At 39.9% G+C, this 288,358-nt stretch overlaps 2 protein-coding genes across 5 annotated transcripts; one reads left to right on the forward strand and one right to left on the reverse strand.

Annotated features, from left to right (window-relative positions):
- Nucleotides 1-244: 244 nt before the first annotated feature.
- On the forward strand, nt 245-124,899 carry KIAA1549L (KIAA1549 like). 4 transcript variants are annotated; one of them, XM_061462826.1, is made up of 21 exons: nt 245-648; nt 57,467-57,814; nt 60,641-61,249; nt 62,648-62,760; nt 64,221-64,440; nt 65,445-65,578; nt 66,825-66,987; nt 70,467-70,526; nt 72,130-72,281; nt 73,764-73,935; nt 75,956-76,119; nt 81,759-81,949; nt 85,500-85,627; nt 96,261-96,439; nt 98,076-98,293; nt 103,995-104,124; nt 109,434-109,781; nt 114,517-114,614; nt 116,417-116,562; nt 118,924-119,075; nt 123,855-124,899. In XM_061462826.1, exons 1-21 carry the CDS (start codon nt 468-470, stop codon nt 124,134-124,136), a joined length of 4,188 nt encoding a protein of 1,395 aa, XP_061318810.1. In that variant the 5' UTR covers nt 245-467; the 3' UTR covers nt 124,137-124,899. The 4 variants fall into 4 exon arrangements, with proteins under 4 accessions (XP_061318810.1, XP_061318811.1, XP_061318812.1 ...); XM_061462827.1 differs by having other exon boundaries at nt 57,467-57,799; XM_061462828.1 differs by having other exon boundaries at nt 248-648; nt 61,106-61,249.
- A 14,382-nt stretch (nt 124,900-139,281) lies between these two features.
- Nucleotides 139,282-140,959, reverse strand: CUNH11orf91 (chromosome unknown C11orf91 homolog). Its single transcript, XM_061464286.1, has 2 exons — nt 140,478-140,959; nt 139,282-139,496 (listed from the first exon to the last, which is right to left on the reverse strand). The coding sequence occupies exons 1-2, from the start codon at nt 140,839-140,841 to the stop codon at nt 139,426-139,428; spliced, it is 435 nt and encodes a 144-aa protein (XP_061320270.1). The 5' UTR covers nt 140,842-140,959; the 3' UTR covers nt 139,282-139,425.
- Between the last annotated feature and the right edge of the window lie 147,399 nt (nt 140,960-288,358).

A 288,358-nucleotide genomic window follows, 5' to 3' on the forward strand; every position in this document is an offset into this window, starting at 1 on the left:
AGCAGCACCTTGGCCCGTGTCCTCGGGCTGCTGAGGCCCGCGCTGGACAGCGCCCTGCTCACCCTGCCCTGCCCTGCCCCTGCCCGACCTGTTCCCGCTGCCCTGCCCAAAGCTGCGGGGTGGCCGCGGCTCAGCGGGGCCGGGCGTCGGACTCCCCGCTGGGCGGTGCAGGGGGTCCCCGCGGCCCCGGCAGCGCCGCCTCCGCTCCCCGCCTCCCCGCGCTCGGAGGGCGGGGAGCGGGGCCGGGACTGACGGCGACGTGAGCCCTTTGTCGATGAAGCTACCTCCCGAGCCGGAGCTTGAGGGGCCGCGGCGCCGCTGAGGGGCCCCGGGCAGAGCCACCGGCAGCATGCGGTGCCCCCCGCCATTGCTCGGCCGCCTCCCTGCGCAGCCGCTGCTCTAGAGCCCGGCGCTGCCATGGGCAACGCTGCCCGCTGAGCCACGGTGGGGCCGTGCGAGGCGCGGGGATGTGTCAGCGGGCGGCGGGCGGCCGGCGGAGCTGGGGGCGCCCCACGGGACGCGGCGGAGCGCCCGGCACCGCGCTGCCCCGCCGCGTCCCACCGGAGGGAGGCCGAGCGGGCCTGGCTGCGGCCGTCGTGCTGCTGGGGGTGATCGCCGCCGTGCTGCCGAGCGCCCGTGCACAGCCGGGTAAGGAGCAGTGAGTACGGCGGAGGGGAGCCGGGCGCTGCCACCGCCCTGCCCGCGGAGAGGGAAGGGCCAGACTGCGGGAGGCTCGCCTCTGCAGGGGCAGAGGGACTCCCGTCTGCCGGAGCCCGGCTTCCAAAGGCGAGGGAGCGAAACGGCGAAATCTACCCAGCGCCGTGTAACACTGCAGGAGGGGGTGCGTGTGTTTGTGTGTGTGTGTGAAGCCGGGCTCTTCCTCATTGTCTCCTGCATCCTTCTTTACCCGTTCAGCTGTGAAGAGGGGATGCTCAGGTTTTCTGCCTTTTCCTGTAGGCAGCCTGCGCGGCAATCATCTCCCTGGCCTTCCTGGCTCACGCGCAAATAACAGCTTTTCCTATGGGACAGGCTGGTTGGATTAGGTCTCGTTCCTTGCGGAGAAAGAGGGACGGGCAGAAGCTTTTGTTAAACCAAAGGACCGTTTCTAGCGCTTCCGTAAGTGTGTGGCGGGGAGGAGGGGAAGGTGAGGAGGGGTTAGGAGAGGGCAGGCTCTGCTGAAATCCGAGCGCTACAGCGCGAATGCAGCTGAGAGCTCCGACAATTTCTGGGTTATATTTTCCCCATTTCCCTTGACTTTCTGAGTCAGGAAGTGTTCTGCACTCTCCCGACTTCTCACAGCAGTCGATACACCCGGTGACCTCAATGCAGAAGCAGTTACTGTTGCTAGTAGTTATTGTATGTGCCAGATAGAGATGCCAAATATAATTCTAAGGCTATGCTAAAATAACTGAAAGAGGTTAGAATTGGTATATGGATAGATTAATCCCATGGATTTAAGAAAAGAGCAGAGGTGTGGATCCACGTTTTGAAGCTGTTAACACAAATGTACAGTAATCATAAGCAATTGGTGTCAGTTTTATAATGTCATCAGGTTCCTTGTTTGCAGGTTGTAGGTTGGTGGAACAGGGCCTCTTACTTCATGACTTGTTCTGAACATGTCAATACTGTGGTTTGATTGATCTCTGTAAGGTAAATTGACCTGTGATTGGAGGAATGGCAGATTTTTTTACCTGTGCTTGTTAATTCAGCTTGGATTTCACATGAACTCTGGTGCTATGTCTGAATTATGAGCTGTGTCTTCATTCAGAGGTTGCCAGCCTCACAGAGCTGAATTCTAAAAGCTGAGGTGTTTCTGACAATGCAACAAGACACTTCACACCTGATCACTGGGTTCAGGAGTAGAATGAAAAGCATTTTGTGTTTCTTCTTTTGTGGTCTGTGGTTTTTATGACACAGCCGTTATCTTACTTGGAAGTGAGGAAATCTGAGAGTTAAAAAACATATTTGTAGGTGTCGAACAGCCTACAGCTATAAAAAAATGAGATGAAAATTTACAACAGTGCTAAGCCAATAGCCTGCATAACATACACAGTGGGAAGTGGTGTCACCAGTAGTCATTTACTTGAGAATTTCAAACCATCAGGTAGCCATGTTAAGGTGCTTAACATAACCTGGTGTACTTTACAGCTTTGAGCATGACAGCTGAAGTTGCAAGTAAGACTTTATTAGTCCTATGCAATGTTCATCAATAATTACAATTGCTAAGGTGCATGCATTGAATCAACCTGAACAGATCTGTATTCCAGTGAGACAGAGCACAGGAAATGCTGTCTGCCATTGAAGTTGTGAGCAAAACACATAGTAAAGGCAATCAGTAGTATTAGTTATGTCTAAGAAGGTTATTTTCTATATGTTTACATAGGGCAGGCTATGCTTACTCCTGGATTTCTGTTAAGCAAATGTGCTGTTACTGGTGTCTGTGATTATTACTGTAAAGTACGTAGTTCACATAGCAGCTCTACTGCCATGAAGTCCAAGTGGAGTTATATGATGCATTAAACACTGGGAAGAGCATTTGTTGTGCACCATTTTTGCTGCAGCTTTCTCTACTGGAGAGTATTTTCATCTATGGGAAGATTATGCCTGTGCATATGTAAACACAGATGAACGCTTGGTTCTTCCGTTGGATTTATGTGCAACACATGGCATCACTCTGTGTGAGGGTGAAGCAGGAAACTCGGGTACAGAGGGTAAAGAGAGACATTTTAGTGTGATGCCAGTGCTTCAGAAGACAACTCTCAAGTTTCCTGATCCCTGAGATGATTTTGAATAGCTCTGCTTGCAGTATTTCCTTTGACTACAAAAAAATTCAATGCAAAGGAACAAGATCTCCCTGAAAAGAGACCCTGACGGGATGAGATGATGTGCTATGAGGCTTTGGGAAAAGGAGATTGGTTATCTCTGTGTCAGAGGCTCAGAGCCAGACCTCAGGTTTGCTGAGGGCTCAGGACAATTTCACCATCGAGAGTGATTAGGTTTCAAGCAGCAGATGAGAAGCTTTATTTTTAATTTTAGAAGTATTTTATGCTTCTTTAGCTGGATACATACAAACTTGCTCACTGACACACAGAGTTAAGCATTCATTTCTGTGATACATCATCCCCAGGACCACTGCTTGAATTCAGATTGAAAATAAAACTACATTTCCCACCATAATCAGAAGCACATAACTGTGATTTCTGATGGATTACAGAACAATAAGTGCGAAAAAAACCTCTCAAAATTAATATATCTGTCAAGAAAGAGGAAAAGTAATGACCCAGAAAATGAATGGGGGAATATGCTCCAGCCAGAGGAAACCCCCTTGTGAACCAGAGGCATGAACCATGGGCAACCATTTTCCTTGGGAGAAGGAGAGAGAAGCAGATTCTGAAATGGGTGAAACTTTGAAAGGCAGCTATTGAAAGCTGATCTGGTCTCGGGGGACCATCTCTCATCTGGTAAATACACATGGCACTATTGTTTAAGAAAAGTGGAGGAGAAGGCATGTTGCTCCCAGTTGTGTGGTCCATGACCTTTAATTAGCTGATCAGAGGGGTGCACGGGAGAGAAAATGTTAAGAAATGTTAAAATAGACCTTTTATATTTTCCATCATCCATTTTGCTTGTTTATGTAGCCTGCTTGAATGATAAAGTTGCCAGGGAAAGGTCCATTTCTTCCTGCCTTGGCTGAACATTAGCACAGTGAGATCTCACCTTAATTACCAGCCATTTCTAGAATGATAAGGACACCTCCAGCGCAGTGGCTGGTTCTGGCAGCTGAAGCTGTGACTGAACAACTCAGAGAGTGCTCCGTGCCAGCTGCTACGCTGCCAGTCTCACCTCCTGCGAGCCATGGCTCTTGATGGATGACAGCTACCTGAGCACTGATCCAGTGCCTCTCAGCTCCTGGAACTCCATAAAAACTGCCAGAATTGCCACATCCGGATGTGTAAGAGTTGGTGTTCTCATTGCTGAAGGAGCTGCTGCGGAGGCAAGGACTGTGAGCATCCAGCTCCGCCTCGAGGAAATTGGTGAAGACGTAGAAAAAAACACCTCCTGTGGTTACTTTCCGGAATTACCAGTCCAGCATTTTAGGAAATCAACAGTTTCAGACAGGTTGTGTTGCTCTTTTAATTGTCTCTCTGATGATCTCAACAGAACCAAATACGTGCAGATAGCTCAGATATTTTGTTAAAGAATAGTGAAAAGTTCAAACAAACCAGGAAACTCCAGCATGGGCTGAAAGATTAGGCTACTAGGAGCATGCAGAAAGGTGCTTCCCTGGGAGTAGTTGAGCATTTGATGGGTATGCTTGGTATAGATCCACAATCATGAGTTACCTTCTTCCACTACATTCCTGTATCTATCCGAGTTATTCTCCACATTACCCGATGTATTCATCTACTTTATTAAAGTATTCATCATAATTTTAACTCATGTATATTGAAACAACTTTGATGAAACTGTTCTCTGTAGATTAAGATAAGTACCTGGTATCTCAGATGAGGTTGAAGGGTGCCCGTGTTTTGCCTGTAAGGAATGCTGACTTGCAGTTCGAGACCTGTGGTTAGAGAAGAACTTCTAAACCTTACTTTCAGACACGTTCAGTCATCCAGTATGTTATGATATGTTGCACCCTCCTAACCCTCACTGCACTGTTTTCTGAAATCTCTGACACTTGCTTGAGGTCAGGGTGATGAACAAGACAAAGAGGACCAGGAGTCATTTTCTATTTATGGCATTTTCTCAGTCATGTGGGAATGGTTGTTTCTGCTAAAGTAAATGCTGGTCATATATGCATATGAATTCACGCTTCAGTGTCCAAACATGTCAACATTTCGTTAAAAAATAATCAGCATTTAAGTGGTTATTTAGTGTTTTAACTCCCTTCTGCTGGGTCCAAGGAAGAAACTACTGCACTGGCTGAACTGATCTGCATTTTACTGCTAGCCCTCAGGGCCATGGGTAAGACGCTGCCTTCCTACTAGCAAGGTGGAGTAGCGCGGGTGGTCTTTGAACACATGGCATTTCTCAGTTAAAACACCCCACGAAAAACATTCCTAGTGCAGGATACAGGAAAAACAGTTCCTGTACATCTCACACAGAGCAGTTTGCTGCTGGAGTAGTCGTAGTGTTCTTGGCACAGTTGGGTTTTGTGCCTGAGATTGCCTCTTGAATTTTAAGGGTCAGATGTGTGAAGAAAAAACTAGAAATGATTTTTTAAAAATCAAGGAAATAACACTTATATACTTGAGCTGAAGGTGTTCAGTTTTTCTGCCAAAAGAAACAGGAATGGAAAAAAAAATCTAGGTAAAATAGACTGGGACAGAGCAGAGCAGGTAGTGCTAATCCTGCCTGAGTGCCAGAGGTGCTTGTTCAGAGGCTGCCCTTAGGAAGGCAAAAGCACAGCTCTAAACAGAACCAGAGAGGAGAAGCTTCCACTGCTGTAGCTGGGGTGATACATCTGCTCTCTCTGCAGCCTCCTCTGAGGCTGTGGGGTCCTGCTTTCTGGGCTAAATTACCCTTTACCCGCCATTCAGACAAACACCTTCAAAGTGACTCAGTTTGATGACTCCCTTTTAAAAGGAGGAGTTATTGCAGAAAATGAATAGCCTGAAGATATAAGTACTATGGGTCCATTTTGGGAGAAAAGAAATTATTATGTTATTAATATTTAAATAACAATTACTGCTGCGGGTATAAGAGATATACAGTGTGTATAGCAAGATGTAACAGACAATATTTCTATTTGATCTTGAGGTTTAATCAGGAAAAATGTCTTTCTGGATTCTGGGAGCAGAATGGAGGAAGGAAAAATGAAAAGACCGTTTGAAGATGTTAAAAATAAAAATCGAGGCTTAGAGGACAGTGCCTGTTTCTACATATTCTCCACTACACATTGCTGTAAATTTGAAACATCTACAGTACCTTGTCTATTGTTTTATCGCCTGTTAGCAGTACACCAGTGTTGGTCTTTTAAGGGAAGTACCTCAGATGATTCGTAGGTGTTCTGGGCGTATTCTCCAGTTTTCAGGTACTATCATGAGGTCTGATGCATCAGCTGGGGAAGCAACAATAGCTCTTCTTTTGAAATTTCTCCTGAATTGCCTTCACATCTACGCGTTTTCTTTATTACAACTGAAAAGCCCTTGTGTTGAATGCAGTGCTCTCTAGAAACGTCTTTGTAGACAATATACCTACTGATCATGTGTTTTCCTAAGTGCTCATGCAGATGGCTGGTGATAAAAAATTCCTGAAGCAAGACAATATAAATTAAAATCCATCTGTATACCAGGTAATAAAAAAGAAGCAGAACTATCCTGCATCACTCGCCTCTTTATCAATATGATGCTCTCACTGCAGTATCTATATCTGAAAATATGTAAAAAGTCTTTAAATGAATTGTTGCCCTGTCTTTGAGAGGTATGGATTTTGTAAATTAAACCTCAAATATTTACTAGCTAGGGTACAAAAAGACATTCTTACAGAAATATATGTAACTTCACAATGCTGAGAGACAGCTGTTAGCAAGTCAAAAGAAAGGCTAAATGTTTAAATGCATGGAAATTAAAATGTAAAAAAGATTCCACAGGAATGAAAAACAAAGATGTATTAGTTTTCCTTGGTATTTCTTAAACAATGAAGTAATTGAGGCCAGCAAAGTATGCTGGCAACTGATGTAGAAATGGCAAGAAAAGAGTTGAAAAGTGGAAGTTTATCTGTGGGAACAGTTTGTTACCAAGTAGCTGTTTTTTGTTTTGAAAATAATAAAAATGATTCAGATTATGTGATGTTGTTCATCGCTGAAGTTCTGAAAAGCTGATTTAGAAGGAACTGTTACAGACTTACCTAGTCCTTTCTTCGTGTAGTTGTCTTTTAATCTGATGAATAGCTTTGGTGGATGAATGTATCAGTGATGAAAAACTAGATTTTTATAGGGGTCATAGCTATTTAAGAAAAGGAATGGATTCTCATAGTTTTCCATCTTTGTATTATGTTTTCAGTGTGAGGTCTTTAAACTGAAATTTAGGGGTCATTTTAAGAAATCCTTAGAACTGATAATTTGGTTTTATTTAGCATATTTTAGTCTGGCCTTCCATGACACAATTATTTTAAAAATGCTCTTCTAATCTTGTGGTAAAACATATTGGCTGAACGACTTCAAGACAGATTCGGGCTTCGTGGTTATGGTAGTTCAGTATTCTCAGCTTGGTTTGTCTAAATTTCTTGATGTTCACTAACTCTGAAAGTCTCAAAGCCTATTTTTTTCTTCATACTGAGTGTAGCTGCTGAATTAGATACTCACATAAAAGTAGACTTGAAAAAACTGTCCACTGTTGACTGGTTGTCCATAAACACACTTGAAATTGCCCACCTTTTGCTTGTAGTGGTTAGTAACAGAGATGTTTTCAAAACTGCAACCTGCTGAATTTATCAATATATTCCCCTGTGCAAGGTTTGACATCCAAAATTCATTGCTATTGAAAAATGAGAATTTGACTTATTAGAGAATTCGATTTTAGGTTCTAAATTGGCTAAAGACAGTGTTTGTTTGCTAGGCAAATAAGGAGGAGTGTTGACTAGACATTTTGTAGGTTTCTGTTTGTGGCTCCACTGTTATTAAGAAAAGTATTATTTTCTATACCTACCTTTTATTTTCTTTGGCTAATGAAATACCTGTGAATAGTTTATGAAGTCCTGCTACATAACTAATATGAAATTATTGAGTTATTTCCAAAAGGTTTTTTACCAAGAGCTCTGAAACACCTTTATGTTTTACTGAGAAGCCATATAAAACAATCCTGTTGACCAGGTTGGGTTGTTCCCGAGCATGTGCAACATTTCCTCTGGTCATCTGAAAAAATAGTGCAAGTTGGAGAGGGCAGTGATGAGCCATAAAGAGTACAGTACATGAAAAAAATTGTGTCGGCAAAAGATTTCTAGGCATTTAGCTCACACTGATGTCAAATTTGTCTTCTGCCTAAGGTGCTCTGTAAGATTTCTCTTTGTTTTAGTGACTGATACAAGTGTGGCAGCTCTGGGTAACCCTTTAAAGACTATGCAATCTGGGTTATTTTTTTTCAAGGGCTGGGCAGCTCACCACAATTATTGCTGATGGGCATTACTATCATGTTTGGAAATATATATAGTTTCAGAACTGTCCCGTTGTGTTTTCTAGCCACCCTGTTTACCAGACTGAGGAGCTCCAAAATCACTTTTCCATGCTTACATGCTCTTACACTGTGATCAAGTCATGCCTTTTACTTGGAGTTCTCAGACGGCTCAAAGACATATTTTCTATATCTTTCATCATTCTTGTGGGTCCTGTTTGAAATTTTTCCAGTCTGATGTCTCTCTAGAACTACAGCTTCCAGAGCTGGTCTGGTATTTCTGGTTCATCAGGAGCAATCATTAGCATCAGTGTCAGATATAATTTTTTGTTGTAGTGCTGATCTCCCCATATGTAAGAAGTGAATTAAGACTATTCCTGTAGGACTTCCCATTGATCTGATTATTCACCTCTGCTTCCAAGATTTATTTTTTTAGAGTAAGCCTACTTAGCAGACTTTGGTATAATCAAGAGAAGCAAGATTGACAATGCCTGAAGCTTCTCCTACCTGTGGAAGTTGAAGTCTGCTCAGCAACATAACCCTTCATCACTACTCCCCTACACAGACACGCTTATCCCATGAACTTGGTTGGTAGTCTTTATTCCCAGATATATGATCTGATACTTGACTGCATCTGCCTGCCAGCTTCATTGTTCATCACCTTTCCAGTTGTCATCTGAGAACTTTTATCAGAGAGTTTTGACTTCCTCCAGGTTACTGAGAGAAATGTTCAGTAATAGGCTGAGAATCAGTCCCCGTGGGAGTCATTAGAAGCATTGCTGCTCAATTTGATCATTTAAAATCTATTACATATGCACCATATTCACTTTATATTTTATTAATCAAAATGTGAGATATAAAGTCAAATGCTTCATTGAAATCTAAGAATATTAGATCAAATTTGTAGTCTGATAGAAATATAAAATCAAAGTGATCCATAAAAAATTGTTCCTGGGCATTAATTATACCATATTCTTTTTGTTCATCATTAGTCAAATCCTTTCTTTGCTAATCTAGTCCATCATTGCCAGCAATATCAAAATGTCTGCTTGACAGTTTCCATTTACCCTGTTTAAATGCCACAATATTATAGAACAAAGATAAATACTATTCTTTGTTTGCTTTGTCTCCTAGCACTAGGAATAAGGGGACAATCAGCAATTGAGAAAAAAAGGAAAAAAAAGTCTAATTCAGAACCAGTCAATGCTGCTTTACACTCCCTGTAGCTGTAGCACTCGCTGCCACAAAATGGGATCTTTAGGAACCCCCAAAATGTAGGTCTGCTTCACTCCGTGGTAGTACCCGGCTGCACTGACTGATGGAGACCAGATGGATCCTGTTCGGTTCAGGGTGGTGTTTCCTACGTCCCTGCATGGACAAACACAATAATATGAATAATTAGCACTAAAAAAATATAAATTATAATATGTGCACGTTTAAACAAACTGAAATTAACAAGTTGTACTGCTCATCTGCTGAGCCTTTCAGGACAATGTAAATAAAACACAGTAAGGAATAATCTGGAAGCTAAATAACTGTAGTGTGATATTTGAGTTATCTGTGCCTTCTTAGAATTGTTTTCCCCCTTAAATAAATGGTAGTTGTTTCAGTAGATATAATTGTTAGCCAGAAAACCGAGTTATCTGCATTAGTTGAACTGGTGTAATACTGAGACAGCTGTACTTCTACTCTGTGTGGATATGACATTTTCAGGAATATCAGGAACTTCAGTTCAGAGTGGCATCTCATTGTTGTTTTGATATTGCTGACTTTTCTTTCTAGAAGGAAAAGAAAAATACAGTGCTATGTGTATTTCAAATCTTCTCACTCATGCTTTGTTGAGAGTGAAGACAACGAAGTATATTGATTCATGCTTCTCTTAAAAAGTTTGGTCTCTCTTGGTGCCTTTGCTTTTGTAGAAAAATAATTTAGGAGTAATTAAATTTAAAAAATGCATGCTTCTTACCTCACATCATCCACTGTCAGCTTCTCAAAACAGTAAGTCAATTTATATGTGTGAAAGCTGCTGTGAGCAGCAAATTCTACCTTTTCAGTATCCAGGCGTGTATCTGGGTGTTCCAGCATATCCTGGTAGAAACAGCATGGGTTTGCCTTTTAGGCACGGGATGTGTAATTCTGCAAAGATTTATTCATTGCAGAGCACCTTCCTCTTTGATAGTCTTTTTAATATCAGAATGTCATTCTTTCTCTTCTGTGCTGTTTAAACATATTAAAAGTTAAAAAAACCCACCATGATAGCAATTACATAGTGAAAAGTAACACTCCTTTATTACATCATTCCTGTATGAAATAAGACTTATTCTCATTGGAGTAACACTTATAACGCTTTTTTTGTATTAGTATGCCTCTCAATGTAAATATTAGCATTTATTCCTGTAAATAATTGAAGGGTTGCCATTGCAGCTCATGCTACAGTCTCCTTAGCAAAACTATTATTTTTACTGCACCTTTGATAATTTCTATGTCTAAAGGGGAAACATAACCTCGCTTTGGAGAAAAGAATGTACTTTATTTGCTTTGTATTTAATACAAGTGGATTCTTGTAACTGAGGTGGCAATGAGATTGGGGAAACAGATTAAATGGAGTTTTATGCATGACTTGATTTTTTGTTCTTAAAATATATACCAACAGTGTTGATAGAGTGGCATTTAGATGAGGTTTCTGCAATGTTTTTGTCAATGGTGTATAACAGAGATTAATTTTAAGAATTTGCCAACGTGTACATATCCCACTGTGTTGTAAAACTTGTTCTTAAGAGAATTTTTGAGCTTACTGATTATGCTGTCTTTGCTAGAGAAAACACAGTAATATTCAAGAAGAGTGACGATGAAGTCACTCAAACAAGTGTCTCGTGTGGCTCACAGCACTTGTTGGGGGTTTGTATTCTCTCAGCTGTGGAACCAGGGGAGTTCTTCAGCTTCTTGAAGAAATAGTAAATATTCTTCCAGTATTTTGGAATAAAAGAGATTAACATAAGCAGAATTTGCAGGGGAGCATCTCATTTTTTCTACCACCTCTAGTTTAAACCTGCAGTTCTCTACCTGTTTTTATGTGGTACTAACAGACAGTGTGAGTGAGCAGTGAGTGATTTGTCTGTGAGTGAGCAGATTTGGTGATTTGTCTGGAGATTTTCAGCTCTTCTGCCATGTTTCCTTATGGAAGTTGTGCCACGTGGTCTATGCATTTAGTTTTGTAGGGCTTCTGTACAGTTTTCTATATTGACTGCCTGCTTGCTGTCCCTCAGGTACTGCATTGGAACGTGTCAAATACTTCATGGTCTTTACTGGAGTGTGCAAGTCTTTGGAAAGCATTAGTTACACTGCTGTTCTTGTCTGCTTGGGTTTTGTTGCGTGGCTCCTGATTACAGAGATTCTAAGAGACAGAATTATATATGCTTTTTTATATAATCAGCTTTAAAAATTAATTTACCTTAAATAGCATGTGTGTTTGCTGCATTGACAGCAGTATTTACATTCAATGAACTCAGGCTTTTAAAAACCATGTTTTTGCGCATTTTGCTGCTGAAATGTCACAAATTGTAGGAGCATCACCAATGCTGAGTTAGTAATACATTCATAGATCTTGCTGTTTTGAAAGCGATTTTTTTCTTCATGTATTTATTGTGAAACAATTATCATGGGCTATTCTCTCACTGTAAATTCAAGAAGAAAGGAGGCCCCTATCAATTTTACTGGGACTTATTTCTCTACCCACAGTTGCTTTTGCTGAGTTAATCTCAGTGTAAACCAAGTAAACCAACAATTTCTCATCTCCACTTTAAGTTAACTTAGGTTGACTTAGTTTAGACAATCTGTGCAGTCCCAGTGCTATATCCTTGCTACAAGTTCATTGTGTTAGCCATCTCAGTGTAATAGCATTTTTTGGGGAGGTTTAGCAGAAAAGAAGCAATGTAAATCTGAATGTATTTCTCCTCAGCATCATCTTCAAAGAGGGATGCTCTCTGAAGGCCACCAAAACCTGGCCAGTAGCACAGTATTACCAAACACCTCCATAAGACCCAGAGAGGCTGCTTTGCTCTTGGCGTCATGAGACTCCATTTTGGCTTTGTGTTTGTACCTTCACACAGGCAGAAACACATTGTGCATTTCTAAATTGGCTTATTTACCTATCTGGTTTTAATAGTGGTTTTGTTTTTTTTGTTTTTTTTTTTTTTCAGGCCAGCTGATCCGTACACTTTCCTGAGCATTTAATTTGATTTCTACATTAATTCCATATCAGGGAGTAATTAGAATAGACAAAGAACAAGTAGGACTTAAGTTATGAAGCAAAACTGCCATGTGAATTTATTGCCTGTGATGCTTAGGGACCCAGTCATCTGCTACAACTCTTTTAATAGCTCCTTCTGACTTTAATGTGACCAAAACAAATGTAGTGTTTTGTACTTGGGTTACATTTGGACGCTGCTGCTTAGTTGTTGGCACAAAACCCACGGTGAAGGGATGGGAGCCCTGACCCTGAAGTTTGGTATACCCAAATCACCAGTGGTGCATTACAGAGCCTACCTAATACATGATTATTTTCCTCTAGTCAGTTCACTGAGTGATGGTGCTGTCAGAAATCCTTAACAAAGGTATTATTGACTTGTATGGGATTCTGTAAATGCATCAGTTTTCAACACAATTTGGAAGGTAATGCACAAGGAGCATGAACTAGCATCTTCTAATATTTTGCTTGCTTTCCTAGGGAAACAAAAACCTAAAGCAATGGATTTTGCCATCCTTCTCAGTCATAGAATCACAGAATGGTTTGGATTGGAAGGGACCTTAAAGCTCATCTAGTTCCAACTTGATTCATTCACCCAACACAAGGTACCAAGAAGTACAAATTAGCTTTTAAAAGGTCTGACCTATTTCTCCAGGCTTTTCCTATTTGAAACAAAAATCCTGTCAGCACATGCTCTTGTTTACATAAACACATGCACACACACAGTAGTCCTCATTTAATCCATGTGCATTATCCTGCTGAGTACTCACTTGCAGATCTAGGTCCTGTATTTATCACTGTGGCAGTAATTGAAACTTTTCAGCAGCTTCCCACAATGCTATTGACAAAAAAATCTACAAAACCCCCTCAGTGCACATTTTTAGAGAAGGCACAAGATTATATTCTGTCTTCCAAGATGCCTTGCAGACAAGTGTCAAACTCTCAACATCTTTCTGAACATAAGTTGTTTGGTTTTGTTTGATTGGTTTTCTCTAAGAGATTATTAAGAAATTGCTAACTAGTGTCAAGTTTATGGGTTAAGCCCTTAAAGAGGTGATGCAGACCACTAGTGCCTTTTCTTTAGAGACAGAAGGAAAAAGCCAGTTTGGACAGAGCCTTGGGTGGCATGATTTAGTGTGAGGTGTACCTGCCCATGCCAGGGGGGGTGGAACTAGATGATCTTAAGGTCCTTTCCAACCCTAACTATTCTATGATTCCATGATTCTATAAAAGAGGACATATCCTATTGTGTAGTTTTCAGATCAGTGATTTACATTACAATGAAGTGTGATTTAAGATTTTATGGTAAAATAAGATGAAATTAACATAAACTTTGGTACAAAAATAGCAGTATGTTCCAGTTTCCAGAAAATGCTTAAAAGTAAATAGCAAGTGAGGCTCTTAGAAGCTTCTCCCCCTGGCTCATCCCAGGTTCTGCCTCCTGGAACAAAACTAAGACCTGTTCATCACTGCCTTATAGCAGGGTAAGGGCCTGTGAAGGTGCTCCCACAGCTACAGGAGAGAAAAGGGAGGGTGCCAGTAAGAAATCATTCCTTTTCTGAATTTGCTTCAATGTCCCTGTAATTCTTTTGATGTGACAAACTGATGCAGCGGCATGTAGTATTACTCCCTGTGTCCCAGTGCTAGATGTTTTAGGTATGGGAGTAATACTACCCATTAGCGGGGGACTTTGAGCAACCTGGTTCTAGTAGAAGGTGTCCCTACATGTGGCAGAGGGGTTGGAACTAGATGACCTTAAGGTCCTTTCCAACCCAGCCTAAACCATTCTGTGATTCTATGTTTCTATGATAATAATTCAACTAAAATTTACATCAAAGCTCTCATGGGCTATAAGCTGAGGTTTTACAATATCCTATTTCTTTTCACATTTGTCCTTTTCATCGTTTTGTCAAAGAAAAAAAAATACTCAAAAGTACCTGAGGATCACTAAGGCTTGGTTTTAAAGGTGCCATAGGTACTTCAGACAGCAATGCTCAGTAATTTTCAGTGAGACAGTACGTACCAAAGCATTGTCTGGTGAGAATCACAAAGACATCTAGGTGCCTGCAGTTGCAGGTGGGAGCCTGCAAGATCATGGGAATAATTTAAGTGCATAAATTGCACTGCCTCTTCAAGGGGCTGGTGGCTTCTCAAGTGAGTAGGTGTGATGCAGCTCTCATAGCTGGCAGCTCCTGCAAGTTTTATGAGGCACTTACATGCATCATTTGTAAATCTGCCCCTGAGGCACTTGTGATGAATTGTCCCAAGCCTGTATTAGTTTCATGTTTGTTTTGTCACTCGTGCAGGCGCTGGCTTCTCTGAGCCTGTTTGCAAGCTTATGTATTGCAGGTTAGTTTTTTTAGTAGCTTTTGTTCACCTCAAAGGATCTATAACTGCCTTCAGTGTTAAATACCAAAAAGGACCAGCCCTTCATGTTGCTTATAGTAAAGAATTGAAAACAGTTGGCAGAAAGCAATATTCATGTTGCAGTAGTTCAGCAGAATTGATACAATATGCTTGTATTATTCAGTACTGCCTGTGAGCAAAGACTGCTGCTTACTCCTCTATCTCTGATCTATAGCTCTCAAGATGGTGCACAAATGCCCTGCTCTTGTTCCCGTGTGTATCTCTTGCTCTTTTGTATGGCAATGAAAGTTTTGGTAGCTATGATAGACTGGCATATTAAGTAATAGCATGTATTTGTATGTAAATATATTGTATGCAAATATATGTTTTTCTCTGTGTTCCTCCTTTTTTTCCTATGCTTCTGTAAGGCCAGCATATGTTTATCTGAAGGCAACAGCTTTAAAGTTGCTGTTTTTGTGAATGTTTGATCTAATATAAGGCGCCCAGCTCCATGATTTATATGTTAATGCATTAACAATCACTGCAGTTTCAGAATACATGAAAGAAATGAAAACTAGCTCTTTCCTTGTCTTTATTTCCTCAAATTTGTATTCACTCGTGATTTGCATTTGACTTCAGAGCCACCCACACTGCTTCACACAGGTTGGCTGTACCGAGATTGTGACTGTAACTGCAGGTGACAGTGCAGCAGCTGGGCATGGAGCAGCGTTCCCTCTTTGCTGTCTGTAAGTGGATGTACATTTGCTTTTTACCCTGCCATGAGAAACAAGGGTGTTCTCCCAGGTTGGCTAGTAGATGCCAAAAGGGTTACACCTCTACAAGACAGTGATTTGGGATATTAAATTGAACTGTCTGTAGAGTTTCTTCATGTTACTAGGTTATTTAACCTCATACTGCTTCTTCACTTTTCCAGGCTTTGTCTTCCTTCCCTTTTTTTTTCCTCCACACACACTGCATTAGGAATGAATGTGACAGGAAGCTGGGAACAGTGTCACATTTGTTAGAGGAGATAGATGAGCACTTCTGTTTATCCCATCTGCTCAACTCTGTGTATGTCTCCATGTCCTGGGTTCAGCAGTAGCAGTCATTTTTCCCCTTCTTGGTAGCTGGTGCAGTGCTGTGTTTTGACTTTCGGCCTGGGAACAGAGCTGATAACACTGATGTTTTGGTCTGGCCAAGGAATTTGTGAGCCTCATGCTCCTCTGCCAGGGAGGAGGGGAAGCCGGGAGGAAGCAGAGACAGGACACCTGACCCACACTGACCAAAGAGGTATTCCATACCACAGCACGTCATGCCCAGGAGGTAACTGGGAGTTAGCTGGAAGGGCTGGGACTGCAGGGTTGGAGGTATCAGTCAGTGCTTGGTCGGGCTGTGGGGGGCAAGTTATCGGTCGGCTGGTGGTGAGGTGGTGTATTCTATTCCCTTGTTATTTCCTTTATCATTATTATCATTGGTGGTAGCAGTAGTGATTTGTGTTATACCTGAGTTACTAAACTGTTCTTATCTCAACCCGTGGGAGTTGCATTCTTTTCGATTCTCCTCTCCATCCCTCCAGGAGTAGGGGGAGGGAAAGAAGGGGGGGGGGGGGGTGGGAAGTGAGTGAACAAGTTGTCTGGTTTGGTTTAAACCACGACAGTTATTTTTTGGCGCCCAATGTGGGGCACGAGGGGTTGAGATAACAACAGATCTGACCGGATTAATAGTCACTGGTCACAATGCTGATTTATTGGCTCTCAGAGTTGTTCTTGTTGATCTCACAGCTTCAGAATGTTGTAACTTACTTAGAGCCGGTATTTGCTGTGTTAGTGTTTATCAAGTGTGGGGCTTGGGCTAAGGTTCTTGTCTCACTGTGCTTTATGGCAATGACTTGTAATACGGGCGGGCTCCAGCAGCAGGGCGGGACGGACGTGGCCGTGGACTTGCACCTGGCCGTCCGGTTGCTCTTCACAGTCCTGGTCCTCGTCCTCGCCTCCATCTTCGTGAGGCCGCGGGGAGCCGAGGGGGAGCGGCCCCGGAAGCCGGCGGAAGCCGAAGCGGCCCGGGAGAGCGGCCCCGGGGAGCAACCGGCGGCGGGAGCGGGGCCGGAGGCCGCGAGGGGACGGCTGCCGGTGGAGGAGGTCGGGGAGGGCGAGGAGAGGAAGGAGGCGGCTGCCGGGCAGCGGGAGAAGGCGGCGGAGGAGCCGAGCCCCGCGGAGGAGCCGAGCCCCGCGGAGGAGCCCAGCCCCGCGACAGCCGAGAGCATCCCCCGGCAGCCGCCCGCCGAGCCCCAGGAGGATGCAGGAGACCAGGCAGCATTTCCCAGCAAGGCAGAGGAGGAAGAGCTGGACTCAGGAAAAGAGAAGCCGGTGGTGGGAGAGCCGGCAAGCACAGCAGCAGCACCAGCCCCAGTGACAAGCACAGCAGCATCGTTTGAGAGTTCTGAAGGTTTTGAATGGCCTTTGGGTATCCTTGGGACCTGCCTGCTGATTGTGATGGGGATCAGCATGTTGGCACACACACACAGGCTGTGTGCTACCCACAACCATTTTGTCTGATCTCAAAAGTTAAGCAGAGTCAGGTTTGGGTCTTGTCTGGGGTTAGATGACGATATAGGAGGACCAGGAGATTTTCCCCAAGGCTGGACAGTCATGAGTGGCAGGGCATGTGGGACAGTATGGGCAAGTATCTAGTCCACTGGGCCCCTCCAGTGCTTTGGAAGCATTGGAGAGGGAAGGCAGCTGTATGGAGTCCCCAGCAACAAGCTGCAGAAACTGCTGAAGGCGACAGTGAATTATTTTGAGCCTGGTGGGCCCATGGCACTTCAGGCCATCAGAGCAGAGATGCAACATGGAGATGGACTCATGATCAAGGGGTGGACTTAACAATGGACACTATTGCCCAGGTTATTCACAAGTGTGAACACTGCACACAGTCTCTCCTGCTCTGAAAGACTGTTACAAGTGATGGAGCCTGGCATCATGGACCAGATGGACACAGCAGCTTTATAGCTACTGGTCCATGCACTTAGATAAGAGTGATGGTATATTGAAAATGTGGGATCTGAGCATGACGTGAATGGTATGGATTAAGGGGTGGATAATGTCCTGGGTTCAACAGTAGCAGTCATTTTTCTCCTTCTTGGTAGCTGGTGCAGTGCTGTGGTTTGACTTTCAGCTCGGGAACAGAGCTGATAGCGATGTTTTGGTTTGGCCAAGGACTTTGTGAGCCTCATGCTCTGCTAGGGAGGAGGGGAAGCCGGGAGGAAGCAGAGACAGGACACCTGACCCAAACTGACCAAAGAGGTATTCCATACCACAGGACATCATGCTCAGGATGTAATGGAGAGTTACCCAGAAGAGCTAGGAGTCTTCAGGGTTGGAGGAGGTATGGGTTGGTGCTTGGTCGGGCTGGGGGGGGGCGAGTTATCGGTTGGCTGGTGGTGAGGTGATGTATTCTCTTCCCTTGTTATTTCCTTTATCATTATTATCATTGGTGGTAGCAGTAGTGATTTGTGTTATACCTTAGTTACTAAACAGTTTTTATCTCAACCCGTGGGAGTTGCATTCTTTTCGATTCTCCTCTCCATCCCTCCAGGAGTAGGGGGAGGGAAAGAAGGGGGGGAGTGAGTGAACAAGTTGCCTGACTGGGTTTAAACCATGACACTCCATTACCATCATCATCCCTGGGTGATGGCCTTGGCTTTATGAGGAAGAAATGTATTCAAATTCGTCACCCTGAAAGGAGGGGGATATTTTTGAATCATGAATTGTCATTCATAGAAGCGATCATGGTAGTGAGTAGCAAATCATTACTGACTACATTATTTGTAATGATTTACTCTATTTCTCTCTAAACTTGGGCTTCTTACCACTAACTGCTGTACATACAAATACCAGACTGAAAGCTAGTCCTTCCCCAGCAGCTTGTTTATGCATCTGTACCCTGTTCAGGCAGTGGCTGCTGGTATAAAGCCTTCTCCACTGCTTTGAGTTTACCTGGAATAACTTTCCTCTTCTACTCTGCTCAAATTCCCAAATGACTCTATGGCCATTTTGTGCCATCCTGCTAATGTATTCCTTAATTCAGATGTTAGGAATAAAATGTGAACATCTTACTTCTGGCACCACAAAGCTGGTTTTTACTTCTTTTCCCCAGTGATGATTTCTTTGGCGATGACAGCATTTGCAAGTGAGAAAATGTTTGCCTTCCATGTTTCCTAGCTGCAATTACAGCCAACTTATTTAAAGGAATTACATGGGACACTTTTTTAATTAATCTTTTCCATAAATGTTAAAATTGCATTACATGATTGAGATCATGGGAACTAAACTTAGTGGCTTTGGGTTGTTTTCCAGCTATTATTGTGCAAACATAAAGGAGTGATAGTACAGGAAGGCTCTCTAAAAATGCCTTCTGTTCTGCCAAGCTAGTAATTTTTTAATCAAACCTCTTCAAATTTATTCTGCAGCCTCTTTTATTTTTTTCAGCGTTCTTAAATCTTGGGAGGCTCCTGAATTCTGAATAGTTATTGTAAAATATGACATGAAGGTAGGCTGCTACTTACCCTCAGGAAATGTACTCAATTCTGCTTGATTAGAGCTTTCAGAGATTTTAAACTGCATGAGGATAGTTGAAATCTTTATAGTGAACAAGATATACTGAGCAGTGTCTGTCAGTCAGCAGTGGGATGGAGTGAGCATTTTGTTACTTATAGCACTGAAAATAATTTAATGAAATTAGAGAAAAACAATTATATCAAATGACCATGGCAGATATTTGGACTGGAAGTGCAGTGTAATAGGGGCATATTCATATCAAAATGGAAAATCATGCATAATGTAGCACAAATCGTTAAACATTTTGCATCTGCAATGAATTCATTTCTAAATACAGCTATGAAACCTCTCAGTGATTTTGCTGCAGTGTTGATTTTTCTTACCTTCAGTGTACTCACTGTGCTATTAGTGTCATTTATATGAGTAGTTTGCAATAATGCCTCTAGGTGTACATTGATGTTGTTGCTATTTTTAATTGTTTATCGCATTAGGAAATCTGGACTTGATACACACCTGGTCATTTTTTGTCTTAACATCTGGTGCCTGTTTTTGCACTGGCTGCTTTGAGCCTCTCAGGCAGCTTGTTTCTCATGGCAGTGTCTGGGTGGGCTCAGTGGATGGAGCAAGAAGGTGGGATGAGGCATGGGAAACACCTTCCATGCAACCTCTCACCAGCTGAAGTGTGCCCAGCGTAGACAGTTTCTACATCACAAGCAGAATTCATTTGTTATTAATTTACTGAAAACTGCTAAATAATTGCTGATCCAAATAGGAGAAGCCTTCATGTTACTGTTCCTGTTTAATTGCTGTTGACAGCACTTGAGTTTGGTCCTAGCACTACAATGATACATTGTGGTTTACATTAAGTACTGTCGTCTACATATTTAGAAGGTTCCCTGTTATGGAAATACAATAGATGAACTATTGTTAAACTAGGTATGTTGATAATTAAGTGGTGAGGTGACTGGATTTTAAGTTGCAAATGTAACCAGTATAATATACAGTTCACACTAAACTGCACTAATAGCCAAAGTAAGGAGGTTTTAATAGTTGTTTGGATAACTCACTTTTCCCCTTGCTTTCATAATTTCATCAGAGAGCATTTCAAATTGTGGAGTAAAATCATTTAACTGGATCTGTCTTACAGGTTTTCATTTCCTGTCTCCTAGAAATTACATTTATGTAATGTGAAATTAGTATTTTTTTGAAGTGTAGAAGTAAATAAGGCTCACTCTATAGTTAATAGTTTAAAATAGGTTTATTTATTTAGTAGATTGCTTATTATGTGTATTTCCTATGGAACTTATTGTGGACTGACCAGTAGGGTTGTAAAATGCAAAGTGATGTATTAATGCATTACAACTGTACTAATAATTTTAGCCTTATGTGATTCATACGGTGATATATTTGGAAAGAAAAAATGCCATTACCTTAATGTACAATACTGTGCCTTGAGAAGCATTTGGCAGCAGGAGGAAGCTGTTGTTGCTGTTGTTTTATTAGTGTATGACCAGAGTAACAGCACTGGGATAGGAATGGTGCTGCAAAGAGGATGCAGAAATCTGGAAATAGATAGGCTAACGTTGCCTTTTGAATGCTTAGAGCAAGGTCTTTAATTTCATAGTATCTTTTTTATTTATTTTTTAAACCCTTGAAAGCTTTTATCTATTTCAGTAAAAACCAGATCAAGCACGGGGACTGCAACAAGGTGGTGAAAGGAGTGGTTGTTATCTGTGGGTTATAGTCTGGGGGTTTGTTATCTGTGACACCACTACCTCAGTTGTAGCATTTGGAAAATGTTTTCTGCTGTGGAAAATGAACTGCAGAAAGGGAAAGGTCTCCTGGGACAAGGCAGCCGAGATAGGCTTTGTGCTTTTCAGTGTAAAGTGTGAACACAGGAGAGTTCATTCTTGATGCAATTGTAAATAATTGCAATCAGATCTGAGGCTTCTCTTCTTCTGAGTGTCTAGCTTGAGAAATCTAAGGCACAATTTTGAATATGTGTTGAGAAGTGGGAGTTTTGACAATGCTGCTAAATTCTAGCAAGTCTTTAGAATGAGTGAACTGTCACTTTTTCAGAGGCTTGTAAGGAGTAGATTTGGCTGTATAGTTATAAGGACAGTAAATGACACTTTCCTACAGTAAGATAGCTCCATTTCTGTATTTCACACCTCCGTTTGAAAACATCTGTATACTTACATTTCGCAAAGAAAGAGCTGTGGTAGTTTTTGAGAGGACAAAATAGCAAATTTCCTCCCTAATTTTGTTTTCTTAAAAAAGCATGCTCGGTTCTATTGAAAACCCACATCCCTGTATCTCCAAGTCTGATTAAAGAATCAGCTATGTATAAAACCTCCTCTTGAATATTCCAGTTTAGCAAACATAGAAGGAAGTGAAAACAAGGCATTATGGAGAGAATTAAGCAACCTCAGCTGCAGGACTACCCATAAATGATGCCTACCACATTGACTGTGTCAAGATCAAAGCTGTAGACAAGATCTGGGAGTTGAACTTGCATATCCTAGTCCAGTGCATCAACAGTGGGGTATTTATTGCCTTTCCTTCATTTTAAGTCTTCAACTGGTTATGATTCATGATGCTTTAAAAATAAGAGGGCTTCACAGTGTTATGTCTCCTTTTAGAGGGAAATTTTCATTCCCCTTTAAATGAGCTGCCAAGGAGGTTACCTGGCAGGATGCAGTGTGGCAGCAGTATTTCAGTCTTGAAATGGTGATAAATATTTACAGCTATTTCTCTGGAGCTATTTAGTATTGTTAAAATGAACAACTCTAATTACAGAATATTTATTGAGGATGTGATGACTCAGCCACTGGTGCAATAAACAGAAGAACAGAAACTCTCTCCTTCCCTGCTTGGAAAATGTTCCTCCTGTGGTTTTGTAGCATGAATAACTAGAGTTAGCATCACAAATGCAGCTGCGGTTTTGGCTGCCCCTAACCTATCAAACATCCTGGTGCATCAAAAGCTTGCATCAGCCATTTTTGAAAGCCTGTTAATATGCAGTAAAGATTAAGTAGTATTTAGCTTCATGTCTACTTTGCAAATGCCTAGTTCATCACCTGCAATGTTTGCAGCACTGACCAGAGCATCTGTTCAGCTGCAGGACAGGCTGTAGAGCAGTGTGCAATTTGCAGACATTACATAGGCATTATTTCAGTTAGTTTTGAGGTTTGGCATGACCAGTAGATGAACACTGCTCTTGGCTGGGATTTTGGGGATAACGAACCTTCAGAGAATAGGCCTGTGCAATTTTAGAAAGGTGAAATCATTGAGTTTTACAGAAACTAAACTTCTTTCAAAAACCCTACATCTCACCAGAGAGCATTCTGTGGATTCCTAGAGGGTCATTGAAGAGTTCTATAGAAAACAGATCATTCTTTGTTTAATTTCACAGTATCTTACTGTGAAAGAATAGTTTACAACCTCAGCTTTTTCATTGTGTCAGAGCATCTCTTTGGCAGAAGAACCTGTTTTACTGTAAGGGTGGTCAAACACTCCAACCTTGCCCATGGAAGCCATGGAGTCTCCATCCTTGGAGATGTTTAAAGCCCGACTGTTCATGGTTCTGAGTAACATGCTCTGGTTGGCCCTGCTTTAGTGGGTGGTGCTGAACTCGGTGACCTCCAGAGGTGCCTGCCAGCCTCATCTGTTCCGTATGACTTTCTCTAAGGTGTTATCCTTCCAGTTTCCCTACAGATACAGAACTGGAACCATAGTAAGGGAATAAAGTATGAGGGTTTGTTCCACGGGATGTGCAGAGACCTGTGGTTACTCTCAGACCTAAGCACCTTCATAATAACTCTGTGTCTATCAGGATAGATCTGGTCCATTACCTTTCCCTCCCAAACAACTATCCCCTCTCAAGGGCTTCAAAGAATGAATAGTAGTAACGTAAATAGTGATTGAAGACAACCTATGGAGTCCTTGCATTTATTCCAGGTCTTCCCCATGCAGAACCAAGGACAGTGGCACATTTAATGCTGTGTATGTGACTTCAGAGGAGCCCTTCACTATACTAATAATGAGCTTTTAACACTTCTTTTTTCAAAAGGCACTAAACCAGAAATGAGTAGTACTCTTTCCTATTTCATTCTCATTGCCAAAGATAACAAACCTGCACTGTAACTCTGTGCTCCAACATTGCACAGAGTCTTAGGCAATTATTTACAAAACCCTTTCAGGAAGGAGAAACTTCATCATGCAATCAACCAGTGATGGTCTCAGCAGCCATGAGCATCCTGTGAGATACCAAGACCTCTTTTCAGACATAGTAGCCATGGCTTCTGCTGTCCTGCTTGGAAGAAAGCAGTAGTGAAGAAATAGCTGCAAAAAGGCTTGGGAAAACAGTAGCTAGCAAGAGACTGGTGGAAAAAGCAGTTAGCACATTAATAACAGAAGCTTTTGCCGAAGGTTGCATCTGCCAGGAAGAAAGAATTGAAGTAAAGATTGTTCAGAAGCATATGGACCACCTACTCCTTTCTTCTTCCTCTGCCAGGAGCTAGCCCCTGTGCTACACAAGTCAATGTTCCACCTTCTTCAACCAATGCACCAGCACCACAGGTGCTGCTCTGCAGCAAAGCCAAGTCCAGCATTTTGTGTAGACTTGAGATGGCCATTTTGTGTAGACCTGTGACTGAAGAATTTCCAGGAAGATATCAGGAAAATAAAAAAGCAAGGTTTCCACTAAATGAATGGAACTCTGGGTTTTATAGATCTGGCCAAATTATGCAGAAGTGGTTTTTTAAGAGCATTATAAATTGCAATTCGAGTTTAGATGTCTCTGGTTTAGCTGTGAGAAATTGGGGTCCTTTGGCAGGACCCCCCCCCTCCGAAGCACTACATTTTTTCATTGAATGCTATAGGCATCCTAATTAAGCAGGTCAGCTTATTCGAGACTTAAATTTATAACAACACACCTAAAAGCCTTTGCAGAATTGGAAGTCACCTGCAAAATGAAATGACACAGTATATGAAACTTCAAGTTGCAGGATTGCCGCAAACACAAGAATCCCTTCATAGCAGCTCGTGCAATTGTTGGCAAAATTATATTTAACCTATCTGTTTATGGGTTGCTCCAGCTGTGCCAGGAGTTTTGTGGCACACCATTCTGGTGGTGACTTTTGCTGGGTGGCATGGGCAGGGACATCAGCCTGTGGCCAAATGGAGAGCATGCCTTTTCCCAAAGGTTTATTCCATTTTCATGACTCCCTGAGGCCAACTGTCTTCCTGCTCAGTGTATAAATAGGCACCTGAACATCTAGTAGTTTGCCTCTTGAGCAAGCTCTTTGACCACCTTGACAGTAAAAAAGGTCTTGTCTTATGTTTAAAGGAATTTCCTGTATTTCAGTTAGTGCCCATAGCCTCTTGTTGGGCACCACTGGAAGAGTCTGGCTCTATCTTCTTCACTCTCCCATCAGGTACCACAGAGGAGAAGAATCACCTACCTCGACCTACCAGCAGTGCACTGCCTAACACAGCCCTGGCAGCTGTTGGCTCTTTCTTCTGTTTCATTCTGGAAAGGATAACACTTTTTATTGTCACTAGTGTGGTTCCTGTGAGTGCTTGACCCCGTCCTGCCACCAGCACCCTTCGTCACACGTGTGGACAAAAGGAAGAGTACAGGATCTGAGCTTGAAACGCAAGGTTCCCTGATGGGTATTTTGAATGAGGAGCAAGTTGAAGGTATGCTATTGGGACTGCTAAGAGTGAAACAGAGTTCTGAGGCTATATTATTACAGACTCAGCTGTTACACGTGATTAGCCAAAGAAAGTAGCACTTTATTAGAACAACTCTAAAAATAATGAGTGGATGCATTTAAATTCAGCCCTTCAATACCATTCCTAGTGGTTTATATCAAGTTGCATTGCATCCTATGCAGGTACATGGAGGTAAAATTTTGCCTTTTAGCATTATTTTCACCATCCATATGTGTGCCAGAATTATTCCACAGAATAATTAAGTAAATTTCTAGTTCACACTGAGGAAGTATCTCCATGTGATTTGGCTAAGGCCATTAGAAATAAAGGTAGTGAAAAATAAAGGCAGCTCTGAGAAGTTGCACTTATAAGCTCTGACAATTGAGTGGTTAAATAAGGCACAGTTTATTGTGTCAGTCATTAATATAGAAAAACCTGAACTGTTTCCTAATGATTTCAGCATGGGTCATTACATAGAGTGATCCAGTAGCACATAAAAACTATCAGCAAAATGGAGCAGAGGAAGGTAGAAGTTATTGCTGCCTTGAAGCAAAACTCTTTGCAGTAAATTGGCTCTGCACAGCTCAGGCTTTTTGTGTTGCTGCTCACAGGATTCAGCCTACAGCTGCTTCCAGGCTTGCACTCTGAAAGGTCTTCAAAGTTTTGGGCTTAAATACAATGCAGAATTGTATTGCTAATGTCAGTGATCTTCTCAGGAGCTAAAGCATCTGTGATTTTTTGGGGTTTGAGGTTTTTGGTGTATTGCAGCTTCCTGAACCCATTATTTTCAGTGGCAGTAGCAAGTGATATCTTCCATGATTTGTCAGTGCCGCAGGTGCTTATGCCTGCTGAGGTACACACACAGTACACAGTATGCTAGAGATTGGAAGGGACCTCGAAAGATCATCTAGTCCAATCCCCCTGCCGGAGCAGGAACACCTAGATAATGTTACACAGGAATGTGTCCAGGCGAGTTTTGAATGTCTCCAGGGAAGGAGACTCCACAACCTCCCTGGGCAGCCTGTTCCAGTGCTCTGTCACCCTCACTGAGAAGAAGTTTCTTCTCAAGTTTAAGTGGAACCTCTTGTGTTCCAGTTTGTACCCATTACCCCTTGTCCTATCATTGTTTGCCACTGAGTAGAGCCTGGCTCCATCCTCGTGACACTCCCCCTTTATATATTTATAGACACTAATAAGGTCACCCCTCAGTCTCCTCTTCTCCAAACTATAGAGACCCAGCTCCCTCAGTCTTTCCTCATAAGGGAGATGCTCCACTCCCTTAATCATCTTCGTTGCCCTTCGCTGGACTCTCTCCAGCAGCTCCCTGTCCTTCTTGAACTGAGGGGCCCAGAACTGGACACAATATTCCAGATGGGGTCTCACCAGGGCAGAGTAGAGGGGAAGGAGGACCTCTCTCGACCTACTAACCACCCTCCTTCTAATACACCCCAGGATGCCATTGGCCTTCTTGGCCACAAGGGCACAGTGTTGGCTCATGGTCATCCTGTCGTCCACTAGGACCCCCAGGTCCCTCTCCCCTACACTGCTCTCTAACAGGTCGTTCCCCAACCTATACTGGAAGCTGGGGTTGTTCCTGCCCAGATGCAGGACTCTACACTTTCCCTTGTTATATTTCATCCAGTTATTCCCTGCCCAACTCTCCAGCCTGTCCAGGTCTCGCTGGATGGCAGCACAGCCTTCTGGCGTGTCAGCCACTCCTCCCAGCTTAGTGTCATCAGCAAACTTGCTGATAGTACACTCAATTCCCTCATCTAAATCATTGATGAATATATTAAATAATACCGGTCCCAGTACTGACCCTTGAGGCACTCCACTAGTTACAGGCCTCCAACTAGACTCCGCCCCATGGACTACAACTCTCTGGCTTCTCTCCTTCAGCCAGTTCGCAGTCCACCTCACTACCTGATCATCCAGTCCACACTTCCTCAATTTAGCCGTGAGGATGCTGTGGGAGACTGTGTCAAATGCTTTGCTGAAGTCAAGGTAGACCACATCCACCGCTCTGCCATCATCCATCCACCGTGTTATTTCCTCATAAAAGGCTAAGAGATTGGTCAAACATGATTTCCCCTTGGTGAAGCCATGTTGACTGCCCCTCATAACCCTCTTATCCTTGATATGCCTTAAGATGGCACCAAGGATAAGGTGTTCCATCACTTTCCCAGGGATGGAGGTGAGGCTGACCGGTCTATAGTTACCCGGGTCCTCCTTCTTGCCCTTTTTGGAGACTGGAGTGACATTTGCTTTCCTCCAGTCCTCAGGCACCTCTCCCGTTTCCCAAGACTTGGTAAAGATGATGGAGAGTGGTCTAGCAATGACTTCCGCCAGTTCCCTCAGCACCCGCGGGTGCATCCCATCTGGACCCATGGATTTATGGATGTCCAGATTGCTCAACTGGTCTCTAACCCATTCCTCATCGACTAAGGCAAACCGCTCCGTTGACCTGACTTCATCTAAGGTCTCAGGGGTACAGGGCTCTTCAGGACTGCCTGCAGCACAGTAGACAGAGACAAAGAAGGCATTCAGTAACTCTGCCATCTCTGTATCTTCTGTCACCAGGGCACCCATCCCGTTCATCAGTGGGCCTACATTGCCTCTGGTGTTAGTTTTATCTGCCATGTATTTGAAAAAGCTCTTTTTGCTGTCCTTGACCCTTCTCGCCAGGTTTAATTCTAAGGAGGCCTTAGTCATCCTAGCTGCCTTCCTACATCCTCTAGCAGCAGCCTTATATTCCTCCCAAGTGGCCAGCCACTCCTTCCATGACCTGTAAACTCTCTTCTTCCACTTGAGGATACCCAACAATTCCCTATTTAGCCACGCAGGTCTCCTGGCCCTCTTCCTTGACTTCCTACGTGTCGGGATGCTCCGATCTTGAGCTCGGAAAAAGCAATCCCTGAATGCCAACCAACTATCTTGGGCCCCTTTACCTTCAAACAGCTTTGCCCATGGGATTTCCCCTAGCAATTGCTTGAAAAGGCCAAAGTTTGCCCTGATAAAGTCCAGGGTTGCAATTCTACTTGCTATTCTATTGGTCCTACCACACAAGATCCTGAATTCCACCATCTCGTGGTCGCTGCAACCAAGGCAGCCCTCAACCCTTACTGCTTCGACCAGATCCTCCTTGTTAGTGAGGATGAGATCCAGCAGCGCTCCTCTCCTGGTTGGCTCGTCCACCATTTGCAGGAGGAAGTTATCATCCATACACTGGAGGAACCTCCTGGACTGCGGCTGGGTTGCCGAGTGGTCCTTCCAGCAAACATCAGGGAAGTTAAAATCCCCCACGACGACCACGGCCTGTGACTGTGAGGCCGCTCTCAGCTGCCTGTAGAAGGCCTTGTCAACTTCCTCACCCTGATCTGGTGGCCTGTAACAGACACCCACAACAGTATCCCCCCTGCCAGCCTGCCCCTTAATTCTCACCCACAGACTCTCAACTCGCTCGTCATCTGTCCCTGGACAGAACTCGGTGCATTGTAGTTGCTCCCATACATAAAGAGCAACCCCACCACCCCGCCTGGCTGGCCTGTCTTTCCTGAAAAGGACATAGCCTTCCATGACTATATTCCAGTCATGTGAGCTGTCCCACCACGTCTCTGTAATTGCCACCAGATCATAGTCTCCTGACTTAACACAGGTTTCCAGCTCCTCCTGCTTATTTCCCATGCTGCGCGCATTGGTGTACAGACATTCCAGGGAGCGAGCTGAGCACACCGATTTCACCCTAGGATTATAGGAGGCCTCCCAGTCTTCATCAGTTCTGGAGTGCTGCCCCACTGGGGCAAGCCCAGCTACAACCCCATCCCTCTTCGAATCTAGTTTAAAGCTCTCCAAATGAGCCCTGCTAATTTGTGCCCCAGCATCCTTTTGCCTCTGTGAGACAAACATTTCCCACTTGTCATTGTCCAGACTGGTGCCCTATAAAACCAGCCATTATCAAAGAATCCAAAGCCCTGCCTGCAGCACCAGTCTCAAAGCCAATCGTTTATGAACTGAATCTTCCCATTCCTTCCCACATCATGGGAAGGAGTGAGGAGAAGATCACTTGAGCCCCAGACTTTCACCATCTGCCCCAAGGCCCTGTAGTCTCTCTTCATCCCCCTCAGACTGCGGGAAGCAGCTTCCCCCTCACCTGTCTGGAAGACCAGCAGCGGGTAGTAGTCTGTCGGGTGCACCAGGTTGGGGAGCGCCCTGGTGATATCCCTGATCCGGGCTCCAGGCAGATTACACACTTCCCTGTGATGAGGGTCAACTCTGCATATCGGGCCCTCTGTTCCTCTCAGAAGGGAATCCCCTACTACAATGACTCTTCTTTCTTTCTTAACAGAGGCAGTCTTGAGGTGCAAAGTCGACCGCCTTTTCCTATGTGGCCTTGTAGGCTGGCCTTGCACCACATTCTCACCTACCTCTCCTTCAAGATCCAGGGCCACAAACCTATTAGGGAGGGACACCTGGGGAAGCAGGGCAGGAAGGGGGGAGGGTTTCCCATGACACCAAACTGGAACTCGCTTCCAACCCTCGTCGTCTTTTTGGTCTCCTACCTCTGCGCAACAGCTACAGGGCAGGGGCTGTCTCGGGCCATCCTCCTCTGTGTGAGAAGGCAGGGGGTCCTTCCCCTTTTGGGGGGTATCTCCCTGGAACCGTTCCAACTGGAGGTAACTTAACTCTCTGCTGCAGAGCAGTGGTCCTGCCTTTACTGACATGGCACACTTGACCCGATTGATGGTCTGCATTTTCATTGTCATTTTTCCCAGCTCCCCAGTCTTTTTCTTTCCTGCTGTTGTCCTTAGGATGTCAAGTGATATCAACGGTTTTGCGACTTACAGGCCTCCCTGCTCCATGGGCACTGGAGTAATCTTCCTCTGGTACCTTGCTTCTAGTTTTGTCTTTTCTCAGGAGGCAGGTGCTCTTTGAGAAGATAAAACATGTGTTGCAATTCTTAAATCAATGGAAGTAGTGGGTCATTTGGAATACAGGAACAAAGTTACACAAATTATCAGAACTCCAGTAGACAACAGAGAAAACATGAGATGATACTGATCATGCACGTGCAATACTGGAGCCTAATCAGGATGTCCTTCGCAAGCTGCACCAAGAATTTCTCCAGATAGACTTATTTTGAAAGGATAACATAATACAGTAAGCTCCATTAATACTGAAGATTCATCAGGGGTTTTCATGGCATACACCTGAAAGGTTCCAATTTCACATTGGGAATAAAATCCAGCTATTTGCCAGTGACAGCTGATGGGTTTATAACTGTCCAGAGCTGATTATGCTGCAGTCGGGCACAGTGCAACAATCCTGACATAGCCCTGTCATTCTCTATCTCTTGCAAACATATTTCTTTGCTGCTAAGGTCCTCCTGTGAATTAGACGTGACGGTATCAGTCAATCTGCTGACTGTGTCCATATCCCTAGGACTCTTAAGACCATCACTGTAACTCTGCTTTCTCCCATTTTCCATCTCGGTCTGTTGATAGCTACTGTAGAGGTTCAGTTTTAGTTTGAGCTGGCTGAGTCACACCTGTCACTTGTTATTTACTTGTTTCAAAACAGTGTGTTCTTAGATGAACTGCTAGTAGCAGGAAAATTCAGCTAACATGATTGTGGGGAGAAACACTGAAACTTCCAATAGGCTTAAAAAAAAAAGTTCTCTGAAATGACTGATGGAACTTGTTTCACTCAACTCAAAAATTACGTTTTTGCTAAGAAAATTACTTTTCCACAATATTTGCTGATTGTTTAGTTGGGAGTGGAGTTGAAGGACACACAATTTATAGCTTACTTAAAGCTTTAGAAATCCTTAATTGTACTCGTCTGCCCTTCCCTAGTGGTGGAAAATCTTTTTTAACTGCAGCTGTATGTGAGTTGGAGTCTTCTGGGGATTAATCAGTACAGAACCTCAAAACTCCTTCTCCAGGGTATGCAAGAAGTGGTAACTGATTTCCAGTTTGTTTGTTTTTGTGAAATGTTCTGTAGATCTTGCAGTCTGATGCAGTATCAGTTGCTATCAGAACATTGTAGGGGATCTAGTAGAAACTACTGGAAAATGCTTACTGACAAAGGAAATCCTAGTTGGATCATTTGACATCACTCATAACATCTATTGAGAATCCTTTCCTGTTAGTATACGTACATTTAAACTGTAGTATGTCAAATGTTTTCAGATTTTGTTATAAATAGAATTAATTGCAAGAAAATCTGGTGTATTTAAATGAGATATGGAACAATATGGCACATAATTTATGGCAAGAAATTCTGTGTTGCAAATGCTGTATGCAAAATTTATAAAATCCAGTCCTGGAAACGGGACAGGAAAAATGTACAAAACTTGGACCTCCACAATGAAGCTGAATTGTGTTTAGTAATCCCATTAAACCAGACTATGAGAATAGCCTGCTGTTATCTTAGCATAGGCTTTTTGTTCTATTTAAATACTCATTGTACTATGGAATAGCTTAGCTGTTACATTTTTGGCCTAATTCTGTACTTAATTTTAAACATACTTGTATTTGTTTCCAGTGCCATCAAGCTCAGTGTGTCGAGTCAGTGCAAACATTGAGTGTGTCCATGCAAAGCACTTACTGAGTCCTGAGCTTTGTCTAGGTAGGAAAAAATGTTACTGTGTCCTGTCTACTGCTTTTGGGGGCTGGGAGAGTTAGCTTTAATAAAAATTGTTTACCATCTGAAGTACTGTCTCCTAGGCTAGCTGTTCACATACCTTATGAACTGACAGAAGCAGTGCATCTTCTGAAAGCTAACTCAGAAGTTATCTGGAAAGCACATCTGAGTTTTATAGGCACAGCCCATGAAATCAGTCCTGCAAGGAGTTCACAACAGGAGAAGAATAAAGATTTTGTTTGTGGAGAAACAACAAAGTAAAAAAAAAAATATATATATATATTATTTGAATGTAATGGAAAGGAAGCTGAAGAGACAGCTGTAAGAAATCTGGGCTGTAAAGAAAAACATGGAGTTGCTGATACATTTCTGTTTGGATAGTCTGACAAATTCACTGCTCCAGACAAAAAAAACTCAGGTCTCCTGCCACCAGCTTATGATGAGAAAGCTACATTATTATAGTGCCAGAGAAGGTGTTACCTAGGGCTTCTTCTGAATTTGTTGCGTGTAATAGTCATTTTGATTATGTAAAGAGGTTAGAAAAATTAGTGTTTAGTGTCAGAATGACCACTTTATTGCTCCTAACTCATGACTGCTTTCACAATTTACTTTGGTCTTACAGAGGCATTTTCTGAGGTATGACTACACAGGTTTCTCCATCCCACTGTGGATACATGCCAGTGCACCACATACTGCAGATGTTCTGACTGAATGATTATTATGTACTAGCCTAGGGACAGAAAAGGAGCTGTTAGGCCTTTGGGAAATACTGTCAAAATGTAACCAATATCTAATCTTTTAATTGTAGAATCGCTGATGTAGCTTTAGTGAAACATCTGCCAACTTGCCTGCCATTGCCTGTTAGGCAACTTCCCACTCACCAGCTATGTTTTTGTTAATCTGTGCTTATGGGAAATAGTGAAGTGTGTTAGCACACCTTTTTGTCTTTAATGTCTTCTATTGCTTTAGATGTTTTTTTCCTCCATTGAATAGATAAACACAAAATTCATCTACTACCATACATAGTATTGTTTTGTGAAGTCCTTCTATGTCTTCCAATACTAAATTATTGGGTTTTTTTATTATTTAGAGGAATAAATACTGTTGCCTCAGTCACTGCATCAAGGGTCCAACTAAACACAGATTTCCTGATCTCTGTGCGTTGCAGTTTCTATACCCTTTGGTTAAAAACCAGTGAGGTTCAATATAGGAAGACCCAATTTACAAATGTTCTGAGCAGCAAATCTGACAGAAAGACCCAGGTTGTTAATCCCATCACGATAGATTTCCTATAGCCACCTACAACTTCCAGGTGCTTTGGGCAGATTCTGTTTGGCTGATGGAAGCTTTAACTGTTTGTGATGGATTTCTAATAGCAGCTCTAAAACTGTGTGTGATGTGAGTGAATTTCCTACAAGATATGTTTATTTTGTGCCTTATTTATTACTGTGAGCTGTTCTTCAGAGAACTGCATGGAAATGTTTGCTGTGCTAGCTAATCATCAGGGCCATTCTGGTAAATAGAAACCCTCCAGAATAACTGAATTATGATCTGTGCTTAATTAAAGACTGTAATTTGTAGAAAATATATCAGAATTTTGATTTATGAGTCTTGGGTTTATAATAGCTGATACAACAACGTGGCAAGGTTGTGTGTTTTCAGAGGCTATTGCAGTACTGAAGCATTCTGTGACTTGGATGCAGGTAAGCGAGTTTCTAAGGCACCCATTAAAAAGTGCATTTCTAAGTGGAATATAATTGCAGCACATGCTTTTTCAGCTGGTTACATGCAGGTGAATATCTGCTTGCTCTGACTGTTAAAGTGCAACCCAAGCTACTGCTCTGAAAATCTTTATCTTACAGCCTCGTTTTTAGAGGAAATGCTGTCTCTTCACATCCTGATTTAGCTTATATTTCTATGATCAACATTTTCACAGTTTTATATTTTTCTGCATTATGTCTATATATTTCATGAAAATATCTGCTTCCCTCTGAGACAGGTTTAAACCCACACTCTGGTCTGTCTCTCGTGCTCTACATGCAGCTCTTGTCCCTTCCACACGGTGGCGCTGGCAATGCGGGGGCAGGAAGCGGGTCCTGAGCCCATGGTGTAAGTCACCACATAGTTGGTCACAGGTCAGACTGGCCTGGGGTGTGAGGGAGCCCTCAGGGCAGCCATTCTGAGCCGCTGCCCCTCGGAGCAGAGCTCCTGCAGCCGGAGCTCTCCCTGGGGTCGGGAGCTGGTCGAGGGGAGAGCCCTCCCTGTGGAGGTGAGTGATGGTGCACGTTGAGTCTTTGGACATAGGTTATAAGAGCTAGCAGTGTAGTTATGAGTCCATGTGACACCCCGAACCTGTAGCTGATGTTGGTGGAGCTTTAGTTGAGCTTGAAGCATTTAAATCTATTCCAAAGAGAAATCACAAATCCTCTGTTAAAAAGAACACTTCCCAATCAGCTGATCACAATTAACAAAATCACTGGATACTAAATAATTGCTGGAGAACATTATGGGCTTGCCTCCATTAAAAGTATGTACTTCCCTCAGTGATTATGAAACAATATGAAAGTGGACAGATATTTCCAGATCTTTCCTTGGCATGAGGTGACCGTAACCTCAGTGGGTGTACTTTGATTTATAACAAATCTGACCAATTTGCCTTAGTGTAAAGGATTACTACAGCAGCACTGACTCTGTTCCTAATGCTCTTGGTTTCAGTGTGTGAATCAGAGGTAACTCTGCCTTTTATTTAAAGGTACCAAACATGCTGTTGGCTTGCATTATAAGCAAACTTGTGTGATAAACACTTTGTAGTGTTATTTAAATCAAAGCATTGCTTGAACATTTTGAAAACAAGGATAAATATCGTGCCTCCTGATTTAATGCTGAATGGCATAAAGAATGGAGCATGGGTATCAAGTCAGTCTCCTTTAGAAAGGCACTGATCTCTCTGTAACTAGGGGCAAGCCGGAAATACAGATAATCAGAGGCACATCAGAACCCCTTCTGTAAATTAAAAGCGTTTGTTAGGAAAATGCTGTTTGTCTCATTTTCTAATGCAGAGAAATCATGTCTTAACCATGAATATTTCTGCTAAATGAGGTATTTGTTGCATTCAACAGGAACAAAGGAATATAAAAATCCTAATGATTTTGTAATGACTTGATTCAGCTATTTTTAACCCCTTGCAATCAAAAGCTGATTTTTTTCTAATTCAGCACAAATGATTGCACCTTCCCATCTAGCACCAGCTCCACTGGAAACAGTGGTAGAGCAGATTGTTCTCCATCCTGACAATTTCAAGACTTTTTTAAAGGAATACAAACCCTAGGATTATTTGCAATAGGACCTTGATGTTTTCTGGTTTACAGACCCAGTGTGAAAAGTCTTTGGCCTTGCTGTCTATACAGATTTGGATAAACTAAGTGACTTAAGTACTACCCTCTGTGTCTTTGGCTTATTAAGATTTAGTATTTGTATATGTTTTGCTTATGCTTTGGTACATACCACATATATAAAACCTCTGATGGAGATGGATGAGAAAAGATCACATTGCAGAGATCAGCAGCTGAAAAGTGAATTCAAGATTCGTATTTTTTCCATGTAATGAGCTTTGAACTTTTTCATCTCGCCTTCTTATGGCACTACTGTTAGTGGGATATTCTAGAGATAAACAGGACAAGGTTTGTAGGAGGAGATGAGATGTTCTACTCTGAATAACCTGCGGAGTTGGCAAAATTGCATGTTTTAGGTGAATAAGCCTTTTTTCATCTTTCAAATCTGACAGAAAAGCAGCAGCTTTCAAAGTGAAATACAAGAATACAGGTGCTCAGAGTTAAACTTAGCCAGGTATGTGTTAACATATCTTTGAGGCTGTTACCAAAGAAGAGAAAGAGGCAGATTGCTTTGTCAGCATGTGAAAAATGTCTGACTAGGTACAAACTGGCTCCTTTTAGTTTCCTGATACCACATGCTTACAGATATGTCAATTACCATCCTATTTATGTTTTTTTCTATCAGAATGTATTTGCTTCCCTCAAAAGACAGAATATAGAAGATTAAGTAATTAGTATCTGTTTTGGACTCTGAAATCCCAAGTGTGATATACTTGGAAAAATTTCTGGGATTTCAGGTTTATATCCAAAGGCAGTGAGGTGTTGAGAAAGTTTGGCATTAATTTTCCTGTACCTGAATCCTGATGTTGATGCGTGGATTGACCCCACAACTCGTTAAAGTTGTAAAGCAGGTATGCTTTTTATTCAGCGCTGAGACGCACGGGGATAATTCCTCAAAGTCATGCGTGCTTCAGTGTTGTTTCCCTCTACATTTATTTTCTAAAGTTATATATATTCATAAGGTTGCACAACACGCCTATACATATTCATGTCCTATCCCCGCTTTGTATTATAATAAGTTAGAAGGTTCTTTGTGCCTGCGCAGTGCCCCCTCTGGTCATGGGCAGGGGTCTCAAGATGAAGTAACTGAGTCTTCCTCCTGTGGGTAGGGATCTGCAAGATGAAATAAATGAGTCTTCCTCTTCTTGAACTTTTCACCTTTTAGTCTTCACATATGGCCTTAGGGTTTGGTCGGTGTCCCAGCCATAAACCGTCCCCTTCAGGCGTTTGCTTTTCCTTATCAATAGCTGCTTATCAGTAGAATCAGGCCTCTGCTTTTCCTTGTCAATAGAACCAGGTGTCTGCTTTTCCTTATCAATGGTTAGTGCCTTTGTTTCCCTTCGTAAGCATGATAGGTACAGACAATACTTTTGTTTAAGCAAGCAGATTCCTCTAACCCCCTTGTACAACCCCCCTGTACCTTGGTTAACACTGTATCAATGTGAAAACTCTCTTTAAAGTTTTTTATCTGAGGGAATGGATGAGACAATTTTGTTAGGGACAATATCCTCGGTGATAAACGTGAAACAAGAACTCATGACTAAAAACTGGTGCACACAGCAAATATGGCAAATACATGGTACAAAGATGATGATTAAAACAAAAAAGTGAACAGCCTTTGCATTCTGCAAAGCTATTGTGGAGAGGTGGTGTCTTGGGAGTCACCACCACTTGGGAGTGTTTGACCTCTGTGTTCGGTGGAAAGGGGCAACTAGCCCCTATTAACCCCACGGATCTTCAGTTTCTTTGTTCTGCTCAGAAAGCCCTTTATGATCTTTTCTTTCTCTCTCCAACCATTAAATGGAAACATGAGACCCAGCCGCTGAGAGATGAAGCTCTGGTTTCTTCAGGCTCCTGAAAGTCAGGCTGGAGGAGTGGGCTGGAGTCCATGCAAAGAACTGATGTGATCCATGTCTCTTGTGGCTCTTCTGAAGGGAGAGGAATAAGGGTGAATTCTAAGATTTTTACCATCACAGAGATTTTGAGACCTGTTCTGTATGACTTTCAGTTAAGGAATAAGAAAGAACACATGGTTGTCCTGCAAGCTAAATCACCATCGCATCTCAGGTGTTATTTCTGAAGTATTTATATATGGATATAACTACGAATTAAAAAGGTAAAGAAACGATAACTGAAAGAATAAAACATGGTTTTGCATATTTAGTTAATCAAGCATTAAATACACCACCTCTATACCAAGGTTTATTTAATGCCATGACTAAGGACTTCGGGTTGTCTGCCTAAAATGTGGGTGATGCTACTAGTTTTGGAACTAATGACATGAGAGCATCACTAGGTCTTTTATCTAAGCATAGAAAAGACTCAATTTCCTATTATTTATTTGAACTGGTAGTGTAGTGAAAACTCTACCTGGCATTGTAAAAAAAACGTAAAATGCAATGGTTTGATGAATTGCACTGATGAACTGATACTAGGGGAAAGATGCAGAAAGGATGGTCTTGTGATTCTCACAGTTCAGATTTGTGCAACCACTTCACATCAGAGTTCTATGGATTACTTTGTCCTTAAATTTTTGCAGATTTTAAGGTGTGTGTGGGGGGAAGTAAAACATTGTGAACATGTATTTGTGCTTCACAGAGGAATGTGCTTAGGCTTTTGCATATGCACAACAGCCAATCAGTGTGTCCAGATGAAGCTACTTCCCTCTAGAAAAACAGTCTCTAAAGTATTTGCTACTTTCTTGTATTGTTTTGTCAATACAAGTGGCAGATAATTTTTTTAATTACTTTTAATTTGCCGTGGAATCATGCAGATGTATTAATGATAATGGGGAAGCAAGCCTACTTCTGCATAATGAACTGGCATGCGTTATGCCTGCTGAATTGAAAAGAAACAACAAAATTTTAATCACTTTTGGCGTTTTTAATTTGTCATATGCTTTACTCTTCTTCCTTTTTTTTTGAGGAATTTGAGGTGTTTTTCTCAGGACCTCTCAATCTGCAATTGTCTGTGGATTCATAGTAATGATACATGCAAGAAATGTTGCATTATATGTTCCTCTTAAGTAAGTCACAAAAAATGGTACTGTCATTTAGAAGAAAATACAGTATGCATTTAGTGTATTGCTTTCCTTTTTGATCAACGAAAGCAACACCTATCTTTCAGTGAGTAAACAGGGGACGGGAAGTGATAAACATAAATGTACTTGACCTTCTAAGTGCCTGGAGGTTTGAAATGCAAATTGTCTTGTGTCAGAGAAAAATTGGGCTTCTGACTCTTAAAGTTCCCTTTCGTGTCATTTTGGTGTACTTGTTCTATAGGACTTTGCTGTGGGATATTCTGTGATGACATCTGTGAGATGTGAGCATAAATGAATTCTTTAATGCATATTTCTATCATCCAGTTTGAAAAATAGAGTGATGGTTATTAACTAATGGGAAAAAATTGTGTTTTCTTGTGTCCTGGGACTTTGAATTAGAAAGAAAATCCCTCATATAGAAAATATTTTTAATAATAATCTACTAAACCTATTAATAATCTTCATCAAGGCAAGAAGGTCAGTTGCCCCCTGAGGATGATTTCTCTCCTTTTTGACCACTCCCATAATTAGCTTCCTTGTTATAAATGCTTACCACTGAGTAGCTGACGGTAAGGCTATTATTAATCAGGAGAAGCTGGTGCTGTGCTCTGCAAATGCTTGGATCAGGGGTACAGCAATGTTGTCCATGGCTGTCTGCTCTGAAAAGAAACTCCTCCCTGTGTAGTTACCTGGTGCTACACTCTACACTTGCCTCCAAAAGAAATAACCTTTTTTTTTTTTTTTTTACTAAAGGCTGAGCTTTCCACTAGATTGAAGACAGCAGGTTGTATAGACCAGATCTGAAATAGAGGTAAGTACTGGCATAGGTTGCTCAGAGAGGTGGTAGATACCCCATCCCTGGAGACATTAAAGGTCAGGTTGGACAGGGCTCTGAGCATGATGAGAGTGTCCATGCTCATTGCAGGGGGTTGGACTAGATGACCTTTAAAGGCCCCTTCCAACCCAAATGATTCTATGATTGGTTTTATGGATGTGACCTGATTCTCCTCCCTTTTTTTGCTTCAGGCCTCTCCAGGCAGTTTTATGACTGCTGGAGGTGTTGGACTCATAGATTTTGGCCAACCTGTCAGCTCACTAAAGGGCTTCTGCTGGTACTTTGAGAACATATGTAGCATTTCAGGCTGGAAAAGTATCTGTCCTAGAGGAGAAATTTGTTTTTCAGCATGAACTAGCAGGAGAAAAATGGTCATCACAGTGTGAAGCAGATGCTGTGAGGAGGCTGGATTGCTTAGCTAGGGACAGAGGAAAAGAATACCAAACATTTCTGTACACAGCCATGCAAATCATCTGGCAGTGACTTCACTTTTATCACCTAGTGTGGGATTTAACATTAATCAAAGTCTGCACTGGAGAACAGCCGAATGAGAGCACACCACAGAAACCCAGCACAAACTCTGCCAGGCAGAATTTACAGAGGTGGTTAGTAGAGGGATGCAGTGCTGTGTAAAGGTGCATGCATTGGGTCTCTCCTGTGTTTTTCATGGGAACATTTCAAAGACTGTCCATGCAGGGAGGACTTTCTTTGCCATACAGAGAAGATACTATTTTGTTTTTCCCTAAGGGTCTGGGTAAAATAGTTATCTTGTTAAAATAGAAAAAAATTGAAGCACGTGCTAGAATAGAGAAGCAGCAATATTATCCCCCTTCCCCTGCTGCAAGGTCAGCGAGCTTATCCATATGACTGCTGAACACGGCACAGTCACCAAATTCAAACTAAAGAACGAGGATGATGCAAACATGTATGGGCTCAGCAATTTGAAAAGAAAACCTGTCCTGTTTGTCTTCTAGGTGTAACTCTTGAGTGATATACCAAGAGGCATTTCTTCATCTGCTGGCATTTGAAGAGTTTGGGAAAATGTGTATTTTATGCCCTGTCTTTTAATGCTGTGATATTTTAATGAGCAGCCACTGGGAATTGGTTCTGGGTGAATACTTTGTAAAATTTTGCTCCTCTGTGTGCAGGAAAGGTAGTTCTTAGTCTCATTGGAAATTCAGTGACTTTGTTCTGTTAATGTCAGAAGAAAATATTTGTTTTCTTGCAGCCCAACCCGTTTCTAAGAAGGATCTGCTTTTATTCCCGGTGTACAAACACATCTGTTCTGATAGTTTGTGGGTTTTTTAATAAATTGTATCTGAAATGAGCATCCAAGTCAGAGAGATTATATATAGAAACGTATAATTGCCCTTCTGTGAGTCTATTTAGTTGTCAACAAGCTGCCTATAAACTCCATTTATACCAGTTTGGTGATTTGGATATGGTTTGCTAGAAGCTGTCACCATAAAAGGATATTTAGTACTTTTTCCTATCACTGTTGCAAATTCACTACCATGTTTAGCACCTGGCCCTGCAGTTAAAATTTGCATAGGGCACAGTGTGGTTTCTTCTTGCTGGCTCTGTGGACTGACTTGAGACACCACTCACAGGCCCTCATCTTCCCTCGCTGTGGGAGACACATATTCTGGAAAATCAAACCTACTTCATGAGGTGTAAGAGTGCTTTAAGGGCCAGGCTTTAGGGAAGCCCTGCATCCCTTTGGCTGAGGACAGAAGTGAGAAGTCTTCCTGGAGATGTTGCTGTGCAGGTCTGTGGACCACAAGGGAAGTGCTGGGGTCAGAGACAAGGGCAGAATTAAAGCTTTGATTCAAAATGTTGAGTGTTTTTAACCTAGAACATTCTGAAAGTGTGGCTGAAGGTCTAGCTGGTGCTTCTTGTCCATATTCCTGATGCTACAGATAATTGCTTGCAGCAATGATAGTCTAATATTCAACCTTTCCAATAAATACTAGTTACAGCAAAATATGGTTCTCCACTTGGGATGGGTTATTTTAATTGTCTTTATCTGACAATTACAGAACATTTTGTAAGACAGCTAAAAGGCTAATCAGTGACTTGGAGGAGTCCTGGTTTCTTCTGGTTTTACTCTGGCCAAACTAAACAAACATATTTTGCTTCAGACTAACTCAAACCAGAGATGTTGAGGAAGTTAATCAGTCCTCTCACAAGTATTTTTGATTGACAGGCAACAAAATATTTGACTAATTTTCATATTATTTACCTTCAGATTACTTACTCTGGAAGCATTTCTAAAAGAAAAATGTTTTATTTAAAAATGAAAATTTCTAATATTTTATTATTAGAAATATCTCCTTGTGAGTTGTTTTTTTCATGTTAAAATGCTTCAATAGATTAAATGATTCAAATCTGCATTTAATGGAACTGTATAAAACAAATTCCTCCCCATTGTCTTCAGCTGCTTTGTAATCATAACCTTATGTTTTCTGCCCTTATTTTCATTCTAGCACCATTTAGACCAACATATGCTTGGAAAGCCAGTATATTTCTTTCTACAAATAGGTGTTATTTCATCTTTCACAAAAATACTCGGTTATCTACTCAAAGTAGCAATGTACTCAGGGCTTGCTTTTCTTTTCGAGGCGAAAACTCTCCAGCCTTGAAATGCCTAGCACAATACATAAATTTTGATTTTTAAAAATGTATTTTTAATTTAATAGTCTTGGTTTTGAAAGGGCAGATGAGGAGGGCAGGTGTCCAGACTGCATGACACTCATGCTGTGTGCCTGGCAGCATAAATGCCAAGTACTTATTAGATGTTTATAAAATTATTTTCAGGCACTCCAGCTGATGAGTAGCTTGCAAACTGAGCCTCTTTTGAGGAATATATGATGTATATATACATAATTGATCTTTTTGCACTTTCAAAATCAGTGATCCAGATTTCAAGATGCCAAGATTGACTTAAGTGAGCTGAAGTAGTCTGAAATAATTAGCAAAGCTTTCTAGGTTGTTCTTTCTTTTAGTGGTCTTACTCTGCCAGAAGCCCTCCCAGGCAGTTTGCATTTGCCATCAGCACACTTCTCATTGTCTTCCCACTATTGTCTTCTCAGTCCTTTTCTGCAGCACCTGTATTTCTTGCCTGGCCTTTAACCATGGCATGGTATTGTTTTCCTTGAGTTTGGCTGCACTCTCCCTCTGAAGTACCAGGGGGGCTCAGTCCCCTTGATAAGTAACTGGGATTTGCAGCTCTTCATCTGGGCTTTGTGAAACTGGTGGGAGAAGGAAAAACCAAAGCCCCTAGAACTATGATAAATCTCTGAGAGTCTTTTATATTGTGGTAATGTATTTATGTATTTCAGAAGCTGGAGACCAAGCTACTCTATAAATCTTTAATGTTATGTACATGCATAAAATTTCAAATTACTGTTTACTGACCTCACTGTAAAGGGATGGTGAGAAGAAATCCCACAGGAATGCAATATTCTTAATTCTGGGTTCCTCTGTTTACATTTTTATTTTTGTAAAAATTAAAGTGCCTATGCTCAGCAACAAATATACTTTAGGCTAAATAGCTGAAGCACATACACTGGGGTCTTAATTTTGCACAGGAATTCTGCATTTGGCTATCTTTGTAGATACAGCTTATCTTTCAAATGCTGAGTATCCCCAGGCCACTGTGTAACCCACTGTGTGGATGTTACTAGGGGTAAGCAGCTCAGGAAACTAGGTTGCTGTTTTGGTGACTGAGTTTGGAATTCAGTCCACAAAGTCTGTGAGTGCTGCCATAAGTAATATTGCTGACTTGGCAGGCTTCAGGCAGTTTCAATTTGACATGTCACACAACACTGTCATTCCAGGCTGGTCCCTCTGTGCATTGGAAACGTGGTGGGAAGGCTGGTTGAGTGCAGAGTTCTGTAATGCTTTTGTATAACCTTTCCAAGGAGGGGATAAATGTATTCATGGAAAACAGGGCACAGATCTATGTGTTTGTGCTCAGCATGTCCTTTCTAAGCAAATGTGACTCACCTATATTTTGCAGCAGTTGCTGTATTTCAGTTTACCTAGGCAATTACATATATAATTCATTATATAATAAAATATAGAAAGAAACATTATCAATTATCTACTTGCAAATGAGGTGGTAGGTGTTATTTCTTTTTTTATTTTTCTAAGGAAATGGCTTGTTGAATTGTAAACTAGCTGGTAGCCAAGCAGCTGGTCACTGATCACTCAACACCTGTTCCTCCTCTGTTCATTCTTCTAAGGGAACAGTATTATATCTTCAGGGTATTTGTCTAAATGGTGTGAGCAATGTTATTCTCAGCATGGGTGAGAGCTTTATCCCAGCATTTATTTGTCTTTGACCACAGCTTCCTGAAGGAACCGTATGCCAGCAAGGACTAGTTTTACTGGATTGTGGGGAAAGTTGAAGTTAAACCACCAGTGACTGTTCTTCTAAATTCCCACAGCAAACGTGGTCTGAAGTGCAGATTGGCTCAGAACTTGAATCAGCGCAAAATGCTTGACCTTGTACAGAAGACTGAATATACCGATTTATTTTTAATCTTAGATCCATTCACCACACTGAGGGGACCCACTGAATTATATTTGTTGCCTTCCAAATGCTGTTTTCACTCAGCTTGCTCTGCTGTCTCTTGAATAACTGAAATGCATACCTCTGGGCTTGTTGTGTGATACCAGGTGCAGTGTGACAGCATGACTAATGTGCATCTACAATTAAATAGTTCCTAAAGATTTCTTTTTTCATATCATAGTGCCAGGAGATTTCAAAGACTTTGATGTTGCCAGTTATCATAATTACACTGTACTCATTATGTTGCTTATGGTAAATTAGATTTCCTGAGTTGGTCTGAGCAGAGGTGCAGTCTCCCATTTTAATCTGCTGTCTGTAACATACTCAGTACATTTTCTACATACTGCATTTACTGAATATCAAAATAAAATTTAAAATAGTATACTTTGTTACTGATTCTCAACATACCTCTTTCAATATGATGGCGGTGCCTGGGGAATGAAGGTGATTAGCACAATAGCTTGCAGGGGAAAAAAAGCTCCACCAGAAGCTTTAAATAAATAAATAATACTTAATATATTTCTCATTGGAATCCAGAACATATAACTTGCCTGCAGTAGTGTCCCTATGCTATTGTCTATTGCTTTTACACCTGGCCTGACTGGATGTACTTCTGGGTGACTTCTCAGAGGTCTCATTCAGATTTTCCATTTCTCATTAGCCTTCAGTCCCTGGAAAAGCTGGTGACAATAATAGTAAATGAAAAAGTAATGGTAGAAATAATAAAATAAGTAGAAATGCTTGATGATTTCTGGGATATTTTTATGTGGTTTAAAAAATAACCCCACAAATTTTCAAGAGCACATCCTGCCATTCGATCGCTGGATTTGAGATGCAGTGAATTGCTGAAGCATGTATGGTTGCAGTGAGTCTGATACATCCTTGCCCTCCTGCTCTTGCAGCTGTTTGCAGCTCTGCAAAAGAAGTCCAAAATGCTGTTTGATCAAAAGAGAAATATTTATTCTTATTTGCATCAAGGCCAATTTGTACAGCTTGTAGAAAGGATGGGCTTTAAAACAGGAATCAAGATATAATGCTAGCACTTTCAAACCCCTCTGTGACACAATGGTATTAAGCGACTAGAGTCTAGATGAGCTTTATGCTTACTTTAAAAAAATGCAGATGATAACAGTAGGTTCAGGAAAGCGGGGATTAGATTTTCTATGCTTACAGTAGGTTGGAATTTATTCATGTAATTAAATAAAAAAAGTAAGATAAAAGCAGGCCATATTTCACTTGAAATAGTTCTCATAAACAAAGCTAAACTTTGCACTGCCAGCAAACACTCTTATTTCATAGAGATGCAGCCTCACAGTGATAGTTACAATGGAGATGCTGTGATTGATGCTGTTGTGACGTAATACACCATCTTCTGTTGTCAACATTTATTTTTGTTATCGTCAGTATTTTAGTATGTCTAGGGAGAGTTTTAAATAATTGCTTCAGTAAGAGAAGCTTTTTGGATGAGAAGCATGGTGCCTGGTGCTGTGCAGCAAGTAAATGTGACTGAGGCATATTTATCACTCTGAAATTACAATTTCTGAGATGACAGATCTTTGTTTTGTGCAGAAAATTGTTATCGTTTAGTTTTTAATTGGAATTCTGGATACATCCCTTGTACTATTTTAAGTATCACCTGTTAATGAAAAGGCAGTAGTCAGTGAAGAATGAAGTGAATTATTAGTCTTTGTTAAGATTCAAATTAGTTTTAGTAAAACCATGTAAAAGAAATTAATGTGAAAGTCAACAAGACAAACCTTTAGGCTGTGAACAGAATTTACAATCTCACTTCTGCACTCTGCTGCAAATAAAGCATTTGCCTTCTGTTTAAAGGTGCTATTCAAAATAGCACCTGAGAGACCAGACACCAAGGTAGGGGGGCTCTCACATGTTCTTCTCTTTGTGGGGCCAGAGGAGTGTCCAGCAGGTTGACAGACGGCCTTGAGAGTAGTGTTCACTTTGTCCTGCACCTTTACACAGGTGTAAAGGAGCATTTTGAGCACTCCTTGATGATCCGTTGCTGCTGCTTGTGTCTGAACTGGTGCTAGGCGTAGATAGTTGTGGAGCCAGAACTTGTCTCAAGTTTTATTTTTATTTCTAATATTCCCCAGATACTTTTCTTTGTGCTTTCAAGGTAGCGTGTTTGGCATTGTGCAAAAAAGACTTTCTCCTTGGCTAACTTTTGGCCAATGAAGCTGGAATTCTGTATTAACTCTGTGCTGGCTTGCCTTTATTCTGCAGCTGACCCAGGCTACTACATGGGACTCTTGGAGCATTGCAAAAGGGCAGGAAAGCAGACAGAGCTGCAAATGTAGGGAGAGAGCTGTTGGTGGGCAGTATAGGTCCCACACCTTGTGCTGGTGTTCCTCTTGGGGCTTCCAGAGAAGGGCAGATGCTGGAGTAGAAGGTGGCAAAGAAGTACCATTCACGGAAAGAATTTTAAAAATCCCACGGTACATGTATTTGAGTTAAATGAATATTTGAAGGGATAATTTACAGACTTTTTCCCGCTTGTGCAAGTGTCACGAGCCTCTTTGTTTCATGTGTTCAGCAGACACACTGTCTTTACTCACAATTTTAGTTTATTGACCATCCATATTTAACAGAGACCTGATCTATGAAAGAAGAGCAGCGGTCACTGAATGAAAATTATTTCTTATGAGTGTGACATGTCACTTCTGTGAGTGTTTGTGTGCATGCTTTCCCCCTTTTCCTGGCATCCAGGCCAGTAAATCTCGACAGTGAGGAAAAGTGTGTGTTGAAAAAGTACCTGGAAGTGGCATAAATCTGACTTAAGGAATTTGCTTAAGCACTGCCCTGATCTATCAAGATCTATCTAACCTGTCAGGAAGGTTATGGGAAGCATTCGCCTTATGCTTCTGATCTTACCTGGAGCAAAGCCTCAGATGTCAGGATTTCTTTTTGGTAGCATCAGGCACTTGGATCTTAACGCTGACACTGGAAAATCTCTTAATTGCTAAGAGATGAATAACTGCATGATCTGGCAGTCTTAGCACCTTCTTGCTTCATGCCTTTCCTCTTCACATACCTTTTCCCCAGTTACCCTATCTTATTTGAATTACCTCTTTTCAACAGCAATACCAGCATAGAGCAGGTTAATGGAAAACCTTCTTAAATGCATGTGTTTAACAGCGTAGCAGCAGTGCCTTTAAAATCCTGGTTAGCCTGAGAGCTTTTAAGTCCAGATAGTCAGTTATACTTACATAAATGCAAAATGTTTTCATGTTTCAATGTGCAAAGGAAAAGCCTGTCTGAGTAGGGCATTATCTTTCTCTCTTTGTTAAAAGTGACCACACATGTCTGTAAAGATTAACTGAGTGGCTGGAAAGAAATTAGAGTCTGGTTAGGTAGGGGGCTGTTTTGGGAAATAGCTTGCAGGAATTTTAGAGGACAAAATCTGATGAAACTTTTGCAAAAAGAACAGCAATCAAATGACAAGAAGTATTGTGGCAGTACCCAAAGTGGGTCACAGAGCCAGGCTTTTCAGGGTTTAGTTCTAAGTTGAATTAGAAGTTAAAAAGACGGATTTCAGTTGGGGATCCGAGGGAGAAGCATTATCAGTTGCTTTCCTACCAGAGCCATTTTTACTATTCTATAAGATGCAATGTGATGGAGCATGCGAGTTCCATGAACTAAAGCACAGAAGACAGCCGAGCAAACCACACTCTATGGAACAGGAAATATATCTTATCTTAAACTTTTCAGATGGAACACTTTAATCATCTTCTGCCACGAGCCCCAAGCCTTTCTACAGGAGATTTGAATTAGAAGGTCCACCAGCTTGTGCAATGCTGTTAAGGCACCATCTGGAAATAGCAGCATCTTTTCTTTCTAGTAATGCCCTCTGTTCCAGGCAGTGCATCTTTTTTTTTTGAGAAGCCAGCTGCTCGCTTTGGTAATTGTTAACTATTTACTCCTTTTATAGTTAAAATGCACTTTGACTGTTACAGAAAATTACTATGCCTGTAGCACAGATCCTGCTTTTTTTGTAGGATTTATATTTTTAGGACTCCTGTCATTTCACAGGGAAAATGTCATTTCATCAGGGACTGTGGTGATAGGACAAGGGGTAATGGCTTCAGATGTACACAGGGGAGATTCAGGTTAGATATAAGGAAGAAATTCTTCTCTGTGAGGCTGGTGAGGCACTGGCACAGGTTGTCCAGAGAAGCTGTGGCTGCCCCATCCCTGGCAGTGTTCAAGGACAGGTTGGATGGGGCCTTGGGCAACATGGTCTAGTGGGAGGAGTCCCGGCGCATGGCAGGGAGTTGCAAGTAGATGATCATAAATTTCTTTCCAACCCAAACTATTCTGTATTTCTATGTTGTTGTCCAAGTACTTGACAGAAAATGCCTATACCTTTATCTTACAGAAAAGGGTCAACTTTTGAATGCCACATCACTGGTTAGTACTAGCATTTTTTATGTTTAGGCAGCCAATGCAAGAAGAGGGCTACAGTCTGTAAGTACATCTACCTGCTTTATCCCTATGTTTGGGTCTTTGTGAGCTTTGGGTTTGCTACATTTGCTGCTTGTACTTGTATGTTGATGCCTGTAAATTAAATACTGAGCCACTGAAAAATATATAACTGGTATCTGAACGTGAGTAGTGTAGGGGTACAGCCTGCACAGTACCGAGCTCTGTGTGAGGAATGGGGCATCCCGAATGATGCAGAAGGGTCCACTGCTTTTGCAGTCAAACCCTACAGTCTGCCAATGTTACTGTTTCTTTTTCAGATGTCATATTTGCATTTGTATAACACTTCTTCTGGATTTTAATTCATGACTGAAAAGTTAGACTTGACTGGGCAGTTATTTAATCTTCGTACTACCAGGGACTGAGCTCTCCCTTTGTGCTTTTAGTCTTTTGTGCTTTGTCAATGGGGGTGGCTGATTTTTTTATTACTGAAAGTAAGGGTGTCCCATCAGACAACTGTTTGCAGCAATTTCCTGGAGGTGAGAAAGTGAAATGAGGCAACATACTGCTATAAACTTGAGGTATTGCCACTTTTATGCAGCAAAGAAAAGATCCTAAAAATAAAGGCTAATGACCTGTGGAAAGCACAGGGAAAGTCATAGAAAATGGAAATAATTTTTAAACAGTTGCAAGATAGTTTCTAGCCTGAGCCAAGTCCTCATCTACTGTAGAGCAGGCAAGGTGCTTAAGAATTAATTACTCAGTTGATATGCATAGTTTATTAAGATGTGATTTTTAATTGCAACTTCTATTGCACTTCATGTCGAATATCCACTGTAGGTTATAGCAAAGTTGCAGGTTGGTTTGTTGTTCAGAAGAATTTACTTACTGCTCCGTTATCCCTACTTGACCTCAGGAAGCTCTCTGATAACTCCCTGAAACCTGACAGTTTCCTTCATAGGAAAGTGATTTCTTTCCTCCTGAGACAGATATTTGTGCAAGGCAGGAATCAAAGGGCAATATCAAACTAAAAAAAAAAACTTTAAAAAATAAAAAAAAAATTGCCTTTAAATTGATAGTTTCTGAAAAGTCATTATATAAGAAATAACAAATTAGGATGATATGTGTAACACTTTCCGTTTTTTGCCCTTTTCTAAGTGGCGAGAGAGAGGGAAAAACCCCAAAGCCTAAAAGCAGCCCTGCTGTCCCTTACCTTCAGTGCTGTCAAGCCTGCTCAAGAAATGAGTTTTCCTAGTCTAAGAAAAAAACCATCTATTTTATGTGGACTCCTTCTCAGCGAGATCTTATTTTTTTAGTCTCATTCATTAACATAAAGAGGAGTCCCCTCCAGAGAAGGATGTGCTGCAGTTCAATATTTATTCGTTAGCTTTTCTTGTTAGTGGATCCTATACGTTCACTGATTTAACTTTTGTGCATTCCTAACATAACCTTGTGCCAAGTAATAGACACTGCTTTTTTAAATTCAGAGTTTGCATTGTAGATAAACCAGGATGGATGAACACTGCTGATTTGATGCAAGTCTCAAAAGAGAGAATAGAATTTGGACTTGATTATTGTTTTGATTCATTGTGTTTTTTTTTTAAAGGCATGTTATTTACTTTAGTGTGTTTTGCAGGCACTCCTCAGTGTGACCAGATTATTTTTCTAATCTAAAAATAGATAACATACTGCTTTTTACTTTCATACTTGAAAAGCGTCATCAGTGGGACAGTACTGAGTGCTGTGAAGACAGGGAAAGCAGGATGCTTCTGTGCATGGCCTACATTCCTTTCCTGGTCTTCACCTCTTTATCTTTCATTACAGTCAGAGGCCACAGGCAGTGAAAAGAGCTTGAAAGTAGCAAAAAAGACTTTGTGGAAACCTCTGTTCTTGGGCTGATCCTGTATATGTGTTACCTCTGAGACCATGTCTTTGGGAGGATCAACTTCTGGTTATCTTGCTGGGATAGACCCAAAAGAGGGTCTGCCTCCATGTCCTCTGTGGCAAGCATGGCAGTGCCCAGGGCAGAGCCTCCCTGTCTGCCCTACATGTCTTGCCCTGAAATAGTCACTGGAAAACACAGAGAGCTGGTCCTCCCCCCACCTTGGCCCTTTCATGTGTGCTCTATCTAATAACTGTAATTTTAAAGCTCTGAAATCATAGAATCATGGAACAGTTAGGGTTGGAAAGGACCTTAAGATCATTTAGCTCCAATCCCCCTGCCACAGGCAGGGACACCTCACACTAAACCATGTCACCCAAGGCTCTGTCCAACCTGGCCTTGAACACCGCCAGGGATGGAGTATTCAAAACTTCCTTGGGCAACCCATTCTGGTGCCTCACCACCCTCACAGTAAAAAGCTTCCTCCTTATATTCAGTCTAAACTTCCCCTATTTAAGTTTGAACCCCTTACCCCTTGTCCTATCACTACAGTCCCTAATGAAGAGTCCCTCCCCAGCATCCTTACAGGCCCCCTATGAGGTCTCCACGCAGCCTTCCCTTCTCCAGGCTGAACAGCCCCAGCTTTCTCCGCCTGTCTTCATATGGGAGGTGCTCCAGTCCCCTGATCATCCTTGTGGCCCTCCTCTGGACTTGTTCCAACAGTTCCGTGTCCTTTTTATGTTGAGGACACCAGAACTGCACACAATACTCCAGGTGAGGTCTCACGAGAGCAGAGTAGAGGGGCAGGATCACCTCCTTCGACCTGCTGGTCACGCTTCTTTTGATGCAGCCCAGGATACAGTTGGCTTTCTGGGCTGCGAGTGCACACTGAAGCCAGCTCGTGTTCATTTTCTCATCGACCAGCACCCCCAAGTCCTTCTCTGCAGGGCTGCCCTGAATCTCTTCTCTGCCCAACCTGTAGCTGTGCCTGGGATTGCTCCGGCCCAGGTGTAGGACCTTGCACTTGGCACGGTTAAACTTCATGAGGTTGGCATCAGCCCCCCTCACAAGCGTGTCCAGGTCCCTCTGGATGGCATTCCTTCCCTCCAGCGTTATCAACCGAACCGCACAGCTTGGTGTCATCGGCAAACTTGCTGAGGGCACACTCAATCCCACTGTCCAGGTCAGCGACAAAAATGTTGAAGAAGACCGGTCCCAACACCGATCCCTGAGGGACACCACTCGTTACTGGTCTCCAGCTGGACATTGAGCCATTGACCACAACTCTTCGCATGTAGCCATCCAGCCAGTTCTTTATCTGTTGAGTGGTCCACCTATCAAATTGATGTCTTTCCAATTTAGAGAATAGGAAAAATGGATGGAATAAGTTGAAACTAAGAAGTTTTAGGGTTGCATGCTGCTTTGCTACAGCCCCATAATATAGCCTTTCACAGCTGATGCCTTTAGTACATATACATATCAAGTAGAGTCAATGCTGTAGTGATCAGCATTTCTTGGATTTCATTTTATTCTCTGAAACTCTTTTGGTGTATAACATAGACTCATAAAACCACAGACTGGTTTGGGTTGCAAGGGACCTTTAAACTCATCTAGTTCCAACCACCTGCCACAGGCAGGGACACCTTCCACAAGACCAGGCTGCTCCAAGCCCTGTGCAACCTGGCCTTGAGCACTGCCAGGGATGGGGCAGCCACATGCAGTAATCCAAGTGCTGTCTCCTCCTAGGTTTGCCTGTCTGTCAGTGAACAGTACTTGGAGTAACACTGAATAAGCACTTGGCTAACAGGAGCAGGGGCTGAAGATGCTCATGCCCCCAACCTGGAATTCCAGCCAGGGTGGCAGAAGCTGCCACTGCTGCATTACGTTGAGTCCCTGTCCTAGTGCTGGCAGAGTGTAATCCAGGGGGTTTTCTCCACTCTTGGGTTACAGCCTCAAATGTTATGTGCAGAAATGTTTCTCTTGAAGATGTGCTTGGTTTGGTGAGCAGAAAGCTTTTTTGGCTCAGGGGAACATTCACAATTACACAACCAGCATGTCACAATATATTTTATTAGGTAATCTGGTGCACCGCTCAACCTTTTGAAAGCACTAGTGTTCTTTAAAAAATACATATATTCATTTAGCAGGGGTTCTCTTCAGTCTTCTCTTGTATTTGATTTTGCATGGGGAATTTAAACTCTGAAAGCTTTATTTAAGGAGTAGCTTGTAATGAAGAAAATACATTTTTGTTGTGCATAGTAAGAAAGCTGTCCTATTGTTGACTTGTAACTGCTGATGGAAAAACTGAGCCCACATGTCTTGCACTTTGTTGCCTAACTCCCAAAGCAGATTAGAGTTGTGACCCAACACTCTTTGCATGTTCATTCAGGATTTGTTACCACCGGTACAGTCTGTTCTGGCTCTGGAAAAAAAAATAATTAAGAAGTCAGTTCTTCAAAAATGTGATTTGCTTTAAAGTCATGGGATTTAAAAGTGTTTTAGCTTTCTTTTATCCCATGGCCACAAGAAATCGGAATTTTCATGTCCATTTCACTTAAGGGAATTTTTGTTCTGTTTTTTCTTTTTCTTTCCTATAAAAAAGCTCAAATATTGTAATACTCAAGACAAAAGCATGAGACCTGACAAATGTTCTATTGCATGTTCCCAGATGACCTTGAATTTTTTTGCTACGTTGTTCATGAAATCATTTATGCTGGTGCTAGCAGTGTCTATAAAAACTTCCCTGAATAAACACAATTCCTTTACAAAAGCTTGTATAAATGTGTGTTTACAGGTAAACAGAACCAGTGTTCTAAAGCAGACTTTCGGGCTCACAAAGCATTGATCCTGAAAGTGTTGCTGAATAAAAACAAAAATTAAAATAAAAAATAACTTTGTATGTGTCAGTCACTTAAATTCTGTGAATAATGTGATAAACTCAAGCAGAAATGGTACAGGAGCAAGGACAAGGGCTCCTGTAGCATGTTCTGCTTTCTCTATGATGATGTGCAATCATCCTGCAGCACAGCACGGTCATGAAATCCTCCTCTGCCATGCTCCTCTTTCCTAATGATTGGCCTGAACATCTGCTCTGGGAATACAATGTGCAGATGATGCAGCTGGAATTGTGGGTGGCAGAATGGTTTCCTCAAGCCCAGGACCATCTTGTTTCACCCTAGCTCATATCTTGCCTCATACTCTTCTCCTCACCTCTGTCCCTGCTTGCTGGGTGCGATTAAAGCATCCTGGCAGAGCTGCCTCGTGGTGGAGGAGACATGTTTCACCTGCAGGCAAGGCTGGCACTTGGTAGAAGTCACACCAGTCTGTGGGCTCCTGAAGCAATACTGCTGACAGCCGGGAAGCATTTGCAGGCTTAGCTCCGCTCTGCTTCCCCAGATCTCTGCCAGCTCACACTGGGGCTGAGCAAGCAATGAAGGCAGGACATGTTGGAAGCAGGAGAGACGTAAGTTTTCATTGCAGCCTGATATTTTCATTTCATACCTAAAAGCTTGCCCTTGATGGAAAGCTTTGCTGCTGGTGCATTTCCCTTGGTACCAAAGGGGAATTCTGTCTGTGAAAGAGCAGAAGGTGCACCAACACTCCTACAGAAGAGATTTTCTGCTTTGATTTTCACACGAGCAAAAATATGCCTGTACAATTGCTATGACTGAGTATTGTGTCCAAACTTTGTTCTCTTATTTCTTATAAAGTCCATACTTTTACTGAGAACAAATCTTTGTGCAGTATGGTATCGTCTCATTCAGTTTTTCACACTGAATACTGTTTTGTTTAAACAGAATACTAGTAGTATGGGGACAAAGTATTATTTGCGGTTGTCAAAAATAAATTAATAGCAGTTTTCAGATACTGTTTTCTAAAATCACTGAGAAGAGGGCATTTTTTTTTTTTTTTTTGACAGGAGGTGGTGCTTGTTTATAATGACTGGTTGTTGTAGCTATTGACTACTACAGGTAAATAGGGGCTAGGATGTGAACAACCTCAGGTGGTGGTAAGGAGATTAAGGGTATCTGTGTTTTAACACTCCAGGTCAGAATTTTGGTTTAGAAGGCCAATATTTAATTTGGGAAAAGTTACAACTGAAGCAAATATAAGAATCAGTCTATTGAGTTGCTGTAAACTTTTCCCAGAATTGGTGCAAGGAAGGTGATATTAAGGGGGTCATAGACCAGGATTTATTTTGCAGATTTATTTACCATTGCTCTTTTGGAAAAGTGCAATCCCAAGGAAATTTTTGTAAAACCAAGCAGTGACAGGACAAGGGGGAATGGCTTTAAACTGGGAGAAGGGAGATTTAGATTAGACATCAGGAAAAAGTTCTTCCCTATGAGGGGGAGTGTGGTGAGGCGCTGGCATAGGTTGCCCAGGAAGCTGTGGCTGCCCCATCCCTGGCAGTGTTCAAACCATTCTACGGCTCTCCAGCTCTCCACCATCTATGCCTGCTGCAGTAGCTGTGGGTTGGTCACTGCCAAAAATGCATGTATTTAGCATGAGGTTACTGCTAAATGGGTTTTAGGATTGTTGGAGATGGCAGTTAGTAGATAGCCTGAAGTATGAAAGAATAACAGGTGATCCTGAGGCCTGAGAATCAGCTACTGTGAAAGAAGGGAAGGTGCACATACAATGCATGTATGAGCAATGGCCCAGCACACAATGCATGTGAGGTAGACTTCTCATTGCGACCTTCTTGATTTGAATTGTCTTCTTCTTTCATCAGGTGTGTTCACCTGTTGATAGATGCAGAAGTGAAAATATCTTCCAATGACCACTCTTTTTCCATATACAGTCTTGGTTTGCAGTGTTTGAAAAGGACCTGTTGATATCACCCTACCAGTTCTCAGCCAAAGTGTATGTACTTCAGTTTAAACTCCATGGGAAGATAATTTTGCCTTTTGCATGCTGCATCCAGTTGTGCATGCATGCTTCATCCAGGATATTGAATTTATGACAGAAGTTTGAAATAGATACTGATAGTATCTTTTCATAAATGTGGAATCAAAGACAATTTGCTGCAGTGGAATGCCAGCACTGTATATTGGTTGCAGAACATCTTGTGTATATATATCTGTATATATTTTAACCTTCAGTAACTCAAGAGCTTTACTTCATTAATGGACAAAACCACAAAATTTCTAGTTGGTATAGAATGGAAGGAAGTAGAGCAGAAGGACTAGAATTAAGCAGTGGCTTGAGGACATTTTTTTCAGTGTTTTATCTTCTTTGCATTTTTTGAGCTTTCCTTTAATTTTTGTCAAAATGTGGTAACATCAATCCAATGTTTTCACGTTTATATTGTCTCTTTGCTTGTAATCATTCTCATTAAACCAAAGTGTGAAGAAATAGATGAGGAATGGTGCAGACTGTGTGTGATTGCTGTTGACAGATTTTGCTGGTTTAGAAAGCAAGAAAACATTGACTTGATTAATTCCCCTTGAGGACTTGCATTCGCTAGGTGCTAGAAGAAATCCCATGTGAAGGCTTTGCATTCACTTTTCAGTACAGCCTTTCAGTTAAGAAGTGAAACAAGGCAGTTTGAGGTGTAACAGATTGGGTAATGATGACTTCACAGAAACTTAAACTTCAGGCTGCTTAAGGCCTGATTTTGCAAGGTACATCGTCTAGTTCTTAATATCAAGCATATGTTTGCATTCGTTCTAGTTAAGCAGAATACATGTCTCCATCTTTCCTACCTTCTGTTGAAGAGCTGCCTGACTGTAGCAGGGAAGGAAAGGCAACCAAAACGTAGTCTGAATCACAGTGTGCCTCCCAACATATGGCAGAACACATAGAATATCATAAAACAGTCATTTAGTCTCCGGTACCCCAGCGACACATCAGCAGCCACGGTGCTGCTGGTCCAAAAGCATTTTGTGCTGCAAACCTTTCCTGGCGGGTCAGGTTCCCTGGACTCCGCAGCCTCCTGTCCAGTCTGACCTTCTGGTGCAGCTTCATAAAGGCTGATTGGGATTCCCTTTAGTCTGCTTATATCTCATTGTTGTAAGTAGCCCTGTGTCTGCCTACCTTTGCTTATCCCCAAAATGCTAGTGTGCAAGTTAGCCTGTGTTAGGTGAAAGGTATGGGGACTTTTTGGTTGCTAGGAGGGCAGAGCTCTGTTCTTTTACCCATACTAGAGCTGCTCCTCTAAACCGAATTGCTTCTGGATTCTACATTATTTCTTGCATTTCAGTGGAGGAAAGATCATACTGGCCGTTCTTCATCGTGGCTTAATAAAGCTCTTAAAGAAAGGAAAGATCTGTGTTTTTGGGGGGGATTTTTGGTGGGGTTTATTTTTGTTTGTTTCTTGTTTTTTTTTTGGTGGAGGGAAAATGCTATGCTGAACATAATTCCAGCATGATCCTGTTGAAGGCACACAGAAGCCTGAAGGAGTTGGTCTAATCATCTGCTTTGGCCTGCACATATGGATGATGGGTGGTGTGGCACAGGGGCATCACCAGAAAGAAACTTGTCTCTAAATAGGTGCAGCGCGACACACTTTCCTCTCTTGTGCTATGTGGTGTTCTGCTGCCGGCTCCTGTTTGTGAGGTCTGGTCGCCTCTGGTGCTGTTGGCTCTGACCCTCGGGTTCATTGTTAACTGGAACTGTTGTTCAGCCCATTTTATAACCATGTATCTCAAAGGTCTGCCCCTGCTTACTCTTCATTGTCATTACACTGGAATTATTCATAATGGCATGGAGGAGGTTGGCATCCTCTGTGCCTGATGCAGATGCACTGCAGTTGGAGGGCAGGGACTAGCTCTGTGCTGTCCCTGTGTTTAACAATGCAAGGGGACACAGCTTGGCGTGGCAGCAAGTGCCAGGACTGAGTTTTGATGGATTATCTTGGCCAGGGGGAGGGAAAAAGAGTCCCTTAAATTTTACTCTTGAGTGAATCTTAGTCTTTAAATTAGTAAGAATGTGAGATTTCCCATGCTACAATTTTAGAATAACTGTAATCACTTTAAGAAAGCAAAGCCTAGGAACATTATGGTGTTGAACGTGACCCGGTGTTTGAAATGATGCGTTATACATCTGCACATATCCAAAAAGGACTTTAATTTCCTAATTTGTTTTGGATCTTGCCCCCCTTTCCTCATGTTCATCCCTGGTTTATTTTCTTCCTTTTGTGTCTATAATTGCATGCATTATTAGAACTGGCAAGATGAGCACCTCCAGATGTGTCCTACAGGAACACAGCCAATGCTGACTCTATTCCCATGGCAGACTGCATGCCAAGTCAGTGGTTGTTAAAATCTATACTGTTTCTACACTGCTTCTAAAGCCATCTTCTCACATAATATTTTGGTACTGGGTCACTGATGATAACCTCAAAAATAGTCCAAAGCTTAAGAAGGTGACTTTTAGTATGTTAAACCATCCCACTTATAAGTAGTATTTTGAAATAATATGGTCTAGGAAGCTTTCCTTATTCTTCTGTCTGGCGATGTGAGCTGAGGGGTTTATAATCTGTCAAATAGTACCTTTCATGGGGTTTTGTGCTTCTTTTTTTTTTTAACTTTCTTTGAATCTTTATGCCCTTTGTTGACAAGAGAAGTTCACTGGTTTTACTACATATAATGCATTTTGTGTTGTGATCTGTTGCTACAAAGCAACAACTCCTCTTCTTTTTGGGAAAGAATATACTTATTTTACTTATTATTTTACAGGTACCAGGCAACAGCATATTATCGTTGCTCCTTCTACAGGATCTTTTCCTAATTGGAGAGCTATACTATCACCAACACGGCCTTCCACAGAAGCTAAGGCTTCCTCGGTAGCTGATATTTCTATGGGACAGACTTTGGAGAATGCAAACTTGCTCCAGATGATAAAAACAACACTGACTGGCACACGTACCAGGACTGTGGATCAAACTTATCTGTTGCCCACCCTTTATCAAGGCAGTGGAAACAGTGCATCCCAGGAACCCGCTGAAGTTTCGGCTGAGTCACCCCTGAGGTCATCACCTCAAGATGCAGATGAAGCAGCTGATGTATCAGGTTTGCCTCAACTTGGTATGTTTGCCACTTTGTCCACTACACCATCAGAGACACATTTGAGTACCACTGTGCCATTTCAGCTAACACCATTAGAACCACCCTCCATTTCAAAAGAAAGCACAGCAGGATCAGACATGTTTGCTGCTGTTTCATCACCATCATTCTCCTCACTGGTCATTCAGTCACCTCATACCATTAACTTTTCTAAGCCAGCTGTCCTTCCCATCCAAGTGCCTTTGTCTGCAGATCCTGAAGTTTTCTTCAACACAGATTCAGCCAGATCACAGGTTAGTGAAAGCAGAACTAGTCCTCTAAGCACAGTCACTGTAGTACATTCCAGTGTGGTGAATCACAGAAAGAGTCCAGAGTTGTTTATGGGTGCCATGCCTTTCAACCTCTTTGGAGCAACAACAGTGTATTTCACAAAAATAGTGGGAAAAAGGTCTCCTTCGGAAAGGACCTCTTTTTTGTCTGTATACTCTGATATTCCAGTGTCAAAAACATATCAGTCTTCCCCATCACTCACTTCCAGAAGCCTGTCACGGTTTCCAGATGAGAGTATATATAATATATCTTCTACTGGAGTAAAATCAAACAGCCAGCCATTTAAGGCAGTGTTGGCTGACAGAACTAGTGATATCAGTCCTCTGTCATCATCAGTTTTTCAGAATAAAGTGGAGGTTACTACATCACTCTACCATTCTGTGGGTGTTCCACATCTAACGAGTCATCCTCAGTCTTCCACAGCACTGACTAATGGCAGGACAGGTTTTACCAGTACACCTTCCGTGTCATCAGCTTCTGAGAGCCTGGCTGGTGTCTCCAGCTCAACAGAGAGCACATCTTCCCTTTCACTGCTGAAATCACTTATTCCAGATGCAAATCATGCTGGCCATGCAGTGCTGCCAGTGCGGTCATTTAGAAGTGAAATAGACTTTCTTTTTAGAAATGCAACACATTCATCTTCAACCAGGACAAGGTCTCCCTTGCTAACCAAGACAAATGGCATCTTTACTTGGACAGCACGCACAAACAGTCCTAGCTTGTCAGCAGTTGATGAGGATACTTTGCAAATCCCTCTGACTTTTCCCTCACAGCACTCAGTGGTGGCTCTGAATCAGACTTTTGCAGAAGACATGACTGATGCAACTTATGAAGCAAATGGCCTGCGCCTGCCAACTGCTTCTGCAAATGGTCTCCCAACTTTTGATGGCTTTCCTGTGGTAAGAACATCTCAAAGGCCTTTCAGAAGACAGGTGACAGCAAAGATGTCCATGAACTTTACTGGCTATAGTGTTCTGCCTTATGAATCTCAGATTTCCAAAGTTTCTCCAGATATCCAAACCAGTAAACTCCCTAAAGGATCAAAGATACTAGGCACTGTTTTGGAAACAGCCCTGACTAGTCCTAGTCTATCTGCAGTGCTGTTAATTAATTACACTACAAGCCTTTCAAATTCTGAACCTGCTATCACAAATACATCTGCTGCTAATATCTTTGTGACTGCACATCTTTCACCTGGAGATGCAGAAAGTCTGTCTCTAACTGCAAATGAAGACAGAAATATGACAGTACCCACTGTTATGACCCCACGTGCAGAATATTCACATCCAATAGCTTTAAATTATTTTACCTCTGATCAGACTTCACGTTCAGTTGATAGAAAGCCACTCGCTGCTGTTGTGCCTCCAGCATGGGATATGATGCCATCACTGGTTACCATGACAACAGTTATGGACAGCCACAGTTCAGGCTTTTCTGGGACTTTGAACACAGATTCTGAAAGCAATTCAGATCTTGTCAGCTCTCCTGAAGCTGCAGCTTCAGCTTCTATGTGGACCAATACAGCATTGCTATCTTCAGCTGACATTCGTATTCCTTTGGTAAAAACTTCAGTCAAAACAGCAATAAGACAAGTTCCTTCAAGTGCTTCTCCACTGGAAACTGAGTACCATGCACCATACTCAGCAGTTTCAAGTCTGCAAAAGAAAATTAATACAAATAAGCAATCCCTCTTCTCCACACCTTCAGCAAACTATATATATGCAAACTCTCAACAAGATACTTCAGATTCACCCTTTGCTGGGACTAAGTCAAATAGTTTTTCAGAGTTTTATGTAGATGCATTTGCGGTGAAATCCTTTCCTGTTCAGTATTCAACCCTTGCTACCACTTTGACAGTGCCTGACCGCCTTCAAAAAAGGCATGGAAGCACAACTGGAAACACTGCTAATTTCTTCACTGTTGAAGATGTTCGTATCGGTATGCACTATGAAGCACCTCTCAGTTTACACATGCCATCTGTTAATGATACAGGGACTTTCCCTAACTTTCTAGAGTCGCAAACAACTGATGCTGGAAAAACTGCTTTACTGACAAAACACTTAGACACACCACCAATGTTGGCTTTTCAGCTCATCGACAACTTGACTCTTTCAGCCAGCAATGAAAGCAGTGCCATCCACAGCACACTGCCAACTGAGTCCCCGTCACCTGCAACTAAGCGTTCTAGCTCAGTTCTCTTGCATAGTTTTATTACAGAAGAAGATATCAGCTCTGGAAGTTTGCCAGAGTTGGCAGACAACCAATTAGAGTCCTCTGGTTATTTGGTTATGGCTGATAAAATTCCAGCTAGATTTAGCGTGCAGGAATGGGACACAAGTGCTGCAAGAAATAGTTTAGTTCCCAGTAATATATCTAATAAAGCTACCGAGGGCTTCCCATTGCAAACCCCTACCACCAGTGCTCTGCCGTCAGTCATCATAACTTCTGTCCATGCATCACCGACACAACTAACTTCTTTTTTGTCAACAACCAACTCTACCCATTCTGTCATTACAGTGTTATCTGGAGTATCTTCTGGTGCAATACCTACAGTAGGAACTTCAGAAGCAAAACCACTAACAAGAAAATCATCTCCAGCTTCACCAGTGCCAACTTCTTCCTTCTTTTCTCTAGGCACTGAAAACACACCCTTGCCATCTGTGATGGCTTTAAGCACACTGATGTTGACACTTACAAAAAATAACACTGCCACAAAATTGACATCGCATCTAAGCTCAGTAGGAACACATACAGATTTTCCTTTGGCAACAAGGAACACAACTGCCTCACCTGTGGACCTGACAGCTATGATCATAACCCCTAAAAGCAGCACGGTCATAGCTCCCACACTTGCACCCACAGCACATGTACCAAGGCAGATAGAAACAGTAACTGACACCCAGAAGTTCCCGAGCTCAGAAATCACCAAAATGCCAACCCCATATCCACTGACAATTACAGCAGCTTTGACATCTATTACAGCATCAGCGAAAACAACTAGGCTTCCCCCTACTCCTGTGGGAAACACCTCTGCTTCTCCTGAAAGCACAGCCCTCGCGTTTGCTAACATGACAGCAGCTCCCCCCTTCGAGTGCCGGCTCTCCTGGAACGTTATGGTGAAAACAGGTACGGGGGTCACTGAATTTCCTGGGGTTGCTCACTTGTCTATTAGGGCAACTAGTGACAAGTGGGAAAGGCACTGAAGTGTCAAAGAGTGTGGGGGTATTACTAGTTAATCTGGGGATGGGGCTGCTGCACTGACAAGCCAGATCAAAAGAGCAGGGCTGCTAGATAGGAATGGCATTGGCTTTATCTTGGATTTTACAATGAACATCAAATGAAGTAGTTAGATCAGGTGCTCTGAATTTCAGTGGGTCACTGCAGAGATCTAGCAGTGTGGAGGGACAAGCCCATAGGACATGATGGTTTGGTCTCTGCAGTAAGGAGTCTGTCTCACTGAAGAAAATAGTGCAATAACCTGCTTCAGTCTTTGGCCCTGTTCACATATAAGCATGTAATTCTGGTTTTAGATGAACGCCTAATTCTATCAATAAAGATTAACTTAAAAGTAATGTTTAACGTTGAGTTGTATGCTTCAAAATAGGAGGAATTCAAGCTCTCTCTGTAAACAGTACCGTTTCTGGCTCTAGCTGTTTTTTTCACTGACAGCTTTTCCTTAGCTATAAGAACTCTAAACTAAAGGGGTCTGGAGAGGTCCCTTGCCCAGTCTTCTGGTGGACTCCTTATGGTAACACAGCACAGCACCAGAAGATGCATGTCTTGGAGATTTTGGCAAAGAAGAAGAGCTACATAAAGGTTTATGAGCTTGTATAGACCTGAATGATACTGGGGACAATGGAATAAGCAGCTTTCGGACCTAACGTGTTTTTTAGCTGCTAAATGTCTACATCAGTAGCATGATGATAGCATCAACTATTTCTAAAGATAGAAGTAGCTTGTATACAGTGTATGACTGAAGGTACTTAAGTATAGCTATAAAACTCTCTCTGCAAATTATAAAAGAGAAAGAAAAACCTGATGATAATGTTAATAAATAAAGTGTACAGACACTTCCTAAATCGAAAATACTTGTAGCAGTGGAGTAACAAATCTCTTTGCTTATTTAACTGCAGCCGTGAAGGTATGAAGCATGAATTCTTTATGCAGATCTGCCTGTGCAGCACCAGCTCAGTCCCCTGGGAATGCTGCAGCAGTCTGTCCGTGGGCAGTTGAGTGCCATCATACTTCACTCTGAAAGGCAGCATGGCAAACATTTACTGTTGTTTCTGAAGATACTGCATTTGTTAGACCTCACTCTGGAAACAGTGGGCTGTTGCCATGGGATGAACAGGGAAGTCAGGGACACTGCCAAGACCCTGCAGTTCTTGTTGCCTTTGGAGCTGCTGCAAATCCTAGCTGCTTTGGTGATCTCTATCCATCTAGGGCCCAACATAAAACAATCTAAAAAGCAGGCAATAGCCTGGTAATGTCTCAAGCCAACATGTGGCTTTTGTTGTTCCACAGTTCTGTTTCTGAACACAAGGAAGATGCTGATCAGCAATTCCTTCAAAGAGAGTGTGAGAAGAGGACTCAACCAAGCGCTGAGACAAGCTTTCAACCAAAATGTCAGCGCTCAGGTAAACATGCTTGGCTTGCCTGCTTGATCTCACTGAAACAGCTCTCCCTCCAAGAGAATCCTACCTGGCTGCAGCTCCAGCGGTGTCTCTGTATTCAAGAAGCTTCTTAGAGGGGAGCACTGAGGTTTTCCCATGCCAAGAAGGCACAGGTGGCACCCACTCTGGGCTGTCAAAATGTAAGGACTGCTCCAAAGCTTTTTTCACTTTATCTGATGAAGTAGAATGGAGAAACACATATTTCTTTTTGATATGCTGTGGGAAATGACTACTGACAGCAGTTTCCTCCTCCCCCTTGCAGCTCGCGACTAGTGCTGCTCTGTTTGGCCTGGATCAGTTGCTAGAGCAGGGCTGCTAAATAGGGTGTCACTGCTGTCAGTCCACTCCCTAGTTTGACAACACAGTACTTGATAAATGCAGTTCCTCAGGGATGAAAATCCTGAGCTGGGAGCTAGCACGTTTTATGGAAAATAACTGAGGAAGATATGTCCGTCACTTTGCAGCTAAACTGCATGAGCCTCTGAATTGCTGTGTGAAGGAGCAGGCTTAAGTGCATTGCTGGAGCACTCTGCTCTGCAACACAGATTCTTGTGCACTTAGGCAGGGCTTTGTGCTGAGACCAAGACTGTTATACTCACTGAGCCGATGGGAAAGAAAAAAAGTGATTTTGCTCAAAATAGAGGGCATCAGATTGACTGTTATCCCCATGCTCTATTGCTGCAAGTTTGGGTGATGTTGGCTTGGGAACTGTGTATTCCTGAGTCTCAGCAGCAGCAAAACCTGTCAGGTTTAGTCCCTCACCTTCTTATAAACCTGAGAGAAGCTGTCTTTTCCTAACAGAGGAAACCAGCTGAAAATTAGTGTGGTTGACCAGCTCCATGACTTAAACTTTAGGGAAAATGCAGGATTTTGAGGTAAAATTCCTATTTTAAAGCATATTCATTCCTGTGGGTGGTCATTTCTACTTATGTAGGTGATAGTGTAACCATCTGGGACAATATAGGAGAACAGTATAGAAGAAACAGTTGAGGTTGAAGAATCAAATATTGGAAATGTGTCTTTCAAAAATCTGTCTCCAAATCTGCAGTGACAGACACATGCAGCGTCAGTGAACTTCAGGTGTGAAGTAGGAGCCGGAAGTTCTCTGTGTTTTTACATTCATAAGTACAACGTCCCCATGTCTACACATGAACAAAGCTCCAGCTTAGATATATGAGCTATTCTAACCAGCTATTCTGCACCACTTCAGTTCAGAGCACATGCTGTATGGGCTGGGTCTAAAGCTCTCTGAGCAGGTCTGCTAATGCCGTGTCTGATATGACACTAATTGATCCTATGGGGTTTATTGGGGATTACAGCATAAAAAAACCTGCAAGGGAACTGTATAAAGGACGAGAAGTCCCATCAAATAGTGGTTGAACTGCAGACAAAATAGAAAAAACATCTTTCCCTGTGTGTTTTAGGTTGAAATCCTGGAGCAAGCAAATAACCTAACAGTTGGTTACTACGTTACCCAGGGGAGACTGGTTTTTATGCCAGCAGCTGTCATTGAAAGGCTTCTTGCATACGGTGTTAGCAATGCCACAGCAGACATGAAGCAGCATGTGCCACATCTGCAGTCTGTGGTGGCCCTGGCCTTGCCCTGGAAGCCCTTTCCAGCCTACCACTTCCAGCTGAAGACAGGTGAGACAAAGGCTGTGTGTGTGTTAATTGTTCAGTGCACAGGGACAATTCTCCTCCTTTCCTTTACCGTCCTGCCTCAGCCCCTGCAGCAACACAGCAGCAGGACAAGCTCTCTTTGGGTTCACATGTTGATGTTCCCAGCACAAACAGGATGGCCTGTGTGCTCATGTCTGTCCTTTGTGGTGCTGCTGTCACGTCTTTTGACATTCTGTTGTCACCTGCTGTGAAATGGCAGGGCGTTAGGGCTGTCATACCAGTATCTTGACGAAGAGTTGGCTTTTGATTAAATGGACTTAACTGCACAACCTGTCAATTAACCTGTGTGTTTCTTTTGAGGATGATCAGATGAGAAGCATGTCTCTATGATATATATACATATTGTTCTGGCTGAACTTGTTGGATTTGGCCAAGGTCCCAGCGGTCTGAACCACAATTGCTGTTTAACCCCTCCATACTGTAGAGAGAGCAGTTGCCATGCAGCAGAACGATGTAAGCTATGAGAGGGCAGTGTGCTGTAAAACAACACATTCAGTTGTAAAAAGATTTCTTATGTGTCTGCTTATATGCTTACATGCACATACTTATTGCAGTTACCCAGATAAGTACATTTCCTTAGCACAAACAGCATGAGAATCAATATTATGATTGATTCTGTCTTGCAAGAGTAAATGACCTGCAAGGTTTAAGAGTATAACTTGTGTTTCTGAATGATTCCACTTACTGCCTAGCTCTGAGTAAGTATATGTACCGTGAACTGGTTATACCATATTATATATCACTGCAGAAACAATCTCCATTTGTCTGTGGACAGGATCAGCTCTAATATTTCAATTCTTATGTTTTGTTCCAGGTAGTTTAGTACAGTGCGTGAATGTCATAAACTGATCTTGTGTGGCATTATTTTCATCTGCTTAATTTCTAAAGTGATCATTTTGCTGTCAGGCATTGCAGGAGTTACACAACTGAAAATATTTTGGCCTCATGCTAAAATGTTCCTTTTCTAGAGCTGCAGTTTGTGGGTCAAACAGACAATATACAGTCATGCAAATTTGTTCAGACCATGGAGCAACGGTTACAGAGGGCGTTTCAGGACGCTGAAAGAAAGGTCTTAAACACCAGCAACAACTTAACAGTTCAGGTACAGCTTTGTGTGCTTTGCCAGTGCCTGGTGTCAGACTCTCTGGGGTTGTACTTTGCTATGTGTACGCTTGTGTTTCATCATAATGCCTTTGATAGCCGCTATGGAAATAAGTTTATGTTTTCATGTGAACTAAGATTGTTTTATGTATTGTAGAAAAGTATATAAATGTATGATTTATAGAAGCCTGTTACTTTTATTTTCATGAATTTGAATTTTACTGTTTGCAGTTAAATAATGTAAGTGAAATTCAAATAAAAATAAATATATATTAACATATTCTTCAAAATTTGTATTTTTACTGGTTATGTTATTCTGACATGTTAGTTGCTTTCAGTGAGGCTGTTCAGGTATAAAGATAGTGACGTGTAGCTTTTTTGTAGCCTTTTGCAAGATCTGAACTAATGGAATATATTTCTTTCTTCTTTTATTTTTGGTGTGCGTTCCAGTTCCATACTTGCAGACCCAAATTCACTATGAAGGGCCTGAGTTTTGCATACCTTTATATGTATAGCAGTCCGACATTCTTATGCTCTTTAATCCTGAAGTATGGCACAGAAAATATCCTCTGGATGTTATGATACATATTTGAATTATAATAAAACTCTGTGTATGTACTTGTGCTCCCCAGAATAGTTTGCACAGAGCTTACCAGAGGAAGAACATCGGTCATCAGAACTCTGCTTAGTTACTTTGGTACAGTTTCTTGTAAGCTTGTGTTCAAACTGGAGTAGCTCAGAGGCAGAAAAGAGCACGGTAAGAGGTAATGCTCTGTAGTAGGTAAAGTGGTTATTGAGCTTTTCAGTAGCTGGAGCCATGATGTTGAGTGGCACTTCATGGTCTCTGATCTACTCATGGCAGAAGTGGCAGATCTCACAAAGCACCCAGGCAGTTTTGGAAACAGCCCTAGAAGAAGGCAGTGGTGTGGGTTTTGTGAGTATTGCCAGCTTAGGAAGTGATAGGGTGGTGGTCTTGGAAGCAAGTCCTGACTGCCGTTTCTGCCTTCTGCTGTCCTCCTGTAGCTCTGCATGGGCTGAAATAGGAATTAAAGTATCATATAAGTTAAGTTTTACAGAGTCATGTTGAGTGAGCTGTACCTAATCCATTGTTCAAGTTAACATTTCCCCAGTTTTTTGCACTGGATTGGTTTGTTGTTTATTTTGTGAGGGTTTGTTTTGTTTGTTTGTTTGTTTGTTTTAAGTAAGCTGAAACATGGCTACACATTATTTCTTTACCTCTGTTTCAGATTTTGAACACCTCCAATGTCTCCCAAGCTGTCACTCTGTTTTACGTAGTGAGCAATCAAAGCACAACTCTAAATGGCACTATTTCTAGCGACCTTCTTAATCAGCTGTCGGCTGAGCTGGTGGGTTTCTACCTAACTTACCCACCTCTCACCATTGCAGAGTGTAAGTATGCACTTCCCAGCACATAGCTCCTTAAGATTAGGTTTTTGCTTTGCACGCACTATAAGCTTTGCTGTCAAGCTCACAGGTTGTAGGTGATTCAGATGACTGCTTTTAAGTTATTAAAAAGAAAAAAAAAGAAGATGGGGGGAGGATTAGGTGGTGATAGGGTTTGGGTTCAGTGCTTACTTTGGTTGCTGGAAACACGGGCAGATAATTAAGGAACACATATATATATGCTGCCATTAATTTAAAAAAATTGTATGTGCCAGGTTCCAAACAAAATAAAACATTGTAGAAAACAAACCACAGAATGTTCTCAGTTCTCCATTTCTCAGAGACTTAGCACAGTGCATGAAGTTCATCTTCAGCATAGCCCTTTGCTTTGGTGGAATACTCACCTCAGTCCCTGAGCTTGCTCCAGTGGTAGGACTGTGTACCACACTCGGGATGTGTTTGGTTAGTGGGTGAGCTCCATCTTAGGCTTCTCAGTTTAAAAAGCTGTTAGTGTATTTGCTGAACTTTGTCCTCAGTTCAGTTTAAAATGTGGTCTAAGCACTTTAGGATCAGTAATTTCCTTGCATTTCAAATGTTATGGAGAATCAGAGCTGGAGAAAATCGTGTGTCTATACAGCCTGTATGGCATAGATGCTCTCTGGCTCTGCATGCTAACGCTCTCAGGTAAATAAAGAGACAACATAGTTGATTATAAGGATTTCTGTATAATTTAGCGTGTGAAATGAAGCTCACTGCAGAGACGTTATCTCTTCACTGGAGGACATCAACATTCACTGGATATGAGAGGAGACAGGGACATGCAGGGTGTGTCAGTGCATGGTAATGGACTATGACTAAGGAAGTATGGATTTCAGCTGATCTCACTGTGTGTAAATCTGCACAGGATGCTTATGAAATTTGAAATACTGTGTTCAAATACCAATAAAGATCTGGTTAAGCTTCTGGTAGCTATCAGACTCACTGATAAGGTTAAACTGGTAATGGAATAGTTTGTAATTTTTCATTTCGCAAGTATTGCAATAATTGGAAACATAAGGGTAGAGCCAGGCATGTCTTTATGGTCAGAACACTGAACTGAGCAGATTCATAGCTTTAGGTGAAATTATTAAGGTGTTTGCTTATTTTCTGATTCTAAGAAAAAGCAGAACCAGGCTGCTGGAAAGTGAGCTCTGGGGAAAATACAAGTTACCCTTTGTGTCAGTCCATTTTATTTGCAAACAGCCCCAAAGCAGTGTTATCTATCTTGTGCAATTCTTCATCGGTTACTTGCACAATGAGCTGTCTGTGGGGTAGGTGCTCACTCTGTGGTGGAATCACAGCTAGCTCTGGTGATTGCGTAAATCCTTGGAAAAGAATGAGTGTATATCATTCTTGAAGCATTGCTCATCTAAATCAGATCTATGCAAACAGTTGGTGAAACTGCCCAGTGATGAATTCTTGCACTGCATTGGTGCACTTTGGAATCAGACTTTCCAGGCTAAGTGTTTTCATCAAGTCTTTCCAAGAGCAAGGAGAGGCTGTTGATTTCTTGATGATGACTGCTCTCAATTCAAGTGTTTGCCTTCCAAAAGAGGCCTGTTGCATAGGAAAAGGGTTATGGTGCTTCTCACAAAGGCAATGCAGGCAAATGGCTTGGTAGTCAGGAGCTGTGAAAGCCATTTGTTACGCTGTAAGGGTCCCATGTGGTGTTGCAGTTCTCTGTTGATTGCCTGTCCTGCAGCAGCAGTCATTTTTCTCCTTCTTAGTAGCTGGTGCGGTGCTGTGTTTTAGCTTTAGTCTGAGAACAGTGCTGATAACACGCCAATGTTTTTAGTTGTTGCTAAGTAATGTTTACTTCATTCAAGGACTTTTTCAGTCTCATGCTCTGCCAGTGAGGAGGGGCACAAGAAGCCAGGAGGAAGCAAAGACAGAGCCCCTGACCCAAACTAACTAAAGAGGTATTCCATACCACAGCACGTCATGCTCACTATGTAAACTGGGGGCAGTTACCCAGAAGGGCTAGATCACTGCCCTGGTCAGGGTGGGTATCGGTTGGCGTGTGGTGAGCGGTTGTATTCTCTTCCCTTGTTATTCCCCTTATCATTATTATTATTGGTGGCAACAGCAGTGGTTTGTGTTATACCTTAGTTACTGGGCTGTTCTTGTCTCAACCTGTGGGAGTTACATTCTTTTGATTCTCCTCCCCATCCCTCTGGGAGCCAGAGAGGAGGGGAGTGAGCGAGCAGCTGTGTGGCTCTGTGTTACTGGCTGGGCTTAAACCACGACATCCCTGCACATGGTGAAGTGACCTGATAAAGTGATCAGCTCCTTTAACAACTAATGGTTGGTTTTATTGCCAGTGCAGCAAATACTGCAAACTCATGGACTTAATGCCACATAGTGTTTACGGTTTCAGACTGATAGCATGTCTTGTGAAAATGTTTTACTTTGAAAAGTGTTTGATGCTCATTCATGTGGCAGTGTAGTTGTTTCAGTTTATCAAACAAATACTGTGTCTGACTCAAAGCGTGTTATTTACCAGCAGACTACGTCAGCTCCTCCAGAGCCTTCGCAGTCTGTCATGGAAATGCACAGCTTAGGGCATGCTGTGAAATCCCTCCTCAAAAGCGCTCACTGTGCATAATTAGACCCTTGAGAATGGTTATAATTGCAAGCCACTTTGGAATTTAAAAATCAAGGTAACTCAATAGCAGTGTTTCAACCTGAAAGCAGGATTATTTTCTGTATTAAGTTCCAAGTGTTCGTGCTTTCTGCATTGCATAAATCTATTGAAAAAATGCTGAGCTGTATAATGAATTAGAAGCATGTTGAACTTTTCATCCTAGCACACTTGGGAAATTGAAAAACTAACAAAAGGCATCAAAACAGCAAGCATCAGTTTCTGGCAGACACAAACACGTATGGTATTAGTACCTTCCGTGGTGCAGAGTGAGGGTAAGAGTATCACACTCCAAGGGGTGTTCACAGTTTCTTTAGTCTCACAACATTCCTGTGGAACTACACCCTGTGATTGGTGGAATGTGACCCTGGTTTATTTTAATACTATTTTAGGTTAAAATTGTGGTCTGGGTTAAGTGAGGATTGAATCACAGAATCATCATAAATTCTCATCTTGTTCTCCCCAGGGGATTACTCATAGAAAGAAAGCAGCAGAACTGTGTATAACTTAAACACTTGCATATTACCTATTATTTTTGGTAATGGGCAATCTTGGACTTTGCCCCAGACAACGTACAAGCCAATAATTTGGCAGCATAAGATGTTCTACTTTGTACTCCAGTGTTTGCTTACATTTTGTGTCCTTTTCAGACAAGAGAAATTGTAATCCTGAATATTATGCCTCTATATCTCCTTCTGGGCCATAGTTCAGTTTTATTTATCACTGTCTGGTTAACCACTTTTGGGACATATAATGTGTAGGATGTTGGACTATTGTAACATAATTTCAACTTTTACTTTTAAAGCTTTGGAGTATCCAAACCTCGATGTCTCAGAGTCAACTAGAGACTACTGGGTGATAACAGGTAATTTTTAATCTCCTTCTCTCCTCCACACACTTCAGATAACAATAATTTTTAGTGCTCATTTATATGAACACATTGGTGCCGTAATTTTACACAGAAATAAGTGGCTGCCCACTGAACCTACATGCTGCATTCAACCGGGCAAAGGCATTTGCACTTACCCTGAGGCATTACAACATCTTGAACAGAGACTTCTGTGTCCAACACCCATCTCAGAATTTATGCCACTTTAGTTTAAGCACTTCTGAGAGCAGCATTATTTTCTCAGAGTTTTCAAGCACAGATAGGTTTTTTGTTTGTTTGTTTGAGGATTTTTGTTTTTCCTGGGCCCTTGATTTAAATCTGAAATCAAGAGGCTTGTAGACATAACCCAGGGAGAAAGGTGATCTGTTAAACTGAGGAAATGTGTTACAATTTGCTGACTGTCTGGGTCCAGGAATTTTTGCATCTTTCACTGAAGCATTAAGCGCTTAATTTTTTGTTAATGGTAAAGGTGCAGAGAATGCTATTAGGATTCACAATACTTGTTTTATCACAGTCATTTCACTAGTATCATATTCTTACAACTGTTTTGACTTTAGAAATGAGAAGTGGGCAAGAAAGAGACCCTTTCCTCTAGGCATCTGTGAGTGAATAGATACCAAAGCCTTTCTAATTGGTGTGTCTGTACCTGGAATTGTTTAGTGCTCAGGAGAGCAAGAAAAAGGATCGTGACACAAACCAGATTAAATTCTACACTGTGGTTCCAAAAGCCGGTGTGATTTGGTACCAGTTATATCTATTCATAATTTTGAGATTAAAAAAAAAGTTTATTCAGAGATGATGATTCTCTGAAGCTCCCTTCAGAGGTGACGGCTTTATTTGGTACAGCTATTTTATTTGGTACGGTATTTTTAATGGTACGGCTCCTCCCCATTTGGACTCCATGAACCCAATACTCCATTTCTTGGGTGCTTACTGCAATGGACTATTATTGATATTATAATGGAAACACTGCTTTAAAAAAAATCATGGTGGTCCCAAAAGATTTTTTAAGAAATACTAAAAAAGTCATACATATGTATGAATTAAATTAGCATGCCTTGTCACTTTTTTGAACTTGGTGTAAATTTTCCATTTGTTTCTACTCAGGAGATGTTTATTTGGCTTTCAGTGCTCTCAAATATACATTTTGTTTCTAACTGAGTTGCACAAAATCCCAACTTCAGTCTTCAAAAGTGCTGGATAAAAAACTGTGTTTAGTTAGCAGGAGAATCTAGCAATAAGCATAAAACCAGGCAGCTCTCAAACAGGTTTTAACTACTTTTTACATTGAAGATCATAGATTAGGTGCTTCCTGGAGCCATTTTGGTAAACTGAAGGCTGAAAACAGTTTTTGGAGGATTTTATTCTCTGAAATTGTTGACATTATTTGAGAAGAACAGTGCGGGGGTTGAAACAGAAGCACATTATATCCCCATCAGGAATTACTGAGGGGCTGTAACAGTGTCCAGCTATTTTTCTTCTGGCTAGTATATCCCTGTCTCAAACTGTCCTGCAGACCACATGTTACTTCTTTGGTCCATGAAAGATGTGCTGACGTGATTTTCCTCTGTTCCTGCAGTTATTCAAGGGGTTGATATGGCACTGCTGGGACTGAACAATCAGAGCTTTGCACGACTGATGGAGCAGCGTTTGGCTCCTCTGTTTATGATGTCCCATCAGCAAGGAAGACGTTTCAGACGTGCCACTACTGTGGGCAGTTACACCGTGCAGGTTGGCAATACGACATTGGTAGTTCCTAGATATGTGCAGAAAAAAAAAGCTGAAGGTCTTTGTTTGCATATGTCCTGCATCAATTTGTAGGGGAAAAATCAAATTTAACTGGATTGAGGTTTCTTGTCTTTTCTCATAAACATCAAAGCAGAGAGTGCAAAATTCTTGGCATTACTATTGGGTTTCTTCTTCTGCAGTCACCCATATTTGCATGCTTCCCATCTTGTTGAAATTATCATTAATTAATAATGATCAGTGTTAATAAATATTTTCTTTGTGCTTGCTCTGAGGATTGGTACAAAGTAAATATTTTAGCATAAAGTCTCGTATTCAGCATAATGAAGAGTTCCAGGCTTTTGTTCATAAACAAGTTTCCCAGGTCTACCTTTCATGTAAAAGGAAGCTAATAAAGCTAGAACTTTGTTTTTGCTGAAAAAAAAAAAAGAAAGTATGAAGCAGTCTTTTTGCAGGGTTAGTCATCAAATCATGTGGCCACAGATCACATTATGAAGCATAGATTCCAGTCCTAATTTATTAATTATCTTTCTCTTATTTAGCAAAATTTCCCATTCACTATGTTTAAATGATTCATACTTTTTCACACCGATTTAGCGACTGATGCTAGTTGTGGGGGATTCAAGGAGGATATGTCTTCAAAACATGCATACCAAGTTATTGCCTTTGTTTTTTTTTAATTACATGATGTTTTTCAAGAATTGCTTGCCGTGAGATAAAACCCCAAATGACTACTTTTCTAGTTTACCCACGACTGTGTGCTTTCCCACTGAAACAATTTGAAGAAGGGACATGTTTTTACTTGCCAAAAGTGTGAACCTTTGAAAAATTTTCCATGAAAACATGACTTATTTTAGTCTGTAACATGGTGGAGAGGAATCACAAAACTCCTTTTTCCTCTCATCATTAGAGGTGTTTGATACTTCCTCTACTCTCAGGACAGGTAGAGATGTAATGTAAAAGTCCTACAGAATAAAATGAAAAAAAGCATCGTTCTCTTTAGTGTCAGCCTGGCATGAAAAATAACAAGTATAGAAATAGAATGTAAGGGAATTTTTCTACTCCAATATGGCAGTGAAGTGTAATTTTCAATATTAGGACAGGTTTTAAGAATTCCCTCTTCACAGAGGACTGTAATGTCCAGCCATTTGATCCTTTCTTTCTTTTTGCTGCAGGCCTTTCTTAGTGCAGGGTTTTACTTTAGAATTATGTTTAAAAATGTTGAAGTTGGCAAGTTTGACCTCACTAATCTTAATACCCTGGCTATGAAGGGGAGAAGCTCTGATCCTGTGAGAATATTTGTATGTATCTTATGCTTACATGGGGTCTTGAAGCAGTTCCCTGTGTGCACTGCCTTCAAGTAGCTCCTGACAGGTTTTGCAGTGGTAGAGTACACACACAGTCTATTTCTATTTCCATCTCATTTCTTTTTCTTCTTTTCCTTTTTTTTTTTTTTTCCCCTGACAGATGGTAAAAATCCAACGTATTCCAGGGCCTAAGGAGCCAGCTGAGCTGACATACTACACTTTATACAATGGGAAACCTTTGCTGGGGACCGCAGCTGCCAAAATTCTGAGTACTGTTGACTCCCAGCGCATGGCCTTGACACTGGGTTATGTTATTCAAGTTCAAGCTGATCGTAAGAATTCTTTTAAACATTCTCTGGTTTGGTCCTTTATTTCTTCTTTTTATTTATTTTTAATTCATAAGAACACCAGGGTATGTGTAGGGAGCCTCCACTGGTCACACAGAGAAATTTCAGCTGCAACTTTCTGAGCAGCTGCTCTTCCTGAGCAAGACTAATCTATCTTAGCAAATCAAAGCTATATACCAACTGTTATTTAGCCGATGATTGTAAACTCTACCGTACAACTCATACACACATACGGTCCTGTGAACTGAACAACTTCATGGAACTGCAAAGTCAGAACTAATTCTGATACTAACAAAACCATGACAGTACAGGCTAATGACTGCTGGGGCTAAAAGCATTTTTCAAATAATTTGGCCCAAAGTAAAATGTGGGGGCTATCAATATGTCCTTTCTTTCTGCCTTGTTCAAAATGATGTAGGTTGTTTCTGTCTCAAAGGGATTTGGTTTTTTTTTCAAGTGATCAGTTTCACCAAGAAATTTGATAAGTGCACCATGTGGGTGTTACAGATCTATAGACACAAATCAGGAAAGTGAAGCTGAACAGAACTATTCATATATAGGCAGGTTTCAAATTCAAGATACGGTAGTATCATTCAGAATAATGTGGCCAATAAAGTAATCCACTCCTGAAAAATTAAGTGTTTTCAAATTTCTCTCTTAAGACTTGCATCAGTTACTGAGTGGCTGTAGGCACAAGTGTTAGGGCTTCTATAACATTTTTTTTTTAATATTTTCAACCTTGAAGGGCTTCAACCTTTTTTTTTGGACAGTCTTTTAACTGTGTGGTTACTGTTACACTGTGCACGAGGTGTGTACCTTGCAGTGCTACTCCTGCATCACCCAACAAACTACATTGGCTTTGCAGAAAGTTGTAGATCTACAAAGAAAATGAGCCCAAGCTTCAGACAAACTTTCAGCTGGCTTTCATAGCTGCTACTGAACAAGATGTTATGCAGTTGAAGTCAGATCCTAAAAGCAGCTGAGTGCTTCTGACAGCTAATAAGCTCAATGACATTTGAAAGCACTAGTCCCCTGGAAAATGGGAAATGCTGCTTTACGCTGGTATTCTCACAATTGCCTATCCACGCGAGCAACTAGCAGCGTAGTAAATTAAATAGAGATAGCATGGTGAAGCCCACTAAATATTTCACTAAAACAAATTTCAGCATCATATAGTTATCTGGTGTTTTTCCAGAAAGAAATTAAATGAGAGTATCAGGGATTTGTCATAGGAGGATCTCTTCTGTGTTTACAAGTTAAAGGTTCTTAAAAGTTCATAACAAGAGACTTTATTCTGATGTAATGGAATCTAAAATATTTTAGCATCACTACATTTCTGGAATGTACCCTTTTCCTGGTACCGTTATTAATATATCTGCAAGCAGCTCTTTCCGACCTCATTATTTCCCCTCCTTCAGAAATGATGGATTCTTTTCAACCTTAACTGTGATAAAGCATTTCTAGAGCACAAGAGAAGTATTTTCTTATTGTTCTGTTGATATCAATAATAACTATTAGCGTGCTTAGCTTCACTGGTTTTGAAAAAGCTCTGCCAGTTTACCCTTACTGAGCCAGGAAGTCTTTGACACCAGATATGGACTCCATGTCTACAATTTTAACACACATGCTACCTTACTATGAGCAGGTTTTGTGTTTGGAAAAAAATTAAGGATGTATTACTTGCACCTTTTTTTGTTTACTCTGTAAATTAACCGTATCTAATGTGGAATCTAACTTGACTTGGGAGTTGATGGTGACTTTTGCATATAACTAACTTATAACTAAATAAGAGAATAGAGTCCAGGGATTTGGGAATTACATAGTGCTGCTGATTAATTCTTTTTTTTTTTTCTTTTCCTCAAGGAATAAAAAAGCATAGTTAGACTACTAACAATCTTTCTATACTAATCATTATATGAAGACAGTTGAAGTCTGTGTTAAAAGCAATTTAAACCTTGTGTTTGTGCAGTGGAAGTTACCAATGTTGGTTTGCAATTTTCCATAGCTGTGGTGAAGAATCCCCCAAACAACCTGTGGATCATTGCAGCAGTGCTGGCTCCCATTGCTGTGGTTACAGTTATCATCATCATCATCACAGCAGTTCTGTGCAGAAAGAACAAGAACGACTTTAAACCAGACACCATGATGAACCTGCCTCAGAGAGCAAAAGTGAGTGATGGGTCTTTAGATACAAGATGTTAATTTGCTTTCTGAGGCTTTAACTGTGTTTCTCTGATAGCTGAAGGAGGTTTGGAACTGAAAAAGTTGTTACTCGCAAGGTTGGATCTTTGCATTTCTCTGTCCTTGATACCATCGGTCACAGCAATTATCCTTCTGTTTTCCTCAGGGCTCATCAACTTCCATCACAGCTTGTCCCTTGTTGGTAGCAGTGACAGAGTAGCCATTAAACGGTGATGTAAGGCACTGAGCCGTTAGGACTGAGTAGGCTTTATTCAAGGCACATGCTTCCTTCATAAAATAGCCTAGGCCTCCTCAGCAGCACGTCTCCCATGGGACCTCATTCTCCAGCCCATCTCCTGAGCAGCTCCCACCTGCTGCAGGTGGCAGTGGCTGAAGCTCTGGACTTCGACAGCAGTTCAGACCTGATTCTAACCAGAAGCTCTCCACTCAACTGCTAATCCAATGGACATTCTTTGCATTTGTTTTTCAGAAAATTTCTCCCACTGTCATTTTTTCTTTTAGATGTTTTGAACTTTCTAAGTTATTTGTGGATGTTGCTGGTTGGGTACAAACAATTATATTTGCTTTAAAGTTACTAACCCATATTGATTACAGGGGTTTTGTTTTGGAGGTATTTTTGTTTCTTGTTTGCTTGTTTGTTTGCTTGGTTTTGGACCAAATCAAATGTGTTTCTAGTTTGATTATCTTTTAACAGAAAAATATCACAGAATACTGATTTGTTTCTGTAGTGGAAAAAGGTCTGCCTTCTCCATGCTGCTATTTAAATGGCTTTTAAACACAGGCACCCAAAGTGAGGAGTTTTTAGCCTACAGACCCTGTTGTAGGTCATATGGTTCCTTCACCCTTTTAGCTGCCTTTATTCTTCTCCATTGGCATGGGATTGAAATGATAATTTTCGTCTTTGGTTTCTGAATGCTACAGACAGCAGGATTCAACAATTTCATCTCTGTTGCTTCTGCTGAAAAATGTAGATTGGAGGGAGAGCTGAAGGAAGGCATGATGCATATGACAGGTCTTCTCATCTTAGATTAGTTGCAGATAGGCGCAGCTGGTGCCAGTTTGAAAAAGACATTTGTATGAAAAATGAGGCGAAAAAGACGTTTCCATTTTGGTTCCAGTATGTTCATTGTAGTGTTATCAAACTAGTGTTAAGGACTAGATCTGCAGAAGTGAAACAAACAATATCACAAACAAAAATTAATAACACTGCAGTAATATCATGTAACATCCCACTGAAATCTCTAAAATGCAAATCAGGCTTTATTAGGGGCCATTGCAAATACTATGCACCACTTGATTCTTCTTATATGTAATTTTAGTCCTAGCTAAAAGAACAAAATGAAATGGAATTTGTACATTGTTTTGAGCTGGCCATCATTATGGGATGCTTTACAGCTGAAGCAAGTTGCTAAATTAAAAAAAGCAAACACTGCTGGTTGAAGCTACAGCACAGAAAAAAATTGAAAATATTTTAATATTTAATCTGAAGCTGCCATTCCAAAAAGAAAGAGAAGATTGAATTTTAACTCTTCCTGAAAAATTTGATTTAATCAGGCTGTAAGATAACACGTTCAGGTTAAAACCTATTCAGTCAGGTTACATTCGCATCCTCAGTCAATGCTATCAGACGGGAGTTAGATCTGCAGAGCAAACTAGTTGGTGCCGAGCCCCCAGCAGCCACACTGTGCTGCTTCCAGGAGATTTTCCTGCAGACTTGCTTACAGTTGCAGGTGGAGTGCAGGAGGTCTGCTCCCAGAGTGCAGTTCCCCTTCTTGGTATATTTTGAGGCTCCGTGAAATTTAATTTAAGTCATTTATATGAAAAGTGATGCATTTCAAAGTGAAAGCTGAATTGTGTTCCATTTAATTTCACAATGATGGCTCCATCAAAAAGGTTCAGCCAGGTCTAGTTCAGAGTATATGCTGGTACATGGACTGTAGAAAATAAATTCTGCAGGGGGACAGGGAGTGGACTGGTTTTCTCATTCCTGATTTCAGCATCTTTATTTAAAATAAGGCTAAAACATATATCTGGAGAAGATAATGAAATAAGGTAATTTTGAAAATAACAATTTCAGTTTTATTTTTAATCCCAGCTTTAGGGATATCAGGAATAGTGGTGATTACTTGAACTGTAATTGCTACATTTCATGCAGTTCGGCAATACAAATAGCTGATGAGCACATATCTACCTCACATTTAAAATGAATATATAATATTTCATGGCTTAGAAAAGTACTTGAGACTGCTTGATTAATATTGAATCTGTTCTGTAAGTGGAGTCACAGTAGAGTGATTTTTAGTTTAGGCAGAAGCTTTAATGTTTTGTTTCTGTGTGTCTGAGATTTGCTGTTGAATCACTGGAGCAATTTTTTGATGCCTTTTGAATATCCAGCGAACTTTATAGAGAGGAAAAGAGAATATTACAGAATCCTCACAGCCTTGGATTTCAGCTGGTTTTGTTTTCAGCGGTGCCATTTTAGGTGTTCAGCTTCCAAAAGTCCTGTCCCACGGGGACTAGCAGAGCAGAGCTGCTTGTTCATTGCTGCAGGTCCTCACAGAGCAGAGCTGCCTGCCACATCTCTCCAGGAGCACAGAATGGAGGGGTGATAAAGCACTGAATGCTACATATCCTTCTGTAGCTGTGGGGTGATGTAACGTAACAGCAGGATTACTGCCTGGCCTGGTAATTAAGGAATGACTTCTTTAACTGAAGGCTACGTAAGTGAAGTTTAAAAAATGACCTCTCATATGCAGTGTAGTTTATAGTATCTTTCTTAGGAATTGTGTTGCTGTTCTGCATTGCCTTAGCAGTCAGGGTCATCTGTACTAAGCTGCAGGGAAAAAGGACTGTTACCATCTTTTTCAATTGTCTCTCCAGTTGTAAAATGAAAAGAAGTATAAATTCAAATTGGTGAAATTCTGATGGGAGTTTATTTTAATGTTCTTTCAATGCTGTTTTTATTTTAAGCAACTATTTTTACTTTGAGGTTTTGGATAGATGTTAGCTTTTACCTCCCTTGCTTTCTAATTCACAGCATGACTTTTTAAAGGGCTGTAATCTGATTTATCACCTTTCCTTTCTTTTAGAGTATGAAGGAATAAGCTTGCAGGTAAACAGAGATACGATCTGCAGTCTAAGACCTGCAAGCCAAAGCAAATGCTGCAGGCCTTGAGAAAATAATCACTATCAATTTGACAAAGGGCATGCAAAAAAAAAGATGAAAGAAACTGTCTGTGTACATGGGTATACATGTAGAAAGGAAGAAAGGAGGGACTCCTTTAATAACAGTCTCTTTTTCATCATCATTACAAGGAAAAAAGCCCCAGAAACAACCACTTCCTATGTTCAGTCTGCCCTTTGCCAGGCAATGTAATTTAACGGTCTCATAATTCATTTGTTATTTCAAAAGCAATATTCAAATCCCAGTCCTTGGGTCTTTCTCAGCACTTTGGCTGTATTGGACATCTACTTTTGCAGTGCTTCAAGATTTAGTCTTGCCAGCTCCCTTCATGGGTGGTAAAGCCATCTGCTCCTGGGGGCTTTTACAAAGCAGGGTTCCAAGATCGAATTTCATTTAACGCAATATGTCTGCTGATGAGGATGGCTTTTTCAGCTCTTCCTTTATTGCAATTTATTACTAGACATGGCGGTAAGTAGAACTCAGATTAAACTAATCCTTCATTTTCTTCCCTTGTCAGATCCGAGCTGGGACTCTGCAGAGTTCTGTAGTAATTCTCATGTTCTGCTGCTTCTGGTTTGTTTCTGTTTGAGGGGGTTGTTTGGTTTTCTGTTCCTTTGTTTTGTTTTTTTGTTTTTATGATACTAAGGGTAAGTTAAAACTTCTCTTTCAAAGGAGGGAAAAAGTCTGATTTGATCAGCTTTTCTCTTTTCTTACCTTTTTTGCAGAATATCTAGGAGGGACTTGACTAAGACTTGAGATAATGAGGTTAAAAAACATTATCTTCTTTTTATTTAACTTTGATTAAAATACCACTACCTAGGATGTTGTGCAGTAGTTCTTCCTAGCTGTCCTTCACGTAGCTTCTGCTTCCCCTTTCTTCACTTCCTTCCATTTCTTCATTTCCTCCCTTGGTAGGTAGTTTGGTGGCTGCTTGTGTGATACCTTGCTTTCAGAGGAGGGCAAGCAGAAGGCCCTGTCTGGGGTGAGATTATTATGACTTTCCATGAGTTGGTGATGTGGAATTGACATTTCTCTGATACGTTGCCAGTTCCATCATGGTAATGTGGGTAGATGTCTGTTCTCTCAAATCAGCATTACCTCAGCTAGCATCTACTTAATGCACCAGAGATACTTACCAGAGGAATACTGAAGTGTGTGAGCACATTAGAAACTGTCAGCCTCAGTTCAAACAGGAGACTGGGAAAGTGATGAAGATGCCCATAAGCAAAGAGCATGTTTTGTTTTGTTTTAAAAAATAGAAGACAGAGAGCACCTATGAGATGAACCTATGAGAGCATCTATGAAATGTATGTGTATTTATAGCTAGAGTCCAGATTTTGTAGGGGATAGAACAAAAGAAGATGAGTTTTTTTTCAGAGTTTATTCTTTTTCTGTTCTATCAGCAAATTTTTTTTATCCAGCTGATTTTCTTTCAGAAGTAAAATATTCAATGACAACATGACGGAAACCTGAGAGAGACAATTCAGTTACTGACTATTCAATCCTGTTGCGTTTCCCAAAGTATGCTTGAGGGTTAAAATCACCATTGCTCACTTCTGAAGTGTTCTGTGGTGCTTTTTAAGCATTCTGTCAATGGTTTTTGTACTTCAGGAAGAGCAGCCTTCTAGGTTATGGTAAATTAATTCAATTTAGTATAGCAAGAACATTTTGGTGTTACATATTTTATCCAGAGATGGTCGGGAATTAGAGTAATTTATCTTTCATGCTGGCTTTCCTTCTTTTTTTTTTCCAATAGAAAATGCAGATTGGTGGGTGGTGGTTGTTTTTTGTGCAGTTCTGCTTGTTCCTTGCAAAGGCAGCAGGAAAAGCCCGGACAGGCTTCAGGAGAGGAGAGGCAAGGCTTTTGCAAATGCCACTTCCCGAGAGAAACACGTGAAGTCAATAACAACCTTCCCAGCAGGCAACTGGCCGCCAGGGGAAACAGAATTTCACTGATCTGAAAAAAAGATCCTTTTCTGGAAAATGTTGCCCATGAAGCTTTGATGTGTGCCTTTTTTACTCAGTCTTGATTTGGAATAAACTACTCCCACCCCCTTTGAAAACACAAGGTTTTTGTCAGAGAAAGTTTTCTGGTTTTGGTATGGTCTTATTTGTCTCGCTTCTAGTTTTTTCTTCTGTGTGCTCATTCTTCCATTGTCTTCTGCAGATGTTGCAGCAGGGTACGAAAGGCTAGCCAAGATCAATTTCATGCTCACTAATCATGTTTAAAATATGTGGAATGGAGATCTCATCAGAAAATGGCTTTGTTGTTGGGCACTCCAATGTCAATCTACATATTTATACCTTATGTAATAAAAGAAGTTAAAGGGTAGTGGAAAATTTCAAACTTAAGTGGAAATTTTATATTAATGTATGATGCATGCTGCAAATTTCTTTTTTTTTTCTCCCACTTTTTTTGCAGCCTGTCCAAGGCTTTGATTATGCCAAGCAACACTTAGGTCAGCAAGGAGCTGAAGATGAGGTTTTACCTGTAACTCAGGAGACTGTTGTACTCCCGCTTCCAGTTAGAGATGCTCCTGCCTCCCAAGAGAGAGAAATTACTCAGGATGGGAGTACTATCAAAACTGCCAAATCCAATGAAACAAGGAAAAGGTATGGACTGGCATGTTTCCTCAGAGGGGTGGGATAGGGTACATGCTGCTGGCTGCTTAGGAAAAACCTGCAAGGTTTAGCTCCCAGGCTCTGTGTGTGGCAGATGGTTCCTCCATGATAAATTCTTGGCATAACACTGGTCTGTGCTGGATGTGTAAGTTTGCTGCAAAGTGCAGGTTGAAATAAAGTGAAGTCTTCAGGGACTGTACATGCATAGAGTAGGTAAACGGGAAGTGGCTCGTGTATGCATGCTTGTGTTGTGTAAGAGATGAACCCAAAGAAAACATGGGATATGGAGCATGAAAACCAATTGTTTCTCAGATGAACCAAAAGACAGGACCTTAGCCAGTGTAACTTGCTGTAGCTTTACTAACAGACTGTCACTCCAGAATTGCACCTAATGTCTTCATTAGCAGAAGGGAAAACCCCGAACATCCACTAAATTGTGAGACCTCTAGATCCAAAGCATCTACAGCCATACAAAACTTTTGACAATGTAAGAACAGACCAGAGAACTTCAGTGTATAGGGTAAACTGTCCCAGGTTTGCAGTTTATTCATATTAAGTCTACAGGGTTGTAGATTCACAGATTCAAGGTCCCCAGGAAGCTGTCTGGTTCTTCCTCTTCTCCCCTGAGGGGTCAAATACACTCCTAACTCAACTTGATCTACCTTTTTTTAAAGTGGTGGGATGACCACAGCTTCCTCAAGCAATCTGTTCTTCACTACCTTTCCCCTTAGGAGGTTTTATCTCTTGTCTAGCCTCAGTCATCATCAGAATAGCTGAATGTCATTGTTTCTTGTCTCCGCCATCTCAGGCAAGGAAAGCAGGTTATCCCTTTATCCTAGTTGGTTTGCACGGTTCAAATCAACATTTTCCTTGATCTGCTCTCCCTGAAAGTAAGTGGAGGATCATCAACTTTTTATTGCTGAAGAATGATACTGAGCGGAAGAGAAGAAAATCAAACTGTTAGGTAAACAGCCTGAATAGAGGTAACAGTTATTGTCTAGTTCACTGGCATTGGTCATAAGCTGAGGTTTTCCTGAAGAAAAAGGGAAACAGGGATCCTGAGCTGGTGTCTGGTTTGGCATGCTTCTGTGGTTGCATAGTAAATCACCTGGAACATGGAGATTGCTGACTGCAGGGAGGACCAATAGAGGAGATAGCAGAAGACTCCCCTGGTTCCTGTGGTTTCTTCACTGGGTTTGGTTGTGAACTGTTAGTCTGCACTTGAATGCCAATGACGTGCTGTTCACACCATAAATACTCGAACTGTGAGAGTCAGGTTATATAGGATGTGTGCACCAAGCAGCTCTTGTCCCTTTTGCAGTCTTTTGTCCTCTGATGAAATTACAAATGTGAGATAACAATGACACTGCCTGTGGTTGCTGATGCTGGACCACCACAGATTAAGCCTTTGCAGGAACTGGAACTGTTCTTTAATGTGTTTTGAAGTGCTTCCAAAGTCATGTGGAAACATACACAAAAAATGTAAACCAGCCCTATTAATTAATCCTCTGACAAAAGTGATTAAACACTCAGTCCTTTGAATGAACACAGAAATTCCTCTCTACTTAATCTGCAGTTTTAAACAAACATTGATAAGCAAACTTGATCTGGGAATTCAAAGGAAAGTTATTCTCATTCTAAGATGTGTTGAACCTTGGTGCCTTTCTAAGCAAATAACTAAGTTAGTTTTGCCTCCTTCAGAATGATAACTTGACTAAGTGAGAACATGCAGAAGTCAAACCTTTTTTCATTCGCAGGAGAGGTTTCTGGAGATGGAATTTAATGCTTTCTGAAGATGAAGAAATATTTCTTGACTTTTATGTATTTGCTCTTTCATCCAGGCTATTTTGCAGCCAGCAAAGGTCAATCTAAATCAGACTGCCATGGAGTGGCTGGTAACTGATCAGAATATCTTCTCTGATATTACCACTGAAGGAAACTTCACAGTTAATAATACCATGGCCACTTAAAAAGCATGAATATTTAGATTGGTGGCAGCAGAAATCATTCTGCAAGCTATCCATGCTCACTGCTTTTCCTTGTTCCCCAGTGGAGAAGATTTTCTTCAGGTGTTGGTCTATCCTGGATGAATTGTTTTTACAGGCTGGGATTATTCATTAGCAGTGGCAGACAGGTTTAAAAGGGAGAAATGTTACTTTTCAGGAGTATTTATCCTCAGTAGAATTTCACAAGAAAATCGTCAGGCTGGGCTGGACTTGACTGAGCTGGGTTGCATACTGAGCTCTCCTAAAGCCCAGTAGCTGTGAAGAGCTACTCAAATTATATATATATTTCCAGCTAGCCTATCTTCAAAAGAGAGTCCCTACATATTACTTTTCTCATACTTGTCTTTTTCTGTTCTGACCATAGTAAAAGCTCTCTACCTACACCAGACAGGGCAGTCAGAACCTGAGGTAAATGAATGTTTCAAGCTGGCAATGTAGTCTTGGCAATAATTTATAGGATGGTTTTTACAGTTGTTTTGCTTTAGTACCATATTCTGGATATAAAGCCATTGTGACAGCAATAGAACTTGATTAGATTTTTTTCTCTGTAAATGAAAGTCCTTGTGCCTAAGTCCATTCTTTTTCTCTGATACAACCTATTTACATTATCCTGTCATGGATAGCCATGACAATGCTAGATGGTAGATGGGTGCATGGGTATAGGTCCTGTAGACAGTTTTCGTTCCCACTGTGGCAAGTTTTACATGTAGAAACAATGTGATGCTCTGTTCTGATGTGGAGTGGCACCAAATCTAACATTTTCTACTTTGGCCTGCTTTTCCCAACTTGTGCATTACAATTTGAGTAATGCGCTCCCCCAGAAAGAAAAGAACTTCCGAGAGATTGCTCCCAGTGCAGTCCAGTTACACTGTTCATTCCTGTTCTTGCTCTTGGTTGGGGCTAAACACTTGCAGCAGTTCTACTCTGTCCTCCCTGCTCGCCCTGTGCAGGGACCAGTTTGAAGGCAAGAATATGCAATGGCTGAGCAAAACAAGCATTTTCTTAGTAGTTCCAGCAAGTAATAGTGCTGGTTAAACCAGGTTGTGTGCAAAACAACAAAAAAAGGAGAATTTTCTTATCACATTGTGTGTGTATGTGTAAAGCGAGTGACTGAATTTTACATTGTGACTGACAAAACAAGTTGAGTGTAAATGCAGGCTAAATAATGGAGGGGTTAGTTTAGCTGTATATACATAAACAAAGGTCTGATTTATTTTAGCTGTGTAAATGGCACTGAATTGATAACAGGATTTTTTTGTCCTCTGCAGTGCCACTTCTGTCATTGTGGAGGTTGTGCATGAGATGTGGCTGCATTTGATGCCACTAAGATACCCATCAACCCTGAGCTAATAGAGAAGTCCTGTTCTCTGTTCCTGCCTTCACTGTTTCTGTGTGCAGTTTATATTCTGTCTCCTTTTGGTACGAAATCAGGCTTGAAAACTCAATGATGCAAACTGTGTGCAAATGAAATAACCTTGAGATGAGGTTTATAAGGAAGAACTCACATCCTCCCTTGTTGCTATGGTTACTTGCAGTCGGTCGCCGAGTCAGAATGGCTCCATCGTCAGCAACGTGTCGGGGAAGCCCAGCTCCGATCGGAGCTCCCTCCAGAAAGTAATGGCACCGCAGAAAGTGGCAAAAGAGGAAGGAAGGAAAAGAAATGGTGAGAAGTGTTCCTGATGAGAGCTGCTTGTGGCTGCCCCTGGAGCCGTACCCATGCAGGCACTGGCTGTGCTGAAACCATCTCACTATACCTTCAGCATTACTTGGGCATTTTCTGTGTGTAGCTGTTGTTTTGTTTGTTTGTTTGGTGTTTTTAATTCCCCCTTACTGCTCTGTTTCTCAAACTCACATCAACACTATGGTGCCTACTCTTTGTGTGGGCCTTTGCAAGATGTCTTTATTTTTTTTTTTTATCTTCTTTAAATGCCAGTAAACTAATGAAGATGTGATGCTGCTTAGTAGGCAGACAAGGTTTAAAGCTTTTTATTCTGTGTAGAGCCTTAACATAATAATTTCCATTACTGATGTTGCTAAGCTGGCCCAGATCTGATGAAGATGAATTAATAAGGTAAAAATTAATTTGAGAAAGTGTAAGACAGCCAGTGCTTTAACTTTCCATCTCTTATCTTTCTTGTCATAACTTTTTTGTTATTAAGACTTACTGTCAGCTTTTCCTGATGCACCTAGGATGTCACACCGGATGTTTTTCACAATTCCTTGGTTGATGATGGTGACCTTATAACTTGAGATGTATCAGGAACATCTGATGAGAGTTTAATTCAATCCCTTTTTTTCCTTGCTTTTCTTTTGTCTGTCTCTCTGCTTATTGAGTTACAGCTTTGCTTCCATATTTGCCATATGAATGGGAAACACTGTGGCTGAACCAATTGATCACTTCTCTGTAAAGGGAGGGAATTAAATTGGATGGGGTCTCATCAGCTTCTGTCATGACCACAAGTGCATAATTAAATTGTTAAAATGTAAATGTGGACAGAAGGACTTGGTTAAAGAGAAAATCTTAGTGTAACTGTCTTCTTTCTCCAGAAAATCACCTGAGCATTCTGACGGCAACCCTGGTATCACACTATGTCATCTCTTGATGATCATTATGCCATGCAAAGGCTTTGCTGCTTTAGCAGGAATACAGTGCAATACAGGGACATATATAGAGCACCAGAGGTGGCCTCTCTTCTGGACAGCAAAATCGTACTGCATTTTTAGGTGTCCTCTTTTTTTCCATTCATGAACCATAGAGCACTGCATCTTGTGGGGACCATATAACTGATGTAACTGTAGTGCTCTGTTTTGCAAAATCACACAGGGAAGCGAAATTGTTAATTTTCTTTTGTTATGTGTTTGTCACCCGTACTGCTTTCTTCTGTCACACCTGTCGCTTTACTGATTACACCAGGCCTGCAATAATAGGTCTTTCTCAAAGAGGTCTTTTTCTTTCATAGACAGCATAACAATATTTCATGGTTCAGAGTTTCAAGGTTCATAATTATTTTTTCACTCTTTCAAATGCAGCTTAATTTACGAGTCAGCAACATTTATAATTTACACAATTAAAAGCTATAATTTATGCTGTGTTTTTTTTTCTTCCCTACTCAGGAAAGCCAATTTTCAAAGCCAGTGTCAGCTGATGTTTATACGTGTAGGCAAAATAATGAAGTGAGGTATTTTTTTCTTTTTAATTTTATTAGGTTTTAGATCTTCAAAGAAAATTGGTAAGAACTTCCCACTCCTTTGGTAAAGAATTGACTAACATCTAACATCTTTTCTTCTGATCTGGACTGTAATATGTTTCTAGAACATACACATGCTATTTAAAGAAACCATTCAATGTAGCATAAGGGAATACTGATCCATCATTTTAAATTTTAAATTCATTATAATTTTAGCTTCAACTACACAAAGTGTGTAACTACACACTTTTCAAATTGTGCTGGAAACTTAACAACTGTTTTACTTACATGTTTATTTTACCTCCTCTTTTCTGTCTTCTCAAAAAAAGCCTGAATAATGATGTTACTTAGTATGGGACTAAGACTTAGTATACTTCTAGTGCCATAGTGAAAATACCTTCAGTGTATACTCCATTCATACTGTGGATTCTTATAATGTATTCCCACTGCATGCTGGCACCAAGACCTTGACGTTCTGTGGCAGAAAGGAAAAGCAGTGTTTGCCCACTGTAGTAGTAATACATGCTACTATATTCATATATAAAAAATGTGAAACAGATAGACAGGCTGTTTCTGTCTGACTGGTCTGGCTTTAAAGGAACCTGTGCATAAACTAGCTTGTCTGCAAAGCCCTCCTGTAGGGATGTCAGCTTCTTCTAGAGGAACTTCCTTCACTTGACTGCCACAACCCTACAAATGGTCACCTGGTAGCTTCCAGGCACAGAAATGAAGGAGAAGAAATACATTGTTCCCTGGTAAAGAGCTGTAACCTGGTAAAGGACATTTTAGCTACAGGCATATCTCTTAAGACACGTTTAGGAGAGTTTCCTGATGCAAACTTTTCAGAACAGCTTGTGATAAGGAATATGTGTTCATGGGAGATGAAAGGGCCTCCCCCTTACCAGAATTATGGAGCTGGCCCCGTGTTTATTCTTATCTGCATGTGCAGATGTGTTTTTGATTTACGAGTCCTGTGATCCTAAATGCCTGTTGAAGTTGAAATTAAAAACTTAAAAATTTAGGCACCTATTCCTTGAAATCACAGAGCTGACACTTTGTTCCCTACTGCTATGATTAAAAACACTGTTGTCATCTCTGGTATTTTGTTCTTTTATCTTTATCCGTTAGATTAGCTGGATTATCCATTATTCATCCATTGAGTAGCTGGATCAATAGATTCAATAGAATGTGTTGGCTGTTTTAAGAAGAGAGCTGCTTCTCTCCCAGTTGTTTGCCTGAATTTGCTCCAGCTCTCTAGCCTGATTGTAGGCTGATTCCTCTAATGCGCATGTCAGCAAAAGCAGCAGCATATTTTCTTCCCTGAAAAGCAGCATCTTAAAACTGGGATGAATCCCTTGGTGGTCACATGTTTGATTTGGGGACTCCAAGTTAGAATGGCTCATTAGTTGCCATAGTTACAAACCAATTTTAGATTCTATTTCTTGCTGACATTTAGTTACATGGAAAAATGACAGCACTGGATGTTACCTCAGTACATAAACTATATGGAATTTATCAAAATGGACTTCAAACAGAGTGTGTCAGGGCTGAGAGCGAACAATGTGAAACCAGCATAGACTGATAGTCTTTGCTTAAGGACCTGATGTTTTGGAGGATCAGGAGTACTCTTCAACTAAGCCTTATTTCTATGGAAAACATGAATAAAATAGCTATTTGTATTAAACAGTGATGAACTTTGGTAGGATAATTTCCTTTCTTTCCTTTTGTTTTCCTTGCAAAACACTTACTAGTATTTTAATAGAACGTTTCCTTTCTAAAAGTTGATGAGATACTTCGGGCACTTAGAAACAAAAATTCAAACCTTCTTTTACAAGTGCCCAATTGTACATGTTAGAGGATTGTGAGATGAATGAAGCAGCCCATGGAGGTACTGGCAATTTCCGAGAAGGGTTTGTAAGAGAATGTGGAAGAGAACAACAGGATATTAACACTTTCACCTATTATTTTATCAGGCCAGACATCATTCAGGAAGAAGCAAATGACTGAACCCACTTGTATTTAAAGAACTATAGCAACCTACAGTAAAACGTTTCCTTTCACTAGATCCTCATAAAATGAAGCCAGTGAAAAATATATTTGTTGTTTTCCCAATATTTAAATGTTTGGTTTTTCAGCTTTCCCATTAGCATCTTTGGGAGGGCATGATTGCTTGTTTGTTTTGAGAAAAATGAAAGCTTTAGTTTGGTAACAGTTCTCAATGAAGCAAATGACTCCATACCTTTTGAACTGCAAACTCACATAGCTGAGCCCAGCTTAGTGCTTGAACCTCATCATCAGGAAAGGATGCACAGACGTTACAGGTGGAGATGCACAAGCAGCATCTTGTCAAACTTCCGTGTGTAAGAAACCTTCCTTTCCTCCCCCTAGGAATCCCAGTTGGAATACTCCTCTTCCAAGCATGTGGTCTTTGTCTTTGAAAACAGACGTAACTTTTCAGAAGTCGTTCAGTCAAGGGCTTCACTCCTTTATAAAACATCAGTCTCTAAGGCTATCATTTTCTCTGTCCAGGCAGAGGCTGTTATTTATTTTTTAAATTCTCTTTTCCTTCTGGTCTTTGTAGGGGTATCTGAAAATCAGGTGTCTGCAGGAACAAGGTGCTAGGGTGGAAAAGTTGGCTGTATTATTGGCTTAGCAAAAATCAAAGGGATTTTGGAATCTAAGTCTGCCATGCCAGGATACACAGCTTCCTTTATTCTACGGAAGTATGGGCCACCAGTTTTCATGCTGGCTGATGTGGCAGCTCAGCCTTGAAGCCAGCTTTTCTGAATTTCTGAGTAGCTGTCTGTAGTGACTCAAACTGAAATGAAATATGGCAACAGCAATTGAATCTAGGAGCAGCAATGTAGCAGTATGCTTTGACACAGAGTTAGCTGGGAGATCCTGTGTATCCCAGCAAACATGCAGAACCCTTCATCTGCCTTCTCTGTGTGGGGTGGTTGAAATGCAAGTTAGAGAGGAAAGGGCTTTGTCTTGCCAAATTTTGGTCCTTTAAAATTGGCTTCTTAATCTAACCTAACCAAGTAGGCTTTCTAGTGATTCCAGAGGGTCACAGCTAATTGGGACAGGATCTCTCTGCTCTGGAGATACTCACCTTTCACTCCAGTAAGGAAGAAGCCCAGAAAACTGCACTGGAGCATATGTGCAGGTTTGAAGTGAGATGAGTGCCTTTCATGATGCCTGTGCCTCTGAAAGGATGAGAAATCAAAGTGCTAGGAAGAATTTATGGCATAGGCAGGAGTCTGTTCTTTTCGTCATTCATTTACTCATTCTGAAGTATTAGCCTCATTTGCTAAAAATTTGAACAAAATCCACTTGTTCAGCTGCAATCCCTTGTATGTGGCACTGGTTACTGTTCTCCTTGAGCTTTAACACCGATTCTTTATTTAAAAAAAAAAATTCAGCTTGTGTGACATAGCCTGATACTTCTCCATACTCTTTCCATTTCTTCCACTGTCTGTTTTTCATGTGCTTGTGTTAGATATAGAGAGCACAGTCACCCTGGTAGCATTGTGCTGCTGACAGTGGACTCTTTGTTCTTTCACATGTAGCCAGTACCATTTTCTACTTTTTTCGCTTGGTTTCGGTTTGCGAGAGGCAGCCAAGTGTTGGAATCTGTTCTATGAACTTCTGAGCCTCTTCACACTCCTACCAAAGCAAAAAGTGTCAGTGCCCCACCACCTCTTTTCCCAGAGACTGGGAGCAACCCAGCACTTCCAAGCTGTCTGTGCAGCCACTCTGGTGCTGTATTCACAGGCATGGTTGAACTTGCATAGAATAAGTGAGAAATACTTCCCGTTTGGACTCTTTTAGGTCAGCATGGCTAACCCAGCTTGCTTTCTATTTTTTTTTAAGCCAGTCTTTAATTGCATTTCTCATGGCAAGAAAATACTTTATCCTGTGTTGCTAAGGTACCTGTTGCAGCAGACCTCTGAAGGAACTGCGATCTGCAGGTTGCACAATTGTTTCTTAATTCAGGTCTGCCTTCCACTTCAGAGGAGCTCTGGTCTGACACTAATTGAGTCTGACAGCAGTTTTCATCCAAGCAACAGCATGAAGGGTGTGTGTAGATGTTCATGCCATCCGATCCAGTGGTAGTCTGGATGGCTGTGATATTTCACTAATGTCATCGTTGAAGAAGACAAATGTATGGCTTTATTGTGCAAATAGGAAACTATTTCTACAAAGCTTTTTAAAACTCATAAAGAGGTACTTTACTACTTAAAGAAGTGGATTCTGTTGTAGGTTCTCATGAATTCCCTGTCTTCTTTGTGTCATCATCTTTGTGAGTTAAATAATTTTTAAAAGGTATTGAACATGACTAAGATGGCATTACAGGAGTGTCAGTCAAGAAAAGGGGTTGATAGATTCTCTACAAACATCATGAAATACAGTGTCTCTTTTTGGATTGCGTTGATATTTTAATAGATGGGGCAGATGTAGTTGAAGGAGAAGATACAACCACAGAAAGAGATATCCTTGCTTCTGCTTATATGGACAAGAAGCATTCACAGCAAGTGAATGAAACAAGCAGCTAGTAGAAGAGTAGACATCCCATGTATACAGTTTCATTAAAAAAATGCAAATACTGGTTTAGAGATCTCGGATGAAGTTGTTGGGTAATCCCTGTTTCAGAATCCCAGGCAAAACCAGGACTGCAGCACCTCAGGCATGTGGCCTGGCTTTTAGCAGATTTTGCATATGAGAAAATAATATCCAGGAGGAATCATGAACAGCTTCCTGTAATTAGAAGCTACGTCTCTAAGCTATCTGTTTCACTGAAAATATAAGATTTGTGCTGTTCATGAAAGACAAGCAGTGTCTCATGGTTGGGTATATTTTGGAAAGGGGGGGTGGGTGCATGTGTATACAAGTGTTTTCTGATAACACTGCAGCATCCTGTAGAGAGGTATTTCAGTCCTGAATAGGTTCAGATACTGATGTTAGGACACTTGTATTTTACTTAACAGTCTTACAAACACCATCAGAAGCATTAATTTCTTTATTGCTAAGTGCTCTTGCTCATACCTTTCTGGAGATAGTTAGCTAACAAAGGGAATGATTCAGATAATGTAGAAAAAATTTAATATTTTGTGATATAGTTTTTCTCTAAAATGAAAATTATTTCCACATTATTAATTTACACTCAAGAGTCAGGGTTTCCGTTTGAAATACTGATACTTCGACTCTTTCCTAAGGAGCTATGCTTTTAGATCTGTGACAGTTTGCTGTATGTATCCACTGTATGTATGGTTACAGTAGTTCTATTCCCTTTGTACAAAATAAATCTTTGAAAATTTTTAGTGCTGCTCATTTAATGACCTAAGAAAAGGCAAAGCACATTTACCTGCTTGAGAGTGTTTCCCAGATCTTGGCTTTCTATGTTTTTCTTTATTGATAGAATCATGAAATGGATAGGGTTGGAAAGGACCTTAAGACCATCTGAGGTCATCAGAGGTGTCATTCTTTTTCTGAAGACTTCCAAAGTTGGTCTGATTGTTGCTTCTGAGCAGGACAGCACATCAAGTATTTTGCTGTAAGGTTACCTGATCCACAGGTAATTTAAATTTCCTTACTGTTTTCTTTTTTACAGGTAAGTATTTCAGTTTGGTTTTTCTCCCAACATATTTTGATTTGGGAGAGAGGGATGAAAGATGAGGTGGAGGGAAAGAGAGAAGAGACAAAATCCTGGATGGCCTTCATATTGAACTCTTAGGCTGACAAAAGTACATTTATTTTTTATAAATTAATAACTAGATAAAAAAAATATATATATTTCGCCTGTCTAACTGGTCCTTGACTGCTCAGACACAGTTCCACAGCTCCTTTTCAGCTGGTTGGAGGATCAGTGGCACCACCTGCTGGCATCCCTTGCTGGCGGTAGCGCAGAGCTGCATCCGAATCTGAGGCTAGCATCCCTGAAGTATCTTTAACAAATCTTGTATACTGGTTGCCGCAGTGATGTGGAGATAAAGTGATGGTCCTGCTCTTCAAAAATCCAGTGCCACATTGATCTTCACTAGTAATCAATCTGAAGAAATGACTACTTTGGATAGATCTTCATATACTTCAGTCACAGGAAGCTTTTGAAGTGTAATTCACTCTCGATGCATCATGTGGCATGATATATCTGGCATAAGATGTTTCAGACATGGGAAAATACTGTTAAGTAGGTGATTAAGGCTTTTTTTCCCGCTTTTCTGCTGCTCAACTTCTTGCTTCTTCTGTGCATGTAGACAATGCAAGCAAGAGTAGAACAATGAATCCATAATAATGCTGGTATGCATTCATTTAAAGACAGAAACTAACAGCATTGTGTCTCTGCCTGTGGCAGGTGGGGTGGAACTAAATGATCTTAAGGTGCTTTCAGTCTTAACCTGTGATTCTACGAAATCTATGTTGTTATGTGCTTATTGTGAATGACTGTAAAGAATACCTGTGCAGTTTTCTGAAGCTTCCTGTGCCTGCCAGCTGCTTGCCCACTGAGGGGTTTGCCTGGAGGACAGGCCTGGGGCGGGGAGAAGCAACAGCAACAAACACTCGAGGGCTCCCACTTTTCACTGGGCTCCCTTTGGTTTCCAAATTGCTGTGGTTCACTTATGTTATAAATGCTTGCTGAAAATTATCAAGGAAAGAGATGGAAGAAATATTAAAATTCCCATCCTACTTGCTTATGGTTCACTTGCCAGTAACTGAAGATCACAGACTTTCTATCACTCATCAGTGCAAAAAAGGGCAGTGGAAAAAAAACCCCTTCTTTTATATTATACATGCCAATTAGTGAACAAATGCTAAGTTAGGGTGGAATATACTTGCAATTTTTGGTTCATTTGGCTATTATTTTCATGCCAATAGCAGTGCAGTAGATATAGGAGACCAGCGAGGGGGCTGATACTGAGAATGCCCTTTGGTGTTAGCATACCACCCTTTGGTGTTAGCGTATCAGAAGTAGCTGTCATCTCTCCTGATTCTCTTTAGTCTTGATTTTTCTTTTCTTTAATGAGTCTTTGAACCAGAGGAAACCTGCTTAATTAAGCAAAACTTGGTTTCTGATCCTGAAATGAGGCCTGAGGAGACAACCCACACTTCTGTAGCTACTCATGCTCTCTGTAGGTACCTGGAGATCACTGCGAGGTCTTGGCAAGTGCAGTCCTGGAACACTGGGGAGGAAACACACTGGCGCTTCTTGGTGCATTCTGCTTGAAATAGGGTACACAGAGAGTGCTGGGAAAGAATCATGTTTTGGAAGTTGATGCGTAGCCAGGGATTTCGGGTATGCCTGGCTCAGGCAAATGCAGAGACAGGCAACCAAGAAGAGATTCCACAACTTCTTGGTACTTGGATCACTGAGGAGATACTATCCAGGCTCACCTAAGCTGTAATTATTATGAGACACAATCTTTGTTGGTGAAGAACACAATTTAGACAAACTTTTTCTCTCTTAGAGATGACTGTGTCACAGCAGAGGTACCTTGTTAAGGTAGCATGGAAGTTTCAGCAGCGAATTACAGACAAGACCCATGTTTCAGAACTGCATTTGGTGACTTACATGAGAACTGAACTGATTCAAAATGCCTCCAGGGAAGAATGTCCATGCTTCACTTTTATACTCATTGTAGTGTAAAAGCCTTCCTGTTCACGTGTGGTCTGTGACAGGCAGGCATCTCTTCATTTGTCTGCTTTTGCTGATCTTTGGCAGCATGGTCATCAGGGGGAGTCCAGCAGTTAATTTCACTGAGCCAGGTTTGTGAGCCTATACAAATTGAGAGTTTGAACAGCACCAGGAGGCACGAAGGGATTTCAGACCCACTAAAGACTCTGTTGTATTTGGATAGTTCTGTGGAGCCAGAGGGACAATGTTTAATGACAGAGTGATTTAACCCATGTATTTCTCAAGCACTCAAGTGGCGTCAGCTCCAGCCCATGCTGAGTATAGCCATTTCATTATAGAAAGTTAATGAGCTTACTCAGGGGCTTCATATTTTGTGTTGCACACTGTCAAATATTTTCTTACCAACATAACTGGCTGTCTAAACTGCTGAGTTTATACAAGTCCATTATAATTTGTGCACTGATTAAATATTAAACCGGAGTGGATTTTCAGAGGAAATAAATTTAGAACAGACCACTTTGCTCTTTAGCAAAGGATCTCTGCTCCTGTCAGTTAGGAGATGGAGCAAAAATTCTTCCCTCTAACAGCATAATCATTCAAAAATGTTTGCAAGGATTTCTTTGTAGAATATGTGCTTGTGCTTTAGAGTCATTCTTCTATTTCAAAATGAGGATAAAAAGGTTTAAGATTCAACAGCTGACAAGGCGATGCAGGCTTACAAACAAAATATGGAGGAGAAAGGGCCCAGTTGTGTGTGAGTTATCCATTTAGGTAGAAATGTAAAACTGAAGATGCTTTGCCATACCATTTAATTTTCAAGATTTTTTTCAGAAGCCTTCTCCTGTCTCTTAATAAATTTTAATGGTTTAACTTTATAGCCACCTGAGGTACTGCTTTGCAAAGCAGTAAGCCAACATAAACTTCTACACCTTCAGGTTCTTAAGCATGTTTTAATACGCACCAGTGATGTGTTCATTTTAACAGATACCACTTTTAGCATTTATGACTTTTACTAAAATCTGTAGGTTTATTTTTCAGATTTTGAGAGTTGACCATGCTCTTGCAATATAAGACACAAAAAAGCTGCACTCTTGTGTTTGATCAGGTGTAACTACTGATGCCTTGGCATGTGGAGACTTGTGTGCATGTGCTTCCATGTGAAACCTAGCAAAAGATGTAATTTGACTCTCATTGTCATTTTCATACATTTTTCTGTGTCATTCTTTTTCTCATTTTCTTCCATCTTAAGAGTGCAAATTAGAAATCAGCCTTTTTTGGGGGAGTGACAGGTAATACTTTAAATAAATAACGTTGTTGGTAATTTAATGGGAGTTTTTCCAGTGTAAAGGTCTCCCAGGTCTGCCCCTCAAGTGTACTGAGCACATCATTAATCTAAAGCCTGTGCTTGCTGAATTTTACTATGAACATGCAGTAAAAATATCTGTGTCTTTATACTAAATAAGTTTGATGTGCTTTAGTGCCCATAAGTGACGAAGAGGAAGGAGGCATTCTCTTTGATAACGTTGCCAAATCTGCCATCGACCCCTTTGACACCTCTTCGGGATCGGTGCAGCTGATAGCAATCAAACCTGTGGCTCTACCTGCGGTTCATGCTGCATCAGAGAGGAGCCAGGAATCTGCCATCATTAATGGAGAGGTAAGGGCTTCAGATAATGTCTCCAGCTGTTTCCTTGGCTACATCCATGGGTGAAACAATCTGAAGGCTGTTAGACTTGAGGACCGGTAAAAGCTTTCCACCCTGATTCTATATAAAGTCCCATTAACATTGCAGGCTCAGAGATCTGTGTATTTTAGATCTGCTCTTTCACAATGCACCTATGAATGCATGCAACCTTGGAAGAGCCAATTAGCTATACTTCTACCTTCCCAATATCCTTCTTTGCTATTGTATTATTTTTAACAAAATGAGTAATGAAGGCCAAGAGCAGAATAAGATCTTTGTCTTCACGAATTCTGTGGCTGAGCATGGAAATGTATATAGATCATCTGGGTACCAAGCTGATCTTTCTGTACTGAGCAATGCATCCCATTCAGAGCAAGAATGGATTCAGCAGCACCATGGCTTTGCTCAGTCTGCACTCCAGCCTGTGCACAGAGGGATGCAGTTGTTTCCTGGGAACAAAATGGGATGGCACAAGCATCTGATCCAGGTGCTGGCCAAAAACCATGGTTTGGCTTCAACACTTGTTGGAGTTTGATTATTCATGTTTTTATGTAGATTTAATCAAGACTGGTTCATTTACAGAGGACTGAGGCTTTGATATAGTTGTTGAACACAGTGGGGACAAACCAGAGTGGTGTCTTGTTTGTAAGACACTTGTTTGTTAAAGACACTGGAATGGTCATTTAAAGATCAGCCTGATGCTGTTTAAAAGCAACAAGGAGGGCTGCTGCCAAAGACACAGTAAAAGACAGTGTCATCAGGCTTCCCATGTGGGCCTGGATTAGAGCAGTCTGTTGTGCTCTATTTCATACTTGTATTTTAAGCCCTGATGTGCTCCATGGTTTCCAAACTCGGAGAAAGGTTTGTTTAGATTTCAGCATCTATTTTCTGTAAGTCAGCAGGATGGCACATTTGGTGCTGTGTGCTCTCTTGTGCATACATTTGAAATTTGTGAGAAGACTCTGGAAGCACAGAGCCCAAGTAAACAGCTCATTTCCATGTAACTGGCAATTTGAAGCAGGAGGGAAATTTTCTCAGTACTTAGGAGCATCATGGGACCTGACCTGTACTGGGTCAGACCAAACATCAGTTTATTTAAGGATCTTGTCCTTAAATAAGGGGCCCATAACAGATTTGTAAGGAAGTATATAAATAAAAGCAACACACGATGATATTTCACAGGAATTCTTCCCCAGCCACCAGTGATGACTTACTTAAGGTTTTGTGTAGTCAAGGGCAATATCTCTCTCTACTTATGGGATCTTGGAAGAGTTCTCATTGGTGAGTCCTCCCTGTGATGCCCAAAAGCATGCACTGTGTTGGGTCACAACAATTGGCTAACATCATCAGTGTTTTTCTTCAGTGGGTGTATCTGAGTCACTGTTGTAATGGTACATATTTTTTAGGCTAAAATTATTTAACCATCTGCCAAGGCATAAAAATGCAGGAACTCTGTTCACTTGCAGTTCCTCACTGCTTGCAGATGGCACGGTGTGGTGCAAAATGCGCTCTGTAAAATGACACATGCAGCGCATCAAACATGCTCCGACAGCGCTGTTTGGAAGTAGCCAGCCCAGCACCATGCTTTCAACATCTTTTTGTCTTTTAGGTGAACAAGGCTTTGAAGCAGAAGTCTGATATAGAACATTACCGCAACAAACTGCGCTTGAAAGCCAAGAGGAAGGGGTACTATGATTTCCCACAGGTTGATAATAACAAGGGGCTGACAGACAGAAAAAGGATGTATGAAAAAAACCAGAAAGAGCTTGACCACATTTTGGGTCCAGATGCAGATGTCTCATCCCCGTTTGCTGAGCCAAAGAACAGGTGAGTCTTTTTATATGTAGTTCTTTCTTTGTCTGGGAGAAAAGTTGATGTCCAGAGGTTGTAGGGAATCAAAGGGTTTGCTCTTGATGAGCCAACCGTTTGTTGTGTGCTCAGCTGGCCCCTCCCACTCTATGAAGAAAATTCATATAACCCATGATTATTTATGAAAATATGTCATCTGGTAAAGCTGCAATGTGTTTAAAAAGAAAGAAATGGAAAGACAAAAAAAAAAAAAAAAAAAGGGAAGGGGCTGTAGCAAGTTCTTGGGAGTCATTTTCCAAGTCAGGTAAAAAGAAAAAGTGGTAGGCATGTTCTTGGTAATACTGAGAGTGAACTGAAGCCAGGAAGTTAGCATCTGAATTTGCTCTTTCGCAAAGTTCAGTGGTGGTGTTATTTTGTCATTATTTTTATCTGAATATATTGCAGTAGGCATACAAGAACACAACCAGTATGTTATCCCTGTATTTCAGTATGTCCTGCAGGGATGATGTCTGTGTTTATACCTGTATATAAAGTTGTGTTTATACCTGTAGCTGGTGATCTTCCTGTGCCTTTTACAGAGAAATTCATAATTTGCTTATCTGTGATGTGAAACTGACATATTGTATAACAGTACTAATGTCTGATTAACAATTCACTGTCTTTTGAGGATGGCACATCAGTAGCATTCATCTCTCAATTTTAGATATGAGGGGGGAGTGCACATCCTGGTTCTGTCTGAGCTTGTAGGTGGACCTGCTCTGCTGCTGGTGCTTTCTGAAACACAAGTTGGCACATTGAAAAGAGGGGATCATACTAGTCCTACCCCAGGAGTGGCACAGTGTGCAGATTCCTCTTACTTAGGGGTGGTGGAGGTGTGAAGGATTATAGGAGAGTGTTTGCCATTGAACAATGAGGGCTATGAGGGCTATGGTTCTTGTGGAGCCAGTAGCAGCTGATCCATTGTCCTGGGTTCAGCAGTAGCAGTCATTTTTTCTCCTTCTTAGTAGCTGGTGCAGTGCTGTGTTTTGACTTTCAGCCTGGGAACAGAGCTGATAACACCGATGTTTTTAGTTGCTGCTCAGTAATGTTTACTCTGACCAAGGACTTTGTGAGTCTCATGCTCTGCCAGGGAGGAGGGGAAGCTGGGAGGAAGCAGACAGGACACCTGACCCAAACTGACCAAAGAGGTATTCCATACCACAGCACGTCATGCCCAGGATGTAAGCTGAGAGTTACCTGGAAGGGCAAGATCACTGCTCGGTCGGGATGGGAATTATCGGTCAGTGGGTGGTATTGTATTCTCTTCCCTTGTTATTTCCCTTATTATTATCGGTGGTAGCAGCAGTGATTTGTGTTATACCTTAGTTACTGGACTGTTCTTATCTCAACCTGTGGGAGTTGCATTCTTTCGATTCTCCTCCCAGTCCCTCCAGGAGCAGGGGGGAGGGAAGAAGGGGGGGAGTGAGAAAGTGAGACTGCGTGGCTGACAGAGTTTAAACCATGACACCCATGAGAGAAAAAGGGATACTGAATTACATTTCCTCTGGAAATGGTCCTCATGCCTGGAGGCATATTCTTGCATCTCATCTCCTGGGAAGTTCAGACCAAGTTTTTCCTATGAGCACAAATCACGACTGCAGTCAAAGCATTGGTGGTGACACAGTCTTTACACACAGTGCAACTTGAGCAGTTACCCTTGGGGCACAGAGATGAAAAAGACTGTAATAGGAAATATAAAAGCAGTTTTGGCTCAGAATATGGACGAAAGCTGTGACCAGATGACCTTCAACAGGTCTAAGAGTTAAATGACTGCGGGATACTGACCTTGATGGGCCATTTCCCAGGGTTTTGCTGGTCAATGAAGAAAAAAGATGCTGGCTTAACTGTATGTTATGTCCTTGCTGGAGAGTTTGAGGCATCATTTCCTTATGCAGTTTTCCAGTGTGGGAGGAATAAACTGCTCCAAATGCACTGAAAAGTAAAATACTGATCCCTCAGAACACAAAAGTCCTGCTCTGTCTGCATGGTCTGTCCACAAGGTAAAGATGGAACAGTAGAAACATTGGCATGACCGTGTGCTGCACACATAGTGAAGGCTTGTGTTACTTCGAGTGTTTATTATGCATCACATGTCATGTAGGAAACATGACACATGAAGCTTTAATGCTAGCCATCTGCTTTTTGTTCAGTATACTGATGTTTGCTTGTTCATGTGCCAATGTACTGAAAGGTCCCGGAATACATTTTTTCTGCATGCTTTCCAATGTGTTGTGTAAACCTGTCACAGACTGTTTGAGATAGTAATCACTGGCAGAATATAAACTGCTTGAAGGCAGGTATACTGCTGTGCAGGAAGGATTGCACTGTGTAGCTGAACCATAAAAGACTGACTGCCAGATTTACTTGTTAAATATACAGTCTCTGTCCCTACATAGGAAGAGAGAAGAATAATTTCTGATGCTCTTTCTGTAAAGACACAAAGCATATAATGAACTTCACAGATGTTGCAGATGTTTGCAAACAAATCAGTTCCAAAGTCTAGCTAAAATTCCTATACTAAGACTTGGAACTGAACTTGATATGGTATAACAGCATTATTGTCTTCATTTTTCTAACTAAAAATAAGGTGGCTAAACCAGCACACTGCTGGAGGAAAACCTTGAATAATACTGCAAGGCAATGTGGGTTTATGAATCAATAAAATTATATTTTTGTAACAAAATAAAAGTGCTTTTAAAACAATCTGTGCTAGCATAAAATTGAAAAGATTTGATCTCTGACTTTTTCTGCTTTCAATCATTGTTTATACATTACAGCAATTAAAACCTGAAAAAAATTCATAGTTTCTAGAGAGAAGGTCTATTATACTTTTTTCTGTTTTGCATATATTCCACTAACTTAAATCACATTACTACAGCATTTCCAAAACACATCAGAAAATGAAGGTGCCTTTGATTACATTACTCAAGATCACCTTTACATTTTGGATTTGTTTAAAATTATATTTAAAAGTGATTTTCAAGACATTGCTACTAAATAATTTGATTGGTTCAAGAACAGCTTTGTGCCCTTAGTACCTTGGGAGTCTTCTGTACCATAAAATTTCTGTTTTGAAATGTTCTGGTTGTTCCCAGAAGGCACTTACTAACCCTTTTTGAATGCCAGTTGTTAGCATTCATACCTCCTTTCTCATTAATAAAACTCTCTTAAATGAGCTAATTGGTAGTCTCGAGGCAATTTTTAAGAGCCTTCTCATGATATGAACTATTCTGAGAATTTCTTTAATAGTTTTAAATCAGGTCAAGTGTCTGCATATATTAGAGAGCTGTATACTTGAATCCCTTAGAAAATATATCACAACTGCATCAACTAAGTATTTATGGATCTATTGTAAAACATGCATGAAATTCTAGAGACCTTTAATGTAGGAACATAAAAGTTGTCAGATCTGATTAGCCTTAGCATAACGTAGCTCCTTGTGTTTCTGGTAATACTGACCACATAGTCTTAGAAGAAACGAGATAAGGCATTTTACACAATAATATTTTTATAGGGGAAATTTATTCCAAAACCTCTGCTTTCCTTCTGCTTTGGCAGTGCGTTTAGGACTTTCAAACATGTGCGTAAAGATTTGAGTGACTTTTAGGTCACACAGAAGTTTTTGAAAGTTGCATTAAAATTAAGTATGTGCCTGAAAACTTAGTTTAATCAGAAGTGTAAAACTGATATTTTTTTGTCCTGTGTTTTATCCTGTCTGGTCATGGAGATGTCTGTCTTTCTGCATTTCTGCAAACCAGTTTCTGCTGCTCTAATCTGTCAAGGCAAAAAATTCTGCTAAGCATATCTGTAATACCTGAAGAATTGTTTCTTATCAGTGAATTAACTTAGACTGTGTTGTCTTTCCATTTCACTGATAGTTCTTAAGATGTTAAACCATGAAGTCTTAGTAATTGTTCAATGGCACAGTCTACTTAATGTGGTTTCCTCTTATGTCACAGAATTTTTCCAATAGCTGAAATATTGTAGTAGATCTCTTTCTTTGTAATTATTACAGAATTTTTCCAATAGCTGAAATATTGTAGTAGATCTCTTTCTTTGTAATTATTCTGGCAGTCCCAAAAACATTTCACTCCAGAGATCTTATTTTTACACCACTTATTAACTCAAATAGGGCTCTCAGCCGCAGGCTCACCTAACTTTAATGCAAGCATTTTTTGCCCTTCAATCAAATCTTAGCATGAGATTATATTTTCTTTCAAGCTACCTGGCAAGCATAAGAGAATGTTGGAAAACCCACCCAAACCTTCTACCTTCAATAGCCCCTTTTGAATCTTCTGTGATTCCCACAGATTTATCAGTCATGGCTGAAAGGCTACTATGCTGTGCCTTTGAAAACCTCCCTTGCTGTAGTGTCATGAGTAACTGACTAAAGTAATGTTGACGCACAATATTACTACAACACCACTACTTGGGTAGCACCAGCTACTCAAGGCAACCTTGAGAAAATAAGGAATAAGTGTATGTTTCCAGTCAGTCTGTGAGGGTTAGTTAAGAGTTGCTGTCTTCAAGTGCCAGAGGAAGAGACAATATATCCCAGCGTATATCTACTTTTAATATTTTGAAGAGAATAACTGCACAAAACAGAAAAATAGCATGACTAGGCAAAGATAACTTTATATAACAACAGAGTGATTACTGTGTTAATAAATGAAGCTGGTGTGCCATTATTTGATCTGTTATTGATCTACAAGGGGAGGAGGAGCGCTTCCCCGGGGTATGCAAGAAAGGGAGTAATGACCAGATACGCTATAAGAGCAACATTTCTTAAAACTTTCTGGTTTAGATGTAGCCTTCTTAAAAGACGCAGCTTGGTGAAACATCAAGTTCCCATATCACAATTTGGCAACTGCTTCTGAAGTGTTTGTGCAGGGATATATGTCTTACAGAGGAATGCTATATTTCGTTTTGTAGAACCAGCAAGGGAAGAAATGGTTGCACTGGAAAGATTACAGGCTATCTGGGATATTGAGCTATAGGCTGCTTTTCTATTACATTTGCTTCCCCTTGCTTCTGAGCACACAGTGATGAAGGCTCAACACCTAGGGATGCCTTTGCCAGTGGTTCACAGCTGGAAGCAGTTTAATCCCAGGGAGTACAGCTCTCTGATAAAGTTGTGGCCAGTTACCAAACTGGCTATTTAAAACAGCATCTTGCAAGCAGTTCCCTCCCACTCCTGTCTCTTCCTGTTCACTTTCCTGGGTGTTTGTTTCAGTGGAGTGTTATTCTGCTCCTTGCTTGTTCCTCGGGATCAGCAACCAGAATCCCTGCTCTTCAGCTGAGTATGTGGATGGCCCTATTATTTTTTTATAATAGCACCTATTTATTTTTTTATGAATTTGAATCATATCACCTGAGGTCAAAAGTGTTCTCATATCTTCCTGAAAGGAAGATTTCCTTTTTCACTTAATCTGAAAAACTTCCACATACGATGTTCATGTCTTTTATGTGGCTTTATTTTTTTTTTAAGAGTAAACAAAATTAACAATCTCTTGAAAAATATTACTGATTTCTATCACTTACATGTACATAGATAGAATATCCTATTATTAAGTGGCATTTTTATAAACCCCATCATTTTAGAATAAAGGAAACTATTGAAAACTGCTGCCTGTCTCTTTTTTGTTTTCATTTTACTGTTTTCTTGTTTCACATTTTCTAGGCAACCACTGAAGAACTCTGTATACAGAAGCAGGCAGTCTTTGAACAGCCCTAGCCCAGGAGAAACTGAGATGGATCTTCTTGTGACTCGAGAAAGACCTAGGCGGGGAATCCGTAACAGTGGATATGACGTGAGTTTATCAGATATATGTAGTGAAATTTTCTCAGCAAGGTCTTAAGTTACTCCTAAAACCAGGTAACTATTGGTAAACTACAAGCCAGAGTGGCGCTGGGAGCTTAACATTACAGTACTTTGTGTGCACTCAACATCCTGAAAAAAACCTCAGGATACTCAAAGCACAGGCTCTCTCATAAACTTTAGGGCTGTACATCATTTTGCAGTCTGAAATGCAAACAAAACATTTGCCCTGAAACTCACTGTTTGCCAAAATGTTGAATTTTGAATTTAGATAATTCTCTTAAGAACTAATCCACTGACATAATACTGGGCCTTTGGTTTTTTTTTTTCATTGCAATTAAAATCTCCTGTTTGTTCTGTAGCCCTGGTGCTGCTCTCTTGAACAGCCAACTTCTGGGAATTTCACTGAAATCCAGATGTCAGTGTTTTGTGGAAATCCCCTAGAAAAAGATAGTGTCCTCTTCCTGTGTCAGAATGTGGAGAGTTTTGCATAGATAACTGTCAAAACCAGCCAGAGGAGATGCGGGTTTATGGTCCAAGGAACTCACACAGCCAGCACAAGGCAGACGAGTTGTCTCATGCAGTGTCAACACACAGTGGGTGCAGGCTGACACTGTGTGCGCCCAGAATGAGGATAAAAATAGCCCCTGCACTGGGGTAATGTAGAATTTTTTAGTCCTTTGTCATGTATACAAAAAGTTATAGCTTAGCAATCCCTGAAGATCAGTCCCTAAAAAAAGGTCTAAACCAGTCTGGAAAATAAGGAAGTTCATCCTCTAAACAAGCATTTTGTCAACTCTCTCTCGGCTGTCAGGGATGCATTTTTAGCAAGGTGAAGGAATGTGCCAGCCTCCGGATATGTGCCAAGGGAAGTTTAAATCTTTTACAGAATTCTTCATGGCTCGTTGTTGGTGTCATATTCCTTAAATTATTTCCTGCATGTGGATGCTTCCCATCAGATTGCATGAGTCCTGTTGTGCCATGTGGGTGAGATAACTGGTGCACTGCTTTGAAGCACCAGAATACAACACTAGCCTGGAAAAAGAAAGGTATAACCTGTTGAAATAGGCTTTACATTTTGCAAAAAGATTTCCTCACAATATTTCCTTTATTTTTCAAGCTTTCTTAGATAAAAACATCTTCAAGCCAGCCTTCTTCCCTTGGTATCCTGAAAATCGTGTTTCAAGACAGCAAGGGAATTTTTTAATATGCTAATAAAAGCTGTTTTTTCGCAGGTGATATTTTTCTGAAGTTAAAGTTGAAAACATTCTAGGAGCAGGCATGGCCTCAAGTTATTAGTTCAAAATTAGTATGCCATAAATAGTTATCAGAAGGTTTTTTAAATGTCATTAAATATATTATATATATTCTCGATGAAGTATATCTTAAGGGAAATTTGTTTAAATCCTTGACAGTAGATTAATGAGCTTGTGCAGATTCTGAAGTACTCTAAAAGTCATGATAAACTCTGAGCTCTGTGCGCACCACACACTAGTTTGCTTTCACCTGTTTCTGTTGTTGCGCTTGGGTGAGCTGTCCGTGGCACAGTGTTTTTACTGGTCATTTACATAAAATTCCATTTGCCTGATGTGCTGCAGATTCACTGCAGCGCACCTCTTCTAATTCTGAATGTACTTCTCATCTGAAAGTAGAAAAATGCCTGGGGGAAATGGGAGAGGATGTTAAAATTTAGTTCCCAAACCTCCACTTGCAGTGTGGGCTGGTTTCCCTCAGTCCTGTCTGAGGCTCCTCAAGCTGTGCCTAGTGTCTGACAGGCTTAGTCTCCCTGGATACCCACAGGCAAGCTCCTATCCATATTTATGCACGGAATTCATAGGGATCTCACCAATGGTGCAACTAAACACCTCTGGAAATCTGACGTCTGAAAATGGGTGGGAAAGGACTCTGAAAAAGTGCTGGGTTTTATGCTGAATCCTCTGTCCTTTCCTTTTCATCTAGTAACACCTGGTAGTGTTTTTTGACATCCACTTTGTCATTCTAAAGGTTCCAGACCACTCAGACTCCTGCTAACCTTTTCCTCCCAGTAAGTTACTTAGCAGGAAGTCCTGCCAAAGAATAGCCATACTTGTTTTAGAAGCAGTTCCAAATAATTAAGTTCATGAACCAAGTAATGAGGTACTTTTACAGATTAACAAATTGTTGCATTTTCCATTTGCTTGTTTCATTGTTGTTGAGTTTGGGGTTTTTTTGTTTGTGGGAGAGAAGTTTGTTGTAACCAGGATGCCCAGGTAATGTGTTGAGGTTTATCTTCTCAATAATGAAAAATGGTTTATTTTATTTTAAGGAGACTAAGAAACCCCAGATCCTTTCAGAAAACTCCTGAAGAACTGCTAGACTCATGTGCGCACCCAAATCATGACAGTCTATGATCTGCATGATTTTGCTTTGCTCTTTAAATAGGAGAGGGAAGTAAGAGCTCAGAAATCTGCCATTCCACACTATGGTTTTTTTATTTATGTATTTTTTGTTTCCCTTACAGAAAAGATTTCTAGTACTTCAATTATGGTTCTAATATTTCATTCCCTATAATGATTTTTGTGCTATTGCTCTGAATCATAGTTCTGTTTCTAGAGCTAAAAACCACACAGGTCAATAGTTACATGCTGTTTGTTCTGACTCTGACTTTATTATTTGCCTTTAAAGCGTCTTTATAAATAGATTATTACTGAACAGTACCTATCTCTCCATTTTAAATAATGCTAACAGGGTTTACTATCATCATCTTCACCTAGAAAACAGACTAAGGAGACTTTATCAACATGTTCATTACTTCCAACACATTCACAGAAAATTGTGGGTAGAGCAAGTGCTATAAAAAGAAAATCTAGAACCTCTAGACTGCTAATGAGCTTTGCACTATGGCAGAAAATATTTAGGCTGGTTTTGGTGTCATAGGAAAAAAATAGCCTTATATGTATCTCAGATCAATCTGCAAAAGAATTTACTGGCATAATTTTATCGACATAGCTAAATTAATGCAACTCAAAAGCTTCAATGGATTAATGTCCACATGAAGAATTTTACTGATATACTTGCTGCAGTAGAGTTATGCCAGAAGTGTACAAAGTCTGTCTCTGTACAGGATTTTCTCTTCCTTCTTCATGTAATTCCATTTCCTTGTTTTAAACAATAACTGTGTATGAACAATATCTGAATTTTTATAATGGTAATGTGAACGTACAATGGCATCTATTTATGATACTTGCATGTTTCAATTGATAGGAAAGCAAAAGACATACATCAGAAAGTGTCAGGATGAATTGAAACAAATTTTAAAACTTGAGGAAAAGTAATGATCACCAGTCTCCTCCAAAGTCTTCATGACAACTTTTATACAGATAAATCAAGGTTGACTTAATGTTGACTGCTTATATGCATTCTTTATTCATAAGAGATATTTTAGACACTATAGAAGCCTAATGGCTTCACCAAGGGGTTGTAGTAGAGAACCTGATTAATTTCAGCATTGGATACTAGCAGGTCTCTTGTGGGATTTCATTCACTGACATTTTTATAGATATGATGGAATAGAAGAACCATGGTTATTAATCATCCAGTTGGGACAATATGATTTCAGAGACTCTTGGTTGCACACATAGAAACTACTATTGCATTTTATAGTCAGGCTTCTAAAATTTACCCGATTTTTATTTACTGTAACACCACAAATAACAATGGAATCAAAACACAGGAAGAAAATTAAGGGAAACTATTTAGCTGAAGATTTCCTACAAAGTTTTTCAGTTTGAGACAACTTGTTGCAGTTATATTGCTCCTCCCAGAGTCTTATTTTATACTGCTTAGGAAGCCTGGAGTTGAGTTGTGGTTTTGAATTTGTATAATATACTATGTAACTATAATCATATAAATGACAGTTGAATTCTAATATGCAAATGATTAATTATTGTAATAGTTTTCCTTATTGCTATATTTTCATTAAGTACAAAATATAACTATGCTTGTAACAGCTAAGCTATTTTATTTAAATTATCGGGTTTTAGGCTAACATGTAACTTTTTGAATGGCTGATAACAGAAGAAGAAAGTCAACTTGATATTTTCTACGGCAAATGAAGAAATATCTACTATGACTGTCCTATAGTGCATATGACCATACATAACTTGTAGAAGGTTAGGGGTACAGTTGCTTATCTAGTCAGGTGTAGAAAAGCCCTATTACATGGGGAAAAAAAAGTATGCCACACTAGGATCTACAGAGCGATCAGATACATTATTAGGATAGTGCTGGAATTTTTAATAAGAATATCCTGTTGCATTCATTTATTTGTGGCTATTTAAAATGCTAACACAATTCTAACCACATGCTATATAGGAGGTATGTATCCTGTTCTTCATGCCAGTTATCCTATCATCTTAAATGCATTTTACTGATATTTAAAGAGTTATAAAGAATTGGTTCCTTTTTTTCAGGTTGCCTGTTTAAAATGTGTTTTTTAAAACTAGAGGCTGTAAACCCAATCTTACAGAATATAGATTAAATTAGGGATTTACTGTCAAGTTCTTACAGTATGATGTTTGTTTCTGTCTTGGAATTACACAAAAAATCCAGGGGGTGATTTATGTTTGCATTTATCTGTACAAAAGGAATTACCCAAAAAGTAACCGTTCAAGTTAAGCTGCCCAAGTACTACCTGGATGCTTCACACACATGTTCCTACATTAGGTTTAGATAGATTTTTGTGCAATTACTCTGATTACATCTTAATGACCAAGCTGGGTCAGCATTCTGCAGGGGAGAGGACCTCGTTTGTGGCATCATTGTTAGCAGTCTTCACTCAGTTATAAAGTTCAGGAAAAGACCAAAACTTTAATTCTCCTGAAATCTTAATGTGTGAGAATGGAAACAGAGTTTCAGTCTCTGTAGCTGTAGCAAGTGGTCCCTTGTAAAGGGTCCTTTGTAGTTGTGGTACGATATAGAGAGCCATGCTCCTCCTGGCACAGTTGTGCTCCCATTGATACTATCAATTAAGAAAAGAATGTAAACATTATTTTTAATTGCTTTTAAGATGTGAATCATTGACAATTTAATCTGCTACAAAGTGTCCCTGATAGTTTTTGCAGCAAACAATGTGGGCTATAAAAGGCTATTATACTCCCTTGCAGTGTGTAACTCCTTTGCAATACTTGTCATGTGTCTACATTGCCACAGCTCCTGACTTTGTATACATTACATCTGTGCTTGAGATTGTTTTGTGTTGAGCAGCACAATTACTATCTTGTAAAGCTTTTCAAGTATATGTGCTTTTATTTCATCCAACAGACTGAGCCTGAAATTATAGAAGAAACTAATGTCGACTGTGTCAATGAGCCTCGGGGCTACGCCAGGTCCCGTCAGGCCAAGGGCCACTCAGAGACCTCGACTTTAAGTTCTCAGCCCTCCATCGACGAGGTTCGGCAGCAGATGCACATGCTCCTGGAAGAGGCTTTCAGCCTGGCCTCTGCGGGCCATGGAGGACAGAGCAGGCAGGAGGCTTACAGCTCTGCACCACACTTGCCCTACTCTGAGGTTGTGACCAGTGCTCCTGGTACCATGACCCGGCCTAGAGCAGGGGTACAGTGGGTACCTACATACAGACCAGAAGTGTATCAGTACAGTTTACCAAGACCAGTAAGTGAAACTTCTCTTTAGTATACTGTAATATGCTGCTCTGAGACACATTTTTAAAAGAAGTATCCCTGTTTCCATGCTTAAAACCAGATGTAAAGCTGTGCTTATGTTAAATAAGTGTGGGTAGGGGGGTGTGTGTGTGTATTTTTACCCATACCTGTCTCTTGCAGGAATACTCAGTATCTATTTTAGTAGCAAGGTTATCTTGTCTAAATTGTGCTTGAAAAAACAGCCTGCACTAAGATCCAGGCTGTTCAGCAGATCAAAAACATGCCTGCATGTCTCCTCTTCTTCAATGAATGCATATTAGGAAGCAGTCTGGTTTTGTAGAAAAACTGTGTAGGCACACAACACCCAATGCTTCTGGACAAGGTCCATCACTGAAGAGCAAGGGAGTGAACCAAGAGCAGTAATCGGAGTGACCTGAAATGTGGGCTGTTACTGTCAATCTTGCATTATAGCTATTGACCTGTGACCCTAGATGGTTTAATTCCACAGGTTTCTTGGTTAACCTTATGTAAGTCACTCTTTACCCTTCATTTTCTAGCCTCCAATTGTGGCTAACATGTCCTTACGTCACAGATTAATAAAGGAATTAAGAACTTAAATCCATGGGTGCAAATTATTAATGGAATTTTGTAGGTATAAATGTAGCAGTTGCAGTAGCATTATGCTCACCCTTGGTATGGGTGCACCTACCTCTAAATTCCCACACACAGTATTGTGAAACTCAACAACATATTTTCCTTCTTATGTGTCAGGTACAAATCTGAACAAGAGATGATTGCTTTCCAATGAGAAATAGCCCATATATCAATAGCAGCGTGAAAAGTTGCTCATTTTAAGGCTTTTTTTTTGTCAGAAATTATTTTTTTTTAAGAATGCATTTCAAACTGAGTCCCTTACTAATGCAGAATAATGACCTCAGTTCAAAATAACTATTAATATTGACTTCCTTACAAGACAATAAAAAACCCCACCAACATTAAAGGATGCTGTTTCTCTGCTATTCTGAACATATTTGAAAGCCAATGGCACTTCCTGCAAAGATTCAGGCTGGGGCTGTTTAAATCTTGCTAAAGGTTGTTTCTGGCACTTTGAAATTGGTCCGATGAACTTCATAGAGCATATAATCATATTTTGTGGTTAGAATTCGATTACAGACTTAAGAGGCAGCTAATGGCTAGTCAAATTACTTTGACACTTCAGAGAATCTTTCTAAAATGAAATAAAATTTATTATATGGCAAAAAGTTGTTGAGGATTTTTTTCTTTTAATGCAATAGGCATATTTTTTTGGTGAATGCATCACTGGTTGCTTTCTAAGACTTCAGATACAAATAATTACTCTTCTAAGTCGCCATTGTGTTTAGCACCTTTAAGCATTTCCTTATATTTCTGGTGTTCTGAAGATAGTGTTAAAAATTACCTGCAGATAGTCAATGGCCACAGATGTGGACAGGCATGAGCTGCTGGACTTTGGATAAAGGCTGTTAATTTATAGCATGCTGTGTATCAGTTTTACAAATGCGAGCTGTACTTTAACCACACCAAATGGTGACAAAGGGCTGGAATTGAAAATACCCAGCTGAGATGTGTGTGGGAAGTGGCCCGTAGGTAGGAAAAACATGGAAGAATTGTCATTCTTTGCACTTAAGCAGCCATTTGCCTGCCTGGAACACCTCCGCTGAGCAGCAGTGGGGAAGGTGTTGCCACAGGCAGTGCTGGAGGTGAGGTGGCTGGCACATGGGAAAGGTGTCTGCTTGGTGAGCTGTGGTATGAGCAGCAGCCTCCAGCACCTTTGGAAATGAGAGGTAGTTGAGCACTGGCATGTTGTTATGTGGGGCAGGATGTTACCTGTCCAAACTTACAATTATTTATTTTTGCCCTTTCTTAAAAGTCAGTTCCAGTCTGAGTCTGGTACCTGTGTAGTCTGTCCTGAATCTCACATGTGATTACTTCTGCCCGTGATTGTTATATCCTTTGTTATTATACAAGTCCTTATTTCCAACAAAATAGAGTTTGGAATCAATGCAGGATGTTTCTCTTTTTCATTTTTGTTTGGCTGGTTTTATTTTTTATTTGGTTTTGTTGTTGTTGGTTGGTTGTGTTTTGTTGTTTTTGTGAAAAAAAAGTGATGAACTTTTTTTTTAAGGATAAACTCATTCGGAAGAATAAAATTAGGCAAATTTCCTGTGAAATCAGCTGTTTTTTTTTTTTTTGTTTTATTGTTTGTTTGGGTTTTTTTTATTTTATTTTTTGCTGGTTACAAGTGTACAAATTTCAGTGAAGTGACTTTATTTTTATAATCACAGCAGTTAGCCTGTAAACTAATTGCTCATCCAAACCTGTAATAGGCATCTGTAGTAAATCTTTGGTTTAATTTAGCCTGTGAACATTTTTTTTCACTAATGTGTTGCATGCAGGAGAACACCAATGACCCGATTCTTGGAGAAATTCTAGCAATGTTGTTGGATATCCTCTCGTATCCGTCTTGGTGTCTGTGGAAGGTCAGCACAAAGAGGGCTGGCTGCTGTCCCCCTGGATGCACTGTTCCTTAGCATGGTGTAGCAGATTTCTGAACAGGAATTTTCCCCTTAACAGGATTCCATCTGCCCATGCATAGGCTTATTCATGCTCATGTAGCCATGAGCAGAATATTGCCTGTCACTCAAAATTGTTCATCACCTATGTATACAGTAAAATAAGTGATCTGATTTTCTTTTTTTCCCCCCAGATTTTCAGTGCAAGTCACAGCATGTTTCTGCTCTCTGTGAACTCTTCTCTGTGATCCTTTAAAATGTCTCTTTTGACACCCATTTGCCAAAGCACATCCACTAATACACAGGAGAACCCCCAAATCTACCTCTGTGTCTTTATCCACCGTCTTAGTCAGTCGCCAACCACTTTGAAACATTAGCTCACATGCTGCTCCTTTCAAACAGCAGTAGGGGGAGAATTAATTTCATACTTACTTTCATGTTCTCAAATGCATGCTGAGAGCAAGATGTGGGATGAAAGGCTTGTGGAGCCAGAGGAAGTGTTTGCTTCAGCCTGCAAGAGCCCTGCCAGCTTTGCAGATGCAGAAAAGTCACTGTCCAGCACTATTAGGAGAAATCTAATTGAGGTTTTCTTTGATGCAAAATCAGTATTTCTTTTTTCTATACAATTCTTTCATTAAAAATCAGTATTTCCAACCTCTGGCTATGGAATGTACCATTGCCTTATTATTTTTTTTTTTCCACCTAGATATAGAAATACTTTGAATACCATTGTAACATGCTGGAAGTAAATATTAGGAGACATTGTGGCATGAAAGGAAAAAATTACATGCCTTCATAGACATGCCTTTGAGCATCTCTGCCCTGCTATAATAGGGGTTCAGTGAGAGGCAGGAGAAAGACACTTATCTGTACTGCTTTTCCCTTAGAGATACTGACATCAGAAAGTTAGTATTCGATTAAGTTACTCTTCCTGTGTGTTAACCCAGTTTTGCATCAATTTGAGGAGGAAGTTATTGGAACTCTGTCTAAATGTGTAAGATTTAAGATGAGTACTGAAAGATAGTGTTTTTTTGATATTTAGTGTGGGACTTATATTGCCAAATTCAAACCTAAATGTAGGTGTTAAGTCTGAGCTAATCATGTAAATGGTGTAGGCTCTTTCTACAGGCAGGAGGTAGTGACTCATGGTACGGTAACGTGTTTCTAGCTGTCTCTGCTCTTTGTGGAGGGAGCTTCACTGACTAAACCACATACATACCTCTTTACAGATCTAAAGAACCACCATTAGACTTTGGACTCTATTTTTTGTCTTGATGTCTTGATACCGGGCAGCCTCCCCACCATTTGTTATTTGCTATTGCTCTGATCTTATTTTTAATCCTGTGCATTGCTCAGAAGCATCATCAGTAAAAACAACAAAACTGCAGAACAGCCCAAAACTGCAATGTGTTGAAGAAATGTGTCAACAAAGTGCTAGAGAAATATCATCCCTCTGTCTTTAAGTATTTTTATCAAAGTTATGACCTCTAATCTACAGCAGTACAAATAATTTAGAAGGTAAAATTTTGTCCTACATCTCAATTCTCGGATGTTGTGTGTTTCTTTCACGCGATTACTCATCCTTCACATGTATTAGTGACGAAATACAGAATTACCATGGGCAAGATGCTTAATGTTGTGGCTTAGTGGGTTGGCCCTGTGTTCTTCTGAATTGCTGTACTGTTTGAGACCTTTGTTATTGCTTTAGAATGTTACAAAGCTTGGTTGGTTTTTGTGTTTTTTTTTTTTGTGAAGAATTTTCTTTTCCTCTCTGCAAGTCTGAAAGGAAGAGGCTGTAATATGCATTGCTCACAGGCAGCTTTACTTCTCTTGATGCTGCTCTGAGAATGCTTTCTGAATCTTTAAAAACTTTGTTTCTGGAGGAAGTGAAAATGCTCACATAATCATAACAGATCTGTTTTGCCAGCAAGGTTACAAATGTCACAGAGACAGTGTTTAATATGCTTTATTTTAATTAGGCTTCATCTGGGCTCTGAACTCATTTGTTCACATTTACTCCCACATCTGAAAATCACCCAAGCACTGTAATTTCTAAAATAAAATGCAATTATTATTGATGCCACAAAAAGTTAACTTCCCGTTGGCCAGCATGTGAAGCAGGTACTTAATTTCTGACTCGCTTTTGGTTTTTAATTTGGTGTTTCAGAAAATATTTACTTCTCTCCTGTACAGGCTTACAGATTTTCCCAGCTTCCTGAGATGGTAATGGGTTCTCCTCCACCGCCTGTCCCTCCCAGAACAGGTCCTGTGGCTGTTGCATCTCTCAGGAGGTATTTATCTGTTGTTTTATCATAGGTATGAGCTCTAAATCCCACTGTAATACAAACTGGGGCAAACCCTGAAGGGGCACTTACAAGCCACTTAACAAAACACATTAATGAAATTTGAAACATAGAATCACAGAATAGTTAGGGTTGGAAAGGACCTTAAGATCATCTAGTTCCAACCCCCCTAACATGGGCAGGGACACCTCACACTAAACCGTGTCACCCAAGGCTCCGTCCAACCTGGCCTTGAACACCGCCAGGGATGGAGCATTCACAGCTTCCTTGGGCAACCAATTCCAGTGCCTCATCACCCTCACAGTAAAAAGCTTCCTCTTTATATTCAGTCTAAACTTCCCCTGTTTAAGTTAGAATCCATCACCCATTGTCCTATCACTACAGTCCCTAATTAACAGTCCCTCCCCAGCATCCCTATAGGCCCCCTTCAGATACTGGAAGGCTGCTAGGAGGTCTCCATGCAGCCTTCTCTTCTCCAGGCTGAACACCCCCAACTTTCTCAGCCTGTCGTCATACAGGAGGTGCTCCCTCCTGGCCCTCCTCTGGACTTGTTGCAACAGTTCCATGTCCTTTTTATGTTGAGGACACCAGAACTGTACACAACACTCCAAGTGAGATCTCAAGGGAGCAGAGTAGAGGGGCAGGATCACCTCCTTTGACCTGCTGGTCACACTCCTTCTGATGCAGCCCAGGGTACAGTTGGTTTTGTTTCATTTCAGTATGAAGAGGAGAGCAATAATGAATTTTGTCTTCTATTAGCCAATCATTTTCAATAAAATTAGGAAATCCAGGCTCCAGTTTCTTTTAAAACATGCTTTGCCTCAACTCACATAATGGTGCAGTATATTGCAGCAGTAAGATAGATAACTAGCACTGTCATTTTCCCTGCTTGTCTCAATTGTAAGGACTTGCAACATGCTATGAAGGAATTGCAAGATGTTTCTGAGTACCCTGGATCTGGGATTTCTGCCTAGCTTTCAGATATTTCATACCTGCATTTCTGAAGCCAAACCCTTGCAAAAGCCGGATTGCCTTAGCTCAGTTCATACATTTTGCTTCTTCCTCACACCAAGGCACTCTATAAATGCTTTTTCAGGAATTGTCCCACTTCTGTGGTGCATTAACTCGTTTAGCTTCCAGTGCTGTGCTATTAGGTGCTGCCTGATGCCAGCTGCAGTTGGAGGCACAGCAGGCCTGCTGAGCATCACTGTGGAGCACCAAGGCCAGAGGAGACTTTCCTTACTGGCTGCTAATGACACCAGAACTGGATGCAAATATTCAGGACATAGACACTGTCTGCTGACATTCTTGTTCATCAATTACGTTTTAGTTCTGAAGCAGCTGGGACACACCATTTCAAATGATGTTAGTACTTCCCAAGTCCAGTTAACATTACTTGGCATAGTAGTCTCCTACCATATGATACCATGTCATATATACTTCTAATAATATGGTAGTGTCTGCAGTCTGGGGTTGATAAACTCTGGTGAAGTTTTGGGTTTTGTGTTGCATGTCACAAGCATTTGAAGCAGCAAGCAAGGGCTCTGTGAGATGGCAATAACATGCTTTGGCAAAGTAGTGACCAAGCTAAAGAAGCTGTTCTCAGACCTCTCCAGACGTACTGTTCTCTAGTTGTTCTTCAAACTTCTGTCATGCCAGAGCAAAACCAGATAGCTCATTCCTAGCTGGCTTGTCATCAGCTGTAGCTGGTAGGCATGCATGTGGCCATGAATCTCATCTGTCAGTCACAATGACAAAAGTTTCTATTTTTTTTTTTTCTTAATGCACAGGTCTACATCAGATATTGGCAGCAAAGTGAGAATACCTGAGTCCAGTGGGGCAGATCAGGCCCAGCATCACGATCAGGCATCTTTTGCACCAGGCTCAAGAGCTCCATTGTCTGTTGGCCCACTTGATCAGTCAGCTTTTCACTCAGGTGAAAAAATGATGCAGACATATGACTTGCAGCTTTGAGAGCCTTATAATTTATTTTGCATATAAATGAATATACGGGATACAGCAAACATAGATGGTTATTTGGAGAAAAACTGTATTAGGTGATTTAATATTAATAAGTTTAAGCTAATACGCTCTTTTGATGGTATCTGGATGACACTTAGCTGAGAAAATACTTGAAATAGCTTTTCTTTGGTGGAATATGCTTTCTCAAAGAGCTATAGAGAAGACCGTACAAGATTAAAAAAACCTGATTCTGTTGGTTCAAAGTCTTTACATTAGTAGGTTTATTTGACATGGCTCTTTTAATCTGCTAGAAAAAAAAAATCTTTCTTAGCTTTCTCAGAAGTAATAATTACCTGCATTGTATTCAACATCTTCTACTGAGAACACTAATGTGGATATGCAAATCTGTTGTCAATTAATTAAATATAGCAGGTTTGAAGGATCTGTTCTGCTTTCACTTACTGTCATACCTTCTGCAAATGGTGCATGTGAATCTGAAAAGAGCAGATGCTCAGCCTTTCATTTTAAAGCGTTTCTAGCTACAAAATATGCCATCTACCAAAGCCTGCTCTTCATGTCTCAAGTAATGTACTCTGTGATATATTTTTTTATAATTTCCAGCAATGTGGACATTTTATTGTTATGTGTTAAAAACAGGCGTGCTGTGCTACCACTGCAGAACGGCTGCATTTCAGAAGAGACAAAGTGATTTTTGTGTACATTGAGGAGTTTGCCAGAATAATTCTGGGGGTAGTTGGAGGAAAATTTCATATATGATAGATGCTATCTGCTGCAAAAAGCTGCAGTATACGGAAAGATGAGAGTTGCGAGGAAACTGTAACACATGTATTTCTAATGTTCTGGTAGGAAAATAAATTTGTATTGCCTCAATATATGAAGAAACATTGCTGCAGGTGCTGATTTGGCATGAAACGGCCTCATGTCACTCTCATGCAGCCCGTCAATATCAGCTCTACGATAACGATGTTGCAGTAAGAATTTGGAATACGGTGTTACATCAGCTAATTGTTTATTTTGAATAGTGGCTTATTTTGCTGTGGTGAAATTAAGAGTGTTTTGGTGTAGAAGCTACGTGCCATCTACAGAAGCAGCACTTTCTTCTCTGTACATGTCTGAAGAATACTTATTTCTAGCCTTGCTAACTCATTTAAATTAGCAACCCTTCTGCTGTTTATGACCTGGGAAGAACAAGGATTGCCCACACCTCTTCTCTTAATCCACCTCCTTCCAAACCAAATGGCCTGAGGAAATTGGTCTAGAGGTCCTGTGAGATACCCATGGCTACCTGCCATGCAGGCATACATCATGAATCCCACCTCTCCATAGCAACAGGATGGTGACTATTTCTCTGAGGGCTCAGTGACTCCAGCATTCTTCTGACATAGGAGAAAAGGCACCACAACCCAGTGTCAGAATGAAAGCTAGGACTTAGTCCCTGACGGTAGAAAACGCTGTGTAAATGTAAAGCATAACATACAAGTTTTTAGTCTATATTTTGGATGAAAAAATCACTCATGGTTTCTTCCCATTTTTTTGTTGTTGTTGTTGTTGTTGTTGTTGTTTTTTTCTTCTTTTTTTTCCTTTTTTTTTTTTTTGAGGCCATGTTAAAATGGATGATATGTTTCTGCTCTGGAGGCAATTGTTCTGTGATAAAACTGATCTGGTGTCAACAAGTTTCCTTAAAAATATTTAAATCAAGTCGTAACTGCATTATTTATTGCAGTTGTACACTGCTCCTAGGAAAGGAATTGAGCAGGTGCAACCTCGGTATTTTTTATGGAAGCATGGAAGTTTTATGAGGGGGTTGTTGAGATTACAACCCTTTAAATGTATCACTAATTTTTATAGGTCTTGTGCCTAGAGATATTAAGACAGTTTAATTCTAACAGTTTAATTCTGCCTAGACACATGAAGACAGACTATGTAAACTGTGAAGAGAAAGGTGCATTACTCTGAAACCCATAGTGACAACAGCTAAAAGTTAAATACAAAGAAGCAAATATAAGCGGAACCTCCCCCCCCTTTTTCCTAATGATTCAAAGTTTTGGTGAAGATCAGCTGTTACAAGGATCAAGGACTAAATCCTCATTTCTTTATCTGAATGCTGTGTATTATTTATAGACAGCTGCAAATCTTGCCTTCTCCAGTATTTCCCAGCATGATAGAGGTGTTCTAGGCAAATGGTGAGCACCTTAAATCCAGCCTATGGTAGTCACATTCTCACAGTCACCAATGAGTTACTTTATAAGCACTATCTTCTAATTCAAAACTGAAAATGGCAGCTATTAATTGTATCTACTCTCTTTTTTAATAGGAAATACCGTACCAGCAGTGTTTGCCATACCAGCAGGAAACCGACCTGGCTTCACAGGCTATTTTATCCCAACGCCACCCACCGCATACAGGAACCAAGCCTGGATGCCCTATGCTGGAGAGAATGAATTACCAGGGCAGTGGGCAGACTCAGTAAGCATCCCTGCTAGTCTAACTGCATATGTTTTCTGTGATTTGCACAGGAGGGGATTTAAGCAATACTAAGTGATCAGCAAAGAATCTGAAACAGATAATTCTTCCTTGAATGGGAATAATCACTAGTAATGAAAAGCTGTGAGAGAGGGCATAGATACTTAGCTGTCCATCCCATGAACTGAAAGCAGGGTCTTTAGAGAGTATAAACATTCCTAGGTTAGGGACTGGCACACACTTAAAGTTGGTGAGTTAGGTACCGTTTTTCTTTCCTAAGACAGAAGTTAAATAATTGGATAGGCACAAGGCAGGATTAAATGATGCTGCCTCTCAAGGTGGCCTTGTGCTGTTTGGAAGCTGGGGAGCATATTTCCCTTCTGGAGGCTTCTCTCAAGACAGCCCAGCTCCTGAATCCTAGCTCCCAGCACTGCTGCAGCTCTCCCTGCTGCATAGTGCTTCAAGTCCTCCTGCCAGGCTGGAGTGACAGATCATAAAGTAAATCATTGGTTGCACAATCCTAGTCTAAGAAAGATGTAATTTTTAGCTCAGACTATACCTACATTTCAAAGAAATAAAGTTGAAACATCCTAAAATGAATTGCAACAGTTCATGATGTTTGAAACAATTTCTAAAATGTAGGGCTTTTTTCCACTATGGAAAAGAAAAAAAGATCAGTTCTGCTGCTTAGGCTCACATCTGGTATTTATGCAGAACCAATTCAGCTAAACAAACTGGGAGATAGATTCTATTTCCTTGTGCATATAATCGACAGAATATTCTAGTCATGGTAGTTACAGTCTAAGTTGGCTTTGAGCAGCTAAGCGAGACATATAAATGCTTTTAGGGGTGGCTACTTGTTGGCAAATCTTTATTACTGCTCCTAATGCCTGTGAGGAAAAGAATTTGGTTTAGCTGTCAGATGCATGCCTGAATCTGTACGCTGAACTGCTGGAAAAAGAGACTCATCTGTAAGCTGTGTGCATCTGCTGCTGTGCCCCTGACACTGGGAGGCTTGTGATGCTGTGGTACAGATTCCCTCCCCAGAGCTGCCCTTTAAAAGCAGTGAAAACTACCTTATTTTCTTTGTTGTTGTTTTGGGGTTGTTTTTTTTGTTTGTTTTGTTTTTACCTTACTGACATTTTAAATCCAGGAGAGCTGTTGTATCTGAGCAATCATTTAAACTTTAAGAACCACCTAACCCCTCCATCCCCCAAACAAATCAGGAAAAGGATTTCACTTATCTTCAGTTCTTTTCCCTTTTGTACCTCTACTCCTTGGCTGCAGTCCCATGAAAAAAGTCAGGTATTGTGTGTCTAAAGTGGAGGCTGAAACTGGAAAGCAAGCGTCCTTCTCTGGAAAGAGAAGGGTGTAACCCTGTTGTGGGTTTCCTTGTTTCCAGGGAAAGAGATGGGAATAGCAGTTAGTGCCAGTGGACCATACATAGAAGAATGGAGAAGGATGTGAGAAGCTGCCTGAAAAATAACTGTGGCAATACAGAATTCAAAGGAAACAAATGTTCCTTTTAACTTCATTTACCTATTACAGAGCTTTACCAACTTGGTGCTCAGATTTTCATCCCTCCTGTGACTTTGCAGGAATAACAAAAAAAATACTGCAGTTTCCACGATGAATCTGCACTTCCCAATGACTGCAAATCTGTCAAGAAATTGTCTTTATTTGAAAATCACTACTAGAGGAACTAGTAATAGTGTTAGCAACACAATACAATCAGAAGCCTGAATAAAATTGCAAAAAATAAAGATCTAAAGTAATATTGAGGCTTTGAGTTTCTGGATGATTTCTGGTTTCTGAGCCTCTAGAGTATAGCTTGATCATGCTTGCAAGATTTTCTTGACTGTTCGTAAGAACAGTGGCTTAATATCCATAGGGTGAAAAATGAAATTCTTTGCATGCATTTCCGCTAGCTGGGCTGTAAACAGACAACACAGGAAACAGAGATTGCACAATAAAGAATTATCTTATAAGCTCAGTTTACTGTAGTGTATTATTTTCTCAGTTAAATGGTAAGTATTGAAGCACCATGTCTTGTGGGAGAGGGTAACTGTATCCAACAATGCAGTTATTTTCCAAATTGCTAGATGCTTAGTGAAAGTAGTAACCTGGTGGCCTCTAGTGGCCTGTTCACGTTGTACTACTAAAATGTCTTGAATAATCTTGTAAACTGAAGAGGCAACTGCATTTAATGATCACTTTTCTATCATGCCTGCTTCCTGTGTTTGTCTTATCAACATTATTCTGACTGTGTTTGACATTCTCTTCGTCACTTGAAGGCTATCGGAGGTCATAAGGAGCATGAGTGAATCTTAGTGGTCAGGCTTTAACAGGTTCTTAGATGCCTGAAGTGGCAATTTTCAAAAGCACTCAAGGAGTTAAACTCTTATGGGGCCAGAGCCAATATGGGGTTTAAGCAGAATTCCAAAGCTGTCATTCTGCAGTCCTGTGCTCCCCAGAAGGTATGTACAACTGGGAGATGTTCCCCATCTTGACATTTCAGCCAGCTTCTGCAGAATTCCAGCACAGCCTTAGCCCTGGTGATGGACCTTACACCTCAACTTGACTGACACACAGAAATTAGCTGAGACACCAGTCTGGCTGCCTGTATTATATGCTTATGCCAGACTTTAATGCATTTGGGAAGTCGAATATGTTAAGGCAAATTTAAAGCAAAAAGAATTACAAAGTTAATTTTTTAGTCATTAAACATTGCAAAACCTCATCTATTAACTTACAAGTTAATGAACGGTCTCTAAACTGGAGAGACGTGAATTTGACCAATGTACCACTGGGTGGATAAAAATTGGCTGAATGGCTGCACATAGAGAGTTGTGGTCAACATCTCAATGTCTAACTTGAGATGGGTAACGAGTGGTGTCCCTCAGGTGTTGGTGTTGGGACCAATCCTGTTCAACATCTTTGTCGGCGACATGGACAGTGGGATTTAGTGCACCCTCAGCAAGTTTGCTGACAACACTTAAGTTATGTGCTTTTGTTGATATGCTGGGGGGAAGGGATGCCTTCCAGAGGGACCTCAGCACACTTGTGAGGGGAGACACTGCCAACCTCATGAAATTCAACCAGGCTAAATGCAAGGTCCTACACCTGGGTCAGGGCAATCCCAGGCACAGGTTGGGAGAAGCAATTCAGAGCAGCCCTGTGGAGAAGGACTTGGGAGTGTTGGTTGATGAGAAACTTAACATGAGCTGGCTTCAGTGTGCGCTCACAGCCCAGAAAGCCAACCGTGTACTGGGCTGCATCAAAAGAAGTGTGACCAGCAGGTCAAAGGAGGTGATCCTGCCCCTCTCGTGAGACTCTGCTCTCTTGAGATCCCACCTGGAGTGCTGTGTATAGTTATGGTGTCCTCAATATAAGAAGGACACAGAGCTGTTGGAGCAAGTCCAGAAGAGGGACATGAGGATGATCAGGGGACTGAAGCACCTCCTGGATGAAGACAGGCTGAGAAAGTTGGGGCTGTTCAGCCTGGAGAAGAGAAGGCTGCGTGGAGACCTCATAGCAGCCTTCTAGTATCTGAAGGGATCCTACAAGGATGCTGGGGATGGACTCTTCTGTAGGGACTGTGGTAACAGGACAAGGGGTAATGGGTTTAAACTAAAACAGGAGAAGTTCAGGTCAGACATAAGGAAGAAGTTCTTTACTGTGAGGGTGATGAGGCTTCCCTGCCCATGGCAGGGGGATTGGAACTAGATGATCTTAAGGTCCTTTCCAACCTTAACTATTCTATGATTCTAAGTGTCATATTCTGAGTATAGTGTAGATAAGTGTAATTTTCTGAGTGACTCAGTTCACAGAACAGCATCACCCAACTTTCCTTACTTGTTGTTGGCAAGGACTAGAGTGATTAGCTGGCAAGCTTTTTCTCAAGGAGAAATTATCTTGTCCTAGGAACAGGTTATAGGTTGCTTTCTGTAACAACATAAAGCCTTCCTCAAAATGAAGGGCTGTAGATTCCTGTTTTATAGACTTTTGCAAAACATAAATGCTATTTTTATTCGATGCATTAAAAACTTCTGAGGACAGTAAAGACTGGTATCGTGTTTCATGGATTTGTGAGGAAAATTTAATATCTCACAGTAACTAAACAGCCTAAGTTATTCTTTTAATTTTAGCCAGTGTAACATTGGGCTGAATTCAGTGAAGTCACAACAGGGTAAAACAGTGAATCCCCCATGGAATGTGGCCAGAGATCCTGACACTTCTGAGATTCCAAACCTCTTTTTCCCTGTTGAGTTTCCAGGCTGGTGTACCTAAGCTTATGTAGTGTGTTCTTGTTAGGAGCGGTAAGTCTGGTGACTTGGCTAACTTAGATTAGGTGGTGGCTGCAAGTCAGTGAACTCTTCTGTTCTAAGCTTTTTGATGTCCTGCAATATAGTGTTGCTGCCTGTTTCAAATAATTGAACTGTTTAGGTGGAATAGTAAGCAGAGACCACACTTTTGGAAAAGTCTTCTTCCTTTGACTTTTTGCAGTGATGGTATATTAGGACATGCAGTGTTTTCCCTGATAGGTGTTTTTGCTGCCGCAGTCTGGGGAGCCGAGTGCCCAGTACATTGACATGTGTGCATGAATGGCACGTACCAACATAGACAGTTGTAAATGTGTGCTTAGGATTATGAGGTTTATGTTCTCTTCATATGGTCCTATCTATTCCACCTTATTCTGCCCCAGGGAGGGTTGTGTTACCTGGCAGGTGGCACTATGGATCAATTGTTCTGTATAATTTTGTGTAATTAAATACTCTACAGGTTCCACTTCCTGGATACATTGAGGCTTATCCGAGGCCGCGCTACCAACATAACTCTCCTTCCCGACTGCCTCGGCAGTACAGTCAGCAAGCAAGCATGCATCCCAGCCTGGAGCAAGCTCCTTTGCCATCCACTGCAGCTTCCCAGCAGAGCCTGACGGAAAATGACCCGTCTGATGCTCCTCTCACCAACATTTCTACAGCTGCCCTTGTAAAGGCAATAAGAGAAGAAGTTGCTAAGCTGGCCAAGAAGCAAACAGATATGTTTGAGTTTCAGGTCTAATATCTTTTGTGCATAGTATTTGTATCATGCAACCTGGAGTAGCCTAAAAAGCAACTCTTAATTTTCAGTTACAAATTTGCTGTGAATTGTGCCAAGGTGAGGGCATTTTTCTCTGTCTGGAATGTCAATACTATGAAATTACTTAAAGTACAGCAACAGGACTCTGAAGACATATAATTCTGCTTGCCAGCTAAGGAAATGCTGCCAGGTATAACTGTTTAATATGGATAAGAGTGATCATATGCAGTAGTTTGTCACACAGCTCCTTGTATTATGACCCATCATCATTAGAGATGCTGCTGAACATGTCTGTGCCACGCAGTGTTTCATTTGCAGGCCCAAGGTAGAGCTGCCGAAAATAACTTCTGCATGTCAAAACCTTGATTCAAGAAGAGAATACAGTAGAATGTGGTTAGCTAAAGGCCATAGTAGGTGCAGAAGGGGGCATGTTTGTTGTTTGCTGCAGGACATTGTATAAGGGATGCTGATTTCAACAATGCAGTCATTCAGTCTTTTCATTCTAGAGATTGCATTCAAACCAAAAGAATTTGAGGTTAGTAAATAATACAAATAAATATCCTGTAAATAGCCCCTATTCTCCTCATCCTATTAACAGTACAAAGAGGTGAAAGGAAAGAAGACTGTGAAGAAGGTGAATGATAATTTGATAATCGGTGGCTACCTTGTCCCTAGATGCTACTGATGAGTTATGGAGGAGACTTTTCTCATTGTGAAAGAATACAATGCACGAAGAGCAAACAAAGGAAATAGCCCCCATTCTCCTCATCCTATTAACAGTACAAAGAGGTGAAAGGAGAGAAGACTGTGAAGAAGGTGAATGATAATTTGATAATCGGTGGCTACCTTGTCCCTACATGCTACTGATGAGTTACGGAGGAGACTTTTCTCATTGTGAAAGAATACAATGCACGAAGAGCAAACAAAGGATATTGGTGCTAGAAGCTTCCAGATAAATGAAGAAGGGTTATTTGTGTTTGCTCTAAATTCAAGCTTTTCACTCTGAATGCATGTGAAGCTGGTAAACCTGGGACCTTTGCACAATTCTTTTCAACCTGTAATAATGAATACACCTCTCTGGACAAGAAAACCTCTGTTTAACACAGTGCTTTTTTCTCTTTCTTAAACAATGTTATCTACTAAAGCGATGCCAGAAAGTGCTACCTGAAGCTGCAGTTGAGTTTTTTGATTACACTGGAACAGTGAATGCACACCTAGAAAGTTCTGAATGTAGAGGACTTAATTATTATATTAATGTGTAAATAAGTAAGCAGTTACATGGATTAACAAAAATAGTAGTGTTCTGTGTAAAAGCAAGCATCTCCAGAAATTATGCTGAATTTATATTGTGCAAGATAAAGGTCACTGATTGTTAAACTGCACTGTTGTATGAATACAATCCCAAAAGAAAATCAAACTAGTTGAATGGGACAGTAGTTCATCTTTTGCAGTTGTACAAACTTGTTGGAGATCACAGTTGTTTTTTGTTCCCTCAGCAATCAGCTTCGGGTACTGAAGTTGCTGCAATATTTGTTGTGTTAGGCATGTATGATGTCAGCTGGAGTTAAAGGTAATGTCCTTCATTTCAGTAAGTTAGTTAGTTCTCCTCAATTGCTTATGCTATGTTGCCTGATCATTTCATTTCCCTGAGTTTCTTTGGTCTTTACTGAAGTGAGAAAGGGAACTTGGTTTAGCTTTTTGGCCATCAGTAAAATGAGAGGGGACTAGAATAGGGGACAGAAGATGAATTTGATGAAGCACAAACTTTTAAAGCAGAACTATTTTTTCCCCCAGATAATTATATTGTAAACCCTAACTGAGATTGTGATACATAGTTATTCTAGAATATACAGATATCTTCTGCTCTAATACCTTAAATATTGCAGAAGCTTTTGGTATGCTAGCTAATCTTTCAACAAATGTGAAATTTCATTTTTATTATTTAAAAATCAGATATAAATAAAATGTATTTTTGTAATTTCTATGTATATATGTGCTGTATATTTATATGACTAATCTGTAACAGTCAGAAAATTTCCATAAAACAAGTGCAAAAAAAAAAAAGAAAAAAGAAAAAAAAAAGAAAAAAGCCCTATTAATATTAATGATCAGTATAAACATGCTATGTCTGGAGTACACAAATAGACATTTGTATGACTTGGATACAAAACAACCAAAGAAACTCAATCTTTCATATAAATATGGTTAGTAGAGGCAGACTGCTGTCTCAGTTACCTGTCAGCTAAATAATACTCATCAGTGTAATACAATATATCCAAATTGTGTTGAATTAATAGCTGCCTAAGAGTATCACACTTTAAAATAACAAGTTAAAAATACTGGGCTAAACTCAGTGTGCCATAAAAAGACTAACTCTGTTTGGCTGCAGTGGCAACTCAACTCACTGAGAACAAGGTTGAGTTTCTTTGTCAGGATTCATCCATACATATGAGTTTCACTAGAATCCCTTGAACAATATTCTGCTTATCTTGCAGTCACTAAAATCACTATAATATAAGTGCAGTAAGCACTTATTCTGACTGCATAAGTGAAGAGTGCAGAGTGGCTCCTCTTATTTAGCCTAAGCTGGTTCATAACTTTATTAACCTAACTTAGTGAAATCTACACTAAATCATGCCAGCCACATTTTGCATCTGCTTTATTATCTCAGTTTTTCAATTATTCTTCTGTTTAGCCCAGTGAAATTTTGCAAGTAGATATGCCCTTCTATGCAACAGGAAGAAAATGGGCTGTGAAATAAATATCTGTAACTCGGTATCTCGGACTCTAGTTTTACAGTTATCCTAAAGCTGCAAGTATGGAAGCAGCAGCAATCACGTGGATGAGAGTGCTGAAGCCATATAGCTGGGAAGGGTGATGTTACGACGTATTTCCAAAAGAGTCACAGGAGGTAGGACACACCAGATTATACAGCATCTTTGGAACACTTAGCTCTGTTTGTAAATCTGCAGCTATTCTAAAATTTAAGCAATTTAGTAGTCCTATCAAAAAATATGTGAATATATCTTAAACAACGGAGTATGTATCTTGCCATATTGAAAATTAAAATTTGGATATTACATAGACGTACAGGCTTTGAATGCCTGCATACAAACAAAGTGAACACATACAAAAATAAAAAAAAAAACAAACAAACATTTAAGTAGCCTTCTAGAAAGAAAACCATTTCAGTAAAGTTAAACAAAGTACTCTTCATACTACCAGGGAAGACCTGTTCGCCTTTCAGAATTAATTTATTTGGTATTGTTATTGATGATGTGCAGTCCACTGAATATTCCCTGAATCATCACTCTGAAACCATTGTTGTGCACTTTATTCACAAAGACATCTTACATTCCTCATGGCTTTTTATCCTGTTTGTAATATGTTTCTGTATTTTTATTTTGGTTTTTTAGTAAAAAGTAAGATTATATCAAGACAGTAAGGACATTCCTTGGAAAGAAAAATCATGGTGTAATATTTATACTGTTTGAGCACAAAGCAATGATAAAGTGAAAATATAGTGTATAAATAATTTGTAATATAATAAACATTTTGTATGGCTACAGTTACAATATAGTTTTTCAATACTGATTTTAAAGAAGGAAGTATCCTTGGTTAAAGTTACAACCTCATGGACATATATTTATGCCATTTTTACTGATAAAAACTTAGACTATTAAGGTTTTTCTACTAAATACCCTAGTGTTCTTTAAAATTTATGTTAAATGTTTCGGTGAAAATGCTGTTTTCTGTCTACAGAAATTCTGATGTTCTGACCACTATTTATCTTCAGATCTGTAATTCATCAGTAGAAACATCTGCAAATGAAATGCATGTAAAACTACTTCTTGATATGTGTGTAATGACCCCTGTCAGTACGTATATTATGTGCGACATTTATGAACATCAGTAACTTTATAGAGGATAAGAGGCTACTCTTGAACAGTCTTTTTTTTTGAGAAAAGCATGTTATCTGGATTTGAGGGAAGCTCTAGCAGTTGGTCTAGAAATGTGAATATTTGTATCTGAAAATATTACAGATAGAACTTCATATAAGTGCATGTAAATCTCATATACTGAAAAGGGGAATTTATCGTAAGTAATGGTCATTTCTTTTTCAGGCTAACTTTGAAAAGGTGAGAGGTAAGAAATGTAAGATAAAGATGTGAAGCAAGTAGAAAAAGCAACACTGGATTTATTGGCAGACTGTCTTGTTTAAGGGATGATACATACAAAGCTAACTATATATTTTAAGACATCTTGACTGTTAAAGAATTAATTACCTTTTAATGTAGTTTTTTAGTCCTGCATTGCAAATGTAAGAGCTAACTGCCAGCTTCTAAAAGTCTGAAAGAGCTTAAAAGCAGTAAGTTTTCTGAGCTAGTGGGAGTCACTTCATTTTGCTGACCTTGTTCATCCTGTACACGTCTGAGCAGCTCCAAGTACGGTGTCCAAGGAAACTGTATATCAGTCACGGTCCTGACCTTGCATTTCCAATACATAACTAAATCTCTGTGGCTTCCCACACCTGACCAATATGAAATGGGAAAAGAACAAGTGCGAGATAATAGGAAGAATATTAAGAGGTCAAGAGTACCTTGCTAGTCTGGAAGCCATGGATCACCCAAACCATTCTATGATTCTATGATCTTCTACGGCATGTTAACTCATGCCTACTAGAAAATGGTTGTGTTTGGCAGCTCTTCTTGGCACAGTACATTCCTCTCATTGTCAGTGACTGATATGTGTAAATTAAGAGTCAGCTCTATCGCAAGAGAGTGTATCCATTCATGCTTCCACTCCTTTGCGTAAGCCATGTGCATTCTCTGTGCAGCTCCACATGAGTGTGGCATAATCAACATGAGTAGTTTCCAGTTACTCAAAACAATCTCTTATAATAAAACAAATTGTATGGCATCTAATATATATTTTATTACATCACTGGGGGGGGGGGGGGAAGGCATGATCATACAGTATGTTAGTATATTAACACCATTAGCCTTTTTTTTTTCCAGGCTTTGTGAAAAAAGGAAAGGTCAGTCTGCTAAGATCAGGACTGTTCACTGGTGAGAGCACAGCAGCCTACTGTGCTCAGTATGCTGATGTGGCTGATGGAGCAGATCTTTCCACTCACCACTTACTGCCCCTCCACAAAAGGCTCAAGCACATCGGTGTTCTGAGTAAGACAGACATAATTTTGAAAATAGGTATACAGTAGGTGGAATACAAGTAGATAATTAGATACTTCCGCCTAATTCTCTGTTCACTGCACCTAATACATTGGTCCAGATGCATTGGTGGTCTGCTAAGCAATTTTTACAAAGCAGTGTGTGTTCAAAGAGAAATTAATTACCTCAAGTTTGTTTACTATAATGTTATTTATGTATAGCACTGTGGACTTTTTACCAGTGCTATATGTCAAGTGGTAATTTGTATTTTCTGTGCTAGACTTTGTCTTCACAGGTTAATTTTTTGGACATAACTCCAGGACTAAGATTTTTTTTTTTCTTATCAAAATACTTAGAAGTTGCTTTTTTCCATTTAAAAGGGTAGTCATGCAAAATAAGGATAAGAGTACTCATTTAAAATGTTTTTTTAACTCTTGCCCTTCTCTTGTAAATAAATAATGTGAAACTCAACTGTGGAAATGAGATTTATATAGGCCAGTAAATGAATTGCATACTGTTCTTCCAAAGGAAGTTTCAAGATGGCCAAGTATGAAGGCAAACCTGGTTAATAGCACCAAATATATTGAGAATAACTGCATTGATAAAAAATGCTTTACTGTGCCCAGTGACTGAAAAGCCATCCAAAAAATGGCATCTGGTGATTCCTGTTATTCATGAAAATTCTGGGCTGTTTACTAGACATGGGAGATGAGATGGAGATTTCAAGGGGGCTCTGAGGTGGGCAGACTGCTCTATGTAACACATCTGCCCTTTGGGTGGCCCTTAGTACCAAGAGACCATAAAAACTATAGCCACCAAAGTGATGTGGCTAAAAGGCAGTTTAGGTCCTGATCTTTAAAACTGCTGAGATGCCCCAAAATCACGTAATATTTAATCTTTTTCAAATTATCTTGAGACCATGCTCCTGTTGAAAATCCATAAGGATTTTCAATAGGAATATGGTATCATACTCATATTTATGTGTATATATGTCCAAAAGTATTTTTTGGAAACTCGTTCTTTGGTCCTTTTATTTGTCTTCATCCATTTCAGGTTCCTTAAGAAGTACAGAGGCAAACAAAGAGTTAGTTCTCAAAGGTTTTTTCTGTATGAGGCTCATGAAAGATGAGAAATAGGTTTGGTGGTCACATGTATAGCAAATGTCTTGAAAATAATTACAAATACCATGAATATATGTTTCAATAATTTGGTTTTAATTTTTTTCATTTTTTAAATATAATTCTTGTGTTAAGAAGTGCCTGGCTTCTCATGAATTACCATGCTCAATTCATTCCCAAGGAGTAGCTTGAAACTATATTACATTCTATAAGTAATTTTTTAACTTTCTAAATACACATTTACATATAATAATGGGTCAAAAGGACTGTAAATCATACAGAAAGTTGATTCCACTGAGTACAATATTTAGGGAAGAGGTGATTTTTTTCTTCCAAAGTGTGTCACTCCTCACTGCAGATAAAGATGTTTCTATGCTCTGTAAACCAGTGCCTAAACAGTGTAACACACACTGGCATCAGTTAAAATCTTGGATAGTTGGCAAGGAGCAGACTTTTGCAGCCTCCAGTGGGACCTTTTAAAGAGTGCCTGTGTAAATTAATAGTATTTTCAAATATTAAACCAGAAATATGTGGGTCCTTAACTCTGGCTTTTCGTAAGGAATCAGTGGCTTTTAGGTCCTGCATCACCAGCAAAGTTAACTAATAGATACCTTCAAATATGATGCCAGAATGCAGCAGCCTGTGCCAGGGATTCACCAGGATCTAAAATGCAAGTGACTGTAGTAGAAGAATAGGTGGTAAACCTTCTATTTCAGCTGTGGATGGACACTAATTATGAAATTACTACTGTTGCAGGTCAAAAAGTCTTGAAGTTAATTGCTTAGAATCAGTTTTATGTATTTGGTTAGCTTTTGCTTTCTTCATTTGTTAGTGCAAAAATAGCAACAACAACAGCGTATTTTATTTCAGAGTTCTAAACACGGGAGATCTGGATATAAGTAAACTTGAGGTTTATTCTTTGTTCTTGTCTTTACTACTTTCCACATTGCAAATGGGGGTGGGGGGTGGGGTGGGGGAAGAGAGAGCATTTTACCCTCCACCAAATTAATTTTAATATTTCTTTTGATGACAGAGGGACTGGGAAGGCTGTTTTCATTTCATGTTGGTGTTGGGTTCTTCAAAGTGTATTCAAGGTCATAGTCGATAGAGAAAAAATGACAGTAAAGCCAAAAATTTTGGAAAATAAGATAGAACCAGTATTTCTGTGGCTTGAATTTTGGTTTAGGATTTAGCAACCCAGAAGAAACAGCTGAGACAAAACAAAGGGTCTGTTCTGGGCAGTCCTTTGCATCTTGTAAGAAGGAACGTGTACAGCACAGATATTCCTATGCTGACTTTTTATTTTCATTTAATGTCATTCTTGCTATTGCTGAGCATTCTGAGTATGACTTTTACATTGGTGTACACAAAGCGGTGCACTCTTTGGCCTGCTGATATAATACTGATGCAACAGAAGTAGTAACCAACGTATGTGATGGGAATTAGCTATGGTAACATGTGGCTTTGGTCAACATTCTGCTTTGTGATACTTACAGACGTCATATTAGTATTAAGGCAAAACACGAATACAGATAATGTCTTCCACTCAAGCTGTTGGCAAAACACCTGCTCACTTCAAGTAGAGAAGGACCAATACAGTATTCCCTCAGTGCATTAGCTATTACAAGGGCAAAGAGATGAAGGATGCTATCTGGTTATGGGTACCTGCAAAGTGGGAGATAATAAGTCGGGTGGTCCTTCTCAGAATTTTGGAGTGGTCCTACGCAAGGTGCTTAATCTGAGTATGCCTAAGTGTCCCTATTCCTAAAGCAAGGTGAAGGGACTTACTTTCCTCACACCCCTGGTGAGAGGCTAAACTAACTGGTGACATTAGAAACTCTGAAACCCCAGAGTGCAAGTGGATACATTAGTATGAAGCACTATTTATTATTTCATGGAGCTTGGTAATTGTTCAAGACTATAAATTACCTGTTTCTCTGGTATCATTTAAATATATGTGAATTTACAAGAAAAAAAAAATCACCTCCTGATACTATTTCAGTATGTTCCAGGAAGCCTTTCCATTAACAGCTTCTACACTTTTTTATGGAGATGTTATATCAATAAATTGTCTCACTTCCCATGCAACAGATGTCACTTTCTGATGAAATGAACTTTTCTTGTCTTTGAATTATGGAAGGGACTAGCTCTGCATGATTACGAATATCCATGTTATCGTTGTTTTTCACAGCTTGATTCAACTAAACTGTAATGGCTGTGTCTGTGAAAATTGCTCAAAATTTATAAGTATTTCAGCTTTAAATGGGAAAATTAGTTTTCTGAAGACAGAGCTGCAAAACTGAGAGTGATTTGTAGAGCTGAGTCTATAGAGTAAACTGAAAGAGGAAGAAAATAATTCATTAAAATTTTATACTATGCAATCAGAAGGGAAATCTCCAAGAACTGGTTCCTTTGGCAATTACAAATGTAAAATCATACCAATGGTAGAATTTTATATGTCACTGAAAAGGATGCATTTAGAATGTGCTGGGTCATTACCAAATGCCTGGTTTTACTCTGAACCGTAGGGTGATTCTTGAAAGGAAGCTTACAAATACATAGAATAGTTTTTCATGTTAGTGGCTATAGCTTAGTTAAAGTTATAAATGTTTTTTCTTGGCGATTTTGCACATTAAATAAAATATGTCTTAAAATTTATATTGCTACTTATTGGTTGTTCCTGCTGTGTCCCTTTCTTTAGATCAGATGCTTTATAGCAGGAGCATGCTTTTCTCTTGCAGCTGCCAGGCTCCTGGGCTGTGTAGGGGTCCTGCTGCTTATGCCCTAGAGGCAGAACCTGGCAGAGGACAGGAAAGAAATTTTAAAAAGTCCACAGGTTAAAACCATGCATTTCAGTGGTGGTATTCCCTCTGAAGAAAGGTGTTTCCCTACCTTACAGAGGTAAGCAGGACAGTAACCAGCAAGCCTGTAGGTTTTGAGGGCATCTTGTGATCCTGTGGTTTTTTTGTGACTCTCTATTCTCACCTTAATGTCCTCTATTCCTTCCCCTAAGATTCAGTCAGTTACTGTGGGTTTTATCAGTATTTACCCACACCTAAATTTTCTCCTGTCAGTCCGAAGTGAAATGAAAAGAAAAAATAAATCGCAGGTATGTGCTTTTGACTGTACTGCTTTTGTGTCATTTGTGATGCAAGAAATTTGGAATAAAAAGTTCATTTTACTACAAGGAACACATCTAACCCTTCCTCTCTTTGTAGTTTCAGAGAAAAAAAAGAGGCAGGAATGTATCTTCTCAAAATAGAGGATAAATGAACTTCCTAGTGTACATATCGCTACTAAGGTTCTGGACATATAGTATTATGTAAGATACAGGTTTATATATATATATATATATATATATATATATATATATTTGTCAGTGAGTGCTTAAATTGCCTCATGGGGTTGTTCTCACTTTTCTCAAGATTTATCAAAATCTCAGCCTATTTTGCAAAATGTATGTTTTCAGCTTGTAACATTGAACAACTGACTAGTGTTATTACTAATTATACATTTCCTTAGAAAGGCCAAATGCACCACTTATTGACTGCTTCCTGATTAGCACCTCTTTGATTCAGTATCTAGATGTTGGTGATCTTAAGAAACACCACCTCCCAAACAAACGAGGACAAATTTCCTAGAGCTGAGTGCTGCTCCTGATTTCCCTAATTTATGTTGAGATATTAGCTCTGAATTTCCAGGACAGGTGGATCTATCATGCAGCATTTGCTGCTGAAAACAGAAAAATCATTTTATGATAGCCTGGCATTTTTGGGTTTCCTCTGAAAAAGGTCACTGAGCTAATTAAGGCAGCTTTACTCGAAGATTAATTTACATTCAAATAATCCATTGTAATAAGGATGAGTATCTTTTTGGAAAGTTTTAATGTGGCAAACTCTAAAATAAAGCAGTCTGCAATTTGATGGAGCCACGTTTGATATAAAATACTCCAAAACTTAAATGCTTTAAAATGTGTTTTAAAATGGCTTTGTATCTAATTTTCCCCATCACAAAGCAGCCAAGACCGCTTCAAGTTTCAGAAGTGAAAGACCTGTTGGCACTCCTTGGGGAGCACAAATATCACTGTAGGTGTAGACTTGGCTCTTTCAGCAAGACAGCTCATTCTCAGGCCTCAGGTTGGCTGAGATGTGGCACTCTGCTTTTTGAGAAGGCTTCTTTGTTAAGAATTGGAAATGGGAGCAACCTACTAATGTTTTGAGATCTCTGCCCAAGAATCAAAATCATAGCATAATGTTTCTTTCTCTAATGCAATATGGGTAGATTAGTTGAGTCACAAGGCAGCTATATGAAAGAGATCTGAGCTATGCCAGCATCTAAATGTCAGGTTTAGCTTCCCTAACCAGTCTAAAAGAACAGAAAAAAGTAAAAAAAAAAAAAAACAACCAAAAAAAACTGAATTAAAAAAAAAGGCGGTAATGTTCATTCTATTTTGTTTAATATATGTTTAATTTTTACAAAGGACGCAAATAGATCAGTTTTGAGATTAACCCATAAGCCTACAGAGATGAGAGCAAACTACTGGATGTAACAAGATCAGGTGGAAACAGAGGAGAAAATTAAAGGTAAATAAAATGTTTATGGACAATTAGAATTGACATATGTACTATTAACTGGTTGTATGTCCAAATTATTAATATAAGCTTATTACTCTCTAGCCAAATTCATGTGTTAGTATTTTCCATTGAAATATTTAGTATTTTCCGATTGAAAGGACAAACAGTGATTTTTTTCCAGGTGTTATTACTTACATTACCACCCAGTAATTAAACATGAAGTGTTGCTTTAAGATAAAGGGCATATGACAAACTGAAGAACAGATGGAGAAAAACCCTTAAACTGTATGTTGGGAAAAGTAGCTCTGCTCAAGCCAAGAAATCCGCAGTGAATAATGGCTAATGAGAGAGCTGGATGTGTGGCATATCACGACAGGGACTCAAGGTGATGCAGACTCAAATCCTCCTTTATTATCACCAAACCCTTTTTATCCCCTTTTTGGTACTTTCCCAACCTGCACATACATACAACGTTCAATCTCATTGGCCACTGTGAAGCTCTCCAGGTAAATAGTCCAATCACAGTGTTGCAGACCCTCTCACAGCCCCCACATTGTCTGGCCTTCAAGGCCCCAGCTCATTGCCTCAGGGCTTGTCAAAGCACCAAGTCCTCAGAGCTCATTCCTGAACTCTTTTTCATGCAAATCTTATTGCCTTCACTTCCCCACATGGATGCAAAGAGAAAGAGTGGATAAAAGGTGAGGTAAAGTAACAGATAGAAAGCAGTGTTCATAGGTAATGGGGAATCCTTGTAGGCCTTTGCAATAACCATGGAAAACTTGGAGGGGTTTAGGAGTGAAATTATTCTGGAGATTTCGGAAAATGAATCGCTGCCCTGTTATCTAACGTGGTCTAAAAGCTCTTCTGTGTGAGGCCTTTAAAGGCTGCTGTATATTGGCCATTTTATTTCATGTCTGAGTTTGTCTTGTGTATTTAGGTACTACTACAGATCCTATTTTCATAGTAACCGTTTCAGTATCAGTTCCACAGGTTTAGCCTCAAAACTGTTTGAATGACTTCTTATCTTCATTCTGCAGAGGGAGCTGTAAACCACTGAGGCCCAAATTTCCAAGTTATTTGGGTAATAATTTGGTTCTTTAGTCACCTAGATTTACCTTTTGTATATTCCCTGCCTTGGTCTCCACGTTATGTTTGAAAAGAGAGAGAGAAATCTGATGATCAGGTGTAAAAATATTTCATTTAAGAAGCCCACTTCAGAAGCTGGCACACTTGTACTGTGCTGTCTGTAGTAAAACAGCTTATAAGGATGCCAAGGACTGAAAAATGAACTGTTGTGCCAGAAGCACAGTATCATTAATTAGGCTTTAAAGAACTAAGCAGCAATTAAATGGTGCCAAGGTGGGCTTGAAGACTTAAGCAAGCTGAAGAGGGAGGGTGTTTGTATTGTAGCATATGATGGATTTGGAGTGCAAAAGGGAAAGCTCACTGTTGACCTGCGTACTTTCAACTGGCAGGCAGCTGACAGGGCCCTGGGCCAGCTGGACCAGGCTCTACCACATGGACTGTCTGCCCCACAGGCCCAGGAGACGCACCTCACCTCAGGCCCCAGCTTCCACCCAGGCCTGGTCTGTGCTTCAGGAGTGCCTGTGAGGGGACTTCCTGGTTTGAGGGCTGCCTTGGTGAGACCCTCCATGGGCCTGTTGTACAGGTGGTCCTGTCTCTTCCTGCACGGTCCCTCACCTTGCCCTACCTGAGGCATACTGGGATGTGGACAAAACCTGGCCTTACCACACTGCCCCATCTCTGCTCAGGTTCTGTGTCATTAAAGAGCATATTGACTAGCAGGTGAAACCGAGACTCGCCATATTGGCAGAGACACCTGCCTGACAGGGGCAATTGCAGACAGTAAGATTCTGTTTAAGATCTCCTAGCTGCTTGGATAAAATGTGATTATTATAGTTAGTTGATTGACAATAGGCTAGATATTTTTTTAATATAAACTCTGTGTAGGGTAGATCAAAATCTGTCTGGAAAGATTAAGATAGCAAAAGAGTGAATGCTGTAATACGCAGTAATGCAAAATAAAATTTTGATATCATATTGCTAAAATGCGTCACAGTCGAGCAACTTGAATGGTTTGGTTTTTTGCTTTTTTTTTTTAAAAAAAAAAAAGGAAAACAACAAAAAACCCAACAGATTAAAATATTGCTCTTCTAGAAAAAAAAAGCCCTGCTTGACAAAATATGAAAGCTTCAGGGCTGGTAATTATTATTTCATGCTGCCATCTACTGCTCTTGAAACAAAACAGGCAAAAGTAATTTTTTTTGTGGGTTTTCTATCAGTCTGATGAGCCTGTTTACTACTTTGTTAGGTTATTCGTGATGCCATATATATATATATGGTGTTATTTTTTTTTAATGGCAGTTGTTCTCCAGATCTTCAGTCTGTCATTGCTGTGCCTGTCCATATTTTCTCAGGAAAGGATGTGTCTTCCAAACATAAAGATGTTGTCACTCTAAAAACAGACACAGGCTTTAGCCTAAGCACTATTTGTTCTAAAATAACTGTAAAATGTTAGTTGAAAGTTGGTGGTACGCAACTATTCTGTTAAAAACTAACTAAAGCCTTAACTTCTATAATTTTGTGGTATGCTGTTATGATAACATCAAAGTAGTTTTCTAAAGCTTGCTTAGAGGCATAGAAGTTTTAATCACACATATTTATTCTCAGTTGCACTTATTTAATGTACGGTCATGGTTTAACCCCAACCAGCAACTAAGTACTGAATCTCCTGTTCAGGTCCCTTGACTCTACTCTGTTTTATGGCCCTCAGAAGGATTTGGATTATTTTCCTTCCTTTCTCAAAAACTTCTTCTGCTGTAACACCCCACACCGTGATGTCATCAATGTATTGCAGGTGTTGCAGACTTCACCCTATTCCAGTGCAGTCTGGATAAGTCCATGGCAGATGGTAGGGCTGTGTTTCCACCCCTGGAGCAATTGATTCCAAGTGAATGCCTCTGGAAGTGAAAGCGAAATGTGGCCTGCACTCTACTGCCAAAGGTACTTAGAAAAGTGCATTAGCAATGTCAATTGTGGCATACCGCTTGGCTGCCTTTGACTCCAGTTAGTACTGAAGTTCTAGCATGTCTGGTACAGCAGCACCCAGTGGTGGTGTGACCTTATTCAGGCCATCATAGTCTCCATTCTCCAGCTGACTTTTGCACTGGCCATATGAGACCATTAAAGGTTGAGGGGGTCCTGCTGATCAGTCCTTGCGTCTCTGGTTGATAAATCAGCTTCTGGATGTGAATCAGGGAGTCTCAGTCTGTGTGATATTGCCAAAGCTCAGTCAGGGACAGGGATCAAGTGGTTACATCTTGTTCTGGTTCTGCCTCTTCCTTCTGTTCTTGTAATGGCCTTGCTTCATCCTCCTTCACCAAACAAGATGTCTTGCTTGTCCATTTCTTCTTGTGTATAGGGGTGGCTGATACAGGTACGGGTTGGTTTTCTGGTTCAGCTGTGGTGCCTGTCACTGGGCTTCAAGTGTTGCTTTGCCATCAGATCCAGATACCTTCTTTTCCCCTTGAGGGCACTGCATAGCGTTGAGCAGGGCTCGGTAGGCATGGTCCAGGTCCCAGCATGTTGCAGTGACTCGTGCCTCTCTGTAATTGCCAGGGTGACAGGATACTTCTTCCAAACATTTTACTAGTTTTTCCAGATTCTGCACTTGTCAGGGGAAGAATTCCAAAGCACTGGAAGTGCCCACTGCTCTAAATACTTGCCCATATACCCCTGAAACCCTGCCATTCATAACTATCCAGCCTTGGGGCAGATCTCTGCATGGTACTCTTAAATAGCTGTTTAACCTTTGTGCCTCACATTGGGCTCCAAAAAGGACTGTCATGGTTTAACCCCAGCCAGCAATTAAATACCATGCAGCTGCTGGCCCCTCAACCCCCTGGAGGGATGGGGAGGAGAATCAGAAAACTTCTGGGTTGAGATAAGAACAGTTGAGCAATTGAAATAACAGTAATAATAATAGATGAAACTAGGATATGTACTTAGAATTAAAATACTACCAACCTGTATTTTGTATGGGAATTACTGTGTTTCCCTGCTACATTTATCTTGCATATCATCAATGCACTGCTACAAATCTTGACATCACAAGTGTTAATTTCTGAGTGTTTTTGAAGAAAATACTATCCATCCAATTTGTCTACAGTAACTGGAGAAAAAATGTTGAGATACGTAGTAATGTTGTCAGTAGCTAGTACCAGACAAATAATACACAAAAAAGCTCAGTAGGAAAATATACTGTATTTTTTAATTTTGTAGGAGAACAGCATATAATAAATAGAAAAATAATATTGAAGATCCAGTAAAATACTCTGTGGTGATACAGTGCTAGAATATCCAGCTGAAATAATCATCGCGGTGGAGGCTATTTCTTCAGCTTCTGCTTTGCTTTTATGAGTTCTATCTTTTCTTCTCTCTGTGCCTTCAGAAGTTTATCTAAACAGGAGCAAAACATAATTTGTCATTAATTCTGTCATTAATACTTTACTTTTCAGAAAATCAAATAATGGGTTAAGCAAACTAGCAGTATTCCTTACAATTTCTTGGCTAGCAAATATCTGAAAACTGAAGTTTCTCACATGTATTGAAAATAATAGGTATTAAAATGGGGGGAGGGGGGCAGGGAGGTATGTATTGCTGTATAACAAAGGAAAATATTGATTTCCTGTTCTGAAAAGTAAATATATACAAACTACCTATCAGAATTCCTTTGAGATATTGCTTTGAATGTAAATATCTGACGGACATTTCTTGTGTGTTCTTGTAACCTTTGCGCTCCCAAAAGCTTCCTGGCTTACAGCCTTGAAGGAAATGATAAGCACCATATCTTTACAGTTCCCTATTGGAAACCCTCAGTAATCAGAACCTGCTGAACTGTGTTATTTCCTGTATTTCCTTCAGGAAAAACTGTCTGTGCTTACCAGTGGCCTTTACATCAATGTTGATTTACAACCACAGCATCTCATTAGTGCATGTATATACTCCCTCTGATTTGAGTGGCATCTGCATTGTTTTGTTAACACTTAACGACTTAACGTTTTTTTTAATGACACTAGGGGGTTTGTCCATTGTGCATAAGTAACCACATCCGTAGTTCTTGTCCCTCCTTTAATTTGTGCCCTCAGCCAGTTGTCCATGACCAGCGACCACAGTAGATGACGCCAGTTTTGCCTCCTGCACCCGACGTGCTACCCCAGACCGTTGTGGCCGTGACCCAGGTAGGTGCAGGGCCCCCAAGTCTGGATCTCCTCACACTAACCCTACAGGCACTTCGCTGTGGGTGCAGAGGCATCTGGGACTGCCCCTGCCCTTTGGTTACTGTTGGAGGAACCTGCCGCCTCGGGGGCCGGGCGGTGTTCGGCCCGTTGGAGCCCTTCTGTAAAGGAGCAAAGGGAGCCATGGCCCGGGGACACGCACACTGCTGGGCGTCGAAGCCCTCGCCGACGATAGCCAGCAGATCCAGCTCCTTGAGGCGGATGCCCAGCTCGGTGACCTCGTCCTCCAGCCGCTCCTGCTCTCCGGGGCGCCGCGTCGCGGACCCGCCCCTGCCCTCCTCCGCAGCCGGCGCCGGGCAGAAGAACCGCAGCGGCTCGTAGGCGATAGGCGCCAGTGCCGCAGCCCAGCGGGGCGTCCCAGTTGCGGCCGGCGGGGGCTGTCGCTGCCCGCCCATGGCCGCGAAATAAGTCTGCATGCAGCCGCTGTCGGCTGGGGGTCGGATGGGCTCTGTGTGGTCGTGGAACTGCGGGAAATAGAGTGGGCCCGGGGGCCGCTGCTTGGTCATGGCGCCGGCCGCCAGTCTCCGGCATCCAACGGCGGTTGTCCTGGAGACTCGCCGGCCGCGAGTCGGCGGCGTTGGGCGCGGGCCCCTCCATGACAGAGGGTACCCGTTCCTTGCCGCGGCTCTTCGATCTCGCCCGGCGGCTGCCCAGTTTCCCCAGCTGGCAGCCTCAAGCCTCATAGAGACTAGCTAAAACAGGTTCTTGTCAGACATTCGTCTTCTTGAGGGAAAAGGGTCCCTGATATTAAACAGTGTGTTTTGGATAGCTATTCTATTATGAGTTACAGTTTTAACTGTCAAGAACAGGAACATACCTGTTCCCTATTCTAAGTTAAGACAATGCATAGTCTGAAGAAAACTCTTAACTCTTTCCTTAGTCCGTTACTATTCCTTGCATCAGCAGGGGCTGTGGAGGTAAAATCACTTAGAAGAAGGTGAGGAGCCTACTCCGCTACTAATGCAGGCATGAGCCGTCTTCAACAAAACACAGCCCCTAGGGGACTATGTGGTCTGGATTAAATTCAGTTTTTAAAGCTTTCCCTTGACTATAATGAGACTTTTGGTATTACCTTTTTCTAGAAGTGGACTTTGTGGATTTTGGGTATGGTGTGCTGTGTTGTGAGCCAATACTAACATGAATGTTTTGAAATTTAGCAGGTCTACAGACACTAGTAGTCACAAGAGTGACAGTCCATGCCCTGCAAAAGTGGTAGGAGCAGAAAGATAGTGTCAGGAGTCATTTGGTATTTTATTTTCATGTGCACCATTGAGGGAGTGTGCTCTGACTTAAGAGTCAAAACCAGCTGTGTTTTGTGCTGTGTGCTTACATTATTGAAATTCCAGTACCGGTATGGTACAGGTTGCATATTTTGTGAATAGAGCAGGTATATTTCAAATAAGGAGTGATCAGATGGGAAGTCTGCTAATAACATTTATTATTTTCCCCCCAGTTTATATTAGATTAGACCAGAACCATGTAGAACCGACTACAGTTGATTCTACGTGACAGTGAGAGGAGAGAATCCAAGCATTAGGTGGACACAGCACAGTGTTCTTTTGTTTCCATGATAATTTGGGAATGTATAGTACGAGTCAATAACCCTTCCTTAACTAGGTCTTTGTGGCTCACTTTTGAAAGCAAAACAGTGTTCATGCAAAATTTGCAGGGAGCTTTACTTTTGAAACCAGCAGAACGCCAAGTGCTTCTGCTTATCTTTACTAAAATAAGTTTCTATTTATCTGTGAACATACAAAAGAAATAGACATATCACAGTTTTATTTGAATCAGATTCAGTCAGTCTTCCATAGAATCACGGAATGGTTTGGACTGGGAGGGACCTTAAAGCTCATCCAGTCCCAATCCTCTGCCATGGGCAGCGACAACTTCCATTAGACTAGGTTGCTCCAAGCACCATCCAACATAACCTTGAACACTGCCAGGGATGTGTTATTTTATTACGTTCTAAGTTAGCTTCCCTTTTATTGTATGTTTCACTTTGCCATTTGGGTAATATTGGCATACTTTTAAATTAACAATATTTTGAATAACTGAATTTGGACTTTTTTCTCTTCATCTTTTTTGTCACCACAGTAGAGTAAGTACTATCTTGCTGTTGCACTGTCAAGCACACCCTTGGTTGCTCACCTCTTAACTATTAAAGAAGATTAGGTAAAGTATTGTTATTTAGTATTTAGTAGAGAAAAAACAAAATGTAAGTATATCAAGGTGTGTGTAATTATATGTGCACATGGAAGAGAAGAGGTATTAGGAAACCAGTAAGGTTCTCATTACTTTAAAGCCCAATCTGAAATTTGTGTAGTGTATTCCTTATGTAGAGAGTGATAAGGAAAAGCACCTGCTTTCAAAAGAACTGAGAAAAAAGAATTAAAAATAATTATTTCAAAAGAACTGATAAATAGAGATTAGATCTTTAGTAAAAGTGTTTGGTTTATGAAGTAGAACTTAAGACTGATAAATATATTTTTAGTGAAGTAGCATTAACAGTCTTAGCTGTTATTTGTTCTTTGGTGGTGGCATGTTTCATACTGTCCTAAAGTGGCCTACAGATAACTCACAATAATGTTTTGGTACATGGTGCAATGCACGAGGATTTCTATAACTTACAAGTTTAAGGATGTTTGCATGGAAAAGAATGATAGCCTATTGATAAGCATTTTGATGAGGCTATTAATGCCATTTTTCAGAGTTAAAGCCAGTATAGGTACTTTCATTGGGAGAGATGAAATGTGGTTATTCATTAGCACATGTATGTATATTGTGAAGTTTTGGTCATGTATGACAACTAGCAGGGATAGGATGCTGAGAGATAGCAAGTTTGGTCTTGGCCCTGATCCACTGCAGCAGTTCTCAGTTTCTCGATATCAATCTTAGTGAAAAGAGAAAGGTAACTTGTTCTGAACAGAGAGAATTGAGGTTTTCAGCTGAAAAAGGCTAAACAAGAAAAAAAAGTCACCAGAGAGGAAATTTTTTGAAGGAGAGAGCATAATATAAGTGTTGTCATTTCACAGGTACTTATAACATTTTTCTAGCATTTGTCTTTCATCATTTGATATCAGTCAAATACACAGTTTATAAACATTTCTGTGTGGACTAGTGAATCACAGCAATGCATGGGTTTATATGCTAGGTGGTAAAATAATGAACCTGAAGGTTTCTTTGTCTTAGAACCAGATGCACTTTTTAATGCAGAATGCATTTTTTAATGTAAATAGTAATGCAGAATGTAAATTTTTAATGCAGAAGAAGCTGGTCATGTTGTCTTTAAGTGCCATCTGGTGGAGTTCGTGCATCATGTTCCAAGTGCTGCCTTGTCTTTCTGCTTGCATTAGTCATGCAGGTACATACGTGCTGAGCACAGAAAAGGTTGCTGCAAGAATCACAAGTTAGAGATACAGAGATTATATAAAGATGACTGGCACTGCAAAGAGGCTGCAGCAACAGAGTTGGTCAGATTATAATGTAGGTCTTTATACCTACATTATAATCTGACCAATCTACATACCTGTAGGTTTCAGAGATCTATAACCTACATACCTAGGTTATACCTGTAGGTTTCAGAGATTTCCAGTTCTCAGAACTGTGAAAATTTTCTCCTTCACTTAATGTATAATTAGTGATAGCCTCTTTAATGTGAAGCGGATAAAGCTCTTGGTAGTAGTATTTTTAAATTAAGATTATGACATTCCGGAACTACAGTCTAACCTTTCTTGAGGGGAGTGCGGTCAAACTATTTTAGGGCTTATTTTTTTAATTGTACAGGCATCTTGAGATGATGAGTTACTATTAAAATAATCCCAAAGATCATATTAAGTAGTGAAAGGGTTTGTATAAATTTTGTAGTAGAATAGTAGCTATGTTCTTGTTGTTAGACATCTTCAGGGCTTAAGAGTTGGTTATATGAGTTACAATAGGACTTGTCTCGTGGGAGGAAGTACTGTCATTTTGCTTGACTAAAGATCTTACAAGTATATTATTTTCTACTTTGGCTGCAGGAATAAGGTCCTTTTCACATGTCCATGCAGGTCCTACTTAAAGCACAAGCTAGTACATGATAAAGCAGGATTGCATTTTGGTGCTGCCTCCTGCGGGCAGGTGAGACATATGGGAAGAGACAGAGAAGGGAAAGAAACTAATTCTGTCTGCCAGGTAGGAAAGCTAGTTGGGCAAGTTGGAGAAAAGATGTCATGCTGTGAGACGTGAGAAAAACTCTGCTTCTAAGAAAGACATGTTCATTTGCCACATCTATACAGTGATATACACTGGTCAGACATGTGCCTTCATCTTTGACATTCAAAATTTATTTCCAAAGTTGGGATCCTTTAGTCCTGGGTTATGCAAATGAATACATCGTATAGGCAGAAATTTTGTGTAGCTGAACTGACCATAATATCAGAGATCTGAGACAAAAAACATTCGTGATGTGCTTTGTAGGCCAGCAATTACAGGTTTGACCCAATAGAGGGAGTAATACACATGCAATTGATAGCGTGTTGTAACTTGGTACATTTAGCACATTCATCTATGTGTATTTAAGTGTTGAGACTTGAAGTGCTTATGAAAATGTTAATTTTGGAGAAGAAAGTCTTCCAACAAAGACTGGACTTGCAGTATTCCAGCCACCACTCCTCTACAGTATTTAAAATCTTTTGGAAAGGCTTTTCTGTTGCGGGAAGTTGTGGATAGTCAGAAGTTGTGAAATCTGAGGGCAGCTAACACGTCCTTATGTGAGCGCCAGCAGGCAATGCAGTCTGCAGTGTCAGCGTCAGTATTAGCATTTCAAATGTCATGAATGGTGAACTCTGCTGTTGAATGCTTCTGTTACCATCTAACCTATATAGACTTGAATTTTGCACTTTGTATGCATATTCATCCATACTTATATTCAAAGATACCTAGGAGAGTGTCTTCCATTGGCTTGATATTCAGTTTGAAAAGTTACAGCTGCTGGCAATGCACGTGGTTTAAATATTGGTACTCGTGAGTCTTGAGTATGCATGTGTGTGTATTCTTGTTTTCACATAGACTGCTTTAAGAATCTGTAAAAGTCAGCAAAGCTACAGCTCTTCCACTCCTACAATGACTTTTGTATGGCATTTAAAAAAGAAGACCCAAACAAACAGATTTTCATCCCTGAGACACCCTGAAAAATTATGTCAGAAAGTTGGGTTTACCATGTAATGGGTTATTTCAAATCTGATAGTAATAAATCACATTTTGTGCATTCAGTTGAGAGTTCTGTTGGTCTTCCAAAATGGATATTCTGCCATCTCTTTTTAGTTTAGTAGTCTTTTTCCTGCCCTTTCTAGTTGATTTCATTATCTTGGTTTTCCTGACTTGTCCAATAATGTATCAGCTTCCCACTTTCAGTATCCAGTAGCCTTTATTGCCCATCACTTAGATTCTCCATGAAAAATTTTCTCCTGTCCAGGGGAAGAGCTTCTAAAAATCTATACAGGAGCTGCCAGGCTGTACTTCAGATACATGGCTTTGCAGGCAGTGAGCTGTGACTCTTCTGTTCCTCTTGTTTGCTTCTGCTTCTTACACATGTTGTTTCTCGCATTTATGCTGTTTATTGTGCTCTTTCTTAATGGTAAGTAGAAGATTTATGAGTTCATAATATATTTGTGAACTATTTTCTATATTTGTCACTTCTATTTCTTTATGTTTGGAGTTCCTTCAATAAGGTCTCTTTTCTCTTATTTGAAAGGATGTTCGTGGGGTTCAGCCCAATCCTGATTTAGATGTGTGGCTACTACCACAGCGTATTGATATAAACTGTAATAATTTGAATAAATGTATTGGGTTTGCATGGCAAGGTTTTGGTAGCAGGGGAGCTACAGGGGTGGCTTCTGAGAGAAACTGCTAGAAGCTTCCCCTGTGTCTGATAGAGCCAAGATGGCTCCAAGTTGGACTGACCGCTAGACAAGGCTGAGCCTAACAGTGGCACTGACAGTGGCATTGCCTCCATGGTACCGTATTTAAGAAAGGTTAAAAACTGCAGCTCAACAGCATCTGGGAGTTAAGGAATGAGAATATGCAAGAGAAACAGCTCTGCAGACCCCAAGGTCAGTGAAGGAGGAGGTGCTCCAGGCAGCAGAGCACAGATTCCCCTGCAGCCCGTGGTGCAGACGGTATGAGGCAGGCTCTGCCCCTGCACCCCATGGAAGTCCACAGTGGAGCAGATCTCTGCCTGCAGCCCATGGAGGCCCATAGTAAAGTGGATCTCCACCTGCAGCTTGGGGAGGTCCGTGGTGGAGCAGGGGGAGGAGGCTGTGACCCCCCCCCCCCCCCAAGAAGCCTGTGCTGAGCAGGCTCCTGGCAGGACCTGTGGAAAGAGGAGCCCATGCTGGAGCAGGTTTGCTGGCAGTACTTGTGACTCTGTAGAGGACCCACGCTGGAGCAGTCTGTTCCTGAAGGACTGCACCCCATGGAAGGAACCCATGTTAGAGCAGTTCATGAAGAGCCACAGCCTGCAGGAAGGACCCATGCTGGAGACGTTTGTGGAGGACTGTCTGCTGTGGGTGGTACCCCATGCTGGAGCAGGTGAAGAGTACGAGGAGGAAGGATTAGCAGAGACAATGCATGATGGACTGACCACAGCCCCTGTTCCTCCCACTGTGCGCCTCTGGGAGGAGGAGGTAGAGAAACTGGGAGTGAAGAAGAGCCAGGGAAGAAGGGAGGGTTGGGGGGAAATGTTTCAAGAGTTGGTTTTGTTTCTTGTTATCCTACTCTGACTTAGATTGGCAATAAATTAAATTCTTTTTCTCAAGTCAAGGCTGTTTTGCCCCTCATGGTAATTGGCAAGTGATCTCTCCACGTCTTATCTCAGCCCATAAGCCTTTTGTCATATTTTTTCTCCCCTGTCCAGCTGAGGACGGGAAGTGATAGAGCAGCTTGGTGGTCACCAGGCAGTCAGCCAAGGTCAACCCACCACTATAAATTAATCTATATTATTTGCTATGAATATAGTTCTTTTTACGGAGTTCATACTAGTTTCAGTTTATAATCTGTAGGATTTATTAATGAAATTGATTTCAGAAGTGTTCCACTCCCTTCCCTGATGCATATGTCTAGTCTGCTAGATTTGTCACTTCACAACAATACAAACCAGTATGCAGAAAGCTATTTATAAAGTCTCAAAGCACTATGCCAGTAAACTTGAAATTAGCACTGAGCAACTAATTAACAATTATAAAACTTGAAAGAAGTGCTAATTAAAAAGTTTGGAAGAGATGAGTTACAATTGAAATACAAAATTAGCCAGAGACTTAGTGCCTGAAATAGAAATTGGGACTGATTAGCAGAAATGCAAAAAACACTAGCTGTGTAAGAAATGAACTTTAAGTTTTCTTTTTGAGTAAGTCTCTGCCAGTCTTTAGGATCAGAAGAAGATATGCTGTTTTGCTGTAAAATATTTTTTTTATTTTATAATATTTTTAAAACTATTTTTCAGTGTTGGTGTTTGTTGATGTTTGTTTCCCACATATTTACGGTGTGTTCGATCGCAGAAGTTGTAGATTTTGACAGAGAGACCATGACTGTCTGCATCTCTGATGATTTCTGTGCTACTGAGTTCAAAACACCTGCCTTATTCTAAGAACACAAAAAGAAGTAAGAAACAAGACGACAGAAGTTGTCTCAAAGACTTGGTTAAAGGTTGCTTGGCTAAAGGCGTTCAAGTCTGGTAACTGAGAGAGCCTTGTATATTTTGAGGGTTTTCTCCTCTTTGCCGTTTTGTCGTGTTCTTCTATGCAGTGTCAGGAATGGGGATCCAGTGGCTGCAGAAGTGGTTTAGATGATACATTTTGACAAGACAAGTTGGTGAAGGGTGCATAAGTGTAATAAAACCATCGTGAAACTGCAGGCTCTCTGAAGGGGTCATTCAAAGTTGCCTGGTTTTATGCATTGTATCTTGTGTATGAGTATGTGTAGGGTGATGGAGAAGGAATGAGATAATTTTAAGAGAGCAGAGTAATGTCTGCTTGCTAATTCAGCTTTGATTAGCTGTGTTTGTGTCTGAGATAATGATGGGTGCTTTTTCTTTAAACATGAATCTTTGTCAAACCCTACTTCTTGATACCAAGTATATATCTAGGATGACCTCATTTTAAAAATGTTTGGAATATATAGTCTGGCTCTTTTCTGGAAATCATATTGTTTTAGGATTGTACATGTCAATGTAAAAGAAGTAATGAGACCTCCTGTGGAGTGGGAAAGATGAATTCTACTGAGCATTAGATAAGAAATATGGATTTGGTGCTACCTCACACATACATAAAATTGTCATCACAGCAGATAAGGTTACACAGAAAAGGCACAGTTCACCACATAAAAATTAAAGAGAGCCTGATCCATGCCAGCTTTAAAATACTAGAACTCGTGACTAGTCCTGAAGGCAGTCTTGTACCTTGTTCCTGGCTGTTCATATGCCATACTCCAAACACTTCTAAAATTCCTATTGCAGAACCATTTCATCTCAGCTTAATAAACTCTAATAGGCTTGACAATAATAAGGTTCATTTAATAGTACTTCAATGGGTTGCATATTTCATTTTTTTCCTGTTGTGAAATGCAGAAAGTTGGAAGAGAATCTACACGTCACTCAAATGTTTTTCTTTGTATGTTGGGAGTCAACACTGTCATAAATCTCTGCATTTTCAGATGATGATGATGTCTATAGATCTCAAAATTTATTTGGAGATTTTATGTTGCAGAATGACTCTAAGAGCAGAACCATAGAGTTCTGGAGGACTGTGCAAGCAAGGTGGGGGGTGGCCCCCACAGGTGGCCGGAGACCGGACCTGGGAGGAGAATGTGGAGGAAGCTGTGAGGGGCTAACCAATGCTGTTGTGCCAAGAAGGAGTGGCTGAATACCACTCCTATATATGTGTGAACTGCGTCACAAATAAAGTAGAAGTTGCTTATCACCCATATTGGGTTGGCCTGTCTGCTTCTCCTCGCCGCTTACAATTTTATGCAAAGCCTTTAAAATTCAGACAGATTTTACTGTGAATTTGCATATGCTCCTAAGTTAAACAGGTATTAACAGAGAAAGCTTTTTTATGTATCTGTAAGATTTGTTCTTTATTAGTATACACTACACTTAGGTGCTAAGCACTGTGCTGAAAGCCTGTTATGTCTTTAAGGGTTACCATTGAGTGAGATTATTTTTTCAGAACTGTGTAAATATTATTGGCATGTAAAGTGAGCTTTCATTCATACTTGCCAATAGTTACTGTAAAAGAGAGGCTCCAGTTATCCTCAGAATTAGAATTGCAGTAGTTGGGAGATGTAGATGGTTTCTAATTGTAGCAGCATTGGAATGTGAGTTGTCTCCAACTTGCTAATAATATTCTTCAGAGCTGCAGCCCATCCTGTCAAGAAATGTGAAATCATATCAGCGAATACAATCTGCACTACTTACGTTAACTACTTAGAATAATGGAAACTGGCTCATACCAAACATAAAAATGCTATTGCGGTGAAACTGTATTATAATGGTACATTGGGTTTCATTAAGAGGCATTTTCATCATACAGCATAGCTGATTCAGAGCAAAGATGTCATTCAAGTATTTCAGCCGAATATGCCTTTGCTCCCGATTACTAGCGCCATGCATTGTTGGACAGAAATTGTGATCCAGGGAGTGTTTTCTTTGAAGCTGCTTAAGGCTGATTTCTTTTTTGTGTGTGCATACAATAAATCTGTTTCTGGTGTATGTTAATTGATTATTTAACTTTCCTCTTTTGCTTTAAACAGATCAAATCTTAAGTACACTTATGGTTAGGCCATTACTTTTCTCAGGAAAAATCATGACTGTATGGTTTAGCTGCGTCTTAGGCTTTCGGGATGACCATGGTTTGTTGTTGAACTTCTTTGTTTTTTTGTTTGTTTTTTTTTTCTTTTCAAGATCCATCAGTTTAAGTATTTGGAAGACTTATGGACTATGCTGATAATATCTCATAGTTTAAATGGATTCTGTGCAGTTCCATCTTCAGCTGCTGTGACCTCATTCCTTCTACTGGAAGATAACTTTATGGCTAGCTTGTTGCTGCAGCAGTGCTTTTGGCAGTTCCTTCTGTGTAATTCTTTCTATAGTTCATGCTGAAAAAAACAAATTATTCAGCAGAGAACGTAACCCTGTGTATCATGAATCTGGAGGAGAAAGCAGAGTATGCTAAATCAATAACTAAGTTGGTTTGGTTTTGTTTTTAAAGGAGTGCCCATCCATCATCATGTCAAGGCAATTCTGATAGATAAGCATGAGAATTTGAAGAGATTGCCAAGTACCGCTGTTCATAAGAGCAGATGCAAGACAACCTTAATCATTAGCTCCCGGAGAACCACCTACATGTTTGATTGAAGCTTCAGTCCCTCAGTAGTGGGCAGATTGTAATCCATGTTTGAGGTTAGGGTGTTTCAAACAATACCTGTGCCTCTGGGCATTGACATACTCAAAAATACAAATTATGTGAAGTGACAAGCATTTCTCTCAGAAATACTAATTCTGGTGGATACCGTGTTGTAATGTAAAATAGTGTCATGGTTTAAACCCAGCCAGACAACTCATTCACTCGCTCCCCCCCTTCTTGCCCTCCTCCTACTCCTGGAGGGACAGAGAGGAGAATCGAAAAGAATGCAACCCCCACAGGTTGAGATAAGAACAGTTTAGTAACTAAGGTATAACACAAATCACTACTGCTACCACCAATAATAATAATGATAAAGGAAATAACAAGGGAAGAGAATACAACACCTCAGCACCAGCCAACCAATAACTCGTCCCCCCAGCCTGACCAAGTACCAACCCATACCTCCTCCAACCCCATTGTCTACCAGCCCTTCCGGGTAACTCTCTCTTACATCCTGGGCACGACGTGCTGTGGTATGGAATACCTCTTTGGTCAGGTTGGGTCAGGTGTTCTGTCTCCGCCCCCTCCCGGCTTCCCCTCCTCCCTGGCAAAGCATGAGGCTCACAAAGTCCTTGGTCAAACCAAAACATCGGTGTTATCAGCTCTGTTCCCAGGCTGGAAGTCAAAACACTGCACTGCTCCAGCTACCAAGAAGGAGAAAAATGACTGCTACTGCTGAACCCAGGACAAATAGGTCACTTCCAACAAACAACTTTTATATAAGCCTGGTTCCTGTAGCTATGATGATGATGTGGATCATGATGGATTGAAAGAACTGGAGTAAAGCTATGGAAATTAAGTGTGGAGCCAATTAGGAGTTAAAGCTTCTCCTCACCTGGGAGAGAGATGACAAGAAGTATAACTGTTCTGTTTAGGATAAGAAAAATGAATTAGAAAGGGAGCCTAGAGGGAATCCTGCAGTTATCTTGCAGTTATATACATAGAAGTATTTTTTTTATTATGTAGCTGAAATTGCTAAAAAAATTAGAAAACAGTTTAAATCTCCTAAAGGGAAATGGTCGGGGATTTCCCTCCCTTTTCTCCTCCCCCCTTTTCCCCTCCCCCCTTTTCCCCCTTATTTTAAATTTGGTTAAAATATATTTTCCCTGAAGCATTAGTATTCTTTCTAGGACTTACTGTTTAGGCAGGTCTGTTACTGTCCATTTTCCCTGCCTCTTGGAAAACTCTTTTCCCATATCTTCAACTGACTTATTGGAACAATAGTTCAATGTCCTAATGCAATGAAAGATGGGCTTGAAATTAATCCTGGGGCACTGCTGCTGTTTTCTGACTTTAAGATGTAAATTTTAGCAAGAATGCAGAAAAAGACATGTTTGAGGGTAGTGGGAGGGCAAATACAGTGAAGACAGTCACAAAAATAACAAAGGAGGCAATTGCCTGTGAAAATGACCAAGATGAAGAAATACAAGGGGAAAGGGCACAAGGAGGAGGACCATGTGAATAGGTGTAGTGTTAGGAGCATACGTACCCCTCCTGGGTGTGGTGGTTTTGTTTTGCTTAATAAGGTATTTATATGCAATTTGGTGTATTCCAAAAGAAAATGGAAAGTCTGGTCACAAGTGTCTTCTTAAGACCAAGGATAAATTCTGGAGAGGGAACAGCATGACTGATGCTAACAGATACATTTTCCTATTGTGCTGCGGGGTGGTGAAACAATGGGCTGCTTCCTTTAGCAGAGCTGAAAGAAGTAGTTTCATAGCTGGGAAGAGAAGGCTGGAAAATGTAAAAAGTAGGTGGAATAAAATACGAAGCAGCTGCATCGGCAGTACTGCGTTAGCAATGGCTAGCTCTGCACCTCACTTTTCCTTTGAAATATCCTCTGCTGGATGGTTGTAAATGTTTTGACACCTGTGGTAAATTTTCCTCCTTGGCTCTTGACAAAGTTCAGAATGTGAATACTGAAACACAGGCTAAGCCAAACTAAGGCTGTGGCTAAGTGTCTTTTAAAGACTGGCTCAGGAGGATTTTTCCTTTATAGCCCACATGAGAGTTGTCTGAAAATAACCTGTGGCCCAATGACAGTGAACTAGCTTCATTGCTGGAAGGTGGGCTGGAGTCCCATTTCACCAGTGCTGTGCTGATGATGGTCATACTCCTCTGGTTTTCATGTCATTGCTGGGGATGACATTAGTTAATGTAGCATCAAAGCTTGACCATTTGCTGGTAATGGATACATATTAATTAGTTCCTGGCATCCTGTCATTGATTTGTTAAGATTACAGGCCTCCTAACTATAAAATACCTTGCACTCAGAGCACATATTCAAACTTTACACCAGCTGTATGATTCTTTTAGTAAATAAATACCTCTTGTATTAAGCTGCATCAATGGTATGGCATTAGTGGAGCAGTGTAATGTAGGAAATCATATCCAACATAAGCAGATAAAATGCATCATAAATGAAACAGTGCATCTGGAAAATGGTGTAATGAAAGTAAATATATGATTTCAGCAGATTGGGTATTTCTAATTACCCCTGAATAGTTAATTTTCATGGATAAGTATGTATCTGCATAATTAAATGTGTAATGCTTTCATATAGTTCATGATGGGTGTTCTTTTCTTTTATTGCCAGCAGATGTCTCTCTTGAATATTACAACAGTGACAGTCGATAATCCTAGCTCTGATTTAAGGTTCCTGCTTAGGTCGTGCAGCTGTTAAGTATCTCATTCTAGCTGGTTCCCAATTAACTGAAATTCTCTTCTGCTCTGTGCAGCAACGTGGCTTTGAACACAGGTATCCAGAAATACATTGAGTTAATGGTATCCAAGAATTAATATGCACAAATGTCATCCACGTGTGCTTTAGTTCCATGAAAAAATAATAATGGAATAATAATAATAATGCACTACAGGAAAGACGATTGAGAAATATCTTGCTTGATTTTGCTGGTGAAGAATATTACCAAAAAAGTGAGGGATCAGACAAGGCATGAATAACCTAGCAGAAAAAAACCCTGACCTAAAGCTTAGAGAAAACATATTTGATATAATCATGAAATTACTCAAGTGCCATTTTAGATCCTATTCCCCAATTTATATTTGAGCTGAAATAAGAAAGTATTCTAAGTAGGGGTTGCAAATAGGTAAAATAACATTTCATATTTTACCATTACTAATACCAAAGTAAGATTTTGAATGAGAAGGTGGAATTTGAAGAGAAGCTTGAGCAAGGTGGAATTTGAGTGAGTTCAGTGTACAGTATGGGAAAGCCTTACAGGGGGCAACTGCTGCTGTAAAGAGCAAGCTGGTGGAAATTTGGGGGCAGGATACTAAATGTTGATGAGATGTTGAAAAGGTGAAAGTGAAGCTTATGTTGTCTTGTTGTCAGTAGCAGAACAGGTTAAAAGTTGTAATGTGTCTGAAAATCCAGCTGCTGTGTTGGGTGGCAGGAATTTTGGCGTCCTGAAAAGGAGTGGGTACATAATAAAGAAGCCCACAGAGACAGAGAGAGAAGTCCCAGTGGAGGTTCACTCATTAATGGAATAGAGTTTGGGAAGTAAATGTGGAAATGAATTAATTAGTATATGTTGCAGAAGAAGTCATCTGAAAATAAGGATTAAACCAGGCAAGGATTCACTAGGAACTCCCTCCTTATTAGCATAGCCTGGCACTTCAGCCTGCTTCTTAGATAAAGGTTCACAAGACGGGTAAGAAACTTCAGAAATGGGAGTTATTGAGTACTGAGAATTGGATAATGGATAGGTTCCAATTTTAACATGCTGAAGGTAAATGTAGGTGGTGTGTCCAGGCAAGCATGTGCAGCATCAGCATGCACTTAAAAATGCATGTCACTGAAATGCAAATGCATTTTACACACAGCTCACTCAATAAAGATCGAGATGATGGGGCTGTGAGGGCAGAGATTAATTTGTCTAACAGCTGAGCCAAGTAGTTTTCCCCAGTGAATACTTTTCAGGTGCAACAGGAGTACTAGAGTGGAGGATCTTGTCTGCTACCTGATATTAATGTTTAGTGAAGCAGGATTTTTTCTATTAAAATATACACTTCTGGCAAATCAGTTAAAAATGAAATCTGATAAAATCCCTAAAGAAATCTGCTGTGTATTTTTAAAGTGTTTTTTAACATAAACATTTTAGGAAACTAGGATAGATATTTTAGATAGATAGATACTTTAAAAATGCACAGCTAGAATAAATTATTTTATTGTGTTTTGCATTACTCTTCAAGTCCTTTTAGTTTCTTTTATGAAAAGCTATTTCTCTTTCAGTGTGAGAATCTATCTGAGGGGAATATGTATCTGATATCAACAGATTCCACATGGGGTTGTTTCAGGAATATGTGTGTTTTCTGAGGGCACAACTTCCATTACAAGGAAAATGAAAGTTCTCCCTTTTTAATGAACCACACAATGTGAGAACAAAGAGGCCCTTGATAACTTTGCAACAAAGAAGAGAGGAGAGTCTTACTTGAAGCCTGTAAGCAGCAACTTTATGAATGCAAAATGTGCAGAAGGAAGAAAAATACCTGGATGCAAAACACCTTTAACATAAATGCAAAATGAGTTTCCATTTTCCTAGCTGGCTTTGCAAATATCAGCTATTTAACGTTTAATATAGGCTGGTTAGGGCTGCTGTGCTGCTGCATCCTGCAGCTGCTCTGAGTGCTCCAGGAAATAGTGAAACATCTCTGTCTAGATTAACTCAAATTAATTTGTTGGAAGCTGTATTTCTGCACACCTGGCCAGACCTAACTCCACTTGTGTGTGTGTGTATATATATATATATATGCTGAATATTGCACAAAATATTGACTGTGGGTTTTGCTAATAGGAGAGAATAGGTAATTGTTGATAAGAAATTTGGTTAAATTGCTGATCATGACATTAACATTGATGTACTGAATTACCATGCTTTACTGGGAAAGGATAGGAAAGTGCTGCAGAGAGAAACTTCTTGCTTTCAACAGTTACTGTGGAAATCCAAGTCATTTGACCTTAAGTAGTAATCTGTCTCCTGAATTAGGGCAAGAGAATAATGATACTTCAGTCATAACATCCCTGTTGTGTCAGCCTTGCCCCAGTCTCATGTTGTTTTTCCCTTTCTGAATAGAAGTAATACAGATCAACACATGTTCATTACTGCTGTGGAGTGTGGGAAGGGATGTCTGGGCTTCAAAAGACGGATAGTCAATTAGTTCATGGTTGTTACCAGCACTGCAGTTTGTAAGAATGGAGAAAACATTAATCAAATAATGCTCAGAATCTCTGCTGGATGCATCTAATTGGCAAATAGAATTTTTTTGCTTTCATACAGTGCTACACAACATGTAGTGCACATAAGTCTGTTGTTTAATCTTCTGTATTAAGTATTGGATGGAGGAAAGGTTTGATCTGACCCATACACTCATTCCTCTGTGCACCCTGCTCTGAACAGGCAGTTGGACTAGGTAGCCGCTGGTGGTTTCTTCCCACTCAGTTCTGTGAGTACATTCTGTGACAAGAAACAACTTTATCATTTCTAGTGATGACAGCTGTGCAAACAAGTTAGGCAATATCGGTAGTCCTTTGCCACTTTGTTAAAAAATAGAATTGAAAAACAACTTAGATAGTCCAAATGTTCTGTTAATGGATCTTTTGAAGGATAATATTTTTATTGGCAGTAATTAGGGTTAGGTCAGACTTTTTATGCATAGATTTTCACTTAGTGTGAACATGGTGAAATTTTCTGAATCGTTATGTATTTGGACTCTTTAAAAAGAAATACTTTTCTAGAATAGCTTTTTTCTAGGGGGAAAAAACTTGCTCGAAAATGCTATAAAACCCACATTTTATATGAAATGTCTAATAAAATCAGTTTTAAAAGCTACTTAACATATTTTAAGTTATTAGTAATGATTGGTATTAGAAGTCAGTGTGTCTTTCACCATGTGACATTTGTTTTCATTTTATACTTCATTGATGAAGTTAAGGTAGATATGCAGCTGGGGATAGATACTTTCTTATTATTTTTAAGACAATATATTTTTTGGTTTCAGCATTGCAGAAAAATATGCCTAATTTAAAAAAACTTGTAATATTATTTATATAAATGGTGTCATTAGAAAGAAATATATTTTGTGATGTTTTATCAAATCTCTTATGTAGCATCTAAAATTTACCTTTGAATTATTCGATAGTATGATTCCTAAGTGATACTAGAAGCATGATACAAAGCAGGAGGCAAGAAATTCCAAACAAAGGGTGTCATTATTCAAGGTTTTATTCATATTAAGATGAATCAAAGTGAACATTATTTCTTTGACCTTCATTGTTCTGTGTTCTATGGCTAATAAATTATTTTAATGTGTTTTGTCAGTATATATGAACTTCATGTGATACTGTATTCCAGTAACTATTGCCTTAATACTTCTGCAAAATTTAATAAATATGTAGTGCAGTCACAATTTATCTGGTTCATAATTACTCATCTGAACTTTCTGTGTCATTTTAGGCTAAAATACCCAAAGCTTCTTGTTAGAAATATTTTGTTAAAGTGACTATGACAATTGATTTGGCAATTGAAAAATGATAAACACAATTGCTTTTGGTGCTTGAATATATGATTAATGCAATACTTAGAATTTACAGTTATTATGGAGATCAAAGCAAACAAGTTGGTTATTTTTGTAGTTATAATTAGATATTTTACAGGGAAAGGTATTTTAAGCTTGTTGCTTCTCCTGTGACAGAATTTAGCAGTTATAATGAAGTTTCCCAGGAAAAAAAGAAATTATGTAGTTAATGTTGTGTTTTCCTTTCTAGAAATGTCCAGTCCACAGGAAGTCACATACATGTTTGAAAAAATTAAAGGAAAGCTGAAGAAGCAGTAAGAGCTTTGTGTTTTGAAGGTATGTGGATGGGGAGATGGCCCTGTCCATTTTCTTGATCTGTTCCTTCAGGCAGAGGCTTGATGAGAAATTGCTGTCCAGGATAAGAAAGAAGTAATCTTGATGTTTCAAAACAGCAGTAAGGTATGATAGGAATTGCCTTGCAATATGGGAATTTTGATTCAGATAGGGAGTTTATTTTTCTGCTTTATTATGAGATGCTCCTGAACATTTAGAGTTGAGCAGGGACTCTGTTTTCTCATATGCACTCTTCGGCTGTTTTGGGCTTCTTGGACCAGTTTTACTGCAGTTATGTGTTTTTTTTTTCACAACAAAACTTTACTTCTGTTGTGCTTGGGTATACTGTGCTTAGAGATGACTGTAAATCTTCAGTTATAACCAATTCAAGTTTCTGTCTCTTTGTTGCTTCATATGCATTGCAGTCAGTTTATAGGGTTTGCGCTAACTCCCAGGTTTTTCCTAGATGAAATTTAAGCAGTTACCTTTTTTTGAGTATTATTCATGTGAGGAGCTGTTTGTATGTTTTTTACTGTAATTAGGATCAAATGAGGCAATTGAATTCAGCAGCACAAAGTATGGAGGAAGCATGATACTCCTCTGGTTTGATGTGACATAAGCATATTTCATTGAAAATCAATTGTTAAAATGTGTTACATGTTCAAGAGCAGAGCCAAGACCCATTCCTCTCACCATGAGGTTACCTTGGCTGCTTGCCTGGCTACAGCTGGAATCTGTAGTCATTTCACAGTACATCAAATTGCTAAATCAGAATTTAACCTAATAGGAACTTAAAGGAATCAAAAGCAAAGGATGGGATGACATCAACTACTGCTTCCTGTCTGAAAAACACTTGTCTGTGAATCTGCAGAAAAAGATGAAAAAATCTGAGACTAAATTCCTTCCCTCTGCTGCATATTCTCCTTTTTACTCTACTGCAGCCTTTGCACACACTGTTGTTCCAGCTGAATGGAAATCATGTACGTCAAAATACAGAATACAGCCATTGTCATCGAAGATCCTCCTTTCCTTCAAGCAGGCCTCATTTCCTTCTGTGGAGAACTGAGCTGCAATTGACATCCTGAAGAGTATTATATCCACTGTGCTATGGACCACAGATGCCTTTTGTGTGCTTTCCTAGTCTGTGACCTCCAGGGTTACAGAGTTCCTGCACGTCTGGTAGTGGGTCCATCTGTAGCACTGGGGGCTGAACTGCTGGCCAAGGGTTGGGAATGATCTGCAACCTTTCTTAGCCCGACTGTCTTCCCAAACAGCATTTCTACAGACTCACTGGCATCTGAGTCCACTCCATTTGCATTTTGTGAAGATCTCCTTGGATTTAAGGCGGATGCATGCCTTTATTTACCAGCTCATATTCAGAAGGGGGCTGCTAGTCTGTTGTTGTGGGGGGGGGACCCATTTTCCTTTTCCAGCCTGCTTTACAGCATGATTCACCCCTTGCACAGGGAGTGTCTGTGATTCATAGTGGAAGGCTTTGGTAAGCACAGAGCTTAACCCAGCACATCTCCCTGCAGTTTTTGTTTCTGTCCAGCAGTGCAGTCCTGGTCTCTTTGGCAAAGTTTATCTTTCCCTGGAGAGCTTTTGGGTGCCAAGGAAGCTCTTAAAAAACCTGACTCTGTCTCAGCACAGTAAGGTTTATGAGCTGTGCTGGAATCATGAGGTTACACTGCTACCGAATTTTCCGTTCCAGTTTTCCATGTATGATGCACGATAATAACGTCAGAATAGTGCGTCACTGGCTTTTGAAAGTCCTGCGTGGGGTTTGAAACGCTCAGTAGACAAACTGGCTCTCAGCTGGGAGGTCCGGTGACTGGGCCAAACTGTCATGGCCCAGTTTGAAGTGTAGATGCATCCAAGGTGGTGGAATTGCTTCTCTTCCCAACTGATGAGACATAGCCTGAAAACTTAATCCTATGATTTATTTAATGCAATTGGTTGAAATTCTACAGCAAAAGCTTGAAAAAAATAATTTGGAAGATCTGATTTTGTGAACACTAATGAAGATACTTGAGTGAAAGATTTGCAAGCCAACTTGAGTATCTTCTGTCTAGGCTTGAGACTGTAACTAGATTTTTCATGATTACAGTCTTTTTAACCAGCATTTCTTGTTCTGATGTTTAAGTTATTCTCCGCTTGTGAGAACTTACTGGGGTTTTTCCCTGGTCTTTTTTAATCAGGGTTTCCATAAATTATTTCTAGATTATACTCTTACACTGTAAGAGGTGGCCTCAAGTTTATGTATTAATTTATAAGATACCTCCCACTGTGATTGTTTCTTGATGGATTAGAACTCTTCTTTTAATATAGGAGAGACTGAAAACTTCAAATGAAGCTCTGATGAAAGGAGAGCTATAAAATTGAGGTTATTTTTTTTAAGAGATAAATTGTTTCCCCTGTCTTTTGCTATCAAAATTCTCAGTGCCTGATTTCTAAAACAAAAGAGTTTGCAATCTCTAGTACCTCTTGACAACTGCAGGTCCCAAGAGATCAATAATAAACAAACACTTATAGTCAATGCTGACAGTTTCATTTTTAGAAGGAACTCTTTTGAGTGTTTAATATTTATTGTCTGACTGCTTGTCTGTCTTTGCTTTGGTGATGCTAAGAACAGTGAGTTTTACTGGTGTTCTTGTTTTTCTCTCTGCTTCTCAATGCTTTTAAAATAATAAAATATGGAAGGTGGACACTGAGCTGTGTTAGAGATGTGTTGGTTGCTGCTGTCAGGTTTATTTTCATTAGACTAAGCATGAGTGATGTAGGGTGAAGAAGGGCACATACCCTCAGAAATTTTTTGTTCTAGATAGTGGAAATGTTGATAAATTGTAAGTGCGATCCCTTCTTGGTGGAGGTTTACCAAGCGTGCATTTTTTCATACAGAGTTCACAGTAGCTGCTATAACAGATAATTACTGCATGGAAGTGCTTGCAATTTTAGGGCATAGAACTACTAATGTGGTTTGTATTTGCCTGATGGACTAGTGCTGGTGTGCAGTTTAATTGGATTGCAGTGGTAAAAATCTAACGTGCAATGGTGCCTGGTCATCTTTAACAGGCTCAAGTCTGCTTCAGGCTTTGTTAATGTTATAGAAGATATTTCCTTCTCCATTTGCTAATTTGTCTGTTCACGTTGGCAGTTCTTGTGGTCCATGTGTTTGTGCAGAGCCGAGCATGCCTTAACTTTGATGTCAGAGTAGGACCACTGTGTTGTTATTGCTAACTATAATACCATGTTCAAGAATATAATGTGTAAGAATCAAATAAATTTTTAACTTGTATTTAAAGATCCTGCTTTATTTCCTCTCAGATATGCAAACATTTCAAGGCATTTAATATTATGTGTTACTAAAATTCCAGAGCACAGAATTACCATCACCCACTTAATGACTGTAGAGCTATCTAAAAATAAGTGAATTCTTAAAAAAAAAATAATGAAATAAGTATTTGTTGAAAAATAAATTTAGTAGAGTGGCCTGTTGCAATACCAATGATGTACAATTTATATGGGTTGTTTCTTTTAAATAGAAATATTAAATTATTAATTCTGAAGCAAATATCTGCTGAATTAAAAGATGAAACAATTTTATTTGGTGCCAAAATTAGTTATTTAAGTCAATTATTATCATGTTTCCATGATATTAGCTGTTCGAAGTCATTGCTATTAAAGTGCTCTTCATTTTAAAGACCCAAGTGATTAATGGTTTTTCTGAGCATATACTGCTCTCCTACTTATTAAAAGCTATATCTGAATATGGAAATTGGAGCCCATATTGTTTGCATACCCTAAAGGATGTAAGATAAATATCCTGTGTATAAATGACCCAGGGGATTAATGGTTGTCTAGGAAGAATCTCAGTTTTATAATCTAATGTTTTCACTGATACTATGGTGAATAATACTTTAGAAATGCTAAAAGTAGAGTCAAGAGCTGAAATACATTTTCTTTTCAGTTGTCTCTATCAATTGAGAGTTATTCTTGCTGTCATGCAATCATAGACACTTAGGCCCCTGTAATCAGTAATTATTATACCTGCTCTAGCAGGTGCCATCTAGAAAACCAAAGGATCAGATGATTTATACTGTTTTATTACCTGGATTTCTCACTCATTTCAGAAGTACAGTGGTGGGTGGAGCTATACCAGAAAGTGGGATGAAATGCCTCGTTCTGCCGTTTACTTTACTGGCAGCAGGACAGGCTGAGAAAGTTGGGGCTGTTCAGCATGGAGATGAGAAGGCTGCATGGAGACCTCAAAGCAGAAGGACTCTTCATTAAGGACTGTAGTGATAGGACAAGGGGTAACAGGTTCAAACTTAAAAAGGGGAAGTTTAGATTAGACATAAGGAAGTTCTTTACTGGGGGGGTGGTGAGGCACTGGAATGGGTTGCCCCAGGAAGTTGTGAATGCTCCATCCCTGGAGATATTCAAAGCCAAGTTGGACAGAGCCTTGAGTCTCATGGTTTAGTGTGAGGTGTCCCTGCCCATGGCAGGGGGGTTGGAACTAGATGATCTTCAGGTCCTTTCCAACCCTAACTATTCTATGGTTCTATGACTTTGTGATTTGAACCTTGCATTTTGTGAAAGATATTAAATATTATCTATTAAACTGTGTTTTTTTCTTCATCTCATGCCATCAGATTTTCTTTGTACTATTGCATTTGTAATTCATATTTGTGTGTTATAATACTAAAAATAGAATGTAACAACAGGTGTTTCAAAAGGAAAGAGCAGAGAACAATCAAACAATTAACAGGCAGTGGCAGAGGCAATGCAGAAAGTGGAATAAGTGCCCCCGGTGTCTTGGAAAAGATCAGTGAATTCTCTCACCTTTTGAGGGTGGTATTTATAGACTTTGACTTAGTACACGTGAAACGTCGGGGTTTTTCAATTAATCTGAAAATCTTTCTTTTCCAGGAGGATTCAAACCTCAATTAAAACATGACTTTGTACTTGACCCTTTCAGTACAGGGGTTTAACAGGTTTGGTGGATTCCTAGTATTCTCTCTGGAAATGAGCCAGGTTCCATGTGTCTGTTTTTTGAGTTTGAATCTGCAGGACAAGAAGGTCAGTCTGTGAAATTTTAGAAATGACAGAATGGCTGAGGCCAGGGCAATACCTTCAAAACCTTTCATTGTCTTAGTCACATTGATACTTGTGTTTACAGTTAGTTTGTGATAGGGGGAGTATAAAAGTGGTTTGAACAGTGTGCCAAATCCAGAAATGCCTTGCATTGAAAACCAATGTTATATTGAATATTGATTCAGGGATTTTCATTCTGATTACTTAGTTATTAAATTTTTCAGTATGATGGCCAGAAAGGAGGAAGAGGTGTAGGTGTAACAAAACTTCTCCCTTACTGAATTAACCTTTCCCCCTATTTTTCACCACCTTTTTTCCTTCTCTGTATGGAAGACAAGATCTCTGTATGTCTCAAAGTTTGTATTACTGTCTTCTTTCTTTGTTATTTTAATTTTTTTCTACCATAATAGTATGTAGCAGGCCTGATTATGGATAGTGCCCAGTACTGTACAAACATACATGGAAAAGCCAGTCCAAAAAACTTTGTCCTGCTGGTTATCACTTGTGTGACAATTATTACTTTATTACACATACTCTTTCATGAGTCTTACAGCTCACTGCTCTGCACCAGTATAATTTTGTATATTCCACACAATTTATCATACCCTAGAACATTATTAATAATTACCGTAATCTGCATTACAGTAATGCCCAGAATTATCAGTCGTAGGACAGAAAGCTGTTGTGCTCAGTGCTGTTAAAACACATCATGAAAGTGGGCCAAGGCAAGACGAGGTTTTCATGTAAAATCCTTATGGTTGAATAGATAATTGGTGGAACTGGGAGCCAGTAATTCTTGCGTTTTAATTCTGCTTTTACCACTGATTCACTGGGTGATTGGTGCCAGTGAACCAGACTCCAGTTTGCAGATGTCTGTGTGTTTTTCTTGACATAAACTGGGATTAATTCCCTGCCACATTTGGATGGTGAAGGGCAAATAGGGCATGATGTGTATAAAATGGCTCTGCTGTGAGCTTGCTGGAAGGCAGAATGATACAAAAATTAATCCTGGGGTTCAGTGACCCATCCATCAGGACTCCAAGGTTATTTTCTGCAGAGCTGCTGCCCAGCTAGTCTAGAGATTCACAGGGTTAGTCCATTCCACGTTCGGGCTTTACATCTGTCTTTTGGGGACTTAATGAACTTTTTGATGGTCTTGCTTCCAGCTTGTTGAGTTCCCTCTGAAGGGTAGCCCTGCCCTCCAACTCCCCTCACTTTGGTGTCATTCACAGGCTTGTAGAGAGCATAGTCCATCCCATCAACCACATGTTGGTGTGAAAGCCCATCTCCACTCTCAGCATAGGTAACGTTCTTTTCCAGGAGTAATGTAAACATGTTATCCCAACACACAGGTTATGAAAATGAATAAAACCCCTACACACATTTGTACAGATTCCATACTTGAATTGTTTTCATTCCAGCACTTTAGAATCATCAGGTCTATTTCAAAGATGGGAGACAGCCCAAGCCCACAGATTTAGGTTGGAACTTGGCTGCAGCATTTGTATGTGGGCATCTAGTCTGTTTAAAGCTGACCATTCTCTGAAAGAGCTTAAATGACCAAGTAAAACCTGTTATCAGCAGGTGACAAGAGCCTGGGGGGTATGAAATGCCTTCCCAGGGAGTATTTCATTTAACAAATACTACTACCGGCCATCCCAGTGATTTGCACTTGCCACAGGCTGGTGCAATTTGTTCTTGTAAGAGCTGAAGGGTGATTTTAGACAGGAAGAGCAGCTTTCTTCACCTTGCTAACAGCCTGGCTACGGCAGTCCAAAGGTGATTTACCCATGGTTACAAAGTGAAAAGCATCAGAGCTCTCAGTGGTAGCCCTTTGCTCTAACCATTAATCATGCTAAAAAAAGTAAAGGCTTGATTAAAAGCCACAAAAGCAAAGGAAATGTACAATTATACATAGCACGCCTGATCCTCCTTCCCTCCTGCTCAAATGTGGATTTCTTAAAAACATGTTTGGGAGGGAGAAGGGGAAGAGGGGCATTGTGAGGTCTGCTGTCTGCACATGATGGGGAGAATTATAAATCAGGTTGCTGCCTTAACTCTGCCAGTTTAAGCCACAACCACAGAGACATTAGTTTTGACACTGCACAGTGGATTATAATTTCAGCTCCCATTACCTTTAATGGGATCTTTGCTTGCAATTTGCCACTGCAACTGCAATGAAAACCTGCTCCTTAATGCTATTTTACTATTGCTGGGGTTTGTGTTTAATTATATTAGATAATAATTTGTTGCAGCACCTACTCAGTTCCTTTAGGAGTGCTCTTGAAATGCATATGAATTTTTATCAGCATAGGCTGTTTATCACTTTAAGTCTCCCATTGCTTTTTTAAATTAATCTGCCTTAATACAGCATTATTTTTTTCTCCCTTACTGGGTGTGCACCATCCTTTACAATGTGGCCATTTTGAAAAGCACAACGGTACCAACACTGAGGAGCCTAAACCTCTTGTGATTGCATTGGTGACTTGTGAGAAAACACTCCAGGGTTACAGCCTGCTCTCACTAGAGTCAAATACAATCCCCGCTCCCCCAGACACTAGTAGGTAGAATGTTTATCTTTAATGGTGAAATGAATTGTTATTGTTATCAAATTATTAACATGAGAAAATAGATATATTAACACATTTATATTTTTCATGGATGTGTGTTCAATCTTTTTTGTGACTTGGGATATGGTTTGCTGCTTTTTTCTCAGGCATACAAGTACAGTTAACTGATCTGCAAGATGCTGAAGTTGTGAGCTATATCTAAAATTTACTGGGACTAAATTATTCATCAAGCTCTGTCCTCATGTAGGCTGTCATCAGCTCTACAGCCCTACAAAGCTAATTTTTCAGAAAGATGAGAAATGAACATGAAGGCAGTTGCTATGTTTTCCTCCTGTAACTTTATTATTTTCTCTCTCTCCCTACATGTGCATATATATATATATATATATTTGTACACAGGTCTAGAGAGAGATTTGTATGTCTGGAGAAAAGCAAGATTTATTATGCTCCTTTTAATTTGTTTTGGAGGCATTGCTGACTGGGGACTCTGTTCGCTATGTACTGAACAGAGCATACTAATTAAGTACCAGAAGAAAGCAGAACATCCCATTTACTTGAGACTTAGCCACAGATGCATTAAAATTGTTTACAGATGACTTTTCTTTTTTCTCCCCCTCTTTTCTATTTGAATCATTTACACCATATATATACTGCCTGCCAGCGAGCTGATCACTACTCTCCCACCTTGTCAAAGACAGGAAATGTTCCTACTTCTGGCCAAGGAATTATTTTTCCTGCTACTTGTCTTTTTGGCAGTGACTATAGCACTGGGTTGATGGTTTGCCCTAGGTGTCAGTTGTGCTATGGGTACACTGTGTGTTCAAGTTGGTGTATGCAGGGGCGGTGAGCAATAAGTTTTCTCCATTCTGCTGTTCAGGAAAAATATTCTAATTTGAGCACTGTTCAAACAAGGTCTCATCCCAATGTGTAGTTTTACTCAGGGAAGAGGTTAGTCATGGGAATCTTCCTCCGGAGGTGTATCCTGTAAGGTGGGGGGCTGCAGTAAGCTAATATGCATGTGAGATAAGGGATGCTGGAATTTCTCAATAGCTGTATGTGGAATAATGTTGTGGCTATTTGCTGAAACTGGTGGCTGTGTGCAAAACTCTCATCCTCTGCCTCGCACTGGCGACACCAGCTAGTGCCTTCTGAAGAAGGCATAACTCTTTTAGCCAGCCTTGGGCAAAGTGTGTGGAGTGGTACATATAATAATGTGGAAATAACAGTCCAGTGTATACGGTCTGTGACAAACCAGGTTGATGAGGTTTTGTATGATCTGAATGGCATGTTTAACTCCCTCAGCTCAGCATTTACATTTGTGCTTTGAAGAACTATTGAAACGACAGAAAAATGTTCTCCTAAAAGCAATGACTGTGGCGAGCAGAAAGGAGCAAATATCTCACAAAAGAATCTAATTTTTATATGATTTCTATTCCAGTTTAGCAGGACGGAGAGATTTGGAGAGGGTGGCTCCATCTGATTTCACTTAGTCCATCCTTATGCCTCTGCAGTTGCATTGTTTTAACTAGAAGCATTTCTAATTAGCAATGGAGCTCAACAGAGCACTACCTAAAGTGAACTGAGACCGTGACTGTTTGAATGTTCTCAAAATAGGTCGAGGGCCTAACTGTGTTATGTGGTGCCAAGGAATGAATTTCTTCCAGAGAAAGAAACAAAATAGTAAACTACCATACTGTGTGAGCAAGTGGGGTACGATTTGTTCCTGAATTTTAAAATTTGATAGATTTTTCTTTTCTTATATTGCCCTTCAAAGAGGAAGCGAATTGCATTTATATAACTGAGGTAGATATGGTCACAGCAGGTTTTGGGTAAATTCAAGAAAGAACATGCTGCTTTACTTACTTAGAACATCATAAAAACAATTGTATTTTTCTGTGGTTTATTTTATGTATTTGAGTGTGACAAAACACATTGTGTGTCCACATTTAAGCATCCATTTAAAAATTCTGTAAAATATTATGCTAACACATAATGACAGCTGATTCAACTATGGGAAAAGTCTCCTCTAAAATGCTCATAATTAAAGTGCATTTACACAGTTTATATATATTACTTAAAAGTTATATACCACTGTTGCACAGGCAGATGTCTGCTCTACATCAACGCTCCTTTATCTCTGCTTTGCTTTGAAAGTTATTTTTCTCCTTTTCCAGAAACCCACATTTCTGTGTATTATTTACATATCTAACTTTAAAGATTTGTTTTAGAATTGTTGTAAGTTACATTAATAAATCTCTGTCTTCAGGGGGTTGATACTTTTCTTAGTAGCACTCCTTTTCAATTGTTTCTCTTTGGATGTTAACTTTAAATTGCAAATTAAACACTAAAGATATTTCAGGAATTGGCAAGAATTCTGAATCATGATTTATTGAGTGTGACATGATTTGACTTGATCACAGGCCCTGATATTTTTGGTGTTCTCAGGAATACATAAATTATTGAAAGAAAACAAAATGTAAGGAAATGCTAGCCAGTCAAACTCAGAAAGGTGAGCAGCTCAAGTAAAGCATTTTTAATTCCCTTACAGATGACTGAAGGACTGATTTTCTGGTCTTAGTTGCTTTGGCTGCCGCAATCATTCGGTCTAAGATGAACTATGGAAGACGTCTATTAAAATGATAATTTGTAATTTGGCTCTGGATTTACTAATGATTTGACACTAAAAGGCAAGGTTTTTACAAACTAAATCCAACCATTTGTAATTCCACCTTTCTCAAGAATAAAAGTAGTTCCGTTTAGGCACAAGAGAATAAAAATAAGTTAAGTTTAAGCACCAGAGAAAAATACCATTAACAATTTAAATAGTTGTTGCTTAAAAGTGAAAAATTAGAAGTAAGCATTTTGCCAGCAGAATGCAGTTTCTGGACTGCAGGAGGTGAACTGTAGACCCCAGATCTTGGTGTTCCACTTCAGCGCTATAAAACCCCACATTTGAAGGTCTCCAAGAAGATGTTTTTTTTTCATGAAAATGCGCAGTATAAGAAGGAGCATTATTGAGAAAAATAAAGCAACAGGTAAGGATAGTATATTTTAATGCAACTAAATGTTTCTTAACAATTAAGGAATTGGAGGTTATACTAGCTAGGCTAGAAGCTCTTTTTTCCTATTCAAATGTCCCTGACACTGTAGTTCCACTGTGACTAATTTGTTAGAACAAAACAACCAAAAAAAAATTCATCTGAATTTGATTTTTAGTCTTTAAGATGGTTTCTTTTCTCTCTATTTTCTCCAGTTAAGACATTTAAAGGAAGAAAAGAAACACAATGCTAGGAATGACAAATTTAATTTAAGGGAACTTGGACTAATAATTCATGTAAAATCAGTGTAAAGAAGGACTTCAGTCCATGATCTGTGTGCTTAGTAGACCTGTACCCTGCACAATAACACATTCTAGGTTGATAACAATGCATGGTAATTACTTATTAATCATAGAGAAATATTTTGTGTAAGGGCTTTTCAGATGAAATTCAATCATTCAACCAAATGAAAGACCTCTGTACTGAGCAAATCTTTTCTATGGTTATTTTTTTTTTTATTTTCCTGTTTGTCTGTTGTCAACAATCTTTGAGATTGTTGGGAATCAAAAAGGATGAGATGGATTTAATATTTGCAAATTTTCCTTGTGCAGATTTTCTTCAAATTTTGTAGTATGCAGTTCTTTACCAGCTGCTTCCTAGGTCTTCAAATTGTGAGAATATGAAACATGGAGTTAAAATAGAAGGGTGTAATTTTCAGTATATAGATGGGAGACACAGATCATGTCTCTTTTGGGATTTGAATCCCTGGTGTACTTTCAATTATGCAGACAACAGATGTAACAGTGATTGTCATTAGTGGCAATTGCAGGAGACTGACAAATTTGTAATGAATGAGAGATACTGAGAACACCCCACTGCCATGTTATAGAATCATAGAATAGTTGGGGTTGGACATTAAGATCATCCAGTTCCAACCCTCCTGCCATGGGCAGGGACACCTCACACTAAACCATGTCACCCAAGGCTCTGTCCAACCTGGCCTTGAACACCGCCAGGGATGGAGCATTCACAACTTCCTTGGGCAACCCATTCCAGTGCCTCACCACCCTAACAGTAAAGAACTTCCTCCTTATATCCAATCTAAACTTCCCCTGTTTAAGTTTTAACCCATTACCCCTTGTCCTATCACTACAGTCCCTAATGAAGAGTCCCTCCCCACCATCCTTATAGGCCCCCTAAGTTGAAGAAAGATTCTTTGGACTCTTTCTGTTAACTGCTTTTTAGGGTTTTGGGTTGCATGGGTACCTGAGTTTGTTTCTACCTGTGGCTACTCGGGATAACTGGTGCACAGGACCATGCAGCATGGCCTGCACCATCTCCTCTCCTCCAGGTCTCTGGTGCCTACTTGGTTGTAGTGGGTCACCTTGGGAGCATGGTAGTCTTTGGCATGTTGTCCTGCTGCAGCAAGGAATATCTGGAGCAAGCATGGCCCTGGGTCCTGTAACTGTTCATCAGTAATTGTTTCACAAGTGTTGAGCAAAGCATGATTTGAGAGGCATGCGCTTTATGATAGAGTAACATTTCTGCTAGAAATTGTTTAAATTGCTAGTTCTGAGAAGAATAATCAGTGTTTTATTTCTAGCACTGAAAATGTGATTTAAACATTTACTGTTGTCCTGGGTTCAGCAGTAGCAGTCATGTTTCCCCTCCTCAGTAGCTGGTGCAGTGCAGTGTTTTGACTTTCGGCTTGGGAACAGAGCTGATAGCGATGTTTTGGTTTGGCCAAGGACTTTGTGAGCCTCATGCTCTGCCAGGGAGGAGGGGAAGCCAGGAGGAAGCAGAGACAGGACACCTGACCCAAACTGACCAAAGAGGTATTCCATACCACAGCACGTCATGGCCAGGATGTAACTGGGAGTTAGCCGGAAGGGCTGGGAGACTGCAGGGTTGGAGGAGGTATCGGTCGGAGCTTGCTCGGGCTTGGGGGGCGAGTTATCGGTCGGCTGGTGCTGAGGTGTTGTATTCTCTTCCTTTGTTATTTCCTTTATCATTATTATCATTGGTGGTAGCAGTAGTGATCTGTGTTATACCTTAGTTACTAAACTGTTCTTATCTCAACCCGTGGGAGTTGCATTCTTTTCGATTCTCCTCTCTGTCCCTCCGGGAGTAGGGGGAGGGAAAGAAGGGGGGGGTGTGTGAGTGAACGAGTTACCTGACTGGGTTTAAACCACGACAACTGTCTAGATAAGAAAACATCTTTAATTGTGAAAAAAAACAGAATATTCAAAATACCCACTTCTGATTTTTGTGTGCTAATGCTGTCTTTGAATAACGGCTCCTACAAAGACTGCTGAAAATCTTTTCCTTAACAGTGCTTGCTCACATTGTGTGCCCAGGCCTAGTTGATATTTCTCCTCTCTTCCCAGATTTGCTAGGTGTGTCCTTGTGTTTGGTGACACAAAATAAGAATTTGGTGGCTATATATTTTTTCCTTATTTATTCCAATTCAAAATTTGGATAGCATTAAATGAAAAAGATTTTATTTCTTTAATGGGCAGACATACAGATTTCAGCCAGAGTCTGAAAGTCAATTTGAGTTTTATGCAGGGGATAACATCACTAATAATAGAGATTTGGCAGGTCAGATTCTGCCGTGATGTACACATCTGTTCAATTCAATTATCCTCAGATTTCATGCGATGACAGCTACAGGTAAGTGGGTAGGGTTTTGGTCCTGTAATTGGAACTCAGTAATAAATCCAGTTCATGCAGTAGAGAGCACCTCTACTGTTTCCTAGAGCTGTCTGTGACTCTACAGAGCTGAGGACAATAAAATTTGTGAAAAATGTTTTCATTACTGGGAACCTGCTGGGACAGTGGATGAGGAATAGCTTACAGAGTAAAGAATTTTCCTCCTTTTGTTGGCAGGAGGTGGTGTCACTGGCCCTGAGCTCCTGAGAAGCTAAGTATCTGCCTAAAACTTCTGATTGTCAAGGATGCTCTGGCCATCTCCTGCAAATGTATTGTAGTCATTGTGTCTTTGTATTGTGGGACTGTATTATGTTGTATGGCATCTACATGTTGCCTGTAGTAGGGATTCTGTTGGCATCAAACTGGGAGAATCCAGAAGGTACAGAACTTTTTCTTTTTTTTTTGATCTTAAGCATGTTTCAAGGCTCTGGATTCATCCCGCTGAGTGTTACAATGCTGTCTATGCCTGGTAAGTCTTCAACAAAATTTAGAAGCATCAAAGTGAAATGTTTTGGCACCCTGTTAGGCAGAATGGTTTTGGTGGTAAATTCTAAGATTTCAACATTTAATATTTGGTATTCTTTATGAACATGTACATAAGCAAATTTTGGCTTATAAAGAAGCAGCAAAGTGATTAGTTTTCAAAAGTAGAGAGGACTGGGAACTTCACTGCTGGCTTACACTGTAAGTTTCCAGCTTTGAACCACGTTTTATAAAAGGGTAAGATATGGCATTTTATTAACAGTCATTTCTTGAAATGAAAATATCTAGCACCAGAGCATACTACTAAATTTGCTGAAGAAGAAGTTCAAGTGTTAAATATAAAGGTTGAATTGCTCCTTGTACCTCTGGTGAGCCTGTAAGAGGTAGCTAAGGAGGATCAAGTGTGTCTCTCCTATTGAAGTACTGGGCTTACTAACCTCTGTGCAATTTGGAAGGGAATCAGGACTACTCCAGTTCATGCCTGGCTACAGCACTCTTGCTTTTGCCATTCTTGTGCTGTATAAAAATATCTTTCTGATATAACAGAGATGAAGTTAAGGTTCATGTGCTATTTGCTGTACTTCAGAGTAGGTTCAATGTGCAAAAAGTGAAGAAGGAAAAAGAAATGCTCCAAAACTAGGTAGCTTCTCTTACAAAGGTGTCCTACAGAATATGATGGCATGGGAGAATCATCACTGTTTGATCAAACTCACTCAACTCCCTGAGCACCAGAGCCAGAAGATTGCTCGGGGGTGGAATAATGCTGTAAGCAGAGCTATCTTCTGCTGGTTTGTTACCCCTGCACTACAGGACATGTTATGTCAGCTTCTGGGCTCAATAGTATCAATTTAGTGCTGCTGAATTATCAGTCTTTTGTGCTTTCAGCTAAACCAATATGATTTGGGTATTTTTTAAATCATCTGTTTCTTTGATAGAATAACAAGGAGCAAAAATGGTTGAACTTGATGGTCCTAAAGGTCTTTTCCAACCTAAATGATTCTGTGATTCTATAAAAAGACTCTTATTAATAAGAAAACGATCACACAGGAGCCTAAACCAGAAATGCGTAAGCCAGTAAATGACGCTTAGGAAGGGGAAGTGATGCTTAGTATTTTTCACATGGTCAAGTTGGAAATTACATGAAAATCCTCACTCTACTGAAAAAAAAAAACCCAAACAAACCAACAGGTTCAGGGGGCTGCTGTTAACCTCACCTCCAGAGCCAATGGCAATGGTCCAGGGTTGAGAGTGTGCCCCACATCCGTCTGTGTTTATTCTGTCCGATAAACACTTTCATCATAAATAAAATAAAGAGCAATCCTTAGATGATTTATAAAAATGTGAACATTTAAATCTGTATTGCTGCTTAGTGTAATTCCTTTGTATTTGCTTTTTAACCAGTTTCAAGTTAGATGTATTTACCTCACTTTCTGAGTACCATCTTTTAAGACTTCTCTCTGCATATCTATATCCATTTGCAACATTCTTCAATGGAAAAGCTTTGAGATGGTCAACATACTATTTCTATAAATCTATTTAAAGCATCCTGTCCTGGGTTCAGCAGTAGCAGTCATGTTTATCCTTCTTGGTAGCTGGTGCAGTGCAGTGTTTTGACTTTTGGCCTGGGAACAGAGCTGATAGCGATGTTTTGGTTTGGGCAAGGACTTTGTGAGCCTCATGCTATGCCAGGGAGGAGGGGAAGCCGGGAGGAAGCAGAGACAGGACACCAGACCCAAACTGACCAAAGAGGTATTCCATACCACAGCACGTCATGGCCAGGATGTAACTGGGAGTTAGCCGGAAGGGCTGGGAGACTGCAGGGTTGGAGGAGGTACTGGTCGGTGCTTGGTCGGGCTGAGGGGAGCAAGTTATCGGTTGGCTGGTGCTGAGGTGTTGTATTCTCTTCCCTTGTTATTTCCTTTATCATTATTATCATTGGTGGTAGCAGTAGTGATTTGTGTTAAACCTTAGTGTCCTGGGTTCAGCAGTAGCAGTCATGTTTTTTCCTTTGTGTTAACTGGTGCAGTGCTGTGTTTTGACTTCTAGTTTGAGAACAGTGTTGGTGAAGCCGATGTTTTCGGTTGTTGCTAAGTGATGTTTACCCTGACCAAGGACTCTGTGAGGCTCATGCTCTGCCAGGGAGGAGGGGAGGCTGTGAGGAAGCAGAGATGGGGCGCCTGACCCGGGCTAGCCAGGGAGGTATTCCATACCACAGCACGTCATGCCCGGGGTGGGGGGTAACTGGGAGTTACCCGGAAGGACAGGGGCTTCTGGGTGGAACTCGCTTTCTTGGCTGGTGGTATCGTATTCTCTTCTCTTGTTATTTTCCCTTATCATTGTTCTAGCTGATAGTAGCGGTGGTGATTTGTTGCTGGACTGTTCTTGTCTCAACCCGTAGGAGTTGCACTCTCTCGATCCTCCTCCCCGTTCCTCCGGGAGCGGGGAAGGGGAGAGCCCGGTGCGGGGGGTGGGGAGACGGACACGGACCTCGATTGTTGTCAGCTCGGCACCACTCACTGGGAGTGAGTGAACAAGTTACCTGACTGGGTTTAAACCACGACAGTTCTTTTTGGCGCCCAACGTGGGGCACGAGGGGTTGAGATAAGAACAGATCTGACTGGATTGATAGTCACTCGTCACAATGCTGATTTATTGGCTCTCAAGGTTTTTCCTCTTGATCTCACAGTTTCAGTATATCATATCTTACGTCCATCCGGTATTGGCTGTGTTAGTGTTTTTCAAGTGTGGGGCTTGGGCTAAGGTTTTTATCCCATTGTACTTTATGGTAATGACTTGTAATACAATAGAATCATTGATCATGAAACTGATCTGGCTTATGTTCCCAGTGTGGTCACCACCTTTATACTTTGGGAGGTATATGATGGAGGTGCTTAGCAATTACACATCTTTTTTCTCCTTCTCAGGTGCTCAACCTGTGAAGGAGACATCCTTTTACCCTCCTAGTCGTCCCCCCAGACCATTTACATTTGAGAGTTTTGAATTTTTTGAATGGCCTTTTAATGCTGTTGAGACTTGTTTGCTGATGGTGATGGGAATCACCATGCTAACACGCATACAGAGTGTGTTTTGCCCACTACTGATTTCAAGAGTTAAGCAGATTCAGGTTTGGGTCTTGTCTGGCGTCAAACGACGATGTAGGAGGACCGAGAGATTTTCCCAGAGGCTGGACAGCCATGAGTGGCAGGGTGTGTGGGATAGTATGGGCAAGTATCTAGGTCAGTGGGCCCCTCCAGTATTTTGGAATTTCACTACCGAACAACTGCAAAATCCAGAAGAATTAGTAAAACACTTAAATGAGGTGTGTGGTCATTCTGGCCATACCAGAGATGGACAAATCACGGCAACGTGCTGGGGCTTGGCCTATGCTTGCAGGGCCTTGTTCAACACTATCCAGCACCTTCAAAAGGAAAAGAATGTCGGCGGATTTGAGGGCAAAGTGACAGTCGCTACTCAAACTTTGGCTGCAATGAACTGCGCAACTACCCCAGTGGCAAGTACAGCAGCTGCTCAAACTTCAACTGCAACAGACAGCGCGGTTACCCCAGCTCCAAGCACGGTAGCTACACCACCCCCAGCAACAAGTACAGTCGCTACTCAAACCACAGTGATAATCACTGCAGCCAAACCAGAGGACCAATTCGTACCAATATCAGTTGCCCCTGTACGCAAGAGAACAAGCAAAAAGGAGGCAAAAAGGGTGAAGCGAGATGAAGAACCAATGAATTCACCACCCGGTCCAGAATCTGATCAGGAGTCATCATCACATGACGAAGAAGAAGAAGAAGAGGTAACTTCTCGACCTCGGACCTCAGCCGAGCTGTGGAATATGCGAAAAGATTTTACCCGTCAACCAGGGGAGCACATCATCACCTGGTTACTCCAATGCTGGGACAATGGGGCCGATGGTCACGAACTAGAAGGTAGAGAAGCCAAGCAGCTGGGATCACTTGCTAGAGAAGGGGGAATTGACAAAGCAATTGCAAGAGAGAAAAAGTCCCTCAGCCTTTGGAGGAGGCTCTTGGCAGCTGTGAAAGAAAGGTTTCCGTACAAGGACGATGTTACGAGTCGTTCGGCCAAGTGGACTACTATAGACAAAGGCATCCAGTCTCTGAGGGAATCGGCCATCGTAGAGATGATCTATCACATCAAGCCGAATAACGGGGATACACCTATAGATCCAGATGAAGTTGAATGTACACGACCCATGTGGCGAAAACTTACACGGAATGCACCGTCATCATATGCCCATTCATTGGCAACAGTGACCTGGAATGACATAGTGCCACTAACAGTGGATGAAATGGTTCATAAACTCCGAGAGTTCGAAGACAATCTCACTCCTTCCATCATCTCAGCTGTGAAAAAACTGTCCCAGGACCTCGACAAATTGAGGGACGATCTACCTGATTTATCCAGCTCCTCACGTGTACCAACACACGTCTCAGCTATTAACAAAAGACGTCCTATTGTTCAAGAGAGGAGATACAGAAGGTATACGCCACGGGGTACCCTATGGTTTTACCTGCTGGATCACGGAGAAGACATGACAAAGTGGGATGGAAAACCTACTTCAGCTTTGGAGGAACGGGTGAGTGAACTGAAGAGGGGAGCAAGGGCCAAGACTGATCGTCCCATGAGAGCTACGGCTTCAGTCTCTGGTGAGCAGTTTCCCAGATGGAGTGGAAGAGCTGATTTTACTCCAGCTCCTGTGATAACGAAGAATAATCCCTTTCAACACGACTTAAGTGTCCAATGCTGTGATGACCATTAGAGGGGCCCTGCCTCCAGCCAGGTGGAGGTAGGGGACAATCGGATTTACTGGACTGTGTGGATCAGATGGCCTGACACATCAGTCCCACAGAAGTATAAGGCTCTAGTAGATACCGGTGCACAGTGTACCCTGATGCCATCAAGCTGTCAAGGGGTGGAACCCATCTATATTTCTGGAGTAACAGGAGGATCCCAAGAGTTGACTGTGCTGGAGGCTGAAATCAGCCTGACTGGGAGGGAATGGCAAAAGCACCCTATTGTGACTGGTCCAGAGGCTCCATGCATCCTCGGCATAGACTACCTCAAGAGAGGGTACTTCAAAGACCCAAAAGGGTACCGGTGGGCTTTTGGTATTGCTGCTTTGGAGACTGAGGAAATCGAGCAGCTGTCCACCTTGCCTGGTCTCTCAGAAGATCCCTCTGCTGTGGGGTTGCTGAAAGTTGAAGAACAAGTGCCAATTGCGACCACAACAGTGCACCGGCGGCAATATCGCACCAACCGAGACTCCCTGATTCCCATCCATCCGGTGATCTGTAGACTGGAGAGTCAGGGGGTGATCAGCAGGACCCGCTCACCCTTCAATAGCCCCATATGGTCAGTGCGAAAGTCTAATGGAGAATGGAGACTAACAGTAGACTATCGTGGCCTGAATGAAGTCACACCACCATTGAGTGCTGCCGTACCGGACATGCTAGAACTTCAGTATGAACTAGAGTCAAAGGCAGCCAAGTGGTATGCCACGATTGATATTGCCAATGCATTTTTCTCCATTCCTTTGGCAGCAGAGTGCAGGCCACAGTTTGCTTTTACTTGGAGGGGTGTCCAGTTCACTTGGAACCGACTGCCCCAGGGGTGGAAACACAGCCCTACCATTTGCCATGGACTGATCCAGACTGCACTGGAACAGGGGCAAGCTCCAGAACACCTGCAATACATTGATGACATTATTGTGTGGGGCGATACAGCGGAAGAAGTCTTTGAGAAAGGGAGGAAAATAATCCAAATCCTGCTGAAAGCTGGTTTTGCCATAAAACGGAGTAAGGTCAAGGGACCTGCACAGGAGATTCAATTTTTGGGAATAAAATGGCAAGATGGACGTAGACAGATCCCCACAGATGTGATCAACAAGATAACAGCAATGTCTCCACCAACTAATAAGAAAGAAACGCAAGCTTTCTTGGGTGCAGTGGGGTTCTGGAGAATGCACATCCCAAATTACAGTTCGATTGTAAGCCCTCTCTATCATGTGACCCGGAAGAAGAATGATTTTAAATGGGGCCCTGAGCAGCAACAAGCCTTTGAGCAAATTAAACGTGAGATAGTTCATGCAGTAGCCCTTGGACCAGTCCGGACCGGGCCAGATGTAAAAAATGTGCTGTACACTGCAGCTGGGGAGAACGGTCCTACCTGGAGCCTCTGGCAGAAAGCTCCAGGGGAGACTCGAGGTCGACCCCTCGGCTTTTGGAGTCGGGGATACAAAGGATCTGAGGCCAGCTATACCCCAGCTGAGAAAGAGATACTGGCAGCCTCTGAAGGGGTTCGAGCTGCTTCGGAAGTGATTGGCACTGAAGCACAGCTCCTCCTGGCACCCCGGCTGCCCGTGCTGGGCTGGATGTTCAAAGGCAGGGTCTCCTCTACACATCATGCAACTGATGCTACATGGAGTAAATGGGCTGCACTAATTACACAACGAACTCGAATAGGAAATCCCAGTCGTCCAGGCATTCTAGAAGTCATCATGGACTGGCCAGAGGGCAAAGATTTCGGAATGTCAGCAGAGGAGGAGGTGGTGCGCGCTGAAGAGGCCCCACCATATAATAAACTGTCAGAAAGTGAAAAGCAGTATGCCTTGTTTACTGATGGCTCTTGCCGTATTGTGGGAAAGCATCGGAGATGGAAGGCAGCTGTATGGAGTCCTGGACGACAAGTTGCAGAAACTGCTGAAGGAGAGGGTGAATCGAGTCAATTTGCCGAAGTGAAAGCCATCCAGCTGGCCCTGGACATTGCTGAACGAGAAAAGTGGCCAGTACTTTATCTCTATGCTGACTCATGGATGGTGGCAAATGCCCTGTGGGGATGGTTGAAGCAATGGAAGCAGAGCAACTGGCAACGCAGAGGTAAACCCATCTGGGCTGCTGCACTGTGGAAAGATATTGCTGCCCGGGTGCAGAACCTGGTGGTGAAGGTACGTCATGTAGATGCCCATGTACCCAAGAGTCGGGCCACTGAGGAACACCAGAACAACCAACAAGTGGATAAAGCGGCTAAGATTGAAGTGGCTCAGATGGACTTAGATTGGCAACATAAAGGTGAATTATTTTTGGCCCGGTGGGCCCATGACACTTCAGGCCATCAGGGCAGAGATGCAACATATAGATGGGCCCGTGACCGAGGGGTGGACTTAACAATGGACACTATTGCCCAGGTTATTCATGAGTGTGAAACATGTGCTGCAATTAAACAAGCCAAGCGGTTAAAGCCTCTTTGGTACGGAGGACGATGGTTGAAGTATAAATATGGGGAGGCCTGGCAGATTGACTATATCACACTGCCACCAACCCGCCAAGGCAAGCGCCATGTGCTTACCATGGTGGAAGCAACCACCGGGTGGCTGGAAACATACGCTGTGCCCCATGCCACTGCCCGGAACACCATCCTGGGCCTTGAGAAACAGATTTTGTGGCGACACGGCACCCCAGAGAGAATTGAGTCAGACAATGGGACTCATTTCCGGAATAACCTTATAGATATTTGGGCCAAAGAGCATGGCATTGAGTGGGTATATCACATCCCCTACCATGCACCAGCCTCTGGGAAAATCGAACGGTACAATGGGCTGTTAAAAACTACACTGAGAGCGATGGGTGGGGGAACTTTCAAGCATTGGGATACACATTTACCAAAGGCCACCTGGTTGGTCAACACCAGAGGATCTGCCAACAGGGCTGGCCCAGCCCAGTCAGAACTTTTACATATTGTAGAGGGGGACAAAGTTCCCGTGGTGCATATGAAGAATTTGCTGGGGAAGACAGTCTGGGTTATTCCTGCTTCAGGTAAAGGCAAACCCACTCGTGGGATTGCTTTTGCTCAGGGACCTGGATATACTTGGTGGGTAATGCGGGAAGATGGGGAAGTCCGATGTATACCTCAAGGGGATTTGATTTTAGGGGAAAACAGCCAGTGAACTCAATTGTATGCCAATTGTCTGCTGTGTAATGCTTTTATAGCCCATCAACTAGATGTCTCCAGGTCACCAGCGACTGGCCCTGACTTCCCTCCAGCCATCATCCCAACAGAGAATGAACTTGGAACATCATGGACCGAATGGACTCGGCAGCATTATAGGGATTGGTCCATGCACTAAGAAAATGATTTTTTCCTCTTGGTCTGTATGTATATGGATGTATATATGTGGGAGAGCGATGGTGTATTGAAAATGTGGGATCTGAGCACGACGTGAATGGTATGGAATAAGGGGTGGATAATGTCCTGGGTTCAGCAGTAGCAGTCATGTTTTTTCCTTTGTGTTAACTGGTGCAGTGCTGTGTTTTGACTTCTAGTTTGAGAACAGTGTTGGTGAAGCCGATGTTTTCGGTTGTTGCTAAGTGATGTTTACCCTGACCAAGGACTCTGTGAGGCTCATGCTCTGCCAGGGAGGAGGGGAGGCTGTGAGGAAGCAGAGATGGGGCGCCTGACCCGGGCTAGCCGGGGAGGTATTCCATCCCACAGCACGTCATGCCCGGGGTGGGGGGTAACTGGGAGTTACCCGGAAGGACAGGGGCTTCCGGGTGGAACTCGCTTTCTTGGCCGGTGGTATCGTATTCTCTTCTCTTGTTATTTTCCCTTATCATTGTTTTAGCTGATAGTAGCGGTGGTGATTTGTTGCTGGACTGTTCTTGTCTCAACCCGTAGGAGTTGCACTCTCTCGATCCTCCTCCCCGTTCCTCCGGGAGCGGGGAAGGGGAGAGCCCGGTGCAGGGGGGGGGGAGATGGACACGGACCTTGATTGTTGTCAGCTCGGCACCACTCACTGGGAGTGAGTGAACAAGTTACCTGACTGGGTTTAAACCACGACATGCTATGCCAGGGAGGAGGGGAACAGAGCTGATAGTGATGTTTTGGTTTGGCCAAGGACTTTGTGAGCCTCATGCTATGCCAGGGAGGAGGGGAAGCCGGCAGGAAGCAGAGACAGGACACCAGACCCAAACTGACCAAAGAGGTATTCCATACCACAGCACGTCATGCCCAGGATGTAACTGGGAGTTAGCCGGAAGGGCTGGGAGACTGCAGGGTTGGAGGAGGTACTGGTCGGTGCTTGGTCGGGCTGAGGGGGGCAAGTTATCGGTTGGCTGGTGCTGAGGTGTTGTATTCTCTTCCCTTGTTATTTCCTTTATCATTATTATCATTGGTGGTAGCAGTAGTGATTTATGTTATACCTTAGTTACTAAACTGTTCTTATCTCAACCCGTGGGAGTTGCATTCTTTTCGATTCTCCTCTCTGTCCCTCTGGGAGCAGGGGGAGGGCAAGAAAGGGGGGAAGTGAGCGAATGAATTACCTGACTGGGTTTAAACCACGGCAATCCTCAAATTTCTGAGACATAAATCCCAGCATTTTGAAAATATTTTTTGATTACATATGTAGGTAGCATAAACAAAAGACACGTTATAATAATTTTACTGTCACTGTTCAGAAATGGTCTGTGTATGAAAATACTTGTGTTTATTAGTCAACTATCAGGTATGTTGAGGTTTCCAGTGAAACCAATGCCAAGGCATTCATCAGTGTCATTGTCAGTAGGATTGAGCTAATTATGCAATAAACTCAAATAATACAGATTCATGCCAAGAACTTTTTACTACACTGTAACATCATATTGTTACTGTATTGCGTTATATTATAATAACATATATTCAGTAAAGAATAATTGGCCATGAGCTTTTTCATATCTTTTATAAAAGTAAAAATGTTGTTGCCAAATGATGCTACGAATGACATTATGTGTTACTATTACACTGAAAAGAACTTTGTTTCTTCCAGAAGCATGACTGAATTAGATTCTCCTAGTAGTATATGATTAAATGAAGCTTGGGCAATTTCACTGATTTATTTGCAGGTGGTGTGCCATAGAGGAAGGAAACACAGAAAAGCTATAAAATGAAAAACAGAAATTCAAAAAAATTATGTCAGAGGGTTTTCAGAAAACCTGTATTATTTCAAAGTACAAATTCCTTTCTGCTGTTAAAATGTTCTATTCAAAGACTGTTCAGCCTGGAGAAGAGAAGGCTGCTTGGAGACCTCATAGCAGCCTTCCAGTATCTGAAGGGGGCCTATAGGGATGCTGGGGAGGGACTCTTCATTAGGGACTGTAGTGACAGGACAAGGGGTAACGGGTTAAAACTTAAACAGGGGAAGTTTAGATTGGATATCAGGAGGAAATTCTTTCCTGTTAGGGTGGTGAGGCACTGGAATAGGTTGCCCAGGGAGGTTGTGAATGCTCCATCCCTGGCAGTGTTCAAGACCAGGTTGGACGAGGGTGATATGATTTAGCGTGAGGTGTCCCTGCCCATGGCAGGAGGGTTGGAACTGGATGATCTTAAGGTCCTTTCCAGCCCTAACTATTCTATGATTCTATGATTCTATGACCTAAAAAGCAGCAATTGCTCAGAACAAGCATCTCCAACTTTCAGCTGCAGGGGACATCTGAAATCTAATAATTTTTGTAGCTTTTCTATGGAAGATGCTTTCTCAAAAAACCAAAGTTTTATCCTCCGTCTTTAGCTTTCTTTTATCGTACCTGGTTGTGTTAGAAGAGCAGCTGACTGGGAACAAAGGAAGTAGATGAAAAAGGGCTACCAGCAAGAAACTTTCTTCAAGGAAAAAAGGGCTTTATTTTTAGATTTGCTTCCCTGTCTATGAAAGAGACATAGAAAAAGGAAACAATATATAAAAGAGAAAGAGATGATAATGTTAACAATATGTCTGTCTGTGTTCACCCTCAAGCCATGTGGGACAATCTGTCATGTGGGAATTTTTTGGTTATTTTTTTTGAGAGGAGACTTACGTCCATGCCATGTGGTTTCTATCACCCCGTCTATATCAATTAATTAAACAGGGCTAGAGAACAGATTTGAGAACTGGCACATGATCAGCTACAATGTTTAAATGCTTATATGCTCTTTGGCTCAATCTTGTAAGCTCTTTGCAACTCCCACTCAGTGTGAACAGATGATCTGGAGAATTGTGTGAATGCTGAGGGGCAGCTGCCCATAGCTGGATGGATGAGACCTGTTTTGTGGATAAAACCAACACACATGGATGAATGCAGATGACGCTGAGCCATATGCCTTGAGGGGCAGAGAGCAGGCCTGTTTAATATAGTACTATAGACATAAGCTTTACATTTGGATCTGTGTTGTGTGAGACGAGTGGGAAAGGTGGGGGATCTTGCAATAGCACAGTGTAACCCAGTTCTCCAGGTTATGTAGAAATGGAGTCACAAGATTGCCAGGAGCTCTCTGTAGCGCAAAAATGGGTCTGAGGGACATGATTGTGTCTCAGACTGTCAAGGTGCTTTTCTGAGCCATCTGTTAATCTGTCTTCCTCCTGCAAGCCAGAACTGGTGACCATCCCCCTGTCCCCAGTCCTTTGCACAGGCTCTGCAGACCCCTCTGCCCCAGAACTGTACCAGGATTTGTCCGTTTGTCCATTTTAAGTCTTCAGAGGGGAAGAAAGAAGCTTATGAATAGATTGTTACTATCTGAATATTCTTGCTTTGTCTTTAAAAGATAAACCAGGATGAATTAAAATATAGTTGCAAAATACAGCGAATGCTGCTTTCTAGCTGATCTCTTGAGAGGAGTCTGCTGCGTGAAGATGCCCAGCTTTCATCTTACCTCATTAAGATTCTTCATTTCCCTCATCACACTGGCGCATTCTCTAGCAGAGGTCAGGTTTGTCGAGGAGGTCACAGACACTTTCTGCTACAGTGCTATTTTCTTCTCCATCATGGAAACTTCCAGCATGGCAAAAGCAGGCTGAAAATAGACCCTTTGCTGCCCTGCCAAAGTATGTTTGCATTCTTCCATCCTTGTTCAAAACATCTAATGTTTTATCTCATCTTTGTCAGTTCCTGAGTTGCACCCTCTGCCTTTACAGCTTGCTACTGATAATTCGCCTCTGTTCTGACTGCATGTTTGGGTGTCTCTTCTTACCATCGTCTTCCAGATAGGTTTGTGTCCTCCAGTCCCAGCCATCTCCTGTAGGGATGATTTGAATGCTGAAAATAATAACCCACGGAATGGTCTTTTGTAGGAACTCTTCATTCTAATGTATGCATAAAATTATGATTTCTACAAAATCTCAACTGAAATAGCTGCTTTCCTCAGTAAATGAGCATTTTAAATGTATAACAAGAATATGCATTATAATAAGCTTAAGATATTATTATGACCACTATGCCAAGATTATAAAAGGATTAATTCTGCAGAATCCATTCCTTCCTTGTTCATTCTTCTACCCACTGGTGCACTTTTCATGACATTATAAAGAAGTTCTAAAATGACATAAAATTCATTGGAATACTGACCTGAAGGGGACCTTTTGTTCAAGTGAATGTCTTACATGGTTTCTTCACAGGTGATTTTTAGAATTTCTGAGTTTACCTAAATGAAAACCTGCAGAAGGCAATAGCAACAAGACTATACCGCAATCCTTAGTATGGAAGGCTTGAAACCTATGTTACTGCTCTGATTCTGTGTTCCTGTATGTCCTGTGAAAGTTGTTCTTGTGAGAGTTGCCATGCTGAGATTTGTGATGGTGAAAATCTTCATTTGGTCTCATTGTAAATGTAACAGAGACTGCACAACAGCATTCCTTTTCATACTAATTAACAAAGGGCTCTCTGACCTTCAGGAGTCACTTTTGTCTTTAAGGAGATAATTGTCACTGCTGTGCTATTGAAGGCTAGTACTGTTCACTTGCAAACATCCTGTGGGTGCTGTTACTTAGGAAGGCTGAAACCTCTGTCTCAAAGCTGAGTCTGATCCCGTATTTAATTAAAAGTAGTCAGGTGTGTAGATACTTGTGTGGACCCAGATGTAGAATAAAACTGTACTAAGGATACAGCCGCTGCACTATACCTTTTTTTGGTGGGTTTACTTCAAGCTGGCTCTGGTCTGAGTGCTGATTCATGCTGGGGTGCATTTCCCAATTTATTTTCACTGACAGGAGTTTGTGCTCTGAAGTGGCTCACTTAAGCAAGCTGGAGTGCTGTGAGTGGAGTCCATCAGGAGGCTTGTTTCAAATGTCTGTTCTTCATCCAAATTAAATGCTGATGCAGATCTACCCTGTAATTCTACTTTATGCCATGCTAATCTTCCTGAGAAGCTTTAGCCCATGGAAAATATGTTCTGCAAGACACAATGATATTTCACAAATCAGTATCTTGATTGCAGAAAAGAATAACTGCTCTGGAAATGTGCTTTATTCAGTTGTGTCTAGGCTCAAGATGGTGCACATCTAGACAGGGTATCTCTCAGCTTCTGCTGGAAGTGATGAAATGTAGGCTTCCATGTCAGACACAACATTTTTGGGCAAGATTCATATTGATGATATAGAAAAAGAGCTTAGTGCTGTTTATTGACCCTGCGTAGCCAGACTGGGCTGACTCTTCCCTTATTGACTGGGTCTAGAGGTCTTGGGACTTATGCTGAGAATTTGCTTTTCCTTCAGTTTATATGAACATCACTCATGAGACAGTATTTTATGTGAAGTGACTTTCCAGTGAAGTGACTTCCTACTTGCTCCTCCTTGCCTCCCCAGCTCTGGCCTGCTGTGACAATGCCATTGCAGGTGCCCCCGTGTGATTGGTTTGGCTCACAGCTGTACACAGTGTCAGTAGTAATTATGAGGGTTAATGTGATTAGTTTCACTTGTAGTGTTGATAGTTATCTATTGTTGTTGCCCTTGGCAGTAGATTCCTTGTAGAAGTTCTTTAGTATACTGTTTTATGGCACCGATTGCAATCATAGGAGGTCAGGGAGCAATTGCATGAGTAAAGTTGGAAATAAAAGCAGAGCAGAGGGGGTGGATAAAATCTCTTTTATATGAAGTAAAACATATAGTGACTGCTCAGTGCAAGAGTATAAAGAATCCCCACAGATAAGACTTTTATCCTACGATATTTCTTCCATCTCAAGATTGTGGAAAAATATGGTTTATTTCACTCAGATTAATTATTGACTAGTGGTATCATCTGGGTAGTACCAAACCTCATATAAGAATATATTTACCATTGATACTTTCTGTCTCATTCAGGCGCTGGTGGCAAAAGCACTCTGCTCTGTGCAGTAATATGGAATGTATTTAAATCTGTTGCATTTGTCATTTTTAAGGGAATAAGCAAAATGTGGTAGGTGAAATGTCTCTTTCCCTCTCACTTTTATGAACTGAGAAGGAAAGTGAGATTAACTGAAGTCAAATGCAAGAAATCTTTTCAATCTTAATTTGCTATCTGGGAAAGATATGATTTAAGCACAATAAATAATGTCTGTGAATGTGCATTGGTGAGGGAGGGAATTAGCAATTTAAGTGAGTTCATACAGGGAGAGGCATACAAAATTAAAAAGAATCAGTTCATACTGTTGTGGCTTAACAAGGATGTGTGAAGCCTCTCAGATGTCTGAGGTTTTAGGGATTAGCATTGCTCCTGGAAAGTAGATTTGTTCCATTGAACATGACTTGTCACATTTATTGTTAGCACAAAATACTACAGAGTTTATTATATATGGTACGGGGATTATGTTTACCTGAAGTGTGTGTAGAGTGTATGTGCACACCTGTCTCTATTACTTTCTGCTATTGGTGTCCCTCCTTGTTCTCCCTCTCTTCAGGTACCTGGCTCTCTCCAGCATGATTTTCTAGCCTTTTGCCAGCACCTTCATCTTTGCACCAAGTATCCACATTTCTCTTAAGCTGCTGAAACTGGTTTAAAACTGAAAAGAGAAATGGACAATAAATATTATCAAATTGCAATTGAAGGTAAGAAGGAAACTCCCCTTCCTAAGATAATGGGGCTTTTGGGGTACCAGCAAACAGGAAATAAGTATTTATCTCTTGATATGGACATCCTGCAGAAAGGATATGTATGAAAAGTGCTGGGCGGTTTTTACTGGCACAAAGATATCTCTTAACATAAAGGTAAGAAAAGTGAAATCCAGTCTACAAAATTTAGTCTTTCATCCATCTGAATGCATGTAATTTCTATCCAAGTGGCATTCTCTTTCATGTGGAAATGCGAAGCATGTTAGGTTTACATACAGATTTTGGATTAAACGGTCACAAACAGATTTGGTTGCACATCTCCACACAGAAATTGCAGGTAACCATCTTGTCTTAGGTACTTTTAAATTCCCATCCCCAAGCATAGATTTTATTGAAAAGCTTATAAGTAGAAACGCTATGAGAAGAGCAGAGAAGGACTTGATGTCCTCTCGTCCTCTTTCCCAATCTTATTTTTTGGATTTTGTGATTATGTTCTGTTAAGCTGTCACAGGGCGGTGAATGATTACTTGCAATTTAGCATGCTCAAGTTCCCCTCACAGCCATCCTGGTGCATATAAATTGCTATCAATAGCTTCTTTTAATTTTCAAGCTAAGCAAGTGGCAAATACAAAAGGACCTTGCGTCTACTTCAGCTCCAGTGCCAATTACACCTCTCTTGGGCAGTGTGGAGCAGCGGCAGGGGAATTGGGGCCGTACCCCTCCATAACCCAACAGACAGACTTGTGTGCTCGCCTCCCACTTTGGCAGCTGGAAGAGCCCAGTGGCAGGTCTGGCCCCAGCAGGCAGGGAGGTAAAATGCCGTTTTCTCTTGGCAGGATAGAGTTAATTTATCTTCATGTTTCAGATCATAGTTCCAGGAGCTGGCATTACTTTCCCAAGAGTGGGAATGATAGAGCAATGTTTTTAGTTCCAGTTTGGCTGTAATTTAAGCTTTCTTTAAAGTGAGGTTTTCTGTGGCCTCACATGATGTGTCTCCCTTTTGCCCACTCCCTTCCCCTCTCCCTCTCCTCCCCCCCCCCCCCCCCCGTTTTTTTCTTTATTTTCAGGAAAATACCATATATTTTCAAAGGAATCATCTGCTGTCTGGGTGTCTGCAACCAAAGCATTGTAGTAAAGAAAAAATGTAGCAGAGCCAGGAGTGTCATGGCCTCCTAAAAACATTTCAGTCATCATCAAATGAAAGAGAAGAAAATATTACCCTCCCAGGTTTGGCAGATTGCAATAAGGAAATGCTGCTTTCTGCAGTGCATTTTGCTTAGCTGCAGGGCAGTCGAGGCCGGTGGCTTCACAGTTGTGTTCTGCTGAACATGAACACAGGGCATAGGTGTCACTCCTCTCAAAGATTTTTTTGGAAAACCTAGTTAAAACTATATGCTTAAGTTTTTTTTTTCTTTTTTTCTTTTTTTTCCCCCTAAGTAAAGGTTATTTCTCAGTGCTATCAGTTTGACCATGAAGTGATTAGCACAGCTTGTACTCATTAGAGACATGAAAGTGGGGTGAAGTTTACAGTATTGACCCAGTTTCAGTCCTGGTAAAAAGATATATGGAGAAATATTAATTGTGATATATATTGTAAAGACATGTGTGAAGGGAGCAGAAGATCTCTTACACTTTAATGTTGTATAAACTTTATAGAGAGCTCCAAAACCCAAGGTGCATTTATGCATAAAAACAGGGAAGATGTTTTATAAGGAAAACAAACTCTACAGCACAAATAATTACATTGGAAGTCAGGGTTGTGATTGTTTCCTTTACACTGGGTGTGATTACAAACTTCCAGAGAAAACGCAAATAGTAAAACCAAACTGTTATTCAGTTGCAAATTGCAGGTGCAATGAGAAATAATGAAGCTCAGAAAGACACATTGAATTAAAAGCTTTTTCCTTCCTTTTTCATCTGGCCTACACAGGTCCACATCAGGTGGCTGCCACCTGACATGACATTTCTTCCCATTCCCTGCTAAGGTCTGGCCTCACTGTGGAGCAGTGCTAGTGACTAGGAAAGGTCAGTCCTTTTCATCCCCTCAGACGGTGTTGCTTTCCCCTGTGCAGAGCCACTGTGCCTTGGTTGACACCATGCCTGGGGAAGCCCAGCTGGGACGTGCTCTCCTGGGAGGTTTGAGGCCCTGCTGTGCAGACACACCACATTACAAAAGTAGTCAAACTCATGAAACATGGTGGGATTTCACTTCTTCCAGGCTTTTGGCTCCTTTAGAGTTTATACTGTTGTCACCATACTGTACTTTTCTCAGCCATTAGCGTGCAAAGCTTAGCAGTTCTGGTTAACATTTGAAATTCCCATGCCTGTTACAAGAAAATACTTCCAGTAGGGCGTAAGAATATTACCATGAAAATTTGATTGCTGAGATATAGTGTGTTTTTCTGGCACTTTCCAGTGATTACAAAGCTAATGAAAATGGAAGCTGTTGCATCCATCTGTCAAAAATATTACTTGCTTTGGGAAGAGAGCATCAAGAGTTGTGTTTCTGTATCGTAACCTTAGGAAGAATCCACAGCAGCTGGGCAGCAGGCAGTGGTTTGATAACTTCACCAATGTCAGAGCATGTTGTTTGGGGCCAGATCTGTAACAGGAAAAAGGTGAAATCTGTTTTCCTCTGGGTTTCATCTTTGCAGCCCTCAGAACACACAAGGGTGGGTGCTGATGTCCTGGTTTATCATATTGATTTAGGCTGTTAAATTCTGTGTTTTCCTAAATGGATGCCACAGTTTACAGACTTCCTATCAGTGTTCATGAATTTGGAATTGTAAAGTTGGATGCTTAAAGTCAAATGTCCCAGATATTAACAGTGTCGCAGGCAAGTGGTGTGTTATATTGCTACAATTTGCCTTTTGTTGTAAAACTTCTCGTTCTCCCATGCCAAGAGAGAACTCACTCCCTGTATCCAGCCCTTTCTTGTTTCATGCCTTCACTTTGACTGCTTTGTTGCCATGGCAACTGCCGCGCAGCATCCTTCCCTTGCATTATTGCTATTCCTATAACTAAGGAGTACATCAAATAAATTAAACTTGTCAATCGCATCTAAAAAGAGATTTTGAAGATGTTTTCTGTCTATTTCAGTATCGGAGAAGACATGGCCAAAGCGCTAGTTCTGGGCTGCAATCTCTGCCTTATTTTCTTGGTCCTCATTATTTATAACAGATGCACTGGACCTGGCAGGAAATACTTGGTAGCTGAAAATAGTAGCTTCCTCTGGGTATTAAAAAAGCCATCACTCTTACATTCTTTAATGGCAAAAATGTCCCTTTCTTTTTAGTTATTTTTCATTTATTCCTAATCACAGAAGTAAATATGTTCATTAGTTTTCAATATTCAGTGATTAAACTGTTGTGCAAAACCAGTTATTTTTCTTGAGTGTCTGGGCCCCAGCTTGAAGATCAGTTACAGAACAAGGCTGCTCAGTCACTTGCAGGTTGTGCTCTACCTACTTCCTGCAAACATGACTTCTATTTTGTAAGGTGTCTGTCAAAACCTGCAAACATTATTCCAGCCTGGCAGTCCTTAGAAAAGAAAAAGAACAATTATTCTTTCAGGGACCTGTCTAGAAAATATCTGGTCGGTGCGTGTGGCTGACATCTCACAGTTAAATATTGAGACATTTGGTATATGACAGGAAATGCCAAAATAGCAAATGTGTTATTTCTCTAAGACACTGTTACTGATAATTACTTTTTGGCATTTTATATATACTTTATTTACTCAGTGAAGCATTTATTTGACTTTGGTGATACTCTATAAAATAAGGAGAATGAAATAAAGATTTTTGCACACATCATTCTTTAGTTAAAATTAATGTCATTTTAGAAAAATATAATCTACTGTAAATGTTATTTACTATTATGAACCTGATAGCTGGAGGCTTTTGGTGTATTGTTTGTAATTCTTGGTCTGAGGCTGTGCTGAATATGATGTAATTTGCTAGAAATCCGTGTAACTCACAGGAGGGGATACAAGGAATTCCAATATTCCCATTAGCTGTGTATTTGGCTGAAACAATATTCCATTTTCTTCTGAGAAAAATAACGGCCCTTAAACAGATTTTTCCTTCATGCAAACGAAGTCTGTTGGCTTCCAAAGTTAGATTAATATGTTTCTGGTATGATTTCAAAATGAAAATGAAAAAAAGTGATTTTAGAATTCAATAAAAGTTGAAGTCCATTGGCTTTTGTTTGCAGTGGTTTTGAAGCACTGCTGCTTCCTGTGCGTTTAAATGTCCAGGCAGTGAAGCAGTGTTTCTGATGCATAAAGAAATGTATTACAAATTTATTGAAAAAAACCCCAAACAATTCTTTTTTTTGACTGTAAGCTTGCAAATAATTATCTTTTTAAGTTCAGCCACTGGTGGAACCTAGCCATCTCTAGCCTTCCAGGTTATAAAACTTTTCCCTAGGTCTGAAAAGCCTCTTGGGGAGTAACACTGGAGATGCTTGCACTGGTAGTTATGTTGATTTCTATTTTGTTAACCATTGCAAGAGTGCAGGGAGGAAGAATATATTTTCTGGGCATTTAAATGTACTTTCTTCTTCACTAGGGACAAATACAACTATCAGAATTTATCCTGAGTAATCTCTTTATATACGAGAATGACTCTTTAACAGGTAATGAGGTTTTTCCTTTACTAAGCTAGGCAGGGTAGTGAAGTCACCTCTGGCAGTTATTAAAGCAGCAGGAGCACAGCAATCCTCACAGATGTTGAATTTCTCCCCTGCAGAGAACTTTGTCTTCATTTTGTCCTGCCACTGGGATTTGCTTTTGTATGTGGGCTCAGTAAACCTTCCTCTAAAAGCAAACCTCCATTAAATGGAAGACACCAGTTATGCAATTCCACCATTCACGATGGATCTATAAGTGAAGTCAGGTTAAAATCTGAACTAATGTTTTGAACTGGTATGAATCTAATATCAGAGCAAAGTTTGTTCCTCTTGCACCACAGAATACCACTTCAAGCATAGGTTTTGGTGTGCTGATTTTGGTTGTTCCTATTCTGAACAAGCCTGGCAGAACCATGTTAACTGTGAAGTGTTAAGTGTAGAACAGACACTAGTATATAAGCCTCCCCCTCCCCAAGGAACTGAAGAATGTCTTTTGTCTTCTGGGAATTGAAATTCTCAAATAAATTTCTGCATTAATATCAGTTTGTGACAATGAATAACATTCCTGCTGATCTCTGGGGCCCCTGCAAAGCCTGAAGCAGAGATTATGCATTCTATTCAATGCCATGGAAAGTTTATTCTAAAATAAGCTATTTTCTTTTACCAAAGGATGTGAAAGAAATACAGTAAACTGTGATGTAGCCACTATCATAAATAGAAATCATGCTCCTAGAACCCTTCTTTAAAACAAAGTTTTATAAAAGTCTTATTCCCCCTAGACTAAACAATTAACAAATTCTGTGAAATAAGTGATAGCTCTGCAAGCTCTCATGTGCTCTTGGGCAAAGGAATTTATATTTCCTGTAGCTCAGAACATGTGTGAATATTATTCAAGACAAGTTATGCAAAAGTATAGGCGGAAGTTTCAAGACAAGTTAACATCAGATCAACTCCAGTCTCCCTAATGCAGCTGGGAGACTGTTGAACAACAGCACAAGTTAGAAGTTTCCTAATTCTGCATTGCTACCATAGTTAAGTGTATAGGGTGTAAAAACAAGAGTACAGCTTACCATTATCTCTCTTTTTGTGTCTTCTTTATGAGAAAGGAAATGCTTTTGAGGGGGGATTTGGACAGTAGTTAGGAACCATAGACTGATGGTGATATATCAGTGCATCAGGATGTTAAGGGTTACAGCAGGGGAGCTTTCACAACTGGATCAAGCAGTATTTCACTCCCAGAACAGTCAGGGGTGTGTTGTAGAAGATATTTGCCCCACCTGAGGAGCCATTTGAGAAGGTGAGTCAATCTCTGATGTAAAAAGTAATTTTGATGCTATGTTGGTTTTATTGCAGCTTTGTTCTATTTTCATAAATCTGTGGTTTTGAAAAAACTGTATGAATTTAAGTTTGACCTAGTGATGAGGCTGAACCATAGCAATCTGTCAAGCTATGAGCTGCTCCATTCCTGTATGTGTGCGACTCACTGAACTGTGACACCGACTCATTCATGTGGCACTTCAACTCTAATTCAAGAATGTGCAAAAGCCACCCCTATAGTTTAGAACTTATTAAATTAAATATTGGAAGGTTGGAGGCATGTGTACAGGAACATAGATTTTTAGAGGTGTTTTTAAATAGTTCTCTTGGTTCCTGGCACAGCTTTGGCTTCACCCTCCCAGACAATTCCTGGGCATATTTGGAGAGTTTATGTGATGTCCTGGGTTCAGCAGTGGCAGTCGTGTTTCTCCTCCTTGGTAGCTGGTGCAGTGCAGTGTTTTGACTTTCGGCTCGGGAACAGAGCTGATAGAGATGTTTTGGTTTGGCCAAGGACTTTGTGAGCCTCATGCTCTGCCAGGGAGGAGGGGAAGCCAGGAGGAAGCAGAGACAGGACACCTGACCCAAACTGACCAAAGAGGTATTCCATACCACAGCACGTCATGCCCAGGATGTAACTGGGAGTTAGCCGGAAGGGCTGAGAGACTGCAGGGTTGGAGGAGGTATCGGTCGGAGCTTGGTCGGGCTTGGGGGGCGAGTTATCGGTCAGCGGGTGGTGAGGTGTTGTATTCTGTTCCCTTGTTATTTCCTTTATCATTATTATCATTGGTGGTAGCAGTAGTGATTTGTGTTATACCTTAGTTACTAAACTGTTCTTATCTCAACCCGTGGGAGTTGCATTCTTTTGATTCTCCTCTCCGTCCCTCCGAGAGCAGGGGGAGGGCAAGAAAAGGGGGGGAAGTGAGCGAACGAATTACCTGACTGGGTTTAAACCACTACAGTTCTTTTTGGCGCCCAACGTGGGGCACGAAGGGTTGAGATAACTACAGATTTGACTGGATTAATAGTCACTCGTCACAATGCTGATTTATTGGGTATCAGAGTTGTTCTTGTTGATCTCACAGCTTCAGACCGTTGTAACTTACGTAGAGCCGGTATTTGCTGTGATAGTGTTTATCAAGTGTGGGGCCTGGGCTAAGGTTCTTGTCTCACTGTGCTTTATGGCAATGGCTTGTAATACGGGTGGGCTCCAGCAGCAGGGCGGGACGGACGTGGCCGTGGACTTGTACCTGGCCGTCCGGCTGCTCTTCACCGTCCTGGCCCTCACCCTCCTCTCCATCTTCGTGAGGCTGCGGGGAGCCGAGGGGGAGCGGCCCCGGGAGCCGGCGGCTGCTGAACCGGCCCGGGAGAGCGGCCCCGGGGACCAAGCAGCGGCGGGAGCGGGGCCGGAGGCCGCGAGGGGACGGCTGCCGGTGGAGGAGGCCGGGGCGGTCGAGGAGCAGAAGGAGGCGGCTGCCGAGCAGCGGGAGAAGGGGGCGGAGGAGCCGAGCCCCGCGGAAGAGCCGAGCCCCGCGGAGGAGCCCAGCCCCGCGGAGGAGCCCAGCCCCGCGACGGCCGAGAGCATTCCCCGGCAGCCACCCGCCGAGCCCCAGGAGGATGCAGGAGACCACGCAGCATTTCCCAGCAAGGCAGAGGAGGAAGAGCTGGACTCAGGAAAAGAGAAGCTGGTGGTGGGAGAGCCGGCAAGCACAGCAGCTACACCAGCCCCAGTGACAAGCACAGCAGCATCAACTGAGAGTTCTGAAGGCTCTGAATGGCCTTTGGGTATCCTTGGGACCTGCCTGCTGATTGTGATGGGGATCAGCATGTTGGCACACACACAGGCTGTGTTCTACCCACAACCATTTTGTCTGATCTCAAAAGTTAAGCAGAGTCAGGTTTGGGTCTTGTCTGGGGTTAGACAACAATATAGGGGGACCAAGAGATTTTCCCCAAGGCTGGAGAGTCATGAGTGGCAGGGTGTGTGGGACAGTATGGGCAAGTATCTAGTCCACTGGGCCCCTCCAGTGCTTTGGAAGCGTCGGAGATGGAAGGCAGCTGTATGGAGGCCCCAGCAACAAGCTGCAGAAACTGCTTAAGGGGACAGTGAATTATTTTAAGCCTGGTGGGCCCATGGCACTTCAGGCCATCAGAGCAGAGATGCAAAAGAGATGGACTCATGATCGAGGGGTGGACTTAACAATGGACACTATTGCCCAGGTTATTCACGAGTGTGAACACTGCACACAGTCTCTCCTGCTCTGGAAGACTGTTACAAGAGATGGAGCCTGACATGGACCAGATGGACGCAGCAGCTTTATAGGGACTGGTCCATGCACTAAGATAAGAGTGCACTGAGATAAGAGTGATGGTATATTGAAAATGTGGGATCTGAGCATGACGTGAATGGTATGGAATAAGGGGTGGATAATGTCCTGGGTTCAGCAGTGGCAGTCGTGTTTCTCCTCCTTGGTAGCTGGTGCAGTGCAGTGTTTTGACTTTCGGCTCGGGAACAGAGCTGATAGAGATGTTTTGGTTTGGCCAAGGACTTTGTGAGCCTCATGCTCTGCCAGGGAGGAGGGGAAGCCAGGAGGAAGCAGAGACAGGACACCTGACCCAAACTGACCAAAGAGGTATTCCATACCACAGCACGTCATGCCCAGGATGTAACTGGGAGTTAGCCGGAAGGGCTGAGAGACTGCAGGGTTGGAGGAGGTATCGGTCGGAGCTTGGTCGGGCTTGGGGGGCGAGTTATCGGTCAGCGGGTGGTGAGGTGTTGTATTCTGTTCCCTTGTTATTTCCTTTATCATTATTATCATTGGTGGTAGCAGTAGTGATTTGTGTTATACCTTAGTTACTAAACTGTTCTTATCTCAACCCGTGGGAGTTGCATTCTTTTGATTCTCCTCTCCGTCCCTCCGAGAGCAGGGGGAGGGCAAGAAAAGGGGGGGAAGTGAGCGAACGAATTACCTGACTGGGTTTAAACCACTACATGTGAGCATTCCCAATAAGCAGAGTAGATGTAGCCAGCTCACTGCTGGAGATTTACTAATTTCTGTATGCGCCATTCCAGAGGATTGACCCCAGTGATAGAGGGTAGCTCAGAGTGGTTTTAATTTATTGGCATAGATGTACCCAAAGAGCAGTGGGGGCCATTATGGGGACCTTGCATTGTCAGGTTCTTTTCTGGAAGAAGCATCTTCCTGTGACCAGTGCTAGTCAGGTGCCTCTCCCTCACATATGAGAAAACAGCAGAGTCCAAAAGGATCCTGAGGGAGCATTAAACAATGAGTTGGTGAAAGATGTGGTTTTATATATTTTAGTAATTACTTTTACTGATGTTCATATTATGAGGTTGACACACTCTTTATACCACTGGCTAACCTGCATCAAGGTCTTTACCCACCTAGTGAACTAAGGAAACTGTATGGTTTTGCATGGGTTTGTGCATTTTTAGAAGCAACTTCAATTAGAACCTTTCCAAAGCCTCAGTTTGATTTTTCTTTTCTATTTCTTTTTGCATATGTTTTTGTTCTGTAACTATTTGTAGATACTCTGTGTCCTGTAAACTGCCATCCATTATGGCAGAAGTTCTGTGTCTGCAGTCCCCTGTGTTTTCCAATCATGGCCCCTGCCCAGTGTAAGAAGAAAACCATTATTTTCCCCAGAAGATACTGTAATTAAATTTTCAGCCTGGTTATGTATTTCTTTTTGCATCGCATGTTACTAGAACTGATCAGGAATTATTATTTTCTATGAAAACTATTTTGTCAGAAATGCTTGAATTACTGAAAACAGACCTTTCCTTGGGAATGTTCTACTTGAGGGGCAGAGGGGAGTGGTACGAGGAAATAATCAAAAAGATATCTCTGGACCAGATTTTGCAGTCAAAAAGATAACAGGAAGAAGTGAGGAAAATGACCCTCCCTAAAATAACACGCCATCTGACACTGAAGGCATTTTACATGGGATATGGGAATGTGGCACAGTCAGGGCATGAACCACACCATTCAGCCATATGCAAATATCCTTTTGCTTTTAAAGGAATAATATAGATTTCCTGTTTGGGGTTTGGTTTTGTTTCTGCCTTTGGATTTCTTTTGGTGCATGAAAATGTAGCAGGTCTCAGTTTTGTCTGAGTAGAGATAGGAAAGTTTCTGAATTTTCAAGAAACTCTTAAAAAGTTTCTGGAAATGCGAAAAAAGGTTGGATTTTGGGGTTTATTTTAAAGCTTTAATGATTGCACAGTCTGTTAAGGGTATTGTAGCTTAATGATCTATCTGCAGGAGCTGTAAAGTACTTCTAAAAATCAGATTTAGAATAGAAAATCATTGCATTCTGTGCAAACTTGCACTTTTCACAGCCAAGAAAACAGTCTTGTTATTGAAATAGCAACTAATAACCACTTTTGTATTACCTTGAAGTACTTGCAACATGTGTCTGACATCTGTCTTAGCAGCGGTGAGAGTCAGCTCTTTCATATTTTCCTACCTCATTAGTTCTAATGGGTGCTGTAAAGGTCTGTGATTAAAATAGTTGCAGGTGATTATCAGCTGCAATACCAGAGTGGAATGTTTACACTTTAGCATGCAGTCCATAGCATTAGCAAGTCCTCCTCACATCGCAACTTCAGTCTTCCCTCTCTTGGTGAAGAAATATAGCAATGCCAGTTTGAAAGATGCTGCAGACATGGGACCTACTAAAACTAGATAATTACATGACCTTGATAGTTTTTGAATGAGCTTTAACCATAACTAAAATAACTGCCAGAAACTGAGAAGAACAGTAAAATTTAGTAGAAAATTCTGATAAGTACTATAATTTCATGTATATTATCTATTGCATATGCAGCTTTGTCTCAGCCTAAGTTCTTACTTCTTGATGCTAATTACAATACAATAGTTTTCATGGATTTCAGGTTGAGCTACTGCTCTATTCTGAGCTTAACCCCATTGTCAGTTGTGTAAACTGTTGCCAAATGTTAATTGCCAAGGCTGAATTTTTATTCCGCAGGTGTTTGTGTATGGAATGAATTGGAACAATGTGGTTAAAAATAGCAGCTCACGTGTTTGTAGACTGCATCAGTGTGGGTGGCTGACAGGAGGGAGCAAGTGGTAAATACAGGGTATGCTGACAATCGTACTTTTATCATGGTGTTTTCGTTGTGTAGCCCTTGAATTCAGCTGTGCCAGCTTTACATTCTTTCAGTTTTGTACTTATCATTCATAAAGCACACTGAGGAAAGCCAGGGCTTTTGATACAATACTGCGGGGTCATCAAGGATACTGGCTCTTTCCCACTATAGATATTGTGATGCGAAGAATTCTCAGTTGCTCTCATTCAAAGCTAATTTCTTCTAAATGTGTCATCAAGGAGTTATGCCCAAATTTGGCTTTACATGAGGCCCTCTGTAAGATTGGCATTTAAATTTCATTTCAATTTCTTGTGTCTTGGAATGTGTTAGAATTCAAAGCAATAATTGCAATACCTTGCAGGGAATGTCTTCCTCTCTTATCACAGAATCATAGAATAGTCTCAATTGGAAAGGACCTTAAGATCATCTAGTTCCGGCCTCTCTTCCATGGGCAGGGGCGCCTCATATTAGACCATGTTGCCCAAGGCTCTCTCCAATCTGGCCTTGAACACTGCCAGGGATTTACCTCTAGATATTTGTTTACTGCTGCTCAAGTGTTTGTTACTCCAGAAATACTGAAATTAATTATTACTCAGTGCCTTAGTCTCTGGTTGTGCTGCCCTGGTGCTGCATTTTGGGACTCCTGTGTCCTTGTTAAGCTCTAGGTTGGAAATAACAGTATTAAGCTGATTTTTAAATGAGCCTTCTTTTGTCGTTTCTTCTGAGTACAGCTTTTTTTTTAGTTGGCAGTGCTGTGTATTGCTGGAAACTTGGCAAAGGTAAATGAAGGTTACAGTTGGTGTTTGTAAGCAGTCTTGATTTTGCACAAGAAGAAGGCATTCAGCGTGTTCTGGATCATCTGCTCCTCCTTGTTGGGTAGGCAGGTGCAGTGGAACACTGAAACATGAGTGTAGGGATGTAGAATTGTAAGTAGAAGGCTGCTTCTATAGGTAATGATGCTTAGCTCAGGTGGTACCTAAAGCATTGAAAGGTATATCTAGCAATATCTGTCAGAGTGATGGAGAAGAAAAGCTTTCTCCTCTACTTGTCTGTCACATATCACCAAAACATGCCTACCACACATTAAAATCTAGCTTTTGTAATATCTCATCAGTGCTAGATAGTTTGACATTCAAAAATTCACCCCGTAAGTGAAAATCAAAATCATCACTTTCTAACATTTTAGTGTACTTTCAGTGAGCTCCTGTGTTTGGTGCATCTCTGTTAATGCAACATCTGAAATAAAAACAAGAATTAATGAGCTTCAGTAGCTTTTATTGAACATGTGACTGAGCAGCAGTGGCAGAATCCTATCCTTGACTGTGCTGGTGAGCTGGTGTCATGAGCCTTGTAATGGTATGGGCACAGCTGAAAAATGGCAAACCATGTGGACAGCTGTTATTGCTAGGTTTTCTTGTGTTCAGCTGTAGCTGTTGAAGTCTTCTCATGGGAGCTGTCTAAGAGACTGGAAAAGACCTCTCATGTATGTAGTGCAGCAAGATGGTTCTTACACCTACCCATAAAAAGTGAGCAAAGAAACCTTTGAGACCTCTGTCCTGCACAGAAGCAGAACAAAAAGTGCAAAGAAATGGTAATAAGAAGGTTTACATTTTCGTAGGCAACCTCTATTGTATCTACATGGATTTTGGTAGAGTCTCCGGGAGATCTCACTATAAAGCACCAGATCCAATCCTGTCTGTGCTCCTTGATCAAATCTTCCTTAGGTCAGTAGTTGTGTTTCCTGAGTGGGAATCAGAATTAGGATGTGTTTTATTGACTTGGATCCCTGGCAGAAGCCAGAAGCTCCCACCGCTGTTATGCCATTGTGCCGTTTGGTGCTAGCATGGCTGTGTCTCCAAAGGCTCTGTTCCTGTAGCCAGGCAGGGAGATGTGCCTTTAGAGCTAGAGGATCAGAGTGATTAATCAGCTTCTTGTACTTTAAAACTGTCCTGGGTTCAGCAGTAGCAGTCATTTTTCTCCTTCTTGGTAGCTGGTGCAGTGCTGTGTTTTGACTTTCGGCCTGGGAACAGAGCTGATAGCGATGTTTTGGTTTGGCCAAGGACTTTGTGAGCCTCATGCTCTGCCAGGGAGGAGGGGAAGCCAGGAGGAAGCAGAGACAGGACACCTGACCCAAACTGACCAAAGAGGTATTCCATACCACAGCACGTCATGGCCAGGATGTAACTGGGAGTTAGCCGGAAGGGCTGGGAGACTGCAGGGTTGGAGGAGGTATCGGTCGGTGCTTGGTCGGGCTGAGGGGGGGCAAGTTATCGGTTGGCTGGTGCTGAGGTGTTGTATTCTCTTCCCTTGTTATTTCCTTTATCATTATTATCACTGGTGGTAGCAGTAGTGATCTGTGTTATACCTTAGTTACTAAACTGTTCTTATCTCAACCCGTGGGAGTTGCATTCTTTTCGATTCTCCTCTCCATCCCTCCGAGAGCAGGGGGAGGGCAAGAAAGGGGGGGGAAGTGAGCGAACGAATTACCTGACTGGGTTTAAACCACGAGAAAAACCTACCTGAATATCTTCTCCAGCTGTGCTCTATTGTGTTCTTTCTGATTCCTTAGATTTTGCTTTCCCACTCTAACACACCCATAACCTGCTTAGGAGTTTTCTGAAGCTCACTCTGATCTGCTGAGTTCTTTAAGTTCTGAAGGTCCTTGAATGAGCAGAAATAGAATAGACCCTTTTAGAATACAAAAGGGATTTTAAGTGACCATCTCAAAACTGCAGAGGCTGTCATTCTTTCCAAAAACAAAGGGGAGGTTTGCTGCCGTTCACTTCCTGCAAACTCAGGGAGGGTTTGCAATTATGGAGCAAAAACAGCAACAGGAGAAATATTTTTTGTGCTCTTTAGGGCTTTTAAATTTATGTATATTCAAGCTTTTTGCCATACTATGAATTTTTGATGTCTCCTTAATTGCGTAAAAGAGGCAGAATATTTTCTGTTCTAATCTTTGCAAGTGCATCCTGATGAAGTCGATTAGGCACTCATTTTCAATAATGCTAATGTTCTGTCCCTTTTTAAAATTTAGTTTGCAGTGTGCTACAGATGCTGTACTTAAGGACACTAAAATCAGGCATGTCAAATGAACTTTGCATTCAGAATTTGGGCTCAGCAAAATCTCAGATTAATCTCCTTAAAATTCCACATAGTTTCTCTATAGGCTTTTTCAAATGAACACCTGAAAATGAATGTGCTCAGTTTTAAAATACTTTAATTGAGAAATGAGCTGTCCACTACATTAAGACTGCTTCACTTTATATATCGATTTCTAACCTCAATGCCATTGGTTGACTAATGCATACTAAGGTTACAAAATTTGAAACATTATTCATTTTTAATAACAAAAGCATTGCTTCTCAATGGCAAAAAGGACATAAAAAAATCACCTTTCATCCCCAGTATTTAGAAGTTAAGGCCTTTAAAGTAAGATGTATAGTTATCAAAGGTGAAAACTGTTAAACTTTTTTTGCATAAGACATTAAAATATTCACTCAGTGACAGAAATGCTATCCAGTGGAAACATCAAAGGAAGCAGGGCTCATTAGGAGAACTCTCCTGACTTTGACACATGCTTCCAACATGCTGAGGAACTTTCAGAGCAATGTGAAGGGATTTATCATCCTGACTCCCAGAAACGTCAGTGTGAACTGCACCATTAAATCACTGCAAATGGCTTTGAAACTCCCCTGTGTATTTAGGGAAGTTTAATTGGGATGGAAATATAGTTGCAGCAAACATTGGAATAATACTTTCCCTCCATCACTTTGTGACTCTATTGTGTGAAAAGCTCCTTTTTTTAACTAATATCTCTGATACCAGACATACCCAATGCCGCTAGTAAGTGCCTCAATGTTAAGAGCAGGTATGCTGGCATACTTAGCAGGCTAGTGGGTTAGAATGCAGATTCCTATGCATAGAGGTATAGTCAAAGAATTACAGTCCATTGTTACTTCTGTTTGAGAAGTTCTCCTGAGGAGAATAATGTTTAGTTTGGCTAAATTAGTCCAAACTGTATTGTCTTTCTGAGGTACTTATCTGGCCTTCATTATATCAGGTTTTGAACCCATCATTCTTTTTCATAACACACTTGTTAGGCATGGGTGGGTGGTATCACCATTTTAAAGACAAAAACTAAGGAATAGAAGGGTTAAAGTTTATTTTTCTTTAAAAAGGTACGTGGTTTCTTATTCATGAGTGCCTTAGCGGAGCTTGGTGATTGATTAATTTGCCAAAACCCCTGAGATTAAGACTAATGAAACTAGCAGTAGGCACAGTTTACTCTGAATGGAGAATCAGATCTCCTCCTTCATGCTCTGTACTGCTATAACTTCTCCTTGACTCACTGTGTCTAACTTGGAGGGGGAAACCGATGGAAAGCCATGGGGTAGGCCTATGCTTTCAGAGCTGTAGCTGACTTGTAGAAGGAAGATTTCATAGATACCTTTTCTTAACTAACACTGAAATCCTTTGGAATGTGACTTTTTGTTTTCTGATTTCACTTTTTAGCTTTTCACTTTTAGTGTTTTGTTTTGGGTTTTTTTGCTTTTTTTTTTTTTTAAAGGAACTAAGCTGTTCCAAACTAAAGCACAAATATTTGACAGATATTTGTTTTAGGTCAAATATTTCATTTTATACAAGTCAAGTTTTTATTTTCTAGGTTTCATGTCCCATACCACTGTGTTGTCTTAGGTTAACCTACATGGGAACCGAGGCATATAAGGAACTGAACCATGAAGAACTAATTATTGACACAGACTTTTCTGAGCAGTGCCTGGTGACAGGATGAGAGGCAATGTGCACAAACTGAAACATAAGAAAAACACCATTTTTTTCCTGTGAGGGTGATCAGCCACTGGCACAGGTTGCCCAGTGAGGGTGTGGAGTCCTACGATTCTGTGAATAAAGGTAAGGAGAACCTGTACTGAGGGTGCCACACATTTTAATGACTGAAAAAGTGGTGTGAGGTTTGCTCCTAGCTGGGTAGCTCATTATCTTTGGGAGTGCTAAGGTAGCATCCCATTGTTACTATGGGAACCCAATTACTGTACATCTATCACATTTATTTCCGGTATTAGCAACATAAACTTTTTAAAATATGTGTGAATATCACATCTGGTTTGGATTTCTACGACCTCAAATCCTACTAAATTACTTAATTTTAAATTAAAATAAATAGTCCTCTTTTTCTTCAAAAATCCTACTATGAAGAGGGGTAGGCAGAATAATAATTGGCTGAAAGTAATACTTAAGAGCTATTCCCAGCAAGAAGACTTTATCAGTGAGAGAGCTCTCGCTTTCCAATGTGGTGGTACTCTAATGTGGCAATTCCTGCATTTTTGGAAGATCCATGAAACCAAAATTCTTCCTGCCTGTATCTGTCAAAAACTTCTTTACAATTTTCTCAAATGACTATAAGTCTACTACTGGATTCCTAGTTAAAAACACCTGAAACTGTAGCTGTGTTTAATCTATGCAACCATGTTAATTTGAGCTCTGTTGGGGAGAAAGCTGCCATGTATGTGCAAGAGCATCATTGCTCTGTAAAATGAGCGTTTACCTGCTGGACTTCCTGTGTGTTCTATTTAAAACAGAAAACATCTCTACTGCTAATTCTTTCAAGTGTCAGCAGTTCCCATGGGTTTACCTTTTCTCTGTTCCTGGGAAGATTATGGCATTCAATGTCAAGGAGCCAAAGAGAATATAATCACCTTTCTATATTGCAATGCTGCTGCCAGGTGTCTGTGGAGACTGGAGATGAAGAACTCACCTAAGCCCAAGAGAGCTGTAGGATTTTCCTGACTGATTGTCATGGTTTAAGCCCAGCTGGTAATTCAGAACCATGCAGAAGCTCACTCGCTGCCTGCTCTTAATCCTCCCCCTGCTGCTGGAGGGATGGGAGGAGAATCAAATAAATGTAACTCCCATGGGTTGAGATAAGAACAGTCCAGTAATTAAGGTATAACACAAACCACTACTGCTACCATCAATAATAATAATGATAAGGGAAATAACAAGGGAAGAGAATACCACCGCTCACCACCTGCTGACCGATACCCACCCCAACCAGAGCAGTGATCTAGCCCTTCTGGGTAACTGCTCCCAGTTTATATAGCGGGCATGACGTGCTGTGGTATGGAATACCTCTTTGGTTAGTTTGGGTCAGGTGTCCTGTCTCTGCTTCCTCCCAGCTTCTCCTCCTCCCTGGCAGAGCATGAGACTGGGAAAGTCCTTGGTCAGAGTAAATACTACTGAACAACAACTGAAAACATTGGTGTTATCAGCACTGCTCCCAGGCTGAAAGTCAAACACACAGCACTGCACCAGCTACTAAGAAAGAGAAAAATGACTGCTACTGCTGAACCCAGGACACTGATTTATTTCAAGAAATTGATATTAGCCTTTGTTGTGGTTTAAACCCAGTCAGGCAACTCATTCACCCACTTCCCCTCCTTCTTGTCCTCCCCCTGCTCCCGGAGGGATGGAGAGGAGAATCAAAAAGAATGCAACTCCCAACGGGTTGAGATAAGAACAGTTTAGTAACTAAGGTATAACAAGATCATTACTGCTACCACCAATAATAACAGTGATAAAGGAAATAACGGAAGAGAATACAACACCTCACCACCAGCCGACCGATAACTTGCGCCCCCCAGCCCGACCAAGCACCGACCGATACCTCCTCCAACCCTGCAGTCTCCCAGCCCTTCCGGCTAACTCCCAGTTACATCCTGGGCATGACGTGCTGTGGTATTGAATACCTCTTTGGCTAGCTTGGGTCAGGTGTCCTGTCTCTGCTTCCTCCTGGCTTCCCCTCCTCCCTGGCAGAGCATGAGGCTCACAAAGTCCTTGACCAAACCAAAACATTGGTGTTATCAGCTCTGTTCCCAGGCTGAAAGTCAAAACACTGCACTGCACCAGCTACCAAGAAGGAGAAAAATGACTGCTACTGTGCTGAACCCAGGACACCTTGTTCCAGACCTTTCGCTGTGCATTTTGCAGCCAGGTTTGCCTATCTCACATTGGCCTTTTTAGTCATCAGCATGCTTGTAGTAAGCGTGGGTAAAGCCCTTCCCAGATCTTCGTTCACGAAGTCAAGCCATGATGATGATGATGGTGATGACTATTGATAATTTAACTGCAGTTGGTAGACCACAGTAAAGACTTGGGATGAATGTCATAAACATATCCCATGAAATCACCAGTGTTTCCAGCCACAGGCAGGATTCTGGGGAGAGACTGACAGTACTGGCCACAGCTCACCAGCTCCGAAATGATTTCTGCAGCAGCATATTTGCAAGGCACCTTGGAACAGCCGGGGTGACAGAGAAAAGTTTCCTAGGAAAGTGGGGATTCAAGTTGCCATTTGCTTTTGTGGCTCTTCCACAGGGAGCTAATGGGAGCTGAGGTCTTGATATTGTTATAATATTCCGTGGCTTCTAATGCTGTTCCAGGCTGAATTGCTGCCACACACACAAAATGTGCTTAGAGTTTTTAAGCCACTGTATATACCACACCCTGTAGGTCATAAGTGAGCTATTAAATCATACCTTAAGTGTAAAATTTGCATCTTAGTGTATCTTTTGAAAGATTTTGTAGTCTGGACAACAAGTGGCCAGCTGTTAATTCAGCCTGGAGCTTTCTGAATCCATTCAGAAACAGGTAAATGCTGTGTTGTTTTGATAGACCTATTCATTCTCATGCACATACAGCAGCCTGCTGCTGCTGTTGCTAGAATATGAATAAAATATATTCAGACTACCAGCTGAATTGTTCTTTGGTTATCACTTGGTGTTATTTGTAAGATAACATATATGTGGTATAAGCAGGTGAAAATGAACTAAAAGGGAATTTAATTTTAACTATGCACACTATGTGCTTATGTACTGCTTGACGCACTCTCAGAGTGATTCTCTAGATTAATTCAAGTGCCTATTAAAAAAGTTTTTAACGCACCTCAGCTTGTCTGTGATACTGCTCATAACCACACCAATTATTGAATATGGTTGGCTGTCAAGATACGAGACTGTTTCCTGTTCTCAGAGAGATTTAGTTTAGTTCCTTGATATTGCAGCTATTATTGGGATTCACAATCAGTCAGTAGCTCATACAAAAGGTCCTTTTATCCATAAGCAAAACGGAGTGAAGTAAATATAATTTTGATGAAATTGCTGTGTTTTCTTATTTTTTCAGTTGCTCATGCATAGTGTAAAATACTTAGTGATTTCTAAAATTTGCCTGTATCTTATCATGTTGCAGTCACATCAGAGGCAGCACCGCAGCAAATATTGAATGAAGAGACAGCAAATATGGACAGTAGTATAAAATTATATTAGTAGAGACATATACGTGTAGGAGAAGTTGTACACGTACCAAATCTTATTGCTGCTTCTCATTTTGTGCTAAGAGAAATGTTTTAGCTTATTGAAGAACTACATCCAAAAAACGTACCATTGACTTGTGCATGTTGTGTGGAAGGGTTGTGCCTCTGGGAGTGTTTTCTACATGGCTTCATCGTTGGTAGGGTTGCCCAAAGATCTCCACATGGATAAAATGTAAGGCATGGCAGGAAAGGTAAGTACACCATGGGAAAGAAAACACACACACAAAAAAATGAGCTGTTTTGGGCAAACCATTTGGGCACTTGTAGGTTTGAAAAGTGCATTCTCTGTAAGACTGCTACAATTGGAGTTGTGAATTATGTTAGGGGTAAGCTGGAGACTATGGAACTCTGTCTGGGGACATGTGATCAGTCAACAGAGATTTTGTGCGTCAGGGTTAAAGGGAGAACAGCTACAGGAGACATTACTGTGTAGATCTGTTACAGACCGCCTGATCAAGAAGAATCTGTGGATGAAGCACTCCATAGACAGATAGGAACAGCCTCATGCTCACAGGCCCTTGTTCTCATGGGGGACTTCAACCACCCTGACATCTGTTGGAGCAACATTATGGCCCAGCACAAGCAATCCAGGAGGTTCCTCGATTGTGTGGAAGACAACTATCTTCTGCAAGTAATAGAAGAGCCAACAAGGAGAGGTGCTGTGCTTGACCTCGTGCTCACCAACAGGGAAGAGCTGGTTGGAAATGCACCTCTCCAGGGCAGCCTTGCTTGTAGCGATCATGAGATGGTTGAATTTGAGATCCTCAGGACAGTGAGAAGAGCATGCAGCAAGCTCACTGCCCTGGACTTCGAAAGAGCAGACTTTGGCCTCTTCAGGAACCTGCTTAGTAAGGTTCCATGGGATATAGCCCTAGAGGGCAGGGGGGCACAAGACTGTTGGCTGATATTCAAGGATCACCTGCTACAAGCTCAGGAGTGTTGCATCCCAACCAGAAGGAAGTGCAGCAGGAGGGCCAGGAGACCTCCTTGGGTGGATAAGGAGCTGCTGAGGAAACTTCAAAGGAAAAAAGAGGCTTATAAAAGGTGGAAGCAAGGACAGGTGGCATGGAAAGAATACAGGGACGTTGTCCGGGAAGCTAGGGACCAGATTAGGAAAGCTAAGGCCCAGTTAGAATTAAACTTGGCTAGGGATGTGAAAGATAACAGGAAGGGATTCTATAGGTACATAGCAAATAAAAGGCAGACTAGGGACAATGTAAGCCGCCTCCGGAAGCCATTGGGAGAACTGGCTACCCTGGGTTTGGAGAAGGCTGAGGTTCTTAATGACTTCTTTGCCTCAGTCTTCACTGGTAAATGCTCTGACCCCACCACCCAAGTCTTGGAAGACAGACGCAGGGACTGTGATAATGAAGACCCTAGGACCACTGTAGGAGAGGATCTGGTTCAGGACCATCTTAAAAACCTTCACAAGTCCATGGGTCCTGATGAGATCCATCCGCAGGTCCTGAAGCAGCTGGCGAATGAAGTTGCTAAGCCACTGTCCATCATATTTGAAAAATCATGGCAGTCAGGTGAAGTTCCCGATGACTGGAAAAAGGGAAATATAACCCCCATTTTCAAGAAGGGGAAAAGGATGACCCGGGGAATTACAGACCAGTCAGTCTCACCTCTGTGCCTGGCAAAATCTTGGAGCAGATTCTCCTGGAAGGCATGCTAAGGCACATGAAAAACCACAGTGTGCTTAGTGACAGCCAGCATGGCTTCACTAAGGGGAAATGCTGCCTGACCAATTTGGTGGCCTTCTGTGATGGGGCTACAGAACTGATGGACAGGGTTGGAGCAGTTGACATCATCTACCTGGACTTGTGTAAAGCGTTTGACACTGTCCCACACGACATCCTTGTGTCTAAATTGGAGAGATGTCAATTTGACAGTTGGACCACTCGGTGGATAAAGAACTGGCTGGATGGCTGCAAACAAAGAGTTGTGTTCAAGGGTTCAGTGTTTGGCTGGAGAGCAGTAACGAGTGGTGTCCCTCAGGGATTGGTGTTAGAACCAGTCTTGTTCAACATCTTCGTCGCTGACATGGACAGTGGGATTGAGTGCGCCCTCAGCAAGTTTGCCGATGACACCAAGCTGTGTGGTTCGGTTGATACGCTTGAGGGAAGGAATGCCATCCAGAGGGACCTTGACACACTTGTGAGGGGGGCTGATGCCAACCTCATGAGGTTTAACCATGCCAAGTGCAAGGTCCTACACCTGGGTCGGAGCAATCCCAGGCACAGCTACAGGTTGGGCAGAGAAGAGATTCAGAGCAGCCCTGTGGAGAAGAACTTGGGGGTGTTGGTCGATGAGAAAATGAACATGAGCCGGCTTCAGTGTGAGCTCGCAGCCCAGAAAGCCGACTGTATCCTGGGCTGCATCAAAAGGAGCGTGTCCAGCAGGTCGAAGGAGGTGATCCTGCCCCTCTACTCTGCTCTTGTGAGACCTCACTTGGAGTATTGTGTGCAGTTCTGGTGTCCTCAACATAAAAAGGACATGGAACTGTTGGAACAAGTCCAGAGGAGGGCCACGAGGATGATCAGGGGACTGGAGCACCTCCTGTATGAAGTCAGGTTGAGAAAGTTGGGGCTGTTCAGCCTGGAGAAGAGAAGGCTGCATGGAGACCTCATAGCAGCCTTCCAGCATGTGAAGGGGGCCTATAAGGATGCTGGGGAAAGACTGTTCATTAGGGACTGTAGTGACAGGACAAGGGGTAATGGTTTAAAACTTAGGGGAAGTTTAGATTGGATATAAGGAAGAAGTTCTTTACTGTGAGGGTGGTGAGACAATGGAATGGGTTGCCCAGGGAAGTTGTGAATGCTCCATCCCTGGTGGTGTTCAAGGCCAGGTTGGACGAGGCCTTGGGTGATATGGTTTAGCGTGAGGTGTCCCTGCCCATGGCAAGGGGGGGTGGAACTAGATGATCTTAAGGTCTTTTCCAGCCCTAACTATTCTATGATTCCATGATTCTATTCTAATTAGTTTACCATCTTTCTAAAGGAGTTTTAGCTTTTGTGTGATAAACATTGCATCCATTTTTTAAGCTGGCAGTAACATTGTTCTGGTTTTATATGCTGCTCTATATTATGAATGTTCCTAATCATCTCTTCAGATGGAGTTTCAACTTGATCTGCTTCAGCTATTAAAATGGGAGATCAAAGAGAATTGTGAAAGCCAGGATCACTTTTAAAAAAGTATCCTTGTCCATATGGCATGTTCATATGCCCTTATAACAACTGGTGGAGTGATAGATGTTCCAACTGTTAAGCATACTTAGCTAATATTTTTTATTGAGAAAACATTCTTCTAAGAATGTGTTACAATGTGCATTCTGCAACGGAATATAATAGAAAGTGGAAAAAAAAAGCTGTTAAGTCAATCCAGGCCATCATTCCACGGAGGCAGCATTGTTTGTTGCACTGAAGTTTTTAGCTCTAATTTGATCTAGTTTTCAATTTCCCATGCAATGGCATTTCAGTTACATCCCTTGGGAGATTATTTCACAGTACAATAACTCTGCTGAGATGTTGTGCTGATATCTGGCCTAAACCTTCCCTCCTAATTTCATTCCATTGTCTGCTGTTTTGCCCTAGGTATCACATTGAACAATTCCCCTTCTTTCTAAGCATTTAGCTTGTCAAATAGTTCTGGACAACTGCATTTACACTTAGTTTGGTTATAGCTTGCTTAGTATGTGTCATGGTTTAAGCCCAGCTGGTAACTCAGAACCATGAAGTCATTCGCCCTCTGCCCCCCTTATTCCTCCCCTCACTCCCAGAGGGATGAGGAGGAGAATAGAAAGAATGTAACTCCCATGGGCTGAGATAAGAACAGTCCAGTAACTAAGATATAACACAAACCACTGCTGCTGCCACCAATAATAATAATGATAAGTGGAATAACAGGGGGAGAGAATACAGCCGCTCACCACCCGCTGACCAGTACCCACCCTGACCAGAGCAGTGATCTAGCCCTCCCAGGTAACTGCCCCCAGTTTATATACTGGGCATGACATGCTGTGGTATGGAATACCCCTTTGGCTAGTTTGGGTCAAGTGTCCTGTCTCTGCTTCCTCCCTGGCAGAGCATGAGACTGGGAAAGTCCTTGGTTGGAATAAGCGTTACTGGACAACAACTAATAACATTGGTGTTATCAGCTCTGTTCCCAGGCTGAAAGTCAAACACACAGCACTGCACCAGCTACTAAGAAGGAGAAAAATGACTGCTACTGCTGAACCCAGGAAAATATGTAATCACAACATTTCTGTACAGATTTATTCTCAGTCCACTTGAGCTTTCTTCAGTTGATTTTTTCCACTTTTTTTTTTCCTTTTGAATCTCTTTTCCCCCAGCTGTATTTGTGAATAGCCCATTTTTGACAGCTATCGAGCAATGGCATCATCTGGAGTGCATGACAAAGCCTTACAATTAAGTGTTCTCACACCACTTGTGAAGCTGTCCATGGGTGAACCAGCTTTGTTTTAGTTGCTCTGCCACATTGCCATTCCAGTTGAACTGCAGATACACTCTCCAAGTTTTCTTTTTCTCAGACTTACTGCTTTCCAAGTCTTTCTTTCCTATTGCAGTTCTGGATATTTTGTTATTAGAAAATTCAGGAAACACAATTGAATAAATTAGTCTTTGTTGAATGTTGTCCTTTTCAATTTTTCTGATGTCTTGCTGTTACGTGTATGAAAAAGTTAACATTTGTCACTTTACTTTGTTCTTCAGTACTGCAAAACTACTGTTTTATGATTCTCATGTCATTTGAGATAGAAGACAGTCTTCTCATGATGTGTCACTAGATAGATGAAATGAGTAGTACATGGTAATGAAAACTGTCTTGAAAATATTGGTGAGGCTGCAGTTTTTTATCTCTCCAAATAATTCCTTTCTAGAAAACTGTGACTTTTAGAAGAATAAGAATACAATTGAGTTTGTGAGTGAAATTTATGAAGTCTCACATCCCTTCTGATTTCATACAAAATGACTCTTTATGATTTTATTGTGGGTCTTGCAATATTTCTCCACTTGCTGGAGGCACTTGATGATGTAAGAATCTCAGCTTTCATTTTTAAGAGAATTGCCCTTTCAGGCTTAATTGATTGCAGAAGAAAGTTGAAAATATAATTCAGGTGTTTGCAAAAGCAGAAACAGAAATGCAGATAAGAGGAACTGAATCCTTTTCCCCCTTTCAATTTACTGATATTTATACAAGTTTCAAATTAGATTTACATTTAGAGTGGCCTACCTTTATATGTAGATTGATGTACAATTTTTAAATTATTCAGTCTGAATTCACCGCTCCATGAGTGCTTGGGGTCCTCTTCTAGCTTGGCTTAGAAATAAGTGGCTTCCTCCAGAGCTTTTCTGGTGTGATCCTATTTATTCATAAAAAATTACATGAAAGTAATCAAACAGGAGACATCATTTTGTCCCCAACACAGCTTCCAGTCACTTTGAGTTCTCAGTTCCAAAGACATGTTTGCCAGTATTCATTCCCAGTCATTACTTAACAAATTCCTCATAAAATGAGTTACTAGATTATAGCATACAATTTTCCTATAGTGTATTTGTTCCTTCACATGCTGTTGTGTATTTTGCACACAGACTGTAACTTGCATTTGTATGCAGAGCTAAGTAGATGACATATTTGATGTATTAGTAAAAAACCTGAGTTGTATTTCTAGAGGAAAGTTCTTATGAACCTCTGCAGCAGCTTCTATTACATACTGCAATGTTCTCAGCTGCTTCATGGGTTTTCTGCAGCTACAGTTTGTAAATGACAATGTGTCATGGTAGAGGTAACTCTCTAAGGCTGCAATTACCAGATCAATAAATACCCAGAAGAATAAACTATTCTTAGGGCTGTCACCTTCCATTCCTGAAGTTATGGGGCTGTTAACTAGAGGCAGGAAGAACAACATGTTGTTATAGTCATGATCCACTTCAAAATACACAGGGAACTATGCATCAGAAACTGGTTTAGGGGTTGCTGTATGAATTGAGATGTCGGTGATGTTACTCATATAACTTTGAAAGTAACTTCAGAAGTTTTGAGAATATTCATTATATCATCTGTAAGCTGTAGCGGGGACCACAGCAATTAGATTTATTCACCTTGCATTTGATCATAGCTGCTCAAAACTACCAACAGCTGCAGCGTCAAGATGAAAAGAATGTGAGTTCATGATGTTGTGCAGGCAGAGAGCAGGTAAATGAACTCTGAATGCACTTGTTGCTGGTTACTGACTGCATAGAAGTGAAAACTACTGAAAGGCTTTTGGTATCAAAACCGCTTTATGGTGCTTCATTGTCTCAGATTAGTTATTACGATGTAAAATTTCATATGCGTCAATATAGAGAAGGCTTTTATTCATGATAGCTTGTCAAAGGCAACAGCGTCAGCGAGGATGTCTTTTTGCTGGATAAAATCATACAGAAATGATATTGCATTATCTTATTATGTAAAAATGTAGGTTTTGCTGTAAAGATATGTCTAAAAAAGTTACTTACTGTGGCTTTGGTAACAGTTGGTGATTGAGCAGAATTAATGTATTGTGCAGCTATGAATTGCAATAGTCAAATACTTTATTTCAACCTAGACAGGTTTGAGTAGGTTTAGCGCCAAATAGTTGACTTCTCTATTGATGTACAGTAGCATATACTACAAATCTGTTGATTTCTGTAGGTAGCATTTCTTTTATATCAAGGTTGTTCTGTTATCAGATGCTCAGCTTTCCCCAATTGCATTGTTTATTGTTTATTTACACTAAAAAGGATTACACTATGAAATAGTTATCATTAATATTTGTATCAATAAATCAGACTTCCAGACATGTTTCTGAAATAGAGATAGAAGAAAAAGCAGTAAAAAAAAAAAAAAAAAATTAAAAAAAATTGAGAATATCTGTGGAAAAAACCAGACAATTGAGAAACAGCAAACTCATAAAACTACCAGGAAAAAAAAAAGCCATTGTGGATAGCAAAGTTATAAATAGGCAAAAAAAAAAAAAAAGAAAGGATGGCCAAGGAGAATACACAAAAGCATAAATATAAATCTTACCAAATAAACAGTTTATAAAAGGTCAATAGTTCTATGAAATAATACTTAAAAATAAAGAGTGAATTGGGTTCAGATCTGAAATGACTAGTATTTGAGGAGTCTGTTAATAATACATGTGCCAAATAAAGGATCCCACTTTCATGAACTACTCTAGATGTGGGTTGCTATTGCTGTCAGGGTATAACTGGTGACAGTAAAGCATACATGTAAGCAAATACACTTCTACTACTATAAAACAAGGTTGGAGATGTTCCAGACTTGCTTATCCTTAGTTTTGTATTTTATAACATCACCATAGGATTTCAGAACCTGGTTGCACCTGGCAAAGGTGCTGCTCACATCCAGTATGACTGCCTGACTGGTCTATCCTGGCATTGGCATTTTTGATACCTGTTCCTTAAACAGGCCAGGTTTAGTGTTAGGACTGCTGCTGACAGTTACATCAAAACTACTTGAAAGCACTATTTTTATTTTTTTTTTTGTGTGGGTTTTTTTTTTGTTTTTTTTTTTGTTTTTTTTTTCCACTGTGGTAAAGATAGTAATGCGTTATTGAGATCAACAGAAGTGCTTTTGTGTCTGTGGGTAAAGTGTCTGAGAAGCTGTGAAGACCGTAATTTGTATTGGCACCTGCAGAAGATTGTGTAGGAGTAGCAACAAAACAGATCTTCTGATTATAACATAGACAGTTACATGATTGTGATAATGGCAGTTACTTGTACAGATGGGTAAAGCAGGAAAACAAAGCCACAAAAATGAAGAAATGAAGCTGTAAATACTTAGGGTGCTATGTAGGAAATCCCAATGAATATTCATATAGTAATTAAAACGACTGCTGGCATAGAGCACTAATCCTTCTGCAAATAACAATTAGCAGCAAGGTTGTAAAATGGATGCCAATTTGCACAGAGTAGCAAGAGTTAAGAAATCTCCTGGACAAACAAAGGTTTTCTTAATCTTCAGAATACTGCATGTGAATCAGATTGCAAAATAAGTATCTGAATCCCATCCCAATTTCTAAACAGGTTGCAGAGGCCCCGTCATTTGGGTACAAAGATGGACAGTCCTAAATATTATCTACACAGAAATCAGGAGTAAGAATACACCACTAAAGGTTTCAACTCATTCACTGTAATGGAAGTAGCATGTAGAAAGGGAAATACTGATTGCCTGCCTTCCTGCCTGCCTGCCTGCCCACCTGCCCGTGTCCTCTCCCCCTCTTCCCCTTTCTCCCCTCCTTCCTGTAGAGGTGGTTGGGAATGACAAAGATGGTGGTTTTGTACTAATTCAGGTGTTTAAACTACAATTACTAATGGATCATGCAAAGTTTGTGCTGTGGCCATTGGAGGCCAAGTATGTTTTGAATCAAGGAGAGTTATGACAACTAGAACATGCTTGTGATGTGCTGTATTGCTTTGTGTATTGAAATTTGAAAGCTCTGTTTCTATGCTGTGTGCCCAAAGTATTTTGAATCAAATAATTAATGGCTTTCTTAACCTAATTATACAGAGACTATGCATGTATGGCTACTATCCATGAGTTTATACTGCCCGAGGATGTAGACTTGCAGAGCTGCACAGAGATGTTAACAGTGGAACTGGCTTTTAGTATGATCCTATACATGCATTAAAGTAAAAATTATGTGCTTGAATTCAATAGATATTACAGATTCTGATGAATTCATTCCTTTAAAAACACTTACTATCTGTCCAGATATGCCCCTAAATATTTTAAGAGGTTACACTTATGACTGTGACTATTGTTTACTTATGGAGCTGATACAGAAAATTAAGATAAAGCACAATGTAATGTATTACATTATGAATATACACGTTTGAGTTGACATGCAGGGTTTGTTTTTCTTCAGCTGTGAATGAAACATATCCTTTGGAGCAAGAATAAATCTGAAGAAGATAAGATAGTCCCAAAAGACACTTTGTCTTATGTCAAACTGTCTCCTAAAAAAGAAGATAAAAGACTGTGAGAAAGACAGCAAGTGTAAAGTGTTTTGTTTTGAATAATCACCATCTAATTATCAGTTTTGTGGGCTAATCTGAATCATCATGCTAAATAGCCACTGAGGGATGAGATCTCTTCTCCATAAATTTATCTAATCTGTTTTTGATCCCCATTCAATAATATCACTGTAGTAAGGTGGCTGTCTCCCACTCATCTCCGTATGCATTCAGCCTGTTAGCAATACAGTATGCCCAGCAGTGTCTGGTACTGGTATTTCAAGTATTTGAATGTGTTTGCTTTTATTTTTTGTTTTGCTCTGGCATTTTTTTGTGCATTAATGAATCAATCCAGTTGATAGCTTTGAAACCCTGAGGAAACGGAATATTCATGGTATGTCAGCGGTTCTCTAGACTGGAGATGCTCCATGAGAAAAGAAAGAAATCATGTTGCCTTTAGAGAAAAATTTATGCAAACAGATACTAATTCTATCATCTTCACTTCATTCACCACCACACCCCCCACACCCCCCCCCCCCTGTGCATTTAAGGCATTTGCCTCACCCCTGTGAATTTAGTCTAATTATCTGTTAATGTTTAAACTGGTGGCTCCATACAGGTGTTCTGTCGTGCTGCAGACTGTTTCTTACAGCATGGAATCAGCATAATAACAAAGTTTGACAACAAAATATAAGCATTCTAAGAAACTTTGTCCATGAGAAATGAAGTTTTGAAGCAACTGAAACTTCTCACTTTGTAACTGGCAAAGGTTTGCATTACCGTGTTGCCAAAAAGTTGGGAAAGAGACAACTGAAACACTTCTGAGTGTATTTATTTATTTATTTATTTATTTCCATTTGTAGAATAAAGAACAAAGATACAATATCATCATATCTGAAATGAGGAAAGTCACCTGATACACAGAAGCCGCTTTTCTACCTGCTGTCAACAGTTCGGGTCTCAGAGCAGCATTTATCCTCCCAGTTTGAGCTGTGATTTTTGGAACTGTTGTCAGACTATGAATCAATTTTTAACTGTATCTTCTAGCATTAAATCAGCATAAACCATGAACATGATGGGTTATTTTAGTTTGGTTCATTAGTAGTCATACATCTTTACTTTCTGGATGAAAGAATTTCTGACAACGGGTATCAAATTTTATTGTCTTCACCAACAAATTTTAAAGAAATAAAAAGCCAGAGAATATTTTAAACAGAAAGACATATTCCAAAATAACTAGAAGTTTTCATGTTCGGTCAAAAACTGTCCCTTTTTCAGGTGGTTTCTAATCAATTGGAATGCAAAGTCCTGATTAGGTGGCTCCTTACAGCAATATCCTTTTTAAATTTAGAAATTAAGATTTCAGACGTGTTTGATGAGTTTTATTGCAAAGTTTATTATGTTTTTCTTAAATTTAAAAAGGATATCCAAACCCAGATTTTTCTTTAAAATCTTTCTTTAAAAGATAAATTAACTCATTGAACTGTAGTTGAGTTAAATGCAATATTCCTTCTCTGCATACTGAATAAAATATGTGATTTCATTTTCTGTCTTTGCAGAAAGTTGAGCACTTTGGAAATTCTTTAAAGAAGTTCTTTCACTGATGAAGGATTCAAAGTAAGCCTGAAGTCTTATTTGCAAAGGCACATAAAGGAACAATATGTTTGCAAACTTTCTTTCCAGGTATTGTTAACATAACTGCTCCTGCAGTTATGTAGTGGCTTGCATTGAATTAAATTGATTGTCCTTGATTTAAACAAAATAAAATAGTGAGCACTATTCAGTAATTTCCACGTAAAAGAAAAAGGCTGAAACATTTTGGAATACCAGTAAAAATAGTTTATTTAAGTTATAAAAGTGATTGATATTTTTTTTTAATCCTTCTGTTAGCCCCGAGCTTAATCCAAGCTCCTTTAAAAAATTCCTAAAAGTTTGCAAGACATGTCACCAGCCTGGTTCCATGCTAAAGTGAATTTGTACCAGGTAATAGATACAGAGATATCTTAGGGGAAATTATATACTTTAAATCTCAATTTGGGGAATCATACTGTATTTTAATGCTACCTGTATAAAGCAAAGCTGGGAGGAAATGTTTTGACTGACATTTGAAATAGAAGTCACGCTTATCTGTTTTTATGACATGAATTGATGACAATTTGTGTTATATGCTTCAACTCAGCACTCACACAAAATTCCTTCTTTCATCTTATCCAGACGAAGATTAAAATTGCCAAGATGTATTTAAATGAAAAAGAATGAAATTGCCTTGAGAAAATTAATTTCAAGGCAGGAATAAAATATTTGAGCTGAATTTGTTCTGTGCTGTCAGTAGGATTGTACTGTAGAGATATTAAGTGAGAAATTCAATATTTCAGAAACTGGTATCATAGGGAAACAAAGCAGGTATGGAAACAATCTTTCAATCAGAAATTTTATTTGCTGAGATGTATCACCTTATGCAGACACAGAGGAGAAGATTGCTCTTGTTAAAATAAGATGTTTATAAAATACTAATTGGACACAACATAATTTACCTGACAACTTTCAGGAAGAATATAAACGTGAAATATGATGTTCAGAGAAGCGTACATTCATGGATAGGACACTGCCCCTTTACACTGCAATTCACTCACGTTTGTGAAAAGCACAGCTAAAGCACTATGAAATTGTTAGTTAAAATGGGATGGAAATTAACTGACAGAGTGAAAATGAAAAAAAAAGCAAATGTAAAAAATAATCAGTATGTTGTTACTTTCCAAAGTAATTTCAGGATGTCTAGAAATAGCCAGGTGTGATACTGTTTATCATACCCATTGAAGAACATACACAAAATACTGCTGTGCTTTGCCAGCTGGCTGTTTTGTGCCACTCAAGCATTGAGGTAATACATAGAATAAATGAAAACAAGAACAGTAATTCTTCCCTTTATAAAAATAGCACTGTGTAATATATTGTTGGACAGCATCAATTAAGAACATAGAGAGAGAGTGCAGTTCAAATTTAGCCCAGGAGTAGGAAGAAATGGCTCAAAGTGCTTGACTTCTGTGTGTAAAGAACAGAGCCATTTTCTCAGGTAAGGTTGTGGATGCTGTGTAGGCTGTGGCACTAAATAGCTAAACCTGCTAATGAGAGGAAATGGGAGTCTGTGAAAGGAATGGGACAAAGAGCTTTAGCAGTGGGAGCTAGACTGCTGTTCTGTCTGACAGTTCAAATGACTCCTGGGTATATGTTTTATGTATATTTTAGTTATAAATAGAACAAGAACTTTACTGGGACACAGCATGGTTGTGCCATGATGAGGAGCTTGATTTGCAGGCGCCCTGAAGCGTATGAAGTGCAGGAGTGGTGAAGGAGCTGTTGTTCTGTAGATGGATGTTATTATTTTACCTGGCGCAGCACAAGCATTTCAGACTTAGAAGATTACATCTACATTTTTCAGCATATTTTTTATTTTAGAGGGAAAAATGTGTAAAGTTCAGGTTCAGATCTGGTCTATTATGCCCACTTTGGGGGTCTACTTCCATCTCAGTGATGGGAGCTCGTGGCAAAGTATCTGTTGCCAGACCTAGTGCATACAATATTTCAGTTCCTTAAGCATAATGTGGGAACATAACTGTTCTTTTTAGACTTGTACAACAAGAGAATCCTGTCCACCTTTCCAAGACAAATTCTGGAAAAGGATCTCTGACTATATTTTCTCTCACCTTGCTTTCGATGTCTACTGTGCAATATCTGTGTCTGATACCTGTGTCTGATACCTATGTCTGAGATACTTTCCTAGAGCTCCCTCTGAAGATAAGGAAAATAAAAAACATTCTTGAGGTATGGTTATTTTAAGTGTTCGTTTCTTTCTGCTGCCTATAAATGGAACCTAAAGTGACTAGCTGAGCTGGGGGCTTTTTATGAAATGTGGAATTTTTTTTTTATACTGTAGATGTCCATAGTTGGACAGATGAATCTCAAAGTGCAAGGCAAAAGAGATACCTGTTTTATGTTATTTTATTTTATATTTTGTTTTGTTTTATTAATTTTGAAGGCGAAATTTTAACCTTCAGTAATGTTAACACATACTAATCCAAATTTTGCTAATCTTAATATCTGATGAATTATCCATTCAGTGGAGAAGTTCCTTCAGAGAATACTGTCATCACTGAATAGGGTATCTGAGTATTTCCTGTTGGCATTTCGTAAGTACGCTTTTTCACAGATTAGTCAAAAGAAAAGACCATCCAGCCTAGACAGTATCTTTGATAATATCTTGAGGTAATACGTTAACTTAGGCACTAGAAATGCTTTGTATTTTGTAACTAACTGGTCTGTTAAACAAACAAACAATAGGAAGTTCTTTAATTCAATAGCTCCTTATCCACGATATTCCCATGCTTAGGGAATTTAAACATTCGTCCAGGAAGATCTATGCTCAAAAACATGCCAAGCAACATAAAGCTGGTGCTTCTCCTGCCACAGAGAGAAAACAAACTGGTTGATATGTAGCCCTCATCTATTACGTGTAATGCTCAACTACGAGCCACGTGGTTTGGTAATGATTTATTATCAAAAGGATAAAGACATCTTAGAAAAGACTTCTGTGAAACTGATCTCTGCTTTTCAAAAACAGAAGTGGAACACAGTTTCTTACCAGTGTGTCAAAGTGCAGTAGTGCAGTACTTAAGGGACTATGATCCAAACCTGATGCAAATTGAAGTTGTTAAAATATAAACATGAAGTGTAAATTAATGACAATTGGAGAATGCAATTAACTGTATTCATTTCTAGGGAGCAAGGAGCCAAGTCACTCAGAGCAGAGGCCTTGAATAACTTGAACAACAGCAGTAAGAGAATTCAGCTGAGGGAACTTCTCATGACATGTCAGCCTTATGGTGAGCTATGGATGCAGTTTGTAAAAATGCTGGGCCACAAAGGATGACAGTGGAATGCAGATGTGCAGAGTGCTTCCAAATTCAGAGGGTTTCACATGCAATATGTGTTAAAGATGCAAGACATTTATGCTAAGCAAACACATGAAGCATGTTCTATTTTTTTTTCTTTTCAGGCCTTTTTCTAGAAAAGATGGAATTTTATGTCTGCCATTCAACATTTTCAAAGCAGTCTCTCTGGATGACATATATCATTAGGATTTAGGTTTACTAATTCTTAGTTACACATGTGAATGAAAATCTAATTTCTATACAAAGGTTTCTGAAGAGTCCTCTAGATATAGAAATATCTGTATAAATATAGAATGTAGAATATTCTTTGACAATAAAACATTTGTAGTTATAGCGATGTCTTGCATTTCCCAAAGGATCTTGGGCTGTAATCTAATGTTTCCAGACTTTTGTCTTTTTTGACCATGGGAATCTCTCTTACAGAGACCTTCACATGCTTGCATGAAATACTCAGGGTAAGAGTGGCATCCATTAGGACCTTTCCTCTTCCCAAGTTTTGTCCTCTGTGTTCCTTACTGTGGTAAGCCAATGCTGGCAGGACTTCTCACAACCTTCTCTAGCAACAGGTTAAGCATTTTCTCTTATCTCCTAGATGCAGTCATGGTTGAATCATGGGTCAGGTACCTTGAACAGCTGCTTGTTTGTCACTGATACTAGAAATAAGAGTTCCCAGTCACTCTTTTCTGTAAGGCTAATGATTTATTCCCATGTCATATGGCTATTAGTTATCTTGAGTTTGGGGCTGCCATAGCTGGGCTGGCTCTTTTTAACATTATTTAATCCATTTGTTTGTTGTACATGGCCATCAAAATTACACAGCTGTAAGATGGATTGAAAAAGGGTTTCTTAGACAGGGTCAAAGTAAAATGAAGACTTTTGGGTGGGTGTAAAATGATGATAATGTTCCACAGAACAAAGGAAGGTATAGATAATAAATTGTTTTCCCAAGGATATTGTCTTTTACGGGTCTGTGTGGATTGAAAGAGTGATGAACTACTTGTCTCTTACCCATGAATATCTGTTTTTCAGATTTTAATTGTGCATGCACAATTTAAATTGTGAAAGATCAGCATATTTCAATACTGGTTTTAAAAGACTGTATATTCATTCCTGAAGCAATAATATCTGCTATGTTTAGTAGTATAGCAGAACTCCATATCTATGCTGTTGGCAGTGACAACACTAGTGGTAATCGTTGTAAATTATTATCTATGAACCAGCTGGATACCTTTGCTTTGTGGTTTACTTATAGTTTTGTACTTAAATCTATTTTATGGAGCTACTTAGTAGAAAGCAGAGATATTTCTACTCAGAAACATCACGGTTGAGAGCATGTGAGAGTAAACAGAATTTTGTGGTTTTTCTACCCTTGCTTACTAGGATAAAGTGATTTTTCACCATTATTGCATGGTAAGCTTTTCTTTTGTGAAGAGTCTACATTTCTCCTGAGTAGAATTAAACATCTTTGCTGAGGAGAAGGAATATCAGATTGCAATTAAAGTAATAGCAATCTTCCAACTGAAACTCTAATAATGTTTTTTTTTTTTTTAAATGCTGTGTTTAATGTTCTGGAACAGGAAGTCATATAACATAACAAAGCTCACCAGACAATGCAGAAGGCATGTTTATTATTAGCATTACATCACCATACAACTGTGACAGGCTGTGAGCCACAAATACCACCGCAGACAGCAGAAGCAATGTGGGGAAATGAAAGCTTCAAAAAGTGCAATTGTATATCAGCATAAAACAATTTGGACCTGTTATTGTTAGATAACTGTAAGATAAATTTCCATGTTAATACTTATGGGGGCTGAAAACATGCTTTTTGGGTTACTGGCTGTGTAAAATGGTGCATCCTGTATTTATATTGATTTGCAAGAGCATTGGTGCTGCAAGCAGACCTAGCAGCCGTGTATTCTAGGGTTTCCTGAAATAATCCTGTGTCCTAGTTTTTTAAGAGATGGGAAGGCAGAAATTTATGTAACAGGGTCTCAGTCAGAAAACGTAGAATTATGTTTTAAATAGAATTCTGTTTCAGAATTTCCTACTCATTTCTCTATTTTATTGAGCTGTAGTTAACTATTTCAGTTAATTTAATTTTCAATTTAAAAATGCCTATTGACTTTATTTTTTGATCTATGAAAACATACATTTATATTGCTTACTTCCTAAGTATAATATGTTGTGAATGTGGTAATAACAAGCACAAAGAAAAATTTTAAACTCCTCTGTATCAGGAATTATGCAAAATGAGCAGTTAGAATTTACCAGTTGTGAACTGCTAAGAAAGAAAGGGTTCTAGATTTGTATATCAGTCCTTCTGTGTTAGGAATATGCTGTTCTTTTTGGGATATCTGCAATGGAAGGATAGCTAATATCAAATTTTGCCCATTTCCCTTCATATTTTGGTTTGTTTTGGAGTTTTTTGTTTGTTTGATTGGGTTAGAGTTGGTTTTTTTCTTTGTTTGTTTATTTGTTTGTTTTTTAATATGTGGCATGCCAGAGGTACTTTAAACTGAAGAACATAAAATAGAGATAGGATTAAGGCAATGCTTTCATCCACTAGTAGTGGGTGTGAATATGGTGGGCACTGTGGCATACCCTGCTGTGACACTGAGTGCTGAGCTCCATCAGTGAGCTAGAGGTTGCATTAAATCCTGAACTGAAAAAATTCCTTTCAACACTATCTCTCTGACCCCCATGACTTTTGAACCCCCTATGACCTTGTTGCAATGCATATCCATTCTTACATTTGGTTGGTGAGATCCTTTGAAGCTTCCTCTGATGTGAAGGGGAGTGAATTTGGAGCTAGCCTCAGTGCTTCTGATCACCTTCAGAGTCATGAGGTGTTCGCAGATTTACTGTCAATGTATAAAAGCTAATGAACAGCTTTAAGCCATGCCATAAAACTGGAATTCTTTTGTGCTTAATTAGATGGCCTAAAAAAGAGGAAATTGGACCAAAAAAACTATAAAATTGGCTTAATCAAAACCAATTGGAAACAGATGAGCAGCTCACAGTAGCTCTACAATTGTAGTGCTGCAATCCTTACAACACTGTATCTTGGTTGATTTGGATTGCTTATTCAAGACCCTGTTTAAGTCTTTCCCTACATTGTTCCTTTATATATTATAAATAGAACTGCTGGTGAAGCTTGTGGTCAAAACAGCATTATGTTCATAGCCTTGTCAGACTGTAGTTTTTGGGGCAGATATTTTTGCCTCTTTCTCAAGATGTCCAAAACCTGATAGTCCTACAAGGCTAATATTTCTGGGTAAAATGACTCAAATGTTATTGAGAAGAAGAGTGGGCAAAACCACTCTTTTGCACATATTTTAAAAATAATACGTAAGAAGTTGTGCAGATATTTGGTACATTCATAATTTGGAGCAGGGACTGAAATTTGGCAGGGAATCAGGTATGTGACATTTGCTGAAAATTACCCAAATTTAACCAACTTACAGGGCTTCAAAAACCTGCAGTTTGCACACATGCAGTAAAGGTCTGTTAGTTTGGCAACTTAAATTTTTAAGTCTTTTCATCTGCACTGGGCATGTTCGAAGTCAGAGTTGCAGACCCTCTGCAGAAGTTTCCCTCCATCAGTCCCAGATGGTGAGAGCTGAGGATGAGCAGATGTCTGATGTCCAGTCCTGCTACTGGTGCCATGATGCAGTCTAATTTGAGGAGGATGACTTGTGAGCATTAAGTTTGGCCATTTCTAGCTTAAAGCCTGTCAAAGCTTACGATTTAAGGTAACTGAAAAAAACCCTGAAAATCCTTTCTATAGTCTGTTTTTGGAAGCTATTAATTAAGAAATTACAACTTTGTGTTATTAGAACTTCCTAATGGAGTTCTTTGAGGTTTAGAGATCTGATTTGTAAAGTACTAAGCATTGATAGAAGCAATAGAAGCAATGGAAACTGTTGAACACAATCTAGAGTTCTATATAATTAGACTTACTCTGAAAATTCCAATGGGAGGCATTTACATTGGGTCCACAAATTAGAAACCACTTTTGATCAAAACTGCTTCAGGTGTTAGCCTTCCATTTGCAAAATGGCTCTACTACCTCCTCATCTCCGGGTAGCTGTGAAGCTACATTAGTGTTTGTGAAAAGTGCCCTATAAAATCCCATGAGGACAGGTGTCGTGGTTTAAACCTAGACGGTAACTCAGAGGCACTTTATCATTGAAGTTTGAGTAGTGTTGAGTAAGTAGATTATGGAACCACTTAGTAGTAAAAAAAAAATAATAAAAAAAAACCCTGAAAATACTTAAAGTCTCCTTGATTAATGAGAATAATCCACCTGTAAAAGGAATTAGCCAATGATTCAGTGGAAAAAGGCGATCATAACAGTATTACAGAACATAAACACAACAAAGTTTATGCTGAGGCTTGCTAGCTTTTACGTGTCACTTTAGGATTTTTCTAGCGTTGGTTTTGGGTCATATCTTAGCAACTATCAAAGCAAGGCTTTGATTTTGTACAAGGGCTTGTTCTTGCATATTTATGGAGATAGGCTTGCATATTTGTACATTTGATTATTCACTTGAGGAGACATGTATATAAATGGTTTGAAAGGTGTTTCATTATCCACATCATCCACTATCAATTTGTTAAAAGTAATCTACTCTAATTTCATCTCTTAGGAGCTCTGCAAGGAATATTTGTAGGGAAAAATATTTTTTGTAGTTCAAGAAATTAATGATTAAGCCTCTTAACATTCTGAACTTGTGTTTTCACTCAGACTTTTTTGACACTGCTAATGATTCCTGACTTCAGCTCTTAGTCTTACTGTCACCAGAGCCTTAAAAATGTTGCAAAGAATGAAAAAGTTTTTGGAAGCATTCTTGATTTCTGCTTCAGTGAACGCAATGGACAGATCATGACACTCTGTAAATATGTTTTGAGTTCTCTTGGTGGCCAAAAGCAGATCTGTCCTGCTGACAATGTCCTCTGCACATTGATTCCTCTGGTTGGTAAAAAACTAATTTAACTAGCTTCCTATTATCCTCTTAGCCACTTTTTGGAGGCCATATATATATATATACTACTCTCAGAGAAATGGACATGGGAAAATTATTGCAGCATTCTGGGGACCCCCATCTGCTGGAATGTCCCTCATCTCCCTTCCATAAAGTTATCACTGCTCTTTAAGACAGGCACCTCTGTGTGTTTATTACCTTACCGATTCTTGGAAATTTCCTTTGCTTCTGGTAGAAGAAACGCAATAGGAAAGTTAATAGAACAAGTCATAAATGGAAAAGCAATTTGAAGATAAATTCTAGATTAGAATCATTAATGAAACAGAAATTATATTTTCCAAGAGTTTTTATTTCTTCCCTCAGAGGAACTCAGTTTTAATTTTCTCCTATTTTCGTCTGTACTTTGTTTTTCTTGGGAAGACAATAAACTCCCTATCTAGGGGAGTTTCCCTTTTTCCTTCTTTTTGATTTTAACTTTATGGAATATCAGTGTTTCAGAAATGTTAGTGATTAAATGTGAAAGACTGATGCTTCTTGAGTCCCTCTTCTTTTGGTTTAAAACATTTTGAAGAATCACAGTGAAAAATGAAAATGGAAGTTAATAAAGTTAAAAATCAGTGAATGATCTCAAGCAGGTATCACTTTTGGCAGCCAAAGAATAACAAAGAAGGGCCAAAGAATTTTAAAGAATATTTCTGGACATTGTACAAATGGATTTACACTGAAACAAAGTAAATAGGATACAAAAACCTAATGAGATGTAACTGAAAAAATTTACCTGTGTTATCACTAAAATTTTAGTGATATATTTATCACTAAATTATCACTAAAATTTTAGTGATATCCAGCTGAGTTTTTTTTTAAACAGTAAAAAAATATTAAATCACAAAGTATAAAAACTGTGCAATCTTCTCAGCATATCTAGAACCAAAAAGTGCAACCTCTGCATTAGATTAAAATTTCTTTAAACCCAAATATTTTTGGGTAGGTACTAAGTGATGCAAATAAAAAATATTTTGGTCAGTATATTTATAATCTACTAAATTTTCCTTTGCAGACAGATTTCAAGGGAAACGTTGTCATGATAACATTCATCTCCTTTATGCTTCTAGAATTAAACCTGTCCATAAAATAGATGGGAGAGCACACTGAAACATTTCAAAGGATGGCTAAGTTGCCATGATAAATTAATTCCCAAGTCAAACTGCCTGCCTTTAAGGACTCTACACTCTGTGACTCATGATCACTACCTATTAAATATATATGATGTCTTTAAATGCCCCAATAGAGATAAAAAGCTTTAATTTATTCTCTTTATCTAGCTATTTGTACTGTTATATCCTTCTTTCGTATGAAAGTTTTATATTGTGGTTGTGAAAGAATGCCCACTATCATCACACTTGTATCAATCTCTTTAAGCTACAATATATTATTTCTTACCATCTCTGTCACATGAAGCAGTTTCTCCTAATTGCAACCTAAAAGTTTAATGTGACAGAAGTATGGATGAATGGGAAAAGATCTAAGTGCAGAGGGGTAAACTGGATTGAAAAAAGGAGACAATGGTTCTTGTTATGGTCTCTGTATTGTGTAGCCTTGATTATACAGATAAAATTCTGGAACACATTGAATTAACATTTTTCCTCAGTTTCCATCTTTCTTGTAGAATACTGGGGACTTTGCTTGCTTGTTTTTAAGTTTCAGAACGCTCTCCACATAGAATTCAGAAAACAGCACAGCTCGTTAGTGGTTCAACCCTACGGAGCTGTTTATTTAACCTGATACAGATTTTGTTTAACTATTCTAAGAAAACTTTTCGTTGCAGGTCAATAATTACTTCCAAGTTGCTCACTTATATTTTCATACTACCATGTCCTTTCCAAATTCAATAATTTATTGCATAATAAGATACGGTTATAAGCAAAGTGAAACAGTTGCTTTGGTTTTTTTTTGTTTGTAACACCACTTGTCATAACTGTATGATTTAGTTTGCATAATGCATTCATAATAAAAATGGGTTTATTACAGTGAGGGTACAACAGTTTCTTTATAATCAGCAGTTTCATTCTGTCTACTTAAAAACGCAAGTTTTAAAGACTCCATTTACGAAGATGGATACTGCAATACAGTTCAATTTTAGGTTTTTCCTTTATTGGTGAGTGAAAACCACATCCCTTCTGTGTGTAAGACAGCCTGCTTATAAATTCTCATGCTGGTAACCAAGATACAGTGCATAATGTGCATGTTACTCTGAAATCTTTCATTTATTATGGTGGCATAGCTGTCCGTTTAAAAAAGGCAAATTAGAACAATTTGGAAGACTTTTTTGTTTATCTAGTTTTTCAACTGTTATTTTCTATTTCTTTGTGCTTTTATTTCGTCAGTACCTAGTGACTGTGATATTCCTCTCATTCGGGTGGAAAACCTTCTGTTATCACTATGGGTCAGGAATACCATACAACCATAATTTTCTGACTCTTTGACACAGATCATAACACATATTTGTTCAGTATAATAGAAGAATTGAACTGCTGGTTTGGCAATTAATGGAAGTTGTGGTGTTTTGTTTGTTTTTTACTATTATCTTACATTTCCTCAACTTTTGCCATGTCTCATTTACCTTATCTTATAAATTAGTGTCTTGCCATTAAATATTTTTTTTTTAAGAAAAATATTTGAGGTCATTCCAAGCTATTTCACAGTGGAATCATACTAAACAGAGTAACAAAATTTTTAGATGTGCGTTATTAAAAGAACAAAAGTTAAAACCAAAATATATATGAAAATTCTAAGATTTTTGAAAATATAGAATAGCTATATAGATTTATCTGAAACATCATGAAGATCATTTTAAATGTAGTAAAACTATTTTTAAAAATTACTTTCTTCTCTACTGATATAATAAACTTGGACAGCATCTACTGGTAAAGCTGGGACCTGTAATGGTGACCCAAAGCAAGAATTCTCCTATGGGTGTACACACTGAAGAAGTTTCCATTGACAGCAATGGAATACATTAATAGCAATTACTACCTTGAAATATTTATTTGTCAAGCAACTATGCCAGTTTCTGTCTGTTCACTTGCCAGGAACTTTGCTGTAGCAGAGTTATGTAAACATAAAGCAGTTTTTCACAGCCTGTACTGAGAGTTTGTGCTTTGGCAACAGCTGCTTATTACAAGTTTTAAAAGGGGGGGGGGGGCAGAGGAGATCACTGAAAACAAACATCAAAATTAGAGTTTCTTACAGGTGATTTGAAAGTTCTGCTAGCTCTTGGGATGCCTTAGGGGAAAAAAAATCCTTCCTATTTCAGGGAGAATTACTCAGGACATTCAGGTCCCTTTTAGGCAGTTACCAAAAACTGAAACTAAAAATTTAGAAATTCATTAGTTTCAGTTGCAAGTTAAGTCCACCAGACCTCTTGTCATTTATAGTAGCTATATAGGCAACATCAAGTGCTGAGAGTGGCTCTGTCGTTGGCCAGCTATAATAGAACTTGCTGAAACAGTACCCACTGTCACATAATGGTCTGTGAGGCCTCTTTTAGGTCAGAATGGGAGGATTTTGGTCTTCTTTAAATGGTCACTGCTTTCCCCTAACTGCTTATTTACTGGTTACTGCTTGCTAAAGGAATGTCACATCTGGGTATATAAAAGATGTTATCAAGCTGGAATAACTTTATTCCCACCAAGTCCCCTTGGTCTTGGTATTTTCATTAGAGTGGATAGTGTTGCCAATTATAATTTTTTTCGAAAAAAAAATCAGCTCTTGAATTGAACTGAGCTTTCAGCTGCAAAAAGAGAATATATATGAAATCTTTTCAAACTTTATTGTACAGTTTCAGAGGTTCTGTGATTGATAATTGCTGGAGGTGGCAAAACTTTAGGTCAAAGATATTAGTGCAATATTGTCAGTTCTCAATGGTGTGTTAGTTAGCATCCATGGCTTAGCACATTTCTATCTGACCACTTCTAACTTCATCCTGGGCCGTATTCTTACAATGCCAGCAGCAGAAGTAAGAACCGGAATATACCCAGTTCCTCCTTTTATTTTTGATGACATAAAGCGGTCAGAGAACATGACAGGATAAAGACATGGGGGCAGAGGTTTTAAGAGGTGTTTGTGGGAGTTAGTGCTCTGTTCACACAGTTACATTACAAAAATAATTCATTAAGAAATTCTATTAGAGTCTTTCGAAGTTCTTAGACAGGGAGGTCAAGTGATTTGACCCAAGGTGACAGCAGAAGTTTAACACGTGAATCTGAATAATTTTTATTGTCATCTAGAAGTTATCATGGATGAGACAGTATTTCTTGTTCAAGCAGATTTAAGAGAATTGTAGAAATTGCATTTTTAAAATTATTTACTACTTAAAGTGATTCTTCCAGACCATGTGGGCTTAAATTTCCATTACTTCCTCTGGCATTATCTTTGTGCTTAATGACAGTTTGGTATTTTTGCTATTAGAACATTAAATAGGGCATTTCTCATCGATGTTATTTGTACGCATTTTATTTTGAGGTTCCGTCCTCCTACTACAAAGTTTCATTTTGGCAATAAGTCACTAAAACCCCTAGTTTGTATTTAATTCCAAATAATTTTGTATGAATGTAATCTGAGTCTCAAATCCGTATTTCAAAGTAATGTCTTAAAAAAAAAAAAAAAACTTTCCTAGCCATGTGTCAATTAACTTGCAGCTTAATATCCTGCAATATCCTATATTAATCTGAGGTTATTATAAAATAACTGAGGTTATTTTATTTAGCTATGTTAAAACTGTGTAAATATTGCTCTAAAGATAATATACTAGGAAGACAACGGCTGACTGGGAATCACCCTGATCCCCAATAGATCTTCAGATCTTTCATTTTGAATCACAGTTGGGAAAAGAGGCCAAGATGCCATTGAACCAAACAAAGCAAACAAAGCCAACAAAGCCTCCATTTAAGTGAATACTTTAGGCTGGATTTTTAAAAGTAAAAAATGTTGTCATATCAATATGACTGCATTTTGACAACAACTTCCGAGGAGTAAGAGGTGGTTATTCTGTGTTCAACAACCGTTAGTTCAGCCCATAATTTCAAATGTTTATTAGTCTCATGAGGTAGAGATCTTATCTCAGCAGGTTTTATAATTGGATCTGTCTGTTGGGAGTGAAGGAGAGGCAGTTTGCAAAATATTGTTTTAGATGGATAATCTTGGAACATACCTTAAAGGACTAAGGGTATACTGAGATATTCTGTGGTCCTTTTGATTTTCTCTGTACCCATTTTGAACATAGGAGAACCCCTGTGTGCAATTCATTGTGATCTTAAGTATACTCTCTTTGAGAAGTGATCCACAAAATGAAGAAGAAATGTCTTTTTTGTTTATTTTTGATTTACTAATTTTGAGTTTCAAAGCTTTCTAAACTGGCTCATGTACATAACACCAAGTTTCAGATTAATGGAGACTGTTTTACCACAAGAGAGCAGGAAATGAATAACTCTATCAGAACTCTATTAAAGCCATCCTCGTTGCTGCAAGCTAAGCCTACTTGCTGCAGTCACAGAAGTATGTTCATTTGATATAATCATTCAATACAGGATGAGACTATATTTATCAAAATTGACTGAATTATGAAAAGGAAAACAAAGGTCTGGGTATATGTATTTTGCCCCATATCCACACAGAAAAAAAACAAACCCTAAAACCTCCACTAATATTTATAGGCTCTACACTGGTCCCAGGTGATGCTTCTCTTTTGGATAGTCTTGCAGTGACAGCAAACCTTTAACTGAAACACATCTTTTACTGAAGCCTTCCTCATAAAAGGCGAAAGAGATAACACAGAGAGAAGATGGACTGTCAGGAAAATTGACGGTGGGAGGAAATCTCTGCCTTTCACCAAGCAAAGACAAAGTGCTTGGGCAGTTACTTCAACAGTTTCTACTATTCTAGTCTCAAAAGTGGTCTGTGTAAAGTAAATCACAATAATTACATACAGCACTTTCCACAGTGAAGCAGTAAGCCCACTCAAGCAGAAATCAATGTAGGGTGATGCTGTAGATGCATTGTTGTGAGAAGACGTTTTAAAGTTTAGCTGTGTAGAATTGCAAGAAATGGGTTGTCTTCTTCCCTTTCACAGGCACAGTGAAACCAACTGTTCAGGATTTTGGCTCAATGAAAATGGCACATACATAGTTGATGGTAAAGTAGTTTTAAGGACAGCAGTAGAAGTGATATTGTGCTATGGCAGAGGAAAAGTGCTGCGTTTTTGGAGGAAAGAAGGAGGTGAGAGAAAGAATAATGTGGAGTATTTTTAGGGTATTTTGTTCTATAGTCCAGATTCTGTGCTGTGGTTTTTTGCTTACATAGCATTTTTTATTATACATTTAGATTTAGTGCCACTTTTGTGTGACTGACAGTGTCCCCTTGTTACTCTCTTCTGAATAGGACTAGATCTTCAGCTTGCCCCATGCTGTTGTTAATATTAATGACCACATCCTTGCTGTGTGAGTAAAACCAGGATAGCCAAAGTTAATAGGCAGAATGCATACAAACTAGTCTAACAAGGCTCCAGATAAAGCTGCCTGACTCCATTTGTACATGTGCTCATGTGAGTACTCCCTGTTTATTAAAAGCTGCTTCTGCTGGAAAGAAAGAAAAATTGAGTTACCTGAGAGGAATAATATTGAGATAAATTTACTTATTTGAGCCATGAAATCCTTTTTGTTTCAAAGTAAGGTCTCACTTTCATGAAGTACTATCATACTTTGGTTTCTGTAGCTGTTACCCCATGCAACCTTGAGTTCAGTGACTATTTTCAGGTAAAAGATCAGTGGGGTTGATGGAGAATGTGAATCTGTAAATCCTTGCTCTGTCACTGTGCTGCTCTTCAATGCTTCTTTTTCTGTGTTTTTATTTGGCTTCATTATTCTTCTCAGGCCTTATTTCCTACCTAATAGCCTCTTGCTGAATTCGCCTCCTCTGATTTGTGGATTGATTTTTTTTTTTTTAAATACCTCAATAGTCAGAATGTGTGTTTTGCTGGTTGTTCCCCTTGGAACACACAGCAGAGACAGCCAAATCTACTGTGAACGGGGAAACTGATTCTCACCTTTCTCCCCCATCTTAAAGGCTTACAATAATGTTTACGGACCTTGGCAGGAACAGTGTGCATCATGAGGAGTGGAGAGCAAACCCTTTAGAGTTTTAGATTCTTGTAGTAAATTTCGGCTTCAGCACTCAGCAAGCTTGAATTGAATGAAATCCCTGTTGATCAGGCTCTGTGCCACAAATCACGTAAAAGCGGGGATGCAGCAGGCACTGCAGATGGAAAGATTATCCTGAATACCATTTCTTTTCCTGCTCCTGCTGTCCTACTTAGAACACAGGGAAATTGATTTTCCAGCTTAGACTTCAAGGAGAGAAAGTTCCCTGAACTGATGTCTCCCAAGACTGAACAAATTAATGAACAATCCACTAATAAAAGTAGAGCAGACCTAGACTGGATAACTAGGGGTGTCTTAAAGACACAAGGTTTCTCTTCTGGCTAATACTTCTGAAGCAGGAATAAGAAGCAGAATGAATGTGTGGGTAAATGAGGTACAGATGGGGCTGTTTGGATGTCATTCAAGCCAGTGTTTTGTCTCCTGCCTTCTCTGCCTTCCTTTCCCTGTTAAGTTTATCCAATCTGCCCTACCAAGCTCAATACGCTGTTTATTTCTAGCAAAAATTCTTGTGTTTTCCTACAAATACCAAATTTTTGCTAGTCCGGCCCTTCAGAGATTTTTCTAGACCACAGCTATAAGTTTGACATGACTGGAGTAATACTGTTCTTTACAATAGGAGTAACTTACTATGTACTTACTATATATATGTCCTAATATGGATAGACAAATCAATAAATTTAGATCTTTTTCAAGAATGACAACTCAGACATTTGCAAATTGTTGGCTTATTTTGAGTGCATATGAGCAGTTTACAGGTCCTTGGGTGAGCAGTTTCTTCAGTCAGTGAGAAGTCAAAGACTAACTTTGACACTTGGAGTTTACCTCTGAGTGTCTCTTTTTTGACTAAAACACAGGCCTAAGGTTAGTAGCCACACATTAAAAGGAGCCTTTTTGAATACAGCTAGTCTCTTATAGTTTACTGGATGTGTAATTGTAAAAAAAAACATAGTATGTTATCAACTCCTTAAAAGAGCACCCAGCTTTCTCACCTTTGTGTTTCTGTTGGTACAAACACTTGATACAATTTTCCTGCATTTTCCATATGAGGACAGGCTGTTCAGCCTGGAGAAGGCTGTGTGGAGACCTCATAGCAGCCTTCTCATACCTGAAGGGTCCCTACAGGAGAGGACCTCTTCATCAGGGACTGTAGTGATACGACAAGCGACGATGAGATAAAAGTGAAACGGGAGAGATTTAGGTTGGATATAAGGAAGAAGTTCTTCATTGTGAGGGTGCAAAAGCACTGGCACAGGCTGTCCAAGGAAGCTGTGAAAGCCCCATCCCTGGCAGCGTTAAGGCCAGGTTGGATGGTGCCTTGGGCGACATGGTTTAGTGTGAGATGCATGTGTCAGGGGGGTTGGAGCTAGATGATCTTAAGGTCCTTTCCAACCCAAGCCATTCTGCGATTCTATGGTTTTCTGAGTATTTGTTATTGATTACTTACCTCTTACCCTAAGCCAAAATCCATCTGAACCATACTTAGGGAGAAGCTTACCTCCGTAATGCTGCTTAGTGTAAAACTTTGTAGATCCCGTAGGCATGATAAGACCTTAAGAAAGAAAATATTGCTTTTCTGCAATATGCTAAACCAAATTTTTCTCTTTTGGACTGACATCAGCCCAAAATCATTTGTTATTGGATTATACTCAGTTAAAGGTTTGAATGTTGAATATGAAAATATTCTACTTTTTCATAGAATATGTCATGCTAGAAAAGATACTTTGTGTTAGAAACAGATCCCAAAATGAAAAGGTATTAGGATTTCCTGCTGAAAAAATATTATCTTTTTTGTTTGCTTACCCTTTTCATGGGGGAAAAGGGGAAGAAACCAAAAGCAAATATTTTTCCTCTCTCACTATATATAACCTTATCTAAAGATTAAGTTGTTTTCTTCTAGTTGGAAAAAGACAAGTAAAACAAAGTTGCAGGATATACTTACATTTTAATCATAGAATAGTTAAGGTTGAAAAGGATCTTAAGATCATCAAGTTCCAACTCTCCTTCCATGTCCTTTTTATGTTGAGGACACCAGAACTGCACACAATACTCCAGGTGAGGTCTCACGAGAGCAGAGTAGAAGGGCAGGATCTCCTTCTTCAACCTGCTGGTCTCGCTCCTTTTGATGCAGCCCAGGATACGGTTGGCTTTCTGGGCTGGGAGCGCACACTGAAGCCGGCTCATGTTCATTTTCTCATCGCCCAACACCCCCAAGTCCTTCTCTGCAGGGCTGCTCTGAATCTCTTCTCTGCCCAACCTGTAGCTGTGCCTGGGATTGCTCCAACCCAGGTGTAGGACCTTGCACTTGGCATGGTTAAACTTCATAAGGTTGGCATCAGCCCACCTCACAAGCGTGTCCAGGTCCCTCTGGATGGCATTCCTTCCCTCCAGCGTTATCAACCGAACCGCACAGCTTGGTGTCATCGGCAAACTTGCTGAGGGCACACTCAATCCCACTGCCCATGTCAGCGACACAGATGTTGAACAAGACCGGTCCCCTGAGGGACACCACTCGTTACTGGTCTCTCAGTATATATATTTTATTCCATAATAAAGGCAGAATTGTTCTTCTTGATGTTAATTTAAAAAATTTTCTACATGTTTTCTTGATTTTGGTAGACTAATTTCTAAATACATATTAGGATCCAAAAGTTTTAATTTTTAAGATTAATAGTAATCTTAGTCTTCTCCTAGTTGAACAAAGGCTGAAAATATCAGTGTTCTGCTGATCCCAGCTTTCTAAAATCTTATTCTTAGCTGCAGCCTGTTACTACTGTAATACCCTGCATGCGCTGTGCAGGAGAAAACCTAGTAAGCCAAAATCCTTGTAGTTACTGGAAGCTTTCTCTGTTTAGATATGTTCAGGATCTGTTTTGCTTTGTCTAAGCACAGTACTTTAATTGTAGATAAAGAAATTAAAGGAGAATTTTGTGGGAAAGAAAATCTCTGTTTCACCCAAATTCTTAAATACAGTTGTCTTTCCAACTCTCTCTGTGAAGAATACTTCCTAGTTAGTTACTGTAAAAATTCATTCTTTACATTCTGTGCTATGTTCCATTTCAGTAAAGTTTGGTTAATAGTTCAGTATTCCAGAAAAAGAACACTGCTGTCTGAAATGTAGCTTCTCAAATGTAGCTGAACTTATAATTCAATCCAAGCAGCAAACCTTGGCCCAACCACTCATCATTAACAGGTTTAACATGGTAAGTGCAGTGACTTCTGTAGTTATTCACAGTTCTTTTATCTTTCTTAGTTCTGTCCCACATTTTCATTAATTTATGGAAAACAAGTGATATATCTACAGAAGATGTCCTGTATCTCACAAGTGTATTTCCTGTCTGTTCTATGCTTATGCACCATAGAGGCACTGATACATCTCTTGTTCTGTCCAGGATGAAATGGGCTGCCCTCTGCAGCAGCATGACTTTTACAAGAAAAGGATACATCTTCCTCTGTTATAATATTTGGGGGGGGGGGGGGCAGGGGGGGTGCAGGGGAGGAGAAGGAGCATTCTCTGAAGAGCATGAATATATGCAAGTCTTACACAATCTTTAATACAACTTGTAACAATCTCTGCATTTAGCATTTAGTTGTGGGAAATGAGCATTTGCTGCCAGACTTACAGCCACCAGAAATGATTTTCATATTACTCTGTGGGTGATTTATATGTAGATATTTTTATTATGTAGCAGTGATTTGAGGGGGTGAGTCTTTGTAGAATCAAGGACAGAAATGAGTGCATCGTATGTACGCGCAGCCCAGAAACTTGAAAATTAGAGCCATGCCCGCTGAGCATAACAGCATTTGACCAATGGCTGATCTGTAAGACTAGGAAGAGAGACTGTCCTCTTCTGTTGTAACTTTTAACTGGTCACAACATCTTATAGTAAATATCATAGCAAATTCAGCTGTGCATAGCAGTTAAGAGCAGTGTGGCAGTAACCTGCAGAAAATCAGAGTAAACAGGAAAACCTTTTTATACCTATCATTCTAAATTTACCTATGCAGGAAGTCAGAGAAATTATGTAACCTTCTTCTTCAGTGCAAAAGAAGATAGAAGTGGTTTCAAAGCAAGTAACATTAATAATTTAAAAATATTCATCTGATAGAAATGTCCATAAAGCTACTTTTTGTGAGTGTTCAGAATTATCCAACCCTGCACAAAACAAAAGAAGCTCATTATGTATCAATGTTTTAATGAAAGAGGATAGATTTAGATTAGATATTAGGAAGAAGCTTTTCCCTGTGAAGGTGGTGAGGTACCATCACAGGTTGCCCAGGGAAGCTGTGGCTGCCCCATCCCTGGCAGTGTTCAAGGCCAGGTTGGACAGGGCTTGGGGTAACCTGGTCTAGTGGAAGGTGTCCCTGCCCATGGCAAGGGGCTGTAACTGGATGAGCTTTAAGGTCCCTTCCAACCCAAACCAGTCTGTGATTCTGTGCTTTTAGCAAGATAAGTTTACAGAACAATTTCTTACAATCATAATTGTCTACTTTAAGATTAACTCACAAGTAAAAACTAAACACAACAGATAAGGGAGCTAGACTCTCCAAGACTGTTTTTAGTGATGTTCTTCTCTGTAGATAATTAAATAATGAGTCAGGTGTGATATTATCTGAACACCAATAATTATTTATATCTCGTCTCCCACATTGTTAAAGCATTGCAGTAGCAATGAATGCCATGTGAGGAAGGCTAGAAGCATCTCTAACAAGGTAGTTAACAGAGGCAATTTTCCTCATCGTTTAGCTATTCTTCAGCTGAAGTAATTCCTATTTTTTTTTCTCCACTGATGAGAACAAAATATTTTTTCCTTAAGTTTGCAGCAGACAGCAGGAAGACGCGTGGACTGTGATCTCTACCACAGTGGTGTGTAGCCCTTTGTGTCAATTGTTGTGCCCTGAGCACTAATGGCTTGCTGTAACTTTTTATGTTTAGCAACATATTTCAAGCATCTAAAGTATTTTGAGAGAGGTGAAAGGAACCATTAGTGCTGTTAGCTGTTGCTAACAGTTTAATATATATTTTTAGCTCAGATTTCCATTTCTAGCTCTACAGTATTACCTCCTCTGAGAGGGGATGTTAGTGCTCTCTGTCTTTAGCCTTCTCCAGAGCAGGGCCATAAGGCTCAGACAATTCCCTGTTGCAAGTTACTTGTGCATTCAGGGCATTCCTGCCTTTCAGGAGGGTATTTGTTCACGCCACCGCTGACAGCGGTACATGCAGCTCCTAAGCCGGGAGCCCGAGGCCCTGATCCAGCCGCACTGCAGAAGCCACAGCCTGCAGTGTCTTACCCGGCTGCCGGAGGCCGCTCTGCGGGGAGCTCCCGGCTGTCCCCTGCCGGTTCCGACCGGCCCCAGCTCCACCTCAGGGCACAGCCCGCGCCCTCCACCAGGGGAAGAGAAAGGGCAGAAACCTCTCGTGGCACTGAGGGGTGAGGGGAAAGTGAGAGGAACAACACCAGTGTCAGAGGAAGTGCAGGGGAGCGGGGGCTCCAGGGAGTCCCGGGGGGAGACCACGCTGCAGCATCCGGAGAAAACGATGGCCCGTGCTGCAGCGGGCTCTCCTGGCAGGAGCTGCACTGAAGCAGGTTCATCCCGAAGGACCACAGGCTGGGAGAGGGCCCAGTGTGGAGCAGGGACTGTTTTGGACTGACTGCAACCCCTGTTCCCCAACCCCCTGGGCTGCTCTGGGGTAGGAGGTAGATTTGGGAATGAGGGAGTGAAGCTGCACCTGAAAAAAAGAGGATGGGGAAAAGGGGTCTAGTGTTAATTTTGTCTTTGCTTGTTTAATTAACAATACATTAAATTTCCCCCAAGTCAAGTCTGTTTGCCCAGGGCAGTAAGTGGTAAGTGATAAGTGATCTCCCATCTTAACCCACAAGTCTTCTCATCTTATTTTCTTCCTCTGTCCAGTTGAGGAGGTTGGAAATTGTTTTACATAAGACTGGTCATCCTTTTCTTTAATTCGTGATTGTCTTAGTATTTTTTGACTGTTTTAATTTTTAACTACTTTAGTTAAAGCCACCTTTTTGAAAATGCCTAAACTTTAAATCCTCCTTTGTTAGTTGTACTCAGTCCTGGGTGCTGGCTCCCTGAAGTTAACTGATATCTACACAATCTGGCTGAGCAGTGCATGAAGAAATATGGACTAGGGCTTTTAGAGTCAGATGTTTTCAGGACTAAAACACAGACGAGTATAACAATAGCACTAGTTACTAAAGAAGAGCTAAAAAAACAAACAGGAGAGAGGAAATAATGGGTAAGAATCAGAAAGAAACATATGGTTGGAATGTGAGAAACTTGAACTAAAAGGAGCCAATGTGAAAGGTTTCCAAATATCCCTGAATCTTGCTACTGCTGTCATACTTGATGTGTGAGTTTCCAGAACTTCACTGAGAGAATAAATGCTGCAGAAAATTGGAAAGCACTCGTGCCCTGGTTTTTCAGTTTTGTACTTTTTCGGACATGACAGACTATATCTGTGTAAGCCAGTGAGATAAAGATGTTCCAACACATCTGCTATAGAGTAACTAAAGAAATGACACCTAGACATTGTTCTGACTAAACTGACATAAGTGATTACTTAGGGGGTGAGAGGAAACAAGTTAATGCTATTTATTGGAAAAACAACAGTATAAAAAAAAAGCAAGGAAGGGTCATTAGGTCATGTTGTACTGTGAAGGAAAACTGGCAACTGAATTAGAATCATAGAATCATAGAATCGTTAGGGTTGGAAAGAACCTTAAGATCATCTAGTTCCAACCCCCTTGCCATGGGCAGGGACACCTTACGCTAAATCATATCACCCAAGGCTCTGTCCAACCTGGCCTTGAACACTGCCAGGGATGGAGCATTCACAACTTCCCTGGGCAACCCATTCCAGTGCCTCACCACCCTAAGAGGAAAGAATTTCCTTCTTATATCCGACCTAAACTTCCCCTGTTTAAGTTTTAATCCGTTACCCCTTGTCCTGTCACTACAGTCCCTAATGAAGAGTCCATCCCCAGCATCCTTACAGGCCCCCTTCAGATACTGGAAGGCTCCTATGAGGTCTCCACGCAGCCTTCTCTTCTCCAGGCTGAACAGCCCAAACTTCCTCAGCCTGCCTTCATACAGGAGGTGCTCCAGTCCCCTGATCATCCTTGTGGCCCTCCTCTGCACTTGTTCCAACAGTTCCATGTCCTTTTTATGTTGAGGACACCAGAACTGCACACAATACTCCAGGTGAGGTCTCACGAGAGCAGAGTAGAGGGGCAGGATCACCTCTTTCGACCTGCTGGTCACGCTCCTTTTGGTGCAGCCCAGGATACAGTCGGCTTTCTGGGCTGCTACCACACACTGAAGCCGGCTCATGTTCATTTTCTCATCGACCAACATCCCCAAGTCCTTCTCTGCAGGGCTGCTCTGAATCTCTTCTCTGCCCAGTCTGTAGCTGTGCCTGGGATTGCTCCTACCCAGGTGTAGGACCTTGCACTTCTCGTGGTTAAACTTCATCAGGTTGGCATCAGCCCACCTCACAAGTGTGTCAAGGTCCCTCTGGATGGCATTCCTTCCCTCCAGCGTATCAACCAAACCACACAGCTTGGTGTCATCGGCAAACTTGCTGAGGGCGCACTCAATCCCACTGTCCATGTCAGTGACAAAGGTGTTGAACATGACCGGTCCCAACACTGATCCCTGAGGGACACCACTCGTTACTGGTCTCCAGCTGGACATTGAGCCATTGACGATAACTCTTTGTGTGTGGCCATCCAGCCAGTTCTTTATCCACCGAGCGGTCCACCTATCAAATTGATGTCTCTCCAATTTAGAGACAAGGATGTCATGTGGGACAGTATCGAATGCTTTACACAAGTCCAGGTAGATGACATCAACTGCTCTACCCCTGTCCATCAGTTCTGTAGCCCCATCAGAGAAGGCCCCCAGATTGGTCAGGCAGGATTTCCCCTTAGTGAAGCCATGCTGGCTGTCACCGAGCACCTCGTTGTTTTTCATGTGCCTTAGCATGCCTTCCAGGAGAATCTGCTCCAAGATTTTGCCAGGCACAGAGGTGAGACTGACTGGTCTGTAGTTCCCCGGGTCATCCATTTTCCCCTTCTTGAAAATGGGGGTTATATTTCCCTTTTTCCAGTCATCGGGAATTTCACCTGACTGCCACGATTTCTCAAATATGATGGCCAGCGACTTCGCAACTTCATTCACCAGCTCCTTCAGGACCTGCGGATGGATCTCATCAGGACCCATGGACTTGTGCACGTTCAGATTTTTAAGATGGTCTCGAACCAGATCCTCTCCTACAGTGGGCGCAAGGTCTTCATTCTCACAGTCCAGGCATCTGCCTTCCAAGACTTGGGTGGTGCAGTCAGAGCCTTTGGCAGTGAAGACTGAGGCAAAGAAGTCATTCAGAACCTCAGCCTTCTCCAAATCCTGTGTAGCCAGTTCTCCTGAGACTTTCCTGAGGGGGCCTACATTCTCCCTAGTCTGTTTTTTATTTGCTATGTACCTATAGAATCCCTTCCTGTTATCTTTAATGCCTCTAGCTAAGTTTAATTCTAACTGAGCCTTAGCTTTCCTAACCTGGTCCCTAGCTTCTCGAACAACATCCCTGTACTCTTCCCATGCCACCTGTCCTTGCTTCCACCTTTTATAAGCCTCTTTTTTCATTTGAATTTTCCTCAGGAGCTCCTTATCCGTCCAAGGAGGTCTCCTGGCCCTCCTGCTGCACTTCCTTCTAGTTGGGATGCAACACTCCTGAGCTTGCAGCAGGTGATCCTTGAAATATCAACCAACAGTCTTGGGCTCCCCTGCCCTCTAGGGCTATATCCCCTGTAACCTTCCTAAGCATGTTCCTGAAGAGGCCAAAGTCTGCTCTTTTGAAGTCCAGGGCAGTGAGCTTGCTGCATGCTCTTCTCACTGTCAAATTGTCTTCATATGTTCAGCATTTGGCAGATAATCGTTCTGTAATTCTGCGATTTTTAAGACAACAGAAAATTCATTGTATCTCGATTCCTGTTTCCTTTTATTTGTATGGATCTCTGGTAAGAGAACCCCTTCAAATCAAATCATACTCGTTCAGAAGCACATACCTCCAGTGGTCTCTGTGATATTATATAGTCAGCTACACAGAGATGCATTTAGATCTCTAATGCAGCATTTTCCTGAACTCAGAACACAGTCTCAATCCACTCTGAAAATGTGGAGTGAGAATATCTGGCAGCAATGTGGTTTTCTGATCTAAGTTCTGGATCAGAGTCTGTAACCTGAATTTTCTGGAATAATCATATAATGTTAATCTATTTCTATGATAACTTTTCTCCTTCCCTCCCCCCCCCCCCTCCCCCCCCCAGTCAGATGGCATTAAAATAATTCTGTGCTTTATTATATTAACATAATAACTGTATGTACTACCATTTATAAATATTGTCTTATATGTATAGTTTTGCATCTATGTCAGAAAGGCATCTAAAAATAAATTGTTTATCCCTATATTTACAGATGACATCAAGCATTTATAGAATAAATGCTACTTGTTGTTGCTTGCTGAGTATGTGACAGAGCTGGAGGGAGGAAGAACTCAGAGCTGATTCCTGACACTAGGCCTTTTCCTAGTCCTGTTCATCTGTAAGTGCAAATCTGCTCCACTTCTGACAGGTTATTTTTCTTGCAGCAGAGTGGAGTTCTCATTTAAAATACTTCTCATTATGGACATTGAGGGGTGTACAGATGTGCAGGAGAGTAGAATTTGAAAATCAAAATAATTTTTTGCAAATTGGAATAGTAATTTTGAAATTAGTATTATTTTTGCGAATGGCATGTACAGGATCCTGTGAATGGGAGTACTACAAGAAGCAAGAATGGGAAATTGACCAGTAACAGTTCTTCGGGAAAGTTTTGTTGTTACAGTGGTTTGTAAACTGAAAGTGACTACATTGTTACTTTCTTGCAAGAAAGATGGGAGCCTGCTGGGTTGTATTTGAAACTAACTATAGCTTAGACAATGGGTAAAATGATGCCCCTGCTTTGCACAGCATTAGTGCGAAGGCCACAGATGTGTCTAACTTAGTGGGTTTGAAGCAAAATATGGACCATCTGGACAGAGCTAAAGAGCAAGCAACAAAAGGTTAGAAATACAGAGAAGACATCCTAGACTTTAGTGAGCTGGGGTTATTTAGCAGAAGGACATAATTTGTTCTCCATGTGTATAATTGAAGAACAAGAATTATTAAGCTTAAATTGCAGTGGGACATATACAGGTAAATATTAACAATTTTCTAATGGTAAGACAGCAACATAAATATCTTAATCTTAATTCTCAGAGGTTTTAAAGTCAGATTAAATAAATGCCAGTTCAGAAGGACTTGGATATGACCCATATTTGCCTCGAAATGGGGCTGAAGTCATAAATGACTTCTCAAGACCTGTTTCAGACGTATTTTCTATGGCTGTAGAATTCAGTGGGAGCTCTACTAAAATGAGGCAGCTAAGTCAGTAACCCTTGAACAGAGAAAGATCCACCATGATCTGTTATTTTCACTGCCTTTGTCACCATATATATGAAACTCCACAGTCATCATTTCCTTACTTCCAATTTACTGGATGACAGAGAAATAGTTAACCTTTATATCCAATAATACTTTACAGTGACAGGAAACTGCAATGATATTGTCTTCTATTGCTAGGATGACTAGACAGCTTGGGTTTTTTCCTCAAACAAAAGCAAATGTATTAAAAAGAGGGCAAATAAGTGTTGAATAATTCTGTCTCACTATTAAGCAGAAATTCAAAGTTAACAATACTGATATAAAACTAAAATTACATTCCATATCCAACTCCTTGCTCTTGAGAGCATGTTTAATATAGAGTTAACTTAAACTAATTGAAAATAATAAAGTTTTTGCATAATGGTATTCTGAAGATTGTTGTTGAAATCTCCTGGAACACATGAATACAATGCTTTGTGAACCTGCTATTCCCAATTTTACCTATTTCATCTACAGTAAATCTCATTAATAATACCAGTAAGTACTAGAAATATTGTCTGATATACTTTCAGATTAATTATGCTTGTGGCAATCTTCTCTTTATAAGAGGAGGTAATTAATTCAAACAGTAGTGGTTCTTTCTGAATTAGCTTCAAATGTTATGATAGACTGCAATTTTGGGAATAATGCAAATGTAAGTTTCAGTAGCTGGAAGCTATTTTTTTTCTAATGAGTTATGTTCTAGCATATACTGCAGTTTATACCACTTGCATGGTAAAGTAATACAGAGACAATGAATCTGATTAAATTTAGTATTGGTGTAATTCGTCTGAAGCTAAAGCTACATGTAGGTAGTTGCTGTGTTTTATTTCTGTGGATGACTCAAAAATATATTATTTATGCCAAATTGTGCCTTATTAAGGTTCAGTATCTAGTTTTACTTTTGTTATAGGTATAATCTCTATGCTTATTGTAACTAAGGAGAACTTGATGTATTTCAGGAAGGAGAAATCATTCAGTGACACATGTGACCCTAGGCAAAACCTATGTGCCAGGAGGCTGAAAAAGGAGGAACTGGTAGCTCTACTAATAGCTGTAATTTTCAGAAACATTTTTCTTGTATGCTGGAATTTTTCCTGTTATGGAAGACTACCTGTATGGAAGAATACCACCCCCTTCTTTTCCATATGTGACCATATAAAAAGAAACAAGTTAGCTTAATAGTGAATGTATATTTCACTGGTTTTCCATGGGTAAATCATAACCAGAAGTGGTGTGAGTTGTGGCATCCCAAGCAGGACTTGTTTAGGATGGAGAAAACTATGTCATGGGTATATTATCTTGAGGATTTCTCTGATCTTGCTGGGTCTTTGCTGGGAGGTAGTCTGTCATCAGTGGCCTGCAAGGAGACCAGTGGAGATGAATAATATCATTGGGGTGGTAGGAGGTGGCAGTAGTAAGATCAGGGATTCAGGGATTTAACCTGTGAATGAGGATCTGAATAGTGCAGAATTTGTACTGCAGATATGTCACTCAAGTGAGGAAAAAAGAGATACAAAGACAGTAAAAGGTGGGTTTAAAAAAAAAAAAAGGAAAAAGAAAATGCCATCAATAGCAAATGGCTAAATGTCTGTAAAAAGGGGAGTTTTCTCTGGCCCCTATAGAGTTATGTTCTGCAGTTTAATGGATGCTTTGTTCTTACAGACTCCCTTTCCCACACAGCTTCAGCTTTACAGATAAAACAAGGAAATCAGAAAACAAATATACTTTTCCTCAGAATGGTCAATTCAATGGGAACTAGCAAGGCAAAAAGCTATTAAAGTCAAGACATTCCATGTTAAGATTCCCATAAACATCTCAAATGTGTGTATTAAAAGCTGTAGAAAAAAAGGTAGCCATTTAAAAATACTTATCTCAATCTTTCTAAGCATGTTAAAACAAGAAGGACAGGCAAAAAAGTACAGTTGGACAAATCTAGGCCAAGTACTTAACCAGTATGAATCTCTGATCATTTTTCCTCTCTTTCATCCTAGGATTATATTTTCAGTATGTCCCTTGGGAGAATTCTTTAATGTCTGTTGCAGGTTACTCTGGTTAAAGTGCTCTGATCTCCTGATATACCTGAAAAAGCAGTGGGGAGGAAAGGGTACAGAAGGTGACGTAAGCTAGAGTTCATATCACAGTCATAGAGGCTGACTTTTTGAGGCTTTTTTGCTGTTGGTAACATAGTGTTGTGCAATGACTGAGAAATCATGACTGACTGTCTTATATTTTAGAAGTGTCTTGACTTCTGAGAGTTTAAACTTCTGCCTTCATCTATTACTGTTGCTTTATGATTTGCATTTGAGATTTTTATTTATATTGTATATCACCATTGTAACAATTTAGGCTCAGATTATTAAGTAGATGAATCTGTTGAAAATCTGAATTATTTCTTATGTATCTGAGCTTTACCATAATTCAGATAGAACCGTGTTGTGACTGTGGGACTTGTGAAAGTATATATGTCCTGTGATTAGGCACAGTCCAAGAACTTTGTTTTCTGGCAGTAATTACGAAAGAAAAGCCATCTTGTATTCAGGGAGCAAGAGGCTTCTGAATTGTAGAAAAAATGGAAAGTTTTCCAGTTGTATGTCTTTGTTTCATAGGAACTGCAAACAAGATTCAGAATTTGTTCTAAGCATCCAGCCAAATAGTGGATTTGTTTTCATTTCTTCTTCTGAAACCTGTTATTAGAGACCACAGAATCATTTGCAGCTGGAAGACTTTTTAAGCTTAGCACTGTGTTTATCAGAGGCCGTGATCTCCTGTCTTGTGTGAACACCGCTCTTAATTTCTCATCTGTGTAGCTGGGCTGGAGTGTAATTTTTTCGGAAGAGTTCCCTTATTTCCTGGTTTGGTGCCCTGCTTCATGACTTCTTCTGTCAAACTCAAGTTCTTCTGAAGTTGTTTTAAAAAGAAGGCAGGGTAAAAGCCTATGTAGTTGTGACTACCCTATTCTGTCCCCAGCAGTTCTGGTTCAAGAGCCCCCTTGGCTACTAGTGCTGCTGCCTAGAACTTGCCTCTTGTACTCCCCTCTGCTTTGGCAGGCATCTGCCAAAACCTTTTCACCTGAATGCCACACTCTCTATGGGAATATAGTATGCCTACTGCTCTCTGGAAAATTACGTCCTTGCTAGAAACATAAAGGAATCTGTCAGAGCAGATAGTGTTCCCTCTCATCCTATCAGACTCTCCAGTTAAACAGTGTACTGTATCAGATCTGCAGTGGATGTTATGTGGATTCTCTAACCTGTATTACTGGTGTTTCTCTGACAGCTCAGTCAACTTCAGTATCATCTGGTTTTCATCTCCAAGGTATTTTATATCTTCATCTAAACCTATGAGATTGTTAAATAAATTTTCTTACTGAGACTATAGCTTGTTTACCAACATTTTAAAATACCGCTTCTGCATCTGGACCCAGTATGATCAGAGTTAAGAAATTATTTTGTAATTTACTTCTCTAGAACTTATTTTAATTTAATTAGTTCCTGCAAAGAAATTTTATGCAAGAGCATCCTAAAAGTGAAAAATGGTATTGTTTTATTAAGGCTGAGTTTAGTTGAACAGTATTTTCTGATGTGAAACTTTGAATCCCTGAATTTCATAAAAATATCTATGAGCTGACATAAAAAATGGAAAAATTAAACTTGATAATTTGAACTGCTCATTGCTATATTTAGCAGAGCTTAAAAGCTTGTAGTGCTATCCAGAAAGATCAGACACTTTTTACGAGTTTTAAAGTTCTAAAACTAGCTGCAAATTTTAACGGTCAAGACCTTTTATAAAATTAAAGATATAGTAATATATACTAATATAAAGATGATCTACATTTATTGATTTTCTCTATATAATATAACAGGAAATTGGCATGAATACTGTATGCTTTGAAACCCACTTACTCTTTAATAACATATTTTCACCTGCACATGGCTACTAGTGTTGCTATTTGCAACAGAGAACTGGTTTGGGCAGCTTAATATACATTTTGCATGTAGTCTTTCTAATTTCTTTTTACTGAACACGTACATCATCTTTAGTCCAGGATTAAGGGGAAGGGATCCACGTAACTCAAACAGTTCACAAATGTAGCTACATTACCATGCTGGCTTTTGGGAGCAGAAAATATCAATTGCTAGACATATACTTAATTCATTCTTCACAGAAATTATCAAACAGGGCTACTGCTATGATGAAATAAGTAACATGAAAATAAGAAGCTTGTTTCAGAAGCAGACTTCTGAGATAGATAGCACCTGGTGGAATGAAGGGGAAGGGTATTGTTTATGATTATCTATTATAAAGTAGCTGTTGTGCTGCTGTAACACTGTCAGATTCTTTGCTTTGGTAGAATAAAGTGAAACACCACAATTTCGGGAAGATTATTCCATGAAGGTTTGGCTCTTTTTGGAATTTGGACCAGAAAAAAAGGTTTACTTCATTGTAGGCTGTGATGCTTATAGGGAGCCACCATTTTGAACACTTATTCAGAGCACATTTTTAATCCAGTGCAGTTCTCAACTTCAGGTCTGACTACATGAAGTATGAAATGATTGGTGCTGCAAGAAAATATGAGGACTTTGTTTCCAGAAGATCTGTTTTTTACACATTTTTATGTGTTGACACAGTGTGATGAGTTGAAAGCACAATTGGGCATAAAGAAACAAGGCAGAATAAAGAGGAAACATTTGCATTTGGATAATATAGTACTATAACAGCTAATGCTAAGGAGGCTTGACTTTTCTGACTGAAAAAAGGTAATGAACGACTAAGCATAAGTTTAAATATCAAACATTCTTCTAAAACCACAGGTAGCTTTGCTTGGTTTTTTAGCTCTCAGTTTTTAAGGGCTCTTACTTGGGATTGGATCCAAGGTGACTGTAAAAAATGAGTAAGAAATAGAAAGCACATCTAAAAACTTGTTTTCTGTGGTACACTGTATCTTCCTCACTGTGTCTCTAATATCAAGCTCTGCACCAGAGAAATGTGGCACCAGTTGGAAGTCAGTCCTGCTTCCACAGGAGCTAAAGAAAAATTTCTTCCTTAATGGGAATGAAACTTGATCTTTTTATAGAGTATTTCATTTTCATGTTAAACTTGTAGCTTTTTCTGTTCAATCTTCATTAGCTATAAATTTCAGCCTGGGCTCAGAAATTGCATGAGCTGAAGGAACCATATGTTTGAGATTATATTTTAGGAAAACTTTTCTGATTTGTCAAAATTCCTTTGAACTAGGTTTCTGGCATGTTCCTCTGTAAATATTTGAAATGAGCTATTTGTGTGCCAAAGAACTGAAGGATTTCAGTTTGCTGTGGAATATGTGAAATGTCTTTTAAAAAATTTATGATACAGCAGCATAATTGAAGGTTTATTACGCTTCAGTTTGACCCTTTAAAATTACTCAACAGGAAAGATGCAGTAGATGCTTTTAATTCCATATGTAGCAGAAGGTATATCAGCTAGCCTATGTACCTTTACCTTACAAATGGATCAGCTCCAGTGCCAAGAGCATCTTAGTTGTGTAAGCTAACAGGTCTGCTTAGCTTGGTATGACAGTGGGGTTTTGGTTGGGTTTTTTGTTCCCCCCCAGTTTTTCTCTATAATTTTAGCTAGTTTGAAAATATCTATAGGGCATTATCTTGTGGAGTACATGCATAAAAAGAGAACTGGAGGCAGAAGGAGTATCCATACTTGTAAGAAGGAAAGTTTCTGCAGTAAGCTGGAACTGTTTGAAGAATTTATGGGGTGTTGTATGCTTTAAATAAGAAAGAGGCACATAGAATTTTTTATTTAGCCCATTATCCTAAACAGGTTTCTTCATCCCTCTAAGAAATGCTGTTTTTTCAAGAAGCTGGAACACCTGCCCAAGAAGTATAGTTGGGTATACAGTATTAATGTGGACAGGAAAAACAGGATGCAACTTACAAATGCAGGCAGATCTGTAGGAAGGTCTGTGTCCACCTAGGATGCAGTGCGGGATCTATCCCTATCACCTGAGAGGTGTTCCACAGAAACAGCAGAAGATTTCAACTTGCAGCGTGCTTCATAACCAGGACAGTGACTTAAATGTAAAGATTTATACTACAAAAATATATATGTATTGTCAGAAATGTCTCCAGCAATTTGAGAGGTCTTGGGCTGTGACTGCAATCCAGGCAGCAGGTCTTCAGCTTCATGAAAGAGACAAAAACTTTCATTGGAAAGCATTCGAGGTGTTGCCTGTTGTCTTGCCCTCCTCCATGTATTGTCAAGTGCTTGTTTCTTTTATTTACAGCTGTCTAGACCATGCTATTCCTCAAAATGTATGCTGTTCTCAGGGGCAACTAAGGAAGCTGGGAAATGAATAGTTAGCAAAATATTTTCAGAGTACCTGAAAGCTGCTGGAAGGATTTAAAAGCATAATTCATTTGCATAGGACTCATAACTAATTTTGATGATACTTTTTTTGAGGACAGTACTTTCCTGTAGTCACATAGCTACAATCAGTTAGACTAAATAAAAAAATGTTATTCAATATCCAGGCAAAATGAGCTTTACTGAGTAAGAATTGACATGTTTTCAGAGAACAAAATAGCATGCTATATACTATAATCATCCCAGTCTCCCCATTTTCTGTTTGGATGGTTGGCATAATTTCAAAGGCCAGATTTGCCATAATCATTTGTCTGGCTTGCCTACACATAAATTATCCATATTGTGGCCTGTTTCTGTATAGGCTTCAAGATCTCTCTAGTCCAGTGATTCTTACATGGGTTGTTTTGCTTAGACAGCAGTAGGAATTCAGGTTATAAGGGAGGACACAAAATTGTGCAAATATATGTTTTCAAAATATCTAGGAATAAACATGCTTAGCAAAGCAAATAAACATGTATTCTACACCTATTTTTTTCACAAAAAACCCACATGGTTATATAGAAATTAATAACAGATTAATTCTGTAACAAAACAGGAAAAAGAAAAAGGCTCATAACATAGCTAGAAGCAAGATACACCTGATTTCAAAACAATCTATAACCATGCCGACTACGTGGTTTTGTGAAAGTTAAGAACAAATGGATCAAACTTAGGTAGTACAGGCAGTTGGAACAATCTTTTACATTTTTAAGTGCATGCGTAATCTTCCCTAAATTCCCAAAGCCTTTGAGATTTTCCTTAGTGGAAAAAAGCCACGGTTCCAAATTACAGCTTCTAAGAAAATGGTATGCTGCCAGGACTTCACACAGGAAAATAACTAGTCCTGGAATTGAAACATATCTTTTTTTTTTTTTTTTCTTTTTTTCTCTTTTTTTTTTTTTAAAAAGAAGCCTAAAACTCTGAGCAAACTGTGCTCATTCACTTTGTGAAGATCCACCCTTGTGACCTAAGGAGGTTCTGCTAGCCATTTCCTGATAGACATTATACAAGTGCTGTATGTGCTCTCATTTGGTGACTTGAATGCCTTCAGCTGTGTTTAAAGCTCATCCAAAGCTCAAACTAGAGAGCAAATTTATCTTCTTCTGGCAGAAGTGCTGCACTTGCTTTTGAAACAACTTTAATCCTGAGCAGAGACTACTCAACTGAGAACATTTATGAAACTATCTCTTAAATACATGCCTTTAGTTATGATAGTTTGAAGACTGAGAACTACTGAATCTTTGGTATTCAAATCTTCAGATGAGAGCAGGTGGGATGGGATGCAAGAATTTGAATGTTAAAAGAGAAACACTTAAGCCTTTATAGAGTTAAGATATCTAGACAGAATTGAAAGAAGATTAGCTGTCAAACTGGAAACAAAGTAAGTCTGGGTTTTTCATTCTTTGTGTATGATTTCCACATATTAAGCACTCAGAATTCTGCATTTCAAAGTGAGGTTATGAATTGTGTTGAACTCCTGTCCTACAGCTTTTTAAATGCTGTAGATGTTATATGCAACAAGCAGAAGGGGCAGGAGGTGTTCAGCCTGAGAGGGTGTAAGACATACCTCATGCTCAGTATTGCAAGTGGGATCCTCACCGAAGGCCAAATGTGGTGCTTTCAGGCAGGAATACTTGAGCTCTGAGCTGTATAATGAATTTATGAATGGCATACAGATTAAGTGGTTTAAAATTAGCTGGCACATCTTATTATACTTTTGTAACTTGTCTTCAGTATAGATGTATTCATAGTAGCTGTCTGAGGGTATTCCTTAAGAAATGCAGATTTTTTTCAGTATTCAATGTATCCTTTTTATTAACAGTTTTCCAGCTCTGGTATTTGCAACTCTCAAAATTAGCTTTATACCTTTAGGTGATGAGATATTTTTTCACCATCTTGATTCTGAAATCGGTCACTTTAAATTACTATTTGACTGGCAACACAAGAATGAAAACACAGTTTAAGCTTTCCTTAACAGATGATTCAAGGTTGAAACACAATTCAACACAACATTTAAGAGAAAATAAAAATGGGTTTAAAGAACATGGACACTATTTCCCAAACTTTTTGGAGCACAAGATGCAATTGAAATTTGAACAGAGGCCCAACATTCAGAGACAGGAAGATGCTCAGAAGGTTATGGGAATAACCTCCCTGTGTACAGTATGAAAGTCATTAGGAATATTGAAACTTTTTAGTCTAACTCAGTGGAATCAAATTTTGCACAGACTTCCTCACTTGATTTTCCCCCAGACATTTTATATTATTTGTCTGTTTAGACATTCACATTTATCTGTTTAGGTAAAATCATCTATCCTCCAAAATCATCTACACTAGGTGCTCCCTTCTAAACTTGCCTATGAAGAAAATAGTACAACTATCAGCTATGGTACGAATGTGGAGTCCTATCTGCATTTTTATCTGTTTTATGATTTTCTTTTGTTTTAGTAAATTGCAGTAAGCGGCTAATGGCAGCTGTGAATTCCCCACAGAGTCACGAGTTTTCCACAGCTGAACAGCATATATCTGAAATACATTGCTCTTCATGCTTCCTGTTGGCATATTGACTCCTACATGTTTGTTTAAAAATAGCATATGTAAGAATAGCTTCTCAGAAGTTGTGACTAGCACTATCAGTCTGTAACCTCAGAAAAAGGAAGGTAAAGGTATGCAAAGTTGACACCTTCTTCCAGTGTGCTGTAAACACTGGAAATAGTCATCTGCTGCTAATGTCCTATGGTGTTTGAGAAAAATCGTTTAAAAAATATCAGAATACAGTCATGACTTGTGAAAAAACCTAATCTGAAATAAAAGAAGAATCCTGTTCTGCAACACCATAATAATGTTGCAACACCATAATAATGTTGCAACCATAATAATGTGTTGCAACCATAATAATGTTGCAACACCATAATAATGTTGCAGAACAACACCAATGAATCGTGACTTGTAACCTACCAGTGTTATCACTATCACTGAAGTCATCAGACTTGCTAGGAACTGGAAATCTCCAAAGTCAGGTCGGAGATAACAAATAAACATGATGGCTCCCTTGCTGCCTCTCCTTCCTAATAACTTCACAAGCATCAGAACTGGGAAGCTGTTTGCCTGCATATGTATGGTTTTTTATGTTTGCTTACATGTTTTGTCTCTAGTGTTTTGGGGTTGTTTGATCGGGGCATAAGTTCTCTTTCCTGGAAATACTCTGTGTTTTAAGAAAGCATGTGTGTACTCTAAAGCTTTTCTGTCAGTGGGAAATGTAATGTGATTTCATAAAGATCCCTCTCCTCTTCCTATCTGCTTAGTGTCACAAATTTGTGGGAACATATCTCTGAGGCCATATCTCTTTGTCAAATTTTGTTACAATCAAGAAATGTGTTCCAAAGGTATTGGAAGAGATAAGTAGCATGAAGTTATAATCCACATTTCCTCGGGATCAAGGCAAAGAAAGAATGTTATATATCTCTGTGATAGAAAACCAGTTGAACATCATTACAAAATTTCCCTACTGGGTTTGTATTATTAATTATGTTATTGCTGGTTTTGTGTTACTGGACTTTTATTTAGCTGGAACAATGTAGTATTTGCTACTTGGGCTTCATGAGCTACATTTTAGAGATACCATGGGTAATGCAGAGCACATCTCTTGTCACATAGTTGGAATTAGGGGGAAAAAAGGGAACAAAACATTGATTAATACTGAGCGCTAGTCTTACTTTTCTAGTCTCTGGTGGTTAAACTGGAAATGCCACCACAAGCACTTACTGAGGAAAAAATATTGCTTATTTAGTTGTTTTCTTCCAGGTAAAATATTACATCTCACAGTGCAGTCAATGAGGGCAAATCACTCGGTCAGAACAGATGCAAGATACAAAGTCTCTCTTTTAACAGCTTTTCTCTCCCTATTTAGTAATTATAGATTTTTTATTTCAAACCTAAAGTTTTAAAAATCTTGACTGTTAAAAAATTTTTGCACCATGAGAATGGGTTAACTACTGGGAAAATGAATACATGAAGATAGCTTAAGAAAAACCGTCAACATTCCATTGAACCTAGTTTCCAACTTTCACAATTTTGGTTTAACTTGGTGTAACTTGGTGGTGATATGTCCTAGTTTTACTATTTTTATGGTGATAACAACTATTCTTCATTAAATTACCGTGTTTTCTTTCTTATTATCGTTTTTCAATTCAGCATTTGAGTTACTTTCCTTTTCTGTCCTTGTTCAAGCTACCAAGAAGTCCTTCACAAAGCTAAATTAGGCAATCGATGTAGTCTTGTATTATGTTACTCACCTCCCACAGCACAGGTTTCCTTTTGACCATGAACTCAAAGTGATGATGCGTAGCTGCTTTGCCTGTGTTAATGGAATACCTAACTTCATTTTACATTAGTGGAAATGATCCATTGCTCTGCTGTGGGGGTTGAAATGTTTTGCCAAATACATTTCTCTTATTCTTCCAAGGAAACAACAGTTGCTTTTTAACAGTGCAAACAAAAAGCATCAGCATAACAACAGTTCTCTCAATATTTGATAAATTACATATGTTTGACTTTTTACAATTATAATGAAAGTATTAATACAGTTTCATAACACTAAACAACAGTTCTTTCTATATTTCCATCCAAAAATACCATCCAAGTATTTTATAGATTTTTCTCCTGGATCCTATATTTCTTAAAGGTAATAATTTAAAAGAAACATGTAAAATTGCCCCTTTCTTAGGGAGTATCTGTGGTTTGTGCTTTCTCACATTAGCTGCTTGTGTTTGCATAGTACTATCCTCAGCAGCATAAAACACTTCTGTATAATAAACCTTTTCTCCTTTAGGGAAATTTCAATATTTCTCTTAGCCATTTTATTTTGGAAGGGTTCAAGCAAATTCTAATTTTTTTTCAGTTCTCTGCCCTTAGTGAAACCTCATGATGAACTTGAGGGTTTGTCACATTTTTAACCCTTCCCCCTCTCCCCCGTTAAATTGTATTGTCTCCAAGGTATTATTGTATTTGCACTGTAGTATTTGCATATTCTGTCCTTTCTCTTTATTTATGATCTTAAGTCTGTGACTTTTTGAACCACTAAACAGAGTTAACTCAGGTTTGGTAATGTGTAGACTTTTATACCACTGTTAAAGCTGCAGCAGCATACAGTTGCTGCAGTCAGTGATTTATCTGAGTGGGTGGTACCAATTTCTCTTATTTGTACTTGCAAATGACTGGAAATAAATTGCAAGACTGGAACTTCTTGGTGGATAACACTGATTATCTTGTCTGTAATGTGCTCCATATGTTGCTTTTGTTTGACTCTCCTTTGGAACTATATGGGCCCTTCTGTCTACATGTTTGGGGTTTTTTGGAGGCATTTTAAATTCTATCTTCCAGGGCTTGAGGATCCTTTTTAAGAAGTGTAATGCGATTACTTTTACTCATTGCCTTTTCATCATACTTAACAGAGTACACAAAAACGCTAACCTTTTCTTCTGCTTTTTGATAGAGAACTCGATTGCTCTAAAACTGTAAAACAGATTGACTGTTTAATCTGAGATTAGTTACAAAATTTTCTTGAATTTCGATTTTGGTTTATGTTTTATTGGAAGGCATCTTTCTCATGTCTCATATTTCTATCAAGGCCAGTAGTCCCCAGGTTTCTTCAGTGCAGTCTTAGTTAATTCATGCAGTGGAAAATAGCTGAGAAAACAACATAATGGCTGCTCCTGAATCAGCTATTGTCAGAAACCGGGTACTGACAAAACAGTAATCTCTGTCTGAAGCTATACAGAGGAGCCATCCTGAAGCCTCCTGCAGCTGTTTTCCGTATACATGCCAAGTTTTATCTCTTTGTCACCTGTGACTTGTACATTCTTTATCTCAGAATTTTCTTTTTTTTTTTTTTTAATAGAAAAACAAATAGTGGCATGCTGGAGTGCTTACACAAATTTGACTGTTCTGTCTCTGGTTCCATTAGGCTGTTCATAGAGGAAATTTTCACAGCTTTATTCATTCTGTATGAAAATCAGTTAAAGCAAAAGGGGGTGTTAGTGTGTTTGAGTGAATGAATGAAAGTTTGTGATGGAGGCTGGGGGGGAAAAAGCCTTGTAAATGAAAAAGAGGTCTGTAATTTCAATGCCCATTTTAGATAACAAAGCTTCATGTGATATAGCTTTCCTCGATAGCTTTTCATATTATTGAAATGTCCTGGGTGTTGATGTATTGATCACAATCTGTGCATAGTAAAGGGTACATAGCATGTGTTAAACTACAGAAGCTGACAGATTGTTTCTAGTATGTGAAACACAAGCCTTGCTTTAAATGGAAAAGCAAACAAGTGGACAGGTTCCCTATTGTACACGTTGGCACTTAAGGAAAGATGTAGCTTTAGAACTGTACATATGGCTGTGACTGCATTCTAGAGAGGAAGATGGAGTGTGTTTAGCTTGCTGTTTAACAGGAACATGAAACCTTGTCTGGGTGAAAAATGCTGATGGTTTTATCAATAGGGCTCAGTAAACGGTAAAGTATATGCTGCCATCCATTATATATGCTATAAATTCATGCGTTACCTTAATTAGTTGAAAGCCATGGTACACTCGCTTGTATTTCATTTTCCCAAGCCTGTTTCAACTAGTTTTCATTTTTCAGTTTATTCCCTCAGATATTTGTAGCAGTTGAGAGAATTTTGAAATTATTCATTATTTTCATTTTTGTGAGTAGGTTAAATATTGATTTTAGTATTAAAAAACAGAATGAAAATTGCTGAAGGGATATTATAAAAAGATATTATTTCAAAACAATTTGTCTTACATACAGACTTTGTGTTGAGAGAGCATGGTCAATGAAAAACAAAGATGCTAGCAAAATCCCAGTCAGTGAATTCAGTTGCATTGTAATTGTTGTCTTTGCCACATGATGCTGTAGAGATCAAAAGTATCCATGGGTTCAAGAAATAATTAAGTAAATTATTTAGGAATGGGATTCCTAAACTGTGTCCTAAACTCTGGGGAGTAGGTTTTGTTTCCATTTCTGCCTGTGAATGATTCTGCAGCCAGTGAAACTCATGCAACCTCTGGATCTTCAGGGCATTGCTGAAAATATGGTAAAATTGGTTTGGACCTGCAAAAATGTAGATAACTGAAGCTGTCAGCAACTCCAGCCTCATTTTACTGAAATGATTTTGTGCCTGACACACCTGACCTTTATTTGTCAGAGTATTGACTGGGGCACAAAAGTGTTTCAAGCTCTGGTCAAAACCTCAACGTGATTTTGTTTGATTTTAGAAAAACACAGTAGCTTTCCTTGCCCAACTCACACATCATGGGGTTTGTAGAAAAAGAAACATTATTTTTGAAAAAGAGACTTATGGTTCTCGTTAGAAAGATAATTAAATGAACAATAATTAAAATGAGGAAAAGCTAAGCCATCTATTTTTAGGTATTATTGATTACTGTGATGGTAAAAAGAAAGAGTAGATAAATAGATAAAATGAAAATTTTAATAATTGGGTTTTCAGGTTTTTCATACCTTCAGACAGTTTACATATAGAAATTCAGATTGACGATAAAAGAACCAAAAGGTTTATCACAGTTTGTGTAAGACAGATAGAATATAAATGACATTTAAACCAAAATCTTTAGTCAGCATTGTAATTGTTATCATCATTATAATACCATTTTGTTAAACCTCATTTCAGGGTTAGGTTTACCATGCTTCCTCACTGAAGTAAATTCCTTCAGCTGCTGATTTGGCTGCATAGGTCTAGTGCTTTTCTTAGATTCATTTACCTCAGATTATCTCTGGAACGCGGTCTAACCCATTTGGCAGGACATCTCCCTCTCTTACTGCAGCTGTTCAATTTTGTATAAATATTAAATATTAATTTGAAAAGGTATTGGCACTCAGGTGTTGCCCCTGCCAGCTGAGTGCTCTAACCCCCAAAGCTGTAGACTCATTTTCAATGCTTTCTGTTTGTTCCAATGAATATTTCAGTGTTTCATGTAAGACTGAACAGCTTAAAGAGCACTGACTTTGAGAGACCTATTGCAGCATGGTAAAAACATTCTTCCTGTCCTGTAAAAGAGGCAGAATGAAGTTCATCATGGAGACAGTGGATACAAGGTGTAAGTCGTCTTACACCCCATATGGGAGTGATACTTGCTGTATTTTTCACAAATAGCGAGATGTGACCTTACTGAATTGTTGAAAACTTAAAAACATTTTAGAGCTTGTGCAAAAAGATTTCTGGTTTTATTTGGAGATTATAGCTCTTATGTTATGGATTGATGTGCTGCTGACTTCTAACCTGCTATTGTAAAGTGTTCCCAGCCAAGCATCCAAAGCATGAGAGAGTATATCTGTTCATCTCTCCAGTGTATGGATTCAAAACTACATGGGGGTTATTCAAGTGCCAAATAATATCTTCCAGATGTGAAATTAAAAAGGGAAATTAAGTACAAGAAAATACTGTTGAAAGTTCAAAGTTTAATCACAAAAACAGACTAAAACATTCAGGTGCTTTTCAGTAAGGTTTTAATTCCACATTGCTGGTGTTCTGCCAAAGCTGTCCGTAGTGTTTTGTTTGTGTCCTGTGGTACAATAGAAAAATAGAGGCAAGAGGGCTAACAGCTGAAAAAATAAATCATGTTAGCTGGATATAAAAAAAATAAAATTTAGGAAAATGGGGTGGGAGTTTTTATCCAGTTTTGACTTTAAAAACCTAACCAAATCTTTGTCATCCATAGTTTAGCATTAGCTATTTGTTAAACTATGTATAGCTATGTGTGTGCCTGTATATAGACAGATATGTATACAGGTATAAACTCTATGGGTATTTCTTCCTCTTAGTGTCTCGCGTATACCCCAAATGCTGTAGTGTTTTGTCACTTAAAGTAGAAGACTGGCAACCATGGTTTCTGCGATCTGCTCTATATTTTGCCATATATCCTTGGTGGGCTTCAGTGTACGTAATTGCTGATAACTTATAATATTGTAAAAGATTTGATGAAGATTACCTCAACACTTTGAAATTAGCAAAGATGTATATTAGAGTGCTGCAACAGTATTGCAAGATAGAATTCTCTTGAATTGCAAATCATCAACATATATCAGTGTCTCCAGATCCAGTGCAGTATGAAAGCTTGCTGACTGTGGCCTTGCAGGTGACTGAAACACACAAGTCTTTGCATACAAAACTCAAAGATGGAGGTTTTTCCATTCCTTTAGACTCCTTTTAAGTCCTTCCTGCCTGGGCAAATGGCTATAAAACCTAATGATGTCCCATTACGCACCATACCTGGGATGGATAACACTTTTTGAAGCAATTGCTTTGAATGCCATTTGGTGTAATTTTGTCTCTTGAATGCAGCGAAGTGCAGAGGCACAATGACAAATTTCTAAAATGCGTATCGGTAAGATTTAATGAGTAGCTTGAGGATGACTTCTTAAAAGCAATCAGGTCAGAGTTTTCTTTACATATTGCTCCTTTAAATAAATGCAAGCTTAAGGTCCATAATTTTTTTTCACTAATCAAGAAACATATTATTACAAATATTGCAATTTAAAAATATAAATAATTCAGATCTAAATCAATCAGACTAATTTCCTTGGGGTTTTTTTGTAGTTTCTTGCTGTGTTCTTTAATTGAACATAGTCATAGGAGCGTAAACTCCAGACTTTTTGCCTCCCATAGAGCAAATCTTTGCCATTCCTTTTAACAATTTTTATGACAGAAAGTAGTGCCAAAGAATAGTAAAAAGTGAGGAGTGGTAATGGGAGCACTGAAAAGCATGTTTGCTTTTTAAAAATTTGTAATGTTTGTGAACATTAAGGGTGCAAAATCATCTTTCTGTCTTTATGATGCTGGAATGTTGTTTCTTAATGTTGTATCTGTTTAGCACTGTCCAGTCAGCTGTATTTAGGTACATTTGTTGTCCAAGGACTTGTCTATTTGCATTTACAAAATAGGCAAGTTAGGTCTTTGAGCTAAAAATGCTTTGATCTGACTGGAAAACCAGCATCAGAGGAAGAGCGAGGCATGGGAACCCTGTTCAGCATAGCTGGCTGCAGCAGCTCCTACTTCAAAGTCTAGAAAACCATAAGGCGAAATGTTTTCTCTTCAACACATTTTTTTCTGCCCATTAGCGGCCAATTTATTCGAATGTGCTGTGTGGTGCTGGAAGTGCTAGCTACCAGAAACAGACAGCATATGGATCTCAAGGAACAGAAAGAAACTCTTCCTCTAAAGTCTGTTTTCATATTCTGTAACTGTTTCTCCCACGGGCTTTGGCTTGAAACTAAGTGAACACAGCTTTTCCTCAATGTAGTCTTAGGTGGTTTCTTTTAAATATGACAACTACACCTAGACCAGCTAGAATTACTGTTCTATATCCCTTCAAAACCTGTCCTACTTCTTTAAAAACCTAACCAAATTTTGCTGGTGGGAGTTACTGTTCATCTCAATTCTAATTGGAAGCAGAATTTGGTCCTGTCTGCTATCATATGGGCTATATGCAGTGGTGACACTGACAAAATGAGTGCTATTTCAAAATGATTAGGTTTACTATACTTTTTTAGGTATTTTTTTAATATTCACTAAATCTAATAGCTTTCTCTGGTAAATGGCAACACTTGAATGGTTGAATGCTGCAGAATCTTGGAAAGACCTGTGTGTAAAATAAACCTCCTACAGGTGAGGAACAGGATGCGTAATGCCAAATTATCAGTTGCTCTCCAGATTTCTTCAAGCTTTTGCCAATGAAACTGCTTTAAACCTACTCAGTGACACAGTATGCCTCAAGATGCCTACGTTATTTCTGGATTTGAACACATTTATAGCAAGTCCATCACTTTTTATTGTAGATACTGTACAGGTTTATGCCAGCATTGACCTCTTGAAGGGATTAAATACTGATGTTAACATCCACCTAGTAATCACTAAAATGATAAAGTGCCCACATTTCATTCTTGCCATGTGCAATCTGAAGAGAGTAGCCAAGTTTGGTAGACCCTTGACTGTGAAACTTTTTTCCTCTGCTATATGTTTATACTATGTCAAGCCATGTAAATTGTAAGTAGATTTGTTAACGAAGAGTTCAACATTCAAGACCAGTCTTAAAACATAAAAATATGTGCAAAAGAAAAATAAGGGAATGAATTTAAACATAAAATACTAAATAAATAAGTACATACGTACATAAACAAAAGCATAAGTACTATACATTGATTTGTAATGAAATGATTGCTTTTCTTTCTTTATATATAAGAAATATAAAGAACAGTCACATTGGTCTTGTTAATAAACATGTTGTAGCTTTCTGTGTGTTTGACTGTAGACAGGAATGTATTACAGTTTCAGATCAGCTCTGAATCATACACCACATTCCATATTAGTCTTTCAAATTATAGGAATAAATAGAGACATTTCTAGACACAGCATAATAGGGTAGCAGAATGACTGTGGCCTGAATATCCACTTCATCATTCTACAAAGAGAAAGGTAGGGAGAAACTTCTCTCACAATTAAAAATTGCATCTTTGCCTCTCCTGTCACTGACCAATGCACTCCATCTAGCTCTGTTTTTTGTCTTCTCTGGGATAAGCACAGTGTGATTATACCTTGTTGTCTTTTTTTTTTTTCAAGATATTTAAATAATGCTATTACATATTTATGTGCAAAAACTAAGATACTGTTCTGGGTTTTAGTCTGAATTTTATATTTTAATACCTTAGGTTAAACTGTGCTAAGCCGCTGTTCTCTCTGTGTCCTATAAGTCAGTACAGTTAATAGTTTGATAAAAATCTATGTATATCTAGAAATTCTTGTTAGGATCAGTTACATATTAAGTTTGAAACAGAATGTCTGGTTCAAAAAACTTCATAGTTATTTAAACAAAGATAGGTTATTAATGCCAATTCTTTTTCCCTCGATGTTCAGGTTATTTATGGGATTAGTTAAATTAGCAATGTACTATTTGCCATGTGTCTACCATAAATATGAGCTTCTTAAGAGCTCCAGATATCTCAAAAAGCGTACAGAACTCCTGTGGAGAAACCTCAGTCTGAACACACCCCTTGATCTTATTTACAAGTGGTCTTTCTGGTCTCCTAAAAAAGAATGTACATGTCCATTGTACATTAAGTTCTGTCCTAGTTTCTGTGGTTTGAAAATGAATCAACACACAGTTCAGGGTGTAAAATGAATATAATTAAACTGAGTTGTTCAAAGGTTTTCACTGAGAGTAAAATTTAGATTAAAGTATATCAGCTAACTGGATTCTTCATTTTTCATGGGCAATACTTCAAATATCTTCAAGTTCTTTGTTTGATAGCACTCTGCAGTGTACTCAATCAAAACGAAAAGTGGTTGTAATCAGCATGGTTACTTTCTTATGCAAAATATTCCCCAGTACTGGAGAAGATTTAATTTTTTACTTTGTACTTCACAGGTTTTAATCTGATAGTAACACATCAATAGAATAAGATTTAAGGGTTTGTTAGAGAATCAGGCATGTCTTCTTTAGGAACAGAAACAGGTACAATAAAACCTGTGCATACACTAGATTTTTGTTAAAGCATTCTGTAAACAAAGACACTTTTGGTGTGTATAAAATTATTTTTCATTTTAATTTCCAGAGCCTTCTTTTTACTAAAAGCATTAAGATTGTGTACTTTTTATGAACAGCAGCTAACAGTGACATTCTGGCCCGTAAGAGAGGACGTAAACCTGTCATGATCCTGTCATGCATTGAGATTGTGCTTTTATTCTGAAACAGCTTAAATTCTCCTACAGAATTGAGTGTTAGTATCAAAATGAATATATTTCCTAACATCCGTCAAGGAGCTAAGTCTCTTGCAAGGTTTTAGCAGAAGAGCTTGGGCTCAAGATACTGATTGTTCAAGCCTTTAGTTCTTCTTTCTTTCATCTTCATGTAATGAGACTCACCATTATTCCTACAGTTTTACCAAACTTTTGGGGACTTAACCAATATTTGTTCTGTTAGCTTTCTCTGATGTAGCTGGGAAAAAGCTTTTTGCTTTGAGCAGAGTATTAAGTACATTCTGTGAAAAGAAGGAAGCAGAAGAGCAAAGAATACAATAGGTAAGTAGAACAGTGCACGGAATTGTCACTTGCTAATTCGCCTCATGTGGAGACTGTGCTACACCATACTGAATGTAAAAATCAATTAAATGCTTAATCTGATAAAATTCCCATTAGCAGAATCTCAAAATGCTGAATCAACAGAGATACCAGGGCTTTGAAGATAGGAAAGATTAGGAGACGGGAGAGGGAAATTCCTTTGGAAAAATAGTGGTTCCTTAGAGTATCTTGGTTGTCTGTACCGATGTATTTCTATTTCTTCCTCTTCCTATTGATCCCTATAAAATCACAGAGGACTGTTATGGGGCTTTCTAGTGCATTTGTCCATTCTCTGATTTAGGTAATTGCTTTCCACAAGAAAGAACTTTGATTGGAGACATTTTTGGTTTTACTTCAGCAATTGTACATGAAGAAACAAAAGCAGATTGACGAAACTTATGTACTGTCCCACGGGTGGCTGGAAACTGACAAAAAATGAATTCTCAAGGCTCTGACACATGAAAAAAAAACATTAGATTTGCCTCTGTGCATCTCTCTCTAGTGCTTGCCGTTTCTACCAGAACCTGGTTTTCTGCTTTTGCCTCTGTAGGATTATGCCTTTTCCAGAATGCTCCTGATCAGAAAATGGGTTTACAGCTACATTTCAGAAGTGTGCTGTCATTGGTACAGCTAACTATTACAGGAAGGAACCAATTCCAAATTCTTCCTGCTGGTGGGAATGGGAGGAGAGAAAAGCAGAGTGAAATTGGTGAGCAGAACTATTGAATAACTGCACCTATCTCTTTGTATTCAAGGAAGAAAAATTATTTAATCTGAAAAAGAAGTGTTGGTGCCAGTGGCTTTTGTATGGAAAACAGAGCACCAGGGGCATATAAAATAAAACCAAGTACATGACACAAGCTTCAGGAGAGCATCTTAAGTCCAGAACAAAGCCCTAGTAATCTATTAACACTTCATATAATTATTCTCCTAATTTTCATGTATCCAACACAGGAATGAAAAGTCTTCCTACCATCTAAGGCAATTAATAATGTTCATTTAACATGCAAATATTCCTGTGTTTCTTGTTACTGTGACTTTGTTTAAAAATGTGCATGTGCAAGCAATACAGGTCATAGTTTAAATGGCATTAAAAATTTCTCTTCTTGCTGTAATATTCATTACTGCAAAGGCAGATTAATAAAACTACAATTTTAATAAGTTAAGCAATATCTCTTTTAATAGGAAAAAAATATTGGATTAAACCAGTATTTTTCTTCCCTCTGTCATAAAGTATCAGAACAGATGCCAGAATATGCTGTGTTATGTAAGTTTTCCTTTAATGTTTCAGAATGATTCTCAGGATATGTATTTTAAGAAGCAATCCTGCTTGATCAGTCCAGGATAGAGATGAGTTTTTAAAGTCTTTACCAGCACCTGACCTTAAAAAAAAGGCAGCTGGACTAAGGTTGAGCCATCTTTGGAGGGAAGCTGCTGTGGTTTTCCAGTGACAAAGCTGCCAATAATTTGGGGTTGTTGGCTTTTTTTTGGAGAGTGGTGTAAGGGTATTTTAGGGTTTTCTTGTCCCACTTCATCCTTTCACCCCCAGATTGGTATTACCTGTCCTTTTCTTTCTCTCTCTTAAAAAATATCTCCTAACTCTTGGTTACTCCCTTGCTATAGATGGGTTTGTGATCAGCAATTCTCTTGTAGGGAACTGTACAAGCAGGTGGAACACCTTGGGCCAAAATAAATGCAGATTATAACATAGCTATAAATAATTCTGGCAGGATTAAAGACTTCAGTGGAACTGCTGTGAGTTTTCACCAATATAAGTGAGATTAAAATCTTGATCTGAAACTGCTGAGAGGATCTTTTCCTTTATGTGATGAAAGCTGTCAAGTGCAAAGGAGATTCTGTCAACTCACAGACTTAAATGCTGGCTGTACAGTATTGTTTTCCTCAGTTATCAAGATGTTTTAGCATTTTTTGGTCTTCAAACAGTAAAATAAATGTTGTCTTCTTCAATAACAAGAAAGAAAAATACCCCAAAACTGTTACAAATACTGGTAATGCTTTTGAGGTTTGTTCTTAGGTGTTTTTTCTAAATAAAAATTAGGAATTTTGTGGCTGAAAACTCCTAGGAATTTTGAACTTCCGGAATTAACAGCATTAAAAACCCTGGTTTATTACTGTCTAGAGCCTTTTGCATTTTGTAACTAAAGAAATGAAATAGTCATTAGTAGAGGTTTTTTCAAGTACTAACAAATTTCTGTACCCTGTTACCTTATGTACTGTTTAATGTGGTTTGGTTTCTATGCTTTATGCATTCCAAGCTCCTTAACATTTCAAACAATAGAAATTGGGTAGGAGAAAAGTTGTTGTCACATGAGAGACTTTATCTACCTAATATATTGGTGAAGAAAACTAAAGCTCCTTTAAAATATCGTATTTCAAAAGACTAATGAAAGTGACCTAGGTTTATTGTCAAATAAAGGCATTTCTCTTTCACTTGCAGGTTTTCTGTGCACTTAATATTGTATTTCAAGTATTGTATTTAAGGAGGGGAAGCATTGCATATATTGGGAAACCTAAATGGAGGATTTATTTTATACTCATCATATAGGTAGGTGACAGATACTCACTGTTAAGCAGGGCAGGTTTGCATTGCCCTGACATAGAAATGCAAGTGAAAATGTGGAGTCACAGTTGTTTTGCTTCTGCTTTCTTAGAAGAAAGAGCTGAGACAGAAAAGCTTATGTTGCACAGTAGGATAAAAGAAATGTTCCATGGTTATGTGGAGAGGGCATGGTGGATTTTGTTGTTGGTTGGTTGGTTTTGTTTTGGTTTTTTTTTTTTTTTTGTTAGGAGACTATGAAATTGCTTGGTGCTGGCTTATTTCTCCCTGTTTGGGGTTTGGATTTTGTTTTTATTTAAGTTTTAGGTCCTTTTTAAGAAGCTTCCACTGCATCTCTTGCAGCTGAAGTTTCTGGCAAGGTATATTTTGGCTAATCTTTGTATGCCTCCTACTGAATTTCACTGAGTTACCTTTGAGCTACCTGCCGAAAGTGGTGGGATTTTTTGTTGTTCTTGTTTTATTTTGTTCTTTGTTTTTTGTAGTAAGCAGGGTGTCCAAAGTAGTAGCTGGCTTTTCTTAGCTCTTTAGTGTTTTTGTATAAATCTAGGCTGCCTTATGAAATTTGTGTGGGGACTTACCTACCTATCTATATGAAGTATTGTGGTTTAGATGTATTTATATTATTCTCTCATGCAGAAAGTTTGCACCCATTTAATTTTTTTTTATGTTTTAATCTAGAAGTCTTAGTATACATATAGAACTACAGTAATAACTCTCAGGTTAGCAATTAAAATAAACATGCAGTAACTCTGCTATTCAGACCATATGGTGAGATAGATGCTGAGGGAATTTAGCCTAGACCTTATTCAAAGAATAACCCACCTGCCCTTGATTTTCTGCTGTCTCTCTGAGGAGCAGAACTTTTGAAAGAGTAGATTTCATGCATATGACAATACAATATGTAGGTGGTATTCTAGTGCAACATCACTCCAGTACGAATGTCATCATCAGCTTGCCTTATTTGCAGCTGCTTTGCTCCAAAACAAAACCTGAACTGTCAAAGAAAAAAAATATAAGACTTCAAATTCTGAAAGGAATTTCTTACAGTTTCCTCATGGTGGTGGTGGTGGTGGGGTAGGAGCTTATCACTCTCTAATGGGCAAGACATTACAGGGGACATTGGGCCACAGGATCATTACTATGGAAGTTGAATGAACTTGAAATAAATGGGCACCATGATATGTGATGCTTTACACAGGCATGATAAGTTATTTCCTGGAGAAAATAAGAATCAGGTAATGATGTTGTGCCAAAGCTTGTTTCCAGCTCTGCTCTGTGGGAGCTGTGAGCAGATAAGCAGTGTTGTTTAAAAGCTAGGTCCTTGAACTCATCACCATGAGTTATCAATTTTAATAACTTTTTAAAAATAACTTTATCTGTTTCTAAACAAATTGCTGTATTTGTTTAGAATATCTTGTTTAATGTCTTGTTTAATGATGTGCAGCCTGATACAGTGAGTATTCTAGGACAGTTACACCTTCTTACTTTTCTGTAAAAATGGTTACACTCTGGAAGAGTGCTAAGCAAGAACAGTAAGTTTTTCCACTTTATTCACCCTCAAAAATAACTTAACTCCCTGTGTAACTGAACTCTCAAATGAAATACAATGAATGGTTTAGGAAAGATTCCAGGGACATGCCAGCTACTCAACTGTTACCCATGTTGTTGACTACTAAATGAGTAGTCTGAATCAAATTCTGTCTGTTCTGATATGCTTTGTGAATACTGAGTTCCTGCCATTGTGTGATAAATGACAACCACCATCACTAACTACCTACCACTTCCTTTCATGCAAATGACCTTCTTGGTTTGGGGGTGTGGGTAGGGTTGTGTGTTTTTTTGTTGTTTGAGGTTTTTGTATATTTGTTTTTGTTTTTTTTTTTTTGTTATAGAAAAATAAAGTATTCAAGTTGCATTTCCAGGGAAAATCAAGCTATTTAGTAGTTACTAAGTACAGATCAGTTTCTGTCACTCAAGGTTAATTCTCATGCTGATGTCCTCTGTGGATAAGGTTGTTTTTGCTGCATTAGCAAGCTGAATCTGTATATTATCAACAGCTGAATAAATGAGGCATAGAAGTGAATGCTGAATATGTTCAAATCAAACTAATGCATACAATCACAAGTGAAACATGGTATCTTGAAATTTGTCATTTTCCCCTTGTAATAAACATGGTTCAATTCTCTCTCTTGATTTCTCGTGCCAGCATTTGAAAGGCTGCATTATTGCTTCTAAAATTGATATACACTGCTTTTGTAATCTTCTTATAAATGGGTCATGAAATTCAGTAATAAAAAACGGAAATAGCAGTCAGGCCCTGGATGGCAGTGCTGGTTACAGATGTATCCATGAAGAAAAGCCATTGCTGGAAAATCAGACGATTGTTTTCCTTTCTGCCTCTGCCAGTTCCAGCAATCTTTTCATGGAATTTAAAGGGGTATGGGTAGGGTCCTTCACATTCTGCTCATTTATCTCTACAATAGAAGGTTTTAACCTATTGTAACATAGGTAATGCTGAGAAATAATCATTGTAAAAGCCTCAATAGGATGACTTCTTTCACTGTTATATTTAGAAGATATGAAATTAAAACTCTGCTCATGGCCACAAACTTAGAGGTTTGGGCACAGCTACCTTTGGATACTTTACTAAATATTCACATATCTTCTGTCTTTCATGACAAGAATGTCTTTGCTTTCCTGCAATTCATAGAAACAAAGGCACTGGGGGGAATTAGGATTATCTCTTTTTATTATTAATTTATAATTTGCTATCCATTTTTGATTAAAGTATTCCATTCCTCTCTGATGAGCCAGACACTTGAAACTGTAAATAATTTCCTAATAATTTAAATTTATTTGTCTAATTCATTAGTATAAGTAAAGCCCATATGACTGTTAAAGTAACATTTTTATTTGAAAGAATCAGAGATGGTTTATATTCTGATTCTTATACAAATAATACTTAACAGACTGTGCTGGATGCATGACACTGAATCTTCATTTCAACCTTATGTGAGGACTGGAGAAAAAAGATGTGTGTACCTCTTGGGGGGTTCCTGTGAGGATTACTACTAGTGGCAATGAGTCGGGAGCAGAACATGCTGTGTTCAGTAACTGCCGAGGGAGATGCGAGAGGAGGGAGAAACAAGGTACTCCTTTGGTTTTAATTTTGGTGTGGAAACATGTATGTGTGAAACTTGTGTGGCTGTTGTAAAACAGTGAAATATAGAGTGAAACAATCCAGTGGTATTTGAAGAGACATCTTGTTTTCCCTTGAGGCCTAGAAGCAGCATTTGCCATAAAATGTAATGTTGACAATGATGAAAAAGAAAACAAAAATCTCAGGGCATACATTTCTCTGGGAAAACAGACACGTTCAGTGTATGGAGGAGTCTGGAAAAAAATCTGGATTTCATTAGAGCATGTGTGACTGCAATGCTGACAGCTATCTCTTGTCCTGGAGAGTTTCCAGTTCAGATGTTTCCACTCATCTAATTCAGTAGTATGTTTTGGAAAGAGCAAAAATTAGTCTGATCCTATGCTAGAGGGGAAAAATTCCCTCCATCTTTGCCAGGGAGCTCCGCTTTTAAAGTGCTGATGTCCTGAACTGCCAAAATGAATCTTACCCTAATGGCTATGCAGGCACTTTTGAGTGGCCTCAGTGTGAAGGCCTGTGTAGACTGTGTAACCACAACTAAAAGCTGAACGTGTGAATTGCACTGTCTTGTGTAGGTGAGGGTTACTCAGCCGTGACTTTTAAACCCTTTACTTCAGGGTTTAAAACCCTTTACACTTGAAAGTCAAGCTGTAATTATTTTTTTATTATTATTATTTCCAAAAAAAAAAAACCCAAACCACCAAACTTTGTATTTTGTTTCATTATTTTTCTAAGCTATATGTCAGACGCTGTATATAGCTGGTAGTTTTGTGTACAGTGCCTTTATTTCAGTCACCATTCTGTATGCTCATTGAGTCATTATTTATGTTGAAATAATGTTATCCTCCAGGGGACAATGATTTACTGATGATTTGTGTCAAAGTACTTCATTGATACTTTTTGTTTGATTTCTTAACGACAAACAGAAAAGGGCAAAAATGTCAATTTCTGGCTCTTCTTACCGTATATGTATGCTACTTTAAATAAACACTACAGGCTCTGCAAGTGTTTTCAAAACCTAGAAAGCATGTGAAATAACATGTACATACACATATTATCTCCTTAGTGGTGACTTACACTGTGTTAGATTTTTAAAAGCTTTTTTGTTTGGTGTGACATTTCTTCTCAGGAAAGAAGAGTTGCTAAGTAGAAGACAACAGGCTATGAAGAATGTTTCAAGCCTATGCAATGTTTGTTTCTTCACTCTCTATAAGAGGTTTCTTTTTAAGTACTGTGACCCTTTATTTGCCTCATGGCAGTATATTGAAAAACATTTATATTAAGTGTAGCTTCTTCATAACATATTTATTACATTTCTGTTGGACCTATAAACGTGTATGTGCTTATACAAAAATTTATTTTTACTAAAACTGTACCAAAAAAAACCCTACAATGCAGAAAAATGTGGAAAAATAACTGTAAAACATGGGTTTGCTCTTCATTACTCCTTATTCAAGTTGTATATCTTATAGGTCATATTCATTTCCTACTAAGTCCAGCAGTGAAATGCACAAGAGTTCATACCACATTGTATTTTATGCAGAAGTTCATTACTTGCCTCTTTTGCTCAATATGGTGAGCCCAGAAGTGAAGGAATAAATTGATATTTGAAGGCAGATCAGTTGAATAGGTAAGTCACAAATACAGCTGAAGTACTGCCTCAAAACTGGTTTATTTGTTTTTGAAACTAATGAAGTTCATAGAGACATGGAATGGTTTGTGTTGGAAGGGGTCTTTGAATTTTATGTTGGTCGTGTTATGTCCTGTCCCCCCGAAGAGTGCTTAAATCTTCCTCCTATTCTTCTAAAACCCTGCAGAAAACCAAGACAAAGCAGCTTCTCCCTATTTTGGATGAGCTGAATAAGAAAGTAAAACCAGAGTAAGAGAGTTTTATTTGTCTGACCCCTTGGATCTCTCTTGGGGGCTGGGAGAAAAGAAATTTATGAATTCCTACATTGTTCTGATGTGTTTCCTAACCAGAAAAGATGATGTGTCCTAAGGGCTTAAAGTATGAGAACAAACAAGTGGATTCAAAGGGTAGAACAAAGAATACAAAATATGCAGGGTATATAACATGCATCTATTTTAAACGTCAAATAAATGAAACCCAAGTTGCTCACATTCATAGGATTATAAAGACCAGGAGTTGTTGGATTTTGTCATTAGCTTTTACTTTCTAGAAGATATTTTTCAAAATTTCTAAGCCAAAAGAAAAATTAAAAATTAAGCGTTCAGATAATTTCTAGCATCTCAAATAATGAGCTTACATTTTAACTTTGTCCTAGTCATTCCTGTAGTGTACATGGTGTAGCATTACATGGAGGAGGTACTAAAAAGGTACTAAAAAAATTCTTTTCTTCAGAAAGCTGCAGTCAAATTGCAGCAGGGAACATCGCCATCTTATGTGAAGCTGTGGCTTTTTCAGTATTTGCTCTATGCCCCTCTCAAAGCTACTTTCAGGTGGATTTTTTATCACTTGAATCTGCATAGTCTTAAAAAAAAAAAAAAAAGTGAAATTAAAACTCCTGTTGCCCAGGAAATATGAAGTAGTTACCATGTCTTCACTGCTCTGCAATAGAGAGAAATCACAGAGAAAGGCATTGGCACTGAGAAATGAGTATTTTCCATCATTACCAAAATATTCACCCGGAAGGACTGGCTTATTGTCAGCTAAAAGCCAAATGACTATTAAATTGACCATTTACTTATGGAAATTTCCAATTAACTTTTTTCATAAATTAAGAAATTTATCAGAAACAATTTCTTTTTCCAGACAGAATCCATACACAATAACAATTGTTACGGGTTTTATCTGTCTCCTTCTGCCAGAAGATTATTTGCTCAGTATAGGGTGGCAGAGCCAACTAGAATAATTTACCATCTCATATTATGCAGTAACTAAACTCATTCAGAATGGAAAAGCTGAGGTGCTCTTGCCAGCTGTTCGTAGTATCTTTACCTAACAAAAGCTTTTACTTTTAATTTCATAGAATCGTAGAATCACTTAGGTTGGAAAAGACTTTTAAGATTATCTAGTTGATAATAAGCCTAATGCTGCCAAGTCCACCACTGAACCATGTTCTGAAGTACCACGCATCTTAAATACCTCCAGGGATGGTGATTCCACCACTTCCCCGGGCAGCCTGTTCCAACACTTGGCAATCTGTTCGGTGAAGAAATTTTTCCTAATATCCCGTTTAAGGTAATCCCAGCCTTTGCAGATAACACCTGTCTGTGCCAAAGGTGGAGGAGAAACTAAGCTGAGATTTTTTCCTGCAGAACAGGTAGTCCAAAGTTTCCTACTTTTTTGTAAAAAGTTGTTCCGGCTCAAGAACAGGAAAAACTGCCTCTAAAACTGCCTTGTCCAAGCCAAAGTCACTTAAAATAAATAAAACCAGTCTGTTGGTGACATTAAGTGACAGTGTGTTCTTGAATCTGGAAGGAAAAACAAGGGAGGAAGAAGAGGGGAAACAACCCCGATAAGTGTGAGCACTTGCTTTAGGTACATGAACAGTTGTCACATGATTAATATTTTATTGAACTGGCCCCTTGTATTAAGGGCTTGGATAAACTGTGTTCAGATAATTGTGCAGTTACTGTATAACACCACGTCACAGTTTAATTCCATGTTTAGTGCATTGTTCTGGTTGTCCTTTAAGCTGGAAGGGTAATGACTTTGGAAAACAAAATCTGTCTCTCAGAGTCTACTGTCTTCAGAATGGTTGGATGTACAGTTTGATGTGTGAGTTTCTGATTTTCCCCTGAATTCTACTCATTTTAGCATTGCCTCCTGACATGTTGCTGTTATTATAGTGCACACAAATGAGCTTCAGAATGCGCTATGTGAAAATACGCACAGTTCCTTAATTTCATACCAATTATAGCTCTTCTTATTGTGTCATTTTGTAAACTAGTATGTTTTGGTGACTATTTACAACAGATCACTCTTTCAAAGACAGGGAATAACTTCAGTCTGAGGATATATAATTGTCATCAGTTACATCTCGCTTCTAAGGCATTGATTTTTCAGTTAAAGGATATTCATGCATGTGCTGTGTAGACATGAACATAATTATTTCATTCATCAGATAACATATGTTTGCTAGAACATATAGTATTGTGTTACTCATTGTGAGACACATGCCAGAGATTTTTCTTTTTTTTCCCCAATTTATGTCATATACTTAAAAATACATATTTGGTTTAATATCTACACATGCTTAACATTTCTTTTCCTGAAGTTAACACTAAATTAACTGAGGAACCAGTAGGAGCTGGTTTCCGTGCTTTTCTCTTGGGTGAATAGTGCAATTGTGACATCCTGACATATTCGGTAGAAAATAGTGACTATATCCTATATCCTCAGTGAATGAATACGTGCCAGAGACATGAAATGATGTGATAGTTGCCCAGGAATTTATGACAGAATATAAAGTCAATTTCCTCATATATTTTGTAGGGTTTTTTTAAGTGTAAAATTATTTTATTTTTTTTTAGCTGGTGATGTACTTTGATTAAATTATGTGGAGTAACTTAAAAGAATGACCTTTGAAATGAAATGTTGAGATGACAAAAAACAGAGGAAGAAAATCATCTTTAAACATGGAGAGCTTTCTGGCTTACTCTTACTGAGACTTTATTGTCTTAGATTGATTAGTATCTATGTTATGTAAGTCATAATGAGACTTTCCCAGTTTCAACAATTAAGCCTACTACATGTAGCCATGTTTCTGTTAATTCCTTTAATTGGGGTTTCCATTTGGTGATACAGTAATAAGATTGTGTTAATTTTGACATGCTCTTCAATTAAAGGGGAAATTTTACTTTTGACCAGGAAAGGGTGGAAAAAGAAAATAAATTGAGAAATGTTGAGTGGCAGCACTTAGCAAAGATGTATTTGAAAGACTATAGAAATTTTGAGGTGCTAGTTCTGTGTATGTGTACTAAGTATATGACAATATTAAGATTAGGGACATATGAAAGTGTGGGACCCCCAAAAATCAAAGAACCAGAGAACTGTTTACATGGTTCTGTCAGACAGACCAAAGCAATTCTAATCTGACCTGTGTAGACTAAGTAATCAAAGGGAATTCAGAATTCATGAGGCAGTCTTACTTTAAATAAGTTTTATGAAATGTATAACATGAACCCTATTCCTGATCTGAATTATGAAGAAGAGACTTGTTAATGCTATTTATATTCAAATATTTGCAAATCCTATTTTATGTTAGTTGGCATGGTGGTGTGCTTACTGACACTGCAAGGCAGCATGGTTGCTTTCTGCACTGATACCAGCCAGGTATGCTGAGGCGCTTCAACAAGGAAAATGTACACAAGCAAAGAAACTAACAGCTTTATGAATGCCTGAAATTGCATGTGCTGTGCTAACCAAACATTGTAATTTAAAAACTAATTTTATCTTCAGAAAAAGTGGACTTTTATTCGGAAATGAAAAATGTTTATAATAGTTGAGAACACCATGAGTTCATCGATGTCAGAGATATATGCACAGTTAGTGTACCGAAAAAAGTACTTGCTATTACATTCAAGTGAACAGGCATTCTGACTGGAACAAAACATTAGTATTTGTTATTGTCATTTCCCAGGGAATGTCATTAAATGCCACCTTGTTCAAAACCAGAGATGTGTTAAGAAATCAAAACCAAAGCTACAAAACTGCTGTTCTGACTCACTCATTCTCATATGGTAATCAGCATTTCCTAATACTTCATAAAATATAATCACCAATCTTGACATGGAAGAAAATTAATTTTATATACATAATATATATATTAGTTGGATATTTGAGAAGTTCTGTTAGGCAGGTATGAACGTGAGTGGGAATGTGGGAAGGAACAGGGCTGGTGGGAAGCACGTTCAGCAGTTTAGTGTGTTGAAACCAGGGAGTTCTGATTGAATTATCTTTAAGGTTAATAAGATCTAGTAAGAGATTATGTACTTTGTTATTTTGGAAAACTTTGCAGCAGGCTTACAAAAAAGGCTCTGAAAATTTGATGTTGTTCTTTATTTAAAGCTGATGGACGGTGCTTTGTAGTAATTTAACCACCCATTGCCATCACCAGGCATTTGTTTTAGACCAAAGAATACTGTGTACTCCATAGTGTAAAGTATTAGCTCTAGGAGAACTAAAAGCAAAACTAGCTGATTTTATAAAAGCCAAAATAGAGTTACAAATGGATTTTTACTTCTTTAGGAAGCATCCTTCAACTTTGGAGACCTATTAAAGTTTGGGAAACCCACACATGGTCTGTTTATAGCAATGTATAACTTATATTATTTGCAAATGAGTGGTCATTTGCTGGGATAAACCAGCCAAGCACAAGGAAATTGGAAGCTGGAAATGATGAGGATTATAATGAAACAGTCTGAGAAGGTAGCTCACTGTGTAATTCAGGGAAAACTCATAGACTTTAAAGCTGTGTTCACCACAGGGGCACTTTAATTGGCTTTGCTTGACAGATAGAAAAATATATTAGAGGTTTCTTTATTTATTTTGAAATTATTTCAGAACTAGTTTCATATAGTCTTTTTTATTGCATTTCAGTTTTATAGAATAAAAATAACACAGACAGTGTGGGAGTTGTAACTGGAGTTCAGTCTGAAATAAGAAAAGCTGTATTTTGAAAGTATTATTCAGACACGGGGCAGGGTTAGATGAGTTTCTGTGCTTCTGTGCCAGGTAACTTTCATTTGCCACGCAGCTTTGAGATATGTGTACGGGGTTTGTCTTTTTTTGTTTAATTAGTTGGTTTGGATTTTTTTTGACTTTTGAACAATTTTCCATTTTTTGACCTAAGAGCTACACATTGTGCATTGGTGCCCAAGTCTTTGGCACTGCAGATGTTGCATTGTGTGCCATTTAGCAAATGGATCACAGTGGTTTGAATTTAGTGATCTCTATGAGGGTATACAAAGAGGTTAATAAGTCAGTGTTCTCTGAGTTAATTTCCTACCTCATTGCACAGTAATTTTCCTGCATAAATGACCTTTGAATTACAGTAGGCTCAACACATTTAATATTTTTTTAACCATCTAATTAATAATAACATTTAACTTGCACTATAACCACAAGCCCTGTCTCAAATATTTTTCCATATATCTGCATAGTTGAAAAAAAACCTATTATGCCTCTTTCTTAGCAATGTACTAATCTTCAGGTTCTCGTATGGGTGTATATATCTTGTGCCTGTGTGAGGAAAAGAAAGAAAGTAGTTTTTCTTTATTAAAAAGATATATCAATAATATATTAATGTTTAATATTCCTTGTGTATTTAATAATCTTGACAGTCCTGGATGGCATGTATCTTTTTCTGGATTCCCATCAAATACCACAATAACACAGAGCAACTGTGTTGGAAATAATGTAGGTTAACTTGTGACTAGCATCAGAAAAGATCCTTTCTACAGCATTGTCAGTAAATTATCTCTGTATCCTTTCTACATTGCATACTTCATATAACGTGGTTCTAAAAATGGCAACCAAAGCTCTTATGTATTTACAAGACCATCTGGATTGTAGATGTGTAAAAGAACTCTGAAATTTGTAAGCATGAATTAATTAAAAAAGAAGTTGCTTTTTTTGGTAGATATGCTTCTTGCTTTTCCTTAAATCATGCTTTATAGGAACCATAGGTAATACAGTTAATTTCACAGGTAAATGTTTGGTTGTTGTTTAAAAAAAAACCAAAACAAACAAAACAAACCAACCTGCTGGTAGTAAGCAGGTAACTAAGGTACTGAACATCCTGGAGAGATCAGTTTACTGGTGCTTGGATGAGGAGAGTGGAACTGGAATAGACAGAATGAGAGCTGGAGGCTAAGAAAATGAGATTATGAAAAAGAACCAAAGAAGAGAGAGAAGCGTATTAAGGACAAGACAGAGAAAAGATTGTGCTGGTGTGAAAAGCTGTACATATTAAAGGAAAATATGTTTGATAGGTGGAATGAATCCAAGATTCCTGTAGCTTGCCTTTCCACTCTTGTCAGGAAATACCTGTGACACTCTCTAGCTAGAATATGCCATTCTTGGCAGGGTTATTCCATGAGACAGATGACAAGCTACTGCGTTTATTGCATGAGATAAAAGTACATCTTTAATGTAACTAGTGAAGTGCTGTCTGGAGCAGCCTTGATGATCTACGTGCATATAGATATGACATGATATAATTAAACTCTTGTTATTCATAGTCTTTAAAACACAGAAAATTATGCACAGGCTTCTCCTTCCTGTTGTTTTTTCAATGTCAAATTAGCTCCCTTGTCCATATACATATGCATTATGATACCGTCTGTAATTAAAAAAGCATGTGCTGTGGTTTCCACCAAACAGCTGTCTACTGTGGCTCTCTGCAGATAAATCAGGGCTGGGAACATGCCTTGGATTTAAATCAAGAACGGTGAAGAAAACTGTCATCTGTGGGATAATAAAGTTAATGAAGAAGTTGGAAATATAGTAAATAAAGCAAGGAATTTGCTTTATTTAAAAATAGGATTAATTGTTGGCCCTGTGGCAAAATGTGGTGAGATGGGTTTTGTCCAGTGGTGGTTAAGGATAGCTTATGGCAGGATGCCAACCTTAGTCTTTCATGTTAAGTGTAGATACTAGAAACTTTCTAAGCAAAACTTCTACATTTCTTCAATTTTTTTCTTTATCATATTTATCACTATGCAGTACAATACTCACAGGTTTCTCAGTTAGTTGCTAATTGTGTGGTCTTCCTTTTCTGCGTACCTACATTGTGACCCTGCAGATCCATTTTGGACTCTCAGCTGTAGTTGCAGTAAAAGAATAGATGTACTTCAAACACACAGTTCTGTCTTAATAAAATTAGGTCAAATTGTAATGTGATTAGGTGTGGAAACAGTGTTCACGGGAGAATGCATAATTGGTACATAAACTCTGACGGGAGTGTAGGCCAAGGAGTGAAGGAAAAAACACCACCCCACCCCCCCAAAAAACACCAAACCAACAAAACAAACAAAAACAAACAACAAAAAAAAAAACACAACAAAACCCAACCTCTCAATCTATTGAAGTATTGAAGCAGTTTGTAGAGACACCACAGACAAAGCCTAAAGAGCACCTGCAACACAGTGGGTGCATGGTAGGAGCCTTGCTTAGTATGTTTAAGGTAACCTGGGGGTGGATCCAAGACTTGGAGGAATAGATAGATCGGTTGAAATAAGAACTGCTAACTGAAAAAGTGAGAGGGGTAGTGCAACCACAAGCTTTATGGGCCATCACCTAAGCAGCATCAGGGTGGCAGAAAGAAAAAAAAAGAAAAAGAAAAAAAAGAGAGGCAATTATGCAGCAAACTCCTCGACTGTTAACAATGTGCAGTTTAACCTGTCTGCTTCTCCAGAGCTGATAACCTGGAGGAGGGGCTATATTTGTGTCCTCCTGCCTACAGGTCCATGGCGACTGCCTGCAAAGTTTGTCAAGCCTTGATATGAGCTGGACAGACGAATGGAAAAACCTGATGCCTCAGCTACAGGAGCTGCCCGTGAATACTCCAAGCAGAATGAGACAGAGGAAGAGAAAAACTAAGGATTGTAAAACATCACTTGGGGGCAACTGAAAAGTAACATCCTGAATATGTGTGCTTGTAAAGTAGCTATTATTAGAGGCTGTGATTTTGTGTATAAAACCACCTGTATTTACTAGCCAGTTGCTAATGAGGAACTACACCTTGTATTGTATAGATTTGTCACTTGTAAAAGAGATGTTAGAGTATGAAAATTTGCAGTAGCTGCTAGAAAATGCCAAGGCAAAAGCTGGAAAGATTCTAATACAATGGTAGTGTTATAAAGCAGGTGATGGAACAAATTTAAGAGGGGGGGAGAATTCCACTGGTAAGAAATTTCTTTGGCTAGTCCCTCGCTGCCATCAGCATCTTCAACATGCTGCTGCACCCTGTAATAGTTACTCTGCTAATGTAAATTTGTGTGTGCCTTGCTGTAGGAGCGACTTGTTACTGGATGAAGCAGGTGAAACTCTGCATTGACAACAAGGTGCAAGGACTGAGGCTGACAAAATGCCTGCTACCACAATCAAGGGCAAGACTGGGTTGGCCTCTGTGTTTGCCACCAAGAAGAACCTTTAGCTCCGCTGCTGGCTGCAACCCAGCAGGCGTGGAGTGGTGGGGACACATGCCATGCCAGACCTTGATGGGAAGGATGGCCTCCCCTGTTATCAGAGAGCCATACAGCAGAAAAAAGGGGCAGGCCCAGCAGCCTGTAGTTGGCATATGTTGGAGATATGATCTAGCCCAAATCCCCTGCTCAAGTAGGGTCACCCAAAACATAAAAAGAAAAAAAGGGGCGGGGGGGGAGATGTGGAGACAGCGTTCTCACGGGAGAATGCATAATTGGTACATAAACTCTGACTAATCCTGAAAGATACAGCAAGGCCATGAGAGGCCCGAAGAAGCTTAAGCAAGCAAGATAAGTGGCTGGAATTCACCAAGTTAATGAGAACTGTGAACTGTTGGCAAGCTTTCGAGGTCGAGTTCTCACACCTGTGTTTAACCAATTATGTGTTAGTCAATAAGGGTCTTCAGGACATGTATCCAATAATAATATGCCAAATCACTGTAAGTGCATGTAAGAAATAGCATATAAGGGGTTAAGGATTTGTATAAAATGAACAAGAAGCATAACTCATATTGAGTCGTTCTCTTGATTCCGGTCGCTCTCTCTGACAATTAGGTATTTAAAATTATTGATAGTTATTATTTTAATCTTTCTGTGCATCAATCTGTCAAACATGGGAAAATAAAAATTAATTAAAATGTCTAACACACTGTTACAAAGCAGTGATATCGGTTAAAACCCCTTAAGTAAATCAATTATTTTTTCTTCAGTGCCGTGTTTGTATGGTGTTAAGTCAAAAATATGTGAGGGCACAAGTGAGACTGTTTATTTTTAATCTGTTACTGCCTACTGAGCTTCATTTAAGAGGTAGAAGAGTGGACCCAATTTCTAGGCACAGAACTATGGAAATGGAATTCTTCCAGGGCTTTGACACTTTTAAGAGGCATGAGGAAAACCTGGAATCTTGTCATCTTAATTGTACCTATAGTAGTCTCAGTTATTTACTTTGTGCAAAGAGGAACAACTGCATTTGACATGAATATGTTCTAAAAGGATGAAAAAGAATCTTAGCTCTTGAATAGAGGGACAGGTGTGAATCCTAAATCTTATATAACAGCAACAGATGTTCTTTTCTTATGACCCTGTGACCTGCCTTCTCATGCATTCCCATATGTGCTGCCCTAGTTCTTGTACTATTCATTTTAGTCCTTAGACATAATGCCCAGCTGCATGACACAGGTGAACGAGGGCTGTTTTTTTTTTCTGTTTGCAGGTGAATGCTCATAAGAACTTGAGCAACCTTATTCTATTTATTTTTACAATATTTTCTGCTAAGGTCTTTTTTTCCCAACATGTTATTGACTAAATTTCTGAAATAGTAGAAGTTGAAATGCAGCAATTGTTGGAATGCTGCATGAAACAGTGAAATGTAATAGCTATTTCTCTGGAAAGAAGTTAATGGGGATGTTTGTTCATTGTGTGGATTCCAATTGCTTTGAAATCTTACTCTGTGAGTGTTCATAATGAGAAGTCACTTTTGGCAAAAAATAAAGTTTTTTTTTCTCATTTGAGGAGGGAGAGACTCACTCCCCTTGCCCTAGCCTAGAATTTCACCTTTTCAGCCAGATCAATGTGTTACATCATAGATTTTCAATAATGAAGAAGTGTTTTTGTAGAATTAGTGTTTTCTGCAGAGATTTTTCTCATTGTACCTTGCATGATATGTGAGGGGTTTTGGTTGTTGGTTGTTGGGGTTTTTTTAATAGCCAAGGGAAATGAGAATTTTTTTCCCTTTTGTTCTTCTGCTTGCTTTGCTTTCTTTCTCTTTCCTGTGGTTGATTGAGGTTTTCTGAGGACAGCGGATCTCTTTCAGAGTCCTCTGAGGAAAGGAAAAGAGCACTTTCATTTAAAGATGTATTGCATCTGGCTCCAAAATCTTACTTTAAGTATATATGTTAAATGAAATAAAAAGAAAAAAAAAATCAATCTGGAATGTTAACAGTCAGGTACTGGCTTGAAGACTTTATGGACTTTATGGAAATTGCTAACAAAAAATGAAAAGGAAAGAAAGCATCACACTGTTTCCAGTGTGTAGATCGAGGCTTTGGAGAAAAATAATCTCTTTAAAATAAAATTAATTATATCCAGCCTGGTTTTGGAAACTTTGGCTGAATTTTGACTTCAATTTGTCTAACCAAGTGACATAACCACACAAAGAGTTGTCAAAGGCTCAATGCCCAGATGGAGACCAGTAACGAGTGGTGTCCCTCAGGGATCGGTGTTGGGACCGGTCTTGTTCAACATCTGTGTCGCTGACATGGGCAGCGGGATTGAGTGTGCCCTCAGCAAGTTTGCCGATGACACCAAGCTGTGTGGTTCAGTTGATACCCTGGAGGGAAGGAATGCCATCCAGAGGGACCTTGACATGCTTGTGAGGTGGGCTGATGCCAACCTCATGAAGTTTAACCATGCCAAGTGCAAGGTCCTACACCTGGGTCGGAGCAATCCCAGGCACAGCTACAGGTTGGGCAGAGAAGAGATTCAGAGCAGCCCTACAGAGAAGGACTTGGGGGTGTTGGGCGATGAGAAAATGAACATGAGCCGGCTTCAGTGTGCGCTCGCAGCCCAGAAAGCCAACCGTATCCTGGGCTGCATCAAAAGGAGCGTGACCAGCAGGTCGAAGGAGGTGATCCTGCCCCTCTACTCTGCTCTTGTGAGACCTCACCTGGAGTATTGTGTGCAGTTCTGGTGTCCTCAACATAAAAGGACATGTAACTGTTGGAACAAGTGCAGGGGAGGGCCACGAGGATGATCAGGGGACTGGAGCACCTCCTTTATGAAGACAGGCTGAGGAATTCGGGGCTGTTCAGCCTGGAGAAGAAAAGGCTGCATGGAGACCTCATAGCAGCCTTCCAGTATCTGAAGTGGGGCTATAGGGATGCTGGGGAAAGACTCTTCATTAGGGACTGTAGTGACAGGACAAGGGGTAATGGGTTCAAATTTAAACAGCAGAAGTTTAGTTTGACTATAAGGAAGAAGTTCTTTACTGTGAGGGTGGTGAGGCACTGGAATGGGTTGCCCAGGGAGGTTGTGAATGCTCCATCCCTGGCAGTGTTCAAGGCCAGGTTGGACAAAACCTTGGGTGACATGGTTTAGCGTGAGGTGTCCCTGCCCACGGCAGGGGGGTTGGAACTAGATGATCTTAAGGTCCTTTCCCCCTAACTATTCTATGATCCTATGAATCTATAAGCCTGTTGTTTCCGTGTTGGTCTTATGTTCTCTCTCACCCTCATGAATAGCATCTTTATGTCACTTCAACAGGAACAAAGCTGGGTTTATACCACTGCTATCCTTAAAAATTGTTTCACACCATTCCTCTTTCTTCTGAAAACCATGATGGGTATTTTTCTTAGATGAGAAGCATAGATTGCCATGAGTAAACATATAGTAAACTGTCAGTTTTCTCCTGTTCTATCATTCTTTCTTTTAACTGAGTGTCTTGGTAGCTCAGGTTTAGATAGAACTCTTAAGGTTTCACACCATTCAGGTTCCTTGTGCAGCATTGGAGAAACCATTGATTAAAGGTTTCACGAAGGACACATTCCACAGGATACCTTCGAGGGGACAACCCCAGAAAGACACCTCCATGAGGATACCCATCTTCGACTTTGAGAGAATGGATTGGGGGAATTCCATCTCAGCTTCTTATACTAGTCTTTGGGACATTGGACAGTGGAGTCTGATTTCAGATCAGTCTCTGACACTGTGATATTAGAACATCTTTGAGAAGGTGAAAAGGAAATAGGATGCTGTCATTTTCTCAGTGTCTTGTGAAAAAATTGCACCTAAAGTCTCATTCCACTATTTTTGTAAAGTTCTTCCATAATTAACTCTGTCCATCTGCTTTTATTGCACTGTATCTTGTGGCAGAAATCACTGAATTCAAATATAACAAAATCATTACTGCCCATATTTTGGTGCATGTGCACTTGCCCTTTCCTGTAGCATCTCTGTCAGACTGGTGCTATGTTCTATTTTGGAAGAAAAAAGACAAATTCATGGATGCACTGAGCTCATTCCAGCAGGCTGTATTCAGTCTCTTAAACTGAAAATAACCCTCTCCTCTTTTTGTGCAGTGGAGTTCTGTTGTGTACATGCAGGCTCAGATCTTAGTGTTCCCTTGAAAGAATACTTCTTGACTGGAACTGCTGGCAAACATGCTTACAAGCTCTTTAGCAGCCATTTCAAGGCAGAAAGGACTATAAAGCTAACGAAATGTAGGCTGTTTCTTTTCAATTTTTCCTCCTCTATGTTTGACAGGAATAAGACTCGTATCACCAAACTAGATAGTTGCTATGTCAGACAGCATGAGTTAGAGGTCACCTCTAATCATTCCAAGTCATCTGTTGAAAGCTCACAAAAGGATGCTGGCAGCATCTTTTCCTTTCTTCTTTGTTGCTGAAAATGTCTGAAACGAGTTACCACAAAGCCACCTAGTAAGCTAAGGATGGGACAGTTGTAAACATGTCACCAAGTGCTGATTCATAAGTTCCATTTTTTCTTCTGAAGATATGTTTGTGATCCCCATTAAAACTTTGTTGTTGAAAGGAGGTGGGGGGATAAATTACTGTAAATTTTCTACTGTAGTATATGGGAAAAGATTTTTTTTTAAAGTTATTATCTTTTTTTTAGCAAAGTGATTCCCCAATACCTCAGTCATCTGCAACTGCCAGTGGGATACTTAGTGTAAGGATGCAGGTTCAAAAATGTTAAGTAAAATAACTATTCAGATGCTTCTGCTTGAATTATGCTTTTATCCCTTAACCATTAGTTTACAACAGCTATACCTTAGTCCACAGGTACATTTCTTACATCAGGATATGAAATGAGCAGTAGTTCTGCTTTGGGGCATTCTTGTCCTAGGACGTGTAATTCAGAAGCAGAGTGCTTGGCTTCTTTTGAGCACTGACAAAGTATGGATTGTTCTCCTGGTAAAGTAATGGTTTCCTTGAGTTTTGTACATAATTTGAGACTGGCTCTATTGGGCATTTATGTTGTGTCACCACAGCCCTGAGAGCCTGTTGTGGTTTAAGCCGAGCCAGACAGCTCGTTCACTCACTCCCCCTTTCCTCCCCGTTTCTTTCCTTCCCATTCCCCCCCCGCCTCCCCCAGCCACTCCCAGAGGGATGGGGAGGAGAATCGAAAGAATGCAACTCCCACGGGTTGAGATAAGAACAGTCCAGTAACTAAGGTATAACACGAATCACTGCTGCTGCCACCAATAATGATAATAAGGAATATAACAAGGGAAGAGAATACAACCGCTCACCACCCACCAACCGATACCCAGCCCATCCAAGCAGTGATCTAGCCCTTCCAGGTAACTGCCCCCAGTTTATACAATGGGCGTGATGTGCTGTGGTATGGAATACCTCTTTGGTCAGTTTGGGTCAGGTGTTCTGTCTCTGCTTCCTCCCGGCCTCCCCTCATCCCTGGCAGAGCATGAGACTGGGAAAGTCCTTGGTCAGAGTAAACATTACTGAGCAGCAACTAAAAACATCGGTGTTATCAGTGCTGTTCCCAGGCCGAAAGTCACACAGCACTGCACCAGCTACTAAGAAGGAGAAAAAATGACTGCTACTGCTGAACCCAGGACAGAACTTTAAAACATGAAGCATCTGAAGGCCTCTTATCCTATGGCTGTTGCTCATATATATTAACTTGGGAAATTCTGAGCAGAGGCCAGTGAAACACAGGGGCAGCTCTTCTGTTATTTGTTCTTATTTGTAGGCAAGCAAGGAGCAGGACTGTAATGGTTCATCTGTCTCTGTATGAGAAGGTTGTTGGAGCCACATGCTATTCAAAAGCTAAATTGTTTTGGCTAAAGTTAACTTTAATATCTTTGCAAAACAGCCTACTAATGAAGAACATCTCTCCACTTCTCCTTCAATAACAGGTGTTCAAAGCCCTCACCTGTTTTTAGGAAAACCATTAAGTTTAATCTTGCAGCCTTAATAGAACAAATATTAGTCTTTTTAAGAAACTGTTTTCCTTTGTGTTTAAGTGGAAAGAAACTAATGGTGTGTACAAAGAGTTGAGTTCTTGTTTGGAAAGAGTCCAAAGCCCTCTAACCCTGGGGTTTCAGTTTAGAAAAGTTTACTTCAGTGTTTCCATGGAAGTGGTAGCATTCATCTAAGACTTCCAAACAAAGAGTATCAGGCTTACTGAAACTGTAGATGCTGATGCTCTCCAAAACTCTTCCTCTCACTGGGCACAACCCTGCCAGATGCTCAGCAACACTTGAAAGAATCTAGGCTGTTACTGACCTTAGTCAGAGTTGGAGATTCACAGCATCTTACAGGGTAGGATCTGCAGTCCCCAAAGCTGCAAATTCAGCCCATGTTGTTCTACTAAAATAGATACCAATGAGGCTTCAGCAAAGGGAGGTGGTGTGAATTGCTCTTCTGGAACGAAGATGTGTTTTTCTTAGGAACCTTGTCTGTCTGATTTGATAACTCTTGCCACTATGGAAAGAAATCTTTAGGTTGTGTTTTCTATCAAGAATTGATGATGTTTAAAAATACATGGCTTTTAACTGTGAATATAGCTTCTGCATGCTGGTAAGATTTGTAATACACTCTATGATTGTCAGCCATGGCAGCTTTCCAGATCACCTCAAATGAGAAGAGTTTTTAACATATTTCTAATCAACTTGTTAGGAAAAGTGATGCACAGCCTGCCTGCCACCTTGACACAGAAACTGAAAATGACGAAGCCTGGATTCAGGTGATTCCAGCCGTGGCCTTGGCAAGTACCTTCACTTCCTGTCTGTACACTACTTCTGCTTACCTAACTCACAGTAAGAGCGTGTGGCATCCTTTTTCAAATTAGAAAAAGATTGAACTCCTCTTTCTGTTTTGAAAAAAAGCCACCTTCCTTGAAACTCCTACAACATTTTGAAACTGAAGAGAGTGCTGTAATTGCTAATTACTGTTGTATGTTAGTAGTGCTAATGAACATGCTTCTTAAGCCTATTACTACTCCTCAGAAGAGCTCCAGGCCAGTAACAATACATCTCAGAATTTAAATAGACTGCTTATGTGTTTATACAGCAAAGGTACTTTTGAAATATAACAGCATTGCAATATTACAATATCACATTACACACAGCAGCATAGGAAATTTAATCAAAACAGCAAAATGTCAACAGAACAACTTGCAAGCTTTAAGGTATTCATGCATTTCAAGCATGAAGAGTTTTTAACAGCAGTACTCTCCTACAAAGATTTATTCCCTCTGAAGACTTTTTCATGGCTCATAAAAAGTGATGGATGAACTTAATTTTTAGTTTAATCTCTTTCTTTTCAGTTCAGTAATTTCTTTGATACCAGCAAAAAATTAGTGAGAAGATGGAATCACTCACCAGTCATTAGCGATGGTTTAAGTTACAGACTGCACATAGACCACAACATAGACCCCTTGTTGGTGAGTGGGAAGCAAGTCTTCCTTTCAAGAATTTTTTAAAGCAGCATTTTAATATTTATTGCCTACAATGTCTGACTATAATTTTACATTCTTCCAAATAAACTTGTTTCAAGGTTAACTTTAAACTTTTTCCCAGCTATTATAATCAGCTTACTGCCCCAGTACCTTGTGCTAATATACAAAATATTTCTCCTGTGACTTCACTGAGGGTTTGTGTGCATGACAGCAGAAATGGGCCCTGCTGTGGTCTTGAGTGACATCTGATTCCCTGTGTCCATAGACTAAATGCTATGAAGGAAAATGTAAAGGCTCCATAATATTGTCTGTGATTAAAATATGCTGAGAAAATAACTGCATGTTTCTGCATATAAAGAATTAAAAAAAAAACAAAGAAAAAACATATCAGAAAGAGAATTGAATTAAGCATGTAGACTTTTTTGTTGTGTTTTTATGTTCTAAAAACTGTGTATTATCTTTGCTTGGCAAATTACTTTTTCATTATGTTACTGTACGTCAGTTTTTAGAACTGCAGAAGACTGCCTTCTCACCCAAGTCATATTTTTATATAGCCAAGTATACAATATTTTCTAAGCTCAGGGCAATGCTAGATGTTCTGTTCGGCATTTTCCACCCTGAATCTATGGCTGCTTTATATTGGCTCAAGAACTTAAGTCAACCATTGTGCTCCTTTGCTACATTTGAAACGTGTTTTTGACATCAAGGCTTCTAATCAGCGGAGTTCAATGTATTTAGAACTTTCCAATTCTCCCTTTTGAAGGAATCAGTTATTTTAATTAGTTTTCTTATCACAGTAAAAAAAAAAACACTGTAGAAAAAGAGAGAACAGATACATGTGTATGAGACCATTTTTATTCTTTTGAAGAGCTATGTTGAAAAATTGCCCCTCAAAAAGGCAACTTGAATAAAACAAAGCAGGAAATTACTTTTGAGCAAACAGTGAAATGGCAACTTTGACTGTGGAATGAGTACACTGCTTCTTCCAGGCCATGCTTAAGGAGACCGTGGTAAAGTCACCCACTGAACCTTTCCAAAAATTGAGTAGATCTTTCTTACAGCCTGTGAATTCACCTGTGTCTTTACAGTTGACACTGCTTTCCAACTTATGTCCCCAAAATGCTAATCTTCAAGACAGCTTTCTGGCAAGGGAGAAAAATGTATAATGTTTGGGGAAAAAAAACAAACTTGTAGGCACTGGAATTGTCTCATTCAGTTTGAAAGATGAATAATCCTATGGCTTCCCTCGGCAGTAGTATCCATTTGTTGGAAAAGATTACTGCTGTATAAAAATTCAGAGATACACTGAGATTTCCTTCAGCAGAAGTATCCATTTGTTGGACAAGACTGCTGCTATATAAATGTTAGGAGGAATAGCAAAACGTTTTCCAAGGGTGGTGATGTTGTAGTTACTAGGTTATGCTTGCACATCGTAAAAGAACCCACAGGAACAGTTCCTTATTTCCTCTAGGTTTGTGTTACACTTAAGGGAAGACACAGGAAACTTATTTAAGTCCAAGAAGAGCAGTGAGCAAGAGCTGTGCAAATAAAATCCATAGAAACATTATAAATAACATGCATTTGTAACAGCAGAAATACTCAGGGTCTTTAAAGCCTACAAAAGACATATGACACAGCTCCTGCAACACATGTAGTGTTGTGGCATCACGAACTTACTTTTTAACATATGAAATTATTCTTTGACTTATTGCCATTCTGTTTACAGTTTCTAAATATGTCTGGAAGTATCAATTTTAAAAATATAGCTGAAAAGCATGCTTTTACCTTTCTTTCTTACCTTTCTGTATTGTTTTTTTTTAATCTCTCCAACACAGTTTTTGGCAGTGAGAGTCTGCCATGTATAGTAAAATCACAGTCTAAAGCCCCTTATGAGAAGCAAATAGAGCATGACTTTTTTTTCCTATTTCTTATACTAACCAGCTCCTTTTGCAGCTCAGTTAGCTAAAAACTGCTGCTAAACTTATGGTACTTGCTCATAGGATCCAGTTGCCACATGGTTGAGCTGCATGTGCTTGAACAACGTCCTCCCTCTACTTGTCATGTTGGGATGCCCTCTGCAAGTGTGTTTATCTTTCTGGACTTATAGGGGCTCCTAATAAGCAGCGTGTGCAGGGGCTGTCAAGCGCTGAGGGAGTCCCTTAAACAGACAGTTTGTCACTTGTGTCCCAGTCTTTCCTGTTCCTGTGCCAAGCCTGCTTAGCTCAGCATGGCTGTGTGTATTTCAAAGAACTAAGTGAAACTAACAGACAATTGGAAATTGCTAGGGTGGTAAAGCACATGGCAAAGCTGCATTGTAGCATACTCCCCATGCTGACAGACACTTGTTTGATGAGAAAAGTCTGATTTTGAGATTTGTAGGCACCATCTGCTTGACCAGGCTTCTTTCTTCTTCTTTCTCTGCCAGGAAATCAGTGCTTTCCAAAAAGGCACAAATAATGAGGATTACAAACCTTTGATAAATCAAAAATCAGTGAAGTGCTTAGGAATATTTATACAAATTCGTAGGGGTCTGAACAGTGGCAAGGAGTTAATGTATAATAGGTGAAGCATGATAAGTAACCAGTTCAAAATATGGAAAGAGCCTGTGCTCTTACATAGCTATAACAGATGTCAAATGCTCTACATGTTGGGTGATTTCTGCTCTTACTGGAAGGAATGGCAGTGAGTTATGTGCAAGGAGACTTCAGTCACACTGATAGCAACAGGTGGTTTTCTATGGATTTTGGAATACAACCAGAATTTTTAGTCCAGCTTTAAAGGCTTAAAAAGAGTCTGCTAGTAAAGATAAAGTCTTGTTAATAAGATGGCCCGTGTCTGAAATTTGAGTCTTATTTACTACTTTCTAAGGTAAAGTTACTCTTAAGGCTTTGAGTTTATGTAGAAATGTAGGAAAAAAGAGGTATGATCCCTCATTCTCTGTGTAGGGGTACGCAAGAAGAA

The sequence above is a fragment of the Pezoporus flaviventris genome, unplaced genomic scaffold, assembly GCF_033815535.1.
Source record: "Pezoporus flaviventris isolate CSIRO_AGI_PZ_B2104156 unplaced genomic scaffold, CSIRO_AGI_Pfla_v1 ptg000036l, whole genome shotgun sequence".
NCBI classification, from domain to species: domain Eukaryota; kingdom Metazoa; phylum Chordata; class Aves; order Psittaciformes; family Psittacidae; genus Pezoporus; species Pezoporus flaviventris.

Excerpts from the sequence above, each read along its gene's own strand:
- KIAA1549L (XM_061462826.1), top strand. The coding sequence starts at position 468 with ATGTGTCAGCGGGCGGCGGGCGGCCGGCGGAGCTGGGGGCGCCCCACG. Across the intron at positions 85,628-96,260 it reads GGAAGGAAGGAAAAGAAATG|TGCCCATAAGTGACGAAGAG; the intron begins GTGAGAAGTGTT and ends GATGTGCTTTAG. Across the intron at positions 96,440-98,075 it reads CTGCCATCATTAATGGAGAG|GTGAACAAGGCTTTGAAGCA; the intron begins GTAAGGGCTTCA and ends TTTGTCTTTTAG.
- CUNH11orf91 (XM_061464286.1), bottom strand. The coding sequence starts at position 140,841 with ATGACCAAGCAGCGGCCCCCGGGCCCACTCTATTTCCCGCAGTTCCAC. Across the intron at positions 139,497-140,477 it reads GGGCTTCGACGCCCAGCAGT|ATAAACTTCTGAAGGCACAG; the intron begins GTGCGTGTCCCC and ends GCTCCTGTTTAG.